A 288,358-nucleotide genomic window follows, 5' to 3' on the forward strand; every position below is an offset into this window, starting at 1 on the left:
AGTAGGCCTGTCAGTTTCAACTTCCACTCACATCAAAAATCAATCTGAGAGAAATCTCACTTAGTAAATGCTTAAGTCCAAAAGTACAAACAATGATAGACTGTAAATATCAATATTAAACCCAGCCTTAGTAGGTGGATTTTCCTTTAAGCATCCTACTCAAGGGAAACCCAGTGGTTGTTGCATGAAGGAGTGAGTAGGTGTGTATTTAAGGGAGTTAAGGGAGAGGAAGGAGGGGGCGATGGGGTGGGAGTAGTATTAGTCATCCACTGTCACTGCTGAGATGTTCCCAGCCAGTGTGTATGTGAGGTATATGAGGATTTAACAAGCAATCTGATGCTTATCCTGTTTTTTTTTTTACAGCATCATCAAGTCCTCATATTTTGTTATGTGTTGGTGCTTTCTCAAAGACATTTTTCTCTGTTTGAAGAGTCAGTTTTAATATTAGATAACAGCCCGTCATGACTGCGTTCATAAGATGTAAGCATAACCATGCACCACTGCCCTAAATATGAAGGAGTTATGCAACTCAATCTCCTCAATGTGAAGCGTTTGTCCTCCTGTGACTTTCATCGCGGAGGAGACGAGGACTGGAGGAGGAGGAGAAAGAACAGAGCTTCATGTTGGAAACGCATCAGTGATGTAATACAGTTTGACTTTGGCATGCTTTGTCATCACTGTGTAAAAGAGAGGAAAGTGCGTGTGCGTGTGCGTGAGTAGTAGAGATGGAGTCAGACGAAGACAGAGAGAGCAGGAGAGAGAGAGAGCAGTGAGACGGGCCAGCTTTCTGCTACAAAGCATACCAAAACAGCAAGATGATGTAAGAGCTCTCAATTACCCATAGTGCCTTGCTGGAAAGATGAATGAAGTTGGACATGGAGAGGGCGTCAATGAAAACACACGCACGCGCGCTCACTCGCATTTCATCTGTATTCTTATCATGTGGGGTGATTCATACATAGCGCCGTCCACAAAAAAAAAAAAAAAAACAGGAAAGCAAGACGCAAGTGTGTGTGTGTGTGTGTGTGTGTGTGTGTGTGTGTGTGTGTGTGTGTGTCTTGTGCATCAAAAGAAACCAGGAGCTTCTTTCCTATTCCATTTATCCTTTGGCTTGTGGGCTTAACAATGAATAAAAAGAGATGAACAGACATGAGGAGAGCTGAAGAGCGGAACTAAGAGAAAAGAAAAGAAAAGAAAAGAAAATGGGACAGAGAAAGAGAGAGAGAGAGAGGGAGAGAGAGAGAGAGAGAGGGGCTGGCAGAGCGCGTGGGCCGACTCGGGAGTTTCCTGCACTAAAGGTGTGATGATGTAATTGAGCTCGAGCCGGGGAGAGAAATATATGAGCTTGTGTCTTCCTTCACACATGGGAGGAGGTGGTTCGCATCACGCCAGCTGGTGTCACGCACCCATTGAGCAGGGGAGGCAAAAAAAAAAAAATCTCAAGAAGGCGGGGGGGTGGGGAAAGGGGGGGGGGCTATCACCGTATCCAATTAGAGCATAACAGCAAGAGTTTTTGTGCCAGACAGCAAGAGGTGGTCCGTATCGCATCATTCATCCTAGTACTGATACAAATCTTAATGTGGTCAAATTTGTCACACATGTCGATGGTAAGGGTAATTTAGCTGCTGGCTCCGCTCAGAGATGAAACTCCAGCCGTGTGGAAGTGGTTCGCTGACAGGAACTTTCAGAGGAAAAGAGCAGAGGTGCTGCACAAGGCTTCTCTGTCGTCTGGTAACGACACGAGCTGCAGGACGAGTCGTGTCAGCGTCTGATTCAGCTCTGGTGACAGTGATTGACTGACTGTGTGACACTGTTTGTTTGCATGGCAGTAATTAAGCAGCGGAGCAACACATGGCAATGTCATAGCAAAAACACATGCACAGTTTATATCTTGCATATATATTTCAATGGTAAAATAAACAGTCGTCTTAGTTAAATGTTTCTTATGCACAAATATAAAACAACTTCATTCAATATTTTTTAAACAGTAACCTAAATTGTATACACTGGATTTTTGAGGTTTATGCCAATATTGACATTTAAGAGTTAAAATAACTTATAATAATATTTTTTTTTTTAACATAAATCCATAACATTACAGTCTTAAAGATTTCATTAAAAGTCCTGCACATCCCCATAAGTATTGTCACTTTTCTGCCTGATTATGCTTCTGCTCACAATGAGGTTGAAGGTGAAGTTGGCTATTGATGTCACCACAACTCTTTGTACTGTCATTTTTCCCACCATGAACAAAGCTGAGAAAAACCCGAAGCGACGGACCACAGATGACGTCTAATCAGCTGAGATAACTGAAATCACCTTTGTGGTTCTATCATTGGTGTGAGGGGCCTTCAAATTTGTTTATTAAATAATGGTGACGAAGATATGTTTGCATTTTTGTACAGTAATTTCTTACTTTGTAGCTGATATAGCCTATATGCACCAATATACTATATCTGTGATAAACAGTTAATAATTAATTAATCAATTAATAATTGTCTGAAGAGCCCGAACCAGCCACCACACAACTGCTTTAACGTATTAATAAATATTACTTAAGAGATTTACTGCGACTTTGTCTTAATAGTAAATATAAAAACTCCAGTTATACCACCACATGAGGTCAATTTGTTAAATTAAAAAAAAATAAATACTAGAACACATTAAAAAGGACGCAGGGTCAAGAGTTTGCTCTAGTTCACCCGTAACCACGCCCAGCGGTGATGTCACAGTGGACTGCCACGCCCTGAAGTACACTTATACATCACTGTAGCTGCTTTGATCTGCACTTTAAAACTAGGGGAGCAGGATCTGAGTGAGAACAATCACTGGCATTAAACGGCCACTTAGGACAACAACTGCTTAAACTTACGACTACAATATAATTTTAAGAATTTACACCATCTGGTACTTTTTAGATTTAACCTTATAGGAATACTACAGGGGTAAAAATATAATGTTTGTGTCATACACCTGTAATTCTTTGTTGGGATGTTATAGTAATATGTTATCGATGCCAAAAACGAATAAATAGAACACACTTGAGTACCATAGTGAGTCTTTCTTGGCAAAATATAATGTGCCAATATATATATATATATATATATATATATATCTTAGTAATCTGTTCCGTTTTAATTTTGCTGTTACATATGATTATTCTTGTTTCATAGATTTCTGTGGGTTAATTCTGGATCTTATCAGAGAATAGTAAGTTAATAATAGTTGATAATCGCCTCCTCCTAAAACACTCTCCCAGTCAGTCCACTACTGAAATCATCCTAACTTCAACATCCAGCATGTAGCCCCCTTTTTTTTTTTTTCTCAGATGATGTAAAGCAGCCTTACAGCAAACACCCCGCTGCCTCAGCAGAGCTCCATGCAGCGGGTTGCAGCGGCTCTGTTTTCACGGGGTGGCGACACATATGGTCCGAGCCTGCTTGGAGTGATGCAGTGGGACACCCGGCAGCGCTGCGAGGTTGCGTAACCGCCGCCCCGCCGTGTGGCCGCTTCCACTGGCTGCAGCAAACCGAGCACCAACACGCACTGGCAGGATGAGGCGTCAGTCCATCAACACGCCGGGTGGAAATTTGAGGAGATATGCTTTGGAGCTGGTTCACACCTTGTGACGCAATATTTAGGGTGGGAGAAAGAGGAGGGGGTGGTCAGTTTCACCTTTAAGGGGGCCGCTGCTCTGTCCCCGCTACCTGCGTGTGCGTCCAGTCCTCCGACTTTGTGCGCTTTTTCAGCTCACTACAACTAATAATAGTAATAACAACAACAACAATAATATTAATTATAACAATGATAATAATGATAAAAATAATGATAATAATAATAATAATACATTGCCGGCGATATATAAATAAAAATGCTGAGAAAATAGATCCAAAACATCCATAAATCTCCTTCGCTGAAGGTGAATTTATTAATTCATTCTCCTTCGTGATTCACACACCGACCATGATGACGGTGACCGGAGGAGCGGAGACTTCTGACGTCAGACGAGGAGAATGACAAGCGCGTCCAATGAGGGGCCGGGGATGTGCAGCGGCAGGACGGAGCTGCCGACAGAAGCTAATAACCATGCCAACCGAGGAGTGTGGAGCGCACCGCTGACTGGGGAGGAAAGGGGAGAACGAGAGGGGGGGGAGACCCTCAAAGAAGAAAATATAAGAGACACATTCACAGAAAGTGGAGAATAAAGGACAAGAGAGACATCCTGGTTTCCTGCAGGGGGGAAGACGAAGACAAAGAGCTGGTAATTTTCTCTCCTTTTTTTTTTGTCTCTGTGGCGTGGTCTCCCCTCCATCCCGCTTTCTCTCTACCCCTCTCTCTCTCTCCCCCCCCCTCCCCCCTTGCTCTCCCTCTCCCTCTCTCTCCCTCTCTCTCTCTCCCCCTCTCTCTCTCGCTGGCTCAGGGACTGCACTGCTGCAGCTGAATGAAACTGATCGAGGTATTTCTTCTTCTCTCTTTTGCAAACACACACACATACACACACACACACACACACACACACTGAAGCTGGACAGAGGTTTTAGCAGGTCGTGACAGGTCGCTGCTGGTGGTTTCAAAAAAGAAGAAGAAGAAAAAAAAAACATGGGGGTGGGGGTGGATGGGGTGGGGGGGCTCCGGGCTCCCTGTTACCGCAGCGATGTGAGTCCCTCAGCTGCGGGGCTTTTGGTGGTGGTGGTGGTGCTGCTGCTGCTGGTGACCTTCCCCCAGCCGTTTGCAGTCACTGACAGTGTGTGTGTGTGTGTGTGTGTGTGTGCACAGGAGCATGAAAGCCAGAGAGGAGGGGAGAGTGAGAGAGATGAAGAACATAAGGGGGCGGGGGGGTGAGGGAAGGGTGTGTGTGGGGAGGTTGAGGTGGGAGGTGTGAGAGGGGAGAATTTTTATTTATTTATTTTTTTTTTGTGAATGGAGCTCCACATCTTTTTTGGCGCGGGCGCGCTGGCAGATCAGGCTGGCTGAGCTAAAATTAGCTTTGTGCTGGATTTTTTTTTTTTTTTCTTCTTCTTCTTCTTTCTGTCTGCGTGCGGCAGCGGCAGCAGCAGCAGATGTGGATCAGAATCCGAATTAACGAACTTCTAGATGCAAACGCGGGCGCACACGCACGCACGAATGTCTGGGCGCGCGCTTATACACGCCACCGGTGAATAGGACAGCAGCAGCTACCACCGCGCCATGCCCCAGGACGTCATGCACCATTTTTAGAGATGCTCTAAAAATAGAAATTTCTTGATTATGGTTTTGACTGTGAGGAAATCAGACATCTTCGTCTTTGTCCGGCATCTTTCAGGTAGGAATGCAGCAGATTGACGCTTCTTTAAAGGCTATTGCGTTATTTAATTGTGTTGTTTATTTTTTGTGTGTAGGCTGCTCGGTGTCACGTTGCTTTGAAGCAGAAACGGGAGAAATATTAGTTATTTACGGAACTCCTTTCCCTCCGTGTGTGTGCGTGTGTGTCCACACCTGCTATTGTGCTGTTGCTAATTACCTGTCAGCGTGGTGCGTGGGAGCTGCTGGTGACGTGCGTGCTTGGGGTCAAGTGCACGGTTGCTTTTATGAATGAATGAATGGGCGGATGGATGGGTGAATGAACGTAAAAAAAAAAAGTCATCTGCCCCTTTATCAAAGGGGATAAATGTTAACACCCTCCCTTTCTTCCTCCTTTCCTTTCCTCCTTTGTTTTCTTCACCTCCCTTTACTCACGTTCTCTTGTTTTCCATCCTTTCTTTCCACAACTGCCTCTTTCCTCTTCGCTCTCCTCCTTTTTCCTTTCCTCTCATCCTAAAACTTGTTCTCCTTCCTTCATACCTACGTGTTCTCTACCTCCTTCTGTCTTTTTCCCATCTTTTACGTCTATTTCGCTGTTGTCTTGTCCGTCTTGTTTTGACTCTTCACTCAATCATTGCCTTTTTCTGAACTTTTACCCCGACCCACTGGTATCTCCTTTTCTCTCTGTTTTTCCTCTTCTCTCTTTCCAAACTCCCTTTGGTTTTCTGTTGTGCATATTTTATCACTCTCCTTGTCTGAATGTTTCCCTGTTTTCTTGCACAATATCGACTGCAACCTCCTTGATTTCTCCTCCCCTTCCCTCCTCACTTCCTCTCCTCCACCCCCCATTACCCTCCTCTTTTATCTATAACTCTTGCTGTTTATCGTCTCTCCTCTCATATTTCTCTCACCCCTCTATGACAAACTTTGTGCCAACACACACTCACCTGATCAATTCCACCTACGCTCACCTCTGTTCTTACTCATTCCTCCTTGATTCACTTTTCCTTCCTACTGTCACCTTCTTCCTCCCTCCCTCCTTCCCTTCTTTCTTGTCTCTCCAGCTATGATTCTCTCCCTGGCCGCGGCAGCAGCCATGAGTAGCGGCAGCAGCAGCGGCCTCAACTCCTCCTCCCCCCTCGACCCCTTCGACTCCTCCACTTCCTGGAGCCTAGCCGAGGACCCCTCCAACTCCTCCTCTGAACCCGTCGTGCGAACTCTGACCCCTGACCTCCAGCCAGCGACCACTGCCGTCGCTGTCCAGGAAGTCAGCCCCTGGGATATTGCGCTTTGCGTGACTGGGACGCTAATCTCCTGTGAGAATGCTCTAGTGATCGCCGTGCTGTTCTACACGCCGACGCTCCGGGCTCCAATGTTCATCTTGATTGGCTCGTTGGCGGTGGCAGATCTTCTGGCTGGCCTGGGCCTCATCTTGAACTTTGTCTTCACCTATCTGGTTGACAGCTCGGTGGAGTTTGTGACGCTGTTGTCAGTTGGACTGCTCATCTCGGCTTTCTCGGCGTCTGTCCTTAACATTCTCGCCATCACAGTGGACCGATACCTGTCGCTGTACAACGCCCTGACCTACCACACTGAGCGGACAGTCACTTTCACCTACGTGATGGTGGTTTTCATCTGGGTGTCGTGCCTCACACTCGGCTTGCTGCCGGCACTTGGCTGGAACTGCTTGAAGGATGAGTCCACGTGCAGCATCTGCCGGCCTGTCACCAAAAACAACGCAGTGGCACTCGCCGTCACCTTCCTCCTGGTCTTTGCCCTGATGATGCAGCTCTACCTTCAAATTTGCAAGATTGCCTTTCGCCATGCGCAACAGATTGCAGTGCAGCACCAGTTTGTGGCCATCTCCACCACCAAAGGTGTCTCCACGTTGTCGGCCATCCTGTGTGCCTTCGGGGCGTGCTGGCTGCCGTTTGCCATGTACTCCATTGTGGCTGACTCCAGCTACCCTGTAATATACACCTACGCCACGGTCCTCCCAGCCACCTGCTGCTCTGTGATCAACCCCATCATCTATGCGTTTCGAAATCCAGACATCCAGAAGTCGCTGTGGATGGCCTGCTGTGGGTGTGTCCCGTCCAACCTCTCCCTCAGACCCAGGACCTCCAGTGATGTGTAGCAGGGAAGGTTGGTTTCTGTTTGGCACGATGCTAGATGCCGAGTCTTGTATGAGGAAGAGGATGGAACGGGAACCAAGAGATCAAGGGGAGAAAGATCAAAGGTTATGGCCGAGGAAAGAGATTTCCTCTGCTCCTCATATCAGGGCTGGTGGGCTGATGGCGAAGGCACGTCTGGCCACGGTAAAAGTGGCAGTGGCGCAGGGAGAAGAGGAGGACAGTGCATGGTCGACAAAACGATAGAGCTAACAAAGATCATGGAGAAAATCAACAGGGCGATGGAGGTGGTGTGAAACCAACTGCAAAAGAATGATTAAGGTATCCTCATGGTGGTTGTGGGAATTGCAGGAGGTGTGTCAGGTGACTTTTCCAACTGACCTCCTTTAGGGTGTGCGAGAAGTGAGGCCTACTTCTCGAGAGTAGCATATATGTGAGTGTGGGATTTAGGAAGAAACGTCCTAAATCTCCATAGGACCTGAGCTTGGGCAGCACTGCATGGTTATGCAATCAGAAGGGGTGAAACAGTCATAAAATACTATATGTGTTTTCACTGATGTGTTTTCAAATTAAGTGGTGTGTGGATAAAAATACTATGAGCTAAATATACACAATGAATGACCTTGAGTATTCTCGGTGAGCTATCTTTGCCGTCTTCTGTTAGGAAACACAAGAATCTTTCCTCCCTTGAAACATATGTCAACATCTATGTTCCCTTGATCTGATGCAAATTAAGTAATTCATGAGTTTTATAGACAAGCGAGCGCAAGAATGATTCATTCATTCACATCATTAACAATGGTAGCCCCCCCCCATGAATTCTCGCAATTCCAACAGCACAATGTGTTCACAATTCACAAAAAAAAAAAGAAAGACAAATGTGTCACAATTCAGAGAAAAAAACATTCAACCCCAAAAATCTAATCCAGCCGGCTGCTAATGCATAGATAACCCCCTGCTAGTTTGCAAAACCTAGAGAGGGATTTCCATATTTAGGCCGGCGTGTGTTGTCCTTGGCGAGATGAAATCAAATCTGCTCCCTGTCGGAGAAAAACGAGTTTCTCAGCCAGGCCCCTGCGCCGTGACTGCGAAGCAGAGAGAGCTGAATTCAGCACCAAGGACAGCGCCACTGCAGAGTGCTGCTACCCTGGGAATGCTCTCTGCTGCTGGGGTGGGTGGAGGGTGGGAAGGTGTGGTGGAACTGGGGGGGGGGGTTGCGCTGGAAAGTAGGCTATGCTGTTCTCTACACAATCTTGATAGGGAATGTAAGACGGGCCTTTGCAGGACCGTTCCAGCTTGATTGGAGTCACATTTTGCTAATTTCAGTGATTGATTAACTGTTACGTTACGCACACATGATGGTTAAAGGTATTTCAAATCCTTTTTTGCCGTAACATTCAGGGTCATTTGGCCTCGTTTGGTGCAGAAAAGGCCAACAAAATGACATTCATTGGAAGCCTAATTTGGCCGGAAAAGGTGGGCAGCGTCACAGTAAATGAGAGGGCAAAACGCTGCGTATTTCTGGTTTCTGCTTGTGTTTTTCCTCTGTCAAACACAGCTCAATCAAGTCATTATAAAAACCAGAATGTGGTTTTACCAGCCATCATATGTGGAATGACATGGTAAAGCTTTTTTTGTTGCTTTTTACACATTCATGGCTTTTATTGGCTGAATAAGGATATTTAATGAAGGCAAGTATGAATACTGCAAATCATTCTCCAATCAAGCTCAATTTGTCCTTGAACCTCAGCTTAAGGTCCTTTAGCGCGACGATGACCCTGTCCTTTCTTTCCCCCCCGTTTCCTCGCCTCCCTCTCTTGTATCTCAGCAGTAGAAATTATGCATGAGCGAAGTAATGTATGGCCCCGTGAGCGTCAGTAAAACAAGCCTTCTGACATGGGCAAGGTGAAGGCAGCTGATGTTTTTCACGGTCAAACGGGACCTCGACGTTTATCTGCATCCGCATAACACCGGGTTTAGATTTAGAGACAGCGTTCAAAACTCCCATTGCCCAATTGATTATCCATTAGCTAGAGCTGAGCACAATCCATACTGAGTAGGTCATTTTTCATCCAGACAGCTTTAGCTGGCTGTGTCCAAGTTGTACTTGGATATTGTCATAGTTCTGTAAGAAAAATTGCAACTCTAAAGAAATGAAACGGACTGGTCCATGCTTCTACTTAATCCCATGGTCAGGACATATACATTATGTATCATATATCCAGTGGAAATCAGATGGTCTAAATTCCTCTACGCCTTCCATTTTCACTTCCCTACTTGCAGCCTGTCAGCAGTAGCTGGATATTCACTGCGCACACACACACACACACACACATCTACGCTCTCATCCCGTCTTGAAGAAGCAGCACAGCTCTGCCCCGGGGCCCCCTCTGAAGGCTCGGCGGGTTAATGAGAAGCGAGAGAGGCGAGGTGACGCGGCGTGAAATAGAAACGCCAGGCGAGACGCGCTCTAACGCAACCTCGGGTCACGTCCACCACACACCCAATCAGGATGGTGTTATTTCCCACTGAAAGGGCATCATGTAAGTTAAATCCAGCTAATGTTAATAACATCTCGGTAATAATGGCGCAGGGGATCGGGCTAATGTACAGAGGATGTAGTGAACGCTGCGAGCATGAGCCAGAGAGGGGGATTTATTGCCAACCTCTATCTGCATTTAAATGATCTGAGGAGATAGTTTTCACTGTCCTGTTCCTCTGCACAACCTCAGAGAGTGGTACCGTGACTAAGCTCTTGGCATGCTGCTAATATACATGTGTGGGAGGTGCACCGGAAAAGTTAAAGGAAACTGTACGGGCTGTAGTTTCAAACTATAAAACTAAGACTCAACACAATCAAAAAAAAAACAAAAAAAACATAGATTGTTTCAGTAAAGACAGGGAGTCACTTCCAAATTCAACGCTTTCTACCAAATAAACCACGAAAGTAGACGACAGCAACGAACACATCTACACACTGAAACTTTGAAAATGGCGCACACGAGAAGCAGGTATTAAGATTATCATTTTTTCTATAGTGTAAATTGAAATTTAGAGTAGAAATATTTTCTATTTTTCTTGGCAGCAGCAGCTACGCTAGTCTGTCAATGATTTTTGTTTGAAAAGACAGAATCTCTTGTGTCTTTTGTTTTTTTCTGTTTGTTTGTTTGTTTGATTGTTTTTGGGTTTTTTTGCCTTATTGGAACAAAAAAAAAATCTCTTTCGCAATAACGTCCAACTGTATTTTGCTGTGTAAAAAAAGCCACAATGAAGAAAAAGAGAGAAAGTTAGACAGAGGTGGTCGGCTCTGAATAAATATTTTGAAGCAACAAATCGCACATTGCACTGTATTTAAAAGAAATATCACCTGGCTGGCTGGGGTTTTCCAAAATGCATTTCAGCAGCACTGAATCATGGAAGTAGGACAAACCTAAATATGACGCGTCTCCATGTATAGGTGCGTCTTGCAGACTGAGATCCTGTAAAATTAGCTTTGCCAGTTTGACCACCTCCCTCTCTGACTCTCTTTTTGCTCAATCACTGCATCGATGGAGCTGTCTAATGGTAAAAGACTTGCATCAATTATTAAGTGAAATACTTTCAATTACTCTGAAGATGGAAGCTTGAGATGGATGGAGTTTGGTACTTTTGGCGAGCTTGGTGAACTGCAGAACTGTGGGGTGTGTGTGTGAGTGTGTGTGGGTGCGGGGGTTGGCGGTGACTCACCAGCGGCGCTGGGCAAAAGTAATCAATCCCAGAGAGTTAATTGAATCCATTTCACATAGGAAACTGATGCAGATCCTATTGGCGCGCAGTTCTCCCGTATGCACAACGACGTGTGAGACTTGCTTAGTCACCTGTGCTTGGAGATGCTAGATGGGACACAGAACAAATGCATCTTGGGTGAAATTCACATTGTCGTATCCGGAACAGTTTCTCATGGGCAAAAACCGATGCCAGTATCTTCTTCTACTCTAAAACGTGGTCTATCTCTGTGGTTTGGCCCTTTAAATTTAACATCGATGGGAAGATCTGTGCTAGCACAGCTAATGCTAACACGCTGGATGTGCTTTCAAGCTCGCCTTCTGATTTTGCTCCTTTTCATAACTATGATTAGACTCATGAACCAGAAGTGAATTAAACACAAATTCATTTTAATGGGTTGTTTTAGCCTGTATGTGCCATGTTTTGTCGATGTAACATATTAGCAGCACAAATTGTAAAAAAAAAACAACAAAAAACTTACAGGGAGTCAGCAGCTTCCTGTTTTTTTTTTTTTTTTTGCCACCAAACATGTAGAATCACATATTTTATGAAACATACATAGTTGAATTTGGGTTTTTTTTTCAGGCCTTTAAGATGAAGTCATTTTGTCATTGGTGACCTCGGTTCTCTATTTCAAAACCTGCTGCAAACAAACCTCATGACAAATGTTCAATTTTTTGGACACTTGGGGAAAATAAAAGGATCCCATCTTGCACATTCACACAACTTTTTTCGTGGATTTTCTTTTTCTTTTGTCCTTTGACAGTAAAACATCAGCCATGTGGCATTTCACCCGGGTTAAAAAACAATCTCCGAATGGTTATTTGATCCGAGCCTGGAGGGACTCGCAAACCCTAAAGTGAAAAACCACAATCCACGAGCGCGCTGACCGAAATGTTAAATCCAGCGTTGCTCAGCGGGCAACCAGAGCGACCAAGCAGCTGATATGAAGTCATGAACCATAGCAACATCGCACAGCTGTAATTTAAACACACTGCAGCGTCTGACGGTCCCATCTGGCATGTCCATCTATTGGTTGTTTTAACAATTAACAACACTCATCTGTGAATATGCCACTTACTCAGTCAACCATTCCTGGAGCAGGAGTGGAGTGACCACTCACTGTGTGTGTGTGTGTGCGTGTGTGTGTGTGTGTGCGTTTCCCCTCGGGATCATAGCCAATTGTAATGAACCATAAGTCAAACCAACTCTCACTGTAAACACAAACACACAGAATGGTTTCGTCAGCCGCTATACAGGACTATAATTCAACTTCAAAAAAAAAAAAAAAAAACAACAACAAAAAAAGAAATACTGTACAAGTGAGTATGTGTGTGTTATTTTTCTTATGCAATGCTGTACAGAAATGTATATTTTTGTAATGTTCATCAGGGCATGAGTTACAGGACATGGTCGCTGCTGAGAGTTCGTTTGTATGTGTGTGTGTGTGTGTGTGCGTGTGTGCGTGTTTCTTCCTCTTCTTCTGTGTTCTTCCTATAAACAAATGTCTGAAAGTTTCTTTGGGAGATGGAGGAGGAAAAAAACAACAACAAAAAAAAAACAACAGTCGCGTGTCAGATATGCTGAAAAAGTGCCATATTTTTCGACTTTATAGTGTCTTATTTTCGGTTTGTGTACATACACGTTTATCAGAGAGGTGGTTTTCTTTGTAAATCTGTGCTCATCATGGTCCGGACAGCAGCAGGATTAAGGGAAGAGGAAGGGCAAAGCTGTTATGTAAAAGAACTTGACCTTGATATTATTGATCACTACACTGAGCAAACAACAGAAAAAAAAAAGAAGAAAAAAAAACCACACAACAATCAATTCACCGCTCCAATCTCTACAGGTTTTTTTTGCTGTAACTTGAGACTTTTTATTTCTCAGAGTGACCTGATATCAGAGTTTCTGAAAAACGTCTCCTTGACTTGAACTGCAGAAATCTGAGCTGATTTTTCCACAAAAAGACGTGCACTAATCTGAACGGCAGAGAGAGGGAGGGGGGCCGGCGCGTGAGCAGCGGGGTACGTCACAGAGTCAGGTTTCCAGTGACGTCACATTGTCTGAGTCGTGTCTAAGAGAGCAGGTCGTTTCAAAGACATCCCCCTCTCGCTTCCTCTTCCCCCTTTCAAAAACATCCCCACTGTCACTTTTCCCTCCCACTCATCCTCTCAAAGACAGCCCCTCTTTCCCTTTGTTCTTTCAGACATCTCCCTCTTGTCCCCCTTCTCTTTTCTCTTTCATCGTCTTCACTTCTTTTCGTCATCCTTCTCCTGCCGCTTCACTTTCCTCCCCCTCTTCCTTTCTTCCCGTCTGTCAGGTCTTTTTTTTTTTTCTCGCCATCCTGAACACCTTCCTCTCCTGTACCTCTTTCTTCCCCCTCTCCCCTCCCTCCGTCTCTCTTCTCTTGTCTAACGTTTTGCTATCCTCGGCCCGCAGGAAGCTAGTCGGTCAGGCTCGGTCTAAAAATAGTTACCCTGAAAGCAGATAAAGAAAGACTGGAAAAAGAAAAGGAAGGGAGGGGAGGTAGTAAAGAAGTAGAAATCAAGCCTCCGTCCCTGAGCGCAAACCTTTACTTTGCTTCAGTAGACAGAAACGTCCACATTCTTCCTCTTCTTGTTCAGTCTCTCTCTTCCTTGCCCTCCTGCCTCATCTCCTTTGCACAAGCACACATTCATCCTTGTCTATTTTTATACCTCTCCTTATCCATCCTCTTCAGTCTCTCTTTTATTTTCTCTCTTCCCAGCACAAGCATTTACACAAGGGGTTTTTAAAAGCAGGGTCCCCCTCCCCTCCCTCCCTCCCTGCCTGCCACCCACCCACCTGCCTCTCGTCCATCAGTCAGTCAGGCCAGGCTAACGTTTTCCCTCTGTAACCTACAACCTGGCAACGCTTCAGGCAAGCAGAGATTGTCAATCAAAAAAAAAAAAAAAAGAAAAAAAAACCATTACAGAGCTAATTTTGTATCGGACCGAGTATGGCCTTCATAGAAAAACATTGTTTTATGCATTGATGTTGTTGGTGTGGATGAGGGCGCAGCACGTGTGCACGAGCATCACTGGTTTTCAATCCTCAAGGTGAGGACGTTATTGGGTAATGATACTGTGATGTCAGAGACCTAATCATATTATTATTATTTTTTTATTGTTATTATTATTTCTACTGTATTTCCTTTCATTGTTTCTTCTTGAGTTCGTGTTGTGAAACGATTAAAAAGTACAAATGCACTTTACGAGATGGACGTGTTACACATTGCACTTGTAAATGTCGAATGTAAAACCTTGAAGAGAAAGCTTTATTTTTACTATTGTAAATAAATGAGAAGAGAAAGAAAAAAAAAGACTGCAAAAAAAAAAAAAAGTGGAGAATAATTCGCCAAATAAACAGAGAACAACAAAAGGAGACAGTTGTAGCGTTGTGTTTTTCTCTGTGTTGGAATGGAGTCAATCCAGTGACGTCAGTGTGTGTGTGTGTGTGTTTGTGGGTGTTTGCTGGAGTTTTTGTGTGACATTATCTGCGTGTGGGTGTTGTTATGAGTGCGTGTGGGGATTGTGAGTACGTGAGAGTCGATATCGTGGGTCACTGTGGTGTTAAGGAAAAGCCTGGGAGTAAGAGGAAAAAATGCTGCTGAATTATTAAACCACTCCCTGCTTGCATAACAGCAGAGAGGCGAGAAACACGGAGGGAGAGGGGGGAGAGAGAGAGAGGTAAAGAAGAAGGGAGTGAGGGAGAATCCAGTCGGAGGAGATGGAACACACACAAACGCACACAGACACACACATCCCTGTGACAGTCATGTAGAGGAAAACAGAGGAAGCCCGGAGGGACAGAGGGAAGGAAAAGGTGCAAAACTAGCTGAGGGAAGAAGGTTAGTGTATATACATCTGTGTGTGTGTGTGTGTGTGTGTGTGTGTGTGAGGGTGGGGCAGCAGGACACACACTAACACTAAAGTTTTTTTCTTAATAAATAATTAACAACACAGCAGGAGATTTCAGTCAGCCAAATCTGTGGTGCAGGTGAGTGTGTGTGTGTGTGTGGGAGAATTTTAATTCAACCTTTAATCAATCAAATCTGCTTGTGTGTCAACGAGGGAGTGAACTATATGAGTGTGTGTGTGTGTGTGTGTGTGTGTGAGACGTTGGACACCTTGACTCACCTCTATGCAGTCTCTACATGGAGGTGAAGAGCTCCACCATGTGGCCAGAGGTGAGTACTGTAAAGTCAACAGACGAGGGAAAAGACGCAGCATCCGCCCACACACACACACACACACACACACACACACACACACACACACACACACACACACACACACACACACACACACACCTCACTTCTTTTACGTCATTACAGCAGCTCTCTCAAACCAAGCACGAAGCCAACTCTCTCTCCAACCCTACTGTCTCCATCTCCCTCTCTCTACCCACCCATATACTCTCTCTGCCCCCCCCCCCCTCGTTTTCTCTCTCTTCTTCTATGAGTCAGAAGGCTCTCTCCACCATCTGCTGCAGGATGCTGCAAATCACCTCCGTGTTCGTGCATGTGTTTGAGAACAACAAAGAAAAAAGAGCACAGAAGGTGGTGATATTCTTGCATCTGCTATGTCTGACTCACACACACACACACACACACACACACACACACCTCTTTGCCCCAATTTAAATTTTTAATTACCATTTGACTGAAACCTGTGAGGATGATTTTCTCCATGTGGCCAGGAAATGATTCACGAGTGGACTTCATGTGGACCGGAGATTACTAACCCATCATCGATCTGGCATGATCAAAGCCTCCCACCAACTATTTTAAATGTTGTCCAGTGGCTAATTTAATATACTACATTTCCCAGAATACCTTAAAAACCTACAGAGAGACTCCCAGCTGTGAAGGTGGAGAGAGCTGGGAGCTTTTCTTCACTTGAGACTAAGTTATATTCAATAGAAAATCCAACTATCTTATACAAAAAAACGTCCCCTTCACAGTGACACAGAAGGAATTTGGTAAATATGATGCAGCTTAATGCTACAAAAATACACAAAGCTGACACATGAAGCTCCTTCTAAAAGATTTCACTTCCACTTTTTTCATTCCTATTAATGAACTGTCTAAACACAAAGACAACAACAGAGTCCAGGACCTTTACACTCTATCCCTGACAAAGTCTGACATGTGGTAATTTATAGATATAAAAGTTGTTAAGAAAGCAAAGCAAATAAAACCAAGGGGCATGATGTGTGGAGTTCCCCAGGGTTCAGTCCTTGGGCCTCTTTTATTTCGCATTGACATGGCTCTTTTAAGTCAAGTTATTCAAAAGAATGGACTCTACAGTCACAATTATGCAGATGACACCTCGCTCTGTCATCTATCAACCCCGTCTCCCGGAAATTACATTTATATATAATCAATGACAGCATAACATTCAGGAGTGTTGCTCTATGCTGCACACCACATTAGGTGGTCAATGGTGGATGAACACAACACACCATCTGTCAGAGGAGAGACTGGGGTTTCCAGTCCCGTCAGGTTTGGGCAACAAAACCACCTTGGTTAAGATTAGGTAAAGTTTGTAGCTCCGGTTAAATGTAATTAAACCAGACTTCCATCTTTCTCCATGTTGGTAGTTTGTCTTTCACAAACAAAAATCAAGCCAGAGTCTGAACTGAATTTACCATAGCTCTTAGACTTATCAGTCTAATCTTGAGCTGCATTCTGGTCCCTTGTTAGCAGCCACATTCAGTTAATGTCCACCTTTAAGTGCTGCCTCTCCAGCTGTCTCTGGGTCATGCTCTTTGTCCCAAACCTTCATATTTTCTCCACACTGAAATATCCAACAGGTCATAGTCTTTTACATCTACAGGAGCAACATAAGCTGGAAAGAGGTGGACCGTCCATTCTTGATAAGGCCATGTGTGAACCTCTCAAAAGTATGAAATAATCAAACTGACCTTGAACTCCACTGGGGATTGAACAAAAAATAAAGGTTAATGAATGTTCACTGTGATAAATCATACATCAGAAACTAGTTTCAGATTGTTTTTTTATACTGTAGCTGTCTGAAACACACAGCTTAATGTGTAGTTGGTAGCAGTTAAAAAAAGAATACTTAAATTGGCTTGTATGGTGTTATGTGTCTCTCAAACACTGGATCCAGTCTGTCAAATTGTAATTATTTTGCTTACAGTGACTCATGTCTCTGCTACTACTAGTGCTATTAACTGACTTTTATTTTTGTACCATCACATCAATATATCAAGATTTTAGTCAGTGGTTTAGTCATCTTATTTATCTTTCCACATGAGAGGAATCAAACATCTGGATTCACCTAAATACAGCATGTATGCGTCACCTTGAAAAGTGGTTGCATCCTTCACAGCGTCAGATAAATTAAGTGCATTATTGTATTTAAATAGGCTTATCTGAAGCCTTTGATTCCAAAATTAGATCCAGACCAAAATTAGACACTAGAGCAAAGATGGACGCAAGAAATACTGTAAAAAAAAAAACCAACAAAACCCCCCCCCCATTTTTGATATTGAATCATCTGTATTTCAATGCACTTTAAGTAGCAGATATCATCTCACCATTATGTGTCTCTGTGACTGTTTTTGTGTTTTCCACTGACCTCCCTCTCTCTCCCTCTCTGCTGTGTCACCATCTGTGTCCCAAAATGACTCCTCTCTCCCAAACAGCACCCACTGGTTCCTCCTCCACCCTGCTAAGGCCCAGAACAGCATGGAGCTGGAACGAACCATGTTGACAGCGGTGGGCGTGTCGCAACGCTGAGAAAATGGAGCGATGATTGCTGGATTTACGTCATCACTATGAGATGACTGACACTGCTGATTACATGTTACCATTTTCAGCCTTTAAGTGAGAAGGGCTGATCATTTTTCTTCCAAGAAAATCTATATTTGCATGTAATGTAACGAGTATTAAGTTATGAAGATACTGAAGAGGAGAACTGGTGCTTTTGACAAGAAACTATCACATCCTATGTGCTTGTAAAAGACAGACTGGTGTCAAAATATAAAGTCTCCTCTCTTATACTCTATGTAGCAACTTGACATATTAGCTCCTTACCAATCAATAGGGTATTAATACGTGACAATAGAATATTATTACTCCTTTGTGCACACGTTATCTCATTGTTTTCTTCAAGATGGTTCAATTAGTGGATTAAAGCCACAAAATATCTTTCAAGACCCAGGTGTGACTGATGTGCGGCTAACTCAACCAGCTGACAAAGCTAACATTAGCTCGCTAATATCTGACCCTTTTAGAGAGAGGCGTGAAAGAGCTGATGAAGTAGGTCGACATATCTGACCTGAAACTTGACACTGTTTAATAACGACCTCAAACCCGATGATTTCAAATGACATTTTTCAAAAGTAACACAACGTAGCCTACCTAAAATTATGGAACATTTTGCCAATAACATTAGCCTAACATCTATATAGCATTAGTGAGATTAGCATAATCAGATAGCATGAATTGAAAAAGAGATTTCTCCACACATTAAGACATAAAAACACCAACATATATAAAAGATACATTTGTTGAGCCTCCAAAACTGTAATTTTTTTCCTAGTAAACCATTCATACATTACTAAAGTTGCTGATTAGTATTTACTAAGAACTTAAGCAGATGAAACCCAATCCAGTGAATATTTTCACATGTGGGTAAATGTAGGAGGGTATAACATTATTGTCGTGTATGTTGTAAATTGGTGTTATGTATTAAAGATTAGAGGGTTTACACCTACCTACAGTTCATCAATATAGGTAGAAAAGGAATGAGTCAATGGTATGTCAATATCCATGTCCTTTATAGTAAGTGATGCAAAAGGGATAAAAATGAGTATAAGTAATAAATAATAATAATAAATTAAATATAATAAAGCACAGGATATACAATTTTCTTCACCATTTATTGTCTATAGGTACATGCATACTTGCTTACAGTTGGTTTTAGTGTGCAATACACAGTTTTATTTTGTTTCATTGTCTAGGTTATATTACTCCAAATGTATTTTACTTTACAGGCTGCCTTACCAAAAGTCTATACAACATGATTCATCTCTCACATTTTCAACACATAACGAAATATTCTTACAAGCCAGTAGCCATAGATACACAAGGTATGGTTGCTTTGATTCCTCTGCCTTTGGTTGCCTCAGGGTTTCCACTTTCGAAATATTAAATAAGGTTTTGCTGCATTTCATCTCGCAAATTTGGTGATTGTGGATAAATATTTCCAGTTTTGAAATATCGACAGGACCAGTCTTTTATTAGCGCATCCAACAAGACAAAAATTGTTTTACAGTCACAGCTTTACATTCTAGGACAGTGCAAAGCCATGAAGTGCTTAGACCCAGAAATGCCTGCTAAATTTGAGAGTATATCTATGGCTCTTGCACAACAACAAAACCATAAGATAAACAATCAGACCTGGGTTGTGTTTTCTCCTGATTTTGTGCCTCTAACTCAAATTTTTTCTTGTGACATTCAACCCAGGTCTATGGTAAATCCACATTCCAGCTGTTCATATGTGCTTTTTTTGCTTCAATAATAATGTCCTTTAACGCAGGAGTTGGCACAGTTATTTAAAACCTATATCAACCAACAACTCACTGACATATCGTACAGGCCTTTATCCAGTTGTGATTTGTATTCTTCAACAGTGTAGCTTACTGGCTGAGCCTTTTTCTCAGATATTGTGTGGTATTTATATACAACAATATAATAACTACTTTTGAGCCCTATCCTTTTCAAAATCTTGGCATTTTCTGTAGTAAACCAATACAGTAACAACCTCTAACCTGTGCAACAAATGACATCAAGATATCTAGCGTAAAACTGGGCCAAAGATGGTTGAAATTGACTTAATAGATACATTTAGGTTACATATAACAGCATTTCCCTCTACAGTTCAATTTGAAGCCGGTTGGAACTCCACACTGAACTGCAGTTTGTTTCTTCTTTTTGTGATTAGGCTCTGATATTCACTTTACAATGGAAGAAAACATGGCTAATGACTGATAATTTACAGCACGTAGGTAATTTAGCTAATAGGTAGCCAGATATTTTAATGTTTAGAACAGTGCGACTGAGCCTTTTGGTGAAACTGGGTTCCCACAATATACACGTTTTGCTCAAGTAAACACAAATGGACAAATAAAAACAACTGGTCTAAAAATGAAACTGTATCGGTGGATATCTACAACCGAGGCTTGACATTTACTGCGGTGCTTCCAGGTGGAGGAGTAACACTACAATTCCCCAAATGCTTTGCTATTAAGTTGCGGCACCAAAAAAAAAAAAAAAACGAGCTGCAAGATCTTCTGTTGCTCTGGATAGAAAACTGAAACAAATGGGAAATATATAAAAGTAGCAGTAAATGCTGTTTGAATCCTGTTTTTGTGGGATATTTGCTTTGGCTTGAGAACAGATTCATAAATCTGGCAAAGAAAAAAAAAAAAATGTTGGTGGAATCATCCTTTAATTTGTGTCAAAGAAGCAGTTAAACTGTTTTAACCGGTACCTCCATCCTGGCCTTGACAGTAGAAAACCCTAAGATAAACCAAAGTGAACAACTCACTGCAGCACATTTTAAAAAGAAAAACCACATTATAAAAACACTACAGTCCAATCAGCTTATACTGAGTTTTAGCCAAACCTATACTGAAAAGAGATAGATAATATACTGTATATCATGTCGCAAGTCTCTTACACATATGTATTTATAGTCGAGGGGTGGCCTTCACAAAGCCTCCACAGACAGCAGTGCTGATCCAGGGTCACTGAGAGTGTGTAAAGGTCAAATAAAGGAGTGGACGTGACCTTTGACCCTGGGCCAGGATGACGAGCTTTGTGAGTACGGCTCTGGTTGTGGTTAAGTGTGGAAGCGTTTATATAAGACCAATACCACAGCACACAGTCACTGGCTGAAATGTTAGGCTTCAAGTTATGAATGACTACAAAAGACCAAAAATAAAAAAGAATAAAAATGTACTAAAATAATGGCATAAGCTTGCTCACTTGCTTTATTTTTCAATGCTGTGATATGGAGGCTGAATGATGAGTTATGACTAAACTCTAAGAGGGCTGGTGCTGGTGGCGCTTGTTTTCCCAAACCAGCGTAATCCTGGTGGGTGGCGTCTTTCGTCACAGTTTTATTACACTATCTCAATGGGAGAACTACTGTATATCACAATGTTAAAGGTATGAGTTCGAGGACCACACTGACTTTATGGGAGTTTGGCCTTCTAATCACTTTACCCACAACATTACAAGAACCAGCATCACATTTATCTCTGTAGATATGTCTGCCTGATGCATGCCCAAAAAGTTTTAAAATTTAAACCTTTAAAAGAAAAAAGCAAAATATTATAGAACTTGCAATTTTTTTTTCTTAATGTGCAACCACTGTTCTCAGTGTGTAAATTGTGTGTTTGTTGGGAATTACTGTGTAGTTTCTCTTGGAGAAGAGATTTGATCTCAATGAAACATCCTATTGAAATAGATTAAATGAAAATTTAAATGCATTTATATACATTAACATTAAAGGCGCGAACCATATTTTTAATACAGTTGTTGCCCGACTATTAAACTTGCCCCTTAATTGATTGATAAGTATTTTATTATAGGGGCTGACAAGAGACAACAATCACACCTAAATTCTTAATTTTTACAGTTTGTCTACATCAGTTATGACTGTAAACACAGTACAAAACAGGCCTGTATTGTGAATTATGATCACTCGTCTGTGGTTAAAAAAAAAAAAACACAATGGGCCTTTAAGTAGTTGTATAAAATAACATTACCATTTAGCATTTATATAGCATATAAGTTACTTATAACAGAATTTTGATTGTTAAAGCTTCTCTTGGAGACGTTTGTAAATGTTTTGTTTTTTTTATACATGTATAAATAACATTGATTAATCCTTTAGTTGCTCCAGCTTACTTTCTCTTTAGAACCCACCTCCTGACAGGAAGCTGGAGTTCGGGAGGTGTGCACATCAGCTGTTCTGCAACTTAGTTCCCAGGACACCATTCTTTGCATAGGTCTGTGGGGATGTTTACATGTATCTTTGGAGAAGCATAATTTCAGCTTAAGTCATTCACAAATCAATGGCAAAAAGTCATCAGCTACGCTTGAGTAAAGAGCGCTTTTATCCAATTTTAACCATTTAAATCAAGCTCGTTTAGCCAATATGTTATATATTCAGCTGTTAGCATACACACCCGCCAGAGTTCATTACACAGAGATCATTTTGGTGCTGTTTCTATTGTTTCAAGATGACCAAACTCCCAGAAGTCTGGTGTAGTCCCTTAAGGAGAGTGCACATGTTTTGTAAACAGGCACAGCCCGGCGAAGCGGAGTAATCCTCTGATAAGCTTTTTTTTTTAATTTTTTTTTTTTATTTCCCTGATTATCCAAGACTTGTTTCATAAATTCTTTCTCAACATTTGGCAGATAAGTTAAGATTGCACTATAATTAGTATTTCTTGTGCTATACCATGTGTTTTGTAAACACATTGCCCCCGTACTCACTCGGGGCCCACCTACCTACAGTTTAAGAGCCTGGAATATTGCTAATAATTATCACTCAAATATGTGGCGAGGGAGGAGTTGGCGCGTTTGTTTTTCACAGCTGAGTGTTAGTGGTTAAAAATGAGTGGATGGGGGCGGGAGGGTGTTGAAATGGTGCAAATGTAAGTGTTTATGTGATTGTGATTGTGTGTGTGTGTGTGTGTGTGTGTGTGTGTTTAATGTGCCATACACCCTGGGTGGTCAGACACACAAACCTCTAGTTCAGTTCAAGAATAGGCGTCGTCAGGGGCAACCGGCTGAGATTACCGACCTGTTGCTGTTGAAGCGCTTAATGTTCAGAGAGGCTGCAGCAGGCGATCTGGAGTGTGTACGTCAATGTGTGTATGTATGAATTTCATTAAACTTTTTTTTTGTTTAAATGTCAATGATTAACTTCATTTCTGCCTCAGTATCACAATGTTTCTCCCCCTTAAATTCCCTGTCATCACCACCCACCAAGCCCCCGCCTCTTATCTCACTCTTCTTTTAAAACTTTTAGTCAGACCACTCATTCTCGTCGAGCTCGGAGTCGTCGTCGGACTCGCTGTACTCCACTGCGATGCGGCGCGATAGGATGGTGGCCACATCGTTGCCCACGGGCTCCCTCTTGGCCTCCTGCTCCCTCTGCTCCTGCACCTTCCTCAGCTGGATACCTGGAGGGAGGGAGGAAGGATGTAGGGAGGGAGGGACCAGATGTTTAGGGCCCCTCACCAAAGCTCAACAATAGGGATAAGGTGTTATATTTGGTCAATGTACAGTTTGGAAACTGTGTCTGTTTGTAAAATGTTTTAACACATGAGATTTGGCAGTAAAAATAACAACATACTCATAAAAAATTTACATATTTAAAGCTCCCATATGTTATACTTTTCCTGTGTTTTACTTCATATCCATAAGAAGATATGTTTGTGGTTTTAAGAACCAAAAATCATCTCAACATACTAACCTTTCCACACACTTACCTCTACGTATGGCGGCCAGCAGGTCGGAGCGGGCGTCGCTCATCGGGATCATCCCCAGCATGGTGGACTTCCTCGTCTGGGGCGCTGCGTCCACGGCCGCCTGGCCCACAGCAGCGTGTGGTGGGGATGGGTGGGCCTGGTGGCCAGCAGGGGCTCCAGGCGGAGGAGGTGGAGGGGCGGCGGGGGGCGCACCCGAAGGCGGGTGGGAGGGAGATGGCACGTAGTTGGCCGGGGGAGGAGGAGGGGAGGGGGAGTAGGGACGGGAGAGGGCAGAGGCGGCGGGGGGCACAGCGGAGGCGGCTGCGGAGGTTGGGGCCGTGGTGGAGTCGAAGGCTGTCTGCGCAGAAGGGATGGTTGGAGGAGGTGGGGGAGGAGCAGGTGGGATATAATACTCTGGGATGGTGGAGGGCTGCCCACTGGTGGGAGAAGGACAGAAAAGACGAAAACTGAAAAACTGCAATGGATATGGGCGGCTAACAAGCTTTGATCCTTCAGCAAGGTATAGTTAACTGATTAAAACAGCCTAAAAGAACCTTTAAACAGTGACTACTTTACATTTCGTATCTGTTTTCTTTTTATTCCATACAAAATGTAAAAAAAAAGACAAGTTGTGGCTTTTGGCAAGAAAACAAATAAGCATATTTCTCAAAATGCTGAACAATTACTTTAAAGTCTGAGGCAGAGATTCCCCAGTGCAACATGCAATGGAAACCAACATACTCTTTTAGTGTTTGCAATAAAAATAACTTAATTTGGACTCTGTCAATGAATATATTCCATCTGTTTTAGTAATGTAGAACTGCAATACAGTGCATGACAGTTTAATTTTCATACAGTAGTAATATTAATTTCTTGTTTTTAACGATTTTAGTGATTTTTACTTATTGCTATAGTTCTCACCCATTACCTCCAAATTACTACTAAATTAATGACTGACTATTTATTCTTATTCTTGTTCACAGATTCATGTGTCTGTTTTTGTCATGCTGCAATCTTGATTTCCAATGAAGAATGAACTGTACAGTTGGTGGTAAAAGTAAGACTTTATAGGTCTCACATCATTTGTATGGGTGTCAGGTCCAGGAGAAGACATGGGGAGACGTTTTGAAAAGTTGAGACGTTTCCATTTAACATTCATAGCGGCAGTTGGTTGACATTAAGTCGGCCTTTATACTTTAAACATCGTGTTTCACTTTAGTTTAGTAGAAAGGCAAAAGCCACGAGACAGTGATGATCTAGTCTGGACCATTGCTGGGCTAAAACTAGTAATCGTGTCCGTATTACTTTAAGCACCAACTCATTAGACACAGGAATAACGAAATTTTGCAAAAACAAGTTTTAGCCACAAACATTACAAAAGATAAATAAAATAGTAGAAAATCAAAGTAAAATGCCAACAAATAAATAAATAAATAGACAGCTGAATACATTCAAAAATTCACATAAACCTAGTCTAAATTGGCAAACCTACCCGTGTCCAGCCCGGTAATCCTTAACCGACTGCTGCCTCGGCCCATTAACCGTTGGATCTCCGCCCGGCTGGATCCCGTGTCCAGAGGGGGTTCTGCCCAAAGAGGCCACGTGCCTTCCCGCCCCAGCTGCCCCTGCAGGCCCAGGGGGCTGGTTGGCCGGCCTGAGGCCCCGATCCAGTGATTGAGTCTGGGCCGCAGCGCTGAGGTGATCCCTGGCGTGGTGGTCAGTAGGGTGTGCGGTGCTGGGGGCCTGGGTTGAGGGGTGGTTAGGGCTAGCTGGGTAGGAGTCAGACGCCATTGATCTGTTGGAGGGAATGTGAGTGGGTGGTCATTAAAAGACATGTACCTCAGGTAAAAAGGCTAGCAAACAGTATAATATAGGTTTCTGTCCTTGATTACTATGGCAACAGTAAGCAAATCACTGCCTTTATTCATTTAATTTTTTTGTGATCCAATTTTCGTTAATCTTATCCTCTCTTGTACAGGTTTGGATATGCAATAGTAAAATCCATATGAATTTTAAAAATACATGTGCTCAAACTTGCCTTCTCCAGAAGAGGGCAGCATAGAGCTTTAAATAACACACTCAGTCGCTTGGTATTGCTTCAATCTCTATCTCAGTTTTCAGGTAAAGGGTGTAACTGTGAGACACTAGTTGTGTATCAGTACCTGCACACTGTATACTGTTCAGAGCTTTTTAAGACTGAGGGAAAAATTGAAAGTCACTTTGGTCCGTTAAATTCTGCAGTGTTTTTTCATTTGTGTGTGGATGTATTTCCAGTAAACCACTCATGTCAGGTATTGTAAGGCCCCTGGGACACCTCAACGTATAAACAGTGATGTGCACGTGAGTGTTGTCAGGCTAAATCTTAACAAGGCAACAGGACCTTAGAGGAAAGCGGCACACAAATAGGAACGTGTTGTGTGTGTGTGTGTGTACCTGCTATCCGGGGACAGGGAGCCTTCAGAGGACATGCCATGGTAAGGGGAGGGCGTGAGCCTCGCGTCTGGTCTGAACTCTTTGTCGTAGGCCAGGACGTTCCACTCCTGACGCCGGTTACGAGCCTTACGCACCTTCAAATATAGAATATATTTTTATATATGATTATATATTTTTCATATTTCACTGCAGTTAAATGTCACAATACATACAGCTTTAGTGTTTTTTTCTACAAATCATATCTCTTACTGAATGAGTAATATAAGTGATGTTTTTAAAGTTTAGACTGAAAGAGGTGCATCAGGTAAATTAGTTTATATAGCGCATGATGCTACTGTATCTAACTGGCATTCACTTGCTCTGGTATGGAGAATTAGCACAGCTGTATACCTCTCTAACATCCCACTATGTCAGTGTTATTAGACAAGCAAGAGTGTATCTAATTAGTTAAATGGCTTGAATAAACATTTACTGAAGATGTTTTAGATCTGGCAAACTGGCAATGATCTCTCTTTGATTTCACTGAGTTCATTGTTGGCTCACTGTGCCAGACTGCTTTCTTCTCAGGGACAATATACACACACTGCAATTAGCTATGTCTAAAACTAGTGGCAGTATGGCACAGGTGATTGAAACAGAAGAAGAAAAAAAAAACAAAGCAAAGCACCAAATTGAGAGAAAAAAAAAATCGATCTTTAACCCTAGGATTGGTAACTCAGAACATTGACACTGTGGAGATCTTAAAAAGAAACTAAAGAGAAATGAAAAGTATATCAAAGCAAGGCACTGAAGTACAGAAGGTCTATAAAGCTTCAAGGCCTCTTAATCAAAGTTAGATGTATCAACAACACTGCAGGAGCTATCTTTAATACTGATTTATTGCTTTTAATGTCTGTATTTATTTCAAAAAAATTAGAAAATTCAAACTGATACGAAGACAATAATTCACATTTCATGTCACTGTAATTGTTGCAGTTATTAATAATACAAGACTTAAAATAAGCAGGCTCTGTGAGATTTAGTGCTGGAAACTTTGTGACGTAGTAACTACATGTCAGGCCGGTCGGTCAGCTGATGGCGGCCGTTGGTTAGCTACAGCGACCCAGATCTTCGATATGACAAGTGACGTATTTATACTGTATAATCAGTTGTCAACAATCCAGGTTATACTGAGTTTATAGTTATATGATAGTTTTAGAAGGAGGTCTACCAGAAGTGATTAAATTGAAAGTAAAACATTTAATTGAAATAATTACGGACCTTCTTCACCTCTCTGCTCGGGTCCTCAACCTGCCTCTGCTGCTCCTAGAACAGAGACAGAGGCAGAAAGAGATGGAGAGAGAGAAAGAGAGGAGTGGAGAGAAACTCAGCCATCGATCATTGATTTCTTTGGTGCAGAGGGAAATCACCAGCTCCTTCACCATGGGGCAAATTCACCCAGAGCCAACCACACACACACACACACACTAGTCTACACACCACCCAATCTCTATTAGGCAACACCGACACACAGTAGTAGACAATGAACAGAGCCAAAACTTCTGAGCACACAGGACGGCAACCAAACCAAACCAAACCAAACCAAACCAAACCAAACCAAGCCAAACACAGAGGGTTGGAGAGAGGGTGAGGTGGCAAGCTAAGGCAACGTGACACACATGGACACAAACAGAGGGGAGTGTGTGTATCTGTGATTTTTAATATTATTCCAATGCAACCACTGACTTGTGTCTTGTGTTTGTGTTTCCCTCCGTGTCTCTGTGCGAGTCTGTGTGTCTTACCCGTGTTCGTACATCCTCTATAACAGGTGAGTGTGTGCTGTGTGTTAGTGGGATGTGCAGGGGTAAAGTGTGGGGCAGGATGGGGCAGGTTAGGGGGTCGGGGTTGTCTTACAGAGATGGACAGGGGGCTCCTGGGTGGGGCCTGTCTGGAGTGGGGCCTGTCAGGGTGGGCCGGACAGCCCTATGGAAACATGGGAGAAAGACAAGCTGGTGCGTTAGACTGAGCAGAGGAGGAGGAGGAAGACGAGGAGGAAGGGTGGGGTGTGTGACTCTGAAAGCCAGGTAACGCTATGGATTCATTAGAAAAAGGAGGAAGGAAGATAAAGAGGAGGGAAAGGTGGAGGAGGATGATCCATCCTCTCGCAGCTGCTCTTCCTCTGGTATTCAAACCTGAGTGAAAACTACTATCTTTGAAACAGGGATTTTGTTCTGCCAAGTTTCCAGGTTGACGGGAGGGAACAGAAAAATGTGAGCAGCATTAAATAGAACAGAAATATTGACAAAGTGCAGCAAACGCGTACAGCAGCAGCTGTTCAGGGCTTTGATGGAGACAAGTGTAGCATTTTTAATCAAAGGGGAACACAGCTCGGACATGTTTAGCTGTCCATGCCGGTCAGCTTGGTCTGACTGAGCCTAGTGACCGTGCTTCACACAGGATTAACTGGAAAAGACAGAAGTGTCTAAAATGATCAGAACCACTGTTATTTTCTTCCCACTCGGACTGAACAAAAAAACCCGTGTCTGGATTAGCCCACGGGGGTGTCCCTGCTAATTAGTCCGCACCCCTGCTGCTCCTGGAGACCAGCATGGTCGTACTTTAGTATCCAATGAACATCATCCATAACCCAAACTGGTCTAAACTGTTTCTTGGATATGTAGTTCAAATTTAACTTTACCCAGATTAGAAAATAAAGGTTTGCTAGAGGTTTCAAAGGGAACTGGAAACTTCGATGGTCCAGGCCTGAGGCGATGTGCCCCGTACACATGTAGATGAACAGATCACCTCTGCTATTCAAACTACATTACTCTGGCAAAGAGCTTTTGAGCTTTATTTATTTTCTATATAATTTTTTGGGGTCATTTGTAGGCAGAAAATGTGAGTGAGGTCCCTGTCATGAGTCCCTGCTTACGGACGACAGGCTTTCTATCAGAAGAATTCTGCCTTATGGACAATGATGTATCTTTTCTACATACTAATATATGCAATATATACAGTACAAGCACAAATACGTCACCTTGTTGGATTCATATTCAAGATTTAAAACAAATACACCTGCCATTATACCTGACTATAAATGAAGCTATAAATGAAAACCTACACCTCGGTGAAGCTAACAGCGTCACACATACAGTAAACATATGCAGTGTTTTACACAAATGAAACTAAACGTAGTCAACGTAGGAGGAAAAGCATTAGTGTTAAATATCACTAACAATGGCTTTGTTCAATTCAAGTGTCCCAATAAACCATGATGATATGACAGTGAGCCAGCATGTGAGATACCAGGACCCTGAAACTGAAGCAGCTAAATGGAATTCAGCCATGATTCATTTTTCATTCATTTACACTGGTTCTTTTCCTACTGTGAAAGGTCAGACCGCCTGTTACAACTGGACTATTACAGCTGTACAGGAGCTACATTATTGTATAAATATAGTTTGATGGGCCACTTCTGGACGACTGAACCCAGATGAAATACAGGAGCACACGATTCACTTTAAACTGCTGAAGTGTTTGTATCCTGTCATGTAACCTGTCAGAGCATTGACCTCCATTAGTGGAGAGGATGAAGCACAAGAGACTCTCCTTCTACCTTTGTATAAATGTGTTTACATCGTTGTTCGTGCCTCATTTCATTTGCGTGATTAACGCTTAAAGTATAAACTGTTAAAAGTTGTGCTCCCCTCTGTGTCCGGGTAATGAGCCTGCCCAGCTGCTGCTGTATCAATAACCGACTACACAACGAAGCAAAGCTAAATGGCGAGTACAATAATAGGAATGCATCAAATGAAACAACAGCATAAAAAAAAGAAACAACTTGGCAGGAAAAACAAATATTAGCAAATTAAAGCAGATGATGAATTTCTTTAACCGTTCTGTCGCACTCTTATTACACACATCCAACTTACAGCACGTGCACAGTGACACACCGACAAACACTTGCACACATTCACATACGAATGGACTCCACCAGCACGGACCAACCATACCTTTTGCCGCCTCTTCTCCTTGCGTTTGTCCTCGGTGGCCTGCAGCATCTTCTCTTTCCACAGGTTGAAGAAGTAAGAGGGGTCTGTGTAGAACTTCAGTGCGTCCTTCTTGTCATCCCTGCACGGAGGAATGGAAAGATAGTGGGTGAAAAAGAGGGAAAAAAATAGACATTCAGATATATGGGATTTGATTGGGGGTGGGGGGGCTTGGAGCAGGATGTGTGACAGTTTAATAGTAGATGCAACAAAATGTCTATACTCATTTATTCAATAGCTAATGAACCCAGATAATTAGCTGGACACCAGAGTCAATACAAAAATTGTACTAATTTAACACCACAGGGACTGTGCTGGGATCCGGACAATAGAGAGTGAGTTAGAGGATGATAAGTGAGATGAGTAAATGAGAAATGACCTCAGGCCTCTGTTCCACCGAAACACTGAGTTTTATTAAAGAGGGAGTTTCTTTCATCGGTTCTTTTTGAAAAGCTGGAACATGTTTCTGAGGGTGTCTGTTCATATTCTCGGCTGAATGGGTAATAAACCTCCACGCCGGTGGTAAAACGAAATCAAGTCACACGTTTCACCAACACAAAACAACAGTTATTATCTTCTAATGACAATCCACACAGTTTAAAGTTAATGAAGAGACTCGGTGGTCTCTGCCAGGGGGCTAAGTGGGAGGCAGAAAATCAACATCAGCATAGGTTCTAGGTGATTAGAAGTTAATACGCCACAACTGTTTACAGAAATTGATTTTATAATTGGTTTTAATGGAGTGGATAAACATGGCAGACTATTTCCTGTTGCATACTTTAGCTCTAGTGAGGAAGAACAGCAGCCCCTTCTGGTTTTGCAAAGCAATGAATCCGATTTTCCGCCAAAACTGACGACTCACAATGTGGTGGTCAGCCAAACAGATTAGTTAACTGATATGATCCCGTGGGGGTAAATTACTGACCTATATGGGCTGAGAATGTTAAGCGGTGGCGGTTTGTCGCAGCGATGGTACATCTCCACCACAGGGTTGGGGACTGAGGTCCTCGACACCACCTGCTGGTCCTGGATGGTGCTGCTCTTGAAGGCCTTCCTCATGTTGATGTCCTGCAGGGAGACTGCGAGCAGAGGAGGAGATTTAGATGAGTATTTAGCAAACAGAGGCCTAAATGTGGTAAAACAGGCAGAATCATTCACTGTGTCTCCTTAATGGTGTTTGACAACATAATCCTTAAAAACAGCTGTTTTAACTCTTAAAGTGTCGGCTTAGCAGCTAAATCCTGAATCCCTGCGTCCTCTGCCCTCTGGTCTCACTTCTGCAAATTCTATGCTCGTGAATTAATCAGAATAAAGCAGGGGAAAATCTTTTATTAGTGCTGTTAGTAGAAATAACAGCACAAAACAGCCAGGACACGGTGACTTAACTACAAAGACTGAGCCACCAAATTCAGCTTCAGTCATGATGAAATGGCCAAAGAAAGAAAATTGAATGAAAACAGCATTACTGGAACAATTTGTAGGCAATTTTTGGCAGCTATTATTAGGATATTTCTATAATAACATTTGGACAATGGCCATTATGGCTGCACGAGGAGAGTGTAATTTGATTTTTCAGAGCAAAAATACAAGGAGAAGCATTTTCATTGGATTTTCTCTGTATTTACAGAAGAAGAAACGGCTCCTCTGTCACAGGTGGATTAAATATATTTTCTTTTTATTCTTAACTCTCCATTTGCCCATGTCTCTAATGTAATAAAAGCAAATTAAATGATTAATTATGTCAACCAAAGACTTAATTTACCCCCCGCCACACCCCGCGACAAATAAAACAGCATGTGCTGTTTGCTGCTCACGTAGAAGCTATTAAACACAGTTTAGAGCACTCACACACCCTCGATGTCACTCGCGCTTGTGAGGCTTTGACCCTGTGTTTTATGGGTTTTATGGATTGTGCTGAAGGGCATTCTGGGAATGTAGGGAAACTGCTCACACGGGCTGGACACGCAGGAGATGAAACCCAACGAGGCAAAGTTTGAAATGTAGACACAAAAAACATTTTATTGCAAAGTAATTCCTGGAGGAGATGAATGAGGATGTTTCCGTTTCAGGTTTTCAGTGTGAAAAATAAAAACATGTGTCTGTGAATCTCTGAGACAACAGCATCGACACTTACACTAGAGACAGCTTCCATACTGTGTGCACTCTGACACACACACACACACACACACACACACACACAGTAGGTGATAATAGGACAGCAGGGACAGATTAGTCTTACAGCTTGTTGCATCAGCTTAACAAGCATTTTACACACACACACACATACACACACACTGCAGCTGTAAGGGAGGTGTGTGAGTGGGCTTACTGTATGTGTGGATGTAAGGGAGCAATATAAAGGTTGTGTGTGTGTTGTTTGTACTTATAAAGTCTCTTTGTACGTATGCGGCATGTAGGACTGTGTGATAACAGGAGCCTGTGTGTGTGTGTGTGAGTGTGAGAGAGAGAGTGAGAGACAGAGGAAATACAACATGTATGTGTGTCAATCCCGTAACACCAGAGGAGATTTAACACGGCTGCAATGCTATCCAGGATCTACCAGATGGCCACACACACACACACACACACACACACACACACACACACACACACACACACACACACACACACACACACACACACACACACACACACGTTCAGTGTAGATCAGCCTGATATATAATAAGGTTAAACCGTGTGAGTGTGAGATATGTACTGACCAGTGATTTCCTTGACTGCCGGTGTTGTGTACGTGCATGTGTGTATGTGCATGTATGTGTGTGTATGTATGTGTGTGTGTGTGTGTATGTGTGTGCGTGCGTGCACGCAAGTTATCAGCAGCATCAACAAGGTCAAAAAGAAAGAGAGTGTGTTAGATTTAGCATCTGACTGCGAAGACTTATTCCTCAAACACTTAAGAGCGATTGGATGTTTGATCTGTGTGTGTGTGTGTGTGTGTGTGTGTGTGTGTGTGTGTGTGTAGATTGTGCAGTCAGAGCACACTCCTGTCTGCTCGGTGTTTGATCATTCCCTCCTAAGCTTCTGTCCCTGCGGCCAAATGAATAATCCACAAAACTAGCAGCTAATGCAACTTTCATTCAGACACATCTTCAAAGAGACCCCTCCCTCTCTCCCTCTCTCTCTCTCCCTCTCTCTCACACTCTCTCTCTCACACTGACATTAACATTAATCTCCCTCTCTGCACATTCATATGCACACACCCATGTTGACTACTGCTAATAACCAGATTAATGCCATAAACAGTCTCATTAAGGGACTTCCATGGTTTACAGAGGCCTGAGTTTCCCTGCAACATGAGTGTGGTTTACTGTGTGGAAGGATGTGCAGCATCTCATCAGTAAAACCCGAGGAAATGCAAACACACTGTTTTTGCTCCCACTTTTCATGAGTTGTAATAAAAGAGCTTTTCTACGGCTTAAATTTCCTTCACAGACGTGTTTAAATCAGTGTTAGTGAGCGTCCACCTGACAGGTGTGGCGTATCCAGATGCTGATTACACAGCTGGATTACTGCACAGGTTTGCCCTGGCAGTTCCTCCCTTACATGTCATTGTTCCTTCCTTCCTTCCTCTCTTCCTTCCCTTTTCCTTTCATTGTCCCTTTCATCTTTTCTTCCTCCCTCTCCTTAAGTGTTCTCCTTTCAGCCCCCCTTGCTCTTCCTTCCTTCCGTCCTTTCTTCCATCATGAAACATCCATGTTGTCACTCGTCCTATTAGTTTGGAGAAAACAGATGGAGGGAAGGAGATGACAGGAGTGAGGGATGAGAAAGGTGGTAGGAGGAGGAGAAGTGAGAAGATGTGAGGTGAGAAACAGACGAACGTGTGAATGCGTGGAAGGAAATGAGGGACAGACAAAAGGTTTGTGAGTAGGAGGAGGAGGAGGAGGCACGGAGACGGACAGAGGAAGAGAGAGGAGATGAAGGAACGGGGGAGGAGGAGTGGGAGAGGAAGAGAGGAGGGGGAGGAAGAGGAGGATGAGACGAAGGACTGCTGAGCTTTTGCTTTTCATCTTCATCTGCGCTGCTCTGTCTGATGCTGTCTGAGCCCAGTGTGCTGCAGAATGACGAGGCAGTATCAGCCAGGAGAGAGAGAGAGAGAGAGAGAGAGAGAGAGAGAGGGAGTGGGAGAGAGAGAGAGAGAGGGAGAGAGAGAGAGAGACGGGGGGGCAGAGGAAGAGAGAAAAGGTTTTGAAAAGTGTTTGAAAGATAGAAAGAGAGAGAAAATGAGGAGAAAGAAATGGAGGAAATAGGGAGGGGGAGTTGGGATAAAGAGAATGGAGAAAAATATAAAGAGGAGGGAGAAATGGAGGGATGGAGGGAAGGAGAAAGAGGTGAGGAAGATAAAAAAGACAAATGAATATGGAAGAGACAGTGAGAGGGAGAGAGGAGGGAGGAAGAGAAACAATGAGAGGAACAGGGAATGAAAAGAAAGGAAGAGAGAGTAGGAATGGAAAGAATGGAGGGGCATAAGAGGAGGGAGGGAGAGAGAGAAATGAAGATGACAAAAAGAGAAGAGGAAATGAAAGAGAAAGTGTGAGAGTAGAGGAGGATGTAGGAGGAGAAAGAAGAGAGGGAGAAGAAATAAAAAAATAAAAATGACAGAATGATAGAGAGAGGGAGGAAGGACGAGTGGAAGGAAGAGATGGAAGGAGGCAGAGATAGAGACATCTCTAAGGATGAAGACCACACACACACACACACACACACACACACACACACACACACACACACACAGTATGTGATAAACTCTGCCCACCAGGCATCAGGACAAAGCTGATTCAAGTATCAATTCATAAATAAACACCTGATGAAACTGTGTGATAAACTCGTCTCACACACACACACACACACACACACACACACACACACACACACACACACACACACACACACACAGTCCCACCTTCCTCCACAGTGGAGTCGAGCTGGGTGACTTTCACAGCCAGCTGGTCCACTCTCTCCTGCAGGCTGCTCATCCTCAGGTAGAAGCTGTTGGCTTCGTTAAACAGTTCTCCGAAAATGTCCTCTGCATGGCGACCTGCATGGAAACACACACACACACACACACACGCGTGTTCAGGCCTGATGTTGTCACTAGTTTTTCCTGCTGGGAGATGGCGTCTCTCTCTCTTTGACGGTTAACAGAGCAGATTCACACTCTCACGTCCGGCAGCTGAGCTCTGCTCCACATCTCAGCATTTCCCGTTCACTGAGGAGAACCAGCAGCTGAACTAGTTTAATATTCAGACATTAACCATTCATAAAAATCGAAAAATAGAGAGTATAACACAGTCTGCATGGAGATTCACACATTATCCTGAACTCAAGGTTCGCTTTTCAGCTTTTTCCCAGAGCTCTTGACCTTATCTCATGGCCCAGTTCAGCCACTAGAACCTGCTCAGGTGTTTAGAATAATTCATCACATAAACACAGTTATGGTGAGTATCCCTGTGTGTATCCTTGAGGCCTAACAGTTCTTTTCATTATTGATTAATCTGATTACTTATTATTAATCATTCTGTTTATAATATAGTGAAAACTCCTGATTGCAACTTCCCAGATGACACATTTGAATTCCTCGTTTTGTCTGATCAGCAGCTGAAAACCCAAAGATAATCAATTTAAATTAATTCCCAGTGATGTTAAACAGTGAGAAGCAGAAAAGTCTCACATGTAAGAAGCTAGCAGCCTCCTTTGGATATATTTGCTTGAAAAACAACTTAATAATTGAAAATTGATTATCAAGCTACTACAAACAGTCTCTGATTGATTTTCTGTTGATAATCTAATCGATTTATCAACTAATGTCAACTCTAAAGTCAATTTATAAGTATTTTTTTAAATCCATGTTTACATCAGCTTTAAGTGTTCTTCCTTGTCTTTCCTAGTACGTTCAAATCGTTGCGAAACTAAATAGGGTAGCTTTAAGTTCAGTCTGTTCAGTCACGTTAATTATTGGTGCATGTGTTTTAAATCCTGCACCTTCATGGCTGAAAACTGAAGGATGATGCATGAAATGTTGGTGCGGACAGGAACTTGGTTGAGGTGCCCTTGTGCAAGGCACTTGCACCCCAGCAGATCTGACTGTGCATTGCATTTAGATCTCAGAAAGAAAAAAAACATTATAACATTACCTATGCATTGACCAGACCTCTGTTTGCAGAGTGACACGAGTCTAACAGCAGAATAATGACCTGGAAATAACTGTGGTCATTGCTCTCTTGGGCAGGTTAAACAGGGTTTTTATGTGGGCTGCACAAATTATTATGACTTCCACCGTTCTCAGTGTGATACAGCACTAATAAAAAGTGTCTAAAAATAGCACAACAAAACAGAGGAGATGTATGGAAAGAAATTCACGGAGATGGAGGTCAGACGATGCCGTTCCTCCTCTTCCTCCCCCTCTGTCTGTCTCAGCAGGACAGGCTGCCCCCTGCAGTGCACCTGTCGGACTGAATACTTGAAAGGACCTTTCTATCTGCGAGAGAGCCTGAGTGTGTGTGTGTGTGTGTGTGTGTCTGTGTGTGTGTGAGACAAAGCATGACAGACTTAGAGGTACAAATATTTAAATGTGTTTACTGAGATCCAGAACTGCAGCCTTCTTCAATAATTCTGCCACCTCCAAACCAAATGAAATCCACACATATACACAAACACCTGCCGGATACACTCAGTGCCTCGGCGTCTCTTTGCCTCTCAGCCCACAGCTTGACAGATGGAGCAGAGGCAGAGCACTCACTCATTCGCACTGAGCTGTCGCTGAATTCAATTTAGCCTCTGACTGTTAATCAAATTCAAATAGCCTTTTTTCCCATATTCCCGCTGAATGGCTTCTTTCCTGGCATAGCCTGATCTCTCCTCTCAAACACAGCAACATCAGCTGTGAATATCTGCATTCATACGCATGACTCGACTGCACAGGTTTCCTATGAACTATATAGTGCGATAATATTCGAGCGATAAAAGGAAATTAAGGATGTAGTGATTGGGATGCATCTGGACTCTGGTATTTGCAGAACACTGACTCATCGGGTTGTGTTTTTACTGTGGTTTAATTTTTTATAGCTGAGTCACGGTGAGCGCTCTGGCATCGTGTTTGTGTTTGTTATTGTATCATAAAGTTTCACCTTGGATTCATCCTTTTCCACATTTTTGCACAGGCTCCATCAAACACCCTGACAGCTACACTTAGTGCCGATCAGCAAACAACCGCTGATATCCATTTAGGCAGCTTGTGCAGATATAGCCTCGTTCACGCCAAACACATCCTGAGTGATGTGTCTGCTCTGAATTCATTCGTTTTGGGTGCGATTGCACTTAAAATGCAAAGGAAGACAGACTGAGATGTCATTTCTCACTGGCAGCCATGCATGTGGCCATGAGATCTATTGTGCTATTGTGCAGGAGTTTCTTTGTCTTTTTGAGTTTCTGTGCAGTTAGCTATGACAATAATGTTCACATGGCTCAGTGTAATTGTGTATTTTTAGCCATGCCTTGGCTCTTGGGGTCGCCATGTTTGTTGACTGGAAGCAAATGTTAGCATGCTAGTATGATAAAATAAGAGTGAACACTGTAAATATTATCCGCTAATTGTCACAAATTTACATTATCATCATGAGCGCATTAGTCGTTGCACATCTGTCGTTTCATGTCTTATAATTGTCGGCTAACCACTGCTCTTTTGCAAAGCACTTAATACTTGAAGTTAAAGTTGATTTAGCAACATAACTATGCTAGCTTCCTTCAATCTGGACTCTGGTAGTGTCAAGACAGATTGATGCTCAATAGCTAAATTTGCAGGTCAAAGTTCACCATAGTTGAAGTTGACACCAAAAATAAGCAAGAATTTGCTTTTTTATTAAAAAAAAAAAAAAAAAAAAGTCAGCTGGTGAAGGCGCCAAGAGACATGGCGTCTGAACAACAAATCCATTCAATATATTACATCAAGTAAACCATTGTACTGTATGTACTTGTATGTGCTGTGTACTCACTCAGACTGCCCAGTTGTTTGATGATGGCTGCCAGGGTGCTGTTGGTGACACACTCCAGCTCACTGGTCACCCCATCCGGCAGAGCCCCGCGGCACAGGTGCCTGGGCTCGATGTTCCTCTTCACCAACGGCATGCTGGTCTACGCCTGAGGAAGAGAGATGATTGGTTTATGACGAGGCTCAGTCATCCATCACTGCTACCTGCAGCGTTTTATGACATTAGATCCGAAATATGTCCCAACTTCCCCAAACTGGCGTCTGAAGCTGCTTGTCTGAGTTCTGCCGTGTATATTCTCATACTTTAACATGCTGTGGCTCATTATTTAAACTCCCTGTGGAAGTTCAGTACATTAGCAATGTCTCAGCTCCACACTGACGGATAAAAGAGAAGGCTGAGGAAAAAAAATGGGCTGGTGTTCAGCTGCGAGTCCTGATGGAGATGACAGTGTCATGTCCGCCGTGGGGCGCAGTCGCTCATCACGCTGCTTAATGTCAATGCGGCTGGGATGAGCCAAGAGCCAAATGAGCCGGAAAGAGGTTTCTAAATGGTGCTAACGAGCCACAACTGTAGCCAAAGAGACCACAAGGGACGGAGAAAGGGAGAGGGCGAAAGAAAAAGAAGGGGACAGAAGATGAGAGATTTAAAGAGAGAAAGAATAAAGAAGGTGAAATTATAAGCCAGTGAGAAAGAAGAGGGTGTGTGCAAGGAAAAAAAGACGGCGCCAGTGTATGAAAGACAGTCGCCATGCCACAGGGGAGGAGCTACATCCAGTCTGCCAAATGTTATCAGAAAAATGGCAACAATATGGATGCATAACAAAATAATCACTCTCCAAATAAAGCAGATGAAGGCCTGGAGTTTAAACCTGCTTTAGTTTTTTGATATTCGGGGAGAACGGTCACTCACTTTTTGATGTTACTAACAAAGCAGCAGACAAAACAGAATAGCTGCTGAACACCATTCTCCACCTGGCAGCTCGCCGTTTCTTATATACAGCATTTTGTTTTACACATATTTATCCATGATATATTATAGGACAAAAGCATCTACTAAAAGAATGAAATGTAGCAGCATAAATACAGTACATTGCCAAAAACATACACACAGGTTCCTGTCAAAACAATGAAGAGAACTGCTCTCGTTCTGTATCTCCTTCATGAAATATGCAGCTCTTGGATCAAACTGCCCATTTTTCAGGTTAAAGTGGGATAAACTGTGAAATTTTTAGGTTAAAGAATTATATTTTTCGCTGGAAGTGCGCATATTTTAGGTAGTTCTAGGTTAGGTAGGTTTTTTTTAGGGTGGTTTATATAAAGTACACAATTTTTGTGTTAAGCATGTAATGTTTAGGTGAGAGTGAACACTTGAACCAAAGACAGTGCACCTTAATCCAAAAAGTACACACTTAAAAGCATTAAGTTTAGGGCTTGAAATGTGCGATTTATTGATCAAAGTATGATTTTTTAAGTTGGAGTTTACACCTCATGGGTTAAGTGCACACTTTTCGTGTTTAGTGCACAGTTTTTTTGGGTGAAGTTTGGGATTGATCTGTACAGGTTCTGAGCTGAGCTGTATGGGTTTTAATGTATTTTAAGTTGAAGTGAGTTGTTTTGGGGTTTGAAGTGTTACACGTTTGGGTTATTCTCTTGCATTGAAAAGATTTGACATTATTTTGGGGGTTGTAGAAATAAAGTGAGTTTAAATAGAGTACAAAAGTAGGAAAACAGGAGCCTGAACTCAGAACAGAATAGCATCCAATTACAGACCATGAACAGTTGATAAAAGTAGATTTAACATTGACTGTAACTGGAAACATTCCTTTTGCCCCGATCACTGAAGCTGATTATGGTGACAGACACATAAAGAAAGTGAGAGCTGCCGACCGAGCCAAACACGTGAGAGGAAGCCGCTCAGTCCAGCTCCTCTCAGTTCGGAGTCGGCTCCCTATGTGGGACACACTCGTTATTTTTGGGCCATAATTTTGTGTGCAAGAGTGTGTGAGTGTGTGCAAATGTGGCACGTGTGTCTGTCTCACAATTAAAGTATGTGCGACTTCCTGGTGTATGTGTGTGCATGTGCAAGTGAAAAAGTGTGTGCATATGTGCATGTGGGAGGTGTGTGTGTGTGTGTTCCCAGGTCAGTGCTCTGGAAATGCACCATTCTCACACACTCTCCCACACTTCTGATATAATCACCAGCACAACTAATATTTCAGGAATGAAGCTGAGACAACGGAGGTAAACACAAACACAACAACTCACTGCCAGAATGTGTGTGTGTCTGTGCGTGCGTCTTCATGTCCTCCTTAATTTGTTTGTCCAGACTGAACCTCACATGCCAACTTTAATAAAAAGTGACTAGTTTGTCCTCTTTACGTCTCCCTCACGCTCCTCCTCCCTCTAATAGCTTCTGACATCCAATTACACAAACCACCTCGGATTGTGTCTTAAGAGTGTGACTGAGCTTCCCTGAGTGTGTTTGTGTGAATGTGTGTGTGTGTGTGAGCCGATATCGACCCCCCCCCCTCCTCCAGCTGTTGTAAATAATCCAACACCGCGGCTGTTTAATTATACATACACACCCCTCCTCATCCTCCATCGTCGCTTGAATAGCTGCTCTTCATCTCTTATTTGTCTCATCCGTCCGACCCCTCCCCACTCCTCTTTTTTTCTCCCGCTTTCCTGCAAATACTCTCGCTCTAACCTTCTCTCCATATCTGCCTGGTTTCATTAATAAATCATTGAGAAAGAATATCTCTTCCTCTGACTCCTCAGAGTCCATCACCGAGTGGGTATTCCCCCATCTCCGCACTGATCTGAGAGCGTGTGTGTGTGTGTGTGTGTGTGTGTTTTTGTCGGTGAGTGTGTGCTCAGTGCAGGACACGAGAGATAGGATTGTGTATATGTGACGCTGGTGAGATGCGGAGGCCACAGTCTGGGTTGGTGATGTAGGTTGACATGCATGAAATGATGCGGAGCCTCCCTTTCTCTGACACACACCTTGCAGAAACACACACACACACACACACACACACACACACACACACACACACACACACACACACACACACACACACACACACACACTGCATTTTGACCCAAAGGCACTTAGTCTCCTCACACAAGTCCATTCAGGTCAGCTGCAGGGTAAAGTCCCATCAGCCTGCTGTGCTACACCCCTCATACAGAGACACTAGAGACAAAGGAATACAAACGATGTTCAGTGCTGGTGCTCGTTTCAGGCATCTTTTTAAACGCAAAAATCCTGAACCTGGTCCTGGTGGTGACACGTGTCTGGACAGAGACGCAGCATTATGCACAGAAAACCCGATGAAACGCTCCCGATTTAGTAATACGTGCTCTCGAATGACTAATGCGAGCTCTTGAGTTGGCATAATTTATCACCTTCATGTTATTAGTCTTGCCTTGCATGTTCCCCACACTCTCACTCTCTCGGCTCTTGTGGTTTTTTTTTTTTAAACTTGAACTGAGACGTCTGGTTGTGGATACATTGCAGGTGTCGCTGCTTTTAAACAAGACAACGTGTTATCATTGTGATCCATTTGCCGAATTTTACAAGATAACAAATATAAACTGTTGATGATACTGCAGATTGTTCCCAGTTCACAGAAACTGAGCTCCGATGTGAGTGCTCCATAGATGTCTCCTCCGAACAAAGAGGGGAGGAAGCAAAATATATTTCATGCTATTAAATTTAATTATTAAATGCAGAGCACAAATCATGAAGATCATGCACAAAAAAAAAAAAAAAAAAAGGTAAACATTTTTTTATATCTCCACATCACCTTCCAGAATCATGGAAGGTGATGTGACAAATGGTCAAATGTGGATCACAGGATTAAGTCACACTGAGTAAAACACCTCAGAGAAGTTCCCCATATGGCATAATTCACAGTGCCCCATTTCTAGTTGATGAACATTTTTATTGCTAGTTATTAATAAACATAAAATCATTTTTTTACAATAAATAAAGTCAGTTAAACCTGTAGACCTGCAAGTATTGAGAAACCACAATATTTGAGACCTGTAAAAGAGACGTTTGAGGGTTCTGAAGAGCATCTACAGTCTTTGGTCTGGATCGAACTATTTAAGGCATTTGGAGACTTTTTGGGGACAGCAAGGGAGGGAGAAAATTAACAAGATGACAAGAAGAAAGACGAGCAGAGCAAAAAAAAAAAAAAAAAAAAAAAGTGTGTCGTGGAGCCATGGGAACGTCGTCATGGCAACGCGCTGAGGAATCCGCTCCACTGCTCAAAAGTGGAACTCGGCGCAACTCCGAAAATAGTATGAAAGAGACGGAGAGAAGAAGGGGACAGGGAGAGATGGAGAGAGAGAGAGAGAGAGAGAGAGAGAGAGAGAGAGAGTGAAGGGTCGTACAAAGGGAGGAGAGAGAGGATGGACAACCATGTGAAAACAAAAAGCAGGAACTTTAAATTCCAAGTAGGTCTCAAGAGGATTCATTCCACAGTCTGACACCTGCGCTTATACAACACAGGAGAGTACAGGGCGCAGCGCTGAAACAGCAACACAGGAAGTTGTCTCACAGTTTGGGAAGTCAAACTCTGAAAGGCCACTTCAGATCAAAGATTCATGACGAGATGAAATAGTTGAAGGACACGGCAGAGAAAAGCTGCAGCCGCATGAGTTCCCCCGTCACAGAGTGTTGGCCGCTGTATGCTAGCGCCATGAAAGATAAGGTATGACAGAGTTTTACGTCATTGCGTCAGGTTATTGTTATATTTCTGCAACCTCTACGTTTGTTTTAGACTCTAAATCTATAAGCCATAATGGTGCAAACTATGTGAAGTAAGTAAACTAGAGGAAATAGTAGGAAGCTGAAAGTGATGACCAGTTTCAGTCCTTGCTTAAAATAATTCACATTTTGGGAAACACACTTGTTGTGTTTGTGTTATTGCACAGATTTAGATGGGAGGATCATTACCACTCTCATGTTTCTTCCTTAGATATAAAGCTACAGCCAGCAGCTGGTTAGCTTAGCTTAACATAAAGACTGGAAACAGATAGCCTAGCTCTGTCCAAAGGCAACAAAACCTGACTAGCAGTTTTAAAGCTCACTAATTAGCACGTCATAACTTGTTTGTTTAATTAATCTATTAGGGGGCTTATATGCAAGACTTGGCTGTGAACGGTGACTTCCTGGGGTCTTGCTGCTAAGGTAAGCTGGACAGAGCCAGGCTAGTTGTTTCCCCTTGTTTCCTGTCTTTATGCAACACTAAGGTAACTGTCTACTGGCTATTAACAAAAAAACATAAATTTAATTTTTTTTTTTTTTTTTTTTAACTAACCAACATTACATTGACAGCTTTTATGCAGTGCAAATTTGTGCATGAGATTTATTACAATACAGGCTAATCTGTCATGTTTTAAAATGGTGCATTGATCTCTGGATGACCTTGGTCATTCATGTTACAATGCACATTTTGGTTTGATGACTTCCATTGACTGAGCTGCAACTTTCTTACCACAAGGGCACTTTGACGCCCACTGCATGTAGGTTATACCATGACAGGACTAACGTGCTTGTCTGGGAATCCGTCCAAAGTTCACGGCTGTTTGACACACTTCTCTACTAGATACCTCTTCATACTCTTCCTCACATCCTCCCCTCCTCCTCCTCATGTTTTGATGGCTCTGGGTATAATTACAGTTGTAATCAGATAAGACTTCATCCTTCTGATCCAAAGCTGACTGCAGCCTGTTTGTGAGGTGCTGAGATGTTGGACCAAACATCACCCCCCCCCCCCCCCCCCCCCAGTTTGGCTGTTGCACCCAAACATCTCCCCAGGGAGCACACTTAAAAGACTGTCTGGTTTCAAACTCTAGTCTGAAATGCAGTGACCTACTTTGCACTATATAAACTGCATTTTGGGGATATAATTAAACAGAAGGTAAATCATTTCTGACATTTCACATGAATTGCTTTATATATGGGAGTGTGCATTTGTAGGAGACAGTGTTAATTATTGTCCTTCACCAAACTCATCATTCCTGCAGGCAGCCGGGCTAATGCTATTACTGCTCCGTCTGCTCGGCCATAGACTTAAGCACACATACACACACACGCGATCACGGACACGTACACACATCCCTCCCACTGTGCTCCACCGAGCTGCCTCAGTCTGTTCTGAGAAAGGTTAGCAACCCCGCCCTCCACCCCGTCACACTCATCCCTCTTCCGCTCCATAGGAGGGACCCGAATAATCACAGCTAATTAGCTTTCTACAGTAACTAATGGTAATGACAAGCGCTGATTCTTTATGATGATATAATTAGATGGTATACTGCATGAGGGACCGAGTTATATACCCACTAATGCAACAGCTCGCTGGTGCTGTACACTGTTATCACAAATGAGCGTGAAAGCTAATGTTCCACGCTATATGCAAGCATACACAGTATCTTTCAAGGGGCCAATGTGCAGCTTAAAGATGAGATGAGATTGTCCATAGATAAACATGGTCTCAGTCACTGTGGTTCAAAATTAGATTAGATTAAAAAAAGATTTCACATGACAACACTAGCATGCTAGCTGCCTTAAACTAGCTACATGCCCAATTATTGATTTACTGCAACAGATTCCTGTGGTGGTTCTTGATCTGATAAATCTGCATTTGAAGATTAATGAGATCTAATTCTATATAAATATGTATAATGCAGAATTAGAACTAGGAAAGATGACCTACAACGTAAATTGCCAAAATTAGGTGTAACTTTTCACATGACAACACTAGCATGCGAGCTGCCTTAAACTAGCCCAGGTATTTATTTACTGCACCCGATTCCTGTGCTGGTTCTTAACCTGATAAATCTACATTTGAAGATTATTGAGATCTAATTCTTTAAAAATGTGACTAACAAAGAATTTAAATCAGAAAAAATATCCTACAATTTAACTTAAATCGCCAAAATTGGGTGCAAGGTTTCACACGACAACACTAGCATGCTAGCTGCGCTATTAAAGTTTTATATTGCAAATGCAAGCTTGCTTTATTATTATTATAGCTAAACTGTGGGGAGTTCCTAGATGACACTAGTTATGCTTATGATACTAAACAGACTTTTATTGTGCTAAAAGCTAAATGGATGTTTAAAATCAAATAACATTTCTACAGTTTCTTATACATCCCCGTGTTCTCTCTCTTAGGCTCTGATAGTACAGTACTGTGTAAAACATGCAGGCTAATTAGCACACACAGCGCAGCTCATGTGTGAATGGAGAATCAAAGCTTATGGATGCTCAGAATAACGCTGGAAGGAGAACGCATAATTACGTGGGCTATTAGGTCACTTGCGAATGTAAATGAATTACAGGCAGCAGTACAATAGAGCCTTAATAGAAGGTTCTGCTGTATGTGCTGTGACACTTGCTGCTGATTGAGGTATTGTTCTGCATAAAAGCTTGAAAGTACAGTGTCATTTATAACACATCTCTCATTAGATCACTTTGTGCATGTATGCAGTGAAACAATATGCACCACAAATATGGGGGATTTTAAAATGGATTTAAAACTGAGAACATAAAAACATAGCATATCATATGTGAATATTAAAGCAAAATGATTTGAACTTTAAAGTTACAGGATTTTTATTTGGTTAAAGTTATGCTACTGTTTAAAAACAATACAACCCTACGCTGGTTGAACTATAGTATCTTGTAATCTCCAGAACTCTGGTCGTATTTTACCCATAATGCCACTGGAAAGAGTCTTATTTGACAGCCTACCTGCCTCCTGTGAAGTCCCACATCTCCAGGTTAAACATTTTTAGACTCAAATTTAAACTGAGATTACACTGATAACATCACTATGACATCACCTGGGTTATTTTTTTCCATTGTTGGAAATCTTGTGGAATAAGCTGAATTTAATGACCAAAAGTTGTAAAGTGCACCTTTAAGTGAAAAATTAATTAACTAGTATTTGAAAGTATTATAAACAACCTACTTAATTGTTTGTTTTCGTTCTTGCAGACGTACATTTGGTGGGTTTTGCAAAACAAGAAAATTTTAAAAGCCACAGGAAAATATTCAAAACAGCCCAACTCATTTTTTATGACTGACAATGTTTGCATCCTGCCTGCTTCTCTGGCACCACGCTGAGTTAATAACAACCAGTTTGAAATCCATGTAATGTAACAGCTCGGCCTGTAAACCTAGGCCTGACTGACAGTCAGAGAGCACACAGCTATGAAAACAGGAAAGTGAGCCAACACAGTGACAAAGAGCTAATGTTTTATTCTGAGTCAGGATTACTCTGGTTTTGCTCCTCGGGCCCGGGAAGCTCTCCACTTGGTCGTGCGCCAAATGTCAGCTCGCAAAGGCATCAGCGAACGAACGAGGAGCAGAACAAAGCAGAAAATGGAAAACGTTCGGGACGAGCTCTGTGCTGCGTGGAAATCAACGTTTCTAAAGCAGCAGCCGTGTTGCGTTTGATGTCACCAAAAATGGCAGAAAACAGGCCTTTGTTTGATGTTGCTCAAAACCAGACTGAGGAGGGTGATCATTTAAAATATCAGCTGTGATGATTCCAGTTACAGCTTCATTTTAACCCCAACCCCCCAAACAATGACTCCCGCCTCCTTCTGGCCTCCTTTCTCCTCCATCCTAACCTCCCTGTATCCCCTCATGCCCCCTCCCTGCTCCTACTTCTCCCTCTTTGATGTCTGTATTTGTTGATGCTCTTGGGTGAGGAGCCATTGTACAAAATGATCATAATTACGTTGGAACCCCCCTCCATCCCTCCACCCTCCACCCCACCTTTCTTGCTAATCCTCCCTAAAAACAAATTATGCAGAGCAGAGAGAGAGAGAGAGAGAGGAGAGGAGCCGCGAGGAGCCTCTTGCTTTCTCTCTCTAGCTTTTTTTTTTTTTCTTTTCTGGAGAAGCTGCAGCCGGCTCTGTGGAGTTGTTGTCATGGTTTCTTTGGAGGTATTTTCATTTTTTGGTTGGATAATGAAGCGATCAGAGCAGGACTGAGAGAGACTGAGGAGATCTCCGTCACTTCGTTGTCTGCAGGGGATTCAAGTGTGTGTGTGTGTGTGTACCTACAGTACCTCTGAATGCAGATGAAGTGTTATGAAACAGTCACTTTAATGGAAGGTGAATAAAACATGTGAGACAAAAAGAGCCAATGACACACACACACACACACACACACACACACACACACACACAAACACTCTCTCTATCCTGATAGTCAAACACTATTTGCAATTCATTAGTGGTATTTGTTTTTATCTGCTTGTTGTATCATAGGGGTGGGGTTATCACGAACACCGAGTGCTGACTTTCAAAATAAAACAAAAAAACAAAAAGGTTATGGATGCTTCTAAATTATTTATCCCCGGCCTTGCTCGGGGTTACACCGACACTGAACACTGTGAATGAGCCACTTCAAGCGAGATTAAAATCTTTGTACTTCTGTCTCGGTCTTGTGTTAAATAACAGTCAGTTGGTCTCACCCAGCTGTTATGACAGAGACGAGGATCTGTGTTTACTCAACACTGTGAGAGGTATCGGGTCATAACACTGGAGTTAAACCTTTAAAGAAACATACCGGTTTGTTGTTTTTTCTTGTTTCAGCTCATATTTTTGTATTATACTATTTTTTCCTTCCCACTGGTTCTAATTAATTTCAGAGTATAAAGTATCAGTAGGTAATCCACCCACGATCATTTACTCATCTATATTTTAATTTCTTCAAATGTTATGATTCAGCAGTCATTACTGTGGCGCGCAGGGACCAGTGCTATGTATGAACCACCGCTCAATAAACAGTGATGCTGAGCAACTGATGTGGGATATTCTTCCTTTTTATTCCAAGACAGAAGTGACGCTTTCCAACGCACCTGCACCTACGACGTTGAGATGTGTTGCTTCATCAAGAGAATTAACTCAGATAACCCAAGTTGATTTTCATACTTCACTAGTTAGAATAGAAACCAATAAAGCACCACTGCTCATTTCTCTGTAGTTTCATGAGCCTGATATCATCAAAAAAAAAAAAAAAAAAGAAAAAACCTGATGAGAATTTATCATTTAGTTAAAACACTTGTATGATCCTTTAAAAAGGCAGGTAAACTACAGCTACTGTACCAGTCACGTTCATTTCTGTTCCACCGTCTTTTATTCTCTGCTAATGTGGTTAGTAAACAGGTCAGCCACAGAATGAATGCAATGTTTCTGAGCTGCATTCAGTCCTCTACTCTGTGTGTGTGTGTGTGTGTGTGTGTGTGTGTGTGTGTGTGTGTGTGTGTGTGTGTGTGTGTGTGTGTGTGTGTGTGTGTGTGTGTGTGGTGAGAACTCTCCTCATGCCCCTCTGCGACCCCGTCTCTCACAATTAAATGTGTCGGCCTCAGCACGATTGCAACAAGTCATCCGGCAGAACCATGTGACCTGACACACACACACACACACACACACACACACACACACACACACACACACACACACACACACACACACACACACAGAGCAAACTGGGTCTACTGGTGTGGGGTTGGGGGACAGCAGGACAGGTCACATTAAAGCCGGGATGTGATGTGTCTCTGTGTCCCAGATTCCCAGAAACCAGTGAGAAGCACAGAGTCCAGGACTGGATCTGCTCAGAAACCAGGCTGCACATGACAACAGACACTCTCCTGTATTCAGAACTTCTTGCTTTTATTTGGTGATCAAATCCATTTGTTTCAGAAAACTCTTTTTTGTTGTTTTTTTTTTTTTTTCAGTGACAGTGTTTGTTTCTGTGGCTGAACGTGATTATGTACTGTGGCTGAACGTGATTATGTACGGTGGCCCAGACAGGTCAACACAATGCACAAGCCACAACACAAATGCAAAAGCCACATCTGTGTTGTACTCATTTCATGTATTTATTGTTATAGTAATAGTATAGTTTGGACTGCTGCCCACTTTTGTATCCAGGTTGTGGCTTTTTGCATTTGTGTTGTGGCTTCTGCATTGTGCTGACCTAAACAACAACCGTCAGAGGTTAAATGAACCAGTTCCATGCTTCTCTTGGTAAATCTGTTCTCACTGCAGACTGATTAGTTCATTCTGTGAGGAAATCTGCTGCCTGAAGAAGAGACGTTCAAATATTTTCCTCACTATCTACACTGAGAATCTAACTGGCACAGCTAGAGGTGACTGTAATTTAGTTTCACGGGTTCAAGAAACTATAAGGGTGATGTGAGTTCAACTCTTTATTATAGTAAATTTAATTTAGGCTGCAATATTGAGATTCTGTTGAATGGATTAATAACCAGAGGGGAATGTGTGTGTTATGTGTGTTTTGTGTGTTTGTCTTGCCTCGAGGCAGAACACGAGCCCAGCTCTACTGACTGTTCCAAGTGTACAAGTTTCCATCACTTAATGCTCTGTGGCGGACTCACAGACCCACTGCAACTTGGGGGATTTCCTTATCAACATGTTGTCTGAGAGAACTTCGTCAGATATTCATGTACAAACACACCAGTCTGAACAGGCTGGATCTCTAATCGGGACCATGACAGAGGAGGACGCTCCAGATTAGCCCCCCCCCCCCCAAATGAAAACCTGCTGCGGAGCAGACACACGTCTGTGCTCGCAGGAAGTGAGGAAGTGAATCCAAGCCGTCTGTCTGCTGCGCAGCCGTGAAGGAGGCCGTTACGTCTTCTGCTTCTCTGGTCCCGCTGATGTAAAACCCCACAGACCGGCTGAGCTGGTTTGTTGGATGCTGTTGTATGAAGTTAACTGACGTCAGGCTGCAAGATTTCTGGTTCAAATAAGGTCATATTGACATTTCTTCTAATTGGACTGGATTCAGGGCGGGGAAATAATGATCACCTTTTCATAAATAATTAATCTTTTAATGAATTTATGGATGCAAAAAAGCCCATTTGATGATTCTAGCTTCTTAAATTTGCTGATTCTGCCTGTGCCACATTAGATTAAACTGCTAAAAAGGTAAACTCTCAGACAAAAAGCACAAGTTGAATTCTTCACCTTGGACTCTAGGAAACTATGATGAAAATTTTTCACAATTTTCTGATGTTTTATAGCCCAAACAATAAATCAAGGCATCGAGTCATCAGGAAAATAATGTTACGATTAATCGATGATTAAACTAACTGTTAGTTGCACAACTAAATATAATAATAAGTGATTCATCTTCATGAAGAGGTCTTGAGATTCTGATGTATTGATCAACCTTCAGTTATGAATTTCTAGTCTCCAAATCCAAGCAGAGAAATGATGAGTTAATTGACTTTGATCTGTAAAACCAGTGCAGTGGCCCTTTAATCGTATTTGAGGTCAGTTCCAGTTCCCTCCAAGACACAAAGACCCAACTTTGCTTTTTATAAACTGAGACTGCACCAAAAACTTCACACACAAAAGGAAATAGACTTCAGCCCCTGTATGAATCCTTAAACCTCAGGAGTTTTAAGGGTTAAAGAGCTCACATCAGCCAGCACACACTCTACTGAAGTGCCTCTGAGCAACGCACTGAAACCTAACAGCAAGCCTTTACCTCTGATAGGGAAAAGACCACAGGGATCAATAAAAGTATCATGTTACGGAAATAAGTTTCCCTCATTTTAAACACACCAGTTAACACAGCACACACACACACACACACACACAAACACACACACTCTGAAGCCTGTGACCAGAGACTGACGCTTGAGGTCAACGCTGGATCGATGGCTTTGCCCATAAAAACCACCAGCAACGCCTACACGTGAACGCTCAAACGCTGCCCATAGCAACCGTCACCACGGCGAGGCAGCCTTATCGATCACCACGGGAATGAATGAGCCTCGAAAACTGCTGAGTAAGGCCGACTCTCAGGCGGGGCATGAAAACGTGAGGGGAGAAATAATGGAGGAAGATGTGGATATGATCTCTCTCTGGCATACCGACATTCACACACACACACACACACACACACACACACACACACACACACACACACACACACACACACAGCTGCAGATTAAGGTACGCAGCCAGCTGATCAGTGTGATTGTGCATTGTAACACCCACGCCGATGTCAATAGACTGGCCTTGCTTGCACTTTGCATCATCCCACCGAGAATAAAAAAAGCCGACACAGTTACACAGCAGCGAGGTCAGACGACCAGGTGGAAGAACGATGGTGCAGACTCTGGGATAAAACAAAGCCTGGCGACGCTCCCAGCAGAAAGAGACAAAGTGCTTCCTGACAACAGTAACGCTGTATTGTTTCCCCTCCTGTCTGCACCTGAAGAGTTGTGATGCAGAGGCCCCGAGCAGAGCAGTCGGCAGGAGAAATAAAGTAAGAAGTGGTGATATTAGCCAATGGAATATCAGCAGAAAGACACAAGCAAGAAGTGACAGTGTTTTAATGCTTTTATCATCTATAACATGCAAATCAGCTACTATTACAATGTCTCAAAACATCAATTTTTCCTGAACTTAAAAGCTCTAGCACACTCTGTTTGGGTCTTTAAAGTTATTATATGTTTTTATAGCATCTTTAAAATTGCTCTGATGGAAAACTGAAAACTGGTGCAGTCTATATGTTGCTTTCAGCCCATTCATCACAGCAGAACTGGCCTTTTTTTAAAGTCTATACTTAGCACCTTTAACTATAACCATTTCTCTGTAACTATACCATCCTTCAATGGGAAGAGAGTGAAAGATACTGTAAGGAAAGACTCATGACAGACGGATCCTATTCAACGTGTCAGATGGTTATTCAGACTATGAATAGCCCCGCAGCGGATCTCTAAGTGGCCACATCACTCAGTGAGAGTGCACACTGAAGAGGCTGCAGTGCATCTTCAGAGTTAATTCAAACCATCAGCCACAGCGAGACGCACTCAACATGTGTTCAAAATCCAAGCAAGGCAGAGATCTGTTTAAATAATACAATAAAATCCCATTTCCTTTCACCTGGAAACGTTTAAACCGACCAGATCTGGTTCAAAGAGGAGAGGCAGAGGAACAGACAGGAGGTTCAGAACAAGCTCCTCCGGGAGGAAGAACAGAAAACGTCCATGGGAAAGAGCATGCATCTGGAAAACGTATAATGTGTCTTCTACCCAGGGACAGCGAAGCTCTCCTGCACAGCTCACTCCTGAGATACATATTACTGTGAAAACACCACGCTCACCTCTGGAATCCTAATCATCCTGCGTTTCAGCAGAGAAAATGCTCAGCGCTCTTAAATCTTCAGACTCTGCAAGGGGTTGGCAGACGAAAACATACAGTGAATCCAAGTGGGAGGTTGTTTTAAGGTTGGCAGCCATCCATTTTTGAAATGATGCAGTGGACATTTTATGTATTTACTCCTTGAGTGATGAAACTAAAGACTAAAGCTCAAGCATAAAAACACTAACATTGTCCGGATATTCTGTCGAATTTCAGTTTCAGATACCATTCAAAATTCACTGATGTTTGTGCTCAGGGGAAACACAAAGCTAATAAGTTTTGTTTACACCGGAGGAAACAATGATGACAGCTGTAAAACAAATCTTGCGTCAGAAAGACTCACAAAAGAAGAGAAACACTGAGAAGGGAAGCAAAAGAGTGTGTTTGACATTTGTTCTGGAATGAAGGATCATAACCTATTCATAAAACTATTCATAAAGTAAACCAGCATTTTCCACTGGTCAGTGTTTCAAAAGACAAAGGACTGTGTCCTCTAAAATGTTGCTGGGATGTATAAAAAACAGAAGTGGCTACCTGAAAACCCTGACTGTTGAAACACTAATACCTTCAGTTAATCTGCAGATAGACAGTCATTCATTAAGCAAAAACTAATTTTATAATATTACAAAAATACAAAATTTAGGGTTTTTTTTGACTATGTAAGTATGTTTTATGATGTTACACTGGCTATGCCAACACAATTATGATTTATCAGGGAAATGAACTGCTAGACATTTTGTTCATTCACTTTCTTCCCAAGAGTTAAACAAGAAAATTGATACAACTCTCATGTCTGCACAGTAATTATAAAGCTAGCTGCAGCAGGCAAATAGCTTAGCCTAGCATAAAGACTAGAAACATGAGAAAAAAAAAAAGCTAGTCTGGCTCACTTGTTTAAAATAAAAGACAATTAACTTGTTTAATCAGTATACAAACAGAAATGTAGTGTAAAAAACACAAAGTTATTGTTTGACAGTGAGTTACTTGTTTTGCTAAATCGCTAATCGCCTGCCACAGCTAGCACCACGTTAATCTATCAATCTGCTCATCTATCAACAAGACAATGAATAGCCTACACATTTCCCAAATGTTAAACTGTTCTTTTAATTGGGAATATTATTGATTATAGGAACTGTCAGTGAAAGTGAAGACTACACAAGTATTGTTAAATTAGCTTAGCTAGTTTGGATTTCAGTTTGGAACAGGCCTCCTCAAAACAAAATGTCCTGATTTTGGTGTATTTAGCCATTAAAAACACATCATCACCACTGCCTCCCTACTGTATTGAGTTTTGTGGTCAGGGGCGAAAAATAAATAAATCCCTAAATGCAAGCCAACGAGAAATTCCTTTGGGAAAAACGGGAATTGTGCTTCCAAAAAAGCCCCAGAAAGCCAGAAAAATGCCCTTTGTGCCCTCAGCAGAGAACATGCTTTTGTCAACCAGCACGGCATCAGCCTTCCTTTGTCTTTGCTTCAATCCCTGAAGTTACAAACTCTGTGTGTGTGTGTGTGTGTGTGTGTGTGTGTGTGTGTGTGTGTGTGTGTGTGTGTGTGTGTGTGTGTAGTTACGCATCCATGTGTGTTGTGCTGTGTCCCTATTTGAGTGTTTATGCCTATTTAGCGCTCGGCTTTTCTTCGCCCTCCTTCCTCAATGATTCGCTTATGTAAGGAATCAGTGCAAGCTCGTCTGAGCAGCATCACTTATGAATACAACTCTGTACTGTAACAGCAGATTCTCACAGACACACACACACACACACACACACACACACACACAGAGGAAACCTATTATCTAATCACTGTTCGCCCAGGCTGGAGTCTAGACTTGAAAAGACTCAGTTGCTGTTTGCAGAATTGGACTCGCTCATGACGGAGCGGTTAAATGTTGAAGCCATTCCACTTCCTGAACAGTTCACATTGGCAGGGCCCCTCACATGTATCTACTATCCAGTTTATCCAGTTATAATGTTAGTGTTGTGTCAGAAGCACTTTGTGGCTTCTATGTCAAAGCGCTGTGGTAACATTATAAAAATAAAACTTGAAATGAGGGGCCTGGGATGCAGTTGTTTGTCTGTCCAGCAACAACTGCTACAACCTTCCTCCATCCTGACCTCCATGTAAAAAAAATGTCCCAACCGGGCAAGCAAGCAGATCATTGATTTACAAGTAGGAGAAAAAGCTTAACTAGCTTAACTAAAGTGATCAAATTTGTTGACGATTGATTTCCTATCAATCAATAATCAAGTCTGCACCAGTTGGATTCAGCGAAAGTGGAGCTGTGGTGATTTAGCAGTGGACTTTCCTTAAATTGGGCAAATTGCAAGAGGCAGATTTAAAACAAGAGCAGCCAAGACTTGAAGCACAAGAGGCCAAGATATCCCGACTTATGGGCCAACCTCCAAGGCCAATAGATCCCACATCTCCCATGATGCAACTCGACAGCATAATTTCTCATGCTTGGTACTTGCCCACAGCTTTCTCCTCAAAAAAAAAAAAAAAAAGCTGCAAATCTTCACATAAGAGGAGGTGAAATCAGGGAATATTTAGCGTTTTAATGCCTCAAACTCTTTTACCAATCGTGGAGATGGTTTCAGATTCATTTCTCTTATCGGATCATTGTGTCAGCTCCGGTCCGAGTGATCCAATCTGACAAATGGGCTCTGCTGTAAAGACGCTGATCACTTTCCTTCAATTTACTGTACTTCATATCCTTATCTGATTATCTCTCTGTTTGCTTCTGGTAACATCAAAATTCAAAACAGGCAAGTGCTTCATTTCTCCCCGTTTTAGTCCCATATGTTTTTACGTGATTGTGCCATTATCAGTTCCCACTTTTTCCTGGAAAACTCTGTCGTAGATACAATCATCTCCACCTGGATTCAGATTTCAGGAGGCCTTGAGACAGGGAAGCAACAGGAGCAACATCAAGAGCAGCAGCAGAAAGAACCAGGATAACAAAACTTAGCACATGAGTGATCAAGGTCGGTGTTGTGGTTGAAATTAACACAAGAGGTGAGCAAGTGGTGAATCTAGGAAAACACTTCAGCTATATTCCAGAAGAATTTATATGTATGTTTCTCATTTTATTGAATTTCAAATGTCCAAAAATCTACAGAAACCCAGATGTAAATGAAGACATTCAGCATCTGTACAGAATCCCATAGGAAAAACGTGCAATTTTAGCAGCACTGGCCAGAATGGATCCTGCCTCAGACTAATCCCCTGCACACCTCCCGCACAAACCCCACTGCTCTCTTTCTAGTCGACACAGACTCGGAAAGCTTGTTTAGCTGCCAAATCCGATGACACATCCTGCCTTCTGGTGACATTTTGCAGCAGGCGGGTCGGGGAGAGAGACACCTGACCGGTGCGATGGAAACGACGGCTCCGGCTAAAGAGAGGGAGGGGTGGGAGTAAGACCGGGGGGATTCGGGTGCACGGCCGCGGATGAATGGGCTCTGATGAACAAGCATGCAGCTCAGCCCGCTGCCTCCCCAGAGCCGCGGCTGCATTGTGCTTTCTGCGTGCGTGCACGGTGTCAAACAAAAACAAACCCCCCCCCGGCCGGACGCGCTTCCCACAGGAGGCATGTGTGTCCGCACCACTGCTGTCACACGCAAAGCCGATTTACAATCCGCTCACATTCACCTGGCCTCACCTTCCGCGTCTTCTCCTTCTTCTGTCGCTGGTTTGAATGGCTCTGTCCGCTCCGTCCCCGCTGCCCCGCGTCTCATTTCAGCTCGTCCATGTTCGCAGCTCCGAGGACCCAGGATGGATGGATGGATGGATGGAGAGATGGAGGAGGAGAGGAGTGAAAGCCTTTGAAGTGAGGAAATCTGGGGCCCTGCTCGCAACCCAGCTGCGTGGACCGGATTTATGTCGTTTCCACGGCAGCGTCCGCCGACCTGACGAGCGTCAGCTGCAGCCGGTTATGAAGAAGCGACACTTCCGTTTGACCTTTCAAAATGAAAGTCTCAATTAAAATTACTTTTCATACAGTCGTCCTTCTGAATCTGTCTTTTATTATGTTTCTGTTCGTCTAGTTGTTTTTTTTACAATTACCAGGGGTGAGAGCTGCAAACTCGCTTGAGCTACAAGGATTGGTTTGTGGCAGAGATCCATTCTGTCTGTCAGTGCTGCTAAAATAGTAGGTTTTTCATATGGAATTCAGTTCAGAAATGTGCCTGAAACTGCAGAATGAATGGCCTTAAATCTGCACATATAATGTCCTCCTGTGATCTGCCAGACATAAGTAGCTAAGAGTATAATTTTGATATTCAACGTGCATTTAAATCAGTAGTAGCTATATCTGCTATTGCGAATGTACTGTTTTTGACTATGGTTATAGGAATAAGGAAGTTACACTTCAGCAGTAGCATGTTACACAAACAAGGTCTACATCAATATGGGCTACAATATGAATATTCACTGAAAAAAGCCTTGTTCTCATTGTCTGTGTTATTTTCTTGTCTTCTCTCCTTCAACATGGGCATATATATATTTCTTCTTTTTTTAAAATTCATGGCAATATCATGATTATTAACAAATGCATGGCTTCTGATTTTATTTAAGCATGAACACATATTGTCTTTTTCCAGGAATTAAACTCATATCCCTCATATCTGTTGATGATAGCTCTACTATTAGCATACCTCCATTGATGTGGAAGATTCAGCCTAGTTAGGCCTTCATTTTAATATTCTATTTTGGTTTTATTGTCAACGTATACATTATATAAAGTCTCTGAGACCTCAAGTAAGCATTTAGTAGCAGAGGTTAAAAACTATGTATATACAATATACATGGAGTATATGACTAAGTCTAGGATGAAATGTATTTTCAAATTCGAAACACACACATACACGGAGAAGCTCTTAGCTCTTCGCTGTAATCTCATAAAAGTAGAAACATTAAGGCATATTGTCACCCTCACTCAGTTCAGTTTTTATCTGGATCATTTTTACAACGTACCTCACTTAATTTCTCACTTTTCTCTTGTGCTTTTTTTGTGACTTTGTTGCAATTTTGTTGATAATGTGAGTTGAAAAACTCATCTATGTAGCCACAAATAGGCTGATGCCCCAGTGAAGTGCCTTTCCAAATGATCACATTACTGTCTTCGACATGCATTTCATGCCATTTAATACTTGTATATATATATTGTTGTATATAACTACAACAATACTATTGTACAATAGTGCAAAGATTGTTCAGAGTGATTTTATGTTGAAAGCTAAATGTCTTTAATGCTGGTATTTCCAGTGCTGCCTTTCGCTAACTTGACAGAGACCTCGGCTCAAACACACCAGGGAGATGCAGCAAATTGGTGTAACGACGCATGCGTTTCCGAGGAAGCCCGAACTTTCCCGGTGATAGCCGAGACCACCACCCACTCCATCGAGCAGCATCCATGAGCAGAGCACCGCGTCGAGGAGGCAGAGGCGCTGCAAACCTGTGGGAATATGACGACTTCAACACCTGTGGATTACCATATATATATATCCACACACACACACACACATATATATATATATATATATGAACTCTAAAGAAAAAAATAACTCAAAAATTGTACTTACATACAACAGTGGTTACATTGAAAATACATTCATTTGCGTTGATGACTTATCTCACCAAAAACTATAATGAGCAACCCCGGGTACTAACCGAAAACATCAGCAAAGATATATTAGTAAGTTGTTGCCCACTGTTCATTTGAGGCTATGAAGAAGTGAAACGTTCATAAAGTTGATTTGGTGCATGTAAATATCATTTTTTAGAAGTGACGAAATTTCCCGAGGTAACAGAGCCACCTCAAATTAGATTCAAGTCACTGCTGCTGTAAAGTTCAGCAGTATTTTTGTATACACTTTTATCCTTTACTGTGCTGAGCTATTGATAATATGTATTTTGGATCTCTGTCATGAAAGGGACTCATTAACCACTATCCTGCTGTTTCCCAGCTACACCACTTAGCGGTGCTGTTGCTTCATGCTTCACACTGTCGCTGTCCGTGGTGCTGATTTTAATGACGCCGTAAACAACCACTGATGAAAGCGTGTGTCGCTGTCCGTGGTGCTGGTCTCACTAAGCCTGCTGTATCCCAGGAATTCTAATTAATGGATGCAGGAATATAACAGGGATTTCTGACAGACAGGAGGAAATGTATAATATGCAGTATGTTACACACATTGCATAATACTATTCAGCTTCCAGATATTCTTCAGAGATACATTTCAGAAGCTCTCTGGGAATACTGCAAGAAACTGTCACACTGTGGTATTTCTTACTGTATGTGGCACTTTGTGGTAGTTTATTTGTTGATTGTGATTGTATGTTTTGGGTAACTTTGGTGCTGCCTTGTGGTTGCATGTGGTAACAGCACCAGGTTGTTAAGCTGTGTGGGGCTACACAGCACACGGTGTCTGCTTTTTAAAGGAGCAGGACGTAATTTATGACATTTACTACCCTCCATCAGCAACCGGTAGGACCAGGAGTCACAGTTAGATGTGGCCTGTGGATTAATACAGTCACATAAAATTACAGCAGAACTGTCAACTGAAGTGGCAACACTGAGCTGTATATAACAACACAAAATTGTAAGATCAGGACATTTAGTCATTACCTTTTCAGCTTGAAGGTTTTGTTTGTTACATTACCATCATCCATTACTGAACAGCTGAATATGCATGTGTAGTTCTGAAGTGTGTTTTGTAAGAAATCTCACCACATGGCCAGGTAATTACTGGTCTTTTGATTAACTGCCTTGCCAACCCTGCACACAGCTATTTTATGATTATTATTACTCCACTTAATCCTTTTAAATTTGATAAAATACTGTTTTTTGGCACCCCATTGTTAGCATCCCTGAGCAGTTGACACAATATAAAAAAACATGAATGCCTCACTTTGACAACACGGGTATAGTTCCCTGGACGGCGTAACACGTAGTGCATGACTAAGGCTAAGGGTTTAATTAGCTCCAGGTTCAGCTCCACTCATGGAGCACTAAAGCTTCCACTCACTGGCAGATGTTTGCAGTAGTAAAGAACATAATAGCAGAGCAGAGTGGGTAGCCAGCCCAGGGAGCTGGGAGCTGATACTGTTATTATCAAATTCCCCAAATTACACAGTGAGGTATGTAGCTCTTAGTCATCTCAGGGGAGGAATGTTGAGCGATTCAGTTACTTTTACCAAGAGGGTTGTTGTTCTGTTGCTCTGCGGTTTGGAGGTTTACTGTAGTGAGCTGAAAGAAATGTTCAGGCAGACGGAGATGAATTCAATTTAAATACAATTATCGTTTCAATTCACATCTGCCACATCTTTGGTAATAACACCATTTTGTTATTTGAGCAATTCCTTCACACTCTTCTACAACCTGTTTGTTAGTAGGTCCAGAGGAGGATTTAAAGCAGAATAAGGTCCAGGGGAGACTTCACCAAGAAAAGGGTTTCAGAAAAAGAAATCTACAACTTAGCTTATAAACTTCATGGAAATGACAAACAGCCTGCTGTCTGTAAAGTGGATGGACTAAATCATGGTTAGTATACAAATAAGGCAATTGTCCACACATTAGAATAATATTTTAATAAATAAATAGCAGCATCACACAGAAAAAAAGAAAAATATACATTTTGTGGATGATGGCATAATTATTGTATAAACTCAAGAAGATGTGTCGTAGACAAACATTCACAATTAAAATGGTATAAAAAACAGCCACTGCATAACAGAAGAAGGTTCAACACATAAAAAGATAGTTAACCCACGAGCGCCGGATCATACAAGAGCGAGACAAACCAGACAATTGATCTATGTCAAAGCAAACGAGCATCAGAGAGTGCCGACACCTCGGGTTCAGGAGTCACGGTTTAATGCAGGGAAGGTGCAATGGAAAAGCTGGGTTTGCCAAACTCTTGAACAACCTGCAGCTCTGGCTATTCTCAGAGCCATTTACTGACAGAGTTACATGTTGGGGAAGATAGGCGAGGCAGCAGCCAGTTTAAGAAACACTTTATTAAAAAAAAAAAAAAAATCTAAGTTTAGTGCTTTTGGGTTTCCCTATATGAAAGTTAGTCATGCCTTATAAAATGTAGCATGTTGAGGTATTTATACATTTAGATTTGAAAACTGTGAGATCTTGTGAATCCTTTAGGTAAGTTATTTTAAACTTAGCATGAATAAATTGTGTTTTTTTAAAAGAGAGGAAGCGTTGCACCCGGCCTCCCTGCTGGATCTCGTAAAATTTAGTGCAATAGTTCGACACTTTGGGAAATATGTGCATTTACTTTCTTGCTGAGAGTAAGAAGAGAAGATCAATATCGCTTTCATGTCTGTGTGTTAATATTCACAGCAGGTTAGCTTAGCACAGGATGGGACACAGGGGGAAACAGGTAAACAAATCCACCCACCAGCAACTCCAAAGCTCTAATTAACATGTTTCATTTTCATGTTTCAAACATCTATTTCGTTAAGTGAAAACAAAAAGAAACCAACCTCTTAAAGTTTTTCATGAACATGAAGTTGCAAGGCAACCAGTGGAGACTTCAGACGGGTACACAATCCCTGTAAAACCACTTTTTTACACCTTAGCTCTAGAATGAAAACTTCAGACAGAACCAACTACCTGCTGTTCTAGCCTTCAGGCTAAGCTTGATTAACCATCTGTGGCTTCATGTTTACCAAACAGCCATGACAGTGGTATCAGAATAATCCCATTTCCCAAGAAGTCGAACTAGTTCTTTAAAGAAAAAAGTCCACCCTCTCACATCATATCACCTGTTTCTGAATGATGAATGAATGAATTCATTTTGTGGTGAGGTGTTGAAGTTTACTTCTCGTTCTGTTACCAATGTCCCTGCGTTTCCCACTTATTTTCGAAAGGGGTAAAATCATTTCTAGTGGAGCTTCAGGCAGTTAGCTCTGCACATCAGCAGCATCCTCACACTTCAGGGTGGATTTCTTCTTTAAGTTTGCACATACTGTTATGCTCTGATTGTTTGAGCATTAAAACATCTCACTCATAGAGTTAGACAATTTTCAAAAACACTACATACTTTTCTGAAACAGTTCTTGCACAATGCATTGTTGCCTGGCAACAAAAATAGTCCTGGAGGGGGAAATAGCCCAAATCAGCCCCCCCTCAAATGTATTAAAATGAAACTTTGTCAATAAATGGCTCCTACTATGTCTATACACACCAGACCTGGATCAAATTATTAGTTGAAACCCTTTCAGATACTTTCTCAGAGTGATTGCTTTCATCTGTCTGGACTGTGAGCCGGGCAGGATTGGTGTCTGCAGGGACAACCCGACTCCATCCACTGTTCCAGATACAATCAACAAAGACTCAGAAAATGACTGAATCAATCTCAGATAGAAATTTGATCCAGGCCTGGTACACACACAGGTACACAGGAAACATTATTACATTGCGACATACTGAGTTGGCTGGCCTGTCTGTAGTTCTTTGCTTGCTTACACCTGGACGGATCAAACAGAACCCACTCAAAAAAGTTCAGAGAGTCCTCTCTTCTCCATTTTTCCTCTTGTTTATGTTGTTATTGTTGGTATTTTGCATTTCAGTAAAGATGAAAGGCCAACAAGAATTGCATGCTGTTTGCAATATGCATGTTGTTGATTGCTCTTTGCTCTTTCTTTCCTTTCTGGACTGTTTCATTCCTTCTTTGTATTAAAGAAGGAACAGAAAAGAAATAAATGAGGCAGAGAGGACCTTTTGAACAACACTTCAAATGTGCACAATATTTGTAGGCCAAACCTTGGTAACATTAGCTCATGTAGACCTCTCCTTGTGGAGATAAAAGTGGTGCGATGACCACTGTGGAAGTCTGTAGCATACAGATTGTGGATAAATTATACAGAGAAGCACAGAATTAGAATAAAGTGACTCCCAGTTCCCAGTTTCATTCTAATTGTATGCAGAGGTGGCTGCAGACCTCAGGCTCTGGGTTTGATTGGTCCACTGCTGACAATGACCTTTGCTCTTTGACCTAGAAGGAAGGGATCATGGGTAAAGGCCTTGCACATTCAGGCATTTTTATTTTGGTTAAAGTGATTTTTACCAAAATGAAATATTGTTTACAGTAGCAATAATTGCTAGGACAGAGGGAAAACTCATAATCAATGCAGTAGCAGTTTGTCACTCAGTATTTGGACTGTTAGACTCCAGTATAGGTCTAGGTCCAAAAACACTCCATTTCCCATAGTGCATCTCTATAGTATCTTTTCTTAGACTCTAAAAGCTGACATCTTTCAAACCCCACACTTCTAGTTTGTTGTAAAAATTCTCAAGAGTCTCAAGCCCAAACGTATATGCGAAATTGGTGAACTGCCCCTTTAAGTGAAATTTCTGAATATATTTCCCTTAGCTTACAAAGCCAACCACTGAACACATACATATATTATTCTTGTTTGGAGAATGAGGGGAATTTGTTGCAAGTAAACCTAAGTTTGCCACCATGATGTGTTACCTTTAAAATCCACACAATATCTAAACCTTCTTTAAGGTCGATTGCAGACATTTCTTTCTGATGGAGATGCAGCGTGGAGGAATTACTCCGCTTGACAGATATCGATAAAATGCGGGAGGAAGGCGGGCGAGAAAATCAGAGTGACAGAGCTGCGAGGGTGGGCGACCTGTTTTGATAGAGTCACAGGTCTGTATCTTAGTGAATTGATTTTCTGTCCGTCTTGTGCAACAGATGAAATCTAAAAGGTATTTGGTCTTTGAGTCACACACTGTGTTATTGTCAGTGTGACTGAACAGATTCTGGTTTAGGGGTTTTGACCATCAGGTTATGGATCAAAAACACAGTTCTCCGAGAAGCTTTTCCTCCTAAAAACCAAGATCAGAGCAAACATGTAGCAGTAATGCCCCGATATTGATTAACACTGATTATTTTGCAAAACTTTAATGTTCTTCGTTCCTCTTTGGCTTTCACTGTACTATCTATGCAAATTTTGGCCTCCAGCATGACAGAAAGTCACACAGCTGAAGGACTTTTAGAGAAAAAAGATTCATGTAAAACCTGACCTTGACTGAAAATCCTGCATTTCAAAAAAATAAATGAGAAATTTTTGTTCATTTAAGAATGTGTCCTTCAGAGATGCCTTGAATCCCAAACAGCCAAGATTTACAGATGATGTGAATATTCTGATATGAAATGTGTTAATATGATATGTATATTAAGTAGGTTGTTGACTGCTGACTGGACGTGTGCAACAACAATCTCAATGATGCATATTCTGAATTTGCAGACATTCATTAGATGTGGGAAATATGCAGTCAGCAAAGCAATGAGCTTTAAACTTTACTCACATCTACAATTTTTGTCTTAATTTGACTCAAACCCTAAAATCCTCTCTGTGTTTCATCAATGAAATTGATTTACTGCATGTGGTGAAATCAGTACGAGCTGATTGGTCAAATATTAATGCCTATTTCATGGAGAAATAGTTACAACACTATTGTATCCTCAGTGTTTGCATATTCTTTATATTTGTGGCCACTATAATTTGAACTCGCCTGATTTTAAGTGAATTCATGTGATTGCTGATTCACAAATTACACTGTTTTGGGAAAATAAAGGTACTTGTGACTGATCCCAGCTATGAAGGTCTTGGAAAGAGAATTTTATATTGTTTTACGAAGGCGAAACAATGACAATGACGGACAATCGATTAAACTAATAATATTAAATTATAGCTGATGTCATAAAATCTATATATTTTGTTCCTTTTTAAGGATGATCGGAGGAAAAGTTGTGCATTCCTGTTAAAAATGTCTTTTCTTCCGAATGCTCCCTTTTATTTTAAAATTTTTTGGTTAAAAAAATTGGTAATGTTGGACTTTAATTCTGTGAAAAGTGGTTAAGGGAAGCAGGAGCTGATAACTTTATTGGACCATGTTTTCAGTTATATCCCCTTGTTGTACTTAAGGGAAACGACCGCTCTATGTCATGTGACCACCAGATGGCACTGCGAGTCCACCAGAGACCGGTGATGGTTGTACATTCCTTCATCTTGGTTCCCTCAGACAAACTCAGACTGCAGCCTTGAGAAAGTTTCCTTTAGAGAAAATCTCATCTTCAGATGGATGAATAGTTAGATTGTTCGTGCTTTAAAAGAGTCATTCAGAGAGAATTGATGAAGACTGACCGGCACAAAAATAGATTTGGTTTAGTTTGCTTGCTGTGGAGAGAATCCACACGAACCAGCACTCAGACTGCATTTTGACTCTGTGTGAAGACTTGAAGTCGTAGTTTGACCCCGTTGACCTCTGCGGTTGGTGCTTGACTCCTTAACCTGCATCAGTGGGACTCCATGGATGACTGCTTGACTTCAGTCAGGGTTAACGAAGAGAGTTCCCCCTTCTCCGACTCTGTCACTGACGCTTTGTCCCTGTCTGTGTCTCAGCTGGCACCTTTGTCCCCATGAAGTACACCACATTTTGTGACTGATGAGCACAGTTACGTTAACAAATGCCTTAATTCTTTACTTATGGTATGAAAAGCAACATTTTGACAGCAAATAGGAAACAAACACAGCTGACAAATTGGTTTTCATATCAAAGCGGTAGTGGAAAATCCCACTTTTTCACCCATGAGGTAAACTCCTCTGATTTCTCTACATACTGATGGAAGTACTGCCCTTCGGTGTGGGGATAAGGCTCCTCAACAGAAACCAGTCCTTTCACAATAAGAGTACCCACTGCAGGTTTACAGTTGAAACCAGTGAAAAGGCTGTAGTCTCCAAGCACCAGCCTGTTGAAACGCTGCTTGGCCCAGCGTCTGCAGGTTGAAAAGAAGACAGGAAACATCAAGACGCACACAGTCACACGCTGCTTGTGTGTTCTTTGGAAGCAGGGCTGTAGCTGATGAGTGACAGCTCCTGCTCCAGCTCCGTTTCTGGCTCTGTCTCTGAAAGTATGCCAATGTTGTGGCATTCAGAGAGGCTCTGCGACGCTATTCCGATTTGCGTCCCGTCATCTGTCGTGTCCTCCGGGTCCACTGTCAGCCTCCCGTTATCCCCCCTACTGCCATTGCGACAGTTACTGTTCCGGTCCACGCCTCCTTTCCCATGACTGCCCATCAGAAGAGGCGTCACGGCGTGTGATGGGCACGGTGGGGGGATGTTTCTGCAACTTTGTCCGGCAGCATTGGCCCCCATTTTATACTGGCACCTGATGTAGCTGGAGAACGCTCTCCTGTAGGTCTTATTGAAGAGGGTGTAGACCAGAGGGTTGACTCCGGAGGAGATGTAACCCACCCAGACAAAGACATTGAGGAGATCGTGGAGCAGCGACTCGTTGCAGGAGCCTCGGCACAAGACGAAGGTAACGTTCGTGATGAAGAAGGGACACCACATGATGAGGAAGAGGAAGAAGACGATTCCCAGGACCTGAAGGGAAAAGACAAAAAGACACACAGGGAAAAAGAGATAAAGTTAAAGGTACCGGAATTAAGAGGAATTGCTTGTAGTGACAAGCCCACAGAGTATTATCACCCAACAGTTCCCCTCAACTGTGTGTAGCATTGTAGATTCTTAGATTCTTTTAGCTATTTGTTTTGGTTTCATAGGCTGCAACTTTAATGTTCTGGGTCAGGCTCACCCCTCATAGAAAGGTGAGATATCATTTGAAATGTTTGAATTCTTATGCATTGATTTAATATCTGAGTTTGGCACAGATACAAAAACGTTTTTGTTTGCACATCTGACTTCTCTGTAGCACCTTTAACCTTACGATGATGTCGCAGTGTACTGACCACACCCTAGATTACACTTCTACATCACGGCAGCAAGGTGACAAGTTGGCAAAATTAAAAATAATTGATCAAAGAATAAGTGATGAAAAGAAAACAAATCAAGGAAAACACTTTGCATACTGTGCCATGCAGACATTTTGCTTGGTATCACACAAGTGTTGAGACTGAACACCAGCACCACCTCTGAGGCTGAGCAACCTGCCTCACCTCTGCTCTTTATTCTCACCTTGGAAGCCCGCCTCTCGTTCTTTATGGCCTGCATCATCCCCCGTCGCCCGTGGCAACCTGACGTGTCGCTCCGCCCCGGCCCCGCGGCTGGCGAGCTGAGCTGAGACGCCACCTCCGAGCTGGGGATGATGCTTATGCTGTCTGATGTGGAGGCGCTGAGCAGTATGCTGGGCTCCGCTCCTTTCAGACAGCTCAGGGTGTTTCGCCTGCTCTGAGGGGGCGGGGGCTTTGACTCTGTGGTAAGGGCATAAGAGGTGTCAAGAATCTATATTACCTTACTTTATATGATCATATTACTATTTTAAGGTTTGAGGTTGAACAAATGCAATTCTACAGTTCCAGTTGTCAGCTTCTCACTCTACATTTAACAATAATAAACTTATGGTTTAATGAACTTATGCGTATTGCCAACAATTCATGAATAAATTTACATTTTAAAGATAAATTCCTAGATTTAAAAACATTTAAATGGATGTTTGTTTGTTTTTTTCCTGTGAACATAAAACAGATTTCAGCTGCTGAATCTGTGTTTACCTTGTGAGTCTGGCGGCGCAAGTGTGTTGCTCTGAGGAACGTTGAAGGTGCTGGGTGGAGGCTGCAATGTGTTTGTCATTGCTGGTGTGTGCAAAGGCTGCTGGGAGGAAGTCTTTGCCTCATATAGGAAGACAGTGGCCTGCCGCTGGAGCACCTGCAGAGGAGAGGGCAGGAAGGGAATAAAGGAAGACAAGAAGAGGTCGGGGGTGTTGAGTGTTGAGGAAGAAGAAAAGTAAAGAAACGGACATCAAAACAGAACAGAAGAAGAGTTTTGGCAATACACACAAACATACAGACACACACAGTCATTACCTGTATGGTGAGGCAGTATGTCACCACCATTATGACCAGTGGGATGAAGAAGGCCACAAAGGAGCCAATCAGCATGAAGCGCTCCTCATTGAGGACGCAGCTGCCGTTGACGAAGACCTTGTCCTCGTTGTGGAGGCCGATGACCGGGATGGGCATCGACACACCTACAGAGAATGAGAGAGAGAATCAGATTCGGTGTCTTTCAGTTTTATTATTTTCCAGAGAACTTTTTCCTTGTGTTGTCTTCAACTAGTTTGGCTCTTCTGTGGGCGGTATGCTTCACTTTAAATAGAGAGCCTCTCCTGTTTATTCCAAACACACTGATGTTGATGCTTCTGGTGATGCAAAACACAACCTGTGTGCCACAGAGTTTTTTGGTAGCACTTTACACTAGAGGTTGGTTTAAAAACAAGATATAACTAGGTGACATCAAAAATATAGAAACAAAATGGGGCAAAAGTCTGAGGGCAATAATGAACAAAATATTTAAATGAAATAATGTGGTGGAGCATTAAAACTATAGTGTAAGAATTGTAGTCCGACCAATACTGGGCTTTTCAGGATACAAATTTGAGAATTTAAAAAATCAGATAGAATATATTGGGGGGGGATTCACTTTTTAAAACGTAAACATCAAGATACTTGTTAAGTTTGACATTTTCCAGTGTAAAAATTTGCCAATTCTCCCTGGTTGTCAGGTTATGCAATGGTGACTCTGTTTCTAAATGACCTACTACTACCTACAAAACTACTTTGATATTCCTGCACTGTAATTTCATGTTAGATATCGGCCAACATATACACCTGTACAGATTTATGACCAATATACCAGGCCTGGCAAATGCATTTTTTCCATTCTTACTAGACAGTAAGAGTCGGGTAATCTGCTAAAAGATATCAATGTAATATCAGCGTGCAGGCTTTGAAATTGGGACATCCTGGTGGCCTGGGGGTCTAAGACACTGACCATGTAATCGCAATGTCCTCATTGTGGTTCTGACTGGGGACTTTTAAAACATATCACCCCTCTCCCTCCTCTCATTCCCTGTTACAATTTCAAAATGCCCCTAAAATACTTTAAAATGTCTTTGAAATGAATGAAATGAAAGGGGGTAGTGGGTCATGCTGTATGTGCACAAAACACATGTGGTAATATCAATGCAAAACTCCAGGAAATAACCCTAATTGCAAAAAACTGAAATAAAAAGATAGTATTTCTATGACAACTAGAGTTACAGCCCCACGGTTGTATGCCTCTACCAACAAGTCAAGTGAAATATGGTCACAGTCTCTCCTTCCTGAGTTACAGCCCTGAATAGTTGCCAGAGGTGTTTTGCAGAACGTTATGATGTCACAGTGAAGTTCACCTTTGACCCTTTGAATGCAAAATGTCATCACTTCATTTTATCCTCATGCACATTTGAGAGAGTTTGTCATAGTTAATGTATGAATTTGTGAGTTATGGCCAAAAACGTGGTTTGTGAATTCACAGTGACCTTGACCTTTGACCTTTGACCCACCAGATTCTAAGTTCATCCTGAAGTCTGAGTGAATGTTTGTGCCAAATTTAAACAAATTCTCTAAAGTCTGAAAAACCAGTCACCTCTACTAAATGTTACGCTCACTTTAAACTAAACATTGAGGGCCGCAGTCATTACTCGGAGTATTAACTCTGGAAAATGAAAAACCATTGAATTGTTATGAGCTCCAGACACATAATATGACTTTAAACTTCACAGAACATAATTTTTAGGAAATGAAAAGTCTATTCTTATTATAATGAGAGCATATAATCATAAAGTATCAGGTATCACACACAGGAATGAGAGCTACACCTACTACTTGTTAGAGCTCTTATTATCTGTCGGTGTGTATTGGATGTTCATAGCGATATAATAGCTGTTGGTAAAAGACTGAGGTGAGAACAAGGCTTTGGAGGCCGAGCTGATTTTCTGACCTGCCTTAATAACACTGACTAATGTGCCGTGTCTGATTTCGAAGTGCTTTTGCGTTGAAAGCGTTTGCCGGCCCAGGCTGTGTTTCAGACACCGCGGAGAAAAGTAACTTTGGGTTTTCACAGTCATTTCACAGACAAAGTCGGGACCATCTCTGAGCTGCGTCGTGTCCACAGCGTGGGCTGGGTTAATTCATTTAAGCACAAGGTGCATCATTTTCTCTTGCACAGCTGGTGGCCGGGCCAACATCAAAGCACGATTTGTTTCCCTAATACAATTGTTGAAATCGACCACACACTCACGTTGCCCAGGAGGATGAATCTGTTTGCATTAATTGCAAACATTTTACCTCCACGAATGTCCAAATAACCTGTGGTGTGGAAATAGTCCTGACTAATGAGACTGTCCAGTAGTCTGGGTTGAGCCATGAGTCATCCCTATGTCTCTAACAGGGTGTGGAGGAGACTTTAAAGTGCTGGTTTGCACAAATTAAAAAAAAAAAGTAGGCTCTGGCTGTGCAGATAGTTTTGGTTTTAGAGGCCTGGGCTTTGAGATATCCTCCTCTACCCCAACACAATTCAGTATTCACAGCAGTGAACATTTAAAAAATTCAACAAGAATATCCTGTCCAAGAATTATGTTTCAGTATGTCTGCATAATGAACAGACCTCATTCTCCACAGATTTCATTGGGACTATTTCTTTGGTAGAAAGTAGTTCAAATGAAAACTCCTCCTGCTGAAGTCTGTACAACTGACACAATAATGTGGGCAGACAAACTCGCTCTGCGGCAGGACAGGATGCGCTGCTGGAGGAAGACTGTTGCACCAGCAGAGGTAGTTCTGCAAAGCCATCGGGGAGAGGAGAAGAGAAAGAAAGACGGGGAAGTTGTATTTGATATCGTATCATAATTGAAGCATAAAAAGTGCTGCAAAAAATGTAATCCCTCCAGCTTCAAGTACACGTCCATGACTGCTTCTTTGGCTCAAGATAACGGGTTGAATATTGACAGTAAAATATACGTTACAGTTGTTTATAGATGATTGTGCACTGAAGCCCGTATCTGTGTGTGAATGTGAAGAAGAAAAACAGCCAGTGTCCTCAATAAAAGTTGGTCATAAAACCAAAAAAACAAGATCATTTTACCTTGCAAGATTTAGATTTAAAGTTGGTTATTAGTTTTAAGTTGTGAGATTAGACAGTGTGTAAATAAGGAGTGGAGGTTGTTCAGTTTGGGGAGATATAAAAACTGAAATTACTGTTCTTCTCCAAGACAATTTAGAGAGATTTGAAATGGCAAGATGTAAGTCAAGAGAACGCACACACACACACACACACACACACACACACACACACACACACACACACACACACACAAAACAATCGACTGTTTTCTGTTTCTTTGATTGTCGGATGACCCAATCTGACCTCCTCCTCCTGTAATGTGTGAATGTGTCAGGTCCCCTTCTCTCGTCTTCCACAGGTCTCTCCTCAGGTTTTCTTCTCATGGTAGCAAATCCATGACCCCATGATAAACATGTTGTCACTGAGCCTTTGTGTGACATTGACGAGGAAGCCGGTTCATTGTGTTTTCTGTGACTCTGATAAAAAAATGCTGGAAAGGTTCTATTGTAAGTTTGATGCCAGATGAAAAGTTTCTCTCTCATTTCTGAATTTAGGTTTACATTATTTCACAGTATTTGTTTTTTTATTTTTCCTTTACGTTTTTTCTTTTGTTTGCTTTTGTATAATGGGCAGTTTTTAGTTAATTTGTACCCAAATTTAGAAATGTGTTTTATTATTTATTATATTTGTGTGTTCAATGACAGAAACTGTTATGACCACGTGTATTAATTCCTGAGTGTTAATTCAACCATAAGATACTGTATCATACAATTTTAAAATAAAAAACTAATGCAAATACAGTGTATAAAAGACATGAAATGTAAAAATGTAACTGTTACATTACACCAACAGTAAACAGGGCAAATTACTGCAGATATGTTGGAAACTATAGTTTTTACAATGTACTACAGAAAGTTATATAATGTGCTAAGCTGCAGTTGTACTGGACCAGTACGGTTGCTTCAGTCCAGACGGACTGAAACAACCTTCAGGTCAAACAGTGTGTGTTATCATACCACAGGGAACGGCTGCAAAGATCTTCTGCTGGATGTGCTGTTGCTAATCCCTCAGCATTGATCAGTGTAAGCCCTCTCAGACCTCAATCACTGCAGCATGTAGCAGTGCAGAACCTTTAGAGGGGTCGGGGAAATGCCAACAGGAAAACAGGGGATTTCTAATGATCCTAAAGCAGCCGGTTGTGAAGGAGCACTGAGGAGCAGGGAAGGAAGTAAAACTCTACCTGGTGTCTGGAGGCATTAATCAACTGGATCTGTCAGAAATGATCCTTCACACTGAAACTTTAGAGAAAATGTACGTTAATTTGTGTTTTTGCAGTGATGGAAAACCCTGCTATTCTTGCTTCCCTGCATACATGTACTGTTTGTTTCTGCACTGATAACCCTGAGATGAATTCCTGTACACTTATTACACACGGTCACCACAGTTAATGTGATGGTGAGGAGAGACAGTGGCTATAAATGTTTGTTTAAAGCTGCAGCAAAATTTGCAGGTTAGGGACTGTAAACAAATTATTAGGAAGCCCTTTACATTTTTTTCATTCCCCAAAATATATAATTCAGACTTCCCTTGCATGACTGTTTTAATGAGCACAAAAGGTCACATAACAAAAAGTAAATAAATAAATGTTTCATATGATGAAGGTCTGTGCTACAACCCAACTTTAGCCTTTTGTTTTGTTCGTCGTGAATTGCTAATGAGCTAATTGCTAATTCCATGTGTAAGTTGCGCATTAGGTGGCTATTGTGAAAATTATTAAATATAAATTTATTCTAAACATATTAAAATTAAAGGTAGTTTCCAACATCTTGAAGTGTTTTCATTTGCTTTACCTTTTTTAACATTAGCCACTATAAGCTAATGGTCATACCAGACCAAGTGAGGCTGTGAACGATGAATCTACATGAAAGCTGCAATCCACTTCACTGATTTCACTATCTTTAAAAAACCATTTGTGTCATGAAGGGGTCTCTAGTAGCAGGCGTCTGTTCGTCGGGGCTGACGATTGATTGCGCCTGAAGGGCTGTCGGTTTTTGTTGCTGTGCAGCCCCACTCTGGAGAGGCAGCGGTTGGCACAGATGAATGAAGAGGGGCCTGGCACAGAACAGGGGGGTGCTGCTTGTAGTTTCCTCTTCTGTCTCTTCCCCTGCAGTGAGGAGATTTTCTTCAGGGTGGTGAGTTCCTGCAGCAATAGTCTGTCTCTAGGTGCTCCAGCTTTCTCCCAGGGCTTGGGGTCTGTCTGTTTCATGATAGTGGTAGTGTGTGCAGGCGCGGGACACCACTGGGCCTGGAGCCTGTTGATAGCTCACTGTACAGGGTGGATCAGGGGGGCAGACAGGAGTCCATCCTGTGGATGTGACCAAGTCATTTGAGGCAGCACTGGCTCCGCGTGGCAAACATGCTGGAGGAGTGAGCATTACCAGAACTGCTGGGTACTTTCTCCTGCCAGGTGATACCCAGGGTGCAGCGTTAGGCATTGCAGGTGGAAGCTGTCGAGCCATTTTTCTTGTCTGGTGTCGGGGGTTCAGGCCTCCAGCATGGTGCCTTTCTGTCAGCTTTAACTCCAGGTGGTTCTATCTGTTTATGGCTTATTAGGCCAGCTGATAAACAGTGCAGTTATACAGATAATCTGTGTCACGAGTAAATCACAGCAAATTAAGACTGAACTCAGACTTTAATGCTGTGAAACTGGACTTACTTGAGATATGGCTCCATAAAGTCTCAACTTAAACAAAGACATTCAAGTCTCGAGTTTTAATCTAATAAAATTTTGACTCTGTTGAAGAAAAATGTGTGTTTGAAGGCTACAAAGCAATCCTCCATCCATCTGAGAAACACCTGATTCATCTGCACATTTCTAAAACATGCACAAACACCCCTTTCCCGTAAATGGGTGACAGCTGTTGACTGAAGCTGAAACAGACTGAGGTGCATGACCACTACATTTCAAATTTGTCACAAATCCAGATTTGTCTCAGTTTAGTTGAGAGCAGATGCATCAGTGCTAAGTGGTCTGGGGAAGAAATGCACAACTAAAAAGGTACAAAAAAAGAGGTAGAAAATCTTCTTCATGCTACACTGATACATTCGCTGGATGCACTGCTAATCCTTTAGCACTGATCACTGTGAGCCCCGTCAGGCCTCATCCATGGCTGTATGATGCGGTGCAGAACCTCTTGAGAAGTCACGGAAATGCGAACAGGGAAACAGGGATTTCTTATGATTTGAAAGCAGCTGGTTGTGAAAGAGTGCAGAGAAAGAGTGGAGAGTAAAGTAAAACCTCTCTGCAGGTGTCAATCATCTCCATCTGTCAATACTGCTTTCATGAAATAATCTCTCGCAGCAAAACAACTTCACAACAGTTGCTGTCCTTCAGAGGAAAATGTCTCAGTGATGGTGAATCCGGATTTATTTGCTCCCATCACAACCAGAGCTAATGCTAAAACCATTTATGACAAAACCGATCATGTCGACCTACGATTTATAATTTTAAGTTGGAGATGTTGGGAATTTCTGACACTGACTGTATCTTTCATATGTGGACAAACTGTTCACAGGATGGCTGCAAACACACCACCTTTGGAAGTTACATCAAGATAAAACCCATTATTAATATTAATGCAATTGATTCAGCTAATGTTATAAGGGCTAAACACTTTGTTTGTATCTGGTTCACTTGGTGATGAACTGTTACAAATATATAACACAAAAACAGCTCATCCGGGCCATAAATCTGGTGCGACTTCAAGATTAGCACTAAGGCTAACCACCTGGGAATAATGCATGAACGAGCCTAAGTCAGAACAAGGGGGATCTTTCCTGTTCTTTTCATTCTGCTGACATTGCGTGAATGCAGTAGAAGACCTGCTGCCCAGAGAGGACAAGCCTCAGTTTCCCCTCCAACGGCCGAGTCAGCTTTAACAGATTCACACCAAATATGTGAAAACTAGCGAGTGGAAAAGTCGAATCTGAAAGCTAAAGCAATGGTTGAAATGCACAGATAAGAAAGACCAAGTACCTCAAAGAGAAAAGTTTGAGATGCAGTATAACAGATGATCAGAGTTGGGTTCCTCTATTTCCTCATCCTGGGATATGCTGTCACCATGAGGAATTATTGTACTCCATCATTTTGTGCAAGCAGGAAATCACTCAGTATATCCAGGATCTTCTCTTTCCGTTTGAATGTTGTGCAGCTGGGACTATCTCCTGTGTTTCCTCTGTTCACCGCATTGTGAGGTCAACATATAGGACTGTTTCTTTAGAGAAAAATAAAAAGTTTGCTCTGTAGTTTTTTCCATTACATCTCATCAGAAATGATCAAAATCTTCTCTTAATGTAATTCTTCAGTGAGTTCATTTGTATTAAGTCCCACATAGGAATCAGATCAAATAGATAACAGTATGCATTGTCTTCTAGAGGAACATTTGGATTAAGCCTTTACATGCAGAAACAATCTGTCCCAGGGGGGTTTATGCACTAATGCCATGACTATGTATAGACCTGTATTTTCTGTAGGGTCAGAGGATGTTAGGCTAATGACACACTCAGATAATCTGTATGAGTGTGTTTGTGTGTTTGTACGTGTTAAGACATGGAAGCCCTGCTGGGTCTTAAAGGGCACGAAACGACATCAGGTCAGACAGACAAAAGAGGGCTGAGAGAAAAGTTTTAAAAGTCATCTGATCCGTCGACACTTTCCTTCTTCAGGCTGTTACACAGCTGAAAAGATTGCTTTAATGAGGGGGGAAAGGAGAAGGGAAAAGAAACTAAAAGGACAAAAAGGAAATGATAGTTAAGTAACTTTTTTTTTTCATTTGCTGTAAAGATCGTGTTAAATGATCAAAAGCTCCAGAACAACTACTGAATGGACCTTGTTGTGAGATTAATATTTGAACAACTTTTTTTTAACGACTTCCATTATTTGAGAATTAATTTTATTGGCGGTATATTTTTTATAGCTTATAATTATTTCTTTCAATCAGTTATTGTGTCAGTTTAAATTATTATTTTATAACCTGAGAGCTTTAAAAAGAAATGAAAAACAAAATGTAATACATGTAAAATATCAAGAGAACTACAAAAGAAATCATAAGAATGAGGTGGATTATTATTATAATTACTATTAGTTTTTTAAATTTATTTCCTATAAAATCCTGACTGAAATGTGAAGCTCTTCAGCTTGTGTGAAACTTCTTATATGGCTTCATTGCTCTTGGTTCACTCTCTGATTCACAACAAAAACATATTGACCTTGCTACAGTCTACAGAATATTTGGTTTACATATTCTTTTCAGTACATTATATCTCCAGGCTACTGCTAATAGTTGCCCCAAGTTTTCAGAGGACATCATTCATTAATTTGCACATTATTGTCTTTGCGACAGATAACGATGAATAAAAAAAGTGCAGAAATCACCTCTGGGGATTAGAAAAGTATGTGATGCAAATCAGCTCCAACTGTAACAATGAGCTGCCAGACGCTTTGAGCGTCAACAAACTGACAATGTTCCCGGTGTTTGACAGTCAGTAGGTGTGCTGGTGGGACCTTTGCAGAAACTGCCAGGGGATCCCGAAAAGTCATTAAATTTAATAACAGTCATCAATCTGGCAACTCTCTGTGTGGGCCTATAGGGGATGGACAAATTAACGATGAGGAAAACCTTCCCATAAAATTAAACCCAGTACAACAATGCCACAAATCTTGCCTCAGAAATTACCATAAAAATGAATCAGCACCTCTCTGATACCACAGAGTCACACTATATGTAGATGGGCACAGATATTAAAGGGCCAGTTCACCCAAATTAGAAAAAGAGAATCCACAGGAATACAGTGAAGGTAAAGGTGCTGTGTGAACAGTGTGTAGCAGTACTCTTAAGCATCAAGTGTGACTGAATAAATCTTTAAAGGCCGGTGACTCCATTTCAGAGGTTTACGTAATATGCAAAAATAAAATGTCTCAGGTTGAAAAGTTCCATCATTATCATCCTAACTCATTAAAAAAAACTATTATGAAAAAACTATTATGAACTAATTAAAAAGCTATTATGAGCTTCAGCTGAGACTGTTGTGACATTATGGAGGGAAGTAAAGGTACATCTCAAAAACAGACACATTTTACTTATTATAATTATAACAAACTATAATTATTGAATATGAATATAGAAACCGGTAGTATTTTCTATTCAAACAGTACAACTGGTTGACAATCTTTGCTGTGAGAACCAGAGATGAAATGCCATGTACCTCCACTGTATTTGCCTGGATGCAGAATATTATGTTTTTAAAGGCAAGTCAAATCCCTACAGTTTGCATGGCCAGATACCACAGAGGCCAAATACAAAATATGTCTTTGGTGATTGACTGAACCGGCCCTTTAAGACTCTATTATGTCTCACATTGACTAAAAATCAGGTATTTGTTTAATATAATCAACTGCCTCACTTGTTTTTTGATGGCTTTACATTTAGTGACAAGTGGCAAATTGTAGTGATAACCTGCTCCTATACAGGAGTCTCAAAAATCAATAGGCTTCTTCCTCTTGACTGCATGAACCACATTCTCTCAGCAATTGATCTGCAGGTGTCTGCATGCTTTCTGACCTATCGATATGGTCCAGACGGCGGCGATCTTCATCATGGCTTTGGTTCTGGAGTTGAAGCGGCTGTGCTCTATGGGGTTGCGGATGGCGACGTATCGGTCCAGGGAGATGGCACACAGGTGCATGATGGAGGCGGTGGAGAACAACACGTCCAGGTAGATCCAGATGGGACACAGAGTGTTGGGCAGAGGCCAGGCGTAGTCTGGGAGAACGGAGAGAGGTGGGAAAGAAAGCATGCGTGATTATCATGTCATTTTACTTTTACCTGCAGTGTCTCTTGTTTTCTTCACACACACTGTTGATGTTGTTGACTCTGAAAGCACTGATGTAAATATGTTCAATCTTTTTCTGAGGGCCTGGCTGAGTGAACGTTATCGGGGTCAGCAGACTATGAAGGCTTAAGACGCAGCACGGAGAGGTTGACTAAACTTTAATTAACCAGAGAACGTCAAAGCACAAAGGCACAGCACACTTCACAGGCATTAAATCACCAGCTCCCATCAGGAATCAGATCACATCAATAGTCTGATCACAGCATCTACATGGTTTACAAGTATCACTCAGATTATTACGATTAGGACAATTACATACAGCTGTTTACATGGATATTTATAGTAAGTAAATATGGCCAGTTGTTTACATACTGTTTATGAAAGATGTTTCTGTGTGGGACTGCAGTACCTACAAAAAATAGCAGATTAAAGCTTCCCTGTGTCTGTTGTCTGTTTGTCTGTGGTTGTGGCTGTGTACCTTATTTTGTCAGAGAACCAAGGTTTGACGCATCCTACTGATTCTTAGATTAAAAAAAGAAACTGACAAGATCATGAAAAGGATATGACAAAAGAGAGAAATGAATAACAACGTCCATTGTTCTGTACCCACACTGGAAAATCTGTGTGATCAAATCAGGTTTGCATCGGATTTTTCAACAAAGGACTTAATTTACATATTTAGAGGTAGAGAATGTGTCTTTATGCATTCTTGTGGACATCTTGAAGGTTGTGTGTACCAGAAATCAACGAATGAGGAGGAGTTCACTTGTTGGCTTGTAAATCAGAGAGAGATCATTTTCAGATCAAAGTTTTTTTGGTTGTGTTATCTTAAAAAAAAGAAAGAATGTGGGTGGATTAGGTCAGAGGTCCGCTTCAGCTGTGGAAAGCAACACCAATGTTAGCTCTGTCTCCATCACGTCTTTTCTTCTACTGAAGTTAGCATGCTAACCAGCTAGCCCAGGCCCGTCTCGTTATTTTCCGATAGTGACTCACTGCAGCGCTGCTCAGAGGACGTATTATAACCTCTTGTCTTGTAAAGACAACGGTGGCCAAAGCTCTTGTCAATCGACAATCACCACCTGCTCCCAACAAGAAACCAGGTTCAGCAGCGGAGAAAACTTTGAGCTAACTGCTAATGTCAGCATGCTAACATGATCACAGTGATGATGGTAACATGCTGATGTTTAGCAGGTATAATGTTTACCCTGTTCACCATCTTAGTTTAGCATGTTAGCATGCTAATTAGCACCCAACACACAGTACAGCTAAAGCCGATGGGAATGTCAATATTTGTAAATGTGGATCTCATTGTGGCACTAGAGGTAAAGTCAGTGGATTATCTAGTTCTTCCTCTGGGCACCGATTGTCTGCGCAAACTTCATGGCAATCAAATTCATTAATTGTAAAACTTTAAATGTTGACCATGGCAGTGCAGGTGCCACAATGAGTAATGTAAGATCTCATAAACTGCGGGTAAAATGGTAATTCATCTCCCAGTAGGAACCTCCACAGGGAGGTTAAAGGTCATAGCTGATGACAGTGTTATACCCTGTAGAGCTGGTAGCAAGTCAGTGTTTTGCTTCACTGGTCTGCAGGGTGAACAGTTTGGGTCGTGGGGTTTAAAATCCTGTCTTTACTCTCTCAGCACTGGGCCAGTGTGCCGCTTGGGATGACAACACAGCATCTGGGAGCAGGCTGAGACCAGCTGAGAGAGAATTAAATCAGCAGCTTAGCTTAAATGGGGCTAAATTAGTTAGCTTTGATTAGAGTGATGGCTACTTAGCAGGCTAAAATCATATCCTGGCACTATTTTACCCACGAACAGGAGCATGTGGCCGTTCCCCACTTAAAATAAAGAGGAAAAGGTCAAGCACCCGAAAAAATGAACGAAAAGCTCCAAACATGCTTGACATGATGGTACTGTTATACACTCCTGCTCTGTGTCACAGCTCATTTACTCTGTCTTTTTGTCACTCTAGTTCATATCATATCTTTTCCGTCACTCTCCTCTCAGTGAAATTCATCTCTCGTGTTTCCAATCGCTGCAAAAACATTGCTAGAAAGGTTAATGAAAGTGACTCAAATCACGCAATCATTTTGTAGGAGAATCTGCTGAAACACATCTTGTTTTGTTTGCATGGGATGCGTTTCCCCTGAAGGTCGCCCTGTCCAGAATAATAATTGAATAAAATGCAAATGTGCAACAGAAGAACATCAGAGGAAACTGATAGTGCTTCTGTTTTATTTCCAGCTGTGTCAGCTTTCTAAAGAGGACATATACTGCAAAGTCTGTCTGTGTCTTTTGACGCCTGCAGCTATTTTAAATGAGCAGTCATTTCTTCACAGAGGACAGGACCTGTGGCCAAAGATGCACGCACACACACACACACACACACACACAGACACGCACACACACACGCACACACAGTCACAAACACCCCTTAATTTCATCTCTGATTCGCAGGACAAGCAGCACGTATGTGATGCATGTGGAGTGAATCACGCGATTGCTTGTGTGTGCGCTGTGTGGGAGGCAGCTTGCGTAACTTTTCAGAGGTCAAACACTTATTGGGGGCACTGCATGACACACAAACACACACATATACACAGAAGGTGTTACTCAGCTGGCTGGCGGGTGTGCTGGATTTTCTGGTAAATACACAAACTCAAATCTGGTCTGAGTGCTACAAAACAACACTCTTTATGAAAGACTTTACAGTCAACAAAACAGCATTTGGAATTCATTGTTTCTTCTATGAGATTTAATAAGATGCATTTTCAGTTAAACTGTCGTGGCAGTGCATAATGCATGAAGGTTATGATTTCAAAATATAAACATGTTAGATATTAAAAGAGGGATTTGAGGTGAGCATTTAATTTTTGAGTTATGTCATGTTGGCTTCCAAGAAGGAAATGTGGATTTACTTTCATGAATTATTTAGGCGTTTTTGTATATCGTCTGTAGAGTAATGAAAGCACATTACAAATATGATTCTGTCCTTTTCTGTAATAACTCTTTTTTTAAATTGTCAGTAATGGTTTTGAGAAAGATTGGATTTTTATGTTAATGGTAAAGTAAAATGTCTGATTTGAGAGAGAGAATAGGTACCAAAATCATCTTTGTGATCTGTGCAAGGTTAGGCAACTCAAACACTTGGATAATTGGGTTAGGGAAAGATTGGCTAATTGACACTGTGACATTTTGCAGAAGGAGACATTTAGCTAATGTGTAGCTAACGTTTAGCTAATGTTTAACATTTAGCAGATATTAAGCTAATGTTTTGTAGATGTTTAGCTAATGCTTAGCAGACGTTTAACTAACATTTAGCTACTGTTTAGCAGACATTTAGCGAATGTTTAGCTAATTTTAGCAGATGAACGATGGGTTTTGCTCATGTCCTAAATGTCTGTATTTTATACATCAGGATGTTTCATGAGACATTTGAAGGATGTCGGATTTTGGTTACTTAACAACACAACTTGAAACCAATAAAATATCAACATCAGCTGTCATCAGTATCTAGTATCATCTTTTGTGTTACTTTTGCATTTTTCCAACATTTACATGCAACACAAAGTCACAATGAGGTTGTGTGAATGTCGAAATCTTATCCCTGTCCAAAGAGCACTTACCTCATTCTAATGTTTTTATGACCATTAGGAAAAGCCAGCCAGTGTGTGTGTGTGTGTGTGTGTGATTAGGGATAAAAAGTAGCTAAGTTACCTTCAGTGTCATCTTTTATCATGATTGTCATCATCATCCTAATCACTGTCATCATCATTGTTACTGTAATCTGAATGATTCACTGTCACTTTCAATTGTGTGAGAACACTCTGTGACGTGTGTGTGTGTGTGTGTGTGTGTGTGTGCGTGTCTTTGTCTGGTCTTTCACTCAGTGAGCCGTGGGGATCAATGTAGTCAAGTACCAGTCTGATGGATAACACTGCAAGTATAGATCCAGGCTCCATTCAAGTGTGTGTGAGTATATGTGCGTATGTGTTTGCAGGCGCTGGTGTGTATATAAATGACAGAGAGACACATCGCCTATCCGTCTCGATGTGTATGTGCATCTGTTTGTGAAACAGATAGAGGAAAAGGCGAGACTTGTCAGCATTTTTATTTCTGTGTGTGTGTGTGTGTGGGAAACATTGATTACCGCTGTGAGCAATCAGCAGCAGCAGCCGCTTGAACCAACAGACAGACAGAGAGTGAGTGAGCAAGTGTGTCCATTGACCATACATGGACCATTAAGCAGCAATCAACCTTCCCTGTCCTATTTAGTATTGCTGAAGGATGCCTGACTGCAACAAAGCAGAGACATGAATACACCAAGTTTGAGCAAGTTCTGCTGGGAATACTGGAAAATGAATACAAAGGAGCCTCAGGACAAAATGACAGAAGACAGAAGAGGGAATAAAGACTTCATCTGAGTACTATTCTCCTATGTGTACATTCGCTTCTGCATTTTTTGGGGGTTATTATTATCTCGGCATTCATTAATCTGTCGGGGTTTTTTTTGTTTTGTTTTGATGCAAAATATTTTTGTAGCAAAATTTGAGTCTCACAAGAGATTATTTAAAAAGAAATGTCAAAATTGAAGCTGAGATATTCTGACTGTTTATGGAGCATAGCTAAAGCTCCATAAACACTGCATTAAATTTCCCATAATGCAACTCCATAAAAAATCTGTGGAATGGGAGTTAGAAAGTTCAGATCTTACCAGACCTGGTAGCTCCTCATCTCTGCAGCTTGAGGCTACATTAGCCTTAACCACCAAATCACACTTGAATCTCAGCTCAAACTGGTGGTGATCCAGTTGCATTGTGGGTAATGCAGGCACCCAGTTTTAACAGGAATGAAGGTAATTGGAAATAAAAAAGATGATATCTCTGGTTCTGCTGTTTGATTTTGACCCTTTTTGTTTTAAACTGTCCATGAGTCTGACAGTGTCACTGGAGGGCAATGCTAAATCAGTGACACTTCTCTCACTTATCTCAAGCTGAAATAACCTTCTGACATAATCAGAGTTACTTTTTTCAAACTTTGGAAAACTCCCTCCCTCCATTTTTCTCCTGTCAAGATAACATCTATGTTGACTCTTCTGTCACACTGGTAAAATTGGACACGTTCTTCTCTCAGGCGATAATGCTTTGGCTTAAATGCCATCACTGTTTGCACTCAGACTCAGCTAATCAAAACGTTTTATCTCAGAGACACAAAGTGACCACATGTGACATCGGCTGACAATTGAGGTGACTCACGTCAGCGTCATTGTCAAGCTGCACAAAAATCCAGAGAATCACAAATCATTTAGCACCAACTGAGCCTAATTATCTATTTTCCAAATTCGTTGGCCTGTCATGATAATAGCCATGACAGCTTATTCATGTTTAGCTGTCTCTGCTGACAGCAGATTAGAATGACATGTACTCCATCTGCTTAAACCACGATGTACTCACACATCACGCCTGTGCCGTCAGAATTTAGACAAATATTGGATCAAACCTGCAGATGTGACGGTGTTAGCATCCTTCAACTGACTGTTTTGCTTTTCAGGTCAACTTAACCTTTTTTGTTCCTTATCACTGCACAATTAGCATCAGGCTCCTGCTCACAGCAAAAAAACTGTCATAAACTATTGTATATTACCTGCCCAGCACCAAACAATGGAAGGACAAAGTTAGCAATTAGTCAACACTGAACTGAATATGAATGCAGCTTTAATTCACAAAATATGGACTTGACACTTAGACTGCTGTCAGACTTGACTTACTTTAGACTTGACTACCTAAATACTTAACAAAACCATAAAAGTCTCAAGTTTTGACTTGAGATCTGAGATTAGTTTGAAAACACTAAGTCAAAGTATTTTCCACAGAAAAGGTACTACTACTGGCCTTGCACTTTCTTATACTTCTACTATGTCTTTATGGTTGTTACTGGAATCTACAGATACATTCAGGAGAAATTGCTAAGAGTTTTTGGAAGTCAGTGATGTGGGTGCTGACAGGGGTGACTGTCACTGAAAACTGCAAAGGGCAACAATCCACATCTCTGTAAAAGATTTTCTCACTTATTATCAGCTCTGCAATCAGTTCTGTGGTGGTGACATTTACAGGTACACAGCAAGAAATGTACCTTTCCTTTGTGGTGCTAATGTGGAGACCTAGCTGAAATGTTACTCAGCACTGGAAAAGAAACTCAATACACACACAGCCTACAATATAACAACCCACCATCCTATCAAGATGGATTCATGCAGAATCCTGGCACGGATATTGTAAGCAAGAACAGCAGTTGATAGCTAGTATGATATTGCAATTATCATGTTGGCATCCTCTGGCTTTTGAATCAGTCACAAAATAACAGTGTGCAATGTCTCAGAGAAGCAATAATCATTTCAATAATTGCGCTGAAAAATGTTCTGAAATAATGACAGGGAGCATGTCACAGTGTGCTGGCAACAGCTGGTGAGTGGGTGGGTGCTCAAGATCAGGGGCAGAAATTTGCGGTGAAGATAGTTTAAATATTGAGTGAGATTTATAGGCGTGTATCTCTCTTTTCATGATTAGACAGAGGAAGAGTTAAGAATGAAATCAATAATTACACACACTTATTAGCATCTAGTGAAATACACCACTGTGCTGAAGTTCACCATGCAGAGATGCATGGTTGTAGACTTTTAGTCTTGTTATCAGATGATGATAATGACATCTGATATTTGAAATCCTGACCAAATAAAACCAAAACCATCTAAAGGGCTAGAACACTAGTTGAAAAGTCTAAAAGGTGTATATTTCGGAAACTATATCAACAACCTGGAGTTCTTGTTTGTTGCTCATCAAATCAAATCTGTGTGTCTCCATCTTTGCACCTTACAAAGGTGTTTTTTGTGACTCACCATAGAGGATGTTGATTAGGGAAATCGGCATGACCAGGATCCCCACGAGCATATCTGCCACAGCCAGTGACCTCAGGAAGAAGTTGGTGGCGTTTTGAAGCTTCTTCTCCAGCGACACCGCCAGGATCACCAGGATGTTGCCGCCAATCGTCAGCGCGATGATGACGAGTATAAGCAGAGCCGGCCAGTTTTTCTCTTTGATCGCTTCCCTGGTGACAGACTCCTGGGTAAAATTGTCTAGACCTGCACTCATGGCTGCTGCACCTCCAGCACCAACACTCCCCCATGGCAGGGTTTGGTTTAGGTCCAGGGGGTTGTTGCTTGGCCAAGACATCCGACCTCCCACCTCAAGAGAGGACGTAGTAGTGCTGAACCCTCCGAGGAGAGCCCTTGCTGGGCCACCCATCCCAAAGAGAGACCTTTACCTTTATGGAGCTTGAAAGTGGGTTAACTCTCCTGGTTTTAATCCACCTTTTTCACCAGCAGAAGGAAGAAGAAGGCGGACAGAGAGATTCACTTAGCATTGAGGGAGACCTATTTGAAGAGTTTTAAAGTCTGTCTTCCAAAATGGATTCTTAAACAACAGCACACTATTGAAAAAGGAAAGATGAATGAAAACGGGATCTGGGGGAAGGGGAGAAAACAGGGAGGGCACAACTTGGGGAATGGGGAATGACAGGGATGGGGAAGAGGGGATGGAGAGGAACTAGCTAAAAGTGTTCTTGAGTTGTATTCTAGTAAAGTCTTGCTAGCTGCAAACAGCCCTAGATTGTTCACTGAGGGTTGAATCTCCCATTTCTCGCCAATACATCATTGGCAACGAGTTTTCAAGGTATACGATGAGTCCGAATGTCTGGCGTTGTTTCTTGATGTTTAGTTACATCCACCTCATGATGTAACTGAGAGTTTAAGAATCCCTAATTTAGAGCTAAAAACCGAATTGTTCATATCCATGGCTGGAGCCTTCTGTATCCACCTGGTTTTTGCCAGATAGTTTTAATTTCAGTATCTGAATTTGGCTGGAAATTTCACTGGTGTGGTTGGTTGTATCCAAGGTGTTGCAAGTGCCTTTTTTTTCTTTCAGGTCAGAGTTGAGGATCAGCTTTATTCTGTAGAAGGAATAAACAACAAAATAAAGAGATCAGATTATTTCTTTTGAACTTCCTGTTTCTACAATTTGTATTCATCTCAAGTCTGTCGGTGTGTATTCTTCCTTTCCCTCTATATTTACTCATACATTGATCTTTCCAGACCTTCCTTCCATCTGTTTACCCTCCTTCATGCTTTTAAATCATTCCATCCTTCCTTTATTACTTCAATATTTGCCATTTGCATTATCCACTTCTTTCCTTTATTCCTATTCACTAACTTCCCCTTTTCGCCTCTTTTAATCGTTCCCTCCACTTTTCCTGGATATCTTCCCCCACCTTCAGCCATCCATCAACCCTCCCACTCAGTTCGTCTTATTTCCCTCTTTTCTTTGTTGCTTGCCTCCTCGCAGTGATTCTTCCTTTTCCAGACTAATTTATGATATTGTCTGTAATCCTAAAAGAAAGTTTCAGAGAGAGAACGAGTACCACATATATACCACATTTCAAAAATAGTCATACAGAGTAAACTGAAGGAGATACAATGAAGACAGCTTTGATGTTTGCACTGTCACATTGTGGTATGTGTGCAGGGTGAGCAGAAGTACTGGCTGTCCTCTCTATTTACCCTTACCACTCAGACGGCTTAGTGATTTAACACCTCATAAATGTCTTCAAGGATAGGTGAAATAGTCAGATGTATGTGTGAAAGTGTGTGTGTGCACATGCAGTACGCGTGTCAGTAAGAAAACACATGAAAGACTGAAAAGCAATGAGAATTGTTTTTCAGTATGTGTGGGCGTATGTTTAAGAATGAAAAGTGAATGGATGTGTGTGCGCATCCTGGTGTGTTTCCTTCTTTGTGTGTGTCCATAAATGTGTGTGTGTGCGTGTTCGAGGTAAAAAGCCAGCATATCTTCAGACGAACCCAGGCCTCCAGCAGAAATGGTTTAGTGGGTGTTGAGTCTATGATAATACAAGGAAAATGGAATAGGCCGAGTGCGCGTGAACATATTTCACTCGTTGCTGTAAGCACAATAATAAAACCTCTTCTTTGCAGTTCTTCACACTGTGTGGGCATGTTGACATTTGTGCTGTTTAATGTGAATATATTGTATCTAAATGTGTGTGAGCGTAATCATTTTTCTCTGTTTTGCTTTTGTTTGTTCATGCATAGATTAACCATCTAGGTGTGATTGTGAGCAAACATAATAATTCATTCATTATTTATGTATGTGTGGGCAGACACATGTTGCTACTTGTGGTATCTGCAACAAGTCCTCATACCCAAAAATGACCAATTATAACAACTTGTTTACAACCTCTTCGAAAAACGACCCACACTGTGTGCCTTTACAAAAATGATTCATATGATCTGATCTGCATCCTTGATGTTGTAGTTTGTCATTTTGAGAAATATACCTGTTCACTTTTCTGCCAAAATTTCATTGAGATGTCCACTGCCACTTCTATGTCTAAACAATCCATTTACCCATATTTCATGTGCAGCAAACTGCAACCTGCTGTTTCTGATGTTCTTACTCTATATATTAATAACCACGTCCAAAGGTTGGATGGGGATGGTGCAACTGTAAAACCACAGTGTTGCTCCACCATCTGCTCATTTATTTTGACCTCTGCCAAGGAGGTAATGTTTTTGCCTGTGTCTGTTGTTTGTCAGCAGGATTATACAAAAAATGCTGAACTGATTTGAACCAAACTTGGTGGAGTTATGGGCCATGAGCCAGGGACAAACCCATTCAATTTTCAGGAAGATCCAGATCACTAACTATCAATCTGAGTTTTTTTCCCTGAAGTCTGGTGTATGTTGGTGACACTGGCCTTGGCAGACTACAACACAAATATAAAATTCCTATTTACAGGAATCAAACTAAAATAAATGCTCAATATTATTCATGATTATCATTTAAAACTTGATTTCCTCATCATGTCAAGTTTTTTTTTTTTTAATCACAGGTTGGTCTAAGAATAAATGAATAAAATACAGTCTTGGTCTTTGTGTATGTGTGTCTGGGAATAAAGACAATTACACAGGTCAGGTTCACTGCTTTTCCACTTGGACTATATCAAACAGCTTTATCCCATCATATTCAATCATTCTCAAAGCAGCTTCACCAGTAACTTTTGTTTTGAAGAGCTTTCCATTCTGCCTCGAATCCACACTGGACTTTAGATCAATCCAACTGGGCCATTATTTAAACTTTGAAAAACCAAGATAAAACTACCTTTCAGCAACAGACTCCCAGTAGACTCAAACACATCTCTATCTTCAGCCGTGGAAAGGAGGCTGCAAACCACACTCTCTATCAGGATTTATTGATTATTTGTCTTGCCTATATCTATGCTGAATAAAAACAGTTTGTGCAACATATAGTCAATATGAACAGTTGAAGTGGGGTTTCTTGAAGCTGAAGTCATTAATGAGGCTGCAGCATGCATGAGTCTACGTGACGGTAAACAACATTATAATAAGGTCTGGGTCGAAAACCAGTCAATCAATGCCTTAAAAATGAAAATGCAACAGAGGAAAATAACTTTAAATAAGAACAGATGATTAGGATTTATACGTGTGTGTTTGTACATGTTGGAATGTGTGTGTGTGTGTGTGTGTTTATCACCTCTGCACTGCTAAGTGTGTAATAGACAGGCTGCTTCCTATCTCCTCCTCTCAGGGAGAGTATCAGCGTAGTTCACAGGAAACTAAAGAGCACTGCAGGCAAGCCATTTAACCAGTCTGATAAAGCAGCAATACATCGGGGGGGGGGGGGAGACATCGCATAGGAGACTCGCAGAGGATCACGCCACTGAGGACTAGTGAAGGCACAGATGTCGGCTGTCGCTTTGCTTTTCACTGCGGGCACAAATTGCTGCTGCACTTATGTTAGTTTAAGCCATTTCTGCCCTGTGAGATAAAACAGTGGAGGGTGGCAGGGAAATGGGATGGGGGAATTTGCCTGTTATTAGGCTGCCCTAAAAAGGCAAACAGCACTAATTGCTTTTCTTGTGTGGTTTGAAGCTTAACATTCATGGGTTTATATTTCATATCCATGAACACCTCCAGCTATAAATGTTGAATGTTGAATGATTAAAAACCAACATGTGTAACAATTGATCCTGATACTTTGTATTGGGGCAGCAGCTGCTTTGTTTAACCTGTGTAATTGTTTCTATTACATTTTGATTGAAATCACTTAAGTTTACATTATGAATTTGTACTTTGTAATTCAACTTTATGATACAATGTGGTACATTACATTTTTTAAAGAATTGCGCTTTTGCTCTTACTCTATTGTTTTGTCATTTTTACTCATTCATTAATATTTCAGTATCACTTGCATTACTATTAATTTCACTGTAGATGTGTAATAGCTTCACGTCATGGCTCAACAGAAGAAGCGAGTGGATTGTAGCTGACTCCTCCCACCCTGGACACAAACTCTTTGAGACACTCCCCTCTGGCAGGAGGCTGCGGTCCTTCAGGACCAAAACCTCTCGCCACAAAAATAGCTTCTTCCCATCTGCTATTAGCCTCATCAACAAGGCTAGAGAGCCCCACTGTTGCTGATCAATTGCACCAATCACCAGAAAAAATTCCTTGTATGTGAAAACATACTTGGCAATAAAACTGATTCTGATTCTGATTCTGATTCTGATTCTGATTAGACTGCTCATGTTGTTACAGTTATATCTTATAGATCACAATGAATGTGGGTTTGGTGTTTTTTATGGCTACCTTTCAGGATTATTGAAAATGGGTAGCATTATGTGGGAGTTGGGCCCCCCTCAGTATCAGATATTTCAGCGGCCATGCATTTTCAAAAGAGATGGAGGACATCTTTAGCTGGACCATGCCACATATTAGTTTGAGGGGAAATTCTTTGTTAGTAAAACTGAAGTACAGAAATTGGAAAGTACCATCTGCACTGAAGGGACCTGTCAAACCTGATTAAGCAGAAGTTATGTTTTACATGAAAATGCACGGGTGTATTCTAACATAATATTTTCACTTACTTCCTTTTTTGTACCATATCCACCTAAATAATCACCTGTATAAAATTTTGCATGTATTATATTTAAATCACATAGAAAAACACAGAAGGTTGATTGACAAACTTTGCTGCATTTATCTTGCTGTATAATTTTACAATTTTTGTGTCACGCACTTCCTGAATGAAACAGTACGATACAGTAGCGATACTACCAAAAAGAAGCCTGCCTGCCTGTGTCTGCCAGGTGAGCCTCACCTTGCAGGTACCATCATAAATGTTACGGGTTACGAAACAACAGAGTCTAAACATCTGGTTCACTTGTTTTGCTGAGAATTCCTTAAAAGCTGCATCCAAATAAAATATATCACTTCAAGTGCAGCAGTCTGTTTCCCACGGAGAGCTGCCACATGAAAAGAATTTTAAATACAAAACTTTAACAAAACAACTGTATGTTGAGTCACTGTTTCGGTATAATACAATTCTGTGGCTACATATCTTCTTCAGCCACAAGCTTTAAAGCTAAGACAATAATACTGTGAGAACCGCTGAAAAAGCCTTCATACAAAGCACCGTGCTGCATTGCAAGTGCAACTTTGAAACGGCTTTAGTCAGAAATATTGAGCACTTTGAACACTGTAGGTGTTTTGTGTTTTACAAAGTGAAGGTTCGGAAGGAGAAACAGACAAAAAGAGAAAAGAGAGCAAGAGGCATGGAATGTCCCTGCAGCAACAAAGAGAAAAGTCAAAAGAGTGAGAGGAAAAGAAAGAAGCAGAAATATCTTACAAAGACAAAGAGAGCGAGTGATAAAGTGTCATCCCAGTGTCAGTAAACCTGGTCACTTACGTCTCCCCGCCTCCCGATCGATGTGCCTGACCTTCTTTTTTCTGTTAGCAGTGGCAGTGACCCTTTCTAGCGTTAACTCTCTTGTTCTTTCTCTCTCCTGCTGTATAAATCCCTCCGTCATCTGTTACTCCACACCTCCGGAGTGAGGGATCAGCATCATCCATCTGCCTGCAGAGAAAGATGGAGAGAGAGAGAGAGAGAGAGAGAAAGAGAGACTTTGACTTTTGATGCTCTTTTGTGAAACATTTCAGATCAAAACTGAACAACACAACTGAATGCATTCATCATTTGGTTAGAATAGATGATTATTCAATTTGTAGCAGCAAGAAAAACTGGGATACAGCAGGAAAGTTAATTAATTATTAAAGTACAAAGATGACAAAATAAGCTTGTGTAATGTGGAGGAATATGTAAGTAAACTGTAAAGACTTAGTGAGACAAAGAAAAGTGTTGGTTACTGTATGAAAAATTAGTTTCATACAATATCTAACATATGTATTTTACACCAGCTGTATTTTCCTAAGAAATCTACTAATTATAGAAAAATATTATAGTAAATATTCTTAGAAGGAAAACTCAATTTACATCAAGGAAATTTATTATTATTATCATTACTGGGATTTTTTCTGTCTTAGCCATGCAATGTATTTTTATTCTGTAATTACCTTTCTATATATTAGCTTTTATTGTTAGTGGCCGTTCCTGCCCTGGGGTGAAATTTCCTGCCCACGCAAACCTACAAAGTAAGTTTGGTCGTTTGTCTTGTGAACAATTACATCAGTTCTTCGTTTGTTATATTTCTGAGAAAATCGCTGCTCAAGAGTTGGAGTATCAAACTGTACTTCTTGTTACCATGGTAATGGCAGATGTCATCAAATTATCCAGGGATGAAATTGTAAGGGTTACAACTTACAACTTAGGTTAAAATTAATTGGAATTAATTAACTGTAAGTGTAAAATTTGGGTTTTGCCGCCAATTTCCCTTTAATTATTATGAAATTGCAGTACATTTTAAATTATTCAATACCAAATGATTGTGAAATTACAGAAATATACAACTTTGTGACACTTCACATGTCACATACTCTTTGATCAAAGATACAAAAGGTAAAATTGTAACTTTTCAAAATATTCTGTGAATTGAATCAAAAACTGTATCTACTACGCTTTTTCTTTGATCAAACATCACACAAACATAATAAAATTCACAGGAGGGATTCAAGAGAAATATCGTTGCACGATGTTCAAATCACATTAATGTTCACAGGCCTCCAGCATCGTGTACAGGAAGTGCCCTGGTGTGTGACAGTGACACTATTTGACACATATCGAGCATAAAAGCCACACTTCACACCTCAGGGGCAGGTGGCGCAGGTTCACAGTATGGACTGTGTTGTGTCATTTTCATCAGCCACGAGGCCACCTAATGGACTGCACAGATGGAGCGCCATAACAGGAACACGATGGACGGACTGGATGGAGTGTGTGTGTGTGTGTGTGTGTGTGTTTGGTTATGATGCAATTCAACACAGCAAACTAAACAAGACTATAACAATAATTAAAGTGATTCATGAATGTAGTTACCTCATGCATAATATATAAAACTCTATTTACATATTCTCCTCTAAGCTGAAAGCGTTACAGAAGGGAGGAGCGAGGAGGTGGTTCATCAACACCAAATAGCATTAACATAACATTGCAGTAGTAATATAACACAACAGCAGTTGTAGTTCAAATACACTTTCAAAAGACTCAAATCTGAACAAAATGCTACATTTACAGGGCTGTATATTGTACAGGTATTGAGGCTTGCAAAGCTCTTAGTAAAACTGACTGCATGCTGTTTAATTGGACAATTTTTGTGTATTTACAACAGCCTCTACAGACGGCTAGTTGTTGAACCATGTCTGAACTCTCTTATAAGAGTTATTTATTTAGCTTTAACCACCCTTTTCTTTCCCTTTTCAGTACTTTATTGGCCTTTGTTCATTTTGCATTAACAAAGTAAACAGAACAAACATTCAGACATTCATAGAGACCCTCAAATAACACAACAGTCATGGTAAAATCAAGAAATACTTAAAATATTGAGTTATACATATCAGTTGTAGTGATTATAGACAAGAATCAAAATAAGTTGAGCAATATGCACAAGTAAAATGATGGGAAATATATACCTGTATATACTCGTACATACATATACATATATACTTCAGAAATCATAGACGCATTCTAATAAAATAAAAATCATGACCTCAACACCGTGGCTGCAGTATAAATTACAAGTTATTATGACGGCGGTAGCAGCAGTCCTTGCCTATTCACAGATATCTGCGCAGTCAGGTCCATCATGAAATGTAAATAAAAGTGTCCACGTTCTGTACAAGTCTTCAACTTGAATGTAGGTCAATTTTTCTAATGTCAGGCTGTGAGACATCTCAATAATCCAACTGACCCGTTTGGTTTGTAACAGGCAGAAACAAATTAGATTATGTTTCCTTACATTCAACGGAAAATCTTTGGTTCAACTTCCCTCCCTGCACATATCTTAACCTTTTCTTAAAGAAAAGCAAAGTACTCTTGCTTCCATGTTGACCCAGTCTCCCAGATGAAGGTCGCGCTGCATGTCAGCCCTCTCTCTGTAACTGCAGGGGCCAGCGCTGGGGAGTAGCAGGGTTTCCAGTAGCAGGGTTTCCTCCACAGGCCAGAAGGTTGAATGTGTTTAAAGAGTCAAAGCGGCAAAGTTTATTCCCTGCTGGATGATGTAAAAGGCCATTAGCACAAAGCTGCACTGCTAATGTTATAGTACATAATCCCTCCATCTGTGAGTGTGTTTGTCTGTGTATGAGTGTGTGTCAGAGACGGAGAGGGGGTGGGTGAGTGAGTGAGTGTCTTAACTCAAAGATATTAGTCGACTGATGTGAAAGCTCGGAAGAAAGAAGGATGGAAGATGGAAGTGCAGCTCTGGATGTGTATATATCTGGCTGTTTGTGTTTGTGAGTGTGTTTGTGTCGGAGGCATTACAATGCAGCATGTAAAATTGGGTAGACAGATAACAGCGCGCTCGCTCTGAGACGCAACAGAGAAGAGAGCAGAACAGAGTGTTCCTTAAATCAGTCGAAAGACTCAAGATTATACACAGGACGAGAAAGACGATCCTTCTGGTGCCGCAGAGAGAGAAGATGGAGAGAAAAGAGGAAGCAGGAAAGGACAAAACTCAAAGACTCAAAGTTTATAAATGAGAAATGATGACAAAGTCAGAGGGAAAGAATGAATGAAGGTGTGTGGAAGAAGAATAATAATGGATCACTGGGACAGGGTTTTACTACTGTTATATTCTAAAAGAGGAAGGAGGGAAGCAAATAAAGTGGAAGTAATGTTAGGATGCAGGAAGAGAGAGGATGAGGGAAGGATTGAATAAAAAAAGATGGAGAGAAAAAGAGAGAGAGACTTTGGAGGAATTGAATAAAAGGTATTTAGTGTCATTACGGTATGAACTCTTGATTTAAGGCCAAAAGTTTGTTTTCAGGGGCCGCATCCTTCGGAGGATGCAGCCTACGGAGGTCCGTCGTAGACTGTGAAGGCTGAACCGAAATGAGAAGGTCTGGCCTACGGAGGATTTTCGTTTTGTGTCACCAGCTGTGTCCGTCCTTACCAATGCGTCGCAACGTGCGTCTTCTGTCATCTAACAGATCAACTTTTATTTTAAGGCCTTTGGTTTTATCAATTCTACCATTAGCTGTTGAACAAAGGAGGTGGCCCCTGACCACCTTTCTCATGGAAACAGCAGTAGATAAAAGTCACCACGATCTCTGAAGCTTCAGGAGCTTTCAATCATATGACTTGATGTTGCCCAGTTGTTACAGATGTTTAAATCTCTTTTTTTCTGACTTTAGGTCCAGGCCACAAGCTGCTTCCACTGTGGTCACCAAGTTCATTTGGCAGAAACATATTGATGTTTAATTAGCGCCTTTAAGTTCATATAGCCGGTGTCTTGCTGTGTAATTTGTATTCTTAACCCCAGAGGGAGAAAAGGGAGGGATGTATGGAGAAGAGAGGTGAGTAAGAAGGACAGAGTGGATGGAGGAGTGGAAGAGAAACGGGAAAATGTCACTCAGAGTCGATAAGTGAGGCAATGAAAGCGGAGCCTTTCTCACTGCTATCACGAGAGAGATACACAAAAAGGAATGTATAACCACTCAACCATGTATAACACACACACACACACAGCAGGAGAAACTCATTATGTTTCCTGAATGGCCTCTCTGCTATTAATCAGAAACAGAACCCCCCCCACCCCACCCCCCCCCCACACACACACACACACACACACACACACACACACACACACACACACACACACACACACATTTATCAGCCAGTATCATTCAACTGAGGGAGAGCGAGCATGAGAGACAAACGCTGCAAGGAGTGAATGAAACACAATAGAGAGGAGGTATTAAGTGAACATGAAATGGGAATCTGAGAGGCAGCGTCCTGCTGAGAGAGATTAATTAAGTCTCAAATGGAAAGAGACAGAAGACAGATTACAGCTGAACGTTAGAAATGTCAGGACGGAAAATCTGAAATGTTTCCATGAGCTGGGCTGAAACACCAAATCATACAGTTATTCAAATCATCATGCTAATGCAAGTTGGATTGTTTTTGTGCTTTAAGCTCAACTGATGTGTTGGTTTATAAGGAAAAAAGCAGTGATGCACATATGTGGTAATCTGCTACCTAAAGGGTTCACATGCAGCAGCAGGTTTCACATTTCTGGAGCTTGTGATGGACTGAAAACACCTTTCTTTTAGAAGCTGTTATACAGTTACTGAGATCCACTGATGGAGATGCCAGCTCCCAGCCATCATCATAATTCATCTATTCAACTGTTGCACTTCTGTGTATATTTATCATATCATTTATTCATTGACAAAAATATGTTCTGCTTCAAGTGAATGCAAATGCTGGTTTTCTGCAGCATTGAGGGAATCTGACCTAATTTTGCCAGCCAGCTTTACTCATGTGAAATGTTCTGATTCACAGATCAAATACAGATTGAGGCCTAGAGACATTTTCAAACGTTCCTTGATGGTAAATGGAAGATAAATCAGGAGGAGAGAGTCGTGGAGGTTGTTTTGGGACACACTGGAGAAGAACCTGTTTTGTCCCGGAGCTACTGTTGTGCTGCTCAGATTCACTTCTGATCAAGCTTGGACCAGCTGCTGCACAAACCTGCTTTGGCATTTGATTGTCTCTTTGCCTCTCTCTACACACAGATGCACTTTTTGCTCACCCTTTGTGGGAACTGTTGGGTCACTCCCTGTAATGAAGTAAGGTCTCGAACTTCAATCAATCAATATTTTGATTTGGATTCAATTCAATATCATGGGTTTTTGGACTTGTATTTTCATGGCATTTCACATAAAGAGTATGTCATTAAAAAGGCTGTCGTGGGACCAACTGTATGATGTCACATAATTGTAACCTTTAAGCTTTTTTTCTCACGTCAATACAGAATCTGTGGTGCTGCAGGGGCTGTCATTGGCCCAAAACTGCAGTTTTCTCCACTCACAATCCTTATATTTCTACAATCTACGTCCAGACGACTGTTTTAGCTCTGCAGAAATGTTCTGTGTTCACACTATCAAACCTGAAAATACACTGGGCGTGCGCGAGCTGGTGTAAACAGGACGTAGATTAGTCTCTCAGTTGTGCTCAGCTGATTAGTTGCAGAAAAGACTACGAACAAGGAAAGCAAAGGCAGTTGTCGTGTTAAAATGCAGAATTTCCCTGAACAACAGCTGCTAGCAAAGACAACAAGGTCAGTAACGCTTGTAACTCATTACTCATGTTGCTTCCACCACTGGTAGTCAAGGGTAATAAGATCCAATCAGGGAGCGACCTGTTGCGTTTACGTCATTGTTCCCAAAAGGTCTCTGGCTTTGTCCATCCAGACTACAACACAACCCCAGAGTTTTCAAACTAAAACGGGGCCAGCAGCGTATCCAAAAGTCTCCATTTTCAGGGTTTTAAAACTGGACGGAGTTTTGAAATGAAAACGTAGTGGTGGGGACGGAGCCTGAGCGTTGTTCTTCTTTATGTATGTACTGGTTGTCCAAATGGATGAAATGGTAACATGATGGTTACTGTTGCTGTGTTAGTTGTCGTCTTTGTTGCGATGTGACGAAGTCTGCTCGACCTATCGCTGAAGACATATCTGCCAACAACCGCTCAAAGTACCACAGGTCTGCGTTTAGTGTCAGTGTTGAAATTTAGTTTCAGGAGCAGTGGAAACAAAAGCAAAACTTCTGACAACGGCAACAAGACAGTTAAAAAAGCAGAGAATGAAGGGCTACAGTGTCTGTTGTTATCGTGGTGCATAGGCCAGTTGTGGAAGTCGTCATTTTAGATCTGTCAGTTGGTACATACTCTCTGACCCTGACTGTATGTGTCGGTCGCTGGCTCCTCCGTCTCCTGCTGTGTCTGGCAAAGCTGATACTGACTTTTATTCTTGCCTTGATTAAAAGTTATGACACTCCAGCGCCGAAGGGAGAGAACAAAAGGGAGAAGGCTGTTCCAAAACAAGTCCTCTGTGTGCTGTGTTTGAATGTGCAAAAAAACACTTCCATGTCAAGTCTTTTGTATGAGTGGGCGTGTGTGTCCGTATCCTCAGTGCTGCTGTCAAAAACTCCATTAAAGCACCGTTGATGTGTCAACAGCAACATCATGAGCGCAACAACAATTGGCACTCTGGGCGCAGTGAGCAGAGCGGCTCAGTGAAATCCAGGCAATCAGAGAGAAAAAGGTGTTAGAAATGGGTTTTCTTCTTGGAAATGTTCCTCTTAACTAGACACTCCTGAAGGAAGACGAGAACCTGAAAGTTGTTAACAGCCTGTCTGGGTGTTACTGCTCAACCGAACTTTCTAGCTTGTTATACATCTCTAGTAAATGGTGGCTTCAGGCTTTTGAATTTAAGTTTTGACTTGATGTGAAAGATGATTAGACAGATCTCGAAACACTATTTCTGGGCAAAGATGAGTCATAGTTAAGATACTTGGCTGAAAATGTTGCAACATGAACTTATCATCTAGTAATTTTATTACTAATGGTTTTATTTAATCAATTAAAGCTGCACTGATGGGTATTTTATGTTGACAATGGATCAAACAACTATTTGCGATGTGAAATGGGTTGCACATAGTGACAAACGCATGCAGACTAATTACCAAGCTCTGCAGTTCCCTCTCAGCTTCTACGGAGCATTTATGCATCTTTCAGCTCATTGTTTTGGTTTTGCACCTTTACTATTTTGGTTTAGTCTCTTTGTTTCAGCTGAACAAAAACAGTTTTAGCATTTTCTATTGTTAAACTTACCCAATAATGAACTAATAACTCAGGACATATTCATAAATCCACACTTGTGCTACACTACACTGATTTTTTTCACAACTAAACCTCCTCTCAGGTCTATGTGGGCACTTACAGACCTCACTTGACTGAAATGTCCCTGTTGCACCTGTTACGGTGAATTATATCATTCTTATTGCTGCACTGGGTGTGGTGACCTCACATAATTCCCATCAGGCCTCTGCTACAACTTCAACCCGAAAGGAGGCTTTATCATAAGTGAAAAACATGTGTGGGTCTGCAGGGCCTTTAAATTTTTCAGCTTTCATTTATTTGCGCTGCCTTTTTTTTATGCATTTATCAAATCATTTGGACAAAATGAAACACCCCTAAGTTTAACCAAAGCAATCAGTACTTTTCCAGTTCTGTATTGTGAAAGTAATAAAGGCTGCTGCCCCTGTGGGAACTATATTGTGAGTAACACTGTGGAAAATGAGAAACTGTTGGATGAGTTGATTTCGCACCACAGGGAACCTGTGAGAAGACGAGAGAGAAAGAAGGAAGGAAATAGAGTGCAGGCGTGAGATTCAAGGTAAAGTATGCTCGAGTGGGGCTTCTTTGTGCACGTGTGTGTGCATGTGTTTGGTGACTCCAGTGAATAGCACTATTATATTACTAGTGTGAATTGTGATACACATTTCTGTCAGCATTTCTGTCATCAAGTTGTCAACTGCATCTAGTTGCTGACAATTGGAATTAAATGCATCAGGGAAAAGAAACATTTTATATAAGTTCTACAAAACAAAGATCTGTTTGTCCAGGTAAAACAAACTAAATCTGGCTCGAGGGCCACTGTCAGTGAGAGGTTTTATTGGTGCAAGGAGGTTCCGAGAGGATGACTGATGCCAGCCGGACTTGTTGGGCTCATCAATGAAATATCTGTGATGGGAAGTGGTCGCTTGGTGGTAAAACAGAGGAGGAAGCCCACACTCTGGATTTCAACCACCAGAAAGCCTGAGGAAAACCTACTGAGACTCAAACAAACAAAGGGATCAAGACTGGGGTGCACCAGCCAGCCATTCATAAATCTGTCTCTACAGTAGGTCTGTGTGTCGTGTCCCTCCTGAGTTTTTTGTTGCTACCCGTTTAAACCGGTTTAAAATTTGTGATTTACTTCAGGTTTCAGAAACATATTAGCAAGTAGCTGTAAGCCTGTGAGAAAACAGCTGTAGCTGTATTCAACCAAAAGAAGTCAACTAACTGCCTATGCTAACAGGAAGTCAGTAGCATCACTAGCTAGCTAACATCAATTCCAAATTTAGTTTGTTGAAGAGTTTTAGGGGGGCAAACAATATATTAATACCCAACTGACAAGTAGTACAACTAGTATGACTGTTTTGTTTGAGAAATGAGTGTTTCATTTAGAATGAGGGGGAATAGGTCAACATAGGTCATATTAGCATGCTAATTGTAGCTTTGTCAATTGCTTCATTTAGCTGTGACCGCAGTGCAAATGTTTAGTAACTTATCTCTACATAAGAACTAATTTTTGTGGGACAACGTGTTTTAATTTGGTAATGCATTTAATCTCCACTTGCTAATGTACCAACTATCCAACTTCAAACAACTTGTGCAAGCAGCTCCAAAAGTCTGGAGAGCAAATCTTCCTTCAATCCAATCTGCTTCCCCATTTTTTAGATGTCTGCACCCCTTTAGAAATCAATGGGTAACACAACTCAGCCCTCTTTCACAGTCCTGTGAGATCTCCATCAGTATCTGCTGAAAAGATTTTATCCTGTAAAACACAAGACAGAGTATTTTATATAACTTAAGGTCGCAGTTAACTGTTACTTTTCTTGGTCTAAGTTGAATGTAATGCCACCAATCATCATCATCAGAGGACATTTAAGGGCGTAACCTCACACAAGATGACGTGAAGTTATTTAGTGAGGTGGAGACTTAATTAAAACTAAATCCTGACATATGTTCTTACACAATTCCCACACATCCACACACACATATATGTAGTGTCTTCTGATGTTGCATAAACTGCTGTGGCTGAGAAGGAATACTGAATACTGCCGTGTAACACCAAACCAAACTAAATATAACATGGTTCTGTCTGAGCACTGTGATTGGTCAGAGATGTGTTCCAGCTGTGACCATAATTCCCCATAAAGCACGGCTTTTCCCTCCTGGAATGTAAATATAAGACTTGTCCTACTGGACTATGTACAGCACACCAGATGGTGTCCAGTTGTGGCTTAGGTACATAATATGTCTTTGTGTGCGTGTTTCTGTGCACTCAAGTCTGGGTGTTTACACAATGGGGAGTTTTCATCAGAGTAATCTGATTGGTCCAACACATGCCCCAGATGTGCCTGCTAATGCCCGTAATGCACGGCTAGTTGCTTTTTATTGGCTGCTCTGTAAGCTCTTCTAATCAGGGAGCTAGTTGACTGACCTTTTTGGTTTCTACTGTTTTTAAACTAAACTTTTTTTGTTTGTTGTTGTTAACCTTTTCTCTTTTCCTTTTTCCTTTCATTTTAAGTAGTTCTGGCCAACTACAGTGTGTGTCTGTGTGTGTGTGTCTGTGTGAGAACCCCCCTCCCCCGATCCTTTCTTCACTAGCTTATACTTTGCAGCTTAAAGTGTCAGAGGTGGTTTCATCACAACGAGCCTTTCACTGACTCCAGAAATCCTCTTTGCCTTTACCTCTCTTTCCTCTTCTCCGTTCTCACACAGCATCAACCACTGTTTTTTGCAGTTATTATTGAAAAATCACTGTATTTTTTTTCTGTTTGTATTGACAGTAAATAACAGCGGTTTGTTGTGCCAGGACTATCATTACATGAACGCAGGTACCAAGTGAAAAGCCCAGGTGAAGGACTTTGTTGCTATGGTACCAAACAGCAAAGGCCAAACGCTCCGTCTGGATAAATGCTGGACTCGCTGATGATGACTAAATGTCTAATCATGTCCACCCTCACTGGTAGCTAACACAAAAGAATTTAAACAACGCTGATCACCAAGTTTAAATTCTTGTTCAGATCTTTGGTTGTTTTTTCTTAAAGCCTCATTGGAGACATTTGCTGGGAGTCAGATACGCTTACTGTGTCTTTATTATAATCTTATATTTTGTGACTTGACTTATAAGTACATAGACTCACAGATCCAATACTGATCCTATCACATAAACATGAGCTGTGATTAAACCCTGCCGGCAGCTCAGACTGTCTAATCACACAGAATGAGGCACTGGAAGCCAAATGAAACACTGAGCAGTTCAGCTCGATAGCGAGCCACACTGAATTAAATTACACAGTGGGTGAGTTTGGACAACGGACTGTAAAATACTTTAAAATAATCTAATTTTGCGAGACCAAAGACATTAAAGGAGACTGCTAAAACAGACTCTCCAATCCGTCTCGTGCTCCTTCCATCTGTCTATTCTCATGCATGTCACAGACAGACCTATAGCAGATATAAGATGATGGTGCCTACATGTTAGGGCTCAGTGGGTTTTAAAGGTAATGAAACATTATGTAAAAACTACAGGGACAGGACACAGATGGCAATCACACACATGTACATTCATATGCACATACATTACATGTATACCGATGCATACTGTGCTGCAAAATGTATTGTTATGTAAAAAACACTCACTGTGATTTTGTTGAGCTATCACATACATCAGTATGTTATGTGTTTAAAACAAAACTGCACAAACTTAAAGTAGCTTAATTTAGAAATTGCTAGTTTAGCACCAAACCGTAGTTAGTGAAAAACATGGTCTACCATTTAGCAGCTAATGAGCCAGATAGATCCCTCAGTTGTTAGTGGTGACCAAAACAGAGCTAAAAGGAATTAAAACAAGTTAGTTGGGACAAGAAACAGCAGCTGTCAGGTGATCAGAAAGGGTTTTATCAAGCTAACTGTGTAGCCACACAATGAAAAATGTTTTATTTAGAAGTCAAACCACCCACAATATAAGCAACTGGTGCAAGGAAATTATCAGAACAGGACACGTCTGATAATTTTAGCATTCATGTTGGTCTTCTCTTCAAAGTAAGTTTGGCTTCACATTACTTTAATGTACTCTACCACTGTAACTCAGTAAGTACCATGTTACTGATAGGAATGATGGCCAAAACTACAAAAGTCAAACCTCAGTTGTAATAAGCCAGAATCATCCTGGAAACACCTGATGCATTTTGAGTCAGGAATCAGACTAAACAGATACCTGATGCAGCACAGTGACACAAACTGAAGCTGCACGGCTCTGCTCAATCTACAGATGACGCACATCTTGACTTATGTAACCTTCCGATTCAGCACAAGGTAAGGCAAGATGTCCTTGGCTTTGATTCAGAGACAACACAATCAAGAGTGAGCGAGTGAAATATCTCAACAATATGTGTGTGTGTGTGTGTGTGTGTGTGTGTGTGTGTGTGTGTGTGTGTTTTGTAGTTTGTTCCAAACTAATGAAAGCTTTTCTTCTAACAAATGAACCACAAGGATAAAATCTCTTTGACTTGCAGACTTTTTTTTAAAAGTTTGTCACGTGTGCACGTGCATCATGATTAAGTTGGCGTGTGAGTGTGTGTGTTTGTGTCGTGTATGTTGTGCTATAACAGCGCAGAGAAAACGTCTCTATAGAAGCTACGAGGTTAACAGCTCTCACTGCTGATTCTACATACCTGTCATGTTTCCAGCAGTCCGACGTGTGTGTCTGCCTCTGTGCATGTACAGCTGATGACTTCATATGTGTTTATATATGTGAAATACAAATGAGGGAAGGAAACATTACCTTTGTGACGCGCACACACACACACACACACACACACACACACACACACACACACGCACACACACACACACACAATCTTTTGTGTATGCAAATGTCACTGCGGCAATAAACAACAAGACAAAAACAAACTGTTATTTATAGGAGATACATTTTGTTACTAAGCAGGGGATTTAAACACACACACACACACACACACACACACACACACACAGGGTCTTTAGGGAACACAGTACGAACATCATCCCCGTTGCTGTGATTATGTGGAGCTATAAGATGATCAGTTATCCTCCTCTATCCCTCCACTCACACCCTGAGGTATTAAGATGGATTACAACTGTCTGTGTGTGTGTAAGCATGTGTTTGTGTCTACATTGATTTATGTCTGTACTTATATTGTACGTGTGTGCTCATGTTGCTAAATGGCATTATTTACCCTCACCTACATTGCGAATATATTTTAATAAAAAAAAAAAAAAATGTGTATATAGCTTTATGTGTTCCAGAAATAAACCTAAAGTCAAAGATCTCTGTTTGCACAGTTACACTGATACGCAAATGTAATATATGTAAATATATATTGAATTTCCAATATGAATATATTTACATAAAAGGTAAAAACACAGTAAAAATTATACATGGAACCTATTAGAAATTGAAAAAATGTCATATATTGGCATATATGTCCAGCCCATTATGTATGTTTATGTACGTATGCTTATGTTGTGGACATATGTTACATAATATGTGCCAATATATGTTGATATTATATATAGTACAGTCCAAAAGTCTGAGACCACTTTCCCAGAATAAGATAAACATTAAACTAATAAGAAAAACATGTATAAGCATATGAAAATATTATATATAAGCTGTTTTAATGAATTTGCACATATAAATTAAATATATATTTAACATATATGGTCACAACATATTATATCATATAAAAATCCATCATATTTTAATATATGTTATTTTTTTTACAATGGGTATTTCAAATATATTATAAACTTATATCTTCATATATGTATATATGTGATAATATTATATCTCCTTATGTGTGACAAGTATGGCAACAACACTCTTGATATAGAGACAAATATTACATTTCTGTATAGGCATTCAGGTGTTATTAAATTATTAGACACAGATTTAATGGTCTCTGCTTGATCCATTCTAGGTTTCATTGTTCTTTCTATGATGATTAAAATTATGTGTTTTATAGTAAAGTGGTTGGATTATTATAAAGACAGCAGTTGTGTTTCAGGAAGAACCTCTTTGTTGTGCCGTGTTAGGGATCATCAGCCTGCCACTGCAAGATGCTGGTCACACTTTATTTTGTAATTTTCATACATTTCCTGGTTATAATATGACAAGTATGAGCCACCAGGGAGAGGGAAGAAATCCTCTGAAACTAAATGAGAGAAAGGAGGACAGAAATCAAGAGACAGAACTGATCTCTCTGCAAGAAACGGTGCCAAGGTGATCTTTGCCCTTGAGTGGGCAGCGACACACTCCTCCATCTCTCCTGCTTTCTCCCTCTCTCTGTCCATCCGTCTCTCCCCATGCCTCCCAGTGAGAAGAGGAGAGGAACTGAAGAGAAGACACTCCAGGGGGAGTGACACATCTCTCTCTCTCTTGCTCTATATATTTATCTCTCCACTCCACACTTCCCTCTTTTCTTCAACCTCCCTCGCTTTCATCCTTTGCCCTCCACCCGACCTCTTATTTTATAGAGAAGATGCTCTGGGAGCACAAGTGGTGTCTGGGGGGTAAAAGTCTAAAACTGTCTAAAATTTTGGCACCTCTGAAGTATCTAAAAGTCCTAAATACAGCTTGAGAGGTCAGAGTTTTGAACTCTGCACTAATGGGTTTATCTCTGCAGGATGGCCATGCACAGTTTAACACAACAGGGATGGAAGCACAACTTGCAGCATATTTGTTTACTCCCCGTTGTCATTTGTCGTCCTCTGAGCACTTCATTGGGCTGGCTTTTTCTTTATCCTACAGTAAGATGTAAAAGTCTTCTGAATCTTGAAAATTTCAGATATGCATAAACAGCTTCATAATAAAACCGTCTCTGCATACTGATGAAATGTGGCAAACACGAAAGCAAGCAGACGGATAGAACCTGCAAAAAGCATGAAGGAGAGGAGGACGACCACCGTCTTTCTTGCCCAGAGGAAGCAGTCGTGTTAGTGAAGCCTGGATGTGGTGGTGCAGGGAGAAAATGAGATAAAAACTGCTTTTCTGGAGCTCCTGCTGATCCTGGGAAACAGGATAGTAACAGTTACAGTGACACAAGTTTTTCTGTTCTGTGGTGCAACTCTCTCTCCCAGAAATTTCATTTGCTGCCAACTGCCGCCTGGATTATGTTTTCTGGTGCAATTTGTTCCAGTGCAGGACGCGCTACATTTACACCCCAAACTCCAGCTTGCAGGGAGGTGGAAGGGAGGTGTACAGTGTGTGGCTGGGTTGAGGTTAGGAGAAGACTGTTGTTTCAGGTAGATGTTGAATATGTCCTGTGTCATACTTTGAGGGAGGGAGAAGAGGAAGGCAGAAAACTCACGTCCACACAAGCGTTGAGACTTCTACAATACTTGTTGTTTATTAACTTACTGTACCTCACTGTGCCCTGTTGGACATTTATAGGTAGGCTTTTATTGTGGAAAACCAGGAACTGCTGAGTTTTTTTTTTGGCTTGATATTGATCAGGATACCAAAGTTGACGCAACTGCAAACATTTGAGTATGAAAATATGTGAGCTGTTATTGTAGGCTACGTGTAATTCTCCTCCGTCAATGTGTTGTAACCCAACCTTTATTAGCTCTATTTGTTTATATTGCCCATGGGTGTTATTTTAGACTCTTGCTTTCAAATGAGACCTTGTGGTATGTAGATAAAACCACAATACAGGCGCTGTTATGTTTCTGATGCCTTGACATGCATCAGTCCTCGGTAACAGGGCACTGATCGGCAGCATGTTAGCTTATTAGTTATTCTGTGGCGTCATGTGAGTCAACAGATGTGAATGAAGCACAGAAATGATCCGTGTGCACTGGCATGAAAAATCTGTACATTAAGAGTCGTTGTCCATCTGTTGCTGTTTTTCCAATATGGCCGCCACTTGCAGCGTTATAATACCAGAAAACGCTTACACGGGAAAGAAAGTGACGATGAAATAATTTAAAGAGATGACCTTCTGTTAACAATGTCACCCTCCTCCTATTGTGCTCAAACTCTTCATATCTGGTATTTCACTCCCACAAACCACAGCAATTATTTTCATTGAGGAAAAAAAAAAAAAAAAAAAAAAAAAAAAAAAATCGACCTGTTATGTTTGCCGTGTTGAATTGAGGATATTTCCATCTGCAGTGAGTCACATATATCACTGAGGCTTTTAGCTTCAAGTGCAGAGGGATGGACTATATTTCACTTTGCACTTCCTGTGCTGGAGGATGGCGTGATCGATTTACGATGGCCCCACAACACACACACGCTCACAAATTCACCCACACACACAGACATACAGGTACTGTATATCCAAACACATCGGTGTGGAGGTCAGGTCTCCGCTGATGGATGCTGATGTTAATAGCTGAGGGGAATGGTGACAGCTGCACATGCACAGAAACATGTAACCTTCATTCAGCCATTACTCTCGTTCTACCTTTCGTTTTCTCCTCTTTATCTGCCTCTTTTGCCCTTCTCCACCGTTTTCCGCCCCTTTAACCTCGTACCTATTGCCTTCAGAGTGTCAGGCCAGTTTAATACTCCACTACTATCATTATTCACTATTGTGTTTCACAGTTCAAGGTGCTTTTTTCATTCATTCTCAGTGTCTGTATCTAATTGACTTTTTCACCTGTGTTGAGTTTTTTTTTTCTTCGTTCCCTCTTTTGTTTTCCTGCCATTGTGCTTCATTTCATCTGACACCTCATTTCCTCCATCCCTCAGATCGTGCCATAAAGGTTTTTACACTCTTTATGTTCCCCGAAGGATGAATCATGAAGACTGTCATGATCCTTAAAGGGGAACACAAAGTCTGCTTACAGGTGTTAGGGAGTACTACTGCATATGTGAAATTAAAAAGTATTTTCTTGCTCCAGAGGGAGCACTGTTAAGTCTGATAAATTACCTCAGTTGATGTTACTTGAAATTGGAAATGAAAAAAAAAAATCTGAGAATGCTGAGTTAGAAAGAAGCAAGTGTACCAGATCCCTGTGGCCTGCTCCTCATCTTTGCTTAAGGCTAGAGGCTCGAGGCTACGTTAGCTACGAGCATATATCACACCCAAACGTCTGTCCGAACAGTTGGTGGTCAAATTGCATTGTGCGTAATGTAGACGCCAGGTTTAGATAAATAAAATGTGGAATAAAAACACTATGTCTGGTTGTGCTAAATTGATTTTTGTCCTGTTATCAATTTTAAAGGTTCCATATTTGACACTTTTCTGGTTTTATTTTAAGTTTTATTATCCATCATAAGATATATTTGTGGTTTTATGAACCAAAAACCATCTCAGTGTAGTTTTACATCTCCTCTCTCAGGCTTTTCTCTGGTGCTCTAGTAACAACAGGTCGGTGAGCCAATCAGAAGAGAGGCTCGGAGTAGGCTGAGCTTGGGGCATGGCTGAGGGCAGTGGATGCTTTGTTGTGACATCACAAAATTACAGAAGTCCTGACGGCTGGTTTTAAGGCTCAGCTTCTGAATACAGACTGTGTGCATTTCTCTGTGGACTGAGGCTGTGATACTTTCACAGTATTAATATAGAACCTAGAGCTGCTTTATAATCACAAATCTCACTTTATACAATATGGGACCTTTAACTGGCCATTGTAAATCTGACAGTTTTACAGGAGTGCAGTGCTCTTTAAATTATAATTTCAAAATTTTCTTTAAATAATTTCATTTAGCGCTACCATCAGGTTAATACTTTGGAGTATACCTGCAAAACTAATCAGATGTGCCTTTAGTGTTAATTAGCAATTGCTCTTCCTGTCATCTCATCTTCTCTTCTCCTCAGTTCCTTCCTCTTATATACTCCTTCCTTTTCTATCCCTCATCCATTCCTCCTCCCAACTTCAAACCACCCTGGCCTCTCTCCCTTTCTCCCTACACCTCTCTGCCTTTTCCCTCCATCTCACCTTCACGTCTCATTCCTGCCATCTCTTAATTTCAGCTTCCTTGCGGCCCGCCACCACTTGATTCATCAATCCCCTCCCTCCCAGCCCTCTTTTTCCTCCATCTATCTATTACTCCTCCTTCCTTTCCTCTCTGTAATTGGTCTCCTGGAGGTCTTCGACCATTTAGACCCATCCAGACCCCTCTGATAGGCCCAGACTGCGCTCGACCAAAAACCCCTCTGCAGCTTTGACTCCCACTAATCAGGCCGTGAGAGAGTGCGACGGCGCTTAAGGGCCCTCATGGTCAGTGTTATTAAGACATTGAGCTGAGAGCCTTAGACGCATACAATACATACACACACAAGTCAAGAAGAGGCCGCACACACACGCACACACGGCTCAAGACTTACTCGTATACAAATAAAAATGAGCTTACAATAATCAAACAGAAAATAACACACACAAGCAAAGACGAGGATTTACACACACACACACACACACACAAAATGAAGAAAAAGAACAAAAAGAAGCTACAAACAAATACATAATTAGAGATACACACACACACACACAATGAAGAAAAAGAACAACAAGAAGGTACAAACAAATACATAATTAAAGACACACACACACACACACACACACACACAGGTGGGTGGAAACCAGGTTGCAGGCTGTAATCAACAGTGATGGGAAGTCAGGGAGCAGAAAGAACACGCTACAAAGTGGAAGAAATGAGAGAGGGAGATAAGTCAGATGGAAAGAAAGGAGGAGAGCAGCTAACAGCCTTATTCGGGCCGAGCTTGACAGAGATGAAGGAGCAGTGAGGTACCGTTTGCTTTTGATGGTTCTTTTTGATCATGTTGTGTGTCAGTTTCTGGAAACATGAGACCAAATATGTCAAACCTAACCTGCCAAAGGCCAAAAGTGTTTGCACAGATCTATGCACTTTAATGTGCAAATCGCTGCAGCCAGGTTGGTGAAGAGCCTCCTCAGAACTGTGAAGGAATATTACTACATCAGTGTAGTATACTGTAAGTGTGTGGTAGCAGACTTTGTCCAGGTGTCCACATTCTGTTGCAGTGTAAATGGCAACCATATGTGAATTATAGGGTCAGTTTTCAGAGAAACCATCAGAAAAATAAATTAACTTAAACAAGCCAGTGATATTTACAATATACAATATTCCTACTGTTTTTTTATTCATTTTTTAAAATTCTATATTCTCCATAGTTCTTTTTACATATATATTTATTACCTTATTGCTTTATTTCATTTTAAACTTTTTAAAACTTCTTATTAGATTATTAGGCAAATTATTAATTTCCTCTATTATTTTACTGTAAAGTACATTGTAACTTATGATTTATATATCAATAATGTTTATTATTGTTACCTTCCTTGAGATACTGACATATTTATTATGCTTGTTAAACAGTGTCCTTGTGGTAGTTTTTCAGAATAAAAGCCCACTCAGTATAAAACAAGTTAACAGACAAAAAATATTTTTAAAAGTAATCTTATCACACAGTAGTTGATTATTCTGGAGATTTCAGTCACATCTCATGCTCATTGAGTGTGCTCAGTTGTCATGGAGATGGTTTGGCTGTCACGTGATTACATGAATACAATACATGAATATGCTATCAAATGACTGAAATTTCTTATTTAGGTCAGGTGATAATAACAAGGCAATGTATATGACAACTGTGCAAACTTCATCACACAGCATTTCAAACTTGTATTTCACAGTCAAGAATTAACCTTTACAAAAATTCAGACAAACTGTCCATCTGTTCATTGATCTGTTTCATTTATTCGGTCATTTCTTCAAACTGAAATGTCAAGTTTCCACTCACATGCCTGATATTTGAAGCATTGCAGCTCATTGCATCGTATAAACTGCCACCACTTTTGCTTTGCCAGCAAAGGATAGTTTGACAACAACTTCAGAATCAGTCAATAATGCAAACGAATGAGTGCAGCTCACTGCCCGCTGCCACTTTAAACTTCTGCTGGTCTCTGTTTTCCCTGTTTTCATGAAATTCACTGCGTCTCTCTGAGTGGTTGCTTTGTTTCTCGGCCTCTCTCTGTCTTATTACCGTGTATTCTGCAGATTCAGTTTAACTGGCCTTCATCCAGACAACACAAAACGTGAGGCGGGTCATGAACTGTACTAACAGCAAACCCACATCTGAGGCCGATCTGTTTGTCTCTTAAATGACCTTCATCACAGGAGGAAGATATACACTCTGAAAACATGCGGATGGAGGTTTACGTTTGTATTCACTTACACAAAGAGGCACAACAACAACACACACACACACACACACGTAGGGGGTAATGCACTATGAAATGAAATACGCAACAGGGTTTGGGTGAAGGCCTTTCAATCAGTCAGAGCACTGTCACTCCAACCTGAAAACGTGTGGATGCATGTTTCCCTCCATGTCCTCCTTGTGTACATTTATGCATTTACTTTGTCGTGTGTGCAGCAGTCTGTGTTTGTGCATGTTTATGTTTCATTGCTTACGCGTCCTCCGTCTTCTGTGGGCATCCCAGGACCACAGTTTATGATCATTTGAGAAAGTCTGAAACAGTGGACATCAATATTTAAAGAAGCCCCTCTTCCTCTCCATGTTCCTCCATCGTGTCGAGGGGAGGAGATGGGAAAAGAGGAGCGGGGAAAAGACAGAGAATCTCAACTATCTATTAATAACACGCGGGACAAGAAGCTGTGAATAAAAAAACGAAAGGGCAAGGACCCAGACTTTAAGATGAAGAGGAGTTTTTTCACATGAGGACGGACATTTTATAAAAAATGTCCAAAATTACACAAATTGTAATTCTTGTCATAAGCCATTCTTAAAGTTACATCAATGATGCTGAATAGGGGAGGAAAAAGGAGAGCTACACAGAGAGAGAGCGAGAGAGAGAGAGCGAGAGAGAGAGAGAGAGAGAGAGAGAGTAATAGTGATTAAAGAATGTAGATAAATCAATTATGTGTGTTTGCGCCCACCACAGTTTAGCTCCTTACCTGCATAGTAAATGTGCAACTGTTGAGTTAGCTAGCCGTCATGGAGCAGGTGCTAGCTTGGCCAAAGGCGCTCAGGCTAACTGCGTGAACTTTGTGACTTGTGAGCATCTCGTTCGTGGGCATGTTGAAATGAAAATAAGTATTTCGACATGTATTTTGTACGTATTTTCAGTGCTAATGTTGAAAGACGTCCACAAAACATGCTAAATAAGATTAAATAATCATTTGTGTAGCAAAATTAAAACAGTGCAAAGTAACTCAATAAGTAAACACTCTGATCAAACCACCTACATAAAGGCTCATGTAAACTTTTATTATTACTGTGTCACCTTCACCGTACCTGAACTGTGTGGTTTAACCCATGATGTGACCTCTGAAAGTTTCATCCATGCTGATGTGAATGCTAGCTTTGTGTCCTGCTGGCTCAAGTCCAGAGTTTTCCTGAGCACTTACAGAACTTCTCTTTTGACTTTAAAGGCAAACAGCACATTATGAAACACTGCAGGCACTAAATGGACCTTCGCATGAGACTGTTCAGTCAATTTTATGTCAGTTTTTTGTCTCAGGAAGTTTATGATGCTCCACTAGCTGCTCTTTTAACTGCCAGCCCTGTTACCTGATATTCTTATACAAACAGGCCACGTATTAAAATAGATTAGTGTATACTTTAATCCCCAATTTGGGGCCTCTTAATAAATTGGTCTGGAAATACCCCTAATTTAGTTTAATATGATGAATGTATGTTTAATATGATTAAATGCACAGCTTTATCACAATTAGCTCATCTACTGCAGCGCTGAGTCTGGTCATTATTCTATTAAGAAAAAAACTGACTCCACGGCGAATTATTAAATATTAAATATTGTAATATTTAATATCTAGTCTTTTTTTCCCTACCCTGTGGGGAAGAACTGATTCATGAATTTTGCAGTCGTTTCATTGCATCCCAAAATATCACTAATGCTGCTTCCAAAAGCTGAAACCGAAGGAATGATATTTGACCAGAGGACAAATGGTTTTTTCATAAGCGAATAAACTTCCACTGAAAAACAGAAAAGTTTAAAAATGATCTGTGAAACCACGAGCGAGCTGACCGCATCAAACAGAATACCCATGCATTGACAAATTCTTGCAGACACTAATACACAACAAAAATGATTTATAGTTCGCGAGCAGACATGGTAAATACTGCTGTCACACGCATGGACGCGCACATTTGAACCGCTCACCCGTACGACCATCAACCTCACCATCCACAGACGTGTCTGACGTAGCCAAGTCACAGAGTCAGACGTGAGTTATAGCTACCGAGCGGTCGCACAGACAGCAAGAGGTGGCCCCCTCCGTGCAGAATGAGCGAGTGAATGAGGAGCAGAGGGGAGACGGATGGGGGTGACGACCAGCGTAATGTTCATATCGCGCGCACACAGGAGTCACACAGATGGCACACTGCGACGACTAAGTAATAAAACCATTCATTATGGAGCAGCTTCCTGAGGCGTCCATTAGTGCTGATGAGGGTCTTCCTGTCTGTCACGCACCCACTGCTTTTCCTGCACCTTTGCCCGCTCTCCTCTGTCCCCACTGTCCATCAGCGTTTTACATTTCTGGACTAAACAAGCCCGTGAGCAATGTAAATGTTCAGCAGAGTGGGTGGAATGAGGTGAAGGAGGTGAGATGGCTGCGGAATCAAAACCTAGCTGATGTCGAAATTGCTCAATTTAAGCGAGAGATTTTTCCTAACAGAGAAAAACGACTCGTGTCAGTGTGGGTTTATATTCAGGTGGCGTACATTCCCTCCGCGCCCCTTCTCTACATTTCAGTTCTTCAAATTTCTCCTCTCAGTTGTTTAAAGAAGAAAAATCCGCTTTGAGACAGCTGAGGTCGGCGCCAAATACAAGCCTTCCCACCACAATAAACTTCATGCAGAGAATCACTGGAGCTCATTCAAACTTTAAGTATGCTCTTCCCAAAACAATGAACAATGCCGCAAGGCTTTGTTCACTTGAAGGACTTACATTGTCCTCTGGTGATGCCGTTATTGTCTTCAGTTCTACTGCAGAGGCAGTTTCTTTGAGGCTTTTGGATTAAATGAAACAGGTTGTGACAGTGAAATCCAAGGAGAATTCACTGCGTCTTGAGTATGTTGATAAAAATATGAAGACAGAGGAGAGTGAGGAAGTGAAGAGTTGGCAGACAAAAGCAAATATTAATGTACTGTATTGTCATTTTTTTGTCCTTCACCACAGATTTCTCTACACTGAAGAGTGAAAAACTGCTGAATGTTTTTCTGTTTGGTTGTTACAGAGATGGAGTTTTATAAATTACCTTGTGGTGAAATCTTGTAACCAAAGGCTACAACTATAGATACATGTAGCTGTGTGTGTCTCACCCTCTGTGTCTACAGGGTGAGGCAAAAAGCTCATATGGGAAAGTGCATGGGGTCATTTGGAGACTGTTTTATGCATTGTATAACGTCCTCCTTGTGTAACGCTCATCTTTTTTTCTTCTTCTCCATTTTAAACCAGATCAGCCAATCAGCTTGCTTCACGCACAGGTTGCACGATTCATTGTTGAGATCTGAGTGTGAGTGCGAGCATAACTCCAGCCTTACAGCTGATCTTTTCTCCATCTTCACACACGACTGACTCCCATCTATGAAGCATTCACTTATGAATGTAGAATATATAGATGCCTCCATTTATAGACAACTGACGTAAAGTTTTAAATCACTGTTTATATCGTAAATATTCACTCCTCAGGACAACATTAGATGTGTTAAACATGTTAACAAAACATGTTATATGCAGCCATAAAGGATGTGATCATAAATGAGCTGCTAACATGTTTTTTTCAAAACAAAAGCACGCTGATGTCTGGATGTCTGGAACAATGAACCATCGCTCTGCAGGGTTTCACTGCGGACCTTTACGATGCACATCAAATGTTCACAAATGTTACGAAAGACACTGTAGACTAATGCAAAAGATTTTCAAATTAAAAGCAACCCTGCCTAATGTGTTACAGTTCCTATCTGATGCAGGCACTTCCTATTAAATACAACATGTAGGCTATGAACTTTTGAATATGTCACCTCATAGTGCACCATGTTCTCCTCCTCTCTCAGTCTCTTTTGTTCTCAGAGACCCCTCGCTCCTAGCTCCTGTTTTTTTGTGTCTTAGCCTTTGATGAAGTTCATTTCAGAGTAAGATGAGTCAGACTGGTAACTTTGCTGCCTAATAAAGTTTTGCTTTCATCCAAAACTCCCTCTTCCCCCTCTCTCTCCTGTCATCTAAAGGCCAACGGGTGACACAAAGAGAGAGGTGCGTGTCTGTACTGATGGGCATAACAATACTGCAGCCTTCACCTTCAATCCACCTCCTTTGCACTGATGCACACACACACACACGCACACACACAATGTATGCAGCGTAGGTGGCACTTGATTGCCCTGCTGAAGTGTGAAGTTTTATTGTGGTGCACCCTGTCACCAGTCATGTCAAGGAGGCGAGGCAATGAGACAGTGATGAGAGGAGGAGGGGTGGGGGCAGCGGAGGAGAGGGAGGCAAAGATGAATAACTTTGTGACCTTGCTGTCTAATGCTGCTTCCGAAGAAAGAAAGGGGGGGCTGCTGCTGAAAATCAGATAAAAGACTGAAAAAACCGCTTTGAGTTTGGTGGTGTGCTCACCTCACAGACTGATGGTGCCATTGTTCAAACTACATTTCCCATAATTCTGTTCTTCCTGTCACAGAAATGTCATTATCCTTACTTGTTTAAATGTTTTTATGACTGCACCCGTGACAGCCAAGACTGAAGGATAAACTGATTAGATTTTTAAGGTCAAAGGTCAAGGTTGTGGTGACCCCACAAAACATGGTGTTGACTTTGTGAACGATTATCTCAGTAATGCCTTCAGGGAATTTCTTCAAATTTTGGTCAAATGTCTTCTTGGACTCAAAGATGAACTGATTAGATTTTGCAGGTCAAAGGTCAAAGTAAAAGGTCACTGTGACCTCTCTAAACATGTTTTTGGCCATAACTCACAAATTCATAAATTAATTATGACACAATTAAACACAAATGTCTAATAGACTAAAATAAGGAAGTGATGACATTTTATATCCAAAAGTTCAAAGGTCAAGTTCAGCGTGACATCATAATGTCCTGCAAAATCACTGCCCTGCTGTTATTCAGAGCCGTAACTCAAGAAGGGGAGCTTGTGGCCATATTTCCAGCAACTTGCGGAGGCGTACAACCGCGAGGCCGTAATTCTAGTTCCCTCTGCTTCAAAGATGATGTGTGTTTAGTGATTTTGATTTTACTGTTCCTCCATGTGAATAAAAAGTCACATGAGGTTGATTGTCCCCCCTCTAACTCTGGTGGTCTTGTTTACCATTGTTCTTTTATTCCTCCTGTTTTCTTGCCAACAATACGAGAACAGCACTAACAATGTTATCACGACATGCACACATGAGTGTTCCTCCAGTGGGAGGACAGAGTTGACAGATTACACTGACAAAAACTTGTCCAATTCAGCCCAGTTTGTAATTATCATTTCATTTTCACTACTCAGGCTGATGTATTGGAATATAACTTCACTTTTCATTGGTGGAAACAACCCAAGTTTACAAAAGTTAACACAAAACTATGTTCTACCCACTGAAATGAATAAAAAGTAGCTGCCATTTGGCAACACTGGTACAGATCCTCACTGAATAAGACCTCACAATTTGAATGGAGCCAATCACAGACCTGCTCATTCAAAAACACCCTCAGAGAACTTTAACTCAGGTGTTACTTTAGCTTATCTGAAAGTAACTTCAATGATACAGTCTTTAATTACGACACTCACTATTTGTGTTTCCCCACAATGTTTTCTACCTGACCCATGATGGAGGGACCCACAGTAGATACCCACTTCAGCTCAGACTCCTGAGATCTCATATTAACTCGAACCTTCCAGCTCCTTTAGTTACACCCTTTTCCTGTTTTGCGCAACACAGCTCCAGATTTCTTCTTCTCCTGATCCCATAGTGTGCTCATCTCATTATGAACATTCAAGCCTCAAAAATTGTCCAGCAACAATTAATCAGTGCTCAAATGTTACACATAACATGTTTAATTCTGCTTTTGGGGCCATTTTTTGAGTTTGTTGGCTGCTCTTCAAATATGCAATGTTTAGTCTGGACATAATAGGAGTTTTCCATCTTTAGGCTTAGACATATACACCCAGTCAGTGATGAATAGGTCTGCAAGTGGTAAAATGTTTATATTCTAAATCATGCAGGTCACAGCAAGAAGCAGAAATTATTGTGGAAAAAACAATAAAGTCCACGTATGTCACTGACAATGAATAGTTGAAGAAGCAAAGACTACTTTTCAAGGTTGCAACAAAATTTACAGCCCTATAATAATGGTGCTGTCCAGAAAATATTTCACTACTGGTGGTTTTTCTTGACCTTGGATTCAAGTCAACTACTTTATATGAGCACAGTTTTTCAGGACTTTGTTTTGGAAACATTAAAACACTCAGGCATTTGATTCTTTTATGCTGCCGCTACAGATTAAGAGCGGAGAGTTTGTATGGCTGTAAATCTCTTCCTGACAGTCCTGCCTGTTTCCCTCATCTGAGTCATTTCAAGCCATGGCTCGCCAAACAAAAACCTGCAGGATTACAGTTTTAAAAGATGAGATAATAAAGCCGCCGCTGCTGAAAAACGCCTCGGACAGTGCTCGGAGGGAGCTGCGGTGACTTTACAAGGCAGTGTGTCTTTCTGTGTGTGTGTCTTAGCCTCCCAGGAGCTGCTTTTGAAAGACACTAACACACTCGTCCACATGCAGAGAGACGGTGAGAGGAAGGGATGCTGCCTTATACAGACACTGCAGCTTTCTCTCAACTCAAACGCAGAGCAGAGCTCACACAAGACAAAGCTCCCTGCGTGGTTGTGCTGGTGCTGCCTCCACAGTGGACTGGCCTTGGATTCACACACACACACACACACACACACACACACACACAGACACACACCGTGGTGGCTTCATGTTCATATTTAATGAGGGATGTTCAGTGGGTATATCTCTGTTCCCATCGATTCGACAGTCAACAGGGGAGATGTGTCCGATAATTTATGCTAATGACAGGGAGATGCTAAAGCCCTTTATCCCAGTTGAAGAGAACCGTCTCTTCTCTTTCCCCTTCTTCTCTCGTCCTCTGTCGATCCCTCTCTGCACGATTTGAATTTTTTAGAGACCTTGTCCTTTTGCATTATCGCCCCCCCCCAAAAAAAAAAAAAAAGACTGAGGAGGAGGAGAAAGTGGAAACAGTAGGAGGATGGTGTGTGGAGCCTTGTGTGTGTCTGTATGTGAGTGTAAATGTACAGTGTGTGTGTGTGTGTGTGTGTGTGTGTGGGCAGCCCTGGAGAGAGTTTTACTCTGCATTCTGACACAGGCCTCCGCTCTTAAACAGGAACATTATTTGGAGATTAAACAAAAGGGCGCACTCAACGCACTCTATCCCTCTCATCTGCACACACACAAACACACACACAAACACACGTCCTCACTGACATTTTCTTTATGCGCCTGCCTTCATCATTGAAAAAAAACAAACAAACTACTTAAACCAAGTTAAGCTGACAAAACAGCCACTGCCCCCCTGGGGAGGAGCGGAAGAGCAGCAGGAGTGAAAAGCAGGATGAGAATTTTCGGTCATTTTAATTGCAAAGCTTGTTAGCCTTTTTATCTGTTGTTAGCGTCTTATTAGCATGTCATTATAAAGCCAGACGGTGTTTGATAGACAGCCTGGAGGGGAGCAATTACGATGTGGGTATATGTGCGAGTGCATGTTATGCAGATCGTCATTATACTTTTGTGTTTACTACATGTTAAAATGAAGGCATGAGTATCTATCGAGACATCGTTACAAGCTTTTTTCTATCAGTCCTTTCAGCAGCCCCCCCTCCCCCAACATCCTGTCATTCCCATTCAGATACAAAATTACAGGGGAGTTTTAGTGCTTTGCTCAAGGGCATTTTATAATTAGCATGGAGGGTGCTTCTCCAGTCAGATAGTTCAGCTAATGGTTCGCACTTATGACCTTCCTGAAGTCTGTCAAGATGATCCCTCGCTCGCTAAGAATAACCACACAAGTTTTGCCAACTATTCTGTCACACATGTGCCCTCTGCACTGAAAATACCGAGGGCTTTTGAGGAGAGCTAATTTGGGTTTTGGCTCCCAGTGGGAGCATGGTGATTGTCAAACTGTGTGTCCCCAAGTTTGTATTCACTGATTACCTTTATTTTCGGAAGCCTGTGAGGAGTGACTGATGTGGCGAAGGAAGAGATGGATGTCCTGAAGCTTATGCTTATCTAATGCAACACTTTATTAGCTGAGGAAAAATGCATTGGAAGTGTCCTTGGTTTGCTGCCCTGTCAGGAATAAGTAGGCGCATGTCCTGTCCTCCTCAGAGAAATGAATGGGAATTAATGCAGATTCTCTGCAGCCACATTCACATTTGAAGTAATGATGGGTAGTTTTTCTTGGAGTTGTAGCCAGTAGTTGCTGTTATGCTACTGTATCTTCACATAGAGATCTGGCCTAACCAAAAAAAAGGTAGATACTGGAACAATGGTAGTTTGCTTAATCAACCACATTTCATAAATAAAGAACTAATTAGACCAGTGTTAGCACCATGGACGGTGTCACAGGACTAAACAAGAAGTTCCCTAACTTCTTTAAGACCCCACCTGACTAAACCCGCTTGTTAAAACCAAATTTGAGGCTCAAATGCTACCTGAGCTACCTGGAGCTGTATTTTTGCTTTATTTTATACATTACTGACCATTAGCTCATCAGGCTGATGCATTGGCTACACTCTTCCCACTGGGTTTCTACAGAGGAAATGGGGTAGCAGAAAGCTCCATAGGGCTAAATAAAAGTTCACTGCTAGGCTACATTAGTGCTTTTAATGAGGTGATAAACCTGTCATGGTAAGTGAGCACGATGGACAACGTCACAGTGCTCCAGAGAAATACATCTACCACAGTGAGTGTTAACACAGCAAAGATATACGCCTTCAGTTGAGTAGATTAGCACCATGGACAGTGTGACATCAAAATAAAAGTGAAAATACATCAACTTAAGGTAAGAGTTCTACAAGGGCCTAAAACTGAGACCTGCATCTTGCCAAGTACAGTCTCCATGACCAACTGAACCCAGCTGTTTCTGCCAAATTTAAAGCCAGACTCTTCTCTGTGCATTGGCAAAGAGAAATAGAAAACAGTGTGAATTCAGTGGGAATTGTTGGTTCTCTTTCTTTCCTATACTTTATAGAGAAGGTCTTTACCTCCTCAAATTGGAAAGTGCCTTGAGATAACTGTTGTGATTTGGCGCTACATAAATAAAACTTGATTTGATTTGAACAGTCCAGGGGCCATATACTTTGTGGGACTCGTTGGGTTCAGGTTTTGTAGCAGAACTCCACTAAAGGGTAGAGTTCACTTTTAGATCAGTGCTGGTTGTGAGGAAAGCTGCATGCCGCTGCAGAGGAATGCACCTGTCACAGTCTGTGTGTCAGCACCACAGACAACAACACACAAAGTCAAGGGTAAGGTTGCAAAAGTAAATAAAAGATCACTTCTCACTGTCCCAGTGACCTCTGAGGAACCTCTACATACCTGCGGTTCTAAATGACACATGAGTACTTGAGAGTTGCTGGAAATATACAACACAAGTAGTCACTTGACACCTCACATATACCACATGTGTGGGTTTTGGGACGGGCCCACTCCTACTGCAATGTCAGCACCATGGAAAGTGAGAGTGTTGCAGAAAACATACTTGCTGTGGCTATATGTAGCTTTTTTTTTTTTAATCAAACTACTGCACAAAAGCAGTTGAAGTACAGTTATGCAGAAGGCCTTGATCCTCAGATACTGTGTGCTAACTGCACACAGTGCAGGAAAATTGATGCTTTTATAGCCAATTCTAAGGTTGTACTGTGTCTTTATTCTGGCTCTGCAAACACTTTTAAAAGATATTTGTGATCTTACACCTCTCTATCATTCTGCAGGCAGTACAGGGTCATAACCCAGACATTAGGAGTTTCTGCATTAGATGCTGCTTTCAGGGGAAGTTGGCACAATTTATAGAAAATGACTATCTCAGGTGCTGTAAACCATAATTAAGCTGAGTGAGTGAACAGGAGTCAAGTGTCTCTGTGCTAACTGACTGAATTGGCTTCTTGATGACCGTAATGCTGTCGCTTAAGCACCATATGGAAAACAAATGAACACAGAGAGAGAAAAGGAGACAGAAAGAACAGATGAAAGATGAAAAGTACTGTAAATATAAGGAAGGACATATATAACTTAATTCATGTTTGAATAATACTCATAAAGTTTGTGCTTCAGAAAATAAAACATCTATGTTACCTGGCAACAGGAAAGTGAATTGCAGTGTGATAAAGACCACAAGGAGCCAGTGACATTGAGGAATAATAAAAAGTCAGTTTATACAGACTTGACTTTTAACATCCTTCTCTTTTAGGTGGGTGATTTGAAAAATAAATATGGGCTTTACTGTAGAAACAAACAAACAAACCATACACCATATATTAAAAAAACACAACTACTTTGTAAGGAATAAATGGGAGAGGCAAGGATTCATTAGGATTCAATCAATTTATTAGGATTCAATCCGATTCTGATTGAATCCTCCAGAGAGAAGCCTGAGAGAGGAGATACTACACTGAGATGGTTTTTGGTTCTTAAAACCACAAATATATCTTCTTTAAAAAAAACAAAAACAAAAAAAAAACAGCAAAATATGGGAATTTTGAAATATGTACTGAGGGAAAGAACATGAACAATGCTGATGTGGATGTAGGCGTGAGAGTGTATGAAGGAAAATGGAATAGAGCAATAGAGTCATTTGGCCCAAGTCTGCTTGTTGATCTCTCCTCTCATTTTGCAGTTGCCCTTGGTTTAAAGTGGTCCTCCAGAGAGAGATCTCTGAGGGTTAGCAGTAAAATATGGACTCCAATTAAGTTCTAGTCACAGCTCAAGGATAATTAAAGCATACAGGATGCACCTGACCACAATTTGGAGCGTCACAGCAAAGGGTCTTAATATGCAAAGATTTCTAAATGATAAGTAGCTTCAAGAAAAAGGAGTAGAGATTGAAAAGTAGTGTGTTTGTCCCTTGGAGTAGTTCACTGACTTTTTATCAGATAGATTCACACTTCATTATGGCTGCAGCCAGACACATACATTTTACCCTCTCTGCTACACTGAAGAAGTAACTACACAAAACAAAACAAATTGATTCTGGCTCTAGGATCCGAGATACTGGGAATAACCTCCATGTTTTCATCATTATGTTTATGTAGGTCTTGCAACCTGAGAAAGCAGGGCATAAACACATGCAGGGAAATGTTAAGAGAGGTTATCTGACCTTCACGCTCTGGTGGGAGAGCGTGGAGAGAAAGAGCGATGACATGGAGCAAGACTAGGAAAGGAAGGCTCCTCCAGACCTGAAGGCTAGAGAGACTAATTAACTTGAGAGACATGACCTTTCTCTCCTCCTCCCTGAGAGAAAATGTGTGTCTCAGTGTGTGAGCACTTTGAATCAATACAAGGGCATAGTCATCACAGCCAGATGGACCCGCATGTCATGTCTCATCATCACGTGAGCGCTAGAGAGGTAGCAAGAGGCAGAGAGGTAAGGAAAGAGAGAATTTCCAGAGTCCCATTTTGAACCCTGACTGACTGAAACGTCAACTTGAAAACTTGTCTGAAAAGTCTGTGGATATATTTTTGTCTTTGGAAGAGCCAATTTAGGGTGCTAGGCCTTGACAGGACATTTGCCTCAGAGGGAAGTTTGAGGACATGGTTTTCAGGTTAAGTTTGGGGTTTGACAGATAAACTGATAAAGTGATTTATTCAACAATAACAAAGGTTTATACAAAACAGCAAAATCCCAATCCTGACATATAATTGTTGAGGCTGAAATATACAATAAAGCTGAATGCCTTAATAAAACAGTCAGATAACAGGTCTTCAATTAAGGCAATACAGGTCAAAAACAAATAACACTGACTAAGAAACAAACCTACAAAACACAGATAATTTTTTACCAAGAGTTTTAAACCCTCTCCAGTCAGCAGTGGTTTGAAGGACCCTGAAGCACTGTACTATGCTCCTAAACAGCAGCACTTGCTGTAATTGCATAATTAAGGTTATCTCTAATAAAACTGGAGTAGTTGGCTGCGTGATCAGCCAACAATTTCCTTACAAAAAAGTATTTCACGATTGCAGAACCAAATTCTGTTAATTGCAAAGAAATCACCACAATCAGTGGATTCACTCCAAAGATGAAGTAAACGACAAAACTCTTCAGACTTAAGCAGCAAAGTACTTTTTTGGTCCATGCCCTCCAGAATGAACCATCACTGTTAATCCTAACCCCATGAAACACTGAGCTAAGGTTGGGGACAGACCGTGATCATGGTCAGAAGAATCTAACGACTCCCTGTAGGGAGCAGTAAACGAACTGTAGTCCCCTGTGTTAAAGTCTGACACTTTGATGACCCCGGCCTTCAACCCTGACCTCGTCCCTTAGCAGACCTTTTGGCTCCATCAACACATCACACTTTTTCCTCCTTTGCTCCCAGTGGACACGAGTTGTAGCTCCTATCTCTCCTATCATCTGTTAAAGAAACTGTTGACTCACTGTGCAGCGAGCTAGTTGCAATTTAGCAGTTAGCTACTGGCATTGCATCAATGAGGGAATGCATTATCTCAACAGGGATCCAAGTACTGACATAAAACCATGTGTCAGACATGTTCACCAAATATGTAAAGCTTGAGAAAAAGGCAGTGAACTCTCACTTGTTAAATATCAGCGAGCACCACTTCGGGAACCAGCACACACTTATGAGGAGAACAAACAAGTGAGCTAAATTTATGCGAAGTCGTCAAACTTGGAGACAGGCAAACAAAGAGAGAGAGAGAGAGGAGAGAGAGAGAGGAGAGAGAGAGAGAGAGAGAGAGAGAAAGTGTGTGTGTGTGTGTGTGTGTGTGTGTGTGTGTGTGTGTGTGTGTGTGTGTGTGGCGGTCCCTTAAAATAGACACCATCGGATGCTGTGGGAGACCGAGAGGAGACAGAGCGGAAAAAGACGGAGGAAGAGAGGGGAAATCAAGCATCCACTGGAGGGGGATAATTAGGAAATCTGAGTGTGTGTATGAAGGGTTGACATATGAGTGTATTGTACATACTGTATGTCTGCTTGTGTGTGTGTGTCTACGTGCCCTTGTGTGGGAGTTTTCCCGCTCAGGGACAGATGGTGCCACTAAACACTGAATGCTGATGTTCTCTGTCTGAATCCAGCACTAAACATGCCCACAGCATCTCTGAGCTCTGAGGAGCTGTGTAACTGTATGTCACTGAAATGTTTCTACTTGTGTTTTATACACCCACCCCCACACACACACACATACACACACAGCATACACTACAACCAGACCTAATGTTACTTCAAAAGGAGAGTGTGTGTCCTTATGAACTCACCCTTGCCGAAAGCGGATTTGATCTTCGTGTGCAACAAGCCCCTTTGGATGACCTGCCTCAGTCTCTTGTTGCAGTCATGTGTTTATTGAACACACTTTCTTCAGAGTGAAGGTGTCCAACATGTGACTTGTGCTTTTCAGCCTGAAACAGAAATAAACAGTACTTGAATTTAGACTTTCAATCAGTATCCACAGGCACTGGGTATGCTGGTATGCTAATATTTAGTGTCCAGTATTGTTAAATCACATATCTCCTCACACACAACAGTCATTTGGTATTTCTACAAAACTTTGTTTAATGGATAAATACCAATTGGTGCTAATTAGCAGATAGAAACGTTAACACACTGAACTATGGTGAACTTGTTAAACATTATACTTGCCTAGCATGAGCACGACTGCATCGTCATTGGAGCAAATTGTCTTGAGTCACTGTGTTGTAAGATGTGTTTGTTTATATATGCCTATGTTGCTGAGGTTTTTTTTCCCGAATCCCACTCTTGTTCCAATAGTGTGGATTGCGGCTCTCCTTTACATTTACAACTCATTTTCCTCACTTCAGAAGAAGCCATTTGCCGCCAACGCTTCCTCTTCAGTATGATAAACAGCCTCCACAGACTGAGATAATCCTTCACAGTAAACATGAAGCCTTCATTTGGTTTTGTCAAAGTGCTGGTTTTATTGTTACTTCATTACCCCCAAGTTGAATGTTTTCATAGGAGTATGCCTGTTATTTCATGCTCCACTTACTGTCAATCACCTGACACTCAAAGGTAGAGTTGTCTCTGAATGAATAAGCCATCACATCGCATCACAATGTGAGAACTTACTATGAAACTTTATTGTCTCTTTTGACAGAGTGTCTATTACTCTGGTCAGCATTTAATTTGACATGATTAAATTCAAATTAAGGAAAATTTAAACTTGAATAACACATTGATTTGCTAAATAGCATGGCCACTGCTTGTTGGGAACATATATATTTAATGCTGCTATAGCTGCACACTGTACAGTGGTTTTAAATCATATTCACAAACAAAAATAAATGGCTTGTAATTCCAACTATGGGTCAGAAACCTGCCAAAAATCCCAAACATGTCTGTGTGGTGGAGATACCAACATCATTTTAATTCATCCTGAGGGGAACATCGATGTTTGTAGAAAATTTAAAAGCTATACATCCAACATTTGAAAAATTTCACACAAAACCACAAATGTGAACCTCGTGGTGGTGCTAGAGGAAAGGTCAGCAGATCGTCAAAGTCAGTGCCCTTTGTCCTCTGGGGACCATTAATGTCTAAAATTTCACAGCAACCCACCCAATAGTTGAGATATTTCAGTAAGACCAACGTGTTGGACCTCACAGCTCAACCAACTGATATTTTCCTCCCTTGATACATCCTACTTGCATGGTTAAAACAAAACCCATTCACAGCTTTAGAAAACTTAGCTTCAACTTTTTAGCTTAGTAATTTCTTTTTTTTTAAATAAGATTTTGTTGTTTTGTAAGGTTCAAGCCTGTGTTAAACATGTTTGTGACTTTTCACAGATTCTAATGCTGAACAGAGAATCTAAAAAAAAAAAAAGAAAACATATTCTTCCCATTATTTAAAGGAGCTATTTGTAAGTTTTGCTATTGCTATATAGAGCCAATGTTAGACTTAACAGCTGTTCCTTTACTCATCAAGAGCTGTCTCCAGTGGTGGAAAGCAAAGCAACCCTCTTCTTTTGCTTCTATTTCTATCACTCTTTTCTTCTAACCCTAACCCTATCAGATTGTCTTGTAACTGTCCAATACCAGTGCTCCTCAGAGGGCATATAATGACCTCTTGTAGCCTGTTGTAAATGCACCAGTGGCTGAGGCTCTTCCCAAGACAAACAGTTGTTAATGCTAATCCTGGCTATGCACCATTAGTAAAACTTACAAATTCCTCCTTTAAAGAAAGCAAAACCAAACAACAACAACAACAACTATCCATCCATGTGTGTCCCACATAGCTGAAAAACTTTATATTTGTATTGACTTCTTAAAAAAAACAAAAAAACAACATCCCTTTATTGATTCACTCTCCTGCTTTCCCCATTCTCTCTTTTTCCAATCTTCTTTTCTCTTTTTTTTCAGTTAATTGTTGAAGGCAACAGTGAAGTCGAATAATAGAGTCCAGCTGAGATTCCCCAGGGCAGCCACTGTGGACCTGCGCTATTATTACAAGAAGGCACCATCACAAGCAGCCAATATGAGGAGCACAAGGGTCAAAGCCTCAGCAGTGGGCAATTGGAATAAAATATATTGCTCTGTCATTCTTGCATTCATCTGCAGTGGAGAAATTCTCAGTATAGATTTCCAAGTCAAGTAGCACATCTGGGAGCAAGCAGAAAAGATTTCTCCTAATACATATGAAAAAAAAAGAAAAAAAAACAAAAACAAAAACAGATCAGGACTAATAATGCTAATTTGCTAATTAGATCCCCTGTTACCACTTCAGCTGGCAAGGCTGTGCTTTTTGGGAACGGAGTGTGCCTCAAACCAATCAAAAAGCTCAGCTGAAACAATAACAAACAATAAACACTGAGTGCTTTGCACTGGGTAACACAGGATTTTCCTCCTTAAAAAGCTTTAACGCCTTCAGAGTTGTTAAATAAAAAAAACAATACTCACGCTCTGATGTAACAGCTCTGAGGGTAGAAAGCTTTTATTCTGTAAATTACCTTAAATTTTGCCGTTGAAAATGACTGAAGTCAAAACTAAACACAGGCCTGCAGCCTCAGTTTTACTTTGGGGAAAAATACTTTAATTTATAACATATTGCATCATTTCAAAGTTCAGGCTGAGGTGACATTAGATGTATAATAGATAATCTGCATGTGTAAGTACTACATATGGCTTTCAGGCAACTAAAAGGAGCAGTGTCTTTGCATGTTTTATAAGGCATTACATATGGCATGTTAGTTTACTTTTGCATGCCATCTTCCTGGACTGGTTTCCTTTTATTTCAGTACATTATAGAAATCAACTTGCAGAGTTGCATTTTAACATTGTTTGTGGAAAGGTAATCCATCACAATGAACATTTAAATTGTATTTGTGTTTTCCTCAAGGTTACCTTATCACTGTGTGGTACTGAGGCTGAAAGTGACTGACTTGAAAAGGTTGCCATTTATGTGTTGGTGGGTGTAGTTCTTGTGCTCATGCTTTTAAATCTGTTTTTTTTTTTTTTTTTTTTTTTACATCCTTGTAACTGAAGGCTGACTGATGTGTAAAATTTCCAGTGCTTCTGTGCTTGTATCCGTGCAAATGACATTACATCTTCTACCTTTAGGGTTTTCAGTGAACATAGGGGGGTTCAGTTTGTACTGTACCTGCCATGTGATTTCTTCATTTTAAATCAGCAGTCACGTACAACGTACATCTGTCTGGGACACATTTCCTGCACTAAATAAATGGATTAAACAGAGTTCAGGTTCCCTTTTCAATGAATAAGCCTTAGAGCAATAACCACTAAATTCATTATTCAAACCAGAGGGACTCTGAGGACACGGCACTAGATGTGATAAAGCTACACATTTAAAATTCCTTCAATTGCATGCAAGTACACAGGATTCACATATTTACACAGGTTGTACAATTTAGTACTTCTGCCAATTTTAAATGACTAGCGAACATGCCTAAGGCTTCAAAACAGTATCACCAACCTACATATTCATACTCTGTGATATTTGTTTTGATTACTTTCATCCATGCACAGATTAACAGCAAATAATACAACACCACTGTACATAAATTAGCTGTAAGGTAAAAGATTCAGAGGATAAAGCACTGGAATAAGTTCAAAGTTTTAAACCAAGCTCAAAGATTTTGAACTTGTCTGCATGCATCTTTGCATCAATGTTCACAGCCCTGACTTGATCCATTGACTTAATCCACCTCCTGACCACCTGTAAAATGTAGCTTGTGTTCTGTCTGAGAGCACAGTAAGAGCCTGCAGCCATGCTAGCAGTTCAGCAAGGCTGTATGGTGTTGCACTAAGCTAAATGCTAATGTCAGCATGCTAACCTGCACACAATAACAAGGCTAATATGCTGATGTTTGGTATAACATCTTCACTATCTTTGTTGGCATGGTAACTTTTGCAAATTAAGCCCTAAACACAAAGCACAGCTGAGACTGATGGGAGCATCACGAATTGGGTCATAAACCAAAGTATTGAATGAGTTACAATTTTGACCTGTTTTAACCCAAGTCATTGAAATCATTAGGGTTCATCCTCCGGGAGACATAAATGTGTGTACCACATTTCATCCAACAGTTCTCATGGTGGCAGCAGAGGAAAAGTTGGGATCATCAAAATCATTAGGATTCATTGTCTCGGAATCGCAAGTGTTTATGCCAAATGTTTTCACCATCCAATCAATAATTTATAAAGACATTTCTGTCTGGACCAACCACCCAACAGATCAATGTTGCTATCTGCAGGGTCATTCTGCTAGCATGATTAAAAACACTATACTTCCCTATCTAAACCAGCTTTTCAGCCCGCATCTACAAAAACAACCTCAGCAGTGTTGGAGATGTTACCAAACAGATTGTGAAAGATATTAAACCACACAGACATCACAAGGGTGTCTTTGTGCATAATTACATCTCTTGGTAACACCTCTGTGACAGCATGCCCAATTAAACCAACAATATTGCTATCCTGAGCAGTATAGAGTCACTTGTAGAAGTGTTGTTCTGATAGAGCATCAGAAACACACTCTCCCCTACATATACACAGTATATATACACAGTATGGAACACAAACACAGTACAATTGTGGATATAAGGGGTGAGAGTGTTTTACCCATGTTTAAGGGAGAAACAGAATAAGACTGCAGTACGGCATTGGACGTGGTGAAAGAGGAAGACTGGAAACCTGAGTAGAAGATGGAGAGGAAGTAGAAGATGGAGAGGAAGACTGAAACAGGACAGAATGATAAAGAGAAGGAGAGAAAAGGAGTGTAGGTAATGTTAGGCTGCAGCACCAGATGGGAGGGAAGACAGATCCAAGCTGAGTGCAGATAGAGGAGAGGAGATGGAGAGAGCAAGAGGCTGAAAAACAGATGGGAACCCCCCCCCATATCACACACACACACACACACACACACACACACACACACACGCGCGCACACACACACACACACACACACACACACAAAGAATTCTTCACAACGCATGCTGTACGCCAAACCATTTTCACTGATGGACCAATTCTCACAAATCCACAGAATAGAACAAATAATAAACATATGCACACACACACACACACACACACACACACACAGTGGTCATGCAAATGCTACTTCACTCAAGTAACTTTCGGCTGATTGCACATTCGCTCTTCAAGGATCTCTTCTCTTTATAGATTTAGTTTAAATCATCAATGCACAATCAATAGTTTCCATACTCCAGGGCAAAGCATGAAGGCAACGCACACACACACATACACAGACACACACACACACACACACAGACACACATGGAGGCAAACACAAGGAAGAGGGAACGTTCTCGCCTTGACTGACAATCAATAGTGACGTCCCAGTCAACCTCAGCGTTTTCTGTTGAGAGGCTCAAATACTGCGTAAAGAAACATTTTCATCCAAGAGTAGCTTCACCAGCAAAATAAAATTATGTCTGACACAGCAAATCAATGCTGGAAATTTTTTCTAATTTCAAAAACGCTTACCCATGATTCAAGATGTTGGAGTAAACTCATCCCATTTCAATCACCGAACCAATCAGCTCTGAGCTCCTCAAACTTTTTCACTGAAAAGGCTACACCGTGATTTAAACAGCTTTTTGGAAACAATGACCAAGAAAAACCCAATCAAGTTTTACAACCACATAAAAATGACGGCCTTAAGGTAATCTACAGAAAGGGCTTCATTAGTGACCGAGCGCCACACCGCAGCTAATGACCTGCCATGGCCTGCGCCAACAAGAGCAATTACATTCACACAGTAAAGTCTTGGCCACCTCACCAGGCCACCCTGGTCATTTCTGAGCTGATCTGCTAACAGCCCATTATTGACCGTATATCTCTCCTCGTCTGAATGAAGCCCCGTTGGTGTGAGTCACTGCTGGGAAACGGTCAAGAATCACTAAGGCCAGCAGCTTGACTCTATGGTAAGTAACATTTGATGCAAATATCATCTCCCCACTCAACCTTTTAACATGGGAATTATTAGACTGCATCAATTATCACAACACTACATATGAAGTTCACTAAAAACATACTGTTCTTTTAAAGGCAGCAGATTGCTCGTACAGAAATGTAACATATGACATGTCCCTATATCAAGGGTGATGTCACCTGTGATGGATATTATCATCACATATGTATATCCTCTGGATATATGATGATATAAGTTTATGAAATACCCATAGTAAAATGTGTATGTGTATATATTAAAAATATCTATATGATGATTTATTTATATGGTATAACATGTTGTGACCATATATGTTAACAAAATATTTAATTTCCATATGTAAATGCATATACAAATTATATATGCTTATGTATGTTTTTCTTATAAATTTCTCATTAATTTTAAACAACTTTTCCCATTCTGGGTAAGTGGTCTCCGACTTTTGGACCCTTCTATGTAACATCAACATATAGTGACAGGCTTTGGGATGGATATATCTTATAATATATGACTACAATATAAACATACATATATAAACATATATATGCATATGGGCTAGACATATATGCCAATTAAATTTCTAATATATGTTTTTATTTTATATATACATATATTTCATATATATAAATTCAATATATGTACAAATACTGCATTAGCATATTGGTGGTTTTCAGCACCAAGATGGCACTGATCACTAAACGAGCAGAAATTCTCTCCTCAATAGAAAGAGAAGAGACAATCTGGGAGAAAATGTTACCAAGCTGCTGCGTAGTCTCACGTCAAGGTCACAGTTTTTATGAAATCCAAAGATAATGAGCTCTATGTAGAGTTGACCTTCAACATTAGACATGACTTTCATTTACAAATTTCATTAAATGCTGAATGATTTACTTTTTTCCTCTAGATTTTTGATGTTGGACTGAGTATTAAAATGCATCCAACATGCAGGAGGTTAGCGAGGGTCAAGATTATCATTTTTACAACCAGCCAAACTACTGTGACCGTTCCCTCGGGGCTCAGCATCCTCTGTATCGGTTTGTTCTTCCAGGAGAAAGAGATCGATGATTTCACTGTGTGTGTCTGGTCAATACACACATAAGTTAACCAAGTCATCATATTGGATTATACATAATGGGCTTGGCTTGGCTCCACAGAATTCTATGGAGGCTGCAGCCTGAATTACACATATACTAAATATCAATATTAAAGAAATACGCCGCCATAAGATGAGTATTAAATAAGTGGGGTCAGTTGGTGACCCTCAGTCAAAACGTGTCAAAATATCAACAGATTCTTCTTAAAGCAGTCACAGAGAATCAACCACTGCTCCAACATTTATCAGTATGTCGTATATTCTGCACTCCATGTTACACTACTGCCACCTCTAATGTTCTTTTTCGATGTGTATTTTTTTCTTTTGTTTTTTGGTGAAGCAAGACTAAAGAAAAGAAAAGAAAAAGAAGGTGACATAATGGGACAAAACAACAGATAGAAATAACTTATTGTTATAGATTCACATTATGTGGTTCCTGCCTGATTTGTTTCTTTAACTTGCCTTTTTTTCTTTGCGTTGGTGTTTTTGGTAGATTATTCCTTTTAAACCTGGTAAAATGGTTAAAAAATACTGTCACTGCATTAACTACTGTTTAACTGGTGTGTATGCACATAGAAGCAAACTGGTTTCTGCAAAAATTACAGAAATGTTTTTAGATCTTTGAGTACAATTGTTGTAGATTTATTTATTTACAATGTGTAACAAGCATAAATGTGTCAGCTAATCACCTAATGCCTCGCTGCACATTGCAACACTGCTGCAGTATATATGATGAATAAGAAGTGAAAGATATGAAAACATTGTTCAAGTGTGAACTAGTTCATTGGTGTCACAAACATGCATCATCAGGATCCCACACACAAACACACACTTCTTAGTTTTGCGTTGGCATGCAGCACGGGTGAGACAGACATTTCACGTCAGCTCATTATTCTCCGTCTCCCTCTTCTCTTTGTCATGGTCTATTTTCTTCTCCCTCCACCTCCTCCACCTTTTCTCTCCTCCTCCCCTGCTCAGAGTCTCTATCGCTCTCTGCCTGATTTCTCAATTAAAAACCAGGATGACCTGTGTAATTGCCTCCAGTGACTGGGTCCTAATGAAAAAAACACATTGCATTAGTGGTGAGATGCCACGCTTGTGTGTGTTTGTGTGTGTGTGTGTGTGTCTGTAAGAGCTGATGTGTGTTTCTGCACATCAAGCTGCCAGGCCTTGACCAAAGCAGATAGTATTGTCTGTCAGACCTTCCTGTTACACCCTTTTAACCAGCATCTTTCTGTGTGTGCATCTGTGTGAGTGTGTGTAATTGTGTGCCAACCTGCTGGAGCCTTGACCAATGCTGATAATATTCTCTCAGACCCTTGTTCCGCCCTTTTAAGTCGGCTGTGCATGTAATTGTGTTTGTGTGTGTGACTAAACCTGCGTTCACAAACATGCATAAATATGAAGTCTGTAGCTCTTGTATGAGTCAGTTGATGACAACAGAGAGGGCATTCAAGCGTACCGTGTGTGTGTGTGTGTGTGTGTGTGTGTGTGTGTGTGTGTGTGTGTGTGTGTGTGTGTGTGTGTGTGTGTGTGTGTGTGTGTGTGTGTGTGTATGTGTGAGTGAGAGAGGGAGAGAAAATGAAAGAGAAGTGGGCAGAGGAAAAAAATTGCAAATGCAAGAGAGAGGGAGGAAAAGAGGGGAAGAAGAAAGAGGAAATGCAGCCATAGCAAACAAACAGCTCAACAACCACAAATGTTGTTCAGCATTGCTGCTGTCTGCTATTTCCTGCACTGGCAATGAATGTTAGGATTAGATGTGAAATGTGAAGTCCAGAATCATCCAATATGGATGTAATCCTAAAGGGATACTGAGCTGTTGGGGAACAAGGTGGACAGATTCTTGAGAAAAGGCAAAGAGGTGATGCTCATCAAAGCAACACCCACGATATAAAGAAACCAAAAAGGCAAACTGCATTTCCTCTAATGACCGCTCGAGTCTGGCTGCAAAAGTGAGTCAGTCCCCATAGACCTATGTTAAAATGTCCAACTTTACAGCAGAAATAAGCCAACTGTTTATTTCCTCCTTCATGACAACTGTACGGGGGTGAATTTTTATATAATTCACCTGTTTCAAATTCTTTGAAACAGGATTAAAGTTATGAAATATTTGGGGGCGTGGCCACTGAGTGACAGGTGGGTGAGTGTATGTTTGCCACAAACCAACATGTACTGAAATGTCAGCTTCACACACGCTCCACCTCTTTGCCCATTTTGGATTAGCCAGGAGTTAGGTGGAGTCAGGCACTGCCAAGATGGCGACGGCAGAGCAGCCCACTCTGAGCTTCAAAACCACTCTTCAGGAACCTATGGGTGACATCACGGAAGCTACCTCTTTGCCTTTTATGTCTAAAAGTTTGAGCTAAATTTAATCTGGATATTTCATTTACACGACAACAACTCATGAGAAACTTCACCCTGTTTTGTATCCATTTTTTGTCGATGGTTGACAAAGATAAACCCAATCTCCTGAGGGCGGGACATGACAGAAAATGCTGGAAAACCTCAGGGCCGGATGATCCTCTATAGCTCATCAGTTCAAGAGACAGGAGTTCAACCATGAACTCGTCCAAGTGAGAAGGAGGAGGAGGGCAAATCTTCCCTGAGGCAAAACACTGCGTATTAGCTTTAAATAAAGAAGAAGAAGGACTGCAGTCCCATTAAACTTTAATGCTACTTGTGGGGACTTTGCATCACTGCAGCAACAAGTGGTGAGAGGATCCCGTAAAAACAGACCCTCAGAGTGTCTCCCGCTATCATCCCCTCCGTTCTGTGCGATATCTAATGAAGTAAAAAATGACAGGGCGGCCGGGTTAGAGAGCAGAAGAGGATGAAAGCAACAGAGAGAAAGATATAAAAAGGAAAGTCATGTAAGAAATAAAGATATAAATCTTAGAAATGAAAGAAAAACTTGCCTGGAGTGAGTTATTTGTCCAGACCAGTAGATCATTCATCCCCCACGTTTGAGTTTATCTTTTCTGTTTTTCCATTTCTCCTCTTTCACTACACCATTAATTTCCTTTCTTCCTTTCTTTTTACCCTTGCTGTCTTGCATTTCTCCTCTTTTGACTTCACTTGCTCGCTTTTGTTCCCTCGGGGGTCGCAGAGGGAAATTAATTCCTCTCGCCTCGCCTTTGCTTCTTCAACCATTGCTTGCAGCATCTCGTTATCTATCTCGCTCTTTGTATGGATGTATAATATTTATCTATGGTACTTCTATACCTCCATCTATCTGCCCACTGATCCATCCAGTCTAATCCATCCATTTTTTTTCCTTTTGCTTTTTTACTTCACCACTGCCATCCCTCTCTCTTAGAGGAAAATTGAAAGAGCTCTGAAGTCTCAAAAACATCTTTAAATCACTTCTTTCTTCAACTTTCCTTCACCTAACCTTTCCCTCCTCTACTATACTGCACCTCCACCATCCATTTATTAATCCCTTTATTATTTGTGCGTCACTTTCTCTTACGTTTGACACCTCTAAATCTGTCTACCTTCTCCTTCCCATTCTTCCATTTCTAATATCTGGCAGTATCCTGCCGTTAATCTCCCCATGTACCTAAATTTTCCTCTGACTGGCTCTCCCTCTGTTTGGTTCATTCACTTTCCATCTTCCTGTGAGTCCCTATATCTCCCTTCTCCATAAAATTGCCCTGTCATTTCTCAGCCGCATGGTCTGTCCTTTGCTGTTTATCACTGCATCTTCTCCATGTCGCCTTCTCTGCTTCTCCAGGCGAGCAACTTCAAACCCAAGTGTTTGAATGTGAGGTTGGCCTTTTGCAAAGTGGACCAGGATCAGAGTTTAGTAATCACAACCACACTTTTAAGCTCTGATTTTCATGATTATGGCTACGTAGTTTGTGGCTTAGTAGCAAAGAAAAGCCACAGTGTAGGTCAATCAAAGTAAGTCTGCATCTCTTGATTGCATGTTGAGGCACCTTTGAAACAGACCAGCCGTTGAGATTAAAAGTTCATTCTTGAGCTTGAAAACAACAGTTGACACAAGAATCTGTTCACTCAGTAGCTGCTCTGGTGCTTTTGATCACATCACAAGAACCTTGTTAAACACTAATGATGTATTCAGTCTAAAAATTAGGAGTGAATTTAACCACACATCCACCGTCCACCCACCAATACACTATTAGAACTGTGCATGTGTGTTAACAGTTATTGTTATGCAATGCCAACATCTGCATCTTTGCCAAGTGTAAACTTTTAATTTGATGGCATAGGGGCCTCGGCGCCCAGCAAATGAGATTACACACAAACACACACTGAGTTAAGTTAATGTTAATCAAAATCAAAGTGAAGTAACAGAAGGGGAAAGGTGCTTGGTGTGAAGAGACGAGAGACGAGGATGAAAGGACACATGGAAAGACCAAGATGGAGAGAGGCACCAAAAGAAGAAAAAGGAAAAGAGATGATTCATGGATGGTAGATAACAGGAAGAAAAAGAGGCTAAAATTATTGAAAATATGATCAAAGGCGACCAACTGCTGCAATGTTTGGCATTCTACAACACTTCCTGCGAAGTGTGTGTCTTTTCAAGTGTGTGGCGGGACCAGCAGGACATGTGTGTGTGTGATTTCCATTAATCTCCTCCTCAGAGCCTCCCTGCGGCTTCACTCATGTTTGAAGAAGCTATTTGAGACTCAGTGACTGCAGATTACCGATAAGGGAAAATTACACTGTCAGAATTTATCAGCGCGAAAATCATCCAGGCGTGTGTCCTCGTGTGTGTGTGTGTGTTCTCACGCTTGGAGACAGAGGGTTTTCTTGCTTGGGCATATGTCTGTGTTTGTATGTGTGCACTTTTGTGTGTGCTTTTTCTTTTATCCCTCCTCTGGGGAGACCCCACGCACCGTCTGTCTCTGACTGATTCAGTATGCGTTGCCACAGAGAGACGGGAGAGAGATGGTGTGAGAAGGAGAGGCGAAGATGAGGAGGAGGAGGAAGGAAGGGATGCAAAAGGAAGAGAGAGCCAAAAGAAACAGAAAACACAAAAAGAAAAGAGGTTGTTTAAGCTGAGAGGATTTGATTTTCATTCAGCTGTTTAAGCAGATGTCACCACTCTTCTTGCAACTGTCGCCGCAAATGCAGCAGTTTCACATCCTGATGTCACCTGCACTTCCAAGATGACTTTATACCATCACGTCTGCAGCCATTTTGTAAGAGCAGGTGCTGCACACTGTTTTGTTCTGTATCTCTTTTAGTTTTTCCTTGTCCCTGAATGGTGGATCTCTCAGAGGGGAAAAAAAAAAAAGGACAAAGCCGCTGGAGAGGTGAGAAGGGGCGTAGGAGGGAGACAGGGAGACGAGAGGAGGCAGAAAAATAAGAGGATGAGGTGAGGAAAGGAAGAGAAAATGGAGGCCGGAGGAGGAGAGGGGAGGTGTTTTCCATCCTGTTTGTTTTTCATTAGGGTTTTCAAATCTAATGAGAGGCTGAGAGGGAGACAAGAGGGAGACAGAAGGAAAAGATAGAGCCCACACACGGAGAATACAGCAGACGTACAGGAAGTGACGGAGACGCACAAAATGTCCATCACACAAAGAGGAGACAGAAAAATGATGAAGAGAGATAAAAAAAAAACAAAGCAAAAAAGAGGAAGAGAGATAACATGCATTAATTAGAGTCCCAGGATTACTGGTGCTGCATACCAATCCAACCCTAAACACTGGAAGTGTGTGTGTGTGTGTGTGTGTGTGTGGTCAGAGAGATAGAAGCTGTGTGTGTTACAGTCGGGTGAGTCTCCACATTGTTTCTGCTCCGTCTACATTTCCAAACAGCGTCTCTAATGAATCTGCCCGATGGGGTCTGCAGCAGAGAGCAGGTGAACCACTCAGGGACAGTTGTTGCCTCCCATGTGTCACCATGTTTATGGATCAGAAGAAAATGATGCGCCAAAGAGCATATTTTCCGTTTAACTAAACGCCTGCCTGAATGATTGGTGCAGTGTTTGCTAATCAAAAAAAGGAGATAAAAGGATTTGTCACACAGACGGAAACAAATCCAGGTCTTATCTTGGAATTGGGCTCAAAACTGACGTTGGTGTTTGTTACTCCGGGAACACACTGGATGCCTGGCGTGTGCGCTGCAGCTACAGTTGCGGATTCCACTGCAGAAAAACATGCATGTTTATTCACAGCGGCTGCATGTCAGCTTGTATTGTTTGCAGGATACTTCAATGTTGGATTTCTCTGCATTTTAAAGTAATTTCTGATTTATTTTTGACAGGAAATGTCACTAAAATGCCACTGTCTCCACATGCTGCTGCTACAAGGGTAAAAAAAATATATTATTACATCTATGTTTTCATGTCTGTGCAATATTCAGTTTCAGCCTAGACACAGACAGTTATAGTGGAAGGTGTCAGTTTTGTGTAATTTTACTGGTATGATGTCTCAGCTGAGCAGAACTCCGCAAAATCCGAGAAACTGCATCAAAATTAGGGGGACCAAAATAAATATTCAGTTCAAAACATGATTAATCCATAGCCTGGACTGTGTCAGATTTAATCATGGTGGTCAAACAGCTTTGGATGCAGCTTCTCTCCTGTTTCTTTCACTTTGACTTTCATCCTTTTAGTTTCTATAGAGCCAAATCAATTGAGCCTGCTCTCTTCCTTTCACATACCCTTTATTGTATTTCTCTCTCTCTCTACATCCTCTGATAAAAGATTGAGGGGAAGAGACAGAGGGTGGGAAATGTTTTGGGCTCCATCTCTGTTGTGCTTTGAAGCCTTGAACAGCAGGCCGTAACACGAAAAGAGCTGGAGCCGGAGCTTAATTTCCCATCGGACCAACCACAGTGGAAACTCGTGGCTATTGTAAAGTTGGACAAACTCAGCCGTACAGAAGCAGTTCTATAAACTGAAAAGTTTAAATGGGAACATCAACTATTCTGCATTTGGTAGCAACTGGGTTGACAACTGAAAAATGACGGACACAGGGGGAAAAAAATAAAGCAATTAAGAAAAATGGAAATGGAAAGCGAGCTACTGAGAGCTGTGAGGTTTGAAATGATGAACGTGCAATTTGAAATGTGATGCAGCAGAGTTTTATGGGTACTGTAGTTGACTTACTATGATCATTGGAGTTTCTATGTTAGGTAACATTGAAGAATATGTTTAAACATACTTTTGGAATGGGAAAACACTGGATTGTTGCTTTTTGGAAAGTGAACTACCAGATTCAACAACCCCTCCCTCAAATTCTGATGTCACAAATGTGTGGAGGGAGGGGGGTTCAGACACTGTTCAACCGACAACTGTCTGACAAACACTTCATTGAAGCGTACTGAAGTCTCTAAATAACAGTCATAATGTGTAAGACGCAGTTCTGGAACAAGAGCAGACATGATGTGCGACTTGTGCTGTTCTAATTAAGTCTAATGGGTGTCGGGCCGGTGTGTAATGTAGTGCATCCTTCTCTGTGAAATACTGACCACGGTCAGTTTAAAAGGTGACTGCACCGTCCATTTACACACCCAAGAACTCATCCAGATGTGCTAAATGGAGTGTGGGCTGGACTAGAGCGAGAGTATTTCCACAACCTGAGTCAGCCTTCTCTGAATAAATGAATAATTTGGCTGGATATGTGTGTGTGTGTGTGTGTGTGTGTGTATGTAGGAGATTGTGTGTGTGTGTGTGTGTGTATGTAGGAGATTGTGTGTCTCTTGGGCACAAATGCATATTTGCATGTGTGTTTTCATGAGTGTATAGCAATTTGATGTGCGTTTTATGTCTAGTGCATGCCTGTAGGCAGTGAAGGCGTGGGTGAGAGATGTGTGCATCTGTGTATCTGTGTTTGTGTGTGTGTGTGTGTGTGTGTGTGTGTGTGTGTGTGTGTGTGTGTGTGTGTGTGTGTGTGTGTGTGTGTGTGTGTGTGTGTGTGTGTGTGCTCTCATTACACAAGGCCAAGTTTGGACTTGCCCTGAGCTAAAATGACTAAGTGAGTGAGTCCCCAAGCTGTTTTCTCTTCATTCTCCTTCCCTTTTTATTTCTCCCTGCTTCAGTTTGAACTTAAACAAGCAACAGGGCACGGACACAGATGCAGGAGAGAGAGAAAGAGCTGTAGCCGCTGAGCCTCCGTGTGAGATACTTCGATCGGTGATTGTGTGTTTTTAAAACTTATGTCAGGGCTGCAGCTTGCTCTTTCATGCCTGAGCGCAATGTAGCTGTGGTGTTTCTGGTGTAACAGCACTGTGCTGGAACAGATGCGTCTTCAGTGTCTATAATAATAATAATAATAACAATAATACTACATTTACTTTTCCCTTCTACACAGAGTGGGCATGCAGCAGGCATTGTCCCTGGTCCTCAGCTGTGATGATTAAAAATGTGATATGTTATTTTAATGTTTAAATGCAAACATTCACTCGTTTAACAATACCATGATAACACTGATAACTGTGATAATTTTGGTTACTATAATCGCGACATTGAATTTTTCTATCGTTTCATATCTTTCAGGTTCTGGCTTTTTAAAAAAAAATTCTTTATACAACTGGATTTGAAAAATAGCAGGTGGATTAAACCTGCTCCTGTATTTGTGCTAAAAGAAAGATCAACCCTTACTCTTTTCAAAAAGCATTAGTGTAAGAAGCTTAAAAAGGTTTCAGCTACACATATATGTAAAAATTGAAACCAGCCATATGTTAAGCAAACAGAACAGCCAACCATTGTCTCTGTCATCCATCAATATAACAGTCCTCATGAAGAATACAATGCCTCAGTTTGCTTTTGATAGATACAAAATCAGCCTGGCTGCCTCGTTAGCTATTCCTTTCCCTCTCTAAATGTGCTGGTTCAAAGACAGATGCTTTCTACTCTATCATCCTACATACAGTAGCAACTATTCCTAACTTTCATCAGTCCGATTCTGATCAGTGACAATACATTTTCCCTCCTACATGCCGACATGTTTCAGTTCTCCTCCAAAGAATGGTTTTGTACCCATGACTGGTGACTTGATTCATCACAGAAAATAACACTATTCAGATGGGACCTGTCATTTCGACCAGGTCAGTCCACCCACTGAGCGAAGACCATCTGGGAAAAGAAGTCTTTCAATGTCAGGAAGTGTGTATCTTCTTTTTTTGAGATTTTTAGCTTGAAACTCCCAGCAGGTTTTACTTATAGAAATGTCCCTGCTGTGGGTGCACACTGTTTCTGTTGGATGACCCTACTGAAGCATGACACTGCTTGGTGGGCAGGTTTTTATAGCTTTCCTTTTCTTCTGAACTCCTTGTTCCACTGTCAGAACTGCAGAACTAACCGGATGGGAATTAAATATCATGTGTGCAATTCCACATGCTTCAAGTTTCGTGGCTGTTTTGTACTCCACACAAATGTAGATTATCTATATTAACCCAATAAGACCTAAGGAATGTTTTCTGAAAAACTTGAATCATCGGCTTTATTCCAATGTTCGTCAACATTTTAAAAAAATATCAAATGTAAAAAAAAAAATTCACACTAAAAGCCAAAAGTTCAAGGTCTCAAATGGTTTTATTTCATGTTTCTATATGATTCAGAGGCTGAGAAATAAAGGTTTTAGTGACAGCGTTGCATCAGCTGAGCTTTTACCTTTGGCTAGCAGTGATACTGGCTTGCCACATTCCTCTGACATGTCTCACCCTGAGCCTTGAGTAGCTGGTTAGCATCTTACGTATCTTTATAGTCGCTGATTTTGTTGTTTTTATCCGGGTAACTGCTGTAATTTGCTACAGTATCGCTCCCCTTGCTCAGGTCGTTAGTCATTGCCATTTTTTCAAGCTAAAACTGCAGAAAAACAAAGGAAATACATTTCCCATAATGGATTTCACCTTCCCGACATGAATTTCAGTGAATCACAACACGTCACTGGTCACATGTCTTAAACATGACGTAACCATATACTACGTGTGTACATCTAATCTGGTCTTAAAAGGAGAAACATGCGTACATCGCATCTTATGGGTTATGTCAATCTTTCCTTCAACCAACGCAATGTTAAGTTTTGCTTTACTAGTTAGTTTCAGTCATGTATGGCTGAGCTCAGATACATGAAGTTACATATGTGGTTCTTCAAACTGCCGTTTTCTCCTTCAGTCTCCCTCCCAGCTCCTATCTTCTTCTACTCTCCTCTCTACTTCCTCCCTCCCTCGCCCCATCTTTAATGTATCCTCTTTCATACACTGACAACATTACAGCAAGACCCACCAGAGACAAGGAAGTGTCTGGAACCAGCCACAGGTCTCCAATCTGCCTCCCCGGTGCTGTTGCTGTGCCTATTAGCCCCGAGTTAATTACCCAGTGGCACTCCCCGTGGGATTGGCTAGCCCCACACTAAACTAATTAACATGCACCTCATTTAACGGCCAGGGTTGGCTGTGCAAATGGAACAAAACGTGGCAGACATGGAAACAGAGGTAAAATTAGAAAAACTGGGAATGAGAAGATATGGCAGCCAGTGAGGTGAAGCAGTCACTGTCGTTAGAGAAGAAAAGCTGCATTAGCATTTAAGCTAATTGGGAAAGAAAACATTGAGCAGAACAGCAAGAGTTTTGAAATCTCTTAAATGTGACATCAAGCGAAAGCTTGTGGATTAGCTCACAGACTTTTGTGGCTGTTAGCGGTAATAACCCAGTGGGACCAGGCACCAAATTGGTCGAGTAATTTGAGTTTATGCTACATTGGATAATGTGGGTTTTTTTTTGTTCATTAACAACAGGAGAATTATTGCTTTGTATATCTTGTCATCTGTGTAGCAATAAACTGGGACCTTACACGGGTTATTACGCTGCTAAAGCTACATGGTGCCACCACAGTGCTGCAGTAGATAATAAGCACTACCAAAGATAGCTTCAGTTTTCTGTATTGCCACAGAGGAGCAGGCCTGTCACTGAGACCACCCACAGGTATATGTACTGTGGGTGGAGAGGGACACTGTGGCGACCTACAGAAAAAGTGAAAGCTACTTGACTCAGGGAAAGTCATTTGAAGTAGCTGATGCGGTGTGGTCAGTCAATATAGCAATCTATAGGGTGCACCTGTGTGTCCTTCTGCTTTTGGGTGTATATACCTGTGGGTGTATACGTATATGAAAACCTCTACATGTGAAAAGAGGCGTGTGTGCATGTGCAGTACAGTATGTGCTCGTAACATGTGACTTGTCCTTGAAAGCGAAACATGCATCTGTGAAGTATGAGCAGGTCGTCTCTGCATGTTTCAGCCTCCACATTGCAGGCGCTGTGCGGTACACACAGAAATACACACAGCATGCACAATGAGGAGGCCTTGACACACCGTTTCATTGGCGGTACTGTAGGCTAATCAGTGACTTGATGGACTAAAATAAATTAGACTGATCTGCTGGTCAATGAAACAAACAAAAGGAGCAGCCATGGAGCAGTATATTTACTGCAGGGTTAGTTTCACTGATCGCTTGGGGTGCTGTTGTCGAGCTGATATGACGCCTCAAATCTTTCCAAGTAGAACTCAGATTAGGATTTTTTTTAAAAACCATTTCTCTGTACAGACCCCCTGGGTGCGAGGTAACTTGCACACCGAAAGTTATATGGTGCACTGAAACTATGTGGTGCATCTATCTATCTGCTGTATCTACTGCAGAGTACAACTATCTGGTGCATACAAAAGCATTGTTGAATTAGAAACTAGTTTAATATCTAATAAGTACTAGAAAGTGTTTGGTCACTTTAAAAACTTTCTGGTTTTCTGTTAAAGATGTCCGTCTGGAGAAAAGGGTAACAAAGTCTGTGTAGTGAAGAGGTCGTGGTGGATGAATGAAACATTGATCAGTGATTGTTGACCATGATTAATCCATAACCTTACCCAAGTGGTTATTATTGTAACCATGATGACAAAGGTCCCCTATCCTTAACAAAGTACTTATTTCAACCCAAACCATGACCTTTCTCTTGATCAAACCAACCCTACCACAACACTGTCACATCATAAAACAGATCAATCATTCAACAGTCATTTGTATGGATTATGGAAGATGCTGGCATTCAATTTCTTATTTTTTCTTGTTGCCAGTGGTGGTAGAAACTATCTGCTACACATTTGATGCACTGTAGAAACTTTGAGTACAAACTTGGTTGCAATCCAAAAGTATGTGTTGTGCATTAGAAACTATCTGGTGGTCACAAGGACCTAATTGGTCCCACAAGAACTATCCGATTCTCAGTCGAAGCTGTCGAGTGCAGCAGAAACTAGTGCATATCAAAACAATATAATGTGCACCACTAATTCATACTAGAAACAATCCCAAAAACTGTCTTGTGCATATCAGAAACTATGGAGTGTGCTTTGGGGTCAAAAGAAACTAAGTGAGAATTACTTTCTGGTTACTGAGAGAATTTATGTATAAAATCAGTTAAATATTAACTCTCTCTGCATTTTGAACTCCACCGTGACACTGTGACTCCTCAGTGACTCTGTCTTTTGGATGTTCTACACTCCCTGACCTTTAAATTATTTCATTTCTATAGACTAATAACTGCTTCATTTGGCTTCATCTTGTACGATAAAAAAAAAAGAAAAGAAAAAAACGGGCCTGGAAAAGGGACAAGTTATACTCCACTTATTTTGTAATAAGCCCTGTGACAATAGCTTCTCATACCCTTAAATGAGCTGTGTGTCCCAGGCTGTGAGCCTGTGTTCATTTGGGTCTCACAAAAAAATGTTGAGCATGGCCCACTAAGATATGTCCAGCCCTGGGGAACTGCACACTGCCTACTAATGAACTCTACGCTGCCTCCTGGAGCAACTGCAGAGAGATTTTTTTTTTTTTTTTATTACACATTTTTACAGTACAGCAATCTGGTCCACTTAATGGACCAATCAATTTATCTGAAATTAATACTGGATTCATTGTGTAAATTGTCCCTGATGTAGTCATCTTCATTCTATCCTGCAGCTAGTGTATTTATTAATTATTATTATTATTATTATTATAGAAGGGTATCAATGCTTTCACATGACAGTGAAACCTTATTTCAAATTATGGAGGGGAAGCAATTATTCACATTTATCCATTAAACTGTCTTCTTATATTGACGCCTCTGTGTTCAAAACTGTCCTTTTACCATGTGAGGTAAAACCTGCACATGCAACATGCAGGTTACCCAATGCAGTTAATTTTAGATCACACAAATACATAAATGAACACTTGCACTCTCCTGTAACATCCATGGCACATGTGCCAATCCCCCACTAACAACCAGGACACTGTGACAGGTGGAGAGAAAAATGTCCCTCCCCGTTTGTTGCTGAGAAAGAACACTTTCAGATTAATTGGAGAGAAGACAAGTGGAACGTTTATTTCATTGTGACAGTCAAGGACAGGACATCCTTGTTAAAACTAAACTTCCAATGGTCTTTCTTGTTAATGGCCAAGATCCTGATGATTAAACCTAAAGACAATATAGGGGAATACAGTATGGCATAGGGGAACACACAGAAAGGAAAAGCGCAGGAACCATTAAAATGATGCATATTTCCACAATATTCTGTATTAGAAACTGAATATTTTAGGCACTGCAGAAACTATAGCAGGGTTTGTTTAGAATACATATACAGTATTTTAGCTTTTTTCTTAAATTGACTTTAAACACACTATTCCCATGAGCACCTCCAGACTTTGCACTTAACTTTACCTAAACAGACATAAAGTAGATGCATTGACTTTACATTTTATTTTTAGACATTCACTCACAGCCAAGATGGTAATTTGCTATGGATGTGGATATTTTAATCTCCCTTGCCTTTAAATATTAATGTGAGTTCGCAGCTACGTTAAACTTTTAGATTGGCAGTTAGCACTTCTGGGGTTTTACCTCTCAGGCTAAATACAGGCTGTCCTGTACCTGCTGATTGGAGGTTGTTGTTGTCCTTTTCTGCAGACATTACCCGTGGATGAACAACGTATCAAATCTACATGTCAAAAATAGAATCACAAGACTTTATAGTTCCCTATATTTAAAATCAATTTTGCCCACAGCAATAACTAAGCAGACAAAATTCAATATTAATCATACAGAAGAAGCTCCAACTGGCTCTGTTTGTATTGGATTTACAAAGCATATCATGTGGTTAATTAGCACCCACGAGTAGTACTGAAACATCTATATTAGTTGCGTCCTGATTCAGGGGCCACATCCTTTAGAGGACGCAGTCTATGAAGGTGTGGCCCTTTGTAGCCGTCACAGACTACAAAAGACAAACTGAAATGAGACAGCAGTGAACATATTCAGTCCCCCTCTGGGTTGATCTGTAACTTGCTCTTCACTGGTTGAGAGACTAACTGAACAGGTTTAAATACTCACTTGGCCTTTTGAATTGAATTTGGCAAATTAATAATATTTTTGGTGGGATTATATTACTATTATATTAATATTACTAGGGCAAAGCTGATACAGAGTCTGTGGAGTCGATCTTTCTTTCCAGCTGTGGAGTTTTTATAATTGTGTCTCGATTTTGAGAGTGAACTGGGACATTGTGGTTATCGTGTGTTTATGCACTGAGCTCTGAAGGAATTTGTTTTGCACAAATTTAGTCTTTCTCTGCGCTCAAAAATGCTCGTGCTCACAACTGAGACACAAACATATAATAGCATATTCATCTTCCTCCTTATCTTAGTCCAATAAGTACATAGGTTTCTGACACTGTCATTCATAAATCTGCCTCTTTCTGCTGCTCATCTCACTTTGCCTCCCCAGCCTCTACTTTCACCCAATGACTCAAGGCGCTTTCCTGCAAAGCGTGCCCACCAAGCTTTCGCTCCAGACATTGATCGTGTGGGCGACGGGAGTCTGAGTCAGCATCAAAACTGTACTCAAAAATGTATTTTGCATCCTATACATAGAGTGGTCACGTTATCCTGGTTAAATAAAATAAACTGAATTCTCAAAATCTCATCCAGTTTCTGTCTCCAGCACCATGATTGTAGCTTGTGTGCGTCACTCTATCAGTCAGACCTGTGAATCTTTGAATACAGATAAAGTTCCATCTCTCTAACCTCTGCCAGGGGTGGTGATGAATCCAGCAGCGCTGAGGGAGCAGCACTGTGGGTGTTTCTGTCACTGTGCAGCAGCAGCTACAATGGGATAAAACAGTGTCCTTCTGTCTTTCACCCTACATATAAAATAACCCTGTCAGTCCTCATCTGTACTGGTGTATCATTACTTTAAAATGTACTTATGGAAGCCATAATGAAATAAGAAGAAAGCCTGTCACCCTTAAGAGCCAAAGCTGACTGCATTAATTTTGATTATTCTGTCAAAGTGCCTAAGCGTTTAAACTGATCTCATCTAATCTCATCTAGTCATTTTTATGACATTTAAAGGGGGATTTACATGTTGTCTTGTGGCAGCTTCACATTTCAAGTTTAGAAAAACACAGTTACACATTTATAGACCTTCACTTCACCAATTTTCTCACTTTGATATAGCAAACATGTCAAAGGATAAACAGATGCATATCATTTTGTGTTTATGTCTGTTATGCTGTAAACTTCGCCCGTGTAGGAGTGTGTAGACTGAGTGTGTATTAAGTGTAGAGAGCAGAAAGTCTTTCCTAACAGACCAGTACAATCAGGCCTCCAGGGCAACATCATTGGATGAAAGCAAACAAGCAGTTTTGAATATATGAATACGTAACTACACAAATAGTGTGTCTGTGTACCGTAGAGGCAGCAGCATGTCAAACAGAGTAAAAGTCAGGATGCAAAAGGAAGAAAATAAGAGCTAAAAGGTGTGACACTAGGTGTGTGTGTGTGTGTGTGTGTGTGCGCGTGTGTGTGTGTGTGTGTGTGTGTGTGTGTGTATGTATGTGTGTGTGTGTTTGTTTTTCTATCCTGGTGAGGACCCTGACCTGACATATCACTCACCCCGTGGGGACCAGTTTTACCCGTGGGGACCAAATCTCGGTCCCCACAGGCACGAGCATTGCAACCAATAGAAAACAGCCTCCTGATATGCCTGGTGCAGTTTTTTTGAAAAAAAAAAATGGACCCCACGAAGTCAATTTTCAAGACATGGTGTGTGTCGGACTTGACCCCCGGAGGCCACTGATGGTATTGCAGTGTGTAAATTTGCACCCGTGGGGACATTTTCCTGAGAGTGTGTAAAAGTGTGTATATCAGTAAAATTCATATTTCATGAAGAAATATGTGATCAAACTTTAATTTTATCAAATGACTATGTCTAAAATCAACAGGGGAACCCTTTCAATCACTATAACTTCTTTCAAAGCTTTTTTATTTTTGAAAAAAAAATAGATAATATAAATTGTGGTCACCAGAAGTATACAAAATGTAAATTAATACTTATGAAAAAATAATAAATAAAAAAAAATTATATTCATGTAATAATAAAACTAGTCGACCTTGTAAATACAATATCTCAGGAACTCCTCAAAGGAATCCCTTACAATTTACAACTCGGACTGATAGATTAACTGATTTAGATTTTGGTGGTCAAAGGTCAAAGGTCAAGGTCACTGTGATCTCACAGACCACATTTTTGTCCTATTGAATGTGATATCTTAAGACTGTCTTGAGTAATTTTTTTAAAGATTAAAGATTCACTTGGACTTAAACATTAACTGATTAGGTTTTGGCGGTCAAAGGTCAAAGTTCAAGGTCATGGTGAACTCTCATTCTTGTGAATGTGATATATCAGGAACGCTCAAAAGGAATTTCACTACATTACAGCACAAATATTCGCTTGGATTCAAGGATGAAGGGATCAGATTTTGGTGGTCAAAGGTCAAAGATCACTGTGACCTTATAAAACACAATTTTGGCCATAACTCAAGAATGCATGCGCTAATTATGATAAAATTTAACACAAATGTCCAATAGGATGAAATGATAAAGTGATGACATTTTATATCCAAAAGGTCAAAGGTCATCTTCACTGTGCCATGATAATGTTCTATGAAAACAACCGTAACCCTAATCATATTTTGTAATACTTGGCTAGCTGGTTGCCATGGCCGCGGGCATTATATTTTCAGCTTGTCTGTCTCTCTCATTCTTGTGAATTCAATATTTCAGGAACACACAGAGGGAATTTCACTACATTTGGCACAAACATTCATTTGCACTCAAAGATGAACTGATCAGTATTAGGTGGTCAAAGGTTATTGTAACTTCATAAAACACGTTTGTGGCCATAGCTCAAGAATACTGATGATCAAATTGAACATAAATGCAGAGTATGATTGTATGATAATGATGAAATGATGACAATAATGATAGTATATTCAAAAGGTCAGTCACATTCTCATGAACACAATATATCAGGAACACCTAACACCTTCAAAGTTGGTATGAATGTCCACTTGGACCAACGGATGAACTCATTAAATCTTTGTGCTCAAAGGTCAAGGTCACTGTGACCTCACAAAAAATATTTTTGGCCATAATTTGGAATTGATTGGATTAGGACAGAATTTAACAAAAATGTCTAATAGGATAAAACATGACATGGAGCCTGAATACCTCACACTTGGTCAAGAAGGCCTGGTAGCACCTTTCTTTATCTGAGGACCCTGAAGTGCATCGGACATCCCAAACTGCTACCAATGCACAATAGAGAACATCCTTATGTATGGCTGTACAAGTCATGTACTCCAGTCGCACCACAACAGACAAGAAAGACCTGCAGTGACCTGCAATTTGACTTGAGTTTTTTGTTTCTCTTGAACTTACATACTGTTACTGAAGACATACAGCAGAACAAGAACAGCAAAGCTGAACAAAGGTAAGGTCAGGTAAAATAAATTTTATTTTTATATTCCTATATCACAAATTTTCCTCAGAGATATTTGAAGTCAGTTATATATTTTAGTTTGTGTATTCTGTTTGCAGTCAATTCTTGGTAAATTTTCATTGTCAGTCTGGAATCCAAAGGGACTGTTTGATGTGAGGAAATGTTTTAACTGAACAAATATTTAAAGACTGTCCAATTAAAACAAGTGTTTCACCTTGTTAACATGTTCATATGATATTTTTATATGATACTAGACATATGATGAGTGAAACACCATGACTGAGTGTTTCAACCTTGAACTGCAGTGAACCAATGACAGTCTCATAAAAACAGATTCAGACAGCTTACTAATACTACTACTAACTTCCACGTCATAGAACCTAAGGAACCAATCCTGTCAACTTGTGGGGACGGGGGCTAAATACACCTTAAACCTTGTCAGTACAGAGAGCCAGAGTTAGCATTAGCACAACCGCAAACACTATGTCAGCCACTGCTAACAAACAAATAAAAGATGCTACCTATGCTAACCATTCTGATGTGTCTGCTAGTCTCTGATTCTGGTCTCAACAGACTCGTCATCTGAGTCTGCTCTAACACTGACAATCTTGATACGCACTGCTCCTTCAGCATGTATCCTTGTCAGTACAGAGAGCTAGAGTTAGCATTAGCACAGCCACTAACACTAAGTCAGCCACTGCCAGCTGCAAGCTAACAAACAACATAACCAATTACCTATGCTTACCGTTCTGATATGTCTTCTAGCCGCTGATTTCAGTGCACATTAAACTCCTCAAAAACTCTTGAGTCTGGGTCTGACTGAGGCTCAAACATGTGGCTGAGTCTCTTTGATGTGGGCGGGGCCAAGGCCTGATAGAGATTTTTTAAAATGAGAAAATCAGAGTAGATGAACTTATAGCACAATCCTTTTATTTATTTTTTTTACTTTTCATGTGGGAAAACCATCTTCAACAAAATATTTATCATAGCAGACTATTTTTACAGAGTTTAAAACATATCTGGAGGATGCTTAACTATTTATATTGTGATATACTGTACAAAGAGGAAGTCCAGAGGGGACTGGCAGACCAGTCAGGACAATGCCAGTCGTCCCTCAGCCATGCCACACCAGCAGTATGGGACAATGATGTTAACCCGGCCTACATTAAAGCACAATTTATAGCCAGCCCAATGTAATCAGACTGATCCACGACACAACACAATGTGCAAATATGTGATGCACAAATTGACTGACTAATTTAGTTGCAAGGTGTACTGATTCAAGCAGTGATTCACTTATGATAACCAATATCAGGAAAAGGCTACAAGCTGGCAGGGTGTGCGGTGGGTGTTAAACAATGAATTTCTAAGTTAAATTAATTTAAAATCAACTCTTCTCAAGCCCATGGGAACACATACATCCCGAAATATCATGTATGTGATATACATAGAGTATCCTTACTCCTCAATGGTTTAAGCTAGAGACTTACTGTTTTTCCTGTTAAACTAGAGAATACTTTCCAACAAGCCTGTTAGTCTGTGCGAGTCATTTATGTCCATCGATAAACTAATGTATCAAGTTGGAAAAGATTTGGATAGCCTGACCTTTTGCCTGATGCATAACTGGTTTCAACATGTATATTGAAAATAGTGCATGGTGGACATAAATACAGTAGTATGTGAAATAAACCAAATACAAGGTTCATGCATACTTCAACACAAGGCTTTGTTTAATATGAGGCCCCAGGTCTATAATTTATAGAGGCTGGATCTGGATAAAATTAGGTGATTGTTGCAAATAGGCTTAGTCTAAACTGGTTCCTGGTTTTAAAAAACAACAGAGTTACTATTGTATTAGGTGTTCTAGAAACTTGAGTTTTATTAAATATGCATGTACCAACTAGCTAGCTAGCTAGCTAGCTTATCATCTGACAGTACACTGTTGTTTAAGTGGCAGTTAGCTGTTATAATTTAGCGTAGTTAGCCTTTGTCCGCAAACTGTGGTTGTAATGCTAACTTTGCTAATGTTTACAGGAAGCTGGTATGAAAGTGGTACTGAGATGTCAATGCTACACCTTATTCACTCCATCAAAATTGAACGGCTGAGGAAAACTGATGAAACATATTTGAAATTGCTGTGTATATGTTGTGTTAGAGAAATTTAGTGTTATGCACTTGCATTGTGCAGCTCTGATTTACAACAGGAGCTTTAACAGTCATTTAGACCTAGATTTAGATTTAAAGTGTCTCATTATGCCTGATAAGAGAAGAGAATGGGTGGGGGGTGCGAATGACTGGTCTACACAATGAAAAACAAGCAGATGGATCTAAAGGCTATGGAATATTACCTAAGGTTGTAGTAGAGTAAAAGAAACTATAATGGAAAGTTTTTTCCAACTGTGAAGCAAATGGATCTAGCCTGCTGATCTTCCTTGTGAGGTTTATGTTGAGCAACCAGAAAATAGGTTTTCAAAATAATCAAACAGATCTTGATTCAAACTGATCTGCAGAACAAACATCGTATTAAGTCCATATCTGGTTAATTGGACCTGTTTTTATTGAAGAAATGCACCACTAATAATCTCTGCTAACTTTGAGACAAACATATTTCATTTCCTATTGTCTTCTTCACAATAAAAGCATCATGCTCATTTGCCGATGCAATACTTTTAATGTGAAGGAGCGCAAACAGGAAATGTTGGGTTTTCATCCACAGAAACTTGGAACAGCTCAACCAGGAACAGGAGGGAAATGCGCTGCTACCTGCAGCTTCAGGTAGAGGCTTCCACTTTGAACTCAGTTAGTAATCTTTATTAGTTAAATAAATAAATAAATAATAATGTTCCAGTCATACAGTCAAACACCTGTTAAATCCATGTCACCACAGGCATGCTTGTTTATTTATAAATAATATGCATGATAATTAACATGAATTAAGCATTTAGAATTGAATAAAAACCCATATTTATAAAATATTTTACTTTCGTATGTCTTTTATTTTAGTAAAACAGTTTCCGCAGTGCAATAAACTGGCTGCACTGACCTGAGCAGGTGAGGAGGTGAGGGAGGAACCGTGGAGGAACACACCTCTCCTGACTTTGGCGGTCCCCAGCGCTACCGCGCCCCCCCACCCTGTGACGTTAGGGGCCCCTCCCTCGGTCAGTGGCAGCAGGGCAGCAGGTGAGGGAGGAACACACCTCTCCTGACTTTGGCGGTCCCCAGCGCTACCGCCCCCCCCCCCCCCACCCTGTGACGTTAGGGGCCCCTCCCTCGGTCAGTGGCAGGAGGTGAGGGAGGAACACACCTCTCCTGACTTTGGCGGTCCCCAGCGCTACCTCGCCCCCCCCCCACCCTGTGACGTTAGGGGCCCCTCCCTCGGTCAGTGGCAGCAGGTGAGGGAGGAACACACCTCTCCTGACTTTGGCGGTCCCCAGCGCTACCGCCCCCCCCCCCCCCCCCCCCCCACCCTGTGACGTTAGGGGCCCCTCCCTCGGTCAGTGGCAGCAGGTGAGGAGGTGAGGGCGGAACACACCTCTCCTGACTTTGGCGGTCCCCAGCGCTACCTCGCCCCCCCCCCTGTGACGTTAGGGGCCCCTCCCTCGGTCAGTGGCAGCAGGTGAGGGAGGAACACACCTCTCCTGACTTTGGCGGTCCCCAGCGCTACCTCGCCCCCCCACCCTGTGACGTTAGGGGCCCCTCCCTCGGTCAGTGGCAGCAGGTGAGGGAGGAACACACCTCTCCTGACTTTGGCGGTCCCCAGCGCTACCTCGCCCCCCCCCCTGTGACGTTAGGGGCCCCTCCCTCGGTCAGTGGCAGCAGGTGAGGAGGTGAGGGAGGAACACACCTCTCCTGACTTTGGCGGTCCCCAGCGCTACCGCGCCCCCCCCCCCACCCTGTGACGGACCTTATCGAGCCGCTGCGGGTGTGAGGGGGAAACAAGACGGCGACGGACGGCGACGAGAGGAGTCATGGCCGCGGAAGGAAAACTTGATGGAAACTGAGTGAGTACATCAAACTAAAGCTTTAATGAGCGTTAATGTTCGGAGGCTTGAGTTTTATCGTGTTTTATCGTGTTTTATCGTGTTTGCAGCCTCCTTCTCCGCCGCTTTTTACTGATTTAATGCTGTTATTAGCATCGCACGGGTCGCGGATGCTAACGCTACCTAGCTTGTCACTGGCGGCTGTTGAACGATATTATTTTTAGCAAACTACGACTTTGAGCTGTCGTTTCACTGTGTTTTTTGCAACGGGCTGTCGTTTGTCTCGGTGTTTACTGTGTACCTGCCTCAGGTTCAGTCTGAAGGCAGGTAGCTAGCCTGATATTCAGGTGTGAGAGCATCTGAACCCGCTACGGTGCTCCTGACTGCGGCCTCCTCACATGTTCATGAACTTACAGCGAAGTTTAAGGTCTTGTTTCAGCTACAGGCCCGGAGGCTTTACACAGCTAAATGAGTGAGAACATCTTAATAAAGAATGAGGTAGTTAGTCTTCCTGTTGCCATTTGAAGGTCATGTAAGAGCTTCTTGAAAGTTTGAGTTTGTTAATTTTTTTTCTTTTCTCAGTTTAAGCATGGATTTGATTTCTTTTATCTCCATATGATGTAAAAATAATAAAGTTTTATTGGCTAACCTATAACTAAGTTAACTGTTAAGTGGTTGGTCACTCCTAAAATTAAAGATATTTTCATCAGATCTTTTTTTAATGTTGTATTTCCGGGTCCGATGTTACATCAAGCAGATGAACTTTTATGTTTAACCTCCTGCAGATGCAGTGCGCAGCTCACCAGGTTCAGGGCACGCCTGGATCATCTGAGGAAGCATCACGATAAATCCTTATCCAGGCACATGGAATCCATAAAATCCCAAACACAGGTAATGTTGCTGGGGCCACTGTCATTATTTGACAGCACAATTTTCAGTTATGATACAATATTCAAACTGCAATATTCTAATAGGATTTTGGTGAAACATTGGAGATCATGTGAATAGCTGGAATATGGAATGCACAAATCTTAGCTCACTGGATAAAAGCAAATTGTAGATATTTTGATGGAAATAAATTTATGTTAAATTTTACCTTATGTACTGAATAAACTGTTTTATAGGATTATTTATTTCATTTGTCTGTTTAGGTAATTATTTAGATCATTAAATAAATCTGGAAAAGCATAGCCAAACCTTACTTATGGAAATATTTATTGTTACTGTGTTGCAAAACTACATAAACCATACATAGACTGTGATTTGATCTTTCCAGTGCTGCTTCTTATATATTAAGTTTTAATTTTTGATTAAGAAAAGATGTGTGAGGAGGCACAGGTCTCTGGTTCTACACCTCTTTGTGAACCTCATGTTCTTGAGAAATGGTGATGAGTGGGTCCTGTCTATGTTGTTAAGCCCTCAGGAAGTCCAGACCAAGAGGGAGGGACCTTATCACTATCAGAACGTCCAACAGAGCTTCATGCAGCTTCCAACATATTGGTAAGTGCCAAACTCCGGTGTTAACTTGTTATACATGACAGTCCTCATAATAGTTTGCTCCATTCTGCTATAGTTACAAACATCTTACAAGGTAAGTATGATCTCACATGACTTAAAGTGATATTTATGGTTATTTGATGTGGGGTTGTGTGAGGTGGTCATTGATAGTCAGTGTGTTACCTGTAGTAGAATCCAATCAGCAAACTTTTAGTTTAGAGAAGTAGCAGGAGCACTGGCACAGAAGCAAGGTGTGATGCTGTTATGTTCAGGGTCAGCAGTCGTTTGTTTTATTTAGAATATTTTCAGAGCTTTATCTGCTCATCAAAACAAAATGAAGTTCAGCTCTTTCTGATTCTCTCAGCTGACCTGAGGCTGTGGCCTAATATGGTGAGCCCTGTAGGCGTGCTTGTGTTTAGGAATATAGTAGTTAATCCTTTAACACCAGAGCCTCGAAATGCCCGCCTGATGAAATTAAAGCGGAAGGTCTTAGCTTTCAGAAACCATCGGAATTTTCCGATTGCTCAAACCGTGACAGTGTTACGGTAATGCGAAGTGTGCCTGCGCAAATGTGTTGTCGACGACACACTCGTTCTTAAAGGGTTAAGTAGTTGAAAAAAATGTAATACCAGAAGAAAGTACTGTTTTGACGAGAAGCCCTAGAAATATTTTAATTGAAGCGTTCATTTAAACAGATATTGGATTCTTTGGTCTTTTAAAAGTGTCTAAAACAAATTTTTCCTACTGACCCTGAACACAGCAGTTCATCTGCTTCTGTCCCGGTGCTCCTGCTGCTTTACTAAACTGGCAGCATGGTGATCTGAATCCACTGCTGGTAACACACTGACTATCCTTGACTACCTCACAGAACCCCACGTTACATAACTACAACTATCACTTTAAGGTTTTAGCTAAGTCATCAATCCAACACACAGAGAAACTACCAAACATTGGTCCCAACCGTACATTCACCACAGAGTTCTTTACACCACCTCACAAGCCCAGGCTGCTCTGAAAACAGTGGCAGTGTAGAAAATTGGTCCTGACATCGCAAATGTGCTTGTATTTTTTTACCATAGGAATCAAGCCCAGATTGTGACAGCAGCGCAGATACATGCGTGCCTGATAGCTCACTTTCCGATGTTGGTGATGACCCTGATGTACCACAGCTGACAAGAACTGAAAACATAATTGTAAGTTTGCACTCTGAAATCAGGACCCTTTACTCTTATAAGAGGAAACAAAGTTCACACTAATTTCAGATTAATCCTTCTGTAAATAAAATAGTCAGTAGAAGTAAGCTCTGTGGCTCTCTATTAAACTTGTAGCTCTTAACACGACTCTGACAGTGTTTGGCATAGCTGTACCGTTACTGTATTCATGTATAACACACAAAGGTTCATTCTCAGGTTCAGTTACCGAGGTTTTAAGGGTGTCTCATAGGCAACTTAACATTTCCACATATAGTTAATGTTTCCTGCAGATAATTTAGCTATAAGCTTCTTATATATGCCATTTTCAGATTACTAAAGCATACCTCGAACAGATCTCCAAGGTGTCTGATGGATCACAAGCTTCTATAAGCTGCATTGAAAGCAGAAGTGATGAATATGTTCCATCAAAAGACTCGGTACATGAAAGCACTCCTGAGGAACCTGATGGTCTTATGAGCAAAGTTCCACTGGTGAAACACAATACGTCACAGAAGGTTTACAGGAGAAAGAGACGGTCCAGAACTTCTCCAGATGAAGACAAGAGGAGAGCAGAAAGTGAAACCTCTGATGAAACAAACCAAGAAAATATATCAGTCATGAAACTGCTAAAAAAGGCAGACGGCGGCAGAGTTTACAGCAAAAAGCACTCCTGTCTGTACTGTCCTGTGCAGTGCCATAAAATGTCGAAGCACTTAGTGTGCAAACACAGCAATGAACCTGCTGTAGCAAAAGCAATTTGTTTTCCCTTGAAATCAAGACAAAGAAGACTTCATTTTGACCTCATTAGAAACAAAGGAAATCACGCTCATAATAATGAAGTCCTAAAGACTGGAAGGGGAACACTAATCCCGAGTCAGCAGACAGCAAAACAAGTGAAAGCAAGTGACTATATGCACTGCATAAACTGTAAGGCTTTACTTAAAAGAAGAGCACTATGGAGGCACATGCCCAGGTGCAGGTTTGCACGAAAATGCAGCACATTAAGGCCAGACAAAAGCCGCATCCAGTCGATCTGTGTGTATGCTCAGCCTGTCCCAGAAGGTGTCAGCAGAAAGGTTTTGGAGCTTGTGAATGCTATGCACAAAGATGAAGTCACAAACATTATCAAACAGGAGAAAAGCATTTTGACACTTGGAGAACATTTGTATGCCAAACATGGACATGACAAGACCAAACATGAGTACATAAGACAGAGGATGCGAGAAATAGGACGATTAATTGAGCTGTCACAGAAAGCTGGCAGACTGAAACGAATCGAGGATTTCTATGTGCCTTCCAACTTCAACTTTGTGGTTGAAGCAGTTAAGGATGTTGCTGGTTTTGATGAAGAAAAAAACCTCTACAAAACTCCATCCTTGGCTCTGAAGCTGGGTCATACTCTTAAGAAGATTGCAGATATTCTTGAATGTGAAGCACAGATGGCCGAGTCTGACAATGAGGAATTTCTCAAGAATGTGAAGACGACCCGGAGTCTTTATGAGAACAAGTGGGATGTGTGTGTGACCTCACGTGCCCTACAGACTCTAAATGAGGGGAAATGGAAAACTCCTCAGCTCCTTCCTTTCACTGAGGATGTGAAGAAAATGCACATGCACCTTGACAGGTGTAGGGAGGAACACAAAGGCATGCTGGAGAACCTTCCAAATAAGAAGAACTGGTCTAAGCTGGCCAATGTGACTCTATGTGAGGTGATCTTGTTTAATCTCAGAAGAGAGGGTGAAGTTTCAAAGATGCCACTCAGTGCATTTACCCTAAGAGACACTTCAGGAGTCCATTCAGATGTTGCACTAGGACTGTCTGAGTTAGAGCAAAAGCTTTGTCAGCATTTCCAGTGCATTGAAATAACAGGGAAAAGAAACAGGAAAGTTCCCATCCTTCTTACACCAGACATGATGTCCTCAATGGAGACCTTGGTTGCACATCGGCGGACCTGTGGTGTGCCTGATGACAATCCCTTTTTCTTTGCCAGACCTGAAGCAGAGACTCACTTGAGGGGATCAGATGCCATCAGACAGCTTGCAAGGCAATGTGGGGCCAAGCATCCTGAAACTCTGTCCTCAGCCAAGCTGAGAAAGCAGATATCTACACTGTCCACAGTCCTCAACCTGAGAGATAATGAGATGGACACACTGGCAAATTTTTTTGGTCATGACATCCGGGTCCATAGACAGTACTATAGACTGCCTGAAGGAACATTGGAGTTAGCCAAAGTCAGCAAAGTGCTGCTTGCCCTCCAACAAGGACGGCTATCAGACTTCCAGGGAATGAGCCTGGACGAAATCCAAATTGAATTCAATGGTAAAGACAACTTACACTTAAGTAAGTTTGGTTTATTTAAGAGTAAATATCTGTTTACATCATATTAAGCTTTGTTATCCATGTTCAGTGGACATCCAAGAAGCTATGGACAGTGACCTCTCAGGGACAGAAGGAGAGAGGGACTCATCTCTCTGCTCTCAGTCATCAGGTGGGGTACATATCAGTTGTTTTTACCCTCCAACACCAATAGTGAGTGCATGTAAAGATCATCCATATGCAAGTTTCCTTGTTTTCCCAAACATTGACAAATTAGACAGATAATGACTTATTTATTATTTTAACTTTCATTCAGATAGTGAGGTGTGTTGCTTTAGCTGTCACTTACATGTATTAATATACTTATTCATTATAACAGGATCCTCAGCGTCTAGCAAAAGACAACAACCTGTTGAGTCTGACAGTGACGACCCTAAACCAGGTATTTCACACAATATATATTCACTCTGAGCTCTTTGTTAGATAACTGTCTATACAAAAATAATGGAATTAAAACATAATGTGCAGAATTTTCCTGCTCAGTGCACCTTTTAGCAGTCTTCAGACAAAATTAGAAATTAAAGGATTAATGACATACAGTGTTTTATTTCTCAATACTACAGATATGGTGGAAGTAAAAAGTTCTGTGTCAACCCAGAATTTTTTTGTATATTTTCATTTTCATTTTGTTTATGCTCAACACAGCTGGCTACATGCTAACTTGCCAAGTGTGTCTCTTAAGTGTTATTGTTCAACTGTTACATGAGATGAAACCTTCAATAACAGTCATGTTTTGGGTCCAAACACAGATTTACAGCAGTCCCTAAATTTAATTTGTCTTCAACGTATCACATCAGTGATACATTAGGATCCTACATCCACTCTGTTCTTACAGAAGAGCCACTGTCTTATATCTTGTACTGCATAACCTTTAATAGGCCTTGGGCAGTTGGTTATAATGCACTCATCATTCCTTATTTTAACAGGATCCTCGAGATCTAAGAAAAGACGGCAGCCTAATGAGTCTGACAGTGAAAACAGGTATTTCACACCTTTCATGCAGTGCTATGGAATATGTTGGCCCACACATTTAGTTTAATTTCATTTCATGAAATGGTTTAAATTGTATAAATGTCAATTGTTTGCTTTAATTTTATGAACATCTATTTGCATGCCTGTCATTCTCAATGACAATACACCACCAGTCTTCATACTGGAACAAAAACATATATAAATAATCGTCACAAAGCAGCTAATAAGAACTAATCTTTGAATCAGTTTAACTGTTGTTACATTAGTACAGAAATTAACATGTTATATGAAAGTCACTGCTTCTTACTCTTGGAATAAAATATGGGTGCGTTTTAATGTCATGTGGTCCTCCTAAACCTTTCATCAAGGAGCACCAGTGTTGGAGCCCTGCTTGAGACTGATATCAATGACCCCCAAACAGGTATATCTGATCACTGGAGACACATATCAAAGCAGATGTGAACTGACTTACTCAGAGCTGACCACTTGTGATCATATCAGTGAAGATGCATATTAATACCAGGTCTGAGCAGGGCCAGAGAGAGCGGTGGTGCTGGCAACTGGAGCAGAGAGTTAACTAGTTAGTTAGAAGTTAGCAGTTTAGTATATGCAAACAGCCAATCCAAGATGCAAGGACTGCTACAGAGACACTTATAAAGCAACCTGAGATTTTAACAGCAGCATGAGTAAATAGGCCATGGTGGCCATAGGGCGTACATTTTTTTGGGTGGACATAATGCCCAGAGGGAGGGGGCCACCGTGAAATTCCTACTCTTCCTCTTACTTACCTGATCTGACCTGCAGTTGCTATAGATGTCTCTTTTTCTGCAGCCTACCATATATGGTTATTATCAGCTCAGCCTATTTTTAAGCAAACTCAAGTTGATGTGTTATTTCCATACATGTAAATGCTTTCACTTGAAGATCATTGTTCTGCCAGGTTATGAACGGACTGCACAGCTCCTGAGGTTCTGATCCTTACAAATTTCATATGTGTAGCTATTAAAATCTTGTGGAAGTATTATTACTGGGTTAACTGTACAGGATATTACAGGGAAATAAATACATCTTGGTCAGGTAAAGTTAAGACTGATAAGTTTATTTGACACTCAGCTGCACTCCACTTGCTCACTGACAAAAAGCCTCCACCATACCTAGTCACTGGTTTTAGTGAAACAAGGTTTATGAATAAAAACAAATGGTTCAGCAAGAACCTGCTGACCTCAACTGATCTGATCCGCTGGGCTCTCAGTATATAAACTCAGGTGGGACAAAGCCTTAATGGGACAGTTATCAGGAAAATCACTAAATGGGTAAATTACAAATCATATTAAATACATTCAATGCTAACCTTGGGAGTTCAGCTGAGAAAAAGCAGAACCTAACAATAACATAATCTCTGTTTATTTTTAAAATAAGTATCTCTGTCTCAAATTACACGTGAACAATAAAGGGTAAAGCTGATTACTGAAGAATGAATTAACTGGTAATCAAATTGTGAGTATCCAACTCTGATTTTCTTTTTTTTAACCTGCCTTTCCATTCACAGACACCTCAAAGAAGAGAGGCTGGTCCACGCTAGAAGTCCATGCTGTGGAAAAGACACTGAGCACTTTCATAGAATGTGGTAAAGTACCTGGAAAAGTGGACTGTGTTGCCTGTATTGAGGCTTCACCAGAGGCTCTTAAAAACAGAACTTGTAAGGCAGTAAAGTTCTGTTAAAAATCGAATCACTGCAATACGTCGTGAAAGTGCAAAGAGAACCTACTGAACAAGACTGTTGCAATTGTTCTTACATGTGTTGATACACATTAGTCTTTGCACTTGTTCCAATTGTGCATGTTTTGTTGAAACATGCATTGATCTTACAGGCCAAGTATACAGTTACGGCCTTTATAATAATAATACAATAATATGCATTCTTACACATGTATTGAATACTTGTATTTCCGTACGGGTTACATTCAGTTGAGCTGGTCATATAACCAGCTGTCTAAGTGTACATAACGTCATGTATTCTGAGAGCAGGAGCTCTTATTGTATAATGACTGGATATATCTTGGTCATCATGATAGTTACACATGGGTTACATGTGAGACGTTAATAAAACAGTTGATGAATAATAACAGTGAGATGCGATGCTGTTCTTTCTGGTTCTGTCAGTGTTGCAGACCTGCCAGCCTCTATGCATTTTGACATTTAAGTACACTGGTACGACTTGTCACTCTAAAGAATGCAAAAACTAGTGCTGCCCTGCGAGTTTGTCCACTTCTGCAGTATGAAGGCTATGCCAACGAGTGTCTACATGAATAACAGACCTTTGACTTTTAGTTCTCCCAATTCATGGCTGACTTTTGTGTTGTACCCTACTGGCATGACTTTGTTGTTGTGTTGTGTTTAAGTAAAAGAGCATCAATGAATACAGAAAAGCAGCAGCAGCAAGAGAAAAGGCAAAAATTACATTTGGACCAATTTAGACCATCTGACATGTCCAAAATTCCATTTGGACATCATGTTCAACTTCTTTTATGTTGAAATATGTGAGTCTGCAGGAGAAGCATCAAGACTAATGTTCTTAAAGAGGCCAAATATATTATCCATTATATTAATTCGCTGTTCAAGCCTATATTTGCTTGATAACTAGATTTTAGAATCAGAATCTAATGTTTTTCAGTGCACAATGTATCCCTGGTACTTGATTATTGTATTTATTCCTTATACAATGTAATATTAATATATATATATTTCATTAACACCACTCAGCAGTGCTGTTTACCATATGCCAATAGACATAGCATCACAGGCCCCAGGAGGGGGTGGTGAGTCAGGACTGGTCCCCATCAGGAGAAAAATTCAGGTTTAAAATTTATGTAAGAGTGTTTGATGTTTCAAGTCATTTTCATCTTCACAAAAATTTATAATGAATTTAGCAGTTAAAATCATGTCTCTAGACCATTCAGAAAGGGTGGATCCCACCAGTACCCTCTCAGTCATTGGTCCCTACGGGGAAATAAAAACGGGTATGTGTGTGTGTGTGTGTGTGTGTGTGTGTGTGTGTGTGTGTGTGTGTGTGTGTGTGTGTGTGTGTGTGTGTGTGTAGTACAGGTATTACTCATGTTGTGAGGACCTAAATGTGTTTACACACCTACATTATGGGGACTTGTCTTCCTTGTGGGGACAAAAAGCAAGTCCCCATAACATAAATCACGAAGACATGTTTTAAGGTTACAGTTAAGGGTTAGGATTAGGCAAGTGGTAGTTCTAGGTAATGTTGGAGTAAAGCTGCAAGAAATAAACGTAAGTCAGGGTAAAGTCCTCTGAAGTCCTGGATACACGTGTGTGTGTGTGTGTGTGTGTGTGTGTGTGTGTGTGTGTGTGTGTGTGTGTGTGTGTGTGTGTGTGTGTGTGTGTGTGTGTGCGTGCTCAGTGCTCCCATCTGACCTACGGTGTCAGGAGGCTAATAGCAACACGCTAGTAAGGCGTGAGTGAGTCATTGTCCACCTCTGGGCTTGTGTGGCATCCCCACAGTAATTTGCAATTATATTAAAAGCTGCGTCATGGCACAAGTTTCTCATCTTCTCTCATGTTCATCTCAGATCCCACTGCGATCAACTGAGTCAGTGCTGATGTCTGTGTGTTGAAAGTTTTCTTACACAAGATTTTCAGTCGCACAGCTGTGATGTAATGACGCATTTTAACCATCACTCCTGTTGGTTATCAGAAGATTTAACTCAGCTAAAACAACTTCATAGGTTGTTTGTGTAAGCAGCTTATTATGACCAATAGCTACACCACAGTAAGAAGAAGAGGTCAAGTTTAACCTAGAAATCATCTTCCCAAATGAACTGATGTTTATGGCGAACAGATACAAGTCTTGTGTTAAAATTTGCCTTCATTTAATCTGATCTAACTTTACATTGCTGTTCTACTACATGCAGTGTATCGTCAGTGAAAATAAGAACAGAAACACACCATCATGAGATCAGTGACGTGCTGCACACACACTGGATTTCACTCAGCTACAGTTGCAACATAATCCAAATACTTTCAGAGGGCTTAATCTGCCAGACCATAAAATATCATCGTTTCACTCATGGGCATACACACCCCATTCCCATGGAGACACACAACGCTCCCATTGATGTCTGCACACATGCTGTACACAGAGCTTCAAGCTTAAGCTTTCTAAAGCCGACTGTCAACACTGACAATTGCAGTAACTTTGATAATTTATATACTACACATTAGATTAGATAGAAGATGTTCCCACATATTAATGTAGAGTAAAGGCGTAATGTTAGCACTGTAATGACATGAGTTTGCCTCCAGTGACTTGTAGCCATATTAAAGGAGGTTTGGCTTCAGCTTAGAAGGAGCTTAGTCTTCAGAAGAGATGATATAAGAAGGGACTGGCACAGACACACACACACACACACACACACACACACACACACACACACACACACACACACAGATGGGTATAAATCTTGGCAGAAGTCTGCCCGTCATCCAGGGGCCTTTCAAGAACCTTCAACTGGGCTATATTTATGGTGCCTGTGATTTTTGGCGCTCCAGAAGGCCAAGTCCTCATCTGATCTGAGTTAGCAGGTCTGGAAGTTTCTGTCTGTCATCTTCTCGACACCTGGAGGAAATCTGCTTTCGCAGACCGGTGTCACTGTGTGGTGCCAAAGTGAAGAGTCTTATTGGCGTCTCTGACGAGGCAAATTTAACATGCTGTCTGGCGAGAACTGTGTGTTGGTGTGCGTTTTTGTTTGTGAGCGTGGGTGGAGGTTGTGAGGTGGAGTGCTCTTAATATGTTTGTATAGATAACCTGTTTGTGTCTCTGTGTAAGTCTGTGCGTGTGTGTGTGGGAGCCTGAACACCTCCTCAGATGTTTTGTGGTAAAAGATCAGTCACTTGAACAACACTTGAATTCTCTTTGTTGAATTTTTTGGGGCTTGTGGATGTTCAGGAATCACTAATTGATCCAGTTACCCATGAAGAATATCAAATATGTGTGACTCACACACACACACACACACACACACACACACACCCCAACACAGGCAGCTATTTGTGCTTCCTTTGATCACTGAGGCAGCTCAGGTTAAAGCTGCATAAATGACACCACCTTTTCATAGATAGAAGGGAAATTAAGTGCTTTTTATTACTTTACATTAATACCAGCCACTTCCAGACTAGTGAATTTATGTTGTGCACGAGCCAAGTTGTAGACTTTAACTTGACTGCATTAGACTCATTGTGACTAAGACTAATAACTTGGTTCATAGAGCATGCAGGACCAAAACAAGTCACATATCAAACCTAATGGCCTGCACCTAATGGCTCGGATTGAAGAAATGTAGCCCTGTTGAACAGTGTAATATAAAGCCACAGTAAAGAAGATTTCAAACTGCACTTCTCTCACAGGGGAGGGGGGGGGGGGGGGGGGGGTGTCACAAGACTGAGACAAGGTGACTTTTAGTCCCCAGTGTGGGTCCTACACTTCCCATAAGGCAACTTGACAGTGTCAATCATGAGACCCTGCACGCCTTTCAACACAAAGGTCTTTCAAGCTCCACTCCTCCAGTTAATATCACACGTTTTCTGCTGTGTCTCTGAAACAACCCTGATGACATCACTGAGGTTATTCTCTCAAAAGCTCCTCCAGAGCCACAGACTTTATAGCAGTGTTGGGGAAGCAAAGCTATGTAAGATACCAATTACTTTACACTGGAAGAAGCTGAACTGCAGCAAAGCTACTGTAGGGAGAAATCCAGCTCGGTTAACTAAACGCTCCACTATCCATGAGAAAGTGCTGAAATGTCAGCTTTGGTTTTGCTTCAGTACAGCCATCATGATTCCTCCTCAGGCTGAGGAAGCCCTGAGCTTCTCCACATGCAGCACATCAAGATAAAGTGTGTGTTGTAGATGAGGAATCGATCCATGAAACAGAGAGAGGCTATGATAAAAAAAAGATATAAAGAAAATCATTCCCTCCCTTTTATGGCACAAAATAGTTTGAGTAGTTAACAAAACAGTAATTCAACTACTTGAATCACTATGTATATATGAATGTAGCTGAATTACCAGCAAGGTACTGCAAAATATAATCAAACTACTAGTTTAATTACATGTAGTTCACTACTGTCTAACACTGCTTAATAGTACTTTGCATGACTAGCAAACTGAATTAGACCTACTAGATCTGTGGAGTGCCCCTTTAAAGCATGAACATGTACATGGTATAACTATCTGGTAGAAGATTTTCAGTTGCAGAGGAGTTATAAACTTCTTTTTCTCTTTTTTCAATGACCCATCTCATCCTAATTCAGTATCCTGTGCATCTATCAGCTCTTGCTGTGAGTGGATATACACCCCTGCAAGTTTTGTTCCTATGAATGTGAATGTTTTCAATAACTGTGATCAGTTTCTGACAGTCTGCTTTTTTATTAGCACAATGTGACACCTCTTCACCCATGTGCAGATCCAGATCCAGTTTTTTTACACGCTTACACACAATAATATATGTGACATGCACTCTTTGTACCCACATAAACATCCATCTATCTATCTATCTATCTATCTATCTATCTATCTATCTATCTCCAAGTTAATTCCTCATCATTAATTCCTGTTCCTAAGAATATATGGCTAAAACAATCTGTATGCCAGAGCCAGATCGTTAGCATCATTCACTAGTTACAACGCATTAATCTGTTTTTTCCAGGACCAATCTATAAGCTTGTTAGGATGCACAAGGATGTGCACAAACACACACACACACACACACACACAAACATGGACACACATTTGTGAGTTCCAAGTTGGCCAGGTGACAGAAAGAATTATCATCCCTTGAGAAGAAAAAAAAAAAAAAAAAAATCAATCAGTAATATCTGCAGACTGTGAGTTCAACGTTCAGTTTTACTCATCCTGCTTCTCTTTTCATATTTTATGGGCAGATTAAATGTCCACTGGTCATTCACATTTAATAAGAAGCACAGTCACTTTATTAAATTGGCTGTGACATACATTTTACATTTCTCCTCTCCTCACTTAAAGCAGATTGGTTTCCCTCTGCTTCTGCTGATCTGACCATGATAAGCTTGTGATGTACTGTGCAGCACGCACTTTGATTAAATGGTCCATTTATGGGTTTAACAGCTTTTAATATTTTAGCCTACACAACTGCATGAGCAGAACTGTACCATTTCCTGCATTTAAAATGGTAGTGGCTTGTTTTGCTCCTGCTAATTGTAATAAATTACTTGGTAAAGCACAGAGGCCCAGACATATGTCACTGGACACCACCCTGAGTGCTGAGCTGTTTATTGTGGGTGAGTGCTTCTGAAACACAGAAAGGATCAATGGTCTCAATGTGCAGATGTCAATAACCATTATGTTGTATTTTGTTTGTGTATTGGTGTGTGTGTGTGTGTGTGTGTGTGTGTGTGTGTGTGTGTATGCGCAAGGCTATTAGAGGTGAAGCATTGGATCCAGTTACAGTAGCTGGACTCAGTGGAAATGTATAAGCTAAGTATGCACATAGTCTGCAACATTAAAATCTGCATCCTCCCTCCCTCTCTCTGTATCTGCCTCTGTCTCTCTACCTCACACTCTGTGTGGGGGGCTGTGGTAAATAGCCGTTATCACAGTTTCGGTTGATCATCACACCTTTAAGTAGTGATTTTTGTGTGTGTTGTTGCAGCTACTCCCTGGGTGACTGTATGAAATCAATAAAAACTCTTGTACCAACCTGAAATATCGATGAAACTACTGGAGAAATAGACCAATCTGCTTCACACATATGTGAAAAACAAACTGCGCTTTACTTTTACAACACTGAACTCAAATCCAGACAAAAAACTGCAAATAGAAAAAGAAAAAAAGGCTAATTCTCAGTTGTAAAAAGTATTAAATAGTAGAAGACAATGGCCAATCGACAAATTATCAGCTGATGGAAATCTGCAGTGGATCATTCTGCTGCTGTTTCTGCTGACACCATGCAGATAACTACTGTAAAACATGTAGAGAGAAATACACACTGCCTATAATAAAAGTTGTTTCCATAAACACAAAGCAACAGAACTCCAACATGGCTGCCCAGGGCCTTCCCTGGAGGTAATCTAGAGTTTAGTTTTTGCTGTCTGGGATATGTAAATGTGCAAGACAAATAAACTACAATGTCCCTTGAAGAGCCTGTGCAATGGACATTTAACAGTGACAGTGTTAATTATTGAGTTTCAGAGGAGCTGGCACTGGACAGAGCCAGGCTTGCTCTTTCCCCGATACTTCCATTATTTATGCTAAGCTAGGCTAACCCACTTCCTAGCTCCAGCTCCAACACACAGACATGAGACTGATAATGATCTTCCCATTATTATACAAATCAGAGTAATTTTGAGAATGTTGAACTACAGCAATACAGCCACTGGTTCTGTCCGATGTTTCAGTAACTACTCACACACCTATAGTGTCTGGTTGTATACATACATACATACAAACACACACACACACACACACACACAGGTGACACTGACTCACTCTCACCTGTGCATTGCAGTCTCATACACTTGCACACACACATGCACAGCGTTGCGTGATTGCAGGGCTAAACAAACAGTGGAGATTTGCATGACTAAAAATACCTCGGGGAAACCTGCTGTGTGTGTCTGTGTTGTGTCTGCGTGCGGTCTCTCATGCAAGTATGCACAACTTAACAACAGACGCACAGAAGGTCACACAGACAGAAACGTACACAATCGCCTCACCAAAACCAAATATTAAGGATCCTGCTTCTGCTCATTTAAACACAAGAAACACAACAGCAACACAACTGACAAATGACCATCTAAACTTAGATGTGATGGGAAGGGAGGAGAAGGAAAAAAAAGATCATCATGTGCCCTCAGCGCGGTCTGTGAGTCCACTACACAGCATATTACACTTTGAATGGGATGGGGGGGGACAAACACAGCGGAGACATCCATATGGTGAAGACAGAGAGTGTGAGAGAGAAAGTGCTGCTGTCTGCAAAAATGTACACAGACACACACATTTAGAAGTGTGTGAGGTTATGATTTTATGCTCCATCAGTCAGAGAAGCTGCAGCACTGACAGGCCGGGGTGAAAGGTCAAACTTGTTCCCCTCCATTGATTCTGTAACTGACGAGCTCATCAGACGTCCTTCCTCCTCTCCAATATCACTCTCCGCCCCTCTCAGCCAAACACACTGAACAATAAACAGTGACAAACTCAGAGAAAATGACTCACACAAGATCTTCAAATAAGCTTTGCTATCTTTCGTTTTATTTTTGCTTTCAATTATTTTGCCGCTGGTTGATTCCCTCCGCCATCCTCCCCACGCAAAAATCTTCCTTTCCCTTTTGATCTTTTCACCAGCTGCTACCTCACTGTTTGTGTGCTGCTCTCTGTCTGTTTGCCCTCAGGCTGCTACTCTTTCACTTTTGATTTCCCTTTCTTCCCAGTTTATTTCATGGCTGCTCTCCAGTTATTCATTCTCCTGGTGCATTATTCCTGTTCCCAGACTCTATCTACAGGTATGTAACCATTCAAATTCTGTGTGTATTTTAATACGATTTCCAACTCTTCAACAAAATAAAATGCAGGTCAAGGTCTGTTTTCATCGAGAGCTTTTAAGGTTATAATCATTCAGATTTCAATCCTTATTGATTGATTTGGAGAGGGCCTGATTTGGTGACACCAGTGGTTACAGGTGGTTGTTTTCTACTACAGATCCCAGAATTTAGCAGCAACTTTACATTAAACCTAATTTGTTTATGGATGTTTTTCTCTGTAATAGCCTTTCAGTGTACTTCCATTCTGTACTTAACCGTATATATGTTCATTCCCACTGTTAGTGGTCAATTAATTGCATTCACATGCAACAGGAATTTACAGGAAAAGATGCACAAAGTAATCCAAGGTTACTGTAATTCTGTCTCTGATACCAGCTGCTGGGTAACATTAAAAGCCTGAGCGAAACGCAGGGTGACTTTTATTGTGAAGCAGTCACAGGAAATTTCATGTATCTGCCACAGCAGGTAGCGCTAAAAACCGTTACTGAAAACAAAACAAGGCCATGGCCCCTTTCAGCATTTTTTTTGACTCCAAATCAGATTGAAATATTGCAGCCAGCAAGGTAATCAATCCCTTTTTCTATGTCCTGATGATGTTTTGTGGAGAACTACTCACATCATGCAAGACATCGCATCAGACTTTGGTTGTTCATGGCATCATGGGAAGCAGCTGATTATTGCTTGAGTCCTTTAGTAAAACGATGTGAGTTTGTTTGGCTGCACTGTAAACAGATACAACAACTGTAGCATGAAAACTTTAAGGTGTAAACAAGCTGCATGTTAAGTTTTGATTGTTACATCATGGCATTTTGTGTGCCATTTACAGTATGTAATTAATAAATAAATTAAAAATATATATCAGACTTTTTTGACTCTTTTAAGGGAGAAAAATAGTGATGCTGCATCTACATTGAAATAAAAAGAAGAGGTTAATTTAGCCTGTATCTGTTTCCATCATTCTTCTGTGCTTAAAAGTATTCTTTAAACTTTACGTCAAAACAGCTGAATGTAAACTCAGCCTTTCACTACGTCCTACCTTTTACTTCAGCCTCTATTTCTGCGTATTTGCTCTTCTGCTTTTATCACCTTTGCTTCCCTGAGCTTTCCATCCAAATCTCTCCACCTCTCTCCGTCATCTCCCTCGCCTTTCCTGTCTTCTTTTTCCTCATTATTTCCGTCCTAACCCGGCCTTTTCTCCATTAATCTTCCTTCCACCAGCGGTTGGTCCGCTCTGGTGTGGCAAAAGCATCTGTTACAGCTAGACGAAAAGATTTTGATGGAAAATTTGAAGGAGAACAAATGTTGCTTGGGGTTAAAATATGCTGAAAAGCTACTGTATGTCTCAGAAATGTGAAAACGTAAATCAATAATTTGGTGAGAATAGCATTTTAAAGCACAAAAAACTGAAATTCAAACACCAGGCTTCAGGATCTGGTTTGAAATGACTGTCAGGCTCTAATTTCCATCACTGGTTGACAGCAGCTGCTGACAATCTGCCAGGGACTGAGGCCTCTAACCTGTTTTTAATACTTCACAATCGGTTGGGTTCCACTAAATCAACACAGGAGTCACTCATCTGAATGTTTGCAATCAATCACAATGACACAAGACAGGCAGACACTTACTGAAAGCATCAGATGCATGAATGCATACCTGGCAACTTGTTTTCAATGCTCCGGTGCTCATAAAGAAGCAGTGCCTGTGTTTTCTGCAAGCCGAGCATCTCTGCAGATACATGGACAAAATATGATTGGTCCTTTAGCAGAGCTTCCCAGTCATATGCCAGCTAGGCCCTAACAAGCACTACACCAGCTGTGTGTACTACTTGGCACACGGTCAAGCAGAGACAGGGGAGCTCTTCAGTGAAGTCAGCGGGTCAACAGTGATATGCGTACTCTTGACACACAATGGCTGTATTTTTATTTTTTTTACTCTGGAGTCATTTCTGTAAAACAGCCCAGTCAGCCTGGGAATTCTGCTCATAATGGACAATTCTGCAGACGCATGATTTACATCCAAATCTTATCAACACAGGAAACAGTTGCAGCAGCAGCAGCAGCAGCAGGCGGCACATGGTTCCAAGAGGCAATTAAAACTCTGATTGCTGCAATTTCCATCAAAAATTTCACTTTTTCTCTGAGTCATAACTCAGTCAGATCTTCTTGCAGAGACATGACACACATATTATTAGATTCAGCGTGACTTACACTTTCCCAGGGTTTCATAATCTGATGTCCATCATGAATAAACATCCATAAATCATCTTAGAAAAAAGATGCTTGTAAAGAATCAACCAGTTTTATAGGTTTCTTATTTATTAAAGTAATCCAGCTGTGAATACATTCATGGCTACACTTCAAACATAAACAAATAATTAATTCAGCTTGCATTTAATGGTGCCAATGTTACAAAATACAGGCTCAAAAATGAAACAAATTGTTGACAACAGCTGCCTTCATGCTAGCATTTTACTTACTGTGTAATGTCTCAGTCTCTTTTCTGAGGGGAGGTCAAAATTTGAGAAGACCTGGCATAACCAAACCTTAACCATGCAGATTTAATCCCTGAAACATGGTCACACCTTAAATACACTGGGTTACAAGAAAAGTGTCCCAGACTTGGCTATGATTGCATCTAACCCCGGGTTTTTCATAAGGGTATGATGTCCACAAACTGTCTGGAGTACCTGGTGATTCAGGTATGGGTTAAGGTTTTGGCACAAAAACAGATTGTGATTTGGGTTAAAATTACTTGATGAAAGTTCAGGAAAACGAGAAGCAACAGCAACATTTCATTGACCCATCCAACCACCCCAACCTCCTCCCTCTGTGGACCTTAATCCACCAAATTCTCTGTCACTGGTTGGCGTGTTCAATACCTATATCACTTTGCCAATAAATCACTACTTTTGAAGGAGTTTCAGAGCTGGGATGAGGCACTGTTATGAAGTAACTATGAGGGTTAGGAAAATCTAACAAGCTCTGACATATTTTCTGATTCTCATAAAACTGATTTTCAAGAGCATCTCTTCAAAGGTGTTTCACAGCTGAAATACCACTCTATATTTCTTTACCCTCGACTCTTTTGTCCCTCCATCAGTCTCCTCCTCGTGGCAGCACCTCTCCCTTATCCATCATCGCCTTGTCGCCACTCCTCGTCATCACTCAATTTATCTCTCCGCCCGTCCATACCTTCACCACTTGAGTCATTCATTCACTCCCTTATTCATTCACTCCCCTCCGATTCATAGCTTCATTGAAATTCCCTCCCTACGCTCATTCTTCATTTGCTGTGACCCTCCTCGGTCACTCGTTTCACAGTCCTGCCATCATTACTCACTTCATTCACAAGGTTTATGTCGCCCGCTCCCTCACGCCGTCTCTCTCTGTCACACCAAAGTTTGTTTTTTTTAAATCACAAGCAGAATTGGAGTCACTTTGTTTGCCTACAACAATAAATACATGAGAGCCAAATATATGGTGAACACATGTTGTAATCAGCGCAAGCTAAAAAGGATGGATCTCTATGGATATAGTGCTTTTTTACATTAACTCAGAGATCCAACATCCATCTCTTTTCCTGTCAGCCTTTGTCCATTGTTTTGCATCATTCATTTACCTTCCCCCTTTTTTCCACAACCTGCCTTCATCTGTTTCCCTGCCTCTTGCGTCATTACTCCTCCTTTTCCATGTATTCTCTTTAATGTTTCATTTTTATTCTCTGCCTTTGTTTTATCCAGTCCTTCTGGATATCTGTCGCTTTGTTGACTTTACTTTCCTATTTCCATTTAAAGCCAGTTTGACATTTGTTCAGCTCTATGTATTCCCACCAACAGTAGTTCAAGCGGGAGGATTCATGGTTTTGTATAACATGTTTATTAATGGTCATGACAGAGTAGATTAACCCATTGCTATACTAGCTTAGACTTTGATCACATGTACTGTACATCAACACTGAAACGCTAAAAGCAGATCTGAAGGTGAGGCTTGAGACCATGACAGCAAAGTGCAACATCAAGCACATCAGCCTGACAGGGTTAAATGAATGTGTTGCTGAAATGCCTCACACAGAGTGTGTGAAATGATGATGCTTTTGTGTGGTCCATTCTACAAACATAGAGCGCTTACAGACTGAATCTCGTTGCCAATTTTTCTTAATATTGATCTTTTATTACACATTTTAGTTGCATAACTTAAGCTACTCACTGTCTTGCCAAGAGCCAGATTAGCAGCTCACTCTACCCTCCATTACATGTAAGCACAGCACTCCTAAACCTCACTGATTAACAACGAATTGAATAGTTTGTCTAACCTGTACTTTATGCAAGGCTAAGCTAACTGTGTGCTGGCACTAATACAAGAAAGATATCAATCTTCTTATTTAACTCTGCAAGGATGCGAATGCATGTATTTATTACTTAAAGTTTCGATAAGTACAATTTTCTTTGACCCTTCTCCCATAATAGCATCACTGCTAATGCTAACAACGCAACCCTGCTTCTTTTTATTAGCCTATAAACAAAGCAGAAATGTAAACTGTATCACTCCCGGAGTGGCATTGAGGAGTGTTAAGAAGAGCAAGAGTTGATTTTCATTCATAGCTATTGCTAGAATAGATAATTACAAACTGGGCATTTTGTTTAATCCAGTTTTTAATTTCCTTTGTGTGAAAACAAGATAGCAACATAGCTAACCAACAGGTCCAATACTACAAAGGAAGACTGTTGTGTTTGTGAAAGCCCCAGTGAAATGACAATCCCGAAAGAATAAGAAACAAGTATAACAGGAATATTATGAATGACTTCAATCACTGCTGCGAAGGTGATTATATCACACAATGGTAAATAGCATCAGCTGTTAGCCATGAAAGCAAAACAAGATAACTTATCTGAGCCAAACTGCCAGTAAATCAATCAATAAAAGTTTGATTATAAAGTGCATCAATGGCAGCATTCTGAGAAAAATATATAATAACAAAATTGCTTCACTGATAATGTGTGTACCTGACAAATGCTCCTGTATGGCACAAAACTTAATCACCAGTGTACTCTCCTGGTGATTTGATTACCTTTCAATTTAAAGTTCCCTTTTTGAATTCATTACCGTTCTGCAGCACTCAGGAGTTTCTGAGTGCCCTTCAACAAAACACCGACCTCTCCATCATGTGTTCGGCTGCTGCCCTACATCTCACTTTGACTCATCCAGAGAAATAAATGTGTTTCTGTTGCAGACAAATATGAAAAGGCGGGATCCAATTACCTCGTGTAAAACTGCCAATAAAGTTTTCTGCCTCTACAGTGTGAAAGTGGGTGGTGTTGGATCGCTGGGACAAACACAAAAGATAACGCTAATCCTCTCCAAAACAAACCAGAGTGCAAGAGTGAAACAGACGTGGTTATGAGGAGGCACATGTCCTGATAAGAGGATGAAATAATAGAAAACACTGAAATCCAGGTATTGGCTGCTCATCATGTCAAATTCAGTTTCTTCTTCAGTTTGCTCCGAGATGGATAACACTGATACAATCTACACAGTATCAAAGATATCCCTGTGTGCATGATGCACTGGAGTGTATCAAAGACGTCATTGTACCAAGATCAAACTCAGAGGAAAAACACTGAGGATAGACAGAGATACAAGGCGTGGGTCTCTTTGATGAAACACAGAGGAGACTTTGAAGTGAGGCTGACCTGTCCAAAGCCCTGATGTGAAGTCGTTTATTGTCACAGATGATCACTTTTCATAATTTTCTGCCACAGTTTCAAAGCATTCCCCTGCTGTAGCAAGAACGAGAACCGGCAGGAGATCAAAGGAGAACAGGTGAGGGAGAGGAGAGGGGATGAAGGTGAGCCTCAGATAAAGTGATGATGTCAAACGCTGCCCTTTGCTCGTGTCACTTGAACAGATATTTCAAGTTGCACTTAGTGCCAAGCCCAGTGACCCCATACTGAAAATGTAAGTTTAAAAAAAAAAGTTTTATTTTTTAAAGTTGCTCAGCAATCGCGACTCTAACAGGAGGAAACGGTGCATCTATTGGGGACTATTTTCAGCAGAGGATTAATTCGCATTAGATGCTGGACTGAGTACCTATGGTGGCAGGATGGTGCTTGCAGGATTGGTTTTGAATTAACTTGATTCTAAATTAACTTAAATTAATGAAGCAACAGGTCACACAGTGTAACGACGTAGCTCAAGTTTTTCTTTTTAACCGAGACATATCAGGCTTTGGATATAAGGTGATATTTGTTAGTAGCATCATTTTCACTGCTGGTTTTTGTTTTTCCATGGGATTAGTTGACAGTGAGAAAAATAAATAATATAACTTTAAAACTACAAAGACACCCCGTGGCACACATCATGACTATTTACATAGATACATACACAGATTCTTTAGTCTTGGCAGAGCAAAGGAAGCTCATGTTGATAACAGGTTCACTGCAAAATCCTGCAAGAAACCAAATTCTCACCTTTGTTCCTCAAAAACAGCTTCTCTAATCATTTATTTTTACAATCTGCTGCTCTCGACCCACAGTGCATTGGACTAGTTTACTATTACCATCGAATCCAGATGTTAAACAACACAACAAAGGGCTGCAGCTGGATTGAGAAACCGAATTAATTTATCTGCCAACTGTCAAAAGCAACTGACCCAAACTGAGACAGACAAACTGCGTCCAACTTGGTTGCATCCAAATCACAAATAATCAGCGCAACGATTATAATGAGTCCCTGTAATTGGGGAACACATGTAAAAACTCTATTCTGTATGTTTGTGTGTACGTGTGTGTATGAGAGGGAGAAACAAAGACTGAGTTGGACAAGAACCAAGATGGAGGTCACATGGCACAGTGACGACTTCATTCCCCCGTGACCAAGTATGCAGCAACATATTGTGTGTGTGTGTGTGTGTGTGTGTGTGTGTTTGAGTTCCTCGAGTGAGAGAGCAGAGCAAACACATTCCTAACTCTCTCAGATTAGAGCGAGCAAGTGGATTTGACCGTCCTTATCAACGGCAGAGCAGAGCAAGTGGGTGCAAGTGTTTCTCACCGAGACAGACGGAAAAACACACACAGGAGGAAGGCGTGGGCGTCCCCGCTGCTTCACTACGCTTGTTTCTGTGTTTTACCAATTGATATTCTGCTGTGTGTTGGACATAACAAATGATTCAAATCTGTTAATTGTGACAACTCGTCTTCTTTTTCTTTTCTGTTTGGGGTAGTTACGAGTTTCCGTGCGGTTTTCTTGGCATTTTCTGATGCTTTGTCTTTCATCTCCGGCCTCTCTGGAGCTCTCTCGGCTGCTGCCTTAAATTCTCACACTTCAAAGTGATGATTATCAAATTAGGATGACTGCCAGACATTTTTATAGCAGACAAAAGCTGCTAATTGATATTCGAGATGATATTACCAGGCTAATTGTGACTGAGCTCCACCTTCTGTATTTTTGGCATGACGGAAATACGCGGGGATGGAGGTGGGGGGCTCAGTGTAAATATTTTCATGTCCTTCATTCTTTTACTTTTTTTTCCATTTATTAAATGTGTTTGTTGCTGCTAACTGGAATATGGAGAAAAAAAAAATATGGAACCTAACTTCTTGGTGAATGTTGATTTTGTGTCAGGCTCATTTAATCCTCCTCTAAATGGATCGAGCTGGAACGTCAACAGACCAGTAACCAAGCCTGAAAAAACACAGACCACCCAGAGAGCTGGGAATGCTGGGAAATGTATGCATTTCAACTGGAAGTCAGTCCAGCTTTTCAGTTTCTCTCTGTGCACCTGTGTGTTAGTGTGTGTGTGTGTGTGTGTGTGTGTGTGTGTGTGTGTGTGTGTGTGAGATCACTTTCTTTAAAGTGGCAGTAGGGGGCAGACAGCAGGCATCTGTTCACACAGTCAGCCTGCCGAGACACACACACACACACTCCCACACACGCAAAGATGGATAGCGTACGAAAGAGTCATGTGGATGTAAACCCACAGACACACACACACACACACACACAAACCCCAGTTAAATCCCATGCTCCTGTTTGACAGGGTGGATCTGACAGTCTAAGACCTACAATGCATGTGTGCATATGAGCATATGTTTGTGTGTGTGTGCATGTAGTTTGACATTAGTCTGCCATGCCTGCAAGATGAAGAGTGTGTGTGTGTGTGTGTGTGTAAACCTAAATTCTGGGCACGTTGTGTCAAACCTTTTTTTTTAAACTAATGTCACAGGAAAAATGTATCCAGACAACACAGACAGGAGGACCGATGCATCACCCACAACACAAACACAAACACACACGCAAACTTATGCATCTCAGTGGTGAAGCCTGAGCGAACAGCACCCAGGGGCATTGTGGGAACTTGGCACCAGGAGTGGGATTCAAAACACAGCATGAGACTGCTGGAGATGTGACTTTAACTCAGACAGTGTTGCTTGGTATATCGACCTTTTGTAGGCAGAGTTCCCACTGGGTCTGTCAGTCGCTGGCATACTGTGAGAAAGTAACATGTTTAACATGCACTCTTTCAAACATTATTATTGTATATTGTCCTAATTCGATAAAGAATTCCTCAGTACTTACATAGGAAGGTTGTTGTCTTTTTTAAATGTTGGAGGATGACTGCTGTGTCCTATCTGAAGGCATAAGATCCAGATTTTAGAGAGGAAACATCTTTGCCCACAAGACTTTTGGAAATGCTGCTGGACCTGTTTTAGTTTGAAAACTCTGCGTGTTGTGTTGTAGTCTGGATAGGCAAAAGCTGAGTCATTTTCAAACCATGATGTTGACACAAATTCCTAATTTGTTCTCATCAGTCTCAACTACCAGTGGTGAAAACAACTAGCAACTGTTCTGCATTTTAAGATAAGATCGCCTTTATTAGTCCCACAGTGGGGAAATTCACAATTTTAATGCTATAAATGTCTTTGCTGTTCCTTGATCGTGTTGTGCAACAAATAAACTGCAGAGTAGACAATCTGCTTCTGTTCACACTGGCTCGAGCATGCTCAGTGTAAGTGAAGGTCATGTATGTGTGATAGTATGGACAGAATGATATGGAGCTAAAACTGTCGTCTGGGCGGAGACCGTACAAAAACGCATGAGCATGGATGTGGCCTTAGGTATCAGTGTCTGCACTGGTGAAATATGTAGGTTGTTTCAAGGTAAATAAGACACCTAGTTTGTTTGGATGGTGTTTAACAAGGTGTAGATATAGTCATACGATTCTGGAGGCAATAAGGATTTGTGCATCTGTTGAGGTGTAATAAACCCACAGACGGTAGGTTTGAAGGGGACACATGGCCTCCTCTGCTCACTGAGCAGAAGTGGGCTCTTCAGATCATCTGTCAGCTCAAAACGAAGCCCTCACGCTGCAGTTTAGCTCATCTGGTGAGACACCTGAGCCACACAATTCATTTTGCAAAGAAATACCGGAGAGCTGCTACCAGTGCTGCCTAACATTTATTCATTTATGACAAGCGAATTATTTTCAACGATTTCAAACAAAATGCCATCTCATAAAAACTCCCTGCAGGCTTTCATAAAGCTGATATTGAGCGCAGTCCCCTTAAATCAGCCAATAATTGGGGACTGGCTCTGCAGCTGTTACCCAGTGTAATACAGCAACACATGCAGTAGTGGGATGGGGTAAACTGATAGTAGCTGATAGGATCAGGCAGATAATTTTGTTAGGGAAAGACAAACGAGTGCGAGTAAGAATCTGACGAAGAGTAGACCAATTTCTTATTTCCTCCTCCTCACCTCCTCCTCCTGAGCTGTCTGTGCCTGCAGGCGAGCTCAAGTCCCACAGTGACGGGAATGAAAAGAATGATTCAGACAGCTGGCTTTTGACACCTGGTCTCTTACTCCCCCACCAGCACCAGGTTAGGATTTATAGACTGGCAAAGACAGGACAAGTAAGAGTTTCACAGAAGATGACTATTGTGGGAAATGTAACAGTAGGAGAATAAGGTATAAAGTGTCGAGAGTGACGAGAGAGCTCGAGTCCAAGGTGAGAAGTTGGATGAAACTGAGGAGAGATGTTGAGAGAAAAATCAGTGACAAAGAGAAAGAGGAAGGTCGTTATGTGCCAATGTTAAATCAATAAATCTTTATTCTTCCACTCCCTATCATCATGTTTGAACTGACAAAAGGTTTTACTGCTGCTGCTAAACACCCAAGGTAATTTCATCTTAGCAAGTTAAATTCCATCAGTAGCTGTAATGGTTGAGTTCACTGAGGAATTGTCACTGTGCATTGATTGCTGTGATGAATTGAGAGCACTTGCTTATGGCCAAAGTGAAAGACCACTAAAAGAAAAAATACATCACTGTGCTGCAAGAACAGTTTAACCAACACTTGCAGAGAGACAATGGCAAATAAATACTAGCATCAAAAATGCCTCCACAATTAAATATCCTCTTTCACACTGCATGTTTTTCTTATAGCTACACTCTTACTGCCTCCATCTTTTTCTTTATAATCTCACATACCCAAACATCCATCTCAGTTAGTTCATAGACATCTGGGGAAAGTTTAACACAAAGATTAGAAAGCTTGGGGTCATGCTAATAAAGTCGCTACAATTTGGAAAACTTCTGCACACAAAAAATAAAGATTCTCTCTGTAGATAGAACCTCAGAAATCATTACATATTCAGTGTTCAGTCCATAATCTAATATATCATTATACCCCAACTGGCTTGACTTTGACTCTTAGCTAATTAGCCTCTTTGATGTTTCAAAGTTCAAGCTAGCTATGGTAGCCTTCAGCTGCCAATTTTTTCCCAAGATAGCTTTGCTAACTTTCACTCAGTGGTACACTTATAAAGCCCTGAACACTACCTGCCCAACAACAAATTCAAATCAGGTAAAGTTAGTGATTAACTGGTGAAAATAGAGCATAAAAAATGGAGCATTTAGGAGCTAGCCGAAACTCGTCAAGTTGCACGAAATATGGTCATTTATCAATTTCACCCTCTGTTCCTGAGCAACAGTTGAGTATTGGCTAGAAGTATTTTTGCAGAACATTTTGTTGTTGTCATCATTTCATCATTTTATTCTATTCGACATTTGTGTCAGATTGTGTCATAATTAACGTATACATTCTTGAGTTATGGCTAATAACATGTTTTCTAAGGTCACAATGACCTTTGGCCTTTTACCAACAAATTCTAATCAATTCAAGTTCACCCTTGAGTCCAAGTGGACATTTGCCAGATGTAATGAAATTCCCTCCTGGCATTCCTGATATATCGCGTTCACAAGAATGGCACGGACGTTGAGTTCACAGCAACCTTGACCTTTAACCTTTGTCCACCAATTTGTAATCAGTTCATCCTCGAATCCAAGTGAATGTTTGACTGTAATTAGAACAGATTCCCTCAAGGCGTTACTGAGATTTTATGTTCACAAGAATGGGATGGATGGATGGATGGATGGATGGAGGGAGTACTTTACATGTGAAATCTGAATCAGAGCAATCATATTAATGGTGTGGAGTAAACTGACTAGTATCAAATTTGTCTCTGAAATGTATTGCACAAAGTATTAATCATCAAAATGAACAAATTAAGTCCTCTGAAATTGCGTAGTACTTACATGTATATAATTGCGTCCTCTACTTCTTACATTTATCTACCAATGACATTGTTTTTTTGGTTTACCTGTTACTTTGAGAAGCCCTTGGCTGATGTTTAGTTCCATCTGTCTGCCTCAATTTCCTTTTTATTTTCTGTTATCTCTGATTTATTTTCCTCAGCATTCCTCTTGCGCTCATTTGCTTTTCTTTCACCATCTGTTTTCTCTCTTTTTTACTGATTGCCCTTGTTTCTGTTTGTGATTCCAAAACAGTGAATTACATGACACTTTGATTTGCAGTTGAAAAACAAATAGCAGCAATTTTCTTTGTCTTTTTGTTGTCATAGTTCTTTTTCCCTTGTAATTTGTTCCTTCATTTCTTTCTTTCTTCCTTCCTTTCTAACAAGGGAGAGAAAAGCTGAAAGCAATTTAGCACATTCGTTACAATGAGATTTGTTTAATCAGCATTAGAATAATTAGTTACCCAAATCTAATTAATCTAATAAACTTGCACACACTCAGGAACAGAACAGAACTAATAGGGTTTATGATGCATGTGTAGTCAGTTTTGTATTGACTGATGGTGAATGCATTTCTGTCTCTAGCACATGAACAGAACAAAACAACAAACATGTATTCAATATGCAATATTCCCAGACTCTAACCCTTCTGGAAATAATTACGTGAAATTGCCTAAAAAGACAAATAAAAATCTTTGTAATCCGCGCACCATAAATCCAAGTCAGACAACCGCAAGAGGATGTTCCTTTTGTCTTCATGCATCACAAACCCAAAGGCTTAAACTTGTGTAGCAGACTGCCAAAGATCTAAAGCAGGAGCCGAAATCTTTCCAAGCGCTTCCAGATAGTGTCGTTTGCTCTGGTGTGGCTTGGGGCCAGATGAGGGGATTTGACTGGTGAGAATATTAGCTGTCTCTGCTTTGCTAGGCCCACTCAATCAGTCATGGAAAAAAAGGAAACATTTCAGAGGATTTTAACCTGTTTTTTCAGATGTTTCAGACAAGATGGAGTATGGATTGGCTGGAAATCTGTAAGTAAAACCTTTAAATCCAACGTACTAGCTGAAACAAATTTGAAGCTACATGCTAATCTCGTTTTTTTAGCCCTTCTCAAAACTTTGCGGTTGCTTGAAGATAAATCCCGTTTTCCAGCAGTTCCCTGTGTGGTACCAATGATGCTCCAGCTTCACAGAAACAACACTGTCCATGTGAACTGTATCACTTTGTCCATTCTCTTGTTTAAATGTGTTTTTATGTTTTTGGGTTGTCAGTCTGTCCCAGTCTCGTGAACATGATATCTCCACAATACCTTGACGGAATTTCTTCAGATTTGGCAAAAAATTTTACTTGGATTCAATGACAAACTCATTCGATTTTGGTCAAAGGTCAAAGATCATGGAAATACGACCTCACAAATCATGGTTTTAGCCTTGTGAATGCAAAATCTCGAGAACTCCTCAAGGGAATCCCTTCACATTCGGCGCAAATGTCCACCGGACCCATCAAGGACTTTGGTGGTCAAAGGTCACTGTGCCTTTAGTGTCCAGTTAGCAATTTTAAATTCTGAGATCAACATCAACAAGTTTTGGAGATTTTGATGTGTTAGAACCAGCTCTGGAGATGATGGCATCTGAGATCAAACTTTACCTTCTCTTTACGGAAATGAATCAGAGCAACATGTTGCAATGCTGGGGGAAAAACAAAGAAGGATCCCCACAGTCAGGTGGGGATGTGTAAGGAAAAGCTCAACGCACAGACAGGGTGGTGCAATCCACACTGCCATCAAAGCATGAGGCTGAAGTTTGAGTAGTTTGATGTCTTTTTACATCAGCAGGTCTGTGTGGATTGCACACCAGAGTCATTTTAGCATAAAGCTAAAGATCAGCTTCTCTGTCTGAAATCTATACATCACACACCTAGAAAACAGTATGTAGTATAGTAGATTACCTGCCAGTGCCTTACTCAGCTGTGTTTAGCTTTTCTGAAGAGCCCCAGAGTTTTGGACCAGTGACCCACGAACCTCCTGGGCTCGGTGAACAACTCTCAGTTCCTCTCCCCTAAAACCTCCTTTTCTTCACTGTGGACAAGCCCACTCAGCTGTGACAAGGAAATCTACGCAAACCCTAATTGCACTATTCCTAGGCCAATAAATCTGCAAATGAGAATGTGTGTGTGAGTGACATCATCAAAGGTTAAGTACCTGTGATTAGTGGACTCACCTACACTGGCTTAATGGAGTTTTAATATCGCAGTGTGATGTTGCTGGAGGGGGTGTTACACACCGTCTGGTTGGCACTTTCCCTGGGAAATGAACCCCTCTAACCCTGACAGGCTTAGCACAACCCTCGGCACCTTGATCCATGCACACGTTTAATGAGTGTGTGAGGGCGTGTGTGAGAAAGAAATAGGTTGAGAGATTTGGGAAGACAATAAACTGACAAGCAAAAGAGTATTTTAGCCGGAAACTGCGCTTGGCAGCGAACATACAGTAGTCAAAGTGTGTATGTGTGTGTCAAACTGTCAAACAGCAGTGGAACAGACGGATCCCCAAGGCACATCGCCTTCAAAAGAAGACTACACAGGGACGGTGTGGGGGTGAGAGTGTGTGTGTGAGGGTTTGTGGACGGTTCCTTAAGAGTGCAGAAGAGAGAAGGGAGGTGAGTGGAATACAGAAGTAAAGGGAAAAAAGAGGAGAGAAAAAAGAAGCTAAAGAGGCAGGGGAGGAAGGGTGGAAAGGAGGTATTCATGAGGTGTGAGAGGAAGGGAAGGAGGGGAGGGAAAAAAATGAGCATGAAGGAGATGAAAACAAGGAATAAGAAAGAGAAAGAATGATGGAGGAAAGAGTGATGAGGGAAGAAACAGAACAAATGTATAAGAGAGGTGTGAGCGAGATTAAATGCAGGAAGAGAAAGATGAATGAATGAGTAGAGGATGAAAGGAAGAGGGAAGGTGAGAAGCACAACATAAGTATTCTTTTCATTAAGGGAGGAAAGAAGGCAGAAGAAAGTGAGGAGAGAAACAATGGAAGAACAGAAAAAAGAACGAAAGGGGTGGAGGCGGAGGATGGAAAGAAAGAAATTGCAGCAGGAAGGTCGAGCCTGGAGAACAAAAAGTCCACAACGGAGGACAAAGATGAAGAGGTGGAAAGTCAGGAGGAGTGAGAGAGGAGAGGAAAGAAGAAAAAAGAGAAATAAGAAGGAAGGAGAAAACAAGGAGGGAAGGTAGGAAAGAAATGAGGCAGGTGGGTACAAGATGGGAGAGAAAGAAAGGAAGGAAGGACAGAATAACTGAGGATAAATGAATGAATAGAGGGTAAGAGAGAAAAGGTGGGAAGGAAGGAATTGAGGAGCAAAGGATGGAAGAAAGACATGGAAGGATGCAAGGCAAGAAGAAGGCAGGAGGATGCACAGAAGGATCATGGGAGATGAATGAGGAGAAAAGACAGGATGAGTGGGAGTGGAAGGAAAGGAAGGATAGGTGAGAGAAAGAAGGAAGAAGACAACAAGGAGGGAGAAGAAATGAGGCAGGTGTGCACAAGGAGGCATGAACAAAGGGAGGGAGAGAAGGAAATGAATGAGAGGGAGGGAGAGAAGAAGTAGGAAGAGAAGGAGATAAATGAATGAACGCATGGGGGGGTTGAGGCTGGAGGAAAGCTGGCGAAAATAAGAGACATTTACACCACAGAAGAAGAAAAAAATGGCATATGAAGGCTATTAGACATTACTCATTTAAGTTTGATCTGCAATTTAACTGAATTTATGCAAAGAGCCAACACTCTGCGTGGGCCTGCGTGTTCGCTCGCTCATCTATATTTCAAACTGATGTCATTCGTCAACACTTGACGCTGACACGTGTGAAGCAAATCCTTCTCCTGTGATGGAAACTAGTTGGGGAACCGCGGGACGTACAAGGACTGTGGAGTGTGGCAAGGCGCAAAAATGTGTGTGTGTGTTTGCTGCTAAATGCAGAGGCTGATTTACATGTGTGTGTTTGCGTGTGCACAGGTGCGTGGACTCTTCTGTCATGGCTGCTTTGTCAAGTGACAATCTTGTAACTTGCTTTCAAGTGTGCGTTTGTGAGTCTGTGTAGATGCAGACAGGTGTGATGTCATATAGACACACACACACACACACACACACAGACAGTGTGATTTTACAGCTGCGCTCAAATGGGCGGCTGCGAAGCTCGAAGCATAACTGAATGAGCGTCTGAGGGGAATCTGGACGCAGAGCGCTTGTTTTCAGGTGCTGCTGTCGTGATCACCGTTCTGTAAAGATAAACACGGACCCGCCGGGGTTTTACACAGCTGCACGACTTCAGACGCCGCCGGGCTGTCATACCTTTCTGCATCACGCGTCTTTTACAGTACACATCAGATAATGACATGCTTGTGTCTCGGCTCTGCCGTGGTCGGATACACCTGATTTGCATGAAGCCTGTTCTCATACGTTCATTTCCATACAAAAACTGCCCTGACTGCAGGGAGAGCTGGATTTACAATCATCTCCTTTAACTAAACAGCAGCAAAGGTGAAATTCAAGTCATATAACTGAAGCTTTTCTTTGCATTACCAAGGAAACAAATGCCCTTAAATTGCCCTCAAGTTGCAGTAAACAAGTTGACTTTTACAGTATTTTGGTACAACCTGCAACTGTGGCCTTGAGGGTGGGAAATTAATCTAAAAACATGATTTAAATTGAGTAAACTGCCTGATATGATGAGAAGGGATTACAACATGATTTAATATGATTTGAAGAAATGCAGATTTTCCCAGTTTACCTGAGTGAAACAGGCAAACATAAATATTTAAGTCATGAATTGCCAGATATACACGTTCAGCTGAGGTGTCCTGTTTCCCCAAATACTGGATGTTGTAAAGCTGCTACGTTAAAGGACCAGTGTAGGGTTTAGGGGTATATGTTGGAAGAAATGTAATATAACAGTCATAATTATATTGTTTTCATTAGTGTATCATCACTTAAAACTAAGAATCCTTGTGTTTTGTTGAGCCCTTCATATACGTACATTGGGAGCAAGTCCTCTTTTGCACCATGCTGCATTGCAATGTTTCTACATTTGCCCAGAAAAGACAAACCAAACACTGGCTCTTCAGAGGACCTTTTGCATTTTTATGTCACCTGAAGGCCACCGACAGTTCTCCTAAAGGACGGGTGAGGGTAGCAGTATTCGGATGGTTGTAATCTACAACCTCATCGCTAGATGCTACTAAATCCTACACAGTGGTCCTTTAAGATTTCATTCTGGTTTATTATTCAAATGTGTTTCCTGTGTTTACAATAAGAGCCAGTTCCTGTAAAGACTTACAATAAACATCCTCTGTTAGTGCCCGTTCCCTTCAAACAGACAGTGAACACCTTGTTGTTGTTAGTTTGATCTATGTGAAGCTTTTGCATACAGTACTGCAGTTCCTCTATTTGTACCTCTACCAGTCTGAATGGTTGGTTTGTTTCATCTGAGCTGCGTTTTGAGGGCCTTGATTTCACGAGCTGTAACAAATGTAAATAATGTTTGGGTAAATTACTTGACGTATTTCACCGGTGTTGGAATCCACCATTACATCAGGATGTTGTGGGAAGTGTTGTGTATCTCCTTGAGTAACTTCAGGCTGTGGCGCAAAGTGGTGACACCCCCAACCCTCGCCATGCACCAGCTACTTGGTCCTGAGTGGCCATTGTGTCGTTTGATTTCCTGACCTCCTCGACTTTCCCATGACATGAACATGAGGCATGCATATGGCACCACCTCCCTCCACTTATCACCTCCTTCTCATGTCTATCTCACTCTCTCACCTGCCCTCCTTTAATCCCCACACACACACACACACACACCTCCCTGCTCTGTTCATCTTCCTCACTCTCTCCCCCTCCCATGTCTCCAGGGACGGTCCCACAGCGGAGGACTGAAAGGAGATCAAACAGGAAGGAAATTGTAAAATAACTGCAGTCAGAGAGGTTCATGCGAGTGAGAAAAGATGCTGATATCCTCAGCGCACAGCGAGGGAAATCTACAAGTAGCCATATGCGATATAATTCTCACTTTACCTCACACTTACATATGATTTCAGAGGACGTTCCGGGGAGCGGTGGCAGAGTGTGATTGGAGAATATCACCTCAGATCTTATCTTAGAAAACATCCTGGCAGGGATCTGACGGCATAAAGAATACTGATGTTTACAGTCTTTTCTCTCACGTTAACTGTTTTCATAACATTAGAAGCATTTCTCAGTTTGGCAAATTTAAAAAAAAAAAAAAAGAAAAAAAAGCAGCATCATTGAAAACGAGATCGCAGTAAGACACTTAAGTCAGTGTTTGGGAACAAATGAGGCAGTAACACTGGAATTTATTGATATTCTGCCACAGTAATTGTGCAGTATATCGAAATATATTGTTCCTATAAAGCTGGAATAAATATGAGTAGATGCTGCAGCACAATATCCACTTTTAGTGATGACTACATTATCCAACTTTTTACGGTTATGTTTCGTCTCTGTGGTCTGGTTTAACACAGACAAAATTCACAGCGAACATGTTTATTTACTTTTAACCAAGCGACTTTATTTCCCTAATTCTAATCAAATAACTGTCGCCTCAACTCCACCACAGATGGGACAGCGGATGCAAATTCTGGCCTCTGGCTTGACAGATGTGCGCTTTGTACTGGTGCAATCCTCCCGGTGACTCTGGCACCTTTAATAAATGTGAGGCCTCATTCATTCAAAAGCAAATGTCTCTGATCATCATCCAGCCAGTTATTCTGCTGCCACCACAGTGTCACTGGGAAAACAGTGTCGCAGCGTATGAATGTAATTTAATTTCTAGGAAACCAATTCTAGCCACTGTTTTTTTTTTTTTTTGTTTTTTTTTTAAATCACATGTGACTCTTCTTTCCTTTATATTTTACTGTCAATTTTCCTTCGAGCACATTCGATTAGATTCATTGGGCTGTATTCGCTGTTGCATTATACCTGAACTGCAGCGCTCAGGCTAACCCTGGAATTTAAATGAGCCAATCGTGTTTGCTCAGTCATTCCCAATAATTGAGTTATTCCACAGCTGGTGTGTGAAAGAGATGAGGTCCTATAAATTCAGCACATTAATAACCTTAACACTGACTCAGAAAACTGAGGTAAAGCTTCATATTCTGCTTGTATATAAAGTGAGTTTGGATTCGTATGTTTCTTGAAAAATATATTTTAAAATTAAAAATGACCTGAGGCCTTGTTTGACGAAGATATTCTAGGCCGCTCTGTGACGTCAGGCCGTGCTTCATTTTGCTCATAGATTAGACTAATGTTAGTAAAGATAAAGAAAAATTAGACACCTTACCCTCAGGCTAACTCAAGCCTAAGGCCCAAGTTACCATGGTAACAATCAATGACCAGTAGCACCCAACAACAAAAAAAATAGGAAAACATGGCTCATAATTTGTTATGTAGACTTATGTAGACAGTAATCAAAATGGAACATTTTTAGAGATTGAAGCGATTTTTTTTTCTTCCCAAAATCAGATTTTTCTTTTAATCGTTTCATCTTCGCTGAATTTCCAAGTCAAATGTCCTTCAAACTGTTGAACTCTTCCAAAAGACAAAACGTCCTCTGCTGGGGTAAATGGAGCTCAGCTTTAAAGATTTACAGCTTTTCAAAAGTGTATTGAAGAGCATTTCATTGAAAAGCAACATAGTGAACAAGCTAATCCCTTCTTCATGGTCCATTTTCAATTCTGTGACTGCTCCATGGCCCAAAGTGAAATTTTCAGGACCAAACATTAAACCACATATCTCCACATGTGTCCAAATGCTGCTTTTCTTCTCTTTTTCTGGCTGATTTTCTGGTTTAACAATCTTATCTGATCGTTCCGTAGATTATATTGGCGAGCCAGGAGCCTTGACTTGGACTTAAATGTGATAAGAAAATATATGAGCTGCTTTGATCCATCACCATCCAAGTAAAACCCAACGCTTAGATGATCAAAAAGCAGAGCATGAGATATTTCCTGAAAAGTTTCCAAAACTTCATTTTCCCCCATAACTTTAAAAGTTGCTGTCAAAACACAGCTTTTTCCAAAAACAGCAAAGTGTTTCCAGAAATCAGGCTTTACAAGTCACATGGATTATGTAACATAGTGACCTGTTATCTTTATCTTTAATTTGTTAAATCCATGTCCATTTATAACACTTGATTCTTCATCGCATTTATATCTACATATAGCTCATGGAAAGAAGCCTCTCATTGGTTTTAGTTCAGACATTGATAACACATCCATACATAATCTCTCCATCTGTTCCCTATAGGCTGTTTCACGCTGCTGGATTGAATATTAACCAATGAAAAGTGGGCTGGGGTATTAACATCCATATGTAGAGATTATAAACAATGATTATAATGGATTATAAATGCCCCTGTTCACCTTGTGATAGTAATTTTCAGATTGAGAGACAGCTGTACATCATCTCATCTACAACATAAAAAGACAACAAAGGTCAACACAGAGTCACAAACTGCTTGTTCTCTCATGGTTTCTCTCCATATTCTCAATAAAGATTACATTTTATATTTTGTCCAATTACCATCTGATTTGTCTTGTACTCTCTTAATTTTCTGTTTACCTTCAATCTCTTTTTTCCTTTCCTTCTACTCCTTTGTTTCAAACCCTTTAATCACACTGCAGCATGTTTACTGTTCTCACACAAAGATAAACCTTTTTAGATCTCAGGTCTATAAAAACCATTCAAGGTCTCTGATAAAATGACTGCATTGTCGGTACCTGGCTCCATATTCCTGAAGCCGAAGGTCTCCGCAGCTTTGAGGAAGCCTTTTATTGGTAGCGTTTGCGAATATTCAGCTGTGACTACTCAGAATTATTGAAAGTGCAGCATGGTGATGCAAAAGTGAGAGAGAGTCTGACAATTCTTGAAAGGACCAGGGTGACTTGGGATAAAAAATATTTGATGCAGAAGGATCAAGACAAAGAGAATAAGGGCTGCCAATTCAATATACTTTACTCAAGTTTTAATGCATGCTTGCTTCATTTTCGCTCTACTGCCAAGAGGTAATGTATGAAAAATTACGCTTTTGTCATTTTCCCTTTTCATCCACAAAAAGCTTCAGAAAACTGTGTGGTGGTATGTTGGCTGAGATACTTTAGCTTTTTTTTTTTTTTTTTTTGCAATATCTTTTTAATTGTATGTGGTCAAAAAGAAGAAAACTGTGTTTCTAAGAGACTCCTATAGTTCTATATCGCGTGAGTCTGTCAAGTCAAAGGGCTTTGGGGGATGGTGTTTCAGAGAAAAAAGGACCAAGTGAGCCAGAAAAACTCCTAATAAAACATTTACCAGAAGAAAATGGTCTTGAGAAAGATGACATTAGTGAAAAACCCCCTCCAGGACAAAAACGGTGCCAGCTTGGCCGTATGACAAGCAAGAAAATCAATGATAAAAATCAGAGAGTAAGACATTAATACATTCTTCAGAAAATCTCTCTAAAAGCCCAGAGAATAAACATGATACTTTCTTCAACTTGTAAATCAGTGTCAAAGTGTTTCCATTTTCATTTCTCTCCTCACTTTAGTTAAAAATCGATGATGACTGAACCTTTATTACAGACTTTCTGAACATGCAAGTGGATGTTCATGCCTTTTGCGGTCACAAAAGACGTTCTCTCGAATAGTGCGGGTTAACTTGATCTCAGCATTAAAGGTTTCACTTTGTTTGCTCTTGCTGGACATGGTGGTCCCCAGAGGCTTAAATTGACCTGATCGACCTCTGGTACCAAGCGAAAGGGCTCATACAACATTCCTATATCAGATCTCCAGCTCGATTATACTACCCCTCCTTATTTCTATCCATTTACCATATTAAACCAAATAAAATAAAGCCTCTCCAAGTCCTAAATCCCCATCTGGATCCCATAAATCCATCACCAACCTGAAGTTTAGTAGCGTCATAAGGCAGTGAGGCCATTGTAGCACGCCTGCTTTTTAGTTCAGAAAGCAAGTCTGACAAGTAATGCGTTTCATTACAAAGCTCTACAGTTTCCATTTCTGAAAAGAGTAAAGGAACATCATTCCCTAATGCTCACTGATCAATATTTAAAGACCGCAGCTGAGTACAGCTCATAAAGTGCTACTTTTATGCACAGCTAAGAGCGACTGGATAGTTTCACACTTGAATTTAATTAAAAGTCAGCATTTAGTAAAAGTAGGGGCCTCACTTTTCAAGAGGTTGATATCTCGTTTTTAAGCAAAACTCTCACAGTAGTTTTGCCTTTTTTTTGTGGTGCATGCAATGAATTTCCTCTGCTGGCTCCCAAAAATAAGATGCTTTAAATAAATCGAAGATTGGAGAAAGAACATGTTTAAGAACACTTAAGTTCTCTGTAACATAATTTTTCAACACCAGGGGAAGAATAATAAGTCACTTGTGTCATGCTGAGGAACTTTCATGATGGATTCCTCTTTGGTTCCCAGTGGGACTTTGAGTCAGTTGCAGCTGGGAAATCCCAATTTACACACACACACACACACACACACACACACACACACACACACACAAAACCATTACAGCAAAGATGTAATCAGACCCAAGAAGCCTTTATATTTATCTCTGCTGTCCATTTGGAGGCAGAAAAGCAGCGTAGCAGCAGCAGCAGTGATAGCGAGTGATTCACAATTGATGAGGGTTGTCTACCTCCAACCCACCACTGGAGGTTAAAGCTGCGAAGCTGCAATCTGTGATGAGTGGGTTGCCCCCCCCCGACAGGTTGCAGGTTTACAGAGGTGGGCTGGGGTGGGGCTGTGGAGGCAGCGGTTATTGTTGTTCCTTTACAGGACTGATTGTTACTTTAATCTTGTGAGTCTCATCCAAGAGAGACTGAGGCAATTCAGCCAAATGAAATCCTCTCCCGCCGAATAACTGAATCAAGCACTGCGATCGTAGTTAAACACACAAACACACACAGGGGGCCCATGCTTCTATACTTACAAGGAGATGATGCATGACTGGGGGGCAAAAACGCATGGTAGAGAGCCAAAGCTGAATGAATCTGATTCACACAGGAGCAACACAAGAGCACTCTCATGCAATCCAAGATTCACATGAGCGAGATTTATTCAGACTGACATGAAGAGATTTTTGACGGGGATGAAAAGAAAAGCAGGTGATGCTCATCACGTCTCACTCTTCCATCCTCAGCAAGGTTTACCTAGCAGTACTCATTCAAAGGAAGCATGCAGGTCACGTTCTTTATGATTTTACCTCAGTAAAGTGACATTAAAACTGGCTAGATTTGCTCCCCATTGTCCCTTTTAGAGTTCTTCTGAAAAGGACCTGAGGAAAAAACCCACTCAAACCCAAAGGGGATCAATTAACTGAGAGGCTGGTCAGAGCGGATACAGGGAGACCCAAGGATAACTACACCAAGTCCTCCCTGGCCCAAAGGGACCGAAGTGTGAAGTCATCTCTAAATATTTTTTTCCTACACCATGTGATCAGAGTGGCTTGGATCAATCAAGACCACTCAGGTGTTACAAACACAAACCAAAGACCTGAACCGGCAAAACAAGACTGTATCCATCCTGCTTAGACTGAGTGTAATTTGGACCTGGTCTGGTCTCAAGATGAGGGCACACTTGAAACAAAAAGGTTCGTACCAAATGTAACCACATCTCAAGATATGTTGTGTTTACAACTGTCCAACAGTCTGACTACAGTTGAAGCTGCCAGCGCTTACTTTAGGTGACCCGAAGGCATTCATGGTGTTGAACCGGGCTGTACACACAGAGAGTGAAGGAAGAAGTCGTATAAGGAATGAAGAAAGAGCTTGAGAGAGAAGGTCAGACACTATTTTTACGTTGCTGCACAACTGGCTGAGCTCTGCATGAAGGGCTTTCTGAACCTTAAAAGAACTGTGGTATATTGCCCATCCAGGTCCAGAGCCAGAGAGGTATATACAGGGAGGGGTTTCAGACATGCACTTTGAAGCATATACTGAAGCCTTGAGATCCACTACCCTGACCCCAACTTTTAATCTGCAATCTCCAATCCAATCTTTAATCTCGCCCTTTAAAGTGAGGACCAGAAAAAGGTCCTGAGAAGGTCTAAAAGTCAAGCTGGACCTCGCAAGGATACAAGTACAAGAATACACACACCGCCTGCAGACAGAAATGCATATTCTTGCACAGATAGATTATTGAATGCACGCCAGTAAAGTGGCACACAATCACATTCCATTTCATTCCCTGAAATACTGGGCTCCCCCTTCAAATCCATTTTCCTCCTGGATCCTGGCACTCTGATCTCATCCTCTGCAGTTATTGTTCTTCCCTGTGCTGCCATTCAGAGCCAGCCTTTTCTTATAGATTGTTTCTTTCATTCAGAGGGAAAGAAAGCGCAGTTAGTGCCGATTATATATATATATATATATATATATATATATATATATATATATATATATATATATATATATATATATATAGCCTGCTCATCCACTCTGATTAATTCTCCAAATCAAATAAGAGGTGGGATGGATAGATGTGGCATTTTCAAAAGGGGCATCCTGAGGCAAGGCGGAGTGTGTGTCTGCGTTTGAGACAGAGGAGCATGCTTATGTATACATGTCTGACCATCTGTGTCTCTGGGTGTCTTGTCTGTGGCTGACGTTTGTTTAAAGTCCCTCAGGCCACGGACCTTTCTATTTATCTGGAAAACACGCTGCCATTATAAATCAACCTGCCTTTTCTAACCGTTTACCCATTTGGTGGGCACGTCGTTCCACACGAGCGTTCTGGCAGCATGAGCATGAAAAATGAGTGTAGAGAGACAAAGATAAAATCATTTCACATATACACGATTGTGAGCCTGAGTGTGACAGAGAATGGGTGGTGATTGAAATATGCTAAGCCTAAAAAAAAACAAACAAAAACAGGAAAACAAATGAGGCAGTTTCATGGTGAGAATTCCAATCAGTGAGCATCAGAGCATGTTTCTCCACAGAATGGGAATATGGACCAGGAATTTGGGAGAGAAAAGTCTTTGATGCCAAGTGGGAATCAAAGCTTCAGCTTCAGCAGCGTGACGGCCATGTGAAACCGGCAAAATGAAGCAAAGGCAGAGAGAGGAATACAGAAACACAAACCATGACCACCTCTAGCTTGATCCTTCTCCGATATTTCTTTCCATTTTCATGCCAATAAAGCATGTTTGAACTGAAACTGTATTTGAACTGAGAGGGAGAGAAAGGCAGAGGAAGACAAAAGAGAGAGTGAGTGAGAGCAACCAGGCTATGATAAATGACAAAGTCTTAGTATCATCATGCATTTAAATCAAGCTTTAGAGATTGTTTTCTCTTGAAACAGATTGGTTTTTAATTTGGAAAAACATCTAGAATCTGATCTGCCTTGAGTGCAGTTAAATATATCAGTTTTCTATTCTGTGTTGTGTTTGCTGTTGATCTGGTAACACACTAATTGTTCTGCCACAGCGGCTCCCAGCTGACACATGCTTTGACATCCCCTCAGTGAGGCCAACCAGCCTTGGCTACTAAAAATATTTGCACTCAAGGCGCAGCCAGGCGCTTTGGATAAACGCCTCCGCCAAATGCTGCGCATGGATTGGCACTTGTGGCTTCATCTCTTGGGTGTAACTCAAGAAACCAACGTTTTGTCTCGCAGATTATGTTGTTGAAAGGCGGAGGAGAGAAAGAGAGAGAGCGAGATGGGGGAAAAAAGAAAATAAATCAGGTCCAAAAATGTCCCAAGCGCTCTAATCCTCCCTGGAGACAGGTGGATTAGCGGGACGTTCATTGAATAGACACACACACACACACACACACACACACTAGATGATTTAATTCGCAGTTTGGTGCAGGTATTTGCTGCTGAACCCCCCCCCCCCCCCAAAAAAAAAAAAAAAAAAAAAAAAGCTTGGACGAGACGCAGAAAACCTTCATCAGAGCAGAGAGAGAGGGATGGAGGCGCGGACAGCCACACCCTCCCTGGATGAAGCCCAGCAGCACACGGTCTCAGACCTGAGCACACCCTCTGAACAACATTCAGCATCTTCTCAAGTCATTTTTTAACCTTCAACTTTCGTTTTTCATTCTCAAACCAAAGCGAAAGATCAGGATGATGAGAGAATCCTAATTGCTTTCAGCGCAGATGACTCAGAATTGTTCCTCATTTTTGGAGTGATTTTTCCTTCAGAATTTTTTTTTTTTTTTTTTTTTTTTTTTTTTTTTAAATCACATGTCATTCCAGAAAAATAGAGGAAAAGAAATACATTTTAAAACTCAAAAGTTGCCTAAATGGCACAATAGATGGTGCGATGCGTAAAAACGCAGCTCTGGCAGCTGCTTCATCCACCTGTAAACGTCATGATTATCAACTTTACGCATTACACTGTGCATATTTCTTCTCTCGTCTGTCTTCTTGTTGCTCGCTTGCACACCTCAGTGCCGCTCCTGCTCTGACAGCGCGTCCTAACCTCGTTATTCTGAATGAATCCGACTCTCTAATGGACTCTATTCCCTCCAAGTTCCATCTAATCCAAATATGTTGCGCTTGTATTTTCTATATTTACTGCAGCTACAAAACGACTTCAAACTTCCACCTCACATTTCTCCACACGAAACTCCAAGAACAGCTCGGACCTCCACCCGCGATCCGTCCGCGTCAAAGACACATGGGCGCACAAACATCCCTCATGTTTCTCAGCTGGATGTGGACAAAGCGTGTACACTCACCCGTAAAGACATCCGATCGCTCCACCTGCGTCCTCCAGCAGTTTGTAATGTCCTCTTTTTTTTTTTTTTTTTTTTTTTTTTTTGCATCTACATCCTCTTCCCTGTCTTTCAGCGCTGGCTACAGTATGTCCATGTCCTCTCTTCGGCTGAGGAATGAATCTCCGCTTCTGTTTTATGTTGTGAGCGGAGGGGCGGAATAGAAACCCCCCAGAGCCTTGGGGCAGTGTAGGTGTGGGATCAGCCCGCTTCCGGTCCGGATTCCTATCGGTTTGTCCCGGAGGCAGTGGCACGGCGCCGAGGCGGGCGCACCGGACACGCTCTGCGCTCCATTTTGGTCCGGGTGCGCACCGAGACGAGTCCCGCAGCAACACGGGAGAGGAAAATGACAATGACAATGAATCTTCCTCCAAGTTCCGAGCAAAACTAAAACAGCTGGTTGGTGTCTTTATGTAGGAATATTCAAAAGATCCGCCTGCTTCAGGGAAAGTTTCAACCGCGAAGACAAGGGCGCGGAGGAGAGGAGAGGGAGGCGGCGGTAAAGGATTCCTGACTGACGGGAGCTGGGAGAGGAGGAGGAGGAGGGGGACGAGGGAGGGAGGGACATAACGAGATAGAGGGAGGGCGAGAGACTGCAGCCTCCGACTCGCTTCACCGACCACGAGTTGACTTGGTCCCGCACAGCGTGAAGCCTCAACTCGGTGCAAATTCAAACGAGCTCTTGCTCATTTTGAACTACAAAGCTGTGGAGATGCAAACCAGCTTCTCGGTAGCCAAAGGCGAGATTCGGGGTTCTTCTTGTTCTACATTTGTATTTACGCCACTGGAATGTGGTGTCACCAGCAGATTAGAGTTGCAGCAGGAGCTTTTGGTGGTTACGTTCAAAGCGGCTCTCCAGTGCGCAGCAGCACAGGCTGCATTTCATCCCTGAGGCTTTATGTTATGTCCTTTTGTTTGTGTGGCTTGAACAATCTGCAGGTTTTCATTCTATTACCAAGACTATTGATTTCCCGGTGAGTTCTTCTCATCATTTAAAAGAGCACATGTAACACTGCACTCTAATGAAAAACATGGCACCTGATTGTCAACACAATATTTATTGTTGTTACTTGAACCGCCCTGAACGTAATTCATCCCTTAGCCTTTAACCATCATAAATCCTCAGCCCAACCGTGAAGCTAACCTGAAGCTACACTTCATTTCAGTCCAAGTACTGGTTGTACTGGTGCAGCGGATGCATTCAAGCATGTATTTCCTCTGCGAGTGAAATCTGCCTAATTAGACCCCTTCCAACTGCAGTTTGAGAAGCACAGACTGGGTTTGATTGGCACATTCCTCACTCCGCAGGCCTTTTTCACAGCATACATTTTGATGCGTTTCACCACCTGGACACAGCAGGATTTAAAATGGTATAATTTTGCAGTGATTGTACTTCATTCCAAAGAATCGCCACAATCAGAGGATCTACTGGAGGATGTGAAATGAATTTGCAAAATATTTTGCAGAAAGTTCAACTTTGGTCAGTTTTGACCCTCGAATTTGTGCCTTTGACCAACAGAGAGCTGACGTGACCATGTTGGGCTGCAGACAAGACATTCATTTTTTATTTCTTTGAGCATTAATTGTAGAATTAGAAATCCTAATGGTTATTTACCAGTTATTCAAGACCCCCACCTCCTGCCAACTCAAAATGTCAGGTCTGTTTTGGAGGGGCCCCTTCCTCTCCCATAATTCAAAGACTGGTTAGGGAGTGGAACAGGTATCATCCTTTTCAGGGCTGTGTGATATCTTATTAGATGCTTCTTTGGGCCATGAATGTGAAAATTTCTTTCAATATTTATGATTTAAGTCACTGTGCAAACTGTTATTTTTACCATCTTTGGAAAGGTTAAAGTCTTAACTGGGGTAATAAATATTTCCAAACCACTAGTCATGAGGTCACCAAGCTCCCTGCACCACATATTTCGTGTGGACAAGCGAATGTCACTTTGTAGTGTGAGTGCCGCAAAATTAGGAAAACCTCCAATGCTATAAAAAACCTCAAAAAAGGTCCCATATTGTACAAAGGTAGATGCCTTTTTGATTATAAAGCAGGTCTAGGTTTTTTATTAATACTGTCAAAGTATCAGAGCCTCAGTCCACAGAGAAATGCACAGAGCTTGGATTCAGAAACTGAGCCTTAAAACCAGCTGTCTGCACATCTGGAACTTTATGATGTCACAACAAAGCAGTCACCGCCCTCAGCCATGCCCCAAGCCTGGCCCATCTAGACCTACCTTTCAGTCGTGCAGGATTAGATTTCTCTGAGTGTTTACCTGAAATCTGCTATATTTTTATTCTATCACTCAGAAAACCGGGACCTTTAACAAGGTCAATACAAGACACAACAGCAACAGCCTGAAACCAGAGCAGCTAAATATAATAACACCTGTTCTCGCAAGACAACTTACACCTATTCATCATTCTCATTCGACTAATTAACTTTAGCGGCGTTATAGTTGTACCCAGCTTCAGTCCAAGTCCAGCTCTAATCAGCCAGAGCGACTGAAAACACCTGAGGCTGTGCAGGGCCTTTAACCCTCAAACAGACCCGTGAAGAAGCGAAGACGTAAGTAAAGTGTCCTCACTTTCCAAAACTGTCCTCACAATGTGTGAAACTCAAAGTGGTCCTCACAAAGACGGTAGGAACAATGAACTGTAACACTGTAAGCTGAAACAGGAATTAGCCCCTCATCACTTTCGCTTAAGAATTAATTATCCTTTAGCGACGAATCCCTTCAGTTATGATGGAAAAAGAGGATTTGCTTTCTTACCTCTCTCACCGTTCAGCCACCTCCCCGTCCACGTCTCGGTCTGTGCACTGACGGATCTTCTCTCCCCGCCGCGGTGGATCAAATCCTGCGTCTTAAACCCTCTGTCATGCTGCTTTGGTTTGACTGTTTATCCTGTTACCTCACAATATGTTACACACACATACACACACACACACACACACAGAAGATACAGGCCTATAATGAAATTCACATCATAACTACATGTGTCAGAAGTGGGCGGTGCATTGCAGTATTATACGGTTTTGCTCTCAGGCTTTACTCCATTAGTCGTTATTATGTTAAACACATAGTCCATACAATTCATGATTCCAGTTCATCTCTGTCAAACAGCAGAGCTTTGCTGCATTAGATTTGTCCAGAATCATGCAGATGAAAATGTTTGCATCTTGTTTTGTAGCTCAGACAGGGCACAGACATACGCATGCACAGCTCACTGTGATAGAAATTTAAGTCACAGTGGAGCAGTATCTTGGTTTCCTTCACAACGGCAGGAATATATAGGCCTCAAAAACTTGTGCAGAATTTACAACAAACTTACCTTTTATTTGTCCCATAGCCAAGGTTGAAGTGTCAGCATGTTGCTGGAAAGAACAATAACTCAGGCAGCAGGGGAGCAGCTTGATTTTTTTTCTTGTTCATGTCAAACATGTGATGTATAAAACATCACACTGCACTAGTTTCCTCTGAGATTAAGTGCTCACATCTCTGTCTCATACTCATGTTACATTTATCTCATACATACAAGGCGGAAGCCATGGGATATTACAGTGTACGTACATTATTAAATGCTGTTTTACACTCGAGAACAACTCTAGAATATGATCTAATGCTGTGTTGAAACCTTGGTGGTGGGTCACGGAGCTGCTGGTTTCTCTCCTGCCAAACAGCTCATTGCTGTTAATTGTCATCACCTGCTGCCTGAGGTGTAAATCAGCTGCTGATTGAAAGCAGCTGGGCTCTGACTCCTGAAGACTATGAGATGACAGAGGAAGAATCATCCCATATGTCCTCTACTCTGCTATACTGCGAAAAACATGACAATAAACTAAAGCAAAAGATAATAAAGATATGGCCGCTGCGGAAAATCCCATTTTATATGAAAAACTGCTGAGCTGTTTCTCCATCTCAAAGAGTAAGTTATCTAGAAAATCAATACAGTTTTGTTGCCAAACGCAGAGACGGTAAAGAGACAAAGCTTAAATTCAGTGTAAAATGTTTGGGGGTCTTAAATGCATTCATCTTTTTACTCCAACTGCTGTCGTTCTCAAACTTTTTTCACATCAGGGACCCCATAAACTGACACAAATTAGTTGGTGCCTGGTCCCAGGGGCCCCCATCTGATCAGATTTTTTATTAGACAAAGTGTTTGAAACCTATGACCAAAATAGCCATTAATTCTGTCGTTGCATTAATTGATGGATGGGATTATAGTAAATATAAATTATTCTCCTTTTAGCTAGGAACCTCTACCCCTTCAAGGATCCTTATGAGCTCTGCAAATGTTTCTTTGAGATTGCAAAATCTTATTGGTTAATTTAACCTTTGTAACCTCAGTGGGCAAGTTTGTTGACTGACAAACACCCGGAATTCTTTTGTACTTAGCATTGACCATAGCATTCATCAAAGGTAGCCTGTTGCTTGTGAGCTAGCTTGTGTAGATAGCTATAGGTTAGAAAGGTAAGTTTCAAACTGGAAAGCCATGCAACACCAAAAACCTGGTTTGAGACCATGTTGCCCAACATCTGTATTACTTTTACTCTTTCCCAATAAGGTTTAACTCAGTCAGAGAACAACTGTGCCTCTGGAACAGTTCTGCCCTCGAGAAATATTTGCATAACTAAAAACTCTGATCTGCACTCTTCCCCAGGATGAATAAAGGTTTAATCATAATGTTGCCTGCAGTGTCGCTGGTTGAAGTCAATGGCTGGGGACCAGACTGAAAGAAATATTCACAGTGCTTGACCACAACTGATGACTGATAACAGAATTAGCACCAGAACAGCTCTACAAAAACCTTATTACAAAACAAGTGTTTTGAACATCTCCCATGTTTCAATTAGCACATATTACTGCTTGTTAACAATTTCCCCTGAAAGCCAAAGATCCATATTCATTTCAACCCTCTGAAGGCAAGAAACCGAATCATTTGTCTGTTTTAAGCAAATCATAGCATCCCAGTCATTTTAGCCCTCTGAACCTTTTGAAGTGTTAACTGGTTATCTATTTTCCATGACCTGTGTCTGACCTTTCCTCCAATTGATCAAATGTATCTCAATCAGCAGTGCAAGCCTGTAAAGGCCATGTCTCTGATCGCTTTGATTTCCCTTTGGACCCCTTGATGACCTTATGACCTTGTGTCTCTCTGTTTCATGGCTAGAATGCCAAAAATTAAACCATTTTACCGTTTCCCCAGACTTACATCTATATTTGTTTGACATACCACTGAGATCGCATTTAGATTGTGTGTCTCCATTAAATTACTCCATTAAAACCCAAACTTACAGACTTCTTTCAGGGATAAAAGCTCTAAAAGCCCCCCTCCCCGTAATCCCATAATGGTAAGCAAACCTGTGGGATACATCATTGCCATTAACAGATAAGGTGATTGCCAGAAATCATTCCTGAACGATGAATAAATAAATGTAACGTGCCAAGAAATATTAATGTGAGAGAGCGGTTTTATGTCTGTAGCTGTAATCAGGCAGGAATCTCCATTATGACTTGACAGGCAACATGTAATGAAAATGCAAGATGAGCATTACACATTTATATGGTCCAATCAATATTTACAAATGCTCTGTATTATATATGGGAATGAGATGACCACGGTTGTTGAATTTTTCATAGACAACACATTTATTATGTTGATGCATGCATTCATTCATATTTCTTATGTAAAATGATGGCTGTGGGAGTGTGAAAAGAAGAAAACACGGTGTTAAAAGTCAAACATTTCTTCATCAGAATCGTTGATAAACATTTGTTCATTATTTCGAATGATTTCAACTCTTATCATCGTGGACTCTAGCAAATGGTTTTTTCCTTGTGGCACAGCAACATGCAAACTTGTGAGGCCACACAGGGAATCAACCATAAGATTAACTCCGTTTAGGACTGTCTCATCCACTGATGCTTCCAGGTGAAGGGAAGTGGCTCAGCGCTGCACTCCAATCAAGTGTTAATTCACAACCTCGAAAGAAAACGCAAACCTTTTTTTGATTTTCTTCTCACTCCATGTTCTATGAATGGGGACAGAGGAAGAGAGTACACTGGGGAAAGAGGAGATAGAGGTTGGTAGAGACACAGAGAGGGAGGTATGTCTGAAAGCCTGGTGTGAGTCATATTTGAGCCTGTGGAGTTCAAATACAAAGCCTGGTTCCTCATATATTAGTCTACCTACTGGGATAACACCATGTGGTCTTTTTCATCGCCTTGTGCAACCAAGGCATTGTGATTTTGTCTCGTCTTTATCTTTGCCTTTTACAAGTCAGTGCAGGCCACCCCCCCCCCCCCCCCTGCCCTGTCTCTGGCTTCTGTTACAGAGGAAGCCAATATCCACTCTATACACATCCTTTAATAATGCTTTCACCTTGACTCTGAAGGCTGGTGGGTAGCCTCTTAATGACACCTATAATAAACTTCTTTTTTTTTTTTTTTTTTACTGCATCCAATTAATTTTCTTTCACTTAATATGTGATTTCTTTTGATAAAGAAAATGTTGGATTTGGTTAATTGATAAGAGCCTCAAGGTCAGTCATTTGTTATTTAAAAATGCCATAAATGATTTTAAAGGAAGATTTTACTCGAGCAAACAAACAAACTTTCTGTAACATGTTTATGGCCACTCCAGTGACACCATGAATGTCAGTGTGGAATTTAAATGTCGAGAAACTTCACTGGGTAAATTTGACCAGCTAAAGAGTTTAATGAACTTCAAGTGTTCACCAAACTATTTAGGATTCATCCTCTGAGAACCATGAATATTTGGTAGTTGTTGAGATGTTTGACTAAAAACCAAAATTGTCTCTCAGGGAACCATGAATGTCTGTAGAGAATTTAGTGGCAACCCATCCAATAGTGGTTGAGGTATTTTAAGTCGGGAACCACCGACAGAACAGAACAACAAAGCAACATTATCATCCCTAGAGAGCTGTTATCATTGTTCTGTCACGTTGTTTATTAGCGGTTTCCACTTTCATGCAACAGACATCAAATGACAGCAAAATAAAATCTTGGGCAAAGCTTTTTTATATGCACAGAGTAATAAATGAGCAGAGAAATAGTTAATGAAAACAGTACTGGAAGACAATACAAGACTCTGAAGAAAGTACCCAAAAAACAAAACAAGAGCACAGAGCTGTGTCAGAACAAAGGTCAGCACTGAAGTGATCTGGGGAAATATGACAACCAAAGACAAAATAAAAACAAAAGAAGAACTAAAGGTATTCTCTTTCAGTCTCACAAAGGTTACACAAGGACAAAGAATAGTTTGCACAAGGACAATTTGCCTTTTAATTGCTGTAGAGCACTCAGGCCTGCTTTCAGGAACACATAGTAGACATCAAAATGCATTTAAATGCAAACAGAGATGCACAGACATGCACGTATCATATCTCAAAGGCATCAAGTGTTCTCTCTTGTCTAATTTGAATGTGTCCTTTGCTGCTCTCTGACTTTGTGCCTGCCCTGTTGCATTGAGTGCATTTTCAAGCAGCTTCATAAAGACTCTCTCCAAGTAAATTTCAAAAAAGAGACAGAGAATAAAAACTCTGGAGGTCAACATGTACTGCAGAGGCAGCTAATGTGACGGTGGAGTGTGGCTTTGTTGGTGGAGACACCAGCAAGTAAGAGAAAGGAGAAGAACGAAAATGACATGAAGATGTGTCTGTCTGAAGGTGATATATCTCATCCGAGACGTAGTTTACACATTTTTCTTTCATTTTTTTTCTTTGCTAAAGAACGGCCCATCATCTGTCCTGCTTTTACATACAGCTGGGGAACCAAATGCGTTTCACCTTGGGAATAAACTCTTAATTTTGATGACCTTGTGGCCAATTACCTAGCACTACAATAGAAAAATTGTCAGTATGCTGGTTACTCTGTCCAACTCATATCATGGGGTGTGATGAACATTTCAGCCTTAGAGCCATTAGTAGGTCTAATGTTCTTTTACTTTACTTTCATCTTGACATTTTCTGTGTTTCTACCTCATGGTTAATAGCACAACATCAGATGTGTTATGTGTAAAACTCTTCCTTGGGTTGCTGTAAATCCTCCTTTCACTAGCCACGTATCTGCTAATGGTAGAGCAGAGAATTTATCAACTCCCATGATGCTTCTTCTCCTATCTTTCCTACTTGAGGAGAGCAGGCAGCACTTCATCAGAGGATATCTGATGCAATATGAGACCGATTTTGAGACATTCTTATTCACTTCGGGCAAGGCTGATTTGATTTGATGTCTCTTTTATACGCTGAAAAAGATTTTAGACCTTGGCATGCAGGCTGTGCGCCAGGATCTCAAACTTACTTAACATTCTTCCTGAGGTTTAGAACTGCAGGGGGCTCTAGATAAGTGGGGTTTACTGTGAAATGATAATTCACATCCTGTCAGGATGGGCATTGTAGTTGTCTTTTGAAATACTTACAGGTGACATTTAAGTAAATGATCAATTTTGTTGTTCATCGAAGGTACTGGACCAAAAACATTAGCATGGATAAGATGTGCAGTTTACACCCACAGCCTCTGAAGATAATTTACAGCCAAGACCAAGGTCTTCTTCAGGTCAATCCTTGACCCAGCATTAAATAACAACATCAAGGCTCCTGGCATATGATTGCCATTGTTTTCATCATGTTTGCTCTGGTCACTGTGTGTAAGGTAAAGAAGAATGTTCTTAACATTTCAAGCAGGAGGGAAAGAAGTAGATGCAAATAGAAACCACGAACAACAACTGAAACCACATTAACTGGAAATCCAAAAGGTCAAAGACATCACAAGTTTCCATTCTGCAATAAACATCCTGTTTGTCCTCAAAAACAGCAATGAAATGGTTTAAATTGACCTCTATGTTCCTTAGATGTATACATATCTCTGCTCCACTGAACTTTAACAACCGTATAGGTCATTTGTCCCTAATCTCTGATATGACCCATCGGAGCATCTCCTGAAATAGCATCCCTCGGGCAGCAGGTTTACAGGACCTTAGTTGTCATGGTTACAATAATGATCACATTTTTGGGACAGTCGTGGTTTGGTTAGGTTTTGGGAAACATTGTGATTTGAGTTAAAATAAGTACTTTTTATAGGTTAGAAGATCTTGTTTATCATGGTTACAATAATTAATACTCGGCTGAGGTTGTGAAATCATCGACAAAAGGAACAATAATGACCATTGGTGTCAAACAGGGAACGAACAGCAGTCTCCCTTCAAACTAGTGTTTTTTCGATCCATCCATCCACCTCAACCTCCTCTTCCTTACTTTGCCCCTCGTTATACTATATCACCAAACTTCCTCATTTGCTCCTGTCATAATTACTACAGCCGCATGAGGTCACCGAATAATTGGACGTAATTATCGGTCATTATAAGCTGCTTTCACATTCTCGTTTTGTGTCTCCAAAGCTGTGAAAAAAAAGGCTCTATGCTGTTGAAAGCCAAACACTCTGTATTTCCAGAAGACACCTGAACATACCTGAACAAAGCTGTTACCAGGTGACATCTAGAAAGTGAAGCTAAAGAAAATGTCACCAAAAATCCCTGACTTTGAAATGCATCACCCTTTGTTTGACAGTGCAAACCATGAAAGCAAAATGACTTCGGGTTAGGCGTCAAAGCATGGGAAGGCCTTTTAGGAACATTTGTCTCACAACAGAAACAGCTCCCGCATACACCATCAAACATGGCGCAGGTGTAAAGGACACGAGGCGTCACAGGTCAGCCGAGGCAGCGAGCTGCTCCGGCATGCATCATCGCCTGCCTAATTGACAAAACGAACCTCTTGATGCTGATGTCTGACTCTGTCTCAGACTGTCACCATCACTCACTACCTTTGGCACCGTCCAGCAGGTTCACCTAAGGGTCCGTGTACTTTTTTTATGAGAGTTAAAGTGAGTCAGCGAGAGCGCGGGAGGAACAAGATGAAAAATTCAAGGGACTCACAGATGTCACATCATGTGTGGCTAATGTTAAAATGCCACCCTCACCTCACTGACTTGATCTCTCCCTCTCTTTTTGTCTCTCTCTGTGTAGCAGGGCAGTGCGTGGGCATCTGTGAGAGGCAGCTTTAGGGAACATGAGGCTCCTTTCAAAGTCAAATGTTTCATGTTTCAAGAGCGTCTCTCAACCCCTGCAGAGACGTACTGTAGCAGGGCCATAAAACCATCCGTCTGTACAAAGAAAAATCTCATTATCACACCATGTATAGAAAAAAATACATTTATTAAGAAGAGTTTCAACCCAAAATTATTCATTCTCTGACAACAGTGTTATTTAGTTATCATTTTATGTCTTAAAGAAGAAAATTGAAAAAGTTGTCGAATAAGTTGTTTTTTCTTTTTCTGAAAGTGAGAACTACATAATTCACTGGGGTGAAGTCAGCTCTCACCAGATCTCATTTGCTGGCTTGATAATATTTGAAATCGCGCACGTTGCACTGTGTTGCATTCCATTTGATTTTTTTTTTCTTTTCTGTTGAAGTCTCTAAAGTCCAGTGTTGGCAATTTCCAGCAGTTTAATTTGCACACAGGGACTGCATGATTACTTGTAGGCTGCAAACATTTCATTTCAAAGTTTATGAGACTTTCTCAGGGTTAGCAGTTCAAAAATAATGGTTTTGTAGTTCAACAATAAGAAGTGGAGCTTTTGGAAACACAATACACAATATCCTTCAGACATAATATTCACATTCTTATTAACAAGACCCACAACCCTTACCTTAACCTAAACGCAAGTGTAACAGTAACACTTAAACCAAATTTTAACCTAAAATGAAAGGGGTAGTGCTATTTGTTTAAGTCACGGGTTAAGTTTCAGCTCGTTGCGAAAGTTATGTAACCATTGTTCATACTTACGTCAGTCAACTATAACCACGTGATCAAATGTCACTTACTTTATGAACAGGTTCATCATGTTGACAATGTGACGCAGCAGTTAGCCAAACATCTAGCTAAAGCCAAGTAATATTAGACGATGGCATGATGAGTGTGGTAGGTTGTAATTAGCGTAACATTAACCAGCAGGTGTATGAACACAACTAGTCTGTGTGTAGAATGATCTGATTTACTTACTTGAGTCAAACAAATGAGGCCTAATTGAAAATATTCGCTCAGCGGATAAGCTGCAGTGCAGGTAGAGGTCAAGCTAAACTAACGGGCTAGGCTGTGAAAACGTAGCCAAGCTAGCTTTCACCTCCAGCAGCTCTGTGGAAGCAGCACAAGTTGTCCAAGTGTAACAGGTGGACTGTCATGTTTCTGTCTAAACGCCTCAAAGATACAGAAACATCAGACGAGTGAATGACGAGTGAAAGGATGTTTTCTGCCTTTTCATCTTTACTAATTAACAATTTAATTCAGTGTGCAGCTCAGATGCTACCGGCAGGTACCAGCAACTTTTAAGGAGGAATGTTGATATTTTATTTCATCACTTGGCAGAGCATCTTTCCAGCGTGCTCCAGCGGCACTACACCTTCAAATATAGCTTTCACAGAGTGAGGACTGGCCATAAAGTCCTCATTATGGGTTCTCTCCACTCACAAGGTTTATAACTCAAATACCTCTTCACAAAGATAGAAGAACAAGCAACAATCCTACATACTCTTCCCAGACTTCATTCATTGTCCTTTATCTTTTCTTCCAGCCAAATCATCCATGTCGACAACAGGTAAACAGAGAAGGGCGGCTGCTAATGACTTCCACCTGTTCCCGACAGCACGTGTGCATCAGCGAACACGGAGAATAGACAAGCAGAGGGTTGGAGTGGAGAGAGACGAGGAGAAGTAAACTCCTGCACGTGCCTTTTCTTTTACGTGGCTCTCTTGAGACGGGGGCTGGTGGGATTTTTGCAACAATCCATCCACCCGTGCAGCAATGATCCATCCAACTGTCACTGCACCATCCACTCCTTCAATTAGCATGGCTCAAAGGTACGAATTATTCATATTTGTGAGATAGAAAGGGGACACTGAGGAAAGAGACAATAGATGGTAGAAAAATAAAATACTAGTTTACTTAATAACTTGCTTTTTCTTATTTGACTATGACACATCAAGAACATTGTGTTTGTGTTCTCTCTCCAGTTTCACTTTCTTTTATTTTGAACTGTCATTTGTAATGGGTGGATAAGATTTATCACCACTGTCGTTCCAAATTAGTGAAGGGATGTTGGTTGTTTGTTGTTGAGGCCCAGTGATAAAGCCTGATACAAGAACTTTTTGGTGAAAGATTTCCACCAGGTCACTGAACTGTAGATAAATGTGAAATGCAGTTTGCAGGTTTACATTTATAAGCGAGCCCACAAAGGTCACTGCCACAGGCATGTCAGACATGACAGAACAAGGACTTCGTGAAAGGTCCTGCTGTTTCCCCTTCAAGCATCATGAAAAACAGTCTGACAAATTTGAAGTTACATGAATGTTGAATGTTATGTATAAAGAATAAAATTCCTCTATTTGCCTGACGTGTCTATTTTGCTGCAAGCAATCCCCATCGTCCTGACACTGTCCGTTTTTAATGAGCAGCCAACTCTTCAGATTCCCTCACAATAAAGGCAGGATGTTTCTCCTGTGTGAGATTTTGAAAAAAAAAAAAAAAAAAAAAAGAACTCATAACTTCATAAACAAAGTCACTCATTACAGCCATTTCTGTTTCTGTGGCTGCATCGTCTCAGTTCGCTCCTGCAGTATCTGCTGTCCCTCATCTCTGTTTGTAGGTAAAACAACCTGTAACAACAAGAGCAGAGGGCGCGTGACTCACAGCGGCTGACTCATAAACTACACAAGAACCCTGTAAAGTGTTTGTTCTGAGTTGATTGTAACTTTGATAGGAAAAGGAAAGCCAGCACAGCAAGTTGCTTACACTTTTTCCCATTATCTGGTGTTCCTACTATGGAGCTGTTGTGTAATATTTGACCATATTTAGTCATTTCCTTTCTCCGCAGGTCAAAGTTTTTCCGTTGAAACATTGTTGCAGAAATGAAACCGCCTGTATCATCCTGTCATGCCTACAGTCAGTCAGCCTGTACTGATATATTAGCCTGATATGCTGTCTTTAATTAAAATCAGATTGCGGACCATTTGAGTTGGCTCATATTTCACTAGGTGAAGTCATTAATTTTGGTAGTTGATCGCAGTTTCACTGTATCTGGACAGTTCTGTATGAATACAAATATTCTGATCACACTATCAGTTGTGTTTAACCTTTTAAAAAACTACCTGCTACATGGACCCAAAGAGGACTGAAGAGTTAGGCACTAAAATTAAGTGAGTTTGCTTTCAAAAATATTGCCATGTATAGTTTTGATGTATCAGTTAACATCATTATGTGCAGTTTAACTTGCTTTAGGCAGTGCAGGTTATGACAAATTGATACAGGTTCTCCTCCTGGAGCTGCTGTAATTTCTTCAGAACCTGCTTGAAGGCTTTCATGAAAACATGTCACCCAGCAGTCAATAGTCCACACCCATACCAAAGAAAAAAAAAACACTCATATCCATCATCTCCACTCCATCATGGGAATGACCTGAACTAAACAGGCAAACACATCAGAGTTTGTTTGAACTAAACCATTAGACTACTTGTGAGGTTTAGGAGTAGTGATAGCTGTGGTTATGCTAGCTGTAGGGTTAGCATACTAGCTGCTAATTGTAGTTTACACTGTGAGAATCGATATACTGTAAGTTATTTAGATACAGTATTTTACAATAAAAAAAAAAGGTAAAATAATTAACATAAACATGTACAACTGTAGATGTTTCATTGAATTGAAATTATCACTGATGATCTATATTAAATACTTAATTAAAAGAAAATAAATATTTAGGTTTTGAGTAGCACTGGATCTATGTTATATTTCAGGATGCAGGAATGTTGCATTTCCTCTGTTTCAAATAGTTTGTGGTTAAAATCTGGGTTTTCCTGTCAGGTAGCTCGAATCCACAGAGCTCAGAAATGAAATGGTTTTGATTACCTCTGAACAATCCCCAGTCCTGTTTTCCTTCCCAGATATCTAATCACACACTGATTTACATCTGATGGATGTAAATTAACCACCTGGCAGGAAAAATGAAAGTAGAACTTTGAATCTGTGGAAAACATTTAATTTGGGGGGATTCTAATGAACATTTTGAACTTTGCACACAAGAAAATGACATTTCTATTAGAAGTAGCTGCTGCTGTATACAACCTGGCTGTAAATTCCTTGACAGACATGATTAAAACTATGTAAAACTACATGGTCTTCTTACATAAATAGTGAGGGAAAAAAGGAAAACTATGGACTGGAAGCACATCTACACCTACTTTCTCACTGAGAAATCTGGACCAGGCCTTCTACCCTGCCTACCACTGCTGCTGGTGCTAGTCTGACAGGTGATTAGCAGAGAAAACTTCGAAGAGACCCAGCCATATGTTTGAGTCTCAGTCAGAACCAGCTTCAGGAATTCCTGAGGAGTTTGTCGTGAACCAAAATTGGCAACTAGAAGACATATCAGAACAGTAAGCGTACATATTTGTTCATGTTGTTTGTTAGCTTGTAACTGGCAGTGGCTGACACAGTGTTAGTGGCTCTGCTAATGTAAACTCTTGATTTCTGAACTGACAGGGTTTCGGTCACTGGAGACAGAGCAGAGATTCAGATTGTTAACGGAGACTCAGCCTCAAGTTTGAGCCCCAGTCAGACCCTGACTCAGATGAGGACCGTGTTGTTGACCAAAATCGGCAACTAGCAGACATACCAGAACGATTAGCGTAGTTAGCGTATCATCTTATCATTCACAATGTCAACTATGGGAATATGAAAAACGATAAAGTAGTAATATCAGCCTGACAGAATGTGGACCATTGCATCAAGTAATCAGAATCAGAATCAGAATGAGATCATGAGAAACATGATGGTGGTGTCTGAACTCTGTTTCCACAGCTCTGGTACTACTGGTAACACCTTTCCTTTACTTTAGTGGACCACTAACCTGTTTGGCATTCACTGAAGCATGTGTCTGCACACATGCACACACACAGAGGCCATAATTCATCCATTAAGCTCCAACAGGAGTTAAATTGGCTCATGTGCTAAACATAATACTGCTTTTTCCCCCCATGTCTAAAATCAACCGTCTGAAATAGTCTATTTATTCAATCATCCAAAATATTGTTGGTGAAAAATTCCTGTTAAAGAAGCTTGTCATTGCTCACAGTTGTTTAATTCCTCTTTCAAGCCAAAGTTTAATCAAACTCAGATTTTTGGCAAAGAGAAAGACATAAAGGTATAATTGGTATCAGCCTGGAGAGACTAATGATTTTCCATCAGTCCATCATCTGTCTGTACGGCAGCGGAGGAGCAGTGAAATGGGCTGGTGGTCCGTCCACGTGTCACTCGACTTTCCTCTGCATTAGTATAATTGCTTTCAAGGACACGTCCTTCATTCAGGAAAAGGGAGAAGAAATTTGACTGCCTGCTGTGATGGTTAAATTTATTTTATACAGATCTGATTAGCAAGACCTTTCATGATGTTTGCCTTTTGAAGTCACTGATTTCTATTATTTTACAGTTTTGACCATGGAGATAATAATCACCACAGGCTACTGAGGAAAATCGAGTTTAAATTTGGGTCGCCACCGATGTGAAAATATGTGATTTGCCAGGAAATACAGTCCATGAGGTTAAGAAACTGTGTGTGTGTGGCTCAGATCTGCTTCCCTGTGTTTATCCATGGAAAATACCGCAAGAGTTCCCCTCCTGGAAATCCAATTCTCAAGAAATGTGGCGTTTTATAGGCGACACGGGTGATGACACATGCACAGGCATGCACACACACATGCACATACGCACAGGGGTTTAAGCACATGACCACACTCTGACAAGAGGAGACAACTTGGTGGCAGTCCTCGTCCCTCCAGAGGTTTTATTTACCGACACAGTGAGAAGACAGAGAGGTTGAGCAGTTGTGACAGAAAATAAGACTTTCTACTGGGTTTTATTCATACACCAGCGAGGAGAGGAATTAGTCTTAACTATTGTACCTGTCTCTCCTTTCTGTCATTTCCTTCTTTTCTTTCCCTCGTTCCTCTTCCATGCTTTACACACAAATACAGAAACAGTCAAATGTGCACAATTTTCTTGTGTTTTGAAATCTTAAATTGCTTTTATTCTCTTTTCATATTGATGATAAACAATGCATCCAGTCTAAAATGCTACTGGCTACAACGCAGGGCAACTCCTACTGAAGCAGTTGCCTATTAATTCTACTGAACGTTCTGTCTCACAGCCTCTGTCAGTGAAAAATATATGTTGACAGCTTATTTATCTGAATGAAAATGAGACTAAAGTGAAATTAAAAAGTAACCAATGACAACAAGAACTATGATGAAAATGCATTACATTTCATCAACAATAAAAGAGAGACAAATGAACTAATTATTGTTTTATTCAACAAGCTGAATGCATCTGTGGAAAAAAAAAAAAAAAACGTTTCCTCCACAACCCAAAATACCTCAAAGGTTGAGTTAGCTGCCTGACCTCTGACAAAAAGGACAAAAACATGCAGTTGCGTAAAACAAGTTCCAAAGGGAAGGGCTGTTTTCAATATATATATATATACACACACACACACACACACACACACACACACACACACACACACACACACACACACATTCATTCAAAACACTTCAACTGATATGAGCTTTTCAATTTGGATGTTTGTTTTTTTTTGAAGTGGCTAAAACAGCAGCTTCTGTACTGGTGCTCCAGCTGCTTCTCTAAACTGTTAACGTGCTGATCCGAATCTGCTGCAGGTAATACACTGACTATAGATACATACCTCAAACTATTTCAGGAGAAAATTTGTGAGGAACAAAATAATGTCTCCGGAGCTGTAGAAGAGCAAGCTTTGAGTGGTAGAAGTTTTCCTGCAGTAACTCAGCGGCTAAATCTGTGAGATGTGTATTTCTCCTCTAATTAGCAACACTATCTCTGTTTTTCATGATATTATGTTCTCTTGTGTTATTTCTCTTTTTCTGTCGCACAAATACACATTAGGGAAATATGGTGGTGGGTGTCTGTTTTGTATTCTGGAAACATTTGCATGAGCCACAGGAAAACCTTGCACCCACTCCTCATTGCCGTCTGATTTTAAAAAACCTCAGATACAGACAAACACACAGATGTGACACACTTTGCGCCAAGTCACACAGACAGTGGCAGCGAAAGCAGCACTACTCATTCACACACACGCTCCTACATGAGGAGTGTGTAGGGACTGATTAGTGCTGTAATGGGCTTTTATACCGGCGCTTTGAGCAGGGTAACAGGTTTCATTTTATCAGAGGGAATTATGGTAATATCAGCGAGGATGGGGAAGATGACGCCAGATGTAAATCACGAACCTGAAATGACGACAAACTCGGCGCACGTGGGTTCCTTAATGAATGACGCCCGGCGGTGTGTGGCAAATGATTTTTATGCAGCACATCATATCGGAAGTGACTTATGTGCCCGTGGACTCTGGCAGTAATTTTAGTCTGGTTTATGGTCCCCAACATTAGTCAGATATGAGCGATCTTTAAAAGTGCTCTTTAAACATTTATTACCGTCGTCTGTAGCTTGACCTTGACATCTGATCTGCGATTTCAGACCGAGGGAACAACGCTGCAGAGGATGAAGTGGGGAAACTATGAATGTTACCAGGAGAAGTTTGAGGAGAGGAATGACATTTTCTGGATGAGAATTGATAAGGCAGCAGGTAAATACAGATCTTTGGTGTGTAATGGCTCCAGAAATGTTCTCTACGAAGTCAGATGGGGTTTAATGTTGGCTTTCAACTGAAAATATCAAACTACAATTGGATGAATGTCTGGATTTCGATTTTCTCAACAACCATCCATCCGATCGACTTCAGGCTTTGAGGATGTATTGCTGAGGACCAGAGGAAGTGCAGCGTCTCGAGAAACGAGTTATTGACATGAGGAAAAAGGCGGAACTACGCTATGAGAGTAGTGCAGCACGTGGATAATTTACATCAAAATCATGTCAGGGTTTTAAGAAAAGCAGAACTTATGTGCTTACTAACTTACTAATGTGCACTATATTGTGTTGTGCACTGGATGTTCATCTCTTTCTTTGTGTGACTTTGTATTTACTGAGCTTTTTATATGCAAACTAAGTCATGGCGAATGCATGGATCTTTATTTTCCCCCACAGATCAGCAAAAGTAACTTTACATGAAGTTAGTTTCACTGGAAACTGTATCCAGTGACCTTTTTGTGATGAAGTTATTCATGGTCTCAAGCAAATGCAGAAATAAATGTGTCAGGTCTTTAAATTTGGAGACTCTCTGAACCCTGAAGCTTCTTTGATGAGGAATTAGAAAGTGCCTTATCACAAAATCTCCTTTGAACACAGAGCTTTGGCCTGGCAGCGATGGGAGCTTGGTCTTATCATATCTGGGCACATTTCACGTAGCGTTTATAGTTGTAGGTTTCTGAAGAAACCAGTCATGCAGTATCAGTGATTATCTCTGACGTGTTTGAATGGGTCTGACGTTGTCTTTCCTCTGTCACTTCACTTTTATTCTTCTGTTTTTAATAAAAACCAAAGGGAGAAAAACTGCAAATTATCTTATCTTGCTATAAAAAGTTATGATTTATGGAGATCCTATACTCATATGCAAATAACCATTAAAATGAGTATTTTTCAACGTTATGGATGTTCAATGTCGAGCTACATCCAGGTTTGTCCTCGTCACTGTGTTTCTTGTATCTGATTCTGGCTGCTCGTTAAAACTGAAAGTTAAAGGGCCCCGCATTATTTAAATAGCAAATACACTTGTGGCCACGGGTAATTTGGTCTTCAAATGAGTTGTGGTCAGGTGCATCGTTGGCCTGTTGCTATCTTGAGACAGTGGAAAGTGATTGACCATCAGAAACCTGGTCTGAAGTCAGTGGTGGAGTATTTCACTGTTATTTTAAGGACGCACTATCAAGAATAGCAAAAGTGATATGGACTAGATGCAATGTGCCATGTGCTTTTCAGACTGTGAGCTTCGGACTGTTAAAATTTGCTGCACCCACCACACCTTCCCCACCAAACTGACATCACCTGTTAGACTTGACATCCTCCAAAATGCCCCATCAGCCATCAGCTGACCTCCCGCCGGGTAGTTAGCATGTGATAGCCATGACAGCATGGCTGAACAGAGAGAAACCTGGGACACCACAGTGTGAGGAAATGATATTGGACTTCTTTATTTCACTGGCCTCATTTCACACATTTTTTTTTCTTATTCCTCTCATGAATATTAGATTTACATTCACATCCTGCTGAGGTTTCTCCCATGTCATCCCTTCTGTCCTTTTTCTTTTGTCTTTTCGGAGCATCTGGCCTCCCACACAAGGCACTGTACATGATTTTGGGCTCTATAAATAACTTGATTTGACTTGTCATGTGCAGTACACACACATATGCACACGTATACACATTTCTGGACCATTTGCTCTGTATTTATGTGCCGACAGACTTGATGTACATTCCTCTTTCCCATCTGCTGACAGTTTTCCCGACACAGGATCGGAGCGGTATGGAAAACTGAGAACACAGAATGTCTGGAACGGAGGTGACTCACACTACACAATTTTAAATTTAGGTACAAGACTACTTTAAAAATAGAAACATGAGGATTTTGGTAGCGTTTCTTCCTTTAAAGTGCCTCAAATGTCAGCATTACATCACACCTCTACTGCCTTTTAAGGTAAAGTCTCCCTCACTTTCTGTAAAGAAAGAAGGAGATAATATGCATTACAAATAACATGAAATCACGTAAGCCGTCAGAGAAATGTATTTAAAATCACTTTTACATGGACACTGATACATTTCATCTGCACATAGAGTAAAAATGTTAGATATAAAGATATTGTGATGTTGTCTATTCCGGGCCTGGTGATGAAAAGCTTCCTCTTTTGTTGGGTGAAGTCAAAAGAAAAATGCAACCTCCATCTGACAGCCTTGTCATACATGTATACACATTTGAAACAATTAAAATCATAACGTTTATTTAGAAAATGAATATTTTTATGATTTTTTTGGGGGGGGGATCCCAAACACATCAGCTGGTTTTCATCCTAAAAGCTTTTCTCTCATAACATTGAAAGTAAAATTAGAGTCTGCAGTCTGACCTTTTTTCCATCATCATACTTGGACTAACAACCTTCACGCTGCAAACTTCATTTAGTACTACACGTCCTGCACGTGGATCATCAGCCGGTGGGGATGTTCACTTTTTGCCTGGACCTGTTTGCTTGAATTTCCATCTAAAAGACCGTTTAGATTTCCATTTTAAAATGAGTCAAGCCTAAAACATCCTGGTAGCCACAGCAGTTTCGACCAAGTCCATTTCAGTTACTCATAAAAGAAAATCTGATTAAATCTGGTTTAATACCAGTTGGCAAAACTGACAAGCCTGCTTATGTCTGTGCCCGACTGAAACCAAGGACACATTGTTTCAAATATGAGTATCAGTTTCAGCTGGTACATCTGTTATCATTCAAATCTAATTACATGTCAGGACAGTGAGGACTGAACAGGTAGATACCAAGGACTTCAGTTGCATACTACAAAGTCGTCCTCTCGTGACCTCGACAACAAACACACCCATGACCCCATGCACAAATTCTGCCTCTGTCCCTGGACATCTGTAGGTTTGCGTGGTCTCACCAACACTTCCTGTCTTCGATCGTCCTGATTTAATTTACATTGGCTCCGACACTCAGAAAGGACAACACATGAAAAATGGCTCTGGAGCAGCAGTTGGTTACATCAGCGGCCTCTTCTTCTCTGCACAGGATCCTGTTTCAAGTTTCCGTGAAAATGTCACACTCCAAGGTTTTAGTTTTAGCAAGGCCTCTTCTTTTTAATTAAGGAGATGATTAATAGAGGCTGGTCAGGACAGGTTGAAAGAGTGGTCACTACCCAGGAAATCACTCAGTGCTGATTAAATATTGAAAAAGGATAAAAGGTAATCATCAAATAATTTGCACATTAAAAGTTCAAATAAAAACCCAAAACTAAAGATCTCTAATGACTCAATTCCAGATGTGAGGCTGGTGACTATCTTTAGAGAGAGGTTTGTTTGGTTTGGAGGAATGAGGGAAAGTTTTTGATGTACCGTGTCTGTCCACAGTGAAAACTGTGGAACGGAGAACAAACTCCATTCAAGAAGTTAGATTTTTTTCCTTTTTTTAGTTTGAGTTTTGTATCTTCTTCATGCTGAAATTTAAAATGCATCACTTCGTGTGCAATAGAAATTTTTTCCCCCCCTCGAGCTGCCAGGCGATGTGTATTAAGTACAGAAAATGTGACAGATTTAATTCATTTGATAAATTAAATTGAGCTAATTAAAGCTTTTATGTTCAGTGATAGTTTTACTTGCGAGAAAGTCTTTGTAGATTACTTTGAAGTTGTAATTTGCACTAAAACAAAAAAGAGGAATTACTGAGGCACGTGTATGTTAGTCTGCAAGATAAGAAAATGAGTTCAGACTTAATTAGTGATTAATCTGTTCTACTGAGGTTGATCTCACATGATTACAACAGTTTAACTAGAAATTCCAGTTTCCTTCATCAAAAAAAAAAAAAAAAAAAAAAAAAAAAAAAAAAAAATCATATTCCTAATTGATTGACTGTTAATGTGGGATTGATCTATGGAGCAAGCACTTTAACCATTTACATAGAGAGAGACGAGCAGTTCAGACAAAGGCTCAGATATAACTGAGCCGGTAAAACCTGGGAAAGAAAAGAAACGTTAGAACAGAAAGCACCCTCCCAACCACAGGGACTAACACACAGACACTACCTGGTGTACACACTTAGAAGAACTGGCCCACTGGCTGATAACAATTATCGTAGAGCTATCACTACTCGCTCGCACACACAGCCTCACGCTGTCATCTGGCACACTGGCCCCCGCACACCTCAGCTCCCAGCCTTTATACCGGCGCTAATGAGCAATAGGACACCAGTGCACTCATCCACTCGCCGCAGGAGGGCAGTACCTGGAGGGCCAGCAGACAAAAAAAACTCAAACGACACTACGGCCATAACACTGACTAATCAAAGCGCTCGGGTCTGCTCCCTCCAGAAGAATTCAACAGTTACAAAGACATTTTGCTTCAAAATACTGAAACAATACAAAAATCAAGCAGCATAAAATCTCTTTGCCATGCAGCCTTACAGCACAGCAGGTCACAGACCCCATCACAGCCAAGCTGAAGGTCATGTGAAGTGTTATGGAAACGTGTTATCAAAGCTTGTATCTAGTTCTCATTAAAATACATTTCTTAAATCATCACATCTACATGTCTGCAGTACATGCACATTAGCATCATGTTGCCAGACAATACTCAGAATATCCTGCACTCTGACAGGCAGCAAGCGCTCGCTGTTACCATCATGTCAGTCACTGAATCATAAATCACCAGTGTTTGGTTTTTTTTCTCCAACCGGTAGCCTTTCATTTCCTGCCAGATCCGTGCTGATGCTTCCATAAACACAGTCCTGAAGACTTTTTTGTTTTTACATGTGTAGCTATTTGGTAATTTTCAACAAATGAGGTTGTGTTTATGCAGTTTAATTACTGGTTTTTAACATTAAAGTGCACCTGTGTTTCCAACTGCTCGGACCACCAAGCAGGATAAATGGATCAACAGAAAAGAGTTTCTGTAGACTAGAAGTTGTTTCCATTATGAAAAACACCACGGTCTTTATGCTAAACAGCAGTTTCTCTAGACACTTTTTTTCTCGTTATTCAACTATTCTGTTTATTTGGTTCTGTTTGCAGCATTCATTTTAGAGCTACTAACTCATTCTTGAGGATAAAAATATAAATATTCTATGCTATAAGCGCAACGTCCTGTTTTAATGCACATTGTTAATCTTTTAAAGCCAGTGATTGCACACTCAGAACATCCTTGACAAATCCTTGCTGTGCATTTATACATATTAGAGACACTGCATCTCTGCTCTTAACAGTTCATAGGGATGGGTTACTCAGGTGGTGACACTGAAGGATGGGAATGAGCTCAGTCTGAATCCACAGCTAATTTAATGCAAGTTCATTTGAAGACATCACATATATCCTCCTTCCTCAGTTGCTCTTTTCACAAGTTTTTTTTTTTTTTTTTTTTTGTAAGACAGGTCAAAGGATGTGATTTCTGACAGGTGAGTCCAGCAGGGCCTAATGATACGTGAAAACACCATTTCACATGATCACTGGGTTCACCGATCACCGTAGGAACGCAAAACACACGGAGACAAACAGTCATGCTGTGAATCTAATGAATTTTTGTGAGCGTGTTCATTTTGTTGTGTTTGAGAGATACACAGCAGAAAACTGAAACATGCCAGACTGAAGGAGCGAAAGCACACAGGAGACGGGAAACTGAGACGAGCAGCAGAACGGAGAGAGAGAGAGAAAGAGTCACAGAGAAGACTGAGAGAGAGAGAGCCAAGTAAGACTGCCCGATAAAAACTTGTAGTTCATGAGCTTATGAATATCTTACATTTCATTCACTGCACATTTTAATTTCAAAGACCTAACCTGACAGTTCAGGATCTAATCCTTTAAGCAGCTCAGTAGACAAGACGGTGGCATCCATCTAGAGGTCAACAGCCGCTCTCTGACCTAAAGTCTCAATGTCATTCACTAAGAAGCCTTATAATCTCCCACAGCACAAAATAATTAAAATCTATCTCTTGGGACCGGTAGGGTGATTGCTCAATAACAAATGACTCAACAACCACTTTGCCATATGCCAACACCTCAGGCTTTCCAAAATTCTCTGGCGATGTGCCCAAACAGTCCTCAGGTGGAGACAAACCACACTGATGATTTTAAGATCCACAGATTGCCAAATCAGGTTGGCACAGTCAGCAAGTGTACACTACATTTATTCCAAAAGGGGACCCTGTTGAGTGTGAATGCTTTCCCTTGTGAAATTACAAACAGTAAAAGACAAAAAAAAAAAAACAAACAGGAAAAAAAAAGTTGGGAAAGGTTGAAAAAGCAAGAACAATGATGAAAGAAGCAGCAGATTTCAGACAAAAAACACAGTTGAAAAGTCTGTTTACTGCGTTGTTTCCAGCACTGGATGTGCCAAAGTGTCCTTGAGGCACAACATGAGTCCTCTGCAAGTGTGGCTCCATCACTGAATTTCAACTGAAGTCTGTGTCTCCACAACAGTGTGTGCACAAAAAAGAGCCGCCTGCCCTGCCGCTAATAAAGGTCCCCACCATGTCTGAGGACAGTGACAAATTACCTCTTTTCAGGCAACAGAGATTGACAGTGTTACCACCTTCTGCTCCAATTCTTCAGTTCCTCCTGGGAATCATTAACACTTGGTCTAATCTTTGACCAGTGAAATTATTTCATTCAATATTGTCCCTTCCAGCCTATTAAAGTGCTGAAAAGCTAGATTCAAGAGATTGGCCCAAGCCTAAAGCTTTCAGGAGCAGTCAATTTGAAGCATATTTTATTACTGAACTAGTATTGCTATTATTAATATATGAATAATTTTACTGACATTCTGACTCATTTTGAAAAGGTCTGAAGTGATAAGATCAAGCAATACAAACTAAGCAAAGTCTTAAAGGTCTAATATTGTATAAAAAGGTAGATGTCCATATCTTTTTTGATTATAAAGCAGGTCTAGGTTCTATATTAATACTGTGAAAGTATCAAAGCCTCAGTCCACAGAGAAGTGCACACAGCCTGTATTCAGAAACTGAGCCTTAAAACCAGCCGTCAGGACCTCTGGAACTTTGTGATGTCACAACAAAGCAGTCACCGCTCTCAGCCACGCCCCAAGCCCCGCCCACCTGGACCCACCATCCAACCTTGCAGGATTTGGTTTCTCTGAGTGTTTACCTGAAATCTGCTATATTTTTATTGGATCCCTCATAAAACAACATCAGCCAATCAGAAGAGAGACTCGGAGCCTCTTTGAGAGTGCTAAAGATTAAAGATTTCATCCATAAACCCTTCACATCATGAGAGGATTGTTTCCAACCACTGGTCACAACCAGTCCACACCTCAGCGATTCTTCTTGGTCAAGCCTTAAGTTAATTTGACCAATAATCTTCATACTGTATCTACCCTCAGTCTTGCAGATAGTGCCTCTTAATTTCCACGTTCCTCATCAGTATTGCTGTTTTCTATTTGGATTCATGTCAGTGCTTGTTCCCTTGAAGGCATTTTAGAGGGAATTTTGTTATAGTTCCAAATGCAGGCTTGTTTTATTGTCTCAGTTATGGTTCCAATGCAACTTGTCTTAGCAAAATCTTATTTTCTTTCAGGACTCTGTTATCAAATCAACACTAAGCTCTGCTCTCAAAGGAAAAAGCTCCAAAACTTCATTAAAATGTTGTCGTCATCCACTTCGTTGGTTCAAGATGGTCTTCCTGTAAGTTAGAAATGTCGGAGAAATGTCAGAGACCTCAGAGGAGCTTACCTGTTGTATGACTCATCATCACAGGATTGACAGAGCATGGAATAAAATGGTACTCGTGATTCCTCCTTACTTTTCTGTCGGGAGAAATTTGATATTGGTCCAAATTTGGGTCAGTTTGATTGACAGTGACTCCTGTGGGAATCTCCCTGGATGGTGACTTCAATTATCCAAGTGATAAGACGTATAGTGGGATCTCTCCAGGAATCTCCTCAGTAACCTACACCAGGGAAATGAAATCACATGGCTATACATAGATTTCTCTCTCAAGGACACAATATAGGAGATGGTGACCAAATGTAATTGGCATTTGCCATTCATTGAGACCAGATCAAATAAAAAAAAAAAAAATTAAAAAAAAATATGATTATGTGAGTAGTCCCGTCTCATCTAATACTGAGGTCAAGAGAGAAAGGGATTTCCAGGAATATGCCGTTTCATCTCATTCTATGCTCCCTTGGATTGTGTGTGTTCATGTGTGTGTTTGCTACCTTATCTTCATGTTGAGTGGATTAAACAATAACCCAGTGTGACATTGGAAAAACCAAGAGTCATGTTTCTCAGTTTCCCCATGTCTCCGCAATCACTCTCACTCTCAATCTCTCCTACTCTCTCTGGCTCTCTCTCTCTCTCGTACATGCAGTGAAGTAACAACTAATCCACAGGCAGGGTGAGTGGGTGGAAAGTAAAAGGAGTACAGTGGGTGCAAGGGAAACTGTGTGTGTGTGTGTGTGTGTGTGTGTGTGTGTGTGTGTGTGTGTGTGTGTGTGTGTGTGTGTGTGTGTGTGTGTGTGTGTGTGTGTGTGTGTGTGTGTGTGTGTGTGTGTGTGTGTGTGTGTGGCTTCAGAAATAAAACCGCCACCAGGGTCAGCCTGCCAGACGCAATCCTTGACTGGAAGCAACTGCCCCAGTTTCCTTTGGAGTAATCTCTCTCGACAACCCCCATTCAAATAAATACACTGCCGCTGCCGCTGGGTGTGCTTGTGGTTGCTTCTGAGGGCCGGTCAGCTCAGCTCAGCAGCTGCAGTCACTGCAAATAAAAAAAAACACCCTCTAATGTATGGGTTCAAATTAGGGTCAATTAGCTGCAATAATCAACCTTTGTAACCGTGTAAATTAAATCTTCATGGGAAATTCAAGTTTATTTAAAAGTGTGCACATGTAGGAAAGTGCGTGATGCTTAAGTTACAAGTGAATTTTGTTTTTACACCTGAATCTGATTGGACAATGACAACCCAATTATAAATGAGAATCCAGTCACAAGGCAAGTGGTTTCCATTTCCTTCATCTCTACTGCAGATGCTTAAATTTTTAATAGATTTTAAGGATGGACGACGGTACGGTGCTATTCCACAACCCAAATGCGTTTGCATACATACACCTTACATTAAATATTCTACAGCATCAGTGAATATAACTAAACCCAATATAACCCATAATATATTCATCCCCTTAATGTTATTGAGTCTTTTAGTTTTCATTTCTTTGCCCAGGTTTGAAAAAAATAAAAAGGTAAAACTTAGCCTATTACTGTTTTGCAAAAGATTGGGACAGGTTCTTGAGTGGGAACTTGTAGACACAACAGAGAGCTGAGTGAGGCAGGAGAACAGGGAGTTAGGAAGAGGTGAACCTGAGTCTAGGACTCTAGGAGCTGACCGAAATTGTACCAAGCAGGCAAACAGATGATCTGTGAAAGAGTGAAGCGAAGAACCAGGGTTTAAATACTGCAGCAGCTTGTTGAGTTGATGAGATGATCAGATGCAGGTGCACAGGTGAGTTGTTGGGAGGTGGGACCAGCGGGCCACGCCCACTGGGGGGACAAACAAACAGGAAACTCAAGTGAAGGGAGCAAAACAGCCCAAACAGGAGACGCGGAGGCAGAACTGATACCCTAACAACTTTTACCTGGTATCCATCCTGTCAGATTGCTTCAGCTGGAGCTTTCAACCACATCCCCTTGGATTAAGGGCAGTAGTAGGGCTAGCTTTAATACTGTCATCACCTGTATAACAAGCAACCAATGCAACAGCAAAGAGGATCATAGCCTTTGGCAGCAACAAGGAAGAGAAAAACAAAACAAAAGAGCTAAGAGGAGAAGACAGATTTTCTCATGGTGTATTTACTCCAGCCACGTTTTGAATGGTTTATTTGTTGGTGTTACTCATTTACTGAGGTTTGTTTGGGGAACGTGAGGATGAGCCAAGTGTGTCTTATCTGATTTCTGATCCATATAAAGCCAGAGGAAACCACAAAAGGTAAATTGTAGCAGCTTGTTGAATAGAAAGCTCCAGACAGCCAATTATCTGTGTAGCATGCATGTTTATATGCTGTCTGTCAACTGTGTTTAAATATTCAACAGGTGTGGCCAGATCGCTGTAAAATGTATATGCACCCTTTTGCTGACTCTGTGAATCTCTACTACTGGTCTTTAAAAGTACATGTAACTGCGGGCCATCGTCCTTATCGTCTACCAGAACCAGATGCTCCATATTTGGGCACAAGAGAAGGGGTCGCCATGGGGCAGCCAATCTAAACGAATGGGGAGAGAGCCATAACTGCACTTTAAATGGCAGCCAGGACATAAAACATGTAGAGAATCACCAGTCAAATCTGATAAAAACCACTGAAAAATTTAGGTGACGTACTAAGTTGAAGAAGAAGAGCAAAGCAGCGCGGTCTTTGGAAATACTGGATAAGAGGATATCTTTGATGATGCAACCCACTGCTGGGTCACGGAGCGGGAAAAACATAAAGATCAGATTCTTCCCCTGAGGTTTGAAAACTATATGACTGAGTCAGGGAGTGAAAGTGCAGAGATTCAGATCCAAGTTTAGGGATGCCACTGAATTTTATATGAGATGATCGAAAGTGATGAAAATAGCTTTTCTCTATACATTCACATAATAGATATGTATTCATACAGATTTGTATTCAGTGTGGGTATAAGAGCATAGATCACTACCACTCTCTCAGCTGCACTTCCTCTCTCGGCTCCAAGATTTAACAAGGTGATCAAAGGCTTTTTTGGCCTGTCACAGGATTATTTCATATTCATCCTCACACAGTCCATCCTGATGTCTCATTAAGTTATGCTGACCCAGCTGCAAGCCTCTAGAAAGTGATGAAATATGAATGAAAAGCAGGTTTTAAGGCGTGAGTGACTAAGTGATGACGCCGTCCTCCAGCACCATTCTGCTCTCTAATGACGAGCGCCTTTGAAGCTGAAAAGAGCGCAGCAGGGATCCGTTCATTTGTCAGTCTCTGCTCAAAAACGGAGAAGGTCTGGACTTTCCCCGCACAAGATGCTGTCAGTATTTTCAGTTGGAATATTTGAGGCAATAACAGATATGCTTGAGTAAGATAAAGCGACGCTGAGAGTGCTCGACTGAAAGAACAGCTTCTCATTACGAGCGTGCACAAGCGGGACCAATTACTGAGCCGAGCAGCAAAAAGCATGCGTGGAGACTGATGATAGACCAGCAGAGAACCACAAAGCTCCGTTGCAGTCTGGCGCTGTGCTGGATTTCACAGTTCACGACTTTTTGCAAACTTTGTTATTGCGAAGTCAAGTGTTGTGGTAGTGCAACGAACACACAGGCACACAACCCCATAGCAAGGCAAACAAGGAAAGGAGATGAACTGAGGTTTTGCTTATCCAACAGGCTCTGTTTTGTCTTCTCTATTTTGTAAAATAAAAAGAGCACAATTTTATAGGACAGCAGCACTGAAAATACATATTGATTCAACACTTTGCAAATCAATACATCCTTTGACAAGGTCCCTGATTTTGATTAAGCTCTTTCTTGTCCTTGTTTACACTCTACAAAACAGAAGTGCACTGAATATTTAAAAAAAAAAAAAAAAACTTTACCAGCTGAAAATCAGCTGAAAAACTCCCCAGACCAATGAACTGATTCTACTAACAAGTATCACTTGTGTTGCGTTCTTTTATTAACACAAACACTTCAACTGTAGTTTATTTTGTGTCAATCCCACATGAACTATCCCTGTGCCATTAATACTCAATTGTGGTCCAAGGGTGTATTACTCCACAGGTGAAAATAGTCCCCAACTAATGCTCTATTCTTTGCAGTTGAAGTACTGTTTCCTACAAACTACAATGCCCAGCTGTTTCACCAAATCAATGAGCCTTTTATAAAAATGAAAGTATAATTTTGTGATCCATTTTTAATGACTTGCATCATGAGGGACCAATGGGCATTGGGGCAGAGCGCCACAGACAGGGTGGGAAAGTCACTGAGAGATGGACTAATGCATTGTTTGTTTTGAGCTGTGTCCCAATTCAGGAACTGCATCCTTCGGAGGACATGTAGCCGTCATAGACCATGAAGGTCCAACCAAAACTTGAAGTTTCAAGGCCCTTGGTTTTAAAGTATAGTCCTTGGGCTCTCTGTCACCATTGTTTAGTGAAATATTTTTTTCGTAACTGCAATGAATCTTGGGATAGGTTGGGCCACAAAGGATTCATCCATTGTCATCATCTTCGAAGGTCGCATTTCTCAGCTGCATTTGAGCCTTCGAAATGGGACAGCCAAGTCGCACCACTGTCTTCAATCAGTCTTCAAAAAATAGAGAGTAACATCAGCCTTATCCGTTAACCAGTCAGTCATTCTTTATAGATTTCAAATATATTTAAGCAAACAAATCTCCACAGTTTAAGGTCTTTAAAATCTCCTTGGGAATGCAAAAGGAATGTTATACTTAATAATGTCATATTACAGTCCATGTAAATTAGTTGGACTTGGCAGCACAAGATAAAAGCTATATTTTAATGGCATGTCTGCTTTATTAAATATGTCAAACGAGGCAGAGAAAAGCGAAGGGGGTGATATGCAACACAGTGCAGCTTTAATGTTTGTGCAGAATCTTACATGTAAAAATAATGTTGAAAAGTTTAGGCCTTGGCATTTTTTGCAAAAAGTGTAAGGTTGCCATATGCAGATTTGAGAAGGGCATACTTTGTGTTTATGAGTGGACGTGTGTGTGTGTGTGTGTGTGTGTAGATTTGTGTGTTCGAGTTGAAGGCTCTATAGTTTCACAGGGAATGGCTGCACAGCTTTCAGGTTCTGGCTGAAAATAACACTTTATCTAAGAGATTTGGACCCAGGGACATGGAAAGAGACTTAAAGGGGGAAAAAAAACAAAGAAAGAAAGGAAGAAAATGGGGGTGGAATAGGGACAGAGAATTCATGTGAAAAGAGGCAAGAGGGAGAGAGAATCGGGCAAAAGAAGACAAGAATACGCACTGAATGAAAGGATGCTACCAACCGCATCGAGAGCAAATGAAGTAAAAACAAAAGTGGATCAGAGGGACAGAAAGACTGGCAACAGATAGGAATGAGCATGTGGCAGGGAACAAGCTGTAAGGCAGAGACAGGATGGGGGGGAAGGGGAAACCTCCAAAACAAACCAAGGGAGGAAGAGAGAACAGCTACAGTCTATTCTGAATGGTCCCAGAATAAAAGCTAAAAGTGACAAATTCTTTGTAGTAGTTCTCAGATGTATTTTCTTTAGGGTGAGGATTCATAAAACGCATGCTTTAGTGGCACTTCTTTTTAATTCAAATCACCTTCCAGTATCATGAGTGCATAAATTAAAACTGGATCTCCCAGTGAGAACTGAACCTTTCACTCCCGCGTTTCAGCTCGATAGGACCAAAACCTTTGAGGATGCCTTTCAAAATGTGACAGTGTCCTCCCCTTTGAAAAACCTCTGGGTACCATAGAGATGCAAAAGTTACCGTTCCTCAAAGACACTGACAAACACACTAGCACCCAATCAGAATACCTTTACATGTGTAATTCTTGGAGGGCTTTTGGGTCACGTGAATAGTTACGTGTTTGATCCAGATTTTAAATTTCTTGGCAGACCATCCACAGACAAGTGAGACATGATGGAGGAAGTGAATGAAGAACAGCTTCCTCTCTCCTATCAAATACGAAGAAGGTGGGAGATAACTTGTTTCTGAAACTTTACACTGTAACAAACATTGTTTTTTTGGTTTTTTTTACCAAGTATTTCAATCTCACATAAAAATTTAAGAGCTTATTTTTCAGTAAACAAAAAAGAAGGGTTTCATCTGTTTCAATAATTCTGCAAAACAAGCCTAAGAAAGGCAAATTTCCAATGTCAACACCCAAAAATCGAGTAACTTTTTACACTGGTGAGTTTGGCTCTTTTTAGACAGCTCACTTGCTGTTGATTTTGAATTTGGCTGTAATAAATAATGCAGCTGGCACCAGACATCAATGTAACATCAGAGAGACGTTGGACTCTAATGACTCTGATGTCAGACAGACGATAAACTTTAGGCGGAAATGAAAATCGGGTTAACATCTGAATGTTGGGTAGCTGATGTTTTGACGTTTAGCTGTTGGGTTTCGGTTACTTAACTTCACAACAAAATATCAACATCAGCTGTATATCTATATTTATAACTAAAAATCCATCTTTGTTATTAATGTGTTTAGTTTTTGATTATCCAGATAAAGATTTGGTTTACAAAACTTGATAAATTCACAAAAACCCAATGCGATGTCTTCATGTTGTTTGCTTTGTTAAACCAGCAGTGGAGATGTGATCCAACCTCAAACTGACCCAACTACGAGGCCCCATCCCTTCCAATAGGCAGGTGGGCTTTGCATACTGGGATGTGGATGAGGGAAAATTAACAGCATCTAGCAGCTATAAAGAGTCAATCTAGGTCCGACCTGCCCCAGCAACAAAGGTATGTTGTCTTCTTGATAATTGGGCAGATAGGACCTTCAACACAAATGCAAGAATGATCCATTGAGAACAGTTTCAGTAAAAGGCTCTTGTGGTTCCTCACTTTCATTCCAAGAGTGAAACTGACAGAAGGCATCATGACTGACATACTGTCATCGTTTTCTGGGGCTCCACTCATATCACCTCCAGACACTTCACAATCTCGGCTGTTTCAATTTCGGAAATAAAAGTATCTAGTTTCCACTGAAGTTTTGATCCGGGCTCCTTTCACAGCACAACGACTGCCTTCTTCACGGTCTGATTCACCTTCCTATCAGCGGGGATTGACAGAGGGGAGAAGAGATGAAGAGCGAGGATGATGGAGAGGGTGGGGAAATGAGACCGAAGACATTAGCAGAAGATAACAGACAGAGGGTGGAGGAGGGGAAGACTAAGAAGGGGGGACAAGGTGAGATGCAGACACAGGGAGATCTACGAAAGCAGACAGAGTTCATCATTTTAACCGGCAGGCATTACTAATCTCTCCTCTCTCTGTCAGACATGGACTCTGTCTGTTTTACTTTCCCTCATCCTTCGTCCACCCCTCCTCTCTTTCTTCTGCAATTCACAACATTTCAATGTGTCTCCTCCACTTTCCACTACATTTTCTATCTTTCTCCTCCTCCTCCACCCATTTTCCTCCTGTCTCACCTTCATACCTCTTCCTATCTCTCCTCCCATTTTTTTCATCTTTCCTACCCCCCTCTGTTTCTCCTCCCTCCCTCTCCCTCCCTCCGCCTTTGAGTCATTCAGAATAATTGCTCTGCGGTGCTCTCCTTCACTGGCTGCTTATCAAGCTTTGGCTGCTATCTGCACACACACACACACACACACACACACAGCGTGCCCTAACAACACCGAGAAGTGTTTGCAACCGCGCACGGAGACACGCTGTCACACCCACACACACACACACACACACACACACCTATGTCAAGGTAGCCAATGGCCCTGCAGGTATGTGTGGTTTCCTTTGTTCACTTTCGCTCTTTCCCATTAATCCATCCATTGATCACCATTCTCCCAAAAGGATGAATGAGCCACCTGTGATTCATTCTGCTCTCACCTCTCTTCTTCTTTGAATTTTGCCTCCTTCTCATGTTCCGCTGCTTCCCATCCCTCCTTCCACATTTTTACATGCCTCACATTCCTCTCTGGATCTGTCAACACAAGATATATCTAGAGAAATATTTACCAGAGACATATCTGACGTATTTTTTTGTGATCCACTAAAAAAAGTCTGAACTACTGAAGCACATCTTCCCAGGAGGCATCAGAAGTGTGTTTTTGCAATCACAGAGGCACACCACACGCTATTGATAATAACTGAAATCAACATCAAAAACCATAGGTTGAGAAAAACAACTGCTCCACAAGCTCCATAACTCTTTCTGTAAAAAAAAAACTGAGCTCTCCCATCATCCTGCGTAAGGCTTTCATCTTGAAAGTGTTGGGAAAGCATCAGAAACCGAATATGGCACTTCAGAGGCAGCGTTTGGCCTCAGGTGGTCAGAAACACATTGTGTAGTCTACCCACTCACACAGGGCATGCAGTACAACTGTCCCTATGCCTCTGCAGCTCAACTCTATTGTCATTTTAATCATGTCTTTAATGCAAGTGTGGTTTTATTGTTATTTTTACGGCCTTTAAAATGCCCCCAACCTCATGTGCAATTAGTGTTTTGTTGGTTTTAATTGTCCTTCTGAAGCCGGGGTAATGCAGCACTTTACATTTGATGTGTAAATGCACTAATGTGTAATGGGAGAGATGCAGGGATCCAGGAGTGTTCCCAGTGTATTGAAAATTACTAAACTATTTTAGGTAAAAACAAAACAAAAATGAAATGTATTTTTCCCACCAGAAGCAAAATTTAGCATTTTGTGCAGGGACACAACATGTGGCAGGAGGGGCAGGGATCCATCCATCAACATAATGATTAAAGTAGTAGTTTGACATTTTAGGAAATATGCCCGTTTGTTGCCGAGAGTTAAATGGATACCACTCTCATATCTGTCTGTTCAATGTGAAGCTGGAACCAGTAGCCAACTAGCCTGTAGCTTAGCATAAATATTGGAAACATGCGGTTACCCTAGTAAAGTCTTGCAATTTGTCTCTCTCTCTCTCTCTCTCTCTCTCTCTACGACCACTCCACCACCTGAGCTTCTGTCATCACATGTCAACATGATTAATGCTTTGAAAAAGCAATTATGTTCAGGGATAAAACTGATAAAAAAAAAAAATATATATATATAATTGATCAGATAAATGAAACAATGAAATACCATGGGCAGTGAAGATATCGGAAGTTGGCCGACAAATCATTTAATTGTTAATGTTTAAAATCTCATTCAGTCCTGACTATTACAATAAACAGTCAGAATAGAATTAGAATTGTTAGAATAAAAAGTGATCTTAGAAAGAATTATCTGGCCTCTGTATTGTTATGGGGTTGGATGTGAAGCACACATATTTTTGAGATTTTCAAGTGGGACATGAGTTTGAAAAGGCTGGGAACCACTGATGTATTCATTTTTCTCTCTATTCCAAAACCATCCTTTCTTTCTTTCTTTCTTTCTTTCTCCCTCCCCTGTTAAAGTTTGAGCCCCAGGTCAATAAACCTTTTAAGTGTTCCTTCAAGGACATAGCCTAAATCTTTAAAGGCATTAAAGAGCTTTTCATCGACTCACAAATGAATTGTTGGGCTAATTGTTTGTTTCATCCCCTCTTTTAATGCAATAATGAGTTTTGCCCTCATGGAAACAGCAGATTGTAATTATACTGGCAGCAGAAGAATGAAATATTCACCTGGGCTGAGTAGCACAATAACTCACCTGCCCACACAGTGAAACACACACACACACACACACACGCCCATTTCTGCAAATACATACACACTTCTGCTCTCCGTCTCACACCGTCAACAATGGATCAGTTTAATGAGGACGAAAATCTCTCTGTACTGCAGTAAATGTCTGCAGTGTCCTGTGAGGATTTCTCTGAGGAAGTCTTTGTGTTCAGGGTGTTAATGGTCACTTTACCACATTGGTTTCCAATAGCTGAATTGAACAGGCTTGATTGATAGCTGACCTCTATTGGCCCAGCACTGTGACAGGGAAAGAAATTCAGCCTTGGACTGCTTGGACCGTGGCCAAACAAAGGACACTGAAGAGCAAGTAAAGACACTGATGTAGCTGGCAAGAACTTAAAAAACTTTCTGGATGTTCTGATGGTCTACTGGCCAAGGATTTTAGCCAGTAGTCCTCATGGTCAGTCTGCCTATGCTCTTGACTTATCTCTTTCTTTTTTGGAGCCCTCTTAGATAACAAAGTGGTTTCTTCATTCAATTCTGGAAGGTCACTTTCACCTGAAGGATGCATTACTGCACTGTGTCAGTCCACGTATGGGCAGTGCCGTTGTTTCTAAATATGGGGAAGGCCAATGGTTTAACAGCAGGGACTCAAATGAACGAACATGCACACATCTGTGCACTAACATGCACACGTTCCCAGACTGGTTACCAAAACAGAACAGAGAAACTCAACCAACCTCCCTACATCTTTACCTAGAAAATAGTTGTTTACTGCTAATTATTGATTAAAAGCCTGTTTACAAAACCTTTAATAAGTAGATAAAAAGTGTAACTTAAGACTTTTTCAAGGCAATCGCTTTCCAAGATTTCTTTTTTAAGCAAGATCTACTTTTTACAGTGTATTAATGAGAAATGAAAGTCCACTTATCTCCATTGCATTGGGGACGAGGCCAATAACTCAAAACTTTGATCAATAACACTAAAGCATCAGCATTAAAAAGCTAATTTGGGCTGAATATTGCCTCTCAGACTCCACTCAATCCCAAGAGAATTTCAGAGTATGCTGTTCCTATCAAAGGTATAATGTAATTTGGGTGCAGCCTGAAAGCTGAGAGCAACAGGGCAATTACTTATGTGATCAGGTAAGAGGATGATGATGATGTATTTTTATACTTTTTCTAGAAAAACACATGCCCTGAATTGGCCTTTGTGCAGCCAAGGCGTGCAGCCCACTAGAGAGTGCACCTAAGTTCTGATGTTGTTGTTTGTAGCATCTCTCATTTCAGCTGCACAGAGGTTGGAGAGTTGTTTAGGCACCCACTGCCTGAGGCTGATAGAGTGCTTGAGGGGGCACAACAGGTTACTCTTTTTTTTTTTTTTTTTTTTTTTTTTTTAATCCCTGTAGTGCATGACTGCAATGCATCACTGCACATCACTGCAAGTACTTTCACAGCCTTTATAACAATAATGCCAGTTGCTTAACACCTTGGAAATGATTCATACTTAAAGTGATACGATGTGAAATACAACCCAGCATGTTTGAAAAGGCAAGTGCACACTGAAAGGGCAAACTGTTAACCTCCATCAAAAGTGAAAAATGCACCTCACAACAACTGCCAACCATTGAGTTTAGATGAGCCAAGTGGTTTCAAAGTGTAGAAATGTGAGCCCAGTTTTTGTTCATATTTTACTCAGTATGCCAAGTATGTACAGATAACTGTCACTGGATTACTTTGAAACTGAAGTAAACTTAAAAACGTGTTTATTCTTAGGAAACTTCTTTAGTCATAAAGAGCACATTTGTAGTGATTTGTCAGCAAATTTACAGGTGTTTATTTTCAATGTTATGAAACTAAGAATGAATAAAACTTTTGATGCAAATTCAACAATTGGCTGTCAGGCTCATGTTTCTTATTCCACACACCTCCTTCAGCTCTCTGGGACCCTCCTGAGCTTTGAAAGCCTCTTCCCTAGAAAAAGATTTACTGTATCAGTATGATTTGTTTGTATGCTTACTGAAATGCCAGCAGCTGAACAGAGCCCTGTATACTTAATGCTGGGATTTAAAATCACTGTTCCACACACCGTTCAATGGCTTTCTGTGAATCCACGACTGACCACTGATGGGTGATGGTGCTTGAATCAAAACCTTGCAGCCAGCTACAGCCAGGTTTGAATAATTAAGTAATAAGACAATAATCTATCAAAATCAGACTTCCAGACGTCTAATCTGAATCCGAATGACTCATAATCCTGGCTGTGTGGTGGTGAAGCAGAATCTCATCTCTTGTAATTTACCCTCATGAGAAGCGGATGCAACCATTTTCAGAATATGAATGAGAACCATGATGACAATTACCATCATTAGTCAGAGTGCCAGGACTTGTACGCGCTGTGTGATATTTCACTATATGACATTATCCGAGTGATAGTAATCTGCAGTAAACGAGTTATGGGGGCACAGCGGAGCCCATGTTCTTCCATTCTGCTGAAAGATGATTATAGTGTTTGTGATTGAAGACGGAGTCAGCGATGCAGAAAATTACTAATGTTGTATTCGACCATATGAAAAACAGCTACTCATGATTATTTTAGCCTGATGATAGACATTCATTCAATTTAGATGATGTGCTCTAATATAATTTAAGAATTACAGTTTGTAGTCTAGTGTTGTATTAATGTAATAGCACCTTGATAAAACAGAAATACCCACACTTTTGTTTTTGAAGTTGTGGTATTTTAAAGCTGCACTAATCAATATTTTTTATATTAATAGTGGGTAAAACTAATTTCTGTTGAAAGGAGTCACTCCTAGTGACGAACCCACTGACATTTATCGCCTCGCTCTGCAGTTCACCTCAGCTCTAGGGTATTGTTTTAGTGTCTTTTAGCGCATTGTTTTGGTTTTGCAGCTAAGGGAAATGTTAGCTGGCTACATGTCAAACATTAAACATTTGGCAGCTAAAAAGCTAGATATTTCCCTCAGGAATGGACACAAAAACAGAGCTAAAAGGAGGAAGTGTTAATAATTGACTGTATGCTAACAAGTTAGCCATAAGATCTTAGCATTTGCTTGTATACTCTGTATAAAAGTAATCTAAAATTAGAAAAATTAAAATTGAAGTTAATTAGAATTAATTTTTTTAATTGCTTTTATATCCTGCAACGATGAATCCATGTGAATCATTAAAGTTTAATTTTCTGTCTTTTCTTAAATGGTACTGTATATTACATAACGGTGGCTCGACTTCTGAATTATTGAATGAAAGAAAGTGCACTTTTATCAAACACTTCTTTAACATCCTGTACATTACTGTGTTATTCATCACTATCTGCATTTTATTTTTATTCAGGTGTAATTTAAATTCTCTGTCCTGTCAGCCGTTATTTAATGAAAGTAAACATTACGTCCTGATCTTTTTAGGCTGTATTTTATTATGGATGTTTGGCTGAAAATAACAGCAGAGGAGACTCAGGAGTAGATGAGCGCAGGTTCAGATCAGGCTGGCACTGAGACACATCAGAGTTCTGTGTTGTAATTGAGATAAATATGTATATAAATAAATAGGTGTGTGTTTGTGTGTGTGTGTGTGTGTGTGTGTCTAAGCCCTAAGCCACAGACAGAGGCAGATGGAGGGAGCAAACCAGGGGCTAGAGACAGATGTGTCTCTGTGAGAGTGTGAAACAGAAGGGGGAAATGGAAGACGTCCTCATAAATAATGGACAACATACCCATGGAAGAGGGTGGTAATTAGGAGAGTGGTGGGAAAGAGAGAGAAATAGAGAGCGAGAGAGAGTCAAGTACAGAAATAATGAGACAAAAGCAGAGAGATACACAATAGAAACAGATTTCCGTGTAATCATGCTGTCAGCTTAGACAAAAGGTGGGGTGTGTATTTGGTTCCTGAACGTTCAAAGTTATCTGGAAAAGAAAATAAAGACAAAGAGTAAAGTATTACCCAGAATCTTACCAGAGGTTTGGACTCAAGTCACTTGACATGAGTCATAAATTTGATGACTTGCCAAAATAAAAAAAAGACTCAACTTCAGTTTTAACACAAGTGATACACAAGTCTGAACTTGAGCCTGTTGACTTGAAAACAATCGATACCTCACACCAGGCCCCTACAGTGATTTATTTGTGGCGGCCCACAATATCATCAGTGACAGCCACATTGATTTTCTATTGTATCAATGATGGTTGCACTGCCACTCTGTCCTCTCCTCTGCTCTTCACCTGGGGCTCCACACTCACACACACACACACGCACACACACACACACACACACAAAGCAAACAGTGTCTAAACGCAGTGAACCAGGTGAGATGAAGGTAACTGTTTGTCAGCAGTGTCTGGGCATGTTTCTCACACCCACGGCGCGAACACGAAGAAGAGAAAGCTTGCCTGCGTGTCGTCGAGCTGATTATCTTCGTTTACCACGGGTCCTAAAATGTGGCAAATTGCTGTGACACTGGCAGAGACAAACCAGCCTCTCTACAGGCAGTGAATCACACCAGCAGCAGCGAGGAGGAGGAGGAGGGCAGAGGACAGGAGGAAGGACTGACACTGACTGCTCTTCACTCTTTCTAAACTTCACTCAGTTTTTTGATGTCAGATATAGTATTTATTTTACTATTATTTTAGATTTCTGTCCAGCAAGATGCGATTGACTTTACAGTGACTGTCTACCTTGGTGTCAAAATCAGGCTGCGTGCCCGCGCACTGGGTCTGTTTTGACAACCAAACAGACCCAGTGATTAAATCTGCTAAAAATAGATAAAACATAGATAAATAATAGATAAAACTGTTTCACCCTAACGTTTTATCAGATCCGGTGAGTCAGACCTTTGTTAGGTTAAATTATGTAGTCAAAAACAACCCAGATCTAAAAAAAATTATCATAAAAATATGGCTAAACTGGATAAAAATGTATTTTTCCGCCTCAGGCAGGCCACCACAACGCTGTCACGTGTAAAGAGGATATAGCACCACTGACCAGCAGACAAGGATTTCTACAGCTCTGAAAATCAATGGAGACAATTGGGATAATGTAAATACACAACTCTACAAAATATGTCACAGACGCTTTTAGACATTTTAATGTGGAAAAGTTACATATTACATCTTTATAGACCTTTGAATGGCTGCTAATAAAGATTTCACCATGGGGGGTCGTGTATTGATGCACATCACACTCACATATCTCTGATTCTATGTAAATAGATACATTTTTAGAGATAGAAATATGAACTTTACAACAAACATGGACAGAGAAAATTTCCCTTTAGATGTTATTACTGACTGGGGTTCGTGCAATATAATATATCAGTAAATAAAGTGGGAGGTGACAGCTCACATTTTCAATTTTGACATTTTAATGGTTGGTTTAGATAATCTGGGGAAGCTGCACTTCATTCCTTTTAATTTTGTTCACAGAATGAGGCTATTTTTATCTGACAATAATGACTGAGGTCAAAGCAGACTTCCTCCGGCACCGCAGCCTGCTGCTGTTATTATTTAGTGTATACACTGGCTGCTGTGCTGCTTCGACTCTGAATTAAGTCTGGTTTTCTGCCACTGGTTTTATATGTATGTTTATTTATGTCTGGGCCGCACACTGCTGAGTTTTCAGCGCAGGAACACGGATCACAAAAAGATTTCACTGTGATGTAACATATCACAGGAACTGGTCTGAATAAGTAAAGGGTGCATGAGTAGAAATGGCTACCTGAGCTTATAAAAGTGTGACAGCTAGCATCATAACAGCTGCCAAAATTGCAATTCTCTTCTGTTTCACACAGTGTTTCATTCTTCATTTATTCATTCGCTCATAGTCTTGGTCTCTGCCTCTGAACTGAAACAGTAGAAGAAGAAACAGTGAAGAGTGAATCTGAATCCAGCTTGGGAACGGCCGACTCCGGCACCATCATTAAAACGAATATATGGAGAGAAAATGACCGAAAGCAAAGAAGAATATCAAACAAAAATGAGGCAAAAAACTCTGGAGGATTCCAACTTAAATTGCTACATAATAAATCTTATTATGCAATTTTCTTAAAAGGTACTAAAAGAAAGAAAATCTTTGCTCTCACTGCTCTCACTTTTTTTTTTTTTTTTTTTAGTTTTGCCTGAAACTGTCAGTCCTTCTAAGTCTCACTTCCACTTTCTCTTCTCATCCTCTTTCTCCTTCCTGTGTGTTTCTGTGTCTGTTTTTTTCATTTCCTGACACGCTTCTACACACAAACACACTCACACACACAAACGCAGACATATAATATGTATGGTACATATACTCACATGCACGCTCGGAGCAGACTGCTGTGTTGGGTTTGTTGGGTTGTTGAAAGCCTGTGGGGCGGCTTGTCAGCTCTCATTGGCTTTTGGAACTTGGAGCTTCCCTCTCCTTCGCCCCGTCCCACTGTGCTACAGCACGCCTGTCGTTGCTCACACACTCTGCCTGTGTGTGTGCTGGAAAAGACACGGGTATATGCAGCTTTCTATCTGTGCTTGAATGTGAGTGGGCATTGGTGTGTTTATTTATTTATTTTTCTGTTTAGATGTCTGTCAAGAAGTAGCAAGTGTATAAAGAAAAACTGTGTGTATCGGGCTGTGTGTGTGTGTGTGTGTGTGATCTTCCTCCTCCATGCTGCTTCATCTCCCTCGCTGACCAAACACACGCAGAGCCCAGTGTTGGTGAAGCATGCTGGGTACTGCACCATGTAACCCCTTGCAGAGAGACAACAACAACAATAAAATGAATACACGTGAAATCAGATATGAGTCCGGACAGAGTCAAACATAAAGCTGAAAAGCCACAGTGGAAGGAGATGTGTTTTATTCAAGCTCTATCCTACAGGGGTTTCACACAATATAATACACTGACCGGCGGCCATATTGGAGGCCAGCAGTTGTGAATAGCTCTCTGTATTCAGCTTAATAACCTTAGAATATAGGTATTCCACCTGAACAAACAGGGCAATATCCCTTACTGCTTTAGACACGGGTAATTAGGCTAATAAACATTAGCTGGCAAGCAAACTTCAAAATAACTTAAATAATTCTTTACTCTATTTTATTTACTCATTACATAGAAACAAATGTTACAATTTGCTAACTTTATTTTTGTTTGTTTTTTTTCTGACAAGCAGGTACAGCACAGGTATGCTGACGACAGGCCATCACACAATGGAGAAAATTAAAGTTAGCTGCAGGGGAGCTGCCATATGTTTAGCTTAAAGGAGCTATTTGTAAATATTGCTATTGCTACATAGCATTAGCATCAACAGCTGTTTACTTCAGCATCAAATTTATTTGTCTCCATCTGTGGAAAATAATGTTCACTCTTGTCTCGATCAAGTCTTTTCTACCAGCTAGCCCTGGGCTGTCTCGTCACTTTCTGTCAGCGCCTCACTGCAGCCTCTTTGCTCTGAAGACGTAGCGCTGCTCAGGGGGCATTTTATAGCCTCTTCTCTTACAAATGCAACAATGGCCGAAGCTCTTGTCAAGCAAAATTCAGAAAGAAGAAACTTTTGAGAGACAAAAAAGTTGTCGTGCACCCAAACCCGTCTTGATCGTGAGGATAACGGCCCTCTTTTTTTAACAGCATTTGTTAGGCTCTTTGTTTTGTCTTGCAAAATGTCCAGCGCCTTCCTCCAGCCACGTCATGGGTCTTTTCTTCTCTGTACCTCACCTCCCATTTCAAGATTTCAGGGCCAATTTTTGCAATTCGTTGTTGGCTAAAATAAAACCCATTCTGATCTTTACTGTACTCTGCTCATAGGACTCAGATTGGGATTGGGGCCAAAAAAAAATCTTGATCGTGACATCCCAATTAGAAAGGAAGAGGCAGCAGTAGCCGATAATATATGAGCATAATATGAGGCCTGATTAAACAAACAGGGCACACAGAGCAGTAATTTTATACTCATTAACCTTGACTTTGACCGAACTGCTAATGATATATGTAAACTGAACCCCATTAAGAAGGCATTTCTCAGCTGTATGTAGCCTCAGTGAAAACATCTTTATATTCCAGGCAGACATTCATCATTTCAACACCATCGATAGTCTGTTGCACCATGGCAGACTGACACAGGTCGCAGTGCTTTTAATAAATTACCATTTATTCTTTGTCTTATTTCCTTAGTCACCCTTTTAACTTAGACTTGCATTGCACAATTCCTGTAAGTCATGGTGAATGTTAAGGAAGGTTCTTTTTCTTCTTTTCTTAATTAATAAATGCATTAGGGAGCTCTCTGTTTCGATTTCTTTTCAAAGCTTACGGCTCTTTTTAGTGGCCCTTTAGCTATTCTGCTCACTCCTCTCACATTTTGAGCGTTTCCAGTCACTTGCTGTGTAATTAGCTGCTATCTTAGTAAATCACAAGTTGATTTCATGCTGATTAAGACCCCAAAATTAATGAAAATATGTAAATCAAGTGGATAAAAAATTGGGAGAGTGGTTTGGGATAAAAGCTCGAGCATTTTGGTCAACTCATCTAAAATCGCAGACATTTCCATTTTACCCAAATCTTCAGTGAATTGATAGACCTGCTGCAGTAAAAATATTGACCATAATTAAATTAATCTCCCTCTGGACCTGTAATATTTATATTCTTTCATTTACTACCTCTGCCTCATAGGATGAATAATAATCAGTGTTCTGACAAGCCCTGTCTCTTTTTAATCAGTGCGATCTCCACATCACCGAGTTATTCATGAAACACTTTTATAAAATCAAGTTTGTCGTAATGAGATTTTGAGGTTTGAGGTCACAGTTTGTTCTTGAGAGGGAGTGCATTTGCTCTTTTATCTGATCCGATCCTCCTTTACAGTGTTTGATGCAAACTGGAGAAAGCAGCCGAGGCTGTGTGACTGCTGCCGCTGTCAGTCAGATGGGACCAGACTAATGAAGGACAGCAGAGAGACGAAGCAGAGGGAGTGAAGGGAGGAGAAGGACAAGGGACAGGGAGGAGGAGAGGAGGCTTAAACTACTCTAACAGCAGGATTTATCCAGGACGACTTTGAGCCCTCACTTCAGCTCCAAACCTGAGTTGTATGACAAGTAATCAGCGTGTAAATAATTTGAATTCACGACTCAGGCATCTGGTGTCACCCGGAGGGAGCGGAGTTACGCGGGAGAGAGGAAGACAGTGGTTGCAACAAAGCGCATTTGTCACAAAGTGGTTTACGGAGCAAATAAAACAATAGAGAGGAATCCCGTTGTGAATGTCAACACGGCTCTTGTGTTTGTGTGGGCTGGGGGGAAAAATCGCTGGAGAGGAGGGCAAAACGAGCAGAGGACGAGGGGAGGGGAACAGACAGGAGAGAAGAAAAGGTGGAAAACACGTTCACACACATCTCGGGTTCATTCATCATTTCTGCCCTGTCTCAGAAATTCATCTTTTTTCGCTGGCAGCACAGCGGGGCAGTGTCGCCTCTCAGCATGAAGGTCCAAATCCAGAAACCCTGCATCAGTTTCCAACAGTCGCACAGATTCTGATAATTGGTGACTCCCATTTGTGTGATTGCCGGTGTGTATGGTTGCCTGCGTCAGCCCTGAGACACGCTGTTGTCAGGTATAATGCGTATGAGAGGATTATGTGAAACCATGAGGAAAACCTACTATTTTCCACCGGCAGCTGGGCGACAGGGATGCAACCAGTACTTTTATTCTTGCTACTAGAATGGCTCAAAGGGTGGCTGCTGATTGGTCCACTACTTAGGTCCAGATTAAAATATCTCAACAACTATTGGATGGATTGTGGAAGTGAATGAATTTCACCTTTTTCTTTATTTAGCTTTTACAATACAACTCAGTAGAGTACATTTCCACAAATGACTAGTTTTGGTTGTCGCGTTGCATCTCGCAGTCTCCAACAAAACACAACCAAACACACACACACACACCTTGCCTTCTTGTGTTGATGTGCCCTCCTATGGTGTTGAACCTGCGTGTGTTGACACCTCCAGTGTGGAGACAGCGTGACGCAACCTCCTTCACCCTCTCATTACAAACACACGCGTCGCTTCCTTTTAGCCCTTAAAAATCATGTTGTCTCCTCCATCCTCCCACACACACACACACACACACACACACACACACACACACACACACACACACACACACACAACATACATACAGCTGGAGAGGAGACGGTTGTGGTGCCTCGATCTAACTGTTAAGTGCATTTTATGCTAATTTTGTGGTCTGCAAAAAAATAAAAAGTGTTGTAGAAAAACACTTCAGTGCAAGACGGATCGACCAGGATGAGGCTAGCTGGTTAGCATGCTAACTTCAGTAGGAGAAAAGCAAAACAAGAGGGTTGCTTTCCACCACTGGTGACAGCTCTTAGCTTGTAAAGGAATGAAGTTTGATGCTGAACTTGCGACGCTTCTTTTAAAACAGCTCTCGATGCTAATGTTAGCTATGTATTAAAAGCTCCTTTAATCCTTATGAACTACAGGTTGTAATGAAGCCATCTTCCCGCCACTTCTCCTTTTCCGACCATTGCTCTTACTCTCCATCCCTCAACGTCTCCTTCATGACTTCAGGTGTCGTAATTAGCGGCGCCATATGGCACTCTAAATGTAATTTGTGCGTTAAGCCCGAGAACACAGGAAGCAGATGAATGACGTACCATATGTCGGCTGACGTGGCCTTTTTCAGTGAGTTTGTGATTGAATGTGTGTATCTCAGCCTCTGTGTGTGTGTGTGTGTGTGTGTGTGTGTGTGGGTTTATCAGATGGGCAATGACCTAAATGATTGTCCTGTTTCCTGTCAGTCGGCAGCTAACGTGAAACTGTCAGCTCGAGAACACATCCTTGCCATTTAATGCCCTTCTATTGACACCTCGGCTCAGGAAATATCACACCCAGAGGAAAGTGTGAAGATGTGAGTGTGTGTGTGTGTCTGTGTGTGTGTGTGTGTGTGTGTGTACAGTAAATGGGTGAGCAAATAACTTATGATCTCACAACAAGTACTCCATCTGAAATCTTTTGCTTCGCCAACACACACACACACACACACACACACACACACACATAAATAACTGAATAATAACCATGAAATGAAAACTAAAGTTCATGTCTCCTAGTGAAGAGTCTTGCCTACTCTACCAAGGGATTTGACTCCTCTACATTTAGCCATTTAGGCTAAATGTCAAATTTACCATATTGCCCTTCGTTACATGGAGCTCTGCCTCATTTCCTTTGTGCTAAAGTTTGCTCCCGGTGGGCTGAGGAAAGTTCAGGACTCGACAAACTACAGAGATAGGAAGTTGCTGCTGTTTGTTTGTTTTTTTTAATTAAAATGAATCATTTTTTAATTCATTCCTCCCTGAAGCATGACTCCTGCGGCTGATATGCATGAGGCGTTAATGAGGTATGTATACAGGGGATGTGCAAGTGTGTTTTAGTAAACAGGCAGCGGTGGAGAGTGCATTTAATGTACTCGAGTATTTCCATTTTCTGCAACTTTCCACTTCTACTTTACTACATTCATACGTTATAGGGCAAAGAGGAAAATAAAATTAGAAATTAGAAAAAATAGGCAATAAAAATACAATAGACAATAAAATATGTAAATTAAACTAAAAGCAGAAACCAGTTAGAATAATAAAATATGTGAGAATTAATTAAAAGCCGACCCAGAAAGCAAATAAAATCTGTCCCGTTCCCGTTTCTCGAGCTGAATCTGGCCCATATACAACGTGACTGACAGATGTACTTGCACAGATGTGGTTGTATATGGGCCATAAACCCGAGTATGTGTTGGGCAAAAAGTTTCATTTTGTTATCTGGGAAATAAATAATCAAATAATAAGTAATAAATAATAAACTTTCAGCTGTCAAGCCTGTATCTCTTACAGCTCTTGGCAGGGTGTTCCATAGTTAGTGAAAAAAAAAAAAAAGAAAAGCTGCACTGCCTATTTTTTTTTTTTTTTTGCATGAAAATGTTTTGAATTTAAAGGGCTAGCAGTAGGACAGCTTGTGAAGGATTATAAAACGACAGAGTCTGCGATTTAATCTGATCGCAAATTATTTTTTAAAAAATGAAAGATGAAAAAAAAAAGAATATGAATAAATACAAATTTAAGCAACGGGACCTCTGCCCCATTCGGAAGGACATAATCCTAAGGTTGGGAACCACTGGTTCATGCAATAGTTAAAACTAACTCCATCTTGACCAGCCAGAGCAGGACGATGTTACCTATGCTCTTGTGGGCCTTTATTTACTTCGATCCACGAGTTCTCCTCAGTTTTTCTTTGCTCACTGTCTGACTTTTACCTCTCCACCTCCTCTTCCTCCTCTCCTATTCTGTCTTCCTTTGGATGCCTTTTTTTTTTGTTGTTTTTATTTTCCTGCCACATTCGCTGTTTTTAGACACAGCGAGTGATACTGCTCTGTTCTCAGGCTGCAACTTGACTGCGGGGTGACTGGCGTGTATGCGTGCGTTGACATCCTGAATATGCATTTACGTCTACGTGTTTGTCAACACTCTCGGAGTCGCCGGCACACATCACTGTCAAACCGTATTCTCCTCGTCCTGCCAGCGCTCCTTCCTTCAAATGGCCTCTTGTCTCCCGGTGCGTCTCACCATCACATCTCTGTGCCCTTAATAGTCTCACAACAGTAACATTTTCCTGCCTCTCCGCCTGCTGTTTTTCTAATGGTGCTGCTGTCAGACGCGGTGACTCAGGATTCAACATACCCTCCTCTTTTCCACTTGGTTGTATGCGAGTCAAGGCGTCACCCACATTTTCCTAAACACAATTCGGAGACAGGCTGTCATTTGTGGGTATTTGAGCAGGTTTTTTGATGCTGTCAAATCATGAAAATCTTACTGCCCACGTTCTGTTCTTTTCCAAAAGACAATGGTGACAGATTAAATGTATTTTTGTTCTTACGTGCAAAAGCAATGCAACATTGTCATTTAACATGTGAGAATTGCTAATAGCACGTTTGGGGTGTCTGCACTAACTATGCATAATCCCACATGGAAGCAATGTCAGTGTATTATAATTCAAATCCATTTTCATCCATTTGTAAGACCATTATGAAACTGAGTTATTTAAATAACCACAGTTGTCTGAGTGGGAAGCTGCAGGTATGTGGACCTGTAACACAGGACAGACAGAGCTCTGTGAGGACTCCTTAGCTAAAGAAATTCCTATTAGAAAATTACTGTGCTTCTCTTAGCTAAAGCAGGCTAACCAGCTAATGTCCACCAAGTGACTTACCTATAGCTGGCTAGGTTGCTAATAATGCTAACTATGTAACTTGAGAGAGATTTCCAAAGAGTTTTACTTAATAGCCAAAAAAGTTTAACACGACATTTAACTAATCTGCAACCTCTGCAGTTCCTCAAATGGCCACTCGAGGGCGTTGAGTCAATCCCCATAGGCTCATGTGAAAATACCCAATTTAACAGCAGAAATAAATAAGTTTACAAATTAATTTTTATATAACTCAGCCATTTTATTCAGGCTTAAATTTATACACAATTTAGGGCATGGCCACTTTGAGTGACAGGTGGGTGAGCATATGCTTGCCACAAACATGACATGCACCAGATTCTCGACTTCACATGTGCCCGCCTCTTTGCCCATATTTGGATTAGCCAGAAACTGCCAAGATGGCAACAGTGGAGCAGCCCACTCTGAGCTTCAAAACCGCTCTTCAGAGTGATGTCGCGGATCCGTCTTTAATTACAGTCTATGATTTTAACTCACAAAAAGTGATTCTAATGCTAAGGGGAAAAAAACGGATTGAATCCTAATAACAAAAGCAACTTTCCTTTAATCACACTCATCAATTTCAGATGTATGAGGTGAGAGCTGAATCAAAAGAGGGCTGAACCAGAGCTGGTCCTATGTTATTCTGTCTCTCTATTTTCTCTCTCTCTCTATTCATAGATGTTAGTTTCTTAATTAGGAATGTGGCAACTATGTGCAGCGAGTGTTGCCTCCCAGTCTGACATCAGTCACACGCCCTTTCCCACATTTGGCAGCTGATCGTGAATCTTAATCAGTTTTTGGGAAACACACACGCAGACATTCACACAAACATATATTCAGACACAAAGGTGCCCTAACAACACACACACACACACACACACACACACCCTCAGCGTCATGGTGGTGGCAGCAGCCTGCATGCGAGTCACAGGAATACCTGCACTGCAGTGCAATACAGGTTGGGCGGGGAGTGTATGAGCAACATGAGGGCTGGTGTACACATCACATCTGTCACTCTCTGTCTCCCTTTCACACACACACACACTCTTACCCTCCCTGTGTACACCCCCTGCCGTTCCATTTTGTTGTCTCTGGAGTGTCACCTTATCAGATTGTGTGATGCGCTGAGGGATTCCTTTAAATCTGCTGCTCTCTCCTTCTCTGTCCCTCTCAGCTGCTTTACTGTCTCACTCTATCTCACTTTCTTGTTCCACTCTCTTTCTCTCTCTCCCTCCTTGTCTTCTTTCCTGAGCTCTTTATTTCTCTCCTGAATTCCCTCCATTGCTCTTCTCTCTGTGTCTGTCAATGTAAGTGTTTCCTCCCCACATTTTCTCACCCTGCCATGATGCGACCAAACCAGTCCAGACAAGGTCAATAGACATGGTTCATTTCTGGATTATTTATTATATACAATATAATATACATTATATATAATATAGAGTAGGTTACTCCAGATAATTTATGTCTGCTGGATGTTTAAATAGGCGACTGTTTGCCAACACTCAACAACTACATTCTCTGATTTGTTAATATGTCACTGTGGTGTTAACAATTTGTTCTGCTGCCCCCACCCACCGGTGGACAGAAAAAACTAAACAAAAAAAAAACAGTAATGCAACTTTAAGTTAAATACTCTTTTAGAACTGTAACTTGTATAATATAATTTTGCAAAGTCAGGCGACATCTTGCAAGCTCAGCTTTCGTTATGAGATTTAAGTCTTGAACGCATCAATTGAGCACTAACAGACAGACACTAGAGCTGTCAGAGAACAGTTACTTAGTAGACCTGACCTGACTCAACTTGTTTGTAAGTATAAAAGAAGAAAAAGCAGTAACCATCAGAATTGGACAGTCAGGAATCAGCGGATTTTGTAATGTGGCCTGAAATTAGGCAAACGCCTTAAAGAGAGCCGCTAATAACCAGAGGACTCCACCAAAATCGGATCTTTTTTTTCCCTCATTGTCATTCTCTGCCTCCTCCTCACCATTATCCCCGAACTCATTTTACAACGAAGCTACACCAGATGTTATTATACACCAAGGGCTCCATTAAACTGATACTGCAAACTAAACTGAACAGCCTCTCTCTAATAGGAGACTGCGCAGGTCGGAACAAGGTCTCTCCCACATCATACCCGCCGCACTACGTGGCCATAAAGGAAATTGAATTGCCTTAAAGCTGCAATGTCTGAATTTGAACAATGATGATAAAATAAATCCAACACATATCACACTTTAGAGCAAAACGCTGATTGTTGTGAGGCCCCTTGAGGAGCAGGTGGCGATGCAGCTTGTTGTTCTGGCGTTTATTGGAAAAACACATTAGGTTAAACCTCCTTTAATATGACAGCTGGTAAATATTTTTCATGTGAGCAATCATTTCTTCAGAGCTGAAACATCATTTGATGTTGCAGTCGTGCTGCGATGTCATCCTGCATCTTTGCCCGTTGTGCAAGCTAACAGACTTGCTAACTGTGAGTTAGTAAGAAAGCTAGCTTGGTTGCTAACCAGAAAATAGTTAAAGACACATATTTGTATCAACTCTTTCCTCATTGTTTGCAAATCACGTCTCCATTGTGAACCACTTTGTTCTCCAACAGATCAGATTCATATCAAAGTAGACGATGCAACAAGCTAATAAGCTAAGATAGCTTCCTCTGTTTTGGACTGTCTGTTCCCTCAGAACTCGGCTCTGTCAAGATGGCTGGCAACTGTCAACTGCACAAATTTAAACTCAGTGTGATTAACTTGCCCCTGCAAGCACCTCTCCTTATCTCCTTATCCATTATAATGAAATTGTGTTTTGCAACAAAATGTATCCGTTTTAAATGTTGATGTGACCTGGCCCTTGGCCCTCAGCTTCTGAATCTGCCTTCACTGCAGCAGCTGATGTCCATCTTCTTGATTATGTCCCAGCTGCTCCTGGTTTTATCAGACAGCGTCTGCAGTGACCTCCTCTGAGTCCCTCCAGTTTCCTTCTTGCCTTCACTATGAGATTTTCTGCCAGAAAACCTAATTTCTTTTTAGTTTTTTTCACCCTGATCATTTGACTGTGTATCCGGTAACTCAGTCCTCCTCATTTTGCATGCCGTACTGTGCCAGCTTCTTGCCTTAGCCCACCAGCTTCCTGCTGAATCTCACTAACAGCCTGCCAGTCTTCTCCTGTTGTCCACAACCAGTCTGTATTCATCTGCCTCCGTGCATCACTCCTCAGTCTTCCCTCAACAAGCTCATTCTGGTCTCCTGTGCATCCTAATCTGGTGCCTGCTGACCTTCTCCATTTGCCCTCCCTCCGCTAAGTGACTCTCAAATATCACTTTTCACCCACCTCAGTCTCTTTGGGTCTGCTTTTAGGATCCAGTCTCCTCTCCCCGTCAGTACGGGACTTACTTAGCCCCTCTGGAACTCATCAGATAAGTGAGTTTTCAAAGAGATGTCAAAAAGCTGATTGCTGGGGCTCTTTTATAGCTGACAGATGTTGCTCATTTACATTCAACCTGAAAAGACCCTCCTTTTGTTACACTCTCTGACCCAAAAATGAACCTGTTACTCTTACCTCTGCAGTTTCTATTATCACATCCTTTTCATAGAAAACACACACAACATTAACTTGAGGCACTAATTTCTTCTAGTTATCTAGATATGGATTTGTGCTATGCTTTTAAATCTATAGCTGGATGTTGTTGTTGCAGTCTAAAACCGCACAGTGCATCGCTCTTACGAGCCAAATAGCTTTCCCATTCCGGCGAAAATGGCACAGAAGCCCTTATCCTCTTTGCACGATATAGTTTCCTGTTTGTCTCCTCATCCCTCGCTATCTGTATCAGCGGGCTGGCTGGCAGACAGAGATGAGTCTGTCCCAGTTGGTTTACAATGTTGGCCTAATCTTCATTTACACCGTGCTCTGAAGTTTCCACACTCATCTAAACAAAGTGGCCTGAAAAGACATTAGCACTGGATTTTAGCTTGCTATCTCTGCCAAATGGTACTGAACAGAGCATTACAATGGAATTGGCCTCTGAATGTAGTCTGATGTTTGTGCTTTACACTGTTTGTTTATTGACCAGGAACATTTCAAGCCAATCAAACTCATTTCTTTCTGAGAACAGGACTTCACCTTGCCAACACGTTAGCCTTGCTATCAGTTTTTAGCAGCTAGCATGCAAGAGATTCATTTATGAGGTTTTACAGTCAACATGTGGCTTTTGGACACTTATTTTTTTCTGAGATCCTCCTTAAGCTCACCCATAACTGTCACAAGTGTTGATTTATTTTCTTCCAGCGGTGATTAGCATCTTCATTATGATTGTGCAGAGTTGTGAAGCAGCACTTTAATCTTGTGGTATATTTGATTATACTTACTGTAATTTTGTCACTTTACTCTGTTTTCCCTGGTTTAAAACTCTGTGGGACAAAATCCAACATATACAAGGAACCAATCTAAGGATGAAAATTTACAAATGGTAATTAGATCATCCAGATTATTGTTAATAGTATATGGTAATTCTCATTTTCATTGCCAGATGTTTCCACTGTTACATTTCTTCCTGCATTGCTGCTAATTCATCAGAGATGAATAGATCCTCCAGACTGCAGCACAGTAATCAAATATTGATCAAAATGAACAAGGACATTTGTTTGAATTATCTCTTCTATCGATCTTGATTTGCAAATATTCATTTTTTTTGGTGCTGTCTAAATGCCTGCTGGATTAAATCAAGTCAGTGCTAAGATCTCCAAATAGCCACAAGTGGTTTTTTTTTTTTGTTTATTTTTTTTTTCAAATTTGGGGGAAAAGTGAGCTGTGGGAGTTTTATTGTGCTGGCTGTCATTAACCCCTTCGTGAGCTATTATTACACGTGGCACCAACCAATTACAGCACCATTTGATTACAAACTATTAATTATGAAAAAAAGGAGGTTGAATGAAAGATTGAATCTTATGTTTATATATATATATATTTTTTTTTTGGTCTTTTTTCTTGAGAGCACAAGGAGCCTCTGTATACATAACGGTGCTGGTCTCAGTCTAATAGTATTAACATGGAGGGTACATCAGAGCGCTGACTTCAGTCCCAGCTGCTGCCTCTCATTTATTCTCCTTTTAAAAAAGGGTTTAGGAATAATTACAGCTGTGTGTGCGGACCTACGCTTTCAGTGTGCGTATCCTCTGAGTGCTTGCGCGAGTGCTTTGAGTCTCCTCTTCAGACCGCCTGGAGAGGGTGGATGTTTTGGATAATGTTGCACTCCAAGGCTCTGCTGGTAATTACCTTCCCGAAACCGGCTAAATAGGATTGTTGCTGACTGGAGTCTTTTTTTTTTTTTCTCATTTAAAACAGTGAAACTTAACGATAGAAGGAGCGGAGAGGCATAAAATGAATTTCAAAACTTCCTCTAGGCAATTTCTACTTGTGTAGCTTTTACTTCACCTGCATTTAGTTAGACTGCCTGATTCGGTTATTGTGCTCTAATCCTGAAAAGACAATAAATGTCACAATATCACAATAAAGCATTATTGGAGATTTGGCAAAAAAAAAAAAACAGTAATTCTTGCAACAAACATGATTTACTTAAGTAACTGTGCTCAAGTAGGGACAACAGAAGCGACTGCATTTTACCTGCTCCAGCTTTGTTACATTCGTGTCACTCCAACCTCAGCATCCTTTTCATTCTCACTCTACTGAAGGAGCCGATGCTCCTCAACGACACAGCGGTGTGTGAATTGAACTTGTCTGGGCATCAATGGCAGACTTTGATCGTGCTGACTTGGGTCGGTGTGACATAGAGCTGCTGTGATCAGTGCCCGTCTGACTCTGCAAACTTCAAAGCGTGGGTCATTTTTACTCCTTAACGGCCCAAAGTGTGTATGTGTGTGTGTGTGTTAATCGGACATGAAAGGCCCTTATTCAGGGAGAAGAGAGGCCTCTTGAAACCTGACATCCAACCCCGCTCTTCCTCTTCGTGTCGCTCTGAGGTCCTCCTTGTGTCTTCTGCTGGAATTTCTTTACATTTCACTTCAGGTGAACTTTATCTGTCATGTCACCACAACCCTCCTACTTACCCGTCATCAGATTCTTTTAACCTCCTCTTTTATTGCTTATTTGCACCTCAATTCATTCATCTTTTGATGGTAAATTGAACCAGGAACATGGTGTTAATCTAATTAAAATCTAGTGGGCAGATATTTGGAGCACACATTAGCTAACTGGCAAGCATGACAGTCAAAAGCGACTCCGGCAAAAAAAAGAGAATTACCATGGTAAGTGACTATTTACTATGTTACCTTGTGTGTGTAATTATTTTAAACAGCTGGCACTCAAAGTTATACAGCTGTGGGAAAGTCTCTTGGAAGCAAATAAAATAAAGTTGTCAATATCTTATATTTATTTATTTTATTTATTTATTTAGCTGTACTCTATAGTGCAGGTATTCATGTCCACCTCAAAATGAATTATGCTTTCAGTGTTCAGTGCCAGTTAGCAAAAGTTAGCATGCTAACATGCTCAATTAACCTGGTGAGCATTGTGAGCATGTTAGCATGATGATATTTGCATTTAGACATAGCCTCACAGAGCTGCTAGCATGGCTGTAGACTCGTATTCTTGTCTAAATATTACAAACAACAACATATGAATGCTGCCTCATTTAATTTAACCAACTTAATAAATGTTTATTCCAGCAATACCAGTGTTTTGGATTATTTCATCCGTTTGCAGCTGCTCGCGATGCAGAAGTATCCGCTGCCGTTTTGTTTTTTGTGCGTAGCAGAGAGGGACCACATCTGTAATTATGCTAAACAACCTTGATAATTATCTCGAACTTTCTTGAAAACAGCACTATCATTACCAAGCAACTTAAGTTCTTACATAGTGGACTGCACTTGCTGCGACCCCTCTGTGCCGGTGGTCTCCTTTTCCTGCCCCTCCTCAAACACCATCCCCTCCATCATCTTCATTCAGCTTGTGATGGGCAGCGTGGCCATGCGGTCAGAGTCACAACTTCCTTCAACCTCCAGAAAAACACTCCAGTCGATACTTGGAACGCTCAAACAGCTGATACCTCTCAGGCCGCCAAGTCCAAATAAAGTAAAGAGCGGCCCGGGATAGAGCAACTTGATGGCGCCGATAAAAAGGAGCCTAGATTAAACAAATCACGTCCCCACTTTTCTATGAATATAAAACAAAGAGAAAAGACACGATGCCAAGGACAGATTGAATTTTCTCCTTTTAAAGGGCCGCTCTGACTGACAATGGTTTGGAAATACGAGATGATGGGGATGTTGTTGTCGTCGTGGCAACACTTCCAGAGCTGAAATTATGTTGTGTTTGACCATTAGGATTGTATCTGTTGTCCAGGAGGTGGGTTATGTCCTAGCTGAAAGAAATGCTTTATAGCATAACCAGCACAATATGATGTATCATTTTTTTTCTGTCTCTCTTTAATGTAGCTCCAATAGTTTCTCCTTTCTCTCTTTTTTTTCCATCTCTCCATCTCCCAGAACCACCCAGCCATCATTTCCTGAGCTGCTTTCACCATTTCTCCAGAAGCCATATGGATTTTACTTATCAGTGTTTGCTGTTTGTGTGAGCGCTTGTGTTTGTTCTTGTGCGTCCGCCTGATGTTGATATCTCCCCTGTTGACTCTGCAGTAATGGAATTAGCTGGAGTTCTCAGCCACCTTTTGGTCCGAGGCAGAAGATATATTGCCCCTAAGAGGAAGAGAGGAAGATGTGCCAGTGACTTACTGGAAGCACTTTGCTTTGAATTACACTTAAACAGTTCACATAGCACACAAGATAACACACACATCCTCACTCAGTCCGAAAATAGCCTAGTAATGTTTTTTTTTCTGTTCTGGGAATCATTAGTATGTTGGTATATTTCCAATTCACCCTCCTGTGGCAGCCTGCATCTAAGAGTGGAGGAACTTATTTCTTTCAGGCATGAATGTTTCTCTCTCTTTTTTTTTTTACACTGATTTGGGTTTATACACTTCCTGAACACCACGAATGAGGGAAAAGCTTGGGAGGAGCAGTTTTCGTTCAGATTGTTTTAAAGAGTTTAAGGATGCCAAAGACATATACTGTATCTGCTCTGTCAAGTATTTTTCTTAAAGCACCTTTAAACTTGGTTACAAATTTTAAATATTTGTCAAAATAAAAATCTTGGTGCCCCATATGCAACCCCGAAACAATACTGAGGCCAAATAACGGCTTTTCAGAGCAATTTTTATTATAATGATCAAACATGCAGGACTGAACTGAAAGCAGGGGAAGCTTAGTTTTTCTTTTTTGTTAGATGAAGGAGAGATCACTTGTTACCATCTGTCTCTTGTCTCTTTCTTTTAATTCCTCCTGTTGCTATCCATCCATTTTAACACTCCAGTAAGTATCAGTGGCAATCACACTGAGGTAGCAAAAGACTAAACAATATGTGGCAACATAAAAGTTTCTGTCATTGTTTAAAACATTTCTAAATATTGTTTATATATAATTACATCTTTTTTTTTTTTTTACCAAAACCGTACTGTTTTGCAAATGATTTGTTGGCCCACTCACAATACATTTGCGTCCCACCGGCGGGCCACAGCCCACATGTTGGGAACCACTGCTCTAACATTAAATATTTATAATGAGAAACAGTTTAAAAGAAAAGACATCCTTGGGAATTATATGGATTTAACAAATTTTGGAATGAGCCGCACTAGCTTTTTCCCCGTTTCCTGTTTTGTGCTAAGCTAAGCTAAGTGAGTAATATCAATCTTATACATGCATTTCCCAAAATGTCCAACTATTCCTTCAAAAGAAAAAAAAATGGATACAACATTGAAACTTTGTCGTGTATTTTTGTGTGCTGCTGCGGATGCTAAATTTTCTCCCATCACTGCCCCACCACTAATGTAACTGACCATATGTAACGTGAAGTCGGCTCTTGGCCTCAACCTGTCATGGCTGCTCTGCCATCTGACAGTCACAAGCGACTCTACCCCTAACTCCACCACAGTGTACGTGCAGATGAGTTAGTGAATAATGCTATTTCCTCCTGTCGGGGTAATCGGTGTAATTGCTCTCTTGAAGGTAACTGTGCTATTTTTGCAGCAGGGAGAGGAGCAGTGGTGGGAGAGAGGTGTGGAGTGGAAACATGTAGGATGCAGAGAGAAGACGAGAGGGGAGCTATTTGTGTGGGATAGCTGCACAAGAGGTTGCTCTTCTCTGTGTCATTTTGCTCTAACAGCTGAATTATACCGAATCATACCTGATGGCAAATGTAGAAAATGACTGTGCTGCTACGTTTTTGCAGAGGACTAGTGACATTTCTAAAACTTGTTTAACTTGGCAGGTTGACTCAGAATATTCTGATTCTCAGCAGTGGCTGAAGTAGATTTAACACGAACATTCATGCCCAACAAATTCTGTCATGTTCAGTGACAATTTTGTTGCAGTTTGTTAGATTTTCTCAGCTGATTTTATTTTTCTTGAACTTTTATCTCTGTATTTTTTCTTAACATGTATGTGGATTACAACATCCAAGATTCTTACCCAGAAATGAGAAATTATAATCTAAATTTGGCTGAATAGTTGAGTGCACAGGCATTTTTAAGGGCAGAGAATAACACAGTTATTTATTCATTTTATTATGGGACAGGGCACATGGGGACAAACAGGACCAGGACAGGACAATGAATCCACACAGAGACAGTGTTATATCTTCTAACTTTGGCCAAACATTTGTAGATTTGTGTACAAAACAAAGACAAACACACAAACATGCAACCTCATCAAAATATTTGTCCTTTTCCATCAATAGTAGTGTTTCCATTAACCTGCTTAATGAGCAATTTGAAATTACAAACTTAAAAACAAGTTATGGAAAAAAACATCTTTCTCTTTTCTCTACTATTTGACAAAAGCAATATTTCTCAAAATTGAAATGGAAACATTTTTTCCCTTTTAAGTGGTACCAGGGAGCCAGTTTGCTGGAAATCCATTGTCACGTTTAATAGGAACGATATCGCGAGAGGAGAAAACTCAGCCTTTATTTGCAAAATATCACTCAATGGAAACAAGACCAACCACAATTGTGTTTTATTGACTTTATTTGAAAAAATATATATTTTAAATTGCAGCAGAGGCACATTTATATCCAAACATCATTGCAGATTCAGGTGATAACTCAGTTTGGGGTCATCATTACGAGCGACCCCTCTCACATTGTCACACTCTTTTCATATTGTCATTAGATATAATGTTGATGCAGCTGCTTCAGGATCTCTACCCCTCACTGTGTGGAACTCATTGTTATTACTTTTTTTTAACGGGAGGCTGAGGATTGATGTGGCACTAAAAGCTGAGTTTGCAGCCTGCTCTGACTGAATCAATGCAACTCATTAGCAAACCAGACAGAAAGAAAGCTGTAGTTAATGTGCAGCCGTCACATTGTGGCCAAAGACCAATTCATTTAATGAGGGCAGAGATGTGAACTGGGTCGGACCACCTTTTTACCTCAAGTCACCTTCATCAAGGTGCTGGATGGTCTGCATGGAGTTAGACCCAAACTAGCTTGGAATTTTTTAGCTGCGCGGTGATGCTGCAAACATGCTGTTACACCTCATCCCTGCAGCCCTCAGCCCTCTGCAGCAAGGTTCACTGAACCGTCCCCCCCAGAAAACTGTGATTCAGCGGACCAGCTGATGTTTTGCCACTTTTAATCTATTCTACTGCAGCGTCCTGTTCATGGGCTATGGTCTAATCCTCTTTATGGTGAGACAAGTTGTGCTCTTTGTAAGTTGAATTTTACAACTTTTCCCACTCCCAGGGAACCCTCTTAAGGACCCCTGGGGGACCCCACTGCTCTATTGAAGACTTAGAATAGAAAGATAAATAAATAAAAGAAAAAATAGTGCTTCTTACTTAATTATATCTTAAACATTCAGTTTTGTCTTATGAGAAAAAAGCAGAAAAAAATTATAAGAAAAACATCTACCCACAGGTAATGCGGTTAAATCTACAACTCAAACAGCCAAAATGTAATGAAAATGAGCAACGTCTGCTCCCTGAGCCACCTGCAGCGCTGTGCTCCATCCCATCTATCAGCAGCTTTGCATTGTTTGCGTCTGTTCACAAGAATCCTGCATCAGAAACTGTGCCTTATACTTTAATTACCAAACCAGATGTGACGACTGCTGCACAGTAGATCCCAGAAAAGTTTGCATCTTCTCATCACAGCCCCCACGTCTTCCTCCCACGAGGCACGTTTTATTGTTGCAAACCTTCACAGCTTATAGAATTGAGTAATTATTAAACCACTGTGCAAAAACACACAAAAATGCACAAGTTGTAATTACTTAATAAAATAAAGTAATATATAAATAATATATATAAATTTGTACATAGAAACACAATCCAAGGATATACGTAAGCTTACACACATTTTGTAGCAGCCCCCTGTAGAAGACCTTTACCGTCTTTCTCTGCTGTTGGCGCGCTGGATAGTTTCTTTTTAAAAAAAACAGGAAATATCTACACGCACATAAGCAGCCAACCTACAATGACAGGTCAATGCACACATGAATATAAGCCGTCTGAACACAGTCTGAGTACACAGTGTTCTGCCTGTACACCTAATGGGAGTGGGTGTGTGTGGAAGAGTGTGTGCGGAAGAGACAGCGACAGGAACTGCGAATGTATTTGGCCATTGGAGAACTGCTCGTCTTCAGTGTTTTGACAGTTTGAACATGGCAACAAAAGGGGGCGAGAGAGAGAGAGAGAGAGAGAGAGAGAGAGAGAGAGAGAGAGAGAGAGAGAGAGAGACACTTTTGGTTGGGAAAAAACTCAGGATAGACAAAAACAGTGGGAGATGAGAAGTTGGTTAAAAAGTGAGAAGTACGAAAACAGAAAAAAATATATATATGTCGAGGTATTCTCCTCTGGCATAAAATGGATGGACAGGTGGTTTTGCACGTTAGATCAGCCAGGCGTAAAAATAAATCAAGTCTTATGAAAAGCTTCACACAGCCGTGTATCTCAAGGAATTAGCTCCAACTTGGAGGATTCTGCATCTCATTGTTTATGTCCAAACATAATGTTCAGTGTCAGTGCAGGAAGGAGTGTGAAAGAAACTTTTGCCTTTTAAAAAAACTGCACCATCTGCCTCAGTTTGCCATAACTACAATTTTTCCCCACCATTATAACTGTCATGGCAGATACTGCGGGCAGTGGGACTTTTTAAAACATTGGCACTGGACAGAAAAAAAAAAGTGAAAAGACCATCTTGCTGCGGGAGTAGCTGTTCTTCTCGGCGCTGTCACACTGTGTATCTGGGCTCGTCGTCCTGCTGCAGAAGCAGTCTGGGACCGAGCAGACTCCTCCCTGATGGTGTTTTGCGATGGAGAAGAATCTAAATGTCAAAAGTACCTAAAATCTTTGGGCTGTACTGTTCATGTAGTTCAAGTGTTTCTATTGAAATGCACAAAACGTAATGCACCTACAAAAGTGACTCAACTAACAAGAGTGCACTTTGACCGAGGTCCTGAATACTAGAACTGATGTGAAAATGTGTAAATATGAGGCTGTTCACTGCTGAAAAACTTTTGCAGTCATTGCAAATTGGAAACGCCAGAACATTGTGGTGAGATGCATCATTTCTCCAAGTTTGATTATATCCCGATCAGCGAAATTCTAACAATCCAGCAATCATTTAGACATTGTGTCCATAATGGAGCAACACCATCCATTGTTATGTGTTTATGATGAAACCTCTCCCCTTCCTCCACCCACTTAGTTGCCCTACTATTTATATCTGAAATGACTCCAGCCATATCTTTTTCCATCGTTATCCTCCCTCTGTCTCAACCATTGCAAGATCTTTCCATCCAGATTTCTTTTACTGCTCGCTTTATTTTCCCTCCCAGTTAATTCACCTTCATTTTAATTGCTCCCTCATCCTCCTAAAATCTTCCTGTCCCACTTTATGACCCTTCTTTTCATCGCTCCTCACTCTGCACCTCTCTGCGTCTCTCTCCTCGTCTGCTGTAGCATCATGATGTCAAAGCTGACCATGTGTTTTATTGCTTTATGAATATTTCATGATGAAAAACAACAATATCAACTTTGTTTAATACACTGAAAGTATTGTAATGTATGGGTAACTGATAAACAAGAAGGAGTTTAAGCTTAATACTTTTAGCTTTCAGTTTGTTGAGACATACAAACTGGAGTGGAGTGGCTTCATGTAAGCTGTAATTTCACCATCATCAGGACCTTAAAATACATCATCACTGCCTCTCTGCGCTTTCGCTCTGGGTCCATCAAACTGCTCTTTTGTATTAAGCTGTCATCAGCAGCTGCACATGAATTCTTCAGAAACATCAGAGGAATCGCCAGAGTTGAGACGAGTACAAGGGACATTACTTAAACATCATGCAAGGCCAAAAATTGAATATTTCAGAGACCTTTGCACATTTTAGGGCCGGATAGTAAATGTATTTACATTATTGATTCATCTGTTAATTAGTTTATTACTTACACTGTGTCTTAAAATTACAAGTCTCTTAAAACCGTCTTGTCCAAACACGCATCGAAAACCCAAAGATTCAGTTTGCAATGATATAAAAGACTTTTAGGCGTTTGCTAGCCAATATATTAGGGAATGATTAGTGATGATTACGCCTATTCAGTTACAGTCAAACGGGTACACTCTGCACACGTTAGCATGCTAAATTAGTAGTTGTAGCTATTTGTAATGGAGAAATTTTACCTCTTTATGCACAATTTGGCAGTTTATTTATCACAATGGATCACATTTTATCAAAGTTTTTTTGTGTCCAAATTACTGTCTGGAATTTACAGTGGGAAACATTTGTTTTACAGCAAATATTTCCAAGGAAAATGTTGGCGGCCATACGTACTATGTGTTTACAGTCTGTTTAGAGATTTGCAGGTCTCGCTTGCAGCAGAGTTTTCTGACAACAGAGTGACTCAGCTGGTTAAATAAAGCTTAGATACAATAAATAACAAAGTACTATGACAGCGCTGTGTGCAGAAAAGCACATAACTCATTGCAAGTACTGTGCTTGGAGCACTATTTGGCATAAGCTTAGCTGAAACTGGATTACCACCCATGATCACTGCAGGTGTCCTGTCACATTCATCTCTCTCGTCCTTCTCTCTCCAAGCCTTGGCGCTCCGGCACAGTACATGTTCCAGTTTGGACATGTTTGGCACCGCACTGCTCCTCAGTCTCTCAATCTATCACAACTTTATTAGGCTCTGACATTTTCTGGCAGAGATCACTGTGGGAAAGATGGCCCGCAAACTCACATACCAGTTGCTGCAAATTGACCTCGTTGCAAACTGATTTCTCACAGTTTCCTCAAATCGTCATCTGATGGGAAAATATTCAGCCTGAGGAGGAAATAGTGCCATGAAGTAGCTGCAAAGAGAAACTCAACAGTGTTAAGATGGAAGCTGCTGTGTTTTGATGAACCAGACGGCAACACACCTTAAACCTCTGTTACTACCTTGTGCAAAAACATATTTACTTTTCATGAAACTTTCTCCTTCTCTGGTTTCTCCTCTCCTCTCTTTCCATTCTTATGAAACCTATTACAGTGAAGTAAGTGCAGATACATTAGACTGAATCGTTATGAATCATTTTTATGCCGCTCTGTAATGAATATGGCCGGGGTAAATCAAATTAACCTTTTTCAGGCCTATCAGCCTCCAGATGCTCCGGATGGCTCAGGAAGATTCATATCTGTGCGAGCGCTCTGTTTCTCATTCTCAGTCTGATGACGATGATGATGATGATGATGATGGTGATGATGATGGTGATACAGGATGGTGTGTTCACCTCAAACCTTCCAGCAGCTTCGGAGTTTTACCAGCCCAGTATCCAGAATAAAGAAATCTCATATAGCAAAGGCATACTAAAAATCTTTTTTGCATTATTTGCCCAGTTTCAAAAGACAGAAGAAGAAGAACAGGTCTATAACATGCTCCCCAAGTTCTCATCATCCCTCATGTTCTGACTTTCTCATCTTCTTTGAACCAAAGCACATCTCCCTCCCTCCCACCTCATTTTTCTGATCTTTTTGCTTTTTACTCCTCCCTACACCACCGTTTTCCTTCATATGACTATTGTTCTTCTCTCCTTTTATCTGCCCTTTTTGTTTTTGCCTCTCTTCACAGTACAATTTTCTCCCCTTTCCATCTTTATTACCTCCATTTTCACCCATCATACCTCTCATTTCATCCCTCATATCCAATTGACTCTGTCACTTCTGTCCCTCTCTCTGGAGTAAAAAAGACTGACCTGAGTTCATCCTGTGATACACCAGACGATTCAGAAGAAAACTTCAAATTGTTTATGTGCTAAAAGACTTAGAAGGAAAAAGCCTTTTGCGGTCGCCTTGCTGCAGGAGCATTACCTCAATAGGAACTGTGATACATGGCGTAAACTGACTGAGGTGCTAGGAAGCAAGAGGGCAGACATTTCATTAACAATGACATCTGTTCTCACAAAGCGGTTGCCACCATACTCTTGGTCTGAAAAAATGAACATGCATATAGTATACACAGTATATCTCTAAGTAGAGAAACCAAGGCCGATGTCAAACAGCATGCACCAGACTCCAGAGAAATAAATCCCAATTCATAGAAAATTATCCAGAGCCGCCCCAAAATTTAAGTTGTTCATTGGGATGTGACCCATCCCTCCACCAAGTTCAGTGCAAATCGGTTCAGTGCTTTGTGCATAATCCCACTGACAAAGATATAAAAAGGTACAAAGCCAGAATGTTGCCCATGTAAAGCTCAACTGGTAAAGTCAGACATCCATTAATTGTAATCCAAAACTATATAAACTTCTCAGAGGAAAAGGTACAGACATTCCCTTTCATTGCAAAAATGAAAATGCTTTTGAAAATAAATATTGCAAAAATATGTCAAAAGCTCAGCTTCACATTTGCCAGTCAATGCTTGTGTGATTTAATCTGCAATTACCCGTGCCTGCCATCATAAACTTCCCATGTGTATAGGGGTGGGAGGGTGGGTGCATTGATGGATGGATACTATACTGCAGTATTTGGCCTCCAGCGCTTGGAATGAAATCCAAAAATCAAACACTTTTGACAATTCATTAGCTTTGATTCATTCCTCAAACACTAAGCGAGGAGATGGTACTGATGTAGCTGGACTTGTCCCAAACACCAATTCATTTACTAATCTGTGCTGACAAGTATTTTTGAATGTGGAAATGGAAACCATCTGCCAAAGTGTTGGAACCGAACAATTCTGCAAAACCATGGATTATAATGTGTTTTCTCATTTATTTAGTTTAAATGTATTTTTATGAGTAGCATTGTTGGAGGGTAAAATTTCATTTTCATTAGGCATTATGTTATAAAGTTTTGCAACTGATTTATGAAACTAAAAGTTGTGACATTTATCTGTAATTATATATTGAATTCACCATCATTTTTATTTGCTGGTTTGTCTCCTTTGCAGTAAAAGTAGTTAGTTTAATGGCAACAACAACAACTTGTCAACTTACTTTTGTGACAAGCCATAAACCACAGAGTGCAAAGGCTCCTTAATTTATTCTAATGGAAATCTAAAAGAAAAGCACAAGGGATTAAAGCTCTGGGATGACAACTTGACTTTATTGTTTTTCAGGATTAACAAACCAAGTTCCATTATCAGAGTTCAATGAACAGCAATGCACCTTAATGCCCTCAGGCTGGAGCGGGGGACTTGGTTTGGAAGATCTTTTAATACTTTTCCATTCCTGTGCCACTAACACATACACACACACACACACACACACACATAAACAAACACACACACACAAACAGATGACTACAGGCATTAAAATTGAGTCGAGTGGGCCAAGCTTCCCTCCGGTGGCTTCAATGCTGCATTTAGTCAACTACAGATGAAAACAGCTCAGGGTGGTATAAAACTGCTTCATAACCTTGTCTAGGTGTGTGTGTGTGTGTGTGTGTGTGTGCCCCTGCAAGCGGTTTTCATTCATTCATATATGACTGGAGGGAATACCAGTATCAGTTGGAGCTTATCTTAATTACAGTAGATGCAGTTTTTGCCATGATAAGCTATCTGACAAGTCTGTTTACCTGCGCGGACATTATGTGCTCCGAAGAAAACACATTAGATGTTGCTATAAATATACCTACAGCTCACAAATTGATACTGCAAAACATAATCTTTATTAAACCTGTCTGGGGAATCTGAGTTTGGAGAAAGAAAGAATAATGACAGGAGCTCACCGAAAGTTTGTAAAGTTTAAATTGCTCCATTTATTTGTCCCTGAAAGCCTTGGTTGGCCCATTTATGAGCAAACCAGAGACTGTGCACAAAAGCTAACAAACTCACAGGAAGTTTGCTTCTCAGGCAGAGTTTACTTTAGCGTGAAACACCAGCTTTAACTGCATTTCTGTTCACTTGGAGGCAGCATAACGATCTGTCAACACAACACTGACATACTTTCACCTTTCAAAACAGATATTTCTAAGTTTTTCATTATGCTAACACTGGCTATGCAGCAATAACAGCTGTTTACATACCAGTCTTGCCAAGAGCTTCAGCTAGTCAGTTTCAGATAGTCCAACCGGTCCAGGGCTAGCTGGTTAGCATGCTAACTTCAGTAGAAGAAAATTAGTGATAGAAATAATAGCAAAAGAAGATGATCGCTTTCCACTTCTGGAGAAGGAATGAAGTCTGATGCTGAACTAGCAAAGTTTCCTCTAGACTGGTAAGTAAACAGCCGGTAATGGGTAATGTTGGCTATGTAGCGATAGCAAAGTTAGCTCAGTTAAAAGTGGATAAGGCTAACATGTCAGCAAACAACTGCTTATTTACACATCCAACAGAGCAACACTGATTTGGAGTTGTGTTTGTTGCCACTTGACGGATGCAAGTCAAACACTGAATCTCCTTCCAGCTGCGTTTTGGTCTCCACCAACAATCGAGGAGAATTTGTGGCTCTTTAGCTGCTAAATGCTCCATATGTTCACCAGCGAGCTGCTAACTGTGTGTGAGTTTGCTGTTTGGTGCTGTGTAACGAAGGTTTAACAGAGGTGTTTCACTGAAAACGAAACTGGAGTGAGTGAGTGAAGTGAGCTGTAAGATGCTAAAATATTCAGTAGAGTTGAGGGGAACTCCAGAAATGGCCGACAGGTGTAAGTTCAGCACTACAAGAGATTTAATTCACATGTAGCCATTTGATCCATAATATAAAAGTATTGATTATAACCTTTTTGTACTCATGCAGTATCAAATCTGAGCAATGTGGGAGAACAGACGGTGGAACAGTCTGTGCACTGTGTATTACAAAAAATTTTAAAAGAAGGATTTTAATATGCAATACAGTCACAGGAAGAGCACGACTTTGTCTGTGTAACCCTCAGTTGCCGCCTCCATCAGCCTCTGCACCTGCTTCATTCAGCGCCCTGCACCTGACTCTGATTAAACAGGCACGGCGGCTCAGTTAACAGCACTCTTACTGACAAAAGCCCGTTTTCCACAGAGTCACTGACCGTCCGCCTGCAGTTATGAAGCCACGCTCTCGTATGACCCCATCTGAGACACTAATCAAGCTCAGAGAAATAAATGGATATGGATTCTTTGTAAGAATTGTGTCTGTTATGTCTATTTTTATTTTTATTTTTTTGAAAGAAAAAAAAAAACAAAAAAACAACACTTCTCATACCTTTTGCCTTTTATTGTGAAATACTAGTTTTCACCCCTGGCCTCAGACCTCATGTCCTCCAAGAGATACTTTATTTTAATATTATAACCTTCCGATTCACTTTCTTGCTGAGAATTAGATAACAAGATTGATACTACTCTCATGTCTGTACATTGAAGACAGAGCTACAACCAGCAGGTGGACTATCTTTATAAATAATCCATTGTCCAATAGCACTAAGTCTCCTGGTTCTGTTCAAAGCACGCTAGGATTTTCATTTAAGAGCAACAGAATTAGTTCAGACTTGTGGCTATGATTCCAAAACATAATAATGTCCTACTACACACATCTTATTTAAATTTTTATGCCAAAAACATTACATTTCTACCATGTTTGTGTCTCTATAATTTTGGTAAACCTTTCAAAAGGAGGCCAAGGATTATCACCGTAATCAATAGGGTTGAAGAACAGTAACTGTTTTATTCTGGGTACATTATTTTTGGAAAGAAAGTGAATAAGCACATTTGTGTTGAACTATTCTTTCAATTATTAAACAGGATGTTAAATTGCCATCTTTTAATTGTTTCAGCTTTAAATTGAAGAGGACCCATGATGTCATGCAGCCTTATGCTTCCTCTCGGCCACTGTTTTCGTCCATGGTTCACCAACGGTGAAACAAATGATCAAATGTCAGAGTCGGAGCGTCCCTCTCTTTCTTAAAGAATCTCTTGAAGACTCATCTGTTCTGGGAGCACCTCATCTTCAAACACCTTTAACAAAAACAAGCACTAGGAAACTCAACAGGGGAAAAAAAACAAAAAAAGAAAAAAGAAAATCCAAAAACACTGAGAGCACAACAAACAGGAAACTACTAGAAAGCAAATGGGAGAAAGACAGACAAACTGACAAAGGTGAAGACGGAGACTTAAATACACAAGGCAGGTAAGGGTGGTTGAACACAGGTGTAACACATTTGGGCGGGGCAGACAATTACACTGGAGGGAAAAGACAAAACAAAGACAGGAAGTAACCTAATGTGAGATACACAAGGGGATTCTACAACAAAATAAAACAGGAAATCCACCAAATGTCCAACTAAAAGGAGTCTTTCAGGGCGGACCATGACAGGTACTTACACCAAGGTCTCCTACTGCACTGAAGCTTTAGTGATGACCCTCGCTTTGGATAAAAGCTTCTGCCAAATGACTAAATGTAATGCAGTGTAATTTCTGCAACCCCACCATGGTTTTGTAGCGATACATGTGTGGCCAAACCTTCCTCCCACAATTTCAACATTCCTGCAATATTGAAAATCCTCCTGTGCTATAAATAAATTGAATAAGAATAATAAGAGAGCAGCTTTGGATTAAAATAACGTTGTATTCTCATGTTAATGTACATATGTGTGATTATGCTGAGACCATTTTACCCACGTCTTACTCCTCATTTACACACTTCTGTCTTGGCCTGCTGCCACACTCACAGAGTCGAAACAACTTTGACATTGAGCAATTGTCCTGTCAGGCGGACCGCCTGTAAATCCATCACAAGTTTTTTGGGCTTTGTTCCGCTGGAGCTTGGCAAGCGCTCTGACTTTGGACTGGAGTGTTTGTGTTTGTTCCAGATACAGAATTAGAGATCAAAGTGAGGCATTTCTGCACCTGTATCCCCTTCACATCTCATCTCATCTCTCCCTCACTATCACTCACCGTCTCTCTCTCTCCATCTCTTCCCCTCTTGTGACGTTTTATTTTGCTCGCATTGCATTAAAGCTGCTCCAGGGAAGATTTTTCCTTTGTGAATATATGTAAAAATACACCTGTGTTCAGATTGAACTGACAGCACAATCCTACTAATTTACATGCTCAAAATGAATCCTGATGCCAAGGAGAGACCGATCTCTGCAAACAAGATGTGACAAATCAGAACCTCACAACGAAATCCAAACCATAACTGAGCAGGTCCAGATTCAGTCCAGAGAAATAAAGACTCAGCAGTGTTTGCTGCTTATTATTTTTGTGCCTTTAGACTCCATTGATTTAAATCTTCACTGTCAGGTCAGTATGCTGTGTGTTATGTCGCACGCTATTAGCACAATTATCTCGAAAATCCATTAAATTAACTGTGTATGCAGTGTATTTTAGCAGCTGTCAACTTCAAAGTATCACACCCTACCTCGATAATGGCAAAGGACCACAATGACCGAATTCTTGACATCAAAACTGCTCAAGAGTCCTCTGCCTTCCCTGAGCCATTAGGTCAAGAACAGCACTGTGTCTCTCCTTTGTAACTTCAAAATGAGCTTTATTATTTATTATAGATAATGATTATAGCTTTATTTATTATTATTTACCTGGGGATTGAACCAAGTGGGAAACATGTTTACGGCCTTGCACAAAAAACTGTTTTGGTCTCTAGAGCTAATTTCCTCTTTCATGACAACTGTACAGGGGTGAATTTTTATATAACTCACCTGTTTAAATTTTCATTAAGGCTTAAATTTATACATAATTGAGGGCGTGGCTACTCTGAGTGACAGGTGGATGAGTACATGCTCCGTGTGTCGAGTCTCGGCTCCATACATGCCCCTCCTCTTTGCCCATTTTGGGATTAGCTGGGAGTGAGGGGCAGAGTCAGGTAGTGCCAAGATGGCGACGGTGGAGCAGCCCACTCTGAGCTTCAGAAACACTCTTCAGAAACCTGGCGGTGGTGTCAGGGAGGCAACGTCCATCTTTATTTACAGTCTAGGGATTGAACACGCAAACTCAAAATTTCAAACCTGAACCATTTGGGCTGACACATATGAGCCATATTTCTGAGGCTTCACTTTTTTTGTTGAACTTCACTGAGCCTCGTGATTGAACCCCAGACCTTCCAACATGCTGCATTATCATCTTTGTAAACATAAAATTTTCCAAAGTGCATTTTGCAAAATTAAGCAAACAAAACACTTCATTCAAACTTATTTCATATGAAATGTGTGCCTGGCACTAAACCTAACACAGAAATGTTTTAGTCCAGGAACTTTGTGAGTTCACAAAGTGCCGTCCTTTTCCTCAAACAACATTTTAAGCCCATGCATCCTCGTGCACTAAAGCACTTAAACTGACCTGATAAAACACCAGAAAAATGGTGTCAGTCGCACTAAAATCCACCCGTCTTCCACCTTTGTCACTGCAGGTCATAGCGGACACATAATGGATTCCTGCAACAGTGAGGGAAAACTGAATATAAAAGCATCACTTTCTGCCCCCTCAATGACTCAGACAAGAAGTTGGTGCCTTTGAGCCGGACACCTAACCTTCAGCCGCTACACAGCATCTGCTCAGTGTGGCGCAGACTGTGTTTGTACAGCAGCTGGCAGGTGTGAATGAGTCCAGCAGTGTGAGCGTGAAGCCGAGCGTTGCTGACACACAGCACGCTCGCTCAGCAAAACTTGAGGAAATTGAACCGTAAAAAGTCAAATGTGACAAAGGCAAAAAAAAAACAAAAAAAAAATCCCACATCCCACATGCACCGAAGCCTGCTTGTTAAGTTCAAACAAACTGCACACTCATCAGATGTCACAGAACAGACGTCTGCATATACATCCTCCCTCTGTAAGACCAAGCTGACTTTTTGAATCAGCAGAAATAAAAATACATTAAACCAAAAAAACACCACTGCTGCAGGATACATACACACCACTGTGCATCCCCTGTGTATGTATATGTGGTTTCATTTTTAAGGGAGACATTACCATTACAAACTTTAAGAAATGATTTAAAAGCAAAAGGCCATCTCATTTTATTACAAGAGTAAAAAGTAATAAGATCTTTGACGAGGCCCTAAAGAAAAATTACACCTTTAATCAAAATGCAAACGTCCTCTCTGCTCTGTAATTTGAGCTCAGGTGTTGAAGTGAGGGGTGTGACAAGCAGAAACAGATTTAAGATAAATCAAGATCATGTTGTATTTGGGAGAGACACAGTTGCGGCTGAATATGACTGCAGCTGTATATTTTTCCTGCATGACCTGAGATGCACCTGGATCAGAAAATAAGAGAAAGCTCCTCTACCTCATAAACAACTTGTTTTTTATTTTGCCATGCTGTGCAGTGGAAGAGCACTCACTCCGGCTCTAGCGGTCATGGATGCTCATGGTTCAACTGTCCCCACCACACCAAAAGCTTTTTACACGCATTCATAAACATGGAGAGTTCATTTATCAGAAGCTGTTCATGCAGTGCAGACAGGAAACTGTGGATCACTTTTCACTGCATTCAGTTACTACATCTTTGCAATCCACCACCAAACTCTGTGTATTTTTTGCTCCATTTTGCAAATTTGCTTTGCATAAACATAATATAACACCATCAGTGCAATTAGACTGCAGTTTGCTACATTCTGCAAAGACGAATGTGGATGAAGTGCCAGACTTTTGAAAAAATGAACAGTGCAGAAAATGTGTGTGAACGGCTCTTAAAAAGTGAAAACAGTATTGGCGTCAGTGAAGGCAGCGGGGCATTTACAAAAATGTTTTCCCAGAGTAAGATGTGACTCTCTGCAAAAGTGCATGCATAATCAAAATATCACAGTCAGAGTTTTGTGATTAAATGGGCTCTGTGTTATTCTCCTCTCTGCCTTACTCACATCATGATTAGTTAATGTGCTGCAGGGATGATGTATTTTTCTAGGCCAAGAACTTAGCATTACCCTGGATCTGGCTTTAGATTATTGCAGAAAATAAGATCTGTGGTTATCAAATATTCATTATACTTGCATGTTTTGTTTAGCACAATAATCTTCAACATCTCCACTGCAAAACCTTTAACTTGTAATTTGATTTGCCTCCTCCTCTACAAAGTGCTGTAAAGGCAGACTTGTGAGTACATGTTTTTTTGTGTTTGTCGTGACGTCCCTAACAACCTCCGTAGTCTCAGTTAACCACTTGTTAGCAACTGCTCTTTTAAGACATGTAAAAGATTAAAGAAATCCCAACTGGGGTATTTACTGACATATTTCATGTTGTAGAATAAAATGTGAAAATAATTTGAGCTTGTGTTAACCACAAACCTTATTTTAGGCTCCTACCAAACAGCCCAACAGGAAGTGCTAACTAATTTGTAGGTTTTAGGAGTCAGTTCTGCAGCACTCTATTGGTGTGGATTTCAACTTAGCAATTGCAAACTTTAACAGAAAATATGTACATTGTTGTTATGCACATGACAAAAGCCAGTATTAAAAGTAATGTAAGTTGTAATTTAGAAAAAAACAATAATATTCCCCGGCTGTATTTTCCGAAAATATAACTGATTTTGTGTTCAATGATGCTTGTGAACCTAAACTAGCATCTTGCAGTTAGTGGGTTTCACATTCACAACAAATAACATATTATTATATTCACAATTAAGTGAGTATTTTCATTCCACAGCCATAGACATCCTGAATATTCAAAGACTTTGCTGTGAGAAAGCAGCTCCCACAGAGCAGACAGCAGCGTCACTCTGGGTCTGCTCCACTGGCAACAGATAAGAAGCTTACATTTTGAACGCATAAAGTTTTTTTACTCACAAATGGGATTAATTTCATCATAGTGGAGGGAAGCATTGTAGCTTAGAAAATCACCTAGGGTAACAGTGTCAGAGTGTCTACACATCCAGGCTACTGTGTGTTTTGTGGGGGGGGGTTTCAGCTGGTTGTGCTCAGTGATGTGTGGTGAGACATTTTGGAATTTGAACTGATTTTGCTTAAATCTGAAATTCTGTCGACTTAGATCTGAGTGAAAACCTAAGAACTCAATCCCGTTGGGAAAAGAAGCCAACAGTGGATTCTTCCTCTTCTTCTTTGGCACTTTTTTTTAACTTAAAACTTAAAATTGTGATTCACCAAGTATCCCCCAAGCTTTGACTTTCTGAAGAACATAGATGAATTTCCTGGAACACAACTGCAAAACCTTCTGGTATATCCTTCACTGCTTCCTTCACTCTTCATAACAGGAGTTGGAAGGAAATCATATATTAAAAAGAAGGAAAATTAAATACAAATGTTAATTTTTTAGCTCCTTAAATGGAAATTTGAAGTGCACGTTGCATAAGGTAATAAGGAGACTAAACAGTGCTATTGTGTGTTTGCCTGGATTCACATTTCCTCAGCTGCAGCATCTTTGGGCTCTGAAGCTGGAAATAGTCCCAAAGCTGCGTGCAGCATAAATCTTAAGCCTTTGTTTAGACTCTTAGAATGATTTGGACAATTTTGTGTAAAAAAAAATGTCAAAGTTTGAAACAACAGTCTCGAAGAGGCGCCAGTCAAAGTGGTGAAAAAGTAGAGTTGGTGAAATAAACTGATGATACAGACCCAACTGTCAAATCAAAATTGCTTTGACCTCAGCTGGCCTCCATACGCTACACATACACTCACAAATTCAAGTCAAAACTGTGCATAGGAGAAAGCCAGACTGAATTCAAATTACTGTCCAGCTCCATTGAGCACCCTGCTGCTCTGTTCGGCTCTCTGATGCAAGGCTATAATTTTCCCTTCAACTTCGGGGAAGACTGGGAACAGCTCGAGCTGATACCAGTACAGCCTTTACTAATGAGAGCAGTGTGTTCTTAATAGGACGCCATTCCTATGTAAAATGTACGGCGCATACTTTACATTTCCTTGTGCCACTTAAAATGCTGCATTTTTTTTTTCCTGTGGCTGACGATAGTAATAGTAATCGTGACAACTGGTTGAGTGGCTGTATCATTTCATACAAGAAGTAATGGGAAAAGGAGGTGGTTATAACATCTATGAAAGAAAAACAGCAAAAAAAAAACTCTAAATAAACTCAACTGACTGTGTACAGAAGTGCTCAGTGCTAGTAGGACAAAGTGACCAATGCTCTGGCTGCACCGCCAGAAACAATGCACACTCCTGGAATTGAGCTGCCCACCCAACAACACACCTTTTGTCCACCATCAGATCTAAATCTCTGGTCCAGTATCCTCAAAATTACAACCATATTGGATGATTCTGCCCCTCATCATTTGGGACCAATACCACCGTTCGCTGCAAATGCAAGAAGTTTTGTGCCCCTTCAAAGTAAAGTTTTAAAGGATAACCCTAACCCTTTTATTGACTGTAACCAGGATCTCTGTAAGTGCTGTTGCTGCCTAAGCCTAACCTTAAGTTTACCTTAAAGTGATAGGTTGGGGGTTGCATGAGGTATTTATCCTCCAGTAGATCCTATCTGTTGAAAGAGATCACGCTCCCAAGGTGATTTTGATTGATGATGATCCACGAGTCTTCCCTCTTCCTCATGACAGACTTGTGACTTTTTGCTTTAGTAATCAGACTACCCTTTTCTCAACTTGTTACTATGGGATGTCACTAATGTTTTCTTTTTCTGGCAGATGGGATGCACTAAAGAAAATCTTACATTTTTTAAACCTCATATCTGTCTTCAGTGTGAATAATGTAGCAGGAAATTTGAATTTCATATGACGCAAACAAGACACTTAAGAGAGAGCAACATCACCCAGGCATTATTTTTACAATAATGCTCAAATTGCAGCAGGTAAAATAAGGACATGGCAAAGTTTTAACCATGACAAACAATAATGAACAACTCTACATGTGCATGTTGTGCAAACTAATTGTGTTGACAAGCACTCAACCGCCTGTAACGTCCTTATCACAAACACTGTATGAGTTGTAATGGGGGTACAGCACCGGGAACGAAATGTCATTACTTTCACATTCAGCCATTAACTGATAAGCTTATCTGATGCTCCTTGTGCACAGACGAGTGTGCTGAGTATGTGACTCAGCTCTCTGTGACAGAGGGAAGCCATTTGCAACTTTCTGTGCCTCCACGCCGGCTACAGCCGGAGCCGGAGGCATTATGTGTTCGGGTTGTCCGTCCGTCCGTCCGTCCCATTCTGGTGAATGCTCATTATCTCATTAACGCCTCAACAGAACTTATTCAGATTTTGCATAAACATTCATTTGTACGCAAGAATGAACTAATTTGAATTTGGTGAAAGGTCAAAGGTCAAGGTTGCGATAACTTCATAAAACACAGTTTTAGCCTTGTTAACATCATATTTCAGGAACACCTTGACAGAATTTCGTCAAATTTAGGACGACAGATGAACTGTTTATATTTTGTTGGTTCAAGGTCACTGTGACATCATAATGTTCTGCAAAAACACCTCTGGCTGTTATTCAGTGCTGTCACTTGGCTGGCACAACCACGAAGCGGTAATTCTAGTTCCTGTTTCTACCCTATTTTGGCGCCATAACAGCTGATCACTTCTTTGTAACCCGGTTGTGTTACTCATGTGCCCTCAAACACGCACGCTGACCTTATTTCTTTTGTCTTCTTTTCACCAGATTAAGTCTCTAGGTATAGTGAGAGGGGTGTCATAAATTTAATAACACCACAATCCTCAAATCCTCCAGTTTAATCCCCAAGTTGTGTTGTAAAAAAACTGTAAAGCCAAATAGAAAAAGTGCCTGAGAGAGAGGGAGAGGGAGAGTTATGAAGCCATAAAATTTTGAATAGACACTGGACCTGAGGACAGGATTGAAAGAGAGAATGAATTTATAATACTGTCATTTGTGTGTATTTGTGAGTCTGTTAACTGTTACAAGTACAGTGTGAGAATGAGCCTTCAGTCATTCTTAGCTGAGACACAAATTAATTTCTGTTTCTGTTACAATAAACAATAGAATTCATTTGCTCACTCAGAACAGCAGCATCCAGTGTTTTTGTAGTCAGAAAGTAAAAACAACTGTAAAAAATAAACAAGTATTTCTTTTAAAAAGAGAATAAAGAACAGTGGTGTGTGTCTGTGTACACACACAGCTTCAGAAGCATCTTTTTCGGGAGGCTGTCAGACACAGACCACATGCAGAGTTGGTTGCTCTCTGGGTTTGTGGAATTACTGCTTTATGTTGATTTATAATTAATACCCTCTTTGGCTCAGCATGAGTGTTGTGGGGAGTGAACTTCTGCAGAACCACAGTCCTGTGGACAAACCCTGCAGCATATCAGCCTGACGCACTGGAGAAGAACTGAAACTCGCACAAAGTTGTCTTTGGTGTCATGTTGTGTGTACAGAGGGGATTTTTTTTTCTTTTTTCTCACTGGGGAAGAAAAAATAATTCTCAGACTATGTGGCTATAAACAGAAATGTTCCCACTTTAATGTGGCGTGTACCACACGTATATGGAGGAAATGCTGCGTTTGAATTTTGTGCCAGTCCCTGTGATGCTGCCGACCAAGCACTGTTCTGGATGGGATGTTTTTAAAGACTACAGCACCACACTGACAGCCAGGGTGGAAGTACTGCACCACCGTAATGTCTGCAGTGTTATGACTAAATGACTTTCTAATGTTATTCCCAGCAGTTTAGTTTTAGTTGCTTGCTTTTAACTTAAGGCATTTGCAGTCTATTTCAGTTAATCACCATTTTCAGTTTGTTTTTTTTAATCTAACAAGCATCTTAAGCAAACACTTAATACTGGGTCAGTGTTTTCTGACCCAAACGTAAACTGTAAATTCAAATTACCAGTAAAACAACTTCACCTTTTGGCTCATGTAGCTTCCTGAAATGCATCCAAGCACCAGAACTGTGGCTCCCTCAGTGCTGACTGAAAGGCTTTTACCTTCTCCAAGGCTAACTCTTAATGTTTGGACGTCCCACATTTACAAACTCACAGACATTAGAAGTTTGGAGCTCTATGGGCTGTACGATTCAGTACAATAGTACAGGATTCAAGTAATGACAAAAATGGTTCGAATGGAGCTTTTTACCTGCAAACAAACTGTCTTAATGTCTGTCATATAATCCATTAAATCTACCAACAAAACACTGAGAAGGCTACTTGTGACTTCAAATTAAAAGCATCTAATGTCCCTCAGATGAAATGATGTATTCATTTTTGTCACTGGAGTCATCAGTTGTTCCTGAATTACTGTACATGTTAATCATAAATAATCCAAGTAGTGTGTTTCAACATCTCTTTCACAAGCCACTTTAAACAACGCTTATGTATTAATCATGAACGAGGTGGATGAATTAAACCAAAATACATGAAGCTACAACAAGAATCTCAAGCACCTTCTTCCTCGGAAGAGGATCTATAATTTATGGGAATATAGATGTGAGGCAAAATATACATACACTATGGTAAATGTTGAGTTTACTGCCTTTTCTCATTTCAAGTAAACTCGCGCGTTCGTTTGATGAAGTTAATGCAGGAGATGAATTCCGAATTCTTTTCACTAATTTATTAAACAAGCTTTCACAAAATTAAAAGAGGATCGTTACAGAGCTCCGGGTCCAAACTATCTCTCCCTGACAACAACATGCAGCTGTGCCAGTTCACAAAGTTTGACACACTAACTTCCCCCTAACCCGGTGTTTTTATTACTGTTACACAAAGAAAGCAAGGAATGTAGGTTGAACTCTTCTTCATTGGCTGTTGCCCGAATGGACTTCGCCCAGGCGCCTCCTTCGTGGTTATCTGACTCCATTTGACCTCCTTCACTCCTGCCTGGCAACAGCTGATTTTTCTGTGTGTGGAACAGAGAAGAGAAGACAGAGACAGACACAACACTCCCATCCCCTCAGGGCTGTCTCCCTTCTATCAGTTAACTGTGCCCTTGCACACTTCTATCCTCATCTTCTACCTATGCAGTCTATTCATGGCATGTCCACCCTGCATCTGAAGAACAACCCCTCCACACATCCTTGGCTTCACTATCTGTAACACCCTGCTCCCTTTTGAGACTTCAGCAACTCCCCAACCTATAGTTATCAAAAGCAAGCATCATAACCTTGCAATCCTCACACACACGCAATGCTATTGCACAATGCTAAAAATATTCTTCATAAACAACCAGTAAATACCAAACAGACATTTTGATATTGAAGTATAAATTTGTTTATGTAAAGAAGCTTTATGTAGCAGGGATGAATTACAGGGTCACCCTCAAGGCGATGATTAAAGCCCTCAGCCCAGTGTCACAGTACATTTTATCCCCTCACAGCCCACTGTCCTTGAAGACTTCACATGATCATAGTGGGCACTTCAGACATGTTACAGTCATGTGCATAGAGCTGGTTACAGATGGAGCAGAAATGCCCAGTGAGTGACGGCGGATTTGTGAAATCCATTGATTCTGAGTTGCCTCAGTCTGGTATCATAGATTTGTTTCCAAACTGTCTGGGCCCCGGAAAGGGTAGAATAGATTAGGATGCAAAATGATGGATAAATGGTGTTTGTGTTGGACATATGAGTATGATTGAGCATCCAAAATGAGAACGAATGGTGGCAGGCAAATGATTGGACATTACTGGTGTTTTGTTTTTCATTTGCGGTGATGAATTGAAAGGGCCCAGCACACGCGCACACACACACACAGACACACACACACACTTGATCACCACTGAAAAATGTCACATTTATTTTGCCTCCATTGCTTATAAAACCACGCTTCCCAGAGGAGTGGTGAATTTTGGATTGATGTCTCTTCTAATCGGCAGAGAAGTGAGAAAAATATATATTTGGCAACATGATTGTGACTGTGTTGATGAAAATCATCCAAGTTATTGTTGTTTATTAGAGTTGCCCAACGGGTTTTCATGCTTTGTGACAAGACAAGTGTACATTGGTTTGATGTCAATGATTTTTTATAATAAAGAGGAGCCCTTCATCTCATCTAACAGGCCTTTTAAACAGAACTCAGGGAAAGAATCCAGGAACTGACCAGAAAATTAAAGCCTGACTGTTCAACTTTTGCTGAACAGGAGCCACAGTGGATACAAGTAATAATTATGAAATTGTTATTGCTAAAACATATTGTAGCACAAGTAAAATAACAGTCATAAAGTCAGCAAATAGACTTACTCACTGTAGCCTCCAATCTGCTCTGAAGATGTAGTGCTGCTCAGAGGGCGTATTATAACCTCTTGTCAAGCGACACTTGCCACCACCAGCTCCCGGCCAGAAACCACATTCAGTGGCAGAGAAAACTTACAAATAGCTCCTTTAAAAATCAATGCGGCAGAACTAGAGGAGTTATCTTTTTTGTTTTTATTCCACACATTCTTCTTCATTGTTGAAAACTGGCACCTTCATTATTCTCAATGCAACTCGACCTCCAGCAGTTCAGTCTGATCAGAGATAGAGGTGTATTGTGCTAGTAGGAGATGATGCAGCTAATGCAGAACAAGCCACAAAGGTCTGGTAAACTCACTTCTTTCTAATTTTCAAAACTTGTCGTGCTTAAACTGAACAGACAAACTACAGTCCCCCTAATTACCAGAAATATTTCTGCAGACATGACTCATGCCCTGGTTGGAAAGGAAACTTGTGACTAATAAGGTCAGACTTGGTAAAGTTCTGTCTGCAAAGATCTTCTAAGGAGATCAGCTATATAATACATAATTTGATTCAAGTACCAATAAGAAATGAATGGAATTTTTTTTTAATTTCCATTCCAATTTCCCGAGTCCTAACTTTGATAACATTGACACCGCTGTCTTTGCATACAGCGTGATTGAATGCGAAACACGTTTCACAGTCTCAAAGGTTGCGTAAGGAAGCGGCTCTGCAGACTCTTTATCCTGTCTGCTGTTTCTGCAGGAGCCCTTTCCTCAGTACAAAAGACACTTTGCTCTGTGTATTTGAATTCTGTGTCCACCCAGTGATGGACCGGTGATCTGTCATCCTGCAGTCTGAGATGACCATCTGTTACCATGAATTAAAAACTAATGAAAACAATAAATAAATCATTAAAAAATCTTTTAGAAAATGCTTGTTGATGATGCATATAATTAAAGGCAATGAGATGTGCAAAAGCAGCACTGTGAAGACCCTCAGTGGTTTTTGTGACAAACAGGAAAGCAGTAGAATTGTATAATATTATTCTCAGCTCTTCAGAATAAAAGCCTGAAGGTGGTGATTGCGTATTCCAGGCAGTGCTGTGATCAAATGTCACCAGTTTATTGATACATCAGTGACATAAATATGCTTGAAAATGAAAATGTTAGACACCAAAAGTGAACTGTCTCTTTGTAAGGGAGGGGAGGATTTTTCAATAAAAGGAAATGATTTGCTCAATTCTTTCTATTTAATCAAACCCACACACACACACACACACACACACACCCTGTCGGAGTATGAGACGATAGAGGCGTCCCGCAGGGAAGAAAATAAAATCCTCCATGCTGGGGAAGCCGTCAGCCTGCTGTCAGATCGCAACACATGAATCACGCTTACTCTCACATTATTACATGTCAGCAGGAGATTTGATCTGGATGCACACGTGTCTGTGACCAGTTCATGAAATCTGTTCAAACACAGAGTTCCTGTCAGCGCACGAAGAGACACAAACACATGTGATTTGATAAAGTGAGTTCACTCGGGAAAATATAGAGGCACATGAAAATGAAATCAAAGGATGCAAACATGTAAAATATTGTTTTTAAATACTAAAATTAATCAATCGGGGCAGGAAAGCTTTAGATTTACCAGTCGATCTACGTCCCAATGCTCACCTATGGTCACTATGCAAAGCTTTTAACCATAGGTGAGCGCTGGAAGAATGAGCAGCCAAAACGAGTTTCCACTTTAGGGTGGGTGGGCACAGCTTTAGAGATATGGTGAGGAGTTCAGGGTATAGAGCCGCTGCTTCTTCTCATCAAAAGGAGCCAGTTGTGGTGGTTTGGGCTTAGGAGGTGGTCAGGATGCCTTCTGGACATCTCCCAGAGGGCTTATTCAACTGGGCCGAGACCCTGGGGCAGACCCAGAATACGCTGGAGGATTGTGTATCTCATCTGGCCTGGGAACGCCTCAGGATCCCGAAGGAGGCGCTGGAGAAAGCTGCAACCCGACAGCGGTTTGAAAATGGATGACTGTATAGATGAGCAGATGGATGATAAAGATGATAAGATGATTAAGAACAGACATTTTTGAGATTTAACTGTCAAACAATACATGCAGGAATATACTACTGGTCTTTCGTTTCGAAGCTCTGCAGTTCATTTAATTAGCTCATTATTGAAAGTCATAAACCCTCAAAGAGAGAATGTAAAGCTAGAAATAAGTTGATAATGTGCATTTGCAGGCTTGATGATATCAGGTGCTGATTTTAGACCAAAAAAAAAATCTACCACAGCTACTATTCAGTTAAACTTCTAGCTTCTTATGTGAATCGTTATGCATGAAAAGGGTTCGATAAATGGAGGAAGTCATTGCCAACTCCATTTTTAAGGTGAAGGCAGAGTGACCTTCTTCATCTTTTCAACAATAATAAAAATCTAGTCATAAAAACTATTCAGTGAAGAATGAAAAGTGAAAGTTTTACATGGAGCAATGCTCAGTATATGAGTTGTTTAACAGCCCTTACAGAGCAGGAACGTCCATATCTCTGCAGCCTGTCTAACAATCACTGCTGATAGGTCCCAAGATTATAGAGAGGCTCTGTGTGAATGTGCACTGTGTATTTTTGTGTCTCTGCATGTTCAAAGTGCACAAAAAAGAGGTTCAATAGAGAGAGAAAATCACATCGCTGAGATGCAATTTGATTCAAAAGCGATATTTCTGGGTTTTATTTCCAAGGTTTCTTTATCCTTGTGAAACGTCCTCAGTGAGAGAGTGTGTATGCATGAGAGAGATACGGAGAGAGAGAGAGACTCATCAGTTAAAATGTGAGTAATTATTTACTGAGTGTGATCACACCATTTTGGTTTTTTTTTGTTTGGTTATTAAAAAAAAAAAACAAAAAGTGGAAAACTAGATTCATAGTAGCAAGAGTAACATCTGGCTAATCAGAAATCGGTGTCTTATGGACACATGAGGCGTGAGCTGCAATTAGCATCAAAAGCCGTGCTCCCTCTCAGAGCCTCAAATCAGTGAATTCTGTACAAACAGATGCAGTGTTACCTACACTTTCAGAGGATGCCATTATCCCTGGTTTTCAAAGCAAATAAACATTCACGAATCCACTTAAAAATTCATTGAATAAAATATTCTTCCCATCAGTCCAGAACCTGCCTGAGAATCATCACATTTTGAAGTTTTCGTCAGTACCAAAGTAATCCAGTGGCAAGTTTCTGTACATCCAGGGGTACAGTGCAGACAGGAACTTCTTATCCACCATCGTTGGACCATTTTTATTATCATTACTATTGTAACCATGACTACAAAGATCATCTAATGTTGAGGAAGCACTTACTTTAACCACAATCACCATCTTTTCCTAAACCTAACCGAGCCATGACGTTATGATTAGTAACTATGGGATGACGGTAGGTATGCCGCTCTCGGTACAGTCTGTGTGTTTATTATTGTAACCATGACAACCAAGGTCTGGTACACCTGCTGCTGTAGGGACACAAAACAACCTGTATTGTTGTTGTTGTTTCGGTTGGAGGACTGGTTGGTCTCTTCTCTTCTTCATTTATTCCTAACCATTCACTCATTCATCCATTAGCCATACTGCTTATCCTTTTAGGGTCGAAGGGGGGCTGGAGCCAATCATAGCTGGCACTGGGGCGGGGACAGGGCGTGGCTACTTCATTTCCAAAATAAATCGTGCTTAAAGGTCAAAGATGACCACTCCAAAATGGTTCAATTCGATATATAAAGGCGTTTCCTTTCAACACATTTACTATAACTGGATTCTACATGTATGAAAGACAGTTTGCTCGCTGCCTCAGGGTTACAACAGGAGCATGACTGAATGAATATCTCATCTCACGTCACAGCCTCTTCATCGTCACGGTTAAAAATTAATAAATAAATAAATAAATAAATAAATAAATAAATAAATAAATAATCAATCATGTGGTAGATGTGAGCTCCGACTACAGACTAATGCTAATCTGTTCAAGATGAGTGATCAAAGTCATGCGAGTAAAAACAGATCAAATCAATAAATTGCGTCTGAAGGCGATGTAAGCTGCCAGGCTGCACGTCAACTGTCTCCTTAATTAGTTTTACATGCATGACAGGAATAATCAGATCTGCTCTTTGACAAAATGTGAACGTAAACAACAACACTCAGTGTCAATAAAAGCCAAAGTAAATATGTGTAAGTATTCCTGCTCCTGTTATTCCTCTTACCCTCTCTAATCATGTATGACCCACTGGGGTTCAAGATAATTGATACATGTAGCAAGGTTTTTATCAGTTTCCTGCCTTGCTAATTGGTGCTAATGTAATTAGTCAGAGGCATCTTTCACACACACACACACACACACACACACACACACACACACACACACACACACACACACACACACTCCATGGGTATGCAAGGAGCCCTAATCAAGATTGATTTCCTATGACTCATACGTACTCACATTTGAAGTCACAGGTGGAAGCACACGGGTTCCTGCCCTGGCAGCGTCCATTAACACACCGCATCACTCTCGTTTCCTGTTTCTCAAGCATTCTGGTAATCTGTCTGGTTATTTATTGTAGTGAATGATGAAAGGTGAAGGGTCCTTCAGGGGGAAATAAGCAGAGTATCCCACAGGAAAATAAAACAGGAATGTTACAATCCATCAACAACTTCATGGAGTCCTATTTATTTATTATAGGAGGATATTTGCTGTCAGGAAACAGGGCCCAGTAGAGTTGGAGCTCACTATTTTGTAATGTCATATACCTATGCACCTCATTTTACAGGCTGATTACCTGGAAATCTGTCTCAGGTTAGAGTTGCTCACATAAGTAAAACTCAAGTCATGCAAGCTGGCTAGCTTAACCGCTAAACTTTAATTACAGGAAAGCATCCCACAATAATTAGTATCACTATCAGCCTCTTTACACGTAACATCTTTTGTACCCAGGAACGTCAATACAGCTTTGAAATGTTCAGCTTCCTGAGAAATTGTGGTTTTGAGATGTTGAACTTTTCTCATGTGTTTTTCAGTCTAGTTTAAGCCAATGGGAAGGCTGGAGAGAGTGAGATTGTTGTTTATAAGAGATGAAAGAAGAATTGAAAACAACACTTCACAAACATATTATACATCAAAACTTCCCCCAAAGGCCTTTCTTAGGTTAAAATGTAGAAATCAAGCCAGTGGTAATTCACAATTTTTGAAATCTAAGTTTTTATTCATGGGGAGTTCACGACCAAATGCTCAGTTCCTGCCATTAAAATGCAACACTGAATCCTTCCCCCTTTTTACTGTCACTAAGATTTCTCCCTCAATTCAAAAAGTGTGTGTCTAGTACATTACACAGTACATCAACCTCTGCTTAATAAAAAAAATCTAAGAGCTACATGTGTAACTTTAAGATATTATAGTCTGAATTACAGCTCTTTCCTCAATGCCTCTGTCTTGAGAAGTGTGTTATTGAAGCCTTTAAAAACATACTGAAGCATAATATTTCCTGTAGGCAATGTCACCTTTTCCAGTAAAAGTTACATCTCTATCTCTCTCTCTTTCAATTTACTGTACTTCATACCCTGTCAATGTAGCAATATAAAAAGGAGGTACAATACATACAATCTATGCATCCGGCAAATCCCCAGAAGAAGAACTTGGTGGTGATGACGAGCACCGACAGCCTCATGGCTGAACAAAGAGGAGAGCTCCACCTACAGAGAACTGATGCAAACATAAAGTCAGCACCACCCACCACTGACTGACAGGTGATCTCTGGGAAATGCAGTGCAGGAAAAGCACAACAATGTTGCTTAAGAAATAAAAACATGGTAATTATTGATGTCCACAAATAAACAACACTTATATTAATTAAAACTATGTCTTTTTTTCCATTCTCCTATTTTTGGCTCCGATTTCCTTCCCTCCTTCTTTTACTTCCTCTCTACCTCCTCCCTCCAGTCTTCTTATCTCTCGCTTCTCTCCACCCTTCCTCCTCCTCCTCCTCCTCCTCCTCCTGTCTTCATCTATAATCCTCTGGAGATGAGTGCAGTAAATAGGGGATGAAACAGGTTTCAATTAAACACATCAGAATTCAAGTCACATTTTCCCTGAGCAGCTACAGAATGAAATAGAGGAACAGAAACTGAGGCAGACGCAGACACACACACACACACACACACACACACACACACACACACACACACACACACACACACACACACACACACACACACACACACACACACACACACACACATCAGGGGGATATTTGCTGTAAGTGTTGTGCTCAGCCAGATTTCTATTAAAATGTGTGTCATGTCTGTGGATGATTGCAATCTGTGTTACTATGTAGGCTACGGAAAATTGACTATCCTGTGGAATCTGTGTGTGAGTTCATGTTAGGAAAGAATAGACTCACACAACTCACTATAGCTTGTTTATCTATTACAAATCTGTGTGTGTGCGCGCGCGCATGTGTGTGCACAGAAAGTTATTCTTATTTGTTGGTATATTGAAATAGCAGGTTCTTCACATTTGTTTGCACAGCCTCATAGAAGTTAAGTTAAGTGACAAGCTGAAGTGAAATGGTTACTGATATAAAAATAAAAAAAGAGGATAACTGCTGATATGCTAATCTGCTTGGAACCTGCTAGTCAGCTAGGAACATGGTAGCGCTATATTGTCAAAATTGCTGTCCAAACTAGCTGGCGTCAGTTAGCGAGCTTGCTAACGTGAAATTAAGTTTTCTAACCGTAAAATAAGTTCATAGAGTTTATTGCAATGACATTTTTGTACTGCGACACAGCTAACATGATGTTTCAGACTCTGTAATGCGGATGTAGCCAAGCCTTATCAGCTCATGAAACATGTATAAAACTGAAATTTAAAAAAAAACACACAACTTAACTGAGCTGTTTTTAATTCAGCTTTGACAGCGTCTGAAAATTGTGAAACCTCTCTCAGTGGGACCTGTGGGGGAGACAAGACAGCTTTGACACAGTCATATTTTATCTGTTTTGCTACCTTTCACAATTGCAGATGATTCTAGCTTCAGATATAGCATGGTAGCAAGGGTGACTCATAACTGTAATAGCGTCCCAGAATGAGCTTCACTCTCATGACCGCAATCGCTGAGGTGTAGGTAGACATCTCATTTTGGAGTGAAACTCTCTTTTATGCAGGTTGTGTGGCTAAAAATAAAGCCCCTTATCTCCCAAACCATCTGAAGACAAAAGTGCAGAGAGGGGAAGGGGCACGTCAGAGACTTGGGGCACCAGTTGAGAGAAAGTAGGAGTTAGGGGAGATAGTGAGGCTATCTTTAAAACAGGTGATTCATCCCTGCTCTTATTCCCGAAAAGACAATGGACAATGCGAAGAACAGGGCTTAAAAAAGGTATCTGGAGAAAAGAAAAGAGGTTCTGTATAACAGCTGTGTGATATGATTAAACATTAATAAATAACACCAACTTCACTGCTGTAGAGGATGTTGTTTAAAATGATGTACACAATGTTTTACCTGTTGCTGTACTTCTTTCTAACTTTGCTGCCAAAGTCATTTTACTCAAAGCCAGACTAAATCTTATGAGTTCAGATTTTGCCACAAGATATTTGTCTGAGAAACACTGGCTGAAAATAGATTCAGATCCGGAACCAACTGGCCAACTATGAGGTGTTGTTCAAATGATAGTGGCAACTGGCTGCGCTCACACATTTTAAATTCAAAGTCATGTTATATCCCTGAACCTCCTGAATAATTTCTTAAAGCTGCTAAATGTAGAATTTTTATGTGATTATTGTGTATTTTTGCCAAAGCTAGAGATTCTCAAACTCTATCTTTTCTGCAAACTGGAATGTATCTCTATGACTCAGTTTATTACCTGAGATATATTTAGACTTACTCAGAATTTGGGTTGACAGTTTGAAAGTGTTGTTGGATTTCAGACAAAAATCCACAGTTTTCTAAACAAAAAAAAAAAAAAATCTGAGAGTTACTACCATGTGTACTCAGTTTGGCGAAGGAAGAGTTTATGTTGGATTCTCACCAAATGAGGAAACATTTGTCAATCATCTGCCCGTCCATGGTTAAAGACCTATTTGCGTGCAAAAGTCTGATCTAATTTGGTCTAAACCCTGCATTTTAGCAAATACCTTCTTAGCTTCTTATCTGAAATGGTTAGTTCATCCAAATTACACAAACACAATTACAAACTTTCCTACTAACTCTGAGCCATAGATTGTAAATAAAGATGGACTTAGCCCACAGGTTTCTGAAGAGCCGTTTTTAAGCTCAGAGTGCGCTGCTCCGCTGTCAAAATCTTGGCAGAGCTTGATGCCGATTAACTCCCAGCTAATCCAAAAATGGGTTTGTGACAAGTGTACACTTACCCACTTAAGAGGCGCAATTTGAGTGAATTGGTCTTTAAAGGAGCAGAGATACAAGCCTTGGTAGATGAGAAACCTTATGAGACAGGTAAGTTCTCCCTGCCACCGGGGAGAGTGGAGCTTGCACAATGCTCTTTTTGAAGACATGTTTGCACCACACCTCTTAGTGAAAGCTCTGAGCTAAGAAACATTGTGCAGTTTTCCTTGGCACAAAACCCTCAGTGAGAGTTCGTGCCCAAGTCAGTGGCAGCTCCAGGCAGGGAAGCCGTGTTGTAGGTGACTGTGCTGCTCTGCCCAAAAAATAAGCTTCAGATTACTTCCCTCATTATACCAGATGTGAAGTCGGTCGTGATTCTTCTTCCTCTGCTGGTTGAACGACCTTCCAGCTGCTGTCCAAACAGCTGGGTCTCTCCCTGTTTCTACCGTGGGCTGAAAACTTGTCTATTTGAGAAAAAAATCTCACGTTATCCTTCCCCCATGAGTCATTTCCCCTCCTCAAGTGAGTCTACCTCACTTCAAAGCTATTTCTCTTATTTCTTGTCATTGCACTAGTCTTTGTCACAATCACTCAAGAGTCAAAGCAGTATTGTCAAATCAATGCAGCTCTGACCCGTTCGCTCGTCAGTTGTATGAAGTGGTGGAGGAATTGAATTTTATTCTACTGTTGCCTGTAATCTAGTATTTGAAATGCTCAACCAGCAGGGCTCCTGACAGTTTGCGTCAGTCCTCTCTGGATTTGAAGAAAACAGCAAAGGTATTGGCTCAATGGAGAAAAGTTTGATGAGCTACACTTTCTTACTACACCTGAATACTTGGTCATCTTCTTCATAGAAATAAGACATCGTTCAGACGATCACCAGAATCCCTTTCAAGCTTAATAATTGAGTATTTCAGTGGTTTCATAAAAGTGATTAGTTAGATGATCGGTTCATTAGTATCATTGTGCCATTAAAGGAAGTCATGGCCTGAGGCCAATGGAAAGGCTTCCAAATCAATTTGAGCCATGATAAAAAGCAGCACTAATGACTGAGTTTAAGGTCCCATATTTTATACTTTCCTTTGTTTTATTTTGGAAGTGTTGATATCCATAAGATGATATGTTTGTGCTTTAAAATACCCAAAACCATCTCAGTGTAGTTTTACATCTCCTCTCTCAGGCTTCTCTCTGGAGCTCTAGCAACAACAGGTCAGTGAGCCAATCAGGAGAGAGGCTCTGAGGCTCTCTACTGATTGGCTCACTGTTTTCTGAGAGATCAAATAAAAATAGCAGATTTCAGGTGAACACTCAGAGAAACCAAATCCTGCAAGGTTGGATGGTGGGTCCAGGTGGGCAGGGCTTGGGGCATGGCTGTGAGACTGTGAGCATTTCTCTATGGACTGAGGCTTTGATACTTTCACAGTATTAATATAAAACCCAGACCTGCTTTATAATCACAAACACATGGACATCTCACTTTATACTATATGGGACCTTTAATGATTTGGTTGAATTTTATTTTATATGGGTTTTGATTGCAGGACTGGATTTATTCACGTCTAGGGTCAGAAGTCAGAAGATTCCACTGATCGTCATTTACTCAAGTAAGTCAGGCTTCCTAGTATCCACCAATATTTAACAGAGGAGGACTAAATTGACAACATGTTTCCAAGTTCATTATTTTCTTGTGCATTCGTATAGAAAATTCAACAAGTTAATCCGTTGAACCAAACAATGTCTAAGGTGTCCTGTTACATGATTTTAAAGATGTGGAGTTCACAGCCATGCTAGTGGCTCATTGAGGCTGCATTTAAACTCTAAAGTCAGCATGCCAACATGCTCACAAGGACAATACTTGCATAATGATGTTTAGCAGGTATGTTGCTCAGCATCTTGACTTAGATTTTTATCATGCAAAGCAGATGGGAATGCTACTAGTTTAGCAGGTGTTTTAAAAAAAAAAAAAAAAAAAAAAAAATTGACCTGAAGTTAAGGAATAAAATCAGCTATTATGATTAATGGATGCGGGTATCATATTTTCTGGCCAAAAGACCCAATAACACCTTGAGAAAATGTATGAATGCAATTCATTTCAATCTGCTTCAATCAAGAACCTGAATTGTGAGAACAATACATTTCCTATTTTCAAAGATCATACAGGGACAAACCAAAAATATGCCATGTGTGCATGAGTATACTGCAGTTAAAATGGGCATGAAACACAAAACACACACACACACACACACACACACACACACACACACACACACACACACTTCAGTGATGCATTCGAAAACTTCTCAAAACAGCCTTTCAGAAAAAAATAAAGAGTCCTCACCCTGTGGAGCACACACGCGCACACACACACAGTCCCCATGTGGCTCAGCTAAAGATTAGGAACTGCTGCTGTGTGTCTGCAGGCTAGGGGAGGAATATTAACAATGAACCCGACTCTCTGCATGGTGCAAATGGCAGAGCATGAGTCATCCCAGAGGTGAGCAGGCTGGAAACAGTCTGGAGCAAAAAAAAAAAAAAACACACAACACACCTCCTAAATAACCTCTCAGGGTTTACACAGAAAAAAAAAAGCAGACATCTCCCACAGTGTTCCTGTTCCTTTCGATTATTCCTCCACAGGCACTTTTCAAAGCAGCCACGTCCTCGGTACATGATCCTCTTTGATTGTTGTCGATCTGGGGTCTTAACCCGAACACAGATCCATTTCATTCCTATTCCCCGCCCGTCGCCTGTGCTCCGCTCTTCTGATTTACCATTCAGGTCTGGGTTTCACCAAACTAAATCAGGTCAGCACTTCTGATCTATCACCTGTTGACGAGGCCTGGTCCGGGTGAAAGTGTGCAGACAGGATAAGTCAAGGGGAGGGTTCGTCTGGAAATTAAATGCAACATGATGGCAGCAGGAGACTCAAACACTAAACATAGTCTGCTTGCACAGACACACGAGTGCAAAACGCCGTCAGACGTGACCGTTTCCAAATTGCCTGAGCCATGACGTAGTGTTTTCAAGGTGAAGCATTTGTTTAAATTATCTTTCATCTCATCAGGGAAGTGGGCTTTTTCTCCTTCAGTGACTTTTGGAACAAGAGAATGAGTCGCTGAGACCTTGCTCAGCCTCAGTGTTTGCTCTAAACCAATTAGTTCTGCAAGAGTTGGTGGCGGACCAAATATAGTTGTAAATCAATTATTCAATCAGGTCATTTTATTTATTTTTTTTTGTCGTAAGCATCCCTCTGAGGATGTGAGGCTTCAGGCATGAATGGAGTAAAATATTTACACTCTGGTACATTTTGAAGATCAGAGTAGAAAGGTCACGATTCTATCTCTTAGACTTCAGTATAGTTTTGACTGTTTTGAATAATACAAAAAACAAAAAAAAACGTTTAGTTTAATTTAAAAGTTGCATTTTAATTCATGTCACTTTGAAATTCAAAAACTGCCGTAAACATTTTTTTTTTTTTTTTTTTTTTTTTTTTTTAAATCTGCATCTGCTTCTTTTTAATTCTATGAAAACATTGAATTAATAGAGATACGCTTGCGATTGTTTGCACAGTTCATGAATGTGAAGTTATTCATGAGATCATTTGCATTTTCTATTACCATGTGCTTAACATAAAGTGGTTGTTGAGCCAAAAACTGAAATCAGTTCGGCTTCGAGATAAGGAGCAGCAGAATCTTAAATATATTTTATTTTCATAATAACTGTGATAACAGAAAGGTGCCTTGACTGACTAGTTTGTTTACTTGAATGCTGACACACTTGAGTGTCCACTTGAGTATTTCTCACCTCCTCCCCGACACAACCTGTCCCCTAGGGGGCAGTAAGAGAAAGCAGACAGACAGCCTCCATGTCAAACAGTGGATATGTTTTTATAATAAGCCAAATTTACAGGGGAGGTTCAGGAACGTTGTCTCCTGATGAGCATTTCTTTGTTTCATGAACATGATGCAGAAGCTTTATCAGAAGACGACTTTGACGTTTACTCATCCGTTAAATAAAGACATGCAGCAGCTGACTGATGAGCCAGAGATAAAGCACAGACTCTAGTGGAAGGCAGAGGTGGAATCATGGGAAAGCTCGTGTACATAAGTGAAATTACTGAGTGTAACCAAAAGGCTGAGCCCCAGAGTGATGACAAAGAAGAAAATTGTTGTCGTGCTTCAAGTTGTGGTGAGCTCCTTCCTTTAAATGTGTTGCATTAAAAGAACCTTGATCCTGGAGATTTTAGTTCATTTTCTTTCTTATTCCTTTTCTTTTGAGTTTTGGTGTTTTTGTCTGGTTTTCTTCTGTTGACTTTGTTTTGGTGTTTTTGCATCATACACACATGGAAAATGAGAATGAAAGTCTTTATAGGAAATAAATAAAAAAACTATTCAACGTGTTATAGTAGCTACTGAATTGCAATAACACATTAACATTGCAGTAATTAGGATAATGTATCTCCCATAAAAGTTGATATCTGGGTAATGTATCATACTTATATGGTGGTTTTTCTCCACAGGTATAATGAACAAATTGGGACAAAAAAAGAAAAGAAAAAAAAAAAAAGTTACAAATCACAGAATCAGTTTTATATATAAGATAAGAAAAGGTTTAACAAAAATATGATCACATTACAACAGCAATAACAAAAATATATTTAAAAAAAAAAAAAAAAAAAAAAAAAAAACCCACACACACACACACACACACACACACACACACACACACACACACACACACACACACACACACACACACACACACACACAACCCAAGACAAAGACTTTAGCACCACAAAAGGCTGAGCTGTAAATTTATCTTCTGGTTCCATATGAAGTTATATTCAGAAAAAGGTTGTGACAGTTCTTTCACTGTTAAAAAAGCAAACACTAATGTCTGTCATCAGCCATTTGAATTCAGCAGTGAAGGGGTTTTATCTTCAGCAGTTACACATCCCCCAGTGGGTTTGTTCTGTTATTCATGTTTAGTGGGCTCGTCTGCACATCAGATTTCCAGGTTAACGTGGTGCTCGTCGCGCCTCCTGTTCCAGTCCCTGAGGGATTCCCTTGATTTTCCAATATTCTGATAAGACTTATCACTCGCAGAGTCTTTCCGCAGTCTAACGCAGACAAAGGAGACTCAGTCATGCACGCGTGTCCTGTGAATCCTGAAGAGGGAGGATATCAAAAGGAAAGAAAGCTGCGGCGCTCTGCTTTCAATCAATCAAATAATCAGTTTCTGGATCCAAGCCGAGTGATGCGTTCAGGGACACTCCTGGACCTTTGAGAGCTGCTTGTTCAACACCACGGCAGCCTCACTGTATCTGTTTCAGCTTTGGATGTTGTCAGGAAACAGCTTGTACTAACTTAATCAGCCGGAGCAGGACAGAGAACGTCTTCTGCATCGTCTCATTTTAGTTTATTTGCCCAGTTCCTCCTGGCTTCTTATCTTCAAGAACATTACAACTGAAAAAAATAATAACAATAAATAAATAAATAAATAAATAAATAAATAAATAAATATTTTTGTGAACACAAATCAACAGAAATGACACTTTACATAGAACAAACACGACTTATCTGATCAGCTTATTCACAACAACCTGACAGGCTCATTAACTATTTCCCGGTGGAGTCAGTGCACAGTGTGTGTTTGTGATAAACCTTTTCACAAAAGAGAGGGAAGGAAAAAATTATAACCATCATTATAGCAGACACACGCTGCCTCTGCTGAGGTCAGAAGAATCATATGGCAGTTTTATGAAATGCGATATTAAGCTTCAGGGAAAATGCGCAAAAGGTCACATCAGGATCCGTCTGATTCAGCTCAGCAGGTCACAACGAGTCGGTCGATCAGGTTAAATGATTTAGAGCATGTCGCAGTGTGGATGGAAGAAAGAAAAGTTCCTTTTTACAAGTTGGGAAAATTAGAGGTTCAGTCAGGGGAGGAGGTATCACTGAGTTTTTTTTAGTGATCACTTTACCTGCAGTGAGTTTAAAAGGCCCTGCTAAGCTAAGCTAAACTAAACTCCACCTTCTTTTGCCTGATTGGACCTCTTTGCACGACTATTAAAATTTCAAAAAAAAAAAAAAAAAAAAAAAAAAAAAAAATCTACATTTTGTCATAATTCCTGTGTGAAGTCTTGAGTGTTGGCTGAAAAAGTGTTTTGAAGACACTGATCTTTGACCAGCACAACTGAATCAGTTTGTCCTTTGAACATTTTTTTACCTAATTTAAAGAAATTCCCTCAAGGCGTTACTGATGATATTGCGTTCAAAAAGCCAAAATCATGTTTTGAGGTCACACTGACCTTAACCTTTGACCTTTAGCCACCAAAAATCTAATCAGTTTATCCTTGGGTCCAAGTGGACATTTGTACCGTCAAGGCGTTGCAGAGATATTGTGTCCAGGAGAATGAGAATGGGTCAGACAACCTGAAAACAATATGCCTCCGGCTCCGTCACCGGTGTGGAACTAGTGTCTCGCATCTCGCTTTTTGAACTGGATGAATTTCACACTGCTCATGTAGTCATCATCATTTAAGCCTCAAACATTTACGACAGGAATTACAGCAAATAGAGAGTGAGAGTCTGTTGTTTTACTTCTGGGTTGTGTCTCTCAGCAGCCAGAGGTGAAGTGTTTGGAGATGAAGCCCCAACAATCAACAAACCAGCAGGGAGCGTCTGAAGAGGAGCTCTCCACTGACCGAAGACCAGACCAGACCAGTCAGCTGATCCGCCGCCTCCCTATCAGGTCTCTCTAAATCTGCCTGGGTTTGAGAACTGACTGATCCTTGTTTTGAGAATCGAGTTTACTGACTCTTTAATTCCGTGCTTTGACGGGACTGAAAACGTCATACATGACTCAAACAGTTAAGATGCAAGGTTTTCCCCAAACACTGTGTGTGTCACTATGTGATGCTTCTTCAGGAAACCCCTCATGAAGACCCAGGTGGGTGTGTGTGTGTGTGTGTGTGTGTGTGTCTCTCTTTGAGTTAACAGAACTAATTTGACGAGCGTTCCCTCATTAGTGCCTCAGATTCCCCACTGAGGTTAT

At 40.9% G+C, this 288,358-nt stretch overlaps 3 protein-coding genes across 7 annotated transcripts; 1 reads left to right on the forward strand and 2 right to left on the reverse strand.

The window, feature by feature from the left end:
- Positions 1-4,130: 4,130 nt before the first annotated feature.
- On the forward strand, positions 4,131-8,285 carry gpr185b (G protein-coupled receptor 185 b). Its single transcript, XM_071459208.1, has 2 exons — positions 4,131-4,261; positions 6,345-8,285. Exon 2 carries the CDS (start codon positions 6,347-6,349, stop codon positions 7,415-7,417), a length of 1,071 nt encoding a protein of 356 aa, XP_071315309.1. The 5' UTR covers positions 4,131-4,261; positions 6,345-6,346; the 3' UTR covers positions 7,418-8,285.
- Positions 8,286-22,578: 14,293 nt separating this feature from the next.
- LOC139606833 (actin-binding protein WASF3) lies at positions 22,579-56,333 on the reverse strand. Of its 3 annotated transcripts, none has more exons than XM_071459205.1 (11): positions 56,053-56,304; positions 38,185-38,329; positions 35,097-35,231; positions 31,101-31,254; positions 30,140-30,257; positions 28,041-28,109; positions 27,408-27,452; positions 26,148-26,281; positions 25,207-25,509; positions 23,736-24,151; positions 22,579-23,426 (listed from the first exon to the last, which is right to left on the reverse strand). In XM_071459205.1, exons 2-11 carry the CDS (start codon positions 38,315-38,317, stop codon positions 23,269-23,271), a joined length of 1,665 nt encoding a protein of 554 aa, XP_071315306.1. In that variant the 5' UTR covers positions 38,318-38,329; positions 56,053-56,304; the 3' UTR covers positions 22,579-23,268. The 3 variants fall into 3 exon arrangements, with proteins under 3 accessions (XP_071315306.1, XP_071315307.1, XP_071315308.1); XM_071459206.1 differs by having other exon boundaries at positions 56,043-56,268; XM_071459207.1 differs by lacking the exon at positions 28,041-28,109 and having other exon boundaries at positions 56,043-56,333.
- A 3,628-nt stretch (positions 56,334-59,961) lies between these two features.
- On the reverse strand, positions 59,962-200,377 carry htr2cl1 (5-hydroxytryptamine (serotonin) receptor 2C, G protein-coupled-like 1). 3 transcript variants are annotated; one of them, XM_071459485.1, is made up of 10 exons: positions 197,357-200,377; positions 196,798-196,936; positions 122,959-123,099; positions 90,066-90,233; positions 84,125-85,233; positions 76,952-77,152; positions 67,253-67,416; positions 66,941-67,094; positions 66,405-66,640; positions 59,962-65,813 (listed from the first exon to the last, which is right to left on the reverse strand). In XM_071459485.1, exons 5-10 carry the CDS (start codon positions 84,528-84,530, stop codon positions 65,247-65,249), a joined length of 1,728 nt encoding a protein of 575 aa, XP_071315586.1. In that variant the 5' UTR covers positions 84,531-85,233; positions 90,066-90,233; positions 122,959-123,099; positions 196,798-196,936; positions 197,357-200,377; the 3' UTR covers positions 59,962-65,246. The 3 variants fall into 3 exon arrangements, with proteins under 3 accessions (XP_071315586.1, XP_071315587.1, XP_071315584.1); XM_071459486.1 differs by lacking the exons at positions 196,798-196,936; positions 197,357-200,377 and adding an exon at positions 193,988-195,318 and having other exon boundaries at positions 90,066-90,229; XM_071459483.1 differs by lacking the exons at positions 196,798-196,936; positions 197,357-200,377 and adding an exon at positions 193,988-195,318.
- Between the last annotated feature and the right edge of the window lie 87,981 nt (positions 200,378-288,358).

The sequence above is a fragment of the Trachinotus anak genome, unplaced genomic scaffold (assembly GCF_046630095.1).
Source record: "Trachinotus anak isolate AG129_WGS33_773 ecotype Australia unplaced genomic scaffold, CSIRO_AGI_Tana_v1 ptg000023l, whole genome shotgun sequence".
Lineage (NCBI taxonomy): Eukaryota > Metazoa > Chordata > Actinopteri > Carangiformes > Carangidae > Trachinotus > Trachinotus anak.

Coding starts and splice junctions, on each gene's coding strand:
- LOC139606833 (XM_071459205.1), bottom strand. CDS start 38,317: ATGCCGTTGGTGAAGAGGAACATCGAGCCCAGGCACCTGTGCCGCGGG. Junction 35,232..38,184: donor CAAACAACTGGGCAGTCTGA/GTGAGTACACAG, acceptor GTTTCCATGCAG/GTCGCCATGCAGAGGACATT. Junction 31,255..35,096: donor CGACTCCACTGTGGAGGAAG/GTGGGACTGTGT, acceptor CTCTGCTCGCAG/TCTCCCTGCAGGACATCAAC.
- gpr185b (XM_071459208.1), top strand. CDS start 6,347: ATGATTCTCTCCCTGGCCGCGGCAGCAGCCATGAGTAGCGGCAGCAGC.
- htr2cl1 (XM_071459485.1), bottom strand. CDS start 84,530: ATGGGTGGCCCAGCAAGGGCTCTCCTCGGAGGGTTCAGCACTACTACG. Junction 77,153..84,124: donor CCTAATCAACATCCTCTATG/GTGAGTCACAAA, acceptor CCGTTCTCCCAG/ACTACGCCTGGCCTCTGCCC. Junction 65,814..66,404: donor ACGAGAGGCGGGCTTCCAAG/GTGAGAATAAAG, acceptor TTTTCCCTTCAG/GTCCTGGGAATCGTCTTCTT.